Source organism: Heptranchias perlo, chromosome 9, assembly GCF_035084215.1.
Source record: "Heptranchias perlo isolate sHepPer1 chromosome 9, sHepPer1.hap1, whole genome shotgun sequence".
NCBI classification, from domain to species: domain Eukaryota; kingdom Metazoa; phylum Chordata; class Chondrichthyes; order Hexanchiformes; family Hexanchidae; genus Heptranchias; species Heptranchias perlo.
Window position 1 is genome coordinate 8,803,739 of NC_090333.1, and position 288,358 is coordinate 9,092,096.

Consider the following 288,358-nt stretch of genomic DNA (forward strand, 5'->3'; position numbering starts at 1 on the left):
CAATCACCTTAAATCTGTGTCCTCTGATTCTCGACCCTTCCGCCAATGGGAACAGTTTCTCTTTATTTATTTATCTAAACGAGTAATGATTTTGAACACTTCTATCAAATCTCCTCTCAACCTTCTCTGCTCTAAGGAGAACAACCCCAGCTTCTCCAGTCTATCCACATAACTGAAGTCCCTCATCCCTGGAACCGTTCTAGTAAATCTCTTCTGCACCCTCTCTAGTGCCTTTACATCCTTTTAAAAGTGCGGTGCCCAGAAATGGACACAATACTCTAGTTGTGGCCGAACCAGTGTTTTATAAAGGTTCAATATAACTTCCTTACTTTTGTACTTTATACCTCTATTTATAAAGCCCAGGATCCTGTATGCTTTTTTTAACTGCTTTCTCACCCTTCCCTGCCACCTTCAAAGATTTGTGCACATATACTCCCAAGTCTTTTTGTTCCTGCACCCCCTTTAGAATTGTACCATTTAGTTTATATTGCCTCTTCTCGTTCTTCCTGCCAAAATGTATCACTTTGCACTTCTCTGCGTTAAATTTCAGCTGCCATGTGTCCGCCCATTCCACCAGCCTGTCTTATGTCCTCTTGAAGTCTATTACTAACCTCCTCACTGTTTACTACACTCCCAAGTTTTGTGTCATCTTTAAATTTTGAAATTGTGCCCTGTCCACCCAAATCCAAGTCATTAATATATATCAAAAAAAGCAGTGGTCCTAGCACTGATCCCTGGGGAACACCACTGTGCACCTCCCGCCAGTCCGAAAAACAACCATTCACCACTACTCTCTGTTTCCTGTCACTTAGCCAATTTCGTGTCCATGCTGCTACTGCCCTTTTTATTCCATGGGCTTCAATTTTGCTGATAAGCCTATTATGTGGCACTTTTTCAAACGCCTTTTGAAAGTTCATATGCACAACATTAACCGTGTTGCCCAAATCAGCCCTCTCTGTTACCTCATCAAAAAACTCAACCAAGTTAGTTAAACACGATTTGACTTTAACAAATCCATACTGGCTTTCCTTTGTTAATCCACACTTGTCCAAGTGACTATTAATTTTGTCCTGGATTATCGTTTTTAAAAGCTTCCCCACCATCGAGGTTAACCTGACTGGCCTGTAGTTGCTGGGTTTATCCTTACACCTTGTTTTGAACAAGGGTGTAACATTTGCAATTCTCCAGTCCTCTGGCACTATCCCCGTATCTAAGGAGGATTTGAAGATTATGACCAGCACCTCTGCCTGTACTTCCCTCAGCATCTAAGGATGCATCCCATCCAGACCGGGTGACTTAACTACTTTAAACATAGCCAGCCTTTCTAGTACCTTCTCTTTATCAATTTTCACTGCATCCAGTATCTCAACTACCTCTCCTTTTACTGTGACTTTGGCAGCATCTTCTTCCTTGTAAAGACACATGCAAAGTACTCATTTAGTACCTTGGCCGTGCCCTCTGCCTCCATGCGTAGATCTCCTTTTTAGTCCCTAATCGGACCCACCTTTCCTCTTACTACGCGTTTACTATTTATATGCCGATAGAAGACTTTTAGATTCCCTTTTATGTTAGCCACCAGTCTATTCTCATACTCTCTCTTTGCCCCTCTTATTTCCTTTTTCATTTCTCCTCTGTACTTTCTATATTTAGCCTGATTCTCACTTGTATTATCAACCTGACACCTGTCATACAACCCATTTTTCTGCTTCATCTTGCTCTCTATCTCTTTCGTCATCCAGGAAGCTCTGGCTTTAGTTGCCCTACCTTTCCCCCTCATGGGAATGTACCTAGACTGTGCCCGAACCATCTCCTCCTTCAAGGCCGCCAATTGTTCAATTACAGTTTTGCCTGCCAATCTTTGATTCCAATTTACCCGGGTCCGATCCACTCTCAATCCACTGACATTGGCCCTCCTCCAATTAAGTATTTTTACTCTAGATTGCTCCTTGTCCTTTTCCATAACTAATCTAAACCTTATGATACTATGAGCACTGTTCCCTAAATGTTCCCCCACTGACACTTGCTTCACTTGACCCACCTCATTCCCCAGAACCAGATCCAGCAATGCCTCCTTCCTCGTTGGGCCGGAAACATACTGATCAAGAAAGTTCTCCTGAACACGTTTCAGAAATTCCTCCCCCTCTTTCCCCTTTACACTATTACTATCCCAGTCTATATTAGGATAAATGTAAGGAATCTTACAACACCAGGTTATAGTCCAACAGGTTTATTTGAAAATCACAAGCTTTCGGAGCTTTCCTCCTTTCACACCTGACGAAGGAGAAAGCCTCCGAAAGCTTGTGATTTTCAAATAAAACTGTTGGACTATAACCTGGTGTTGTAAGATTCCTTACATTTGTCCACCCCAGTCCATCACCGGCATCTCCACATCATATATTAGGATAGTTGAAGTTCCCCATTATCACTATTCTATATAGTTTTTGCAACTCTCTGTAATTTCCCTACAAATTTGGTCCTTTATATCCTTCCCACTAGTTGGTGGCTTATAGAATACACCCAGTAGCATAATGGCAGCTCTATAGTTTCTTAACTCTAACCAAATAGATTCTGTCCTTGACCCCTCAAGGACATCCTCTCTCTCCAGCACTGTAATATTCTCCTTAATCAATACTGCCACCCCTCCTTTTTTTGCTTCCCTATCTTTCCTGAACACCTTGTATCCAGGAATATTTAGTACCCAATCCTGCCCTTTTTTGAGCCAGCTCTCCATTATCGTCACTGCATCGTATTCCCATGTGGCTATTTGTGCCTGCAGCTCACCAACCTTGTTTACCACGCTTTGTGCGTTTACACACATGCACTCAAAACCTATCTTAGACCTTCTTGTATTCCCTTTAGTCTGATCCTACCTAATGATGTACTGTTTCTTATTCTGGTGCTGTCTGTCTCTCCCAATCCTTTGTGCACTTTGCTTCTCATTTCTAATGCTACACCTAATGGTACCCATCCCCCTGCCAAATTATTTTAAACCCCCTCCCCCAGCCCCAGCACTAGTGAACCTCCCCGCGAGGAGATTGGTCCCAGCTCTGTTGAGGTGCAACCCGTCTGCCTTGAACAGGACCCTCCTGCCCCATAACTGGTCCCAATGCCCCAGGAATCTGAAGCCCTCCCTCCTGCCCCATTTCTCTAGCCACGCATTAACCTGCCCTATCTTCCTATTTCTGTACTCCCACGCGCGTGGCACTGGGAGTAATACAGAGATTACTACCTTTGAGGTCCTGCTTTTTAACTTCCTCCCTAGCTCCTGAAACTCTGGCCGCAGGACTTCATCCCTTTTCTTTCCTATGTCATTGGTACCCACGTGGACCATGACTTCTGGCTGTTCCCCTTCCCTCTCCGTGATGTCCTTTGCCCTTGCACCAGGGAGGAAACACACCGTGCGGGACTCACGCCGATGGCCACAGAAACGCCTGTCTGTCCCCTTGACTATCGAATCCCCTATGATACTGCATTCCTACACTTCATTGTGCCCCCCTGTGCAGTCCTTTGCCCCATGGTGCCATGCTCAGGACTGCACTCCTTCGAGGTGTCGTCACCCTCACTGGTATTCAATGCAGAGTGGCACACACCCAAAAGATTCCGGCACTGCCTGCCTCTTCTTACCATTTTGGATGGCCGCCCACTTGCCATCCTGAACTCTTTGTGGCTGCTGAGTGACCACCTTTTCCTGGAACGTAGGACGCAGGAAATCTTCAGCCTCCCTTATGCTCTGCAGTGACTCCAGCTGCCCCTCAAGCTCAGAAACCCTCAGCTTGAGTTCTAGCAACTGGAGACATTTCCTGCACATGTGGCCCTCCAGGACACATGGCGTGCCCTGAAGTTCCCACATGGCGAAGGATTTGCAGGCAATGCTTCTCAGCTGCTCATCCATTATATTTAGAAACCTTTTTTTTCCAAACTCCCTTTAGATACTCGATTATTAATTTTCTTTCTGTTTATTATTTACCCCGATGAACCCACCCTTTTATTCTTCTCTTTTCACTGCCCTTCCCCTTCTACACCTAATTTCCCCCTCTCACCAAATTCTGAAGTTCCCACTCTTCGCAATCACTCTCTGTTCACTCTGTGCTTCAGCAGTGTCGGAAGGTTGCGACACTCCAGTGCAGTGCTGCATTGTCGGAGCTGATGTCCTTTGGATAAAACGTCAGCCCATCCTAGCAGTTTGCTAGCTGGTAAAAGTCCATTGCTTTATTTGAAGAAGAGTTCCACAAGCCAACACAGCGCAACCGAAATAAATGAACTGGCCATTCATCTTGTTGCTGTTTGCGGGATGTTGCTGTGCGCAAAATTGCTGTTGCATTTGCCAGCCGTGGCGGTTTGAGATGTGATGGGATGCTTTATTCATGCAACTTATTTCTTCCTCCCATGTTTGGGGGCTGACTGTAAATCTTTTATGAGCTATTGAGTATGTCACACTTGTTGAGATATTTGTACAGAATCTCACAACTTTTAATGATCTGGACTTGGGTATTGGGGGCATAATTTAAAAGTTTGCGGATGACACGAAACTCGGAAATGTAGTAAACAACGAGGAGGATAGTAACAGATTCCAGGAGGACATAGACGGACTGGTGAAATGGGCAGACACATGGCAAATGAAATTTAAAGCAGAGAAGTGTGAAGTGATACATTTTGGTAGTAAGAATGAGGAGAGGCAATATAAACTAAATGGTACAATTTTAAAGGGGGCGCAGGAACCTGGGGGTTTATGTACACAAATCTTTGAAAGTGGCAGGACAAGTTGATAGGGCTGTTAAAAGTGCATATGAGATCCTGGGCTTTATAAATAGAGGCATAGAGTACTCAGCTGGAGTATTGTGGCCAATTCCGGGCACCACACTTTTGGAAGGATGTGAAGGTCTTAGAGAGGGTACAGACGAGATTTACCAGAACGCTGCCAGGGATGAGGGACTTCAGTTATGTGGAGAGACTGGAGAAGCTGGGATTGTTCTCCTTGGAACAGAGAAGGTTAAGGGGAGATTTAATAGAGGTGTTCAAAATTATGAGGGGCTTTGAAAGAGTAGATAGGCAGAAACTGTTTCCACTGGCAGGAGGGTCGGTAACCAGAGGACACAAATTTAAGGTAATTGGCAAAAGAAGCAGAGGTGAAACGAGGAGAATTTTTTTTTACGCAGCGAGTTGTTATGAACTGGAATGCACTGCCTGAAAGGGTGGTGGAAGCAGATTCAGTGGCAACCTTCTAAAGGGAATTGGATAAATACTTGAAAAGGAGAAATTTGCAGGGCTATGGAGAAAAAGCAGGGCAGTGGGACCAATTGGATAGCCCTTTCAAAGAGCGGGCATAGAGACGTTGGACTGAATGGCCTCCTTCTGTGCCATATGATTCTATGAACAGTCTGTGGAACATTCTCTGTGTATTCATCAGACCATAATTGCCTTTTTACCTATGACTCTGAGGTTAACCTAATTTCTTGCAAATCACCTTAAACAGACTGAATGTGCTTGCGAATGCATGGTCCATATGTGAGAATCAGGCTAATAATAATTTCTAGTGTTGTTATTTTTCAGCGCCTCTCCTGAAGGTGTTGATTCTTGCTTGCATGTTGAGGGGCTATGCAGACGCTCTCCAAGTGTGGAAAGGAAAACGGGAGGTTGCGAGCGCAGGCCTGCAGCAGCCCGCAGTATTCCTGCTCCTCCTGGCTCCACATTAAGATAAGTGGAAAAAAGAAGTTTACTTACCTTGTCCTTGGTGGCCTATCAGTGACATCTTTTAAGGACCATCGGTTAGGCCACTGTAGACCCAGGAAGATTAGTTGAAGCATGTGCAGTGCAAATATCGTCGAGTTTTTTGACCAATTTCAGATCGGGGTCCTAAAATAGGTATTAGGCCCATGATTAGCATATGCAAGAGACCCAACACCTGTTTCAGGTGGGCGCCCGGGACGCCTAAATACCACCTGATCCAATTTTGTGTTTGGCGCACTTTGGGGGTGAATCAGGCACGAGACATAGCGCCCCGAAATTGGTAGGCTTTGCATCAGTTTCACGCCCAAGAAACAGGCGCAATTCATGCCAATTTGCCCACCCACAGAGTCTTTGTTCAGGTCTGGTTCTATGGTCATTGGGAGCCAATCCCTTCCTGTCGCTAGTCTGTTGCCCAAGTGCGGTCAATTCTTCACGTGTAAGCCCAGAGAGTGAGAATTGGCAGGCAACTGTGGAGGACATCCTGGTTGAACCTAATCCTGTTCGCACCCAATGTCCACACACACGGGGCATTGGATAACCCTCAGGAGCAGGAACCCTGTCTGATTTCCTCTACAATCTGGGATTCAGTTAGGCAGCAATCTGTGGAGAGAGAGAAAAACAGAGTTAACGTTTCAGGTCGATGACCTTTCATCAGAACTGGAAGAAGTTAGAGATTTAACAACAGCAGCAAAAAACAACTTGCATTTATATAGCACCTTTAACGTAGTAAAACGTCCCAAGGCGCTTCACAGGAGCGATTATCAAACAAAATTTGACACCAAGCCACAAAAGGAGATATTAGGACAGGTGACCAAAAATTGGTGAAAGAGGTAGGTTTTAAGTTTATAAACAAGTACAGAGACAGGGGAAGTGGGGCGGGGGGGAAGGGGGGGGGTAGAAGGGAAAGGGGGGGAATGTCTTCTGCAAAGCTGAAAAATAGTGATGTTTGAATGATAGTGCTGGGGACATACGAACATCTCTGTTTTAAAAAAAAAAGTGAAATACAGTTTTGTATCTTCAATTTCTTCGATAAAGTTGCAGGCTTAGTAGTCAGTCAGCAAATTGCTGATAGTGGTGTCACTATATGCAGTCGTGGAGGATAGTATTCTATTAAAAATTGATTATTTCTCCAGCAAAAATGCAGTGAGTGGAGGATAGTTACCGAATGCAAATTGTGTGTGTAAAATCAATCCCAGTCACTTACAGCAGTGATTGACCGGAGAATTACCCAATCTTTTCCATTCTGGCTGGGAATAGTGGTGTCACTTTATGCAGTCAACTTTGTTGAGGCCAGTGACAGAGATCTACGGGCCGGTGCCTCTTGGCAATTGGGCTGAAATACACCGTCCCAATAAGACCTTCAGGTTCACTGTGTCAAAATAATGCAGACACGATTTTAACATAAACGCCAATAAATAGCACGCCAGAAGGAATAGAACTACCAAGAATATTTTCCAGTGAATAACAGTTGCATCTAAAAAAAAAACTGGTCAGCTTCTCAGTTTGTTGGCTGCATGTAGTGACGCCACTATTCCCGGCCAGAATGGAGAGTAAATGCTGTAAGTTCCTGCCGGAAGTCCCACCCCGCTTCCAACTCTTTGGTGACACGGTGGTGTCAATAGACGCTCAGGACAAAGTTAGCGGGGTCAGGGGGACGTCCCGCGGCCTGCACGGCCATGGTGGGACGGGGTCGTATCTGGGTCACCCCTCTGAGCTGAACGTGCCAGAGTGTCCCCTGGCAGGGATGGTGTCGCCCCCTTCCCCTCCCCCCTGGCTCTACCCCAAAATAATTTTAAAGGAGCCACTTTTAAAACTCTTGCGGTGGGGGTGGAGGGGGAGGAAATTGCAGGAGATCATGCTAAACCGTTACAAGTCACTGCTTAGGCCTCAGCTGGAGTGTTGTGTACAATTCTGGGCACCACACTTTAGGAAGGATGGTCAAGGCCTTGGAGAGGGTACAGAGGAGATTTACCGGGATAATACCAGGGCTGAGGGACTTCAGTTACGTGGCGAGACTAGAGAAGCTGGGGTGGTTGTTCTTAGAGTAGCGAAGGTTAAGGGGCGACCTGATAGAGGTACTCAAAGTTATGAGGGGTTTTGATAGAGCAAATAGGGAGAAACTGTTTCCTCTGGCAAGTGGGTCGGTAACCAAAGGTCATAGATTTAAAATAATTGGTAAAAGAACTAGAGGGGAAATGAGGAGAAATATTTTCACACAGAGGGTTGTTAAGATCTGGAACACATTTCCTGAAAGGTGGTGGAAGCAGATTCCTTAGGAACTTTCAAAAGGCAATTGGACATGTACTTGGAGAGGACTAATTTGCAGGGTTATGGGGAAAAAACTGGGGAGTGAAACTAAATTGGACAGCTCTTTCAAAGAGCCGGCACAGGCACGACGGGCCAAATGGCCTCCTGCTGTGCTGTAAGATTCTATGATCTCTGAGGGTCCAGACCATGATCCTGGCCTCACATCCGCTTTCACCGAGGATGGCCATTGGGTCCCTTTGCGGGCTGAGGTCATGGGGCCTCTTGGCTACGGAGTCTCCACCACACCCACCCGCCAGCCCCTAATGCCAGGGGTCATGTTTGGGCTGGGCGGTGATTCTGTCCCCTCAAGGCCTCCTGGAAACTGGAGCTCAAGGCCATGGCTCGGCATACCCGGGTCCCGGCCGGGCTTTTCGCCGTTCGTGACGGATTCCTGCTGAAATTACGGTGAGAATGGGTGTGAATATTTTGGCCCCAGTGAATTGATGGATTAAAGCCAGCATTAAAATGGCACAGAACCAAAATGGCGCATGGGGAAAAGAGGGGGCTGAGGGATGACCTGACAGAGGTCTTTAAAATTATGATAGGATAGACGTAGAAAGATGTTTCCACTCGTGGTGGAGACCAGAACTAGGGGCCATAAATATAAGATGGTCACTAATAAATCAAATAAGGAATTCAGGAGAAACTTCTCTACCCAGAGAGTGGTTAGAATGTGGAATATGGAACTACCACATGGAGTAGTTGAGGCGAATAGCATAGATGCATTTAAGGGGAAACCAGATAAGCACATGAGGGAGAAAGGATTAGCTATAAGCTGATCGGGTGAGATGAAGAGGGAGGTGGCTCATATGGAGCATAAACAACAGCATAGACCAGTTGGGCCGAATGGCCTGTTGCTGTGCTGTAATTTTTATGTAATTCTAAGTTTAAAAAAAAGTGTTTGGCAGCATTTTTCCTTGCCTTCAGAAAAACACATAGCGCGATGCTGTAAGCCAACCCTGCACGTTGTATACATTTACTACAATGTGCAAAGAAACTGGTGAGCGGTTCTTAATCTACTACTTTCTACCAAAAGCAAAAACAAAAGGTTTTAAAAACACGCTTTGTCAGGAATGCACCACCTTTACTTTGCGTAGAAATAATTTTTAAAAAAAAATCACCATGCAGTGACATGAGATGTGATTCATTCCAGCTCACTGTACTCCCACTGCGGAGTCAGTGGCATCATGTGTCTTGAGTGCAGTCCAATTAGAGACTGTGTCATCTCATATTCCCTCTGGGCTTTGGAACAAAAACCTTAATGTATTGCCGTGCATTAACACTGTCGTTTGGATGACTGGCTTGCCACCGTTTCCATAGTTTCTTGCCTCGATGGTGCAGCAGGCCGGGCCTGGTCTGGAAATTGGGAGTTGCACGCTCGCAGGAGTTCCACCGTGGCCCAGTGAACGCTTCAGGTACACAGACTATATTCTACTACACCGTGGGGCTTTACTGGAGATCAGCCTTGGGTTCAGTGCTTACTGTGGTCAGCCACCTTCTAGCGTGCCAATTAATCTACATGCTGGAGCGGTGCGCAGTCAAAATTTATTGACAGAGAATTATGTTCTGGCAGGAGGTTTACAATAGTCCAGGGGGTTAAATCTACAAATCCCTATTGACTAAATCCTTGATGTAAAAATGAGAAATATTAAAAGTGATGCAATCATTTTTATTAGTCATTGTTGTGAGAAGAGCTGAACGCTCTAATAAAGGGCGCAGATTCAACCTTTTCATTGCTTGGCTGGGACTATGGAGGAATGCCTACATAAGTAACACCTGGACTAACCAGCCCCTGCTGGGCTGGGGCCGAACCTAACATGTCGCTTAAGAGTAAATAAGGAGAAACCGTTTCCAGTAGCAGAAGGGTCGGTAACCAGAGGACACAGATTTAAGGTAATTGGCAAAAGAACCTGAGGGAAAAAAAAAATTACGCAGCGAGTTGTGATGATCTGGAATGCACTGCCTGAAAGGGCGGTGGAAGCAGATTTAATAGTAACTTTCAAAGGGGAATCGGATAAGCACTTGAAGGGAAAAATTTGCAGGACTGTGGGGAAAGAGCAGGGGAATGGGACTAACTGGATATCTCTTACAAAGAGCCGGCACAGTCACGATGGGCCCAATGGCCTCCTTCTGCGCTGTATCATTCTATGATTAAGTCAAATAACTGTTAAATCCAGGGGAAGACACTGACATTTTATGATCATCGTCATTTTGAGGATTGTCACGTGAAGGGACTGTGTCGTCTGCCTGACGACTTACTTAGCGAAGGTGTCAAGTAACTGAGCAGTACAGGCCAGATGTTCCCAGGTTCAGTTGCCAGTCTATGTCGTTAGCTGTGCCCAGGGAGGCAATTGGGATGTTATGGCTGGCCTCAATGCCCCTGGGCGACGGAAGAGAAAGTCAGCCGAGGTTCCTATTCCTGATCGCCATCCAGCTGTCCACTGCTGCAAGTGCACACGTGTGCAAATTTGGATGAGCACAGGATTGAGCTGGGCTGAAATGCTCCCCACCCCCCCACCCCTCCCATGGTCAAATAGCATGTGGCGCTCGCTGTCAAGGTTCACACACGAAGGGTGGTCACTCTAGTGAGGTACTAGAGGCTGATTGATGGGTGCCTGTCACCTGTACCCCAACAAGGATTCGATGCCTTCAGCAGAGGGAGAGGGGAGAAAAGAAAACATCCCAAAATACAACAGCTGTGGTTCTTTGCTGCATTGTGTCCCGGCCCAAACATCTGGCAGTTTAATCCAGATGGAGGTTCTAACTTATTATTGTCGATGATTCTTCACTCTTAAGCACCAAAGCTTCAGCAAATATGTTTTTTATATTCCCAATGTTTTTCTCCTTCAGTCTTCTCCTTTCCTGAAAATGCTGATTCTCCCCCTCCAAGTCACACACCATCCTGACTTGGGAAATATATCGGCCGTTCCTTCATTGTCGCTGGGTCAAAATCCTGGAACTCCTTACCTAACTGCACTGTGGGAGAACCTTCACCACACGGACTGCAGCAGTGCAAGAAGGCGGCTCACCACCACCTTCTCAAGGGGCAATTAGGGATGGGCAACAAATGCCGGCTTTTCCAGCGACGCCCACATCTCGAGAATTAATTTTAACAAAAGTCCTCTCTGCATATGGCATTCATTAAGAGCAAGTGCCTGCAAGCTACTCAGCTGTGAAAGGCATCACAGTTGTGTCCTTGCCTAACGTTGGACTTTCCAGCAGGGGGGCCACTGGATAGTCATCAGGAACCCAGACTGATTTCCCCCCCCCCGCCCCCCACCTCCACTCCCCCTGCCTTATCCCAGTAGCTCAGCTAGCACAGCACAAGGCACTAGTGATGTCACAAATGTCCAGTGCTGCTCGCCCTTATTTACATTCCCACTTATCAGGCACTGGTCAGGAGCAGAGCTGGCAAATCTGGTGGGGGCCAACAATGACTCATTTGGGGTGAGGGCGGGGGTGCGGTGGGAGGAAGACGGTCTCCAACGGCTCTGGAACGAGGCAGGCCAAGTTTATAATACGCGCTGCAGGTGACAGCAACTGTACCGCCTGTTTGCCCACTGGCTGCACTTTCACGACCTAAAAGCATCCACAGACTGGGAGCTGAAGCCAGGACCTTGCGGTTTGCCAATAAACCTGCTGAAGATATGCAAGTAGCAGGCTTTCAGTCCATCAGTGTTCCAGAATATTTTGGAGCAGTGAGAAGACGCTGCATAATGTATCTGTGAGAAGACATGCTAGCTAATGCCTTATTGTCAGTAAGACTGATGGAGTGCAAGAATAAGAGATAGATGGAAGGAACTGGATTTATGAAGCAAATGGACTGACATTGTGATATGCAGTTTCGGTAATGAATACGTTAACTTATTAAGGGTGAATCTGTGTTCTGGTGTCCCCGAGCAGGGAACCAAGCTTGCATGGAGTGTGAGTTGGAGAACCAGGACTATAAAGAAAGAAGAAAGACTTGCATTTATATAGCACCTTTCATGACCTCAGGACATCCCAAGCACTTTACAGCCGATGAAGTATTTTTTTGAAGTGGAATCACTGTTGTAATGTAGGAAATGCGGCAGCCAACTTGCACACAGCAAGGTCCCGCAAACAGTAATGTGATAATGACCAGATAATATGTTTTTTGCGATGTTGTTTGAGGGATAAATATTGGCCAGGACACCGGGGAGAACTCTCCTGCTCTCCTTTGAAATAGTGCCGTGGGATCTTTCACGTCCACCTGAGAGGGCAGACGGGGCCTCGGTTTAGGAACACAGGAACAGGAGTAGGCCATTCAGCCCCTCTTGCCTGCTCCGCCATTTGATAAGATCATGGCTGATCTGTGATCTAGCTCCATATACCTGCCTTTGGCCCATATCCCTTAATACCTTTGGTTGCCAAAAAGCTATCTATCTCAGATTTAAATTTAGCAATTGAGCTCGTATCAATTGCCGTTTGCAGAAGAGAGTTCCAAACTTCTACAACCCTTTGTGTAGAAATGTTTTCTAATCTCACTCCTGAAAGGTCTGGCTCTAATTTTTAGACTGTGCCCCCTACTCCTAGAATCCCCAACCAGCGGAAATAGTTTCTCTCTATCCACCCTATCCGTTTCCCTTAATATCTTATAAACTTTGATCAGATCACCCCTTAACCTTCGAAACTCCAGAGAATACAACCCCAATTTGTGTAATCTCTTCTCGTAACTTAACCCTTGAAGTCCGGGTATCATTCTAGTAAACCTACGCTGCACTCCCTCCAAGGCCAATATGTCCTTCCAAAGGTGCGGTGCCCAGAACTGCTCACAGTACTCCAGGTGCGGTCTAACCAGGGTTTTGTATCGCTGCAGCATAACTTCTGCCCCCTTGTACTCCAGTCCTCTAGATATAAAGGCCAGCATTCCATTAGCCTTATTGATTATTTTCTGGACCTGTTCATGACACTTCAATGATCTGTGTACCTGAACCCCTAAGTCCCTTTGGACATCCACTGTTTTTAACTTTTTACCATTTAGAAAGTACCCTGTTCTATCCTTTTTTGATCCAAAGTGGATGACCTCACATTTGTCTACATTGAATTCCATTTGCCACAGTTTTGCCCATTCACATAATCTATCAATATCCCTTTGTAATTTTATGTTTTCATCTGCACTGCTTACAATTCCACCAATCTTTGTGTCATCGGCAAACTTAGATATGAGACTTTCTATGCCTTCATCTAAGTCGTTAATAAACATTGTGAATAATTGAGGCCCCAAGACAGATCCCTGCGGGACTCCACTAATCACACCCTGCCAATGTGAGTACCTACCCATTCGCTACTCTCTGTCGCCTTTCGCTCAGCCAACTTCCGAACCAAGTCCGTACTTTTCCCTCGATTCCATGGGCTTCTATCTTAGCTAACAGTCTCTTATGTGGGACCTTATCAAATGCCTTCTGGAAGTCCATATAAATAACATCTATTGACATTCCCCTGTCCACTACTTTAGTCACCTCTTCAAAAAATTCAATCAGGTTTGTCAGGCACGACCTACCTTTCACAAATCCATGCTGGCTCTCCCTGATTAACTGAAACTTCTCGAGGTGTTCAGTCACCCTATCCTTAATTATGGACTCCAGCAATTTCCCCACAACAGATGTTAGGCTAGTTGGTCTATAATTCCCCGTTTAACGTCCCATCCGAATAATGTTCTAGCCCTGTCTCTAACCTGCAAATGCAGCTTCCCCACTGGGAACACAGTTTTGTTACTATTGAATCTGCTTCCACCGCCCTTTCAGGCAGTGCTTTCCAGATCATAACAACTCGCTGCGCAAAAAAAATTCTCCTCAGCACCCCCCCAACCATTTGCCATTTTTGTCAATTACTGTAAATCTGTGTCCCCTGGTTACCGACCCTCCTGCCAGTGGGAACAGTTTCTCCCTAACTACTCTATCAAAACCCCATATAATGTTGAACACCTCTACGAAATCTCCCTTTAACCTTCTCTGCTGCGAGGAGAACAACCCCAGCTTCTCTCGTCTCTCCAAGTAACTGAATTAGTGCATTCAAAACAGAGATCGATACATTTCTAGATATTAAAGGCATCGAGGGATATGGGGATGGTGCAGGAAAATGGCGTTGAGGTAGAAGATCAGCCATGATCTGATTGAATGGCGGAGCAGGCCCGAGGGGCCTGATGGCCTGCTCCTGCTCCTATTTCTTATGTTCTTATGTTCCCTCATCCCTGATACCATTCTGGTAAACCTCCTCTGCACCCACAATTAAATTTGCTGGATTTAATGTGGCAAACAGAGGTCAGATTTTGTCCTTTTTGTACTCTAAACATGTTACACGGTATCACTACTTGTGCTCTGTTGTCTTCTCTTTGATTTATCACAGCAGTGATTATGATGGCAGGCAGCTGCCTGATTCCAACTCCAGGGTCCAATGGATCTAAAAGCAGGTCAGTATAAGCCAGAGGCTGTTTCGTTATGCTTCGTCAATATACAGAAGGCCGCACTTTGCTGCTTATTTTGCCGCTAAATTCAGTGCAGCTGCAGACTGCCGCCCTGAATCAAGAAGGCAGGGACAGTAGAACAGCGTGCCCTGCTATGTGAAACATTGCTAAGAATGTAAGAACATAAGAAATAGGAGCAGGAGTAGGCCTTACGGCCCCTCGAGCCTGCTCCACCATTCAGTAAGATCATGGCTGATCTTCGACCTCAACTCCACTTCCCTGCCCGATCCCCGTATCCCTTGATCCCCTTAGAGTCCTAAAATCTATCTATCTCAGCCTTGCATTGAGGTATATACCATTAAGAACTGCCAAACTCCTTTGTTGTTTAGTTTCTAACCTTTGTTTCCTCTGCCTTCCATTTCCAGCTCTGCTTCTCTCTCTTCTGAATCTACACTCAGGTTCCCATCCCCCTGCCAAGTTAGTTTAAACCCTCCCCCACAGCACTAGCGAAACTCCCCGCGAGGATATTGGTCCCGGCCCTGTTGAGGTGCAACCCGTCCGGCTTGTACAGGTCCCACCTCCCCCAGAACCGGTCCCAATGCCCCAGGAATCTAAATCCCTCCCTCCTGCACCATCTCTCCAGCCACGCATTCATCTGCTCTATCCTCCTATTTCTAAACTCACTAGCACGTGGCACCTGGAGTAATCCAGAGATTACTACCTTTGAGGTCCTGCTTATTAATCTCTTTCCTAACTCCTTAAAATCTTCCTGCAGGACCTCATCATTCTTTCTGCCTATGTCGTTGGTACCAATATGGACCACGACATCTGGCTGTTCACCCTCCCCCCTCCAGAATGTTCTGCAGCCGCTCGGTGAGATCCTTGACCCTGGCACCAGGGAGGCAACATACCAATCCTGGAATCTCGTCTGCGGCTGCTGAAACACCTGCCTGCCCCCCCAACTATGGAATCCCCTATTGCTCTCCTGACCTTTCTCCTCCCCTCCCCCACCCTTGTACAGCTGAGCCACCCATGGTGCTGTGGACTTGGCTCTGGCTGCACTCCCCAGGGGAACCCTCTCCCTCACCAGTATTCAGAACTGAATACTGGTTAGAGAGTGAGATGCCCTCAGGGGACTCCTGCACTACCTGCCTGGTCCTCCTTGTCTGTCTGGCGGTCACCCGGTCCCTCTCTGCCTGCACTCTCTTAAACTGTGAGGTGACCAACTCCTGAAACGTGCTGTCCACGTAGCTCTCAGCCTCGCGGATGCACTGCAGTGACGCCAGCTGCTGCTCAAGCTCCGAAATCCGGAGCTGGAGCTCCTCCAGCTGGCGACACTTCCTGCACCTGTGGTTGTCCAGGACACAGGAAGCATCCTGGAGTTCCCACATGGCACAGGCCATGCATTCGACAGGTCTGAGCTGCCCTGCCATGCCTCGATTTATTATATTATTAACTAAACCTAACGAAGATAAACTTAAAGACTTTAAAAAACACTCACCAGAAAAAAGACACTCACCAGCTACTCACCAATCAGCTCCTGTCCTTGTGCCTACGTCATTCTAGGTGTTTTTCCACCTCTCTCCCCGCTCGCGCTACGCTCTCTCTCTCCTCTTATCGCTAATCCCACACTTCGCTCTCTCTCTCCTCCCTCTCTCTCTCCTTTTATCGCTGATCTTGTGCTCCCCTCTCTCTCCTCCTTTTATCGCTGATCCCGTGCTCCGCTCTCTCCTCCCTCTCTCTCCTTTTATCGCTGATCCCGCGCTCTGCTCTCTCTCTCCTTTTATCACTGATCCCGCGCTCTGCTCTCTCTCTCCTCCTTTTATCACTGATCCCGCGCTCTGCTCTCTCTCTCCTCCTTTTATCACTGATCCTGCGCTCTGCTCTCTCTCTCCTCCTTTTATCACTGATCCCGCGCTCTGCTCTCTCTCTCCTCCTTTTATCACTGATCCCGCGCTACGCTCTCTCTCTCCTCCTTTTATCACTGATCCCGCGCTCTGCTCTCTCTCTCCTCCTTTTATCACTGATCCCGCGCTCTGCTCTCTCTCTCCTCCTTTTATCACTGATCCCGCGCTCTGCTCTCTCTCTCCTCCTTTTATCACTGATCCCGCGCTACGCTCTCTCTCTCCTCCTTTTATCACTGATCCCGCGCTCTGCTCTCTCTCTCCTCCTTTTATCACTGATCCCGCGCTCTGCTCTCTCTCTCCTCCTTTTATCACTGATCCCGCGCTCTGCTCTCTCTCTCCTCCTTTTATCACTGATCCCGCGCTCTGCTCTCTCTCTCCTCCTTTTATCGCTGATCCCGCACTCTGCTCTCTCTTTCCCGCTCCTCCTTTTATCGCTGATCCCACGCTCCACTCTCTCTCTCTCTCTCCTCCTTTTATCACTGATCCCGCGCTCTGCTCTCTCTCTCCTCCTTTTATCACTGATCCCGCGCTCTGCTCTCTCTCTCCTCCTTTTATCACTGATCCCGCGCTCTGCTCTCTCTCTCCTCCTTTTATCGCTGATCCCGCGCTCTGCTCTCTCTTTCCCGCTCCTCCTTTTATCACTGATCCCGTGCTCCGCTCTCTCTCTTCTCTCTCCCCTCCTTTTATCGCTGATCCCGTGCTCCGCTCTCTCTCTTCTCTCTCCCCTCCTTTTATCGCTGATCCCGCGCTCTGCTCTCTCTCTCCTCCTTTTATCGCTGATCCCGCACTCTGCTCTCTCTTTCCCGCTCCTCCTTTTATCGCTGATCCCACGCTCCACTCTCTCTCTCTCTCCCCTCCTTTTATCGCTGATCCCGCGCTCTGCTCTCTCTCTTCTCTCTCCCCTCCTTTTATCACTGATCCCGTGCTCCGCTCTCTCTCTTCTCTCTCTCCTCCTTTTATCGCTGATCCCGCGCTCTGCTCTCTCTCTTCTCTCTCTCCTCCTTTTATCACTGATCCCGTGCTCCGCTCTCTCTCTTCTCTCTCCCCTCCTTTTATCGCTGATCCCGCGCTCTGCTCTCTCTCTTCTCTCTCCCCTCCTTTTATCGCTGATCCCGTGCTCAGCTCTCTCTCTTCTCTCTCCCCTCCTTTTATCGCTGAGCCCGCGCTCCGCTCTCTTCTCTCTCCTCCTCCTGTTTTGCGTTTGATGTAGTCTACATGGATTTTAGCAAGGCTTTTGACAAGCTCCCACGTGGCAGACTGGTCAAAAAAGTAAAAGCCCATGGGATCCAAGGGAAAGTGGCGAGTTAGATCCAAAATTGGCTCTGGCAGGCAGCAAAGGGTAATGGTTGATATGTTTTGCGACTGGAAGGCTGTTTCCAGTGGGGTCCCGCGAGGCCCAGTACTGGGTCCCTTGCTTTTTATGGTATACATTAATGATTTGGACTTGAATGTGGGGGGCTAGATCAAGAAGTTTGCAGATGATACAGAAATTGGCCGTGTAGTTGATAGTGAGGAGGAAAGCTGTAGACTGTAGGAAGATATCAATGGACTGGTCAGGTGGGCAGAAAAGTGGCAAATGGAATTCAATCCAGAGAAGTGAGAGGTAATGCATTTGGGGAAGGCAAACAAGGCAAGGTACACAAGTACACAAGTAATTGGTAGAAGGATTAGAGGGGAGCTGAGGAGAATTTTTTTCACCAGAGGGTGGTGGGGGTCTGGAACTCACTGCCTGAAAGGGTGGTAGAGGCAGAAACCCTCAACTCATTTCAAAAGTGCTTGGATGAGCACTTGAAATGCCGTAACCTACAGGGCTACGGACCAAGTGCTGGAAAGTGGGATTAGCTGGATAGCTCTTTTTTGGCCGGCCCTGACACAATGGGCCGAATGGCCTCCTTCTGGGCCGTAACTATCTATGATTCCAAGATTGAATATACTCAACGACCGAGCATCCACAGCCCTCTGGGGTAGAGAATTCCATAGATTCACAACCCTCTGAGTGAAAACATTTTTCCTCATCTCAGTCCTAAATGGCCAACCCCTTATCCTGAGACTATGCCCCCTAATTCTAGACTCTCAAGCCAGGGGAAACAGCCTCTCAGCATCTACTCTGTCAAGCCTCCTCATAATCTAATATGTTTCAATGCGGTCACCTGTCATTCTTCTAAACTCCAGAGAGCATAGGCCCATTCTACTCAATCTCTCCTCATGAGACAATCCTCTTATCCCAGGAATCAATCTAGTGAACCTTAGGTAAGGAGAGCAAAACTGTACACGGTACTCCAGGAGCGGCCTCATCAAAACCATGCACAGTTGCAGCAAAACTTCCTTAATCTTGTACTCCAACCCCCTTGCAATAAAGGCCAACATTCCATTTGCCTTCTTTATTGCTTGCTGTACCTGCATGTCAACTTTCTGTTTTGTGTACCAGGACACCCAAATCCCTCTGAACACCAACATTTAATAGTTTTATATCACCCCCAACCCCATAAGCCTTTATCTTGTGTAACAACCTTTCATGTTGTTAGAGGGTGTTCTGAGGGACAGAATCTACAGGCATTTGGAGAGGCAGGGACTAATTAGGAACAGTCAGCATGGTTTTGTGAGAGGAAAATCATGTCTCACGAATTTGATTGAGTTTTTTGAAGGGGTAACCAAGAAGATAGATGAGGGCTGTGCAGTAGACGTGGTCTACATGGACTTCAGCAAAGCATTTGACAAGGTACCGCATGGTAGGTTGTTACATAAGGTTAAATCTCATGGGATCCAAGGTGAGGTAGCCAATTGGATACAAAATTGGCTTGACGACAGAAGACAGAGGGTGGTTGTCGAGGGTTGTTTTTCAAACTGGATGCCTGTGTCCAGCGGTGTGCCTCAGGGATCGGTGCTGGGTCCGCTGTTATTTGTTATTTATATTAATGATTTGGATGAGAATTTAGGAGGCATGGTTAGTAAGTTTGCAGATGACACCAAGATTGGTGGCATTGTGGACAGTGAAGAAGGTTATCTAGGATTGCAACGGGATCTTGATAAATTGGGCCAGTGGGCCGATGAATGGCAGATGGAGTTTAATTTAGATAAATGTGAGGTGATGCATTTTGGTAGATCGAATCGGGCCAGGACCTACTCCGTTAATGGTAGGGCGTTGGGGAGAGTTATAGAACAAAGAGATCTAGGAGTACAGATTCATAGCTCCTTGAAAGTGGAGTCACAGGTGGATAGGGTGGTGAAGAAGGCATTCAGCATGCTTGGTTTCATTGGTCAGAACATTGAATGCAGGAGTTGGGATGTCTTGTTGAAGTTGTACAGGGCATTGGTGAGGCCACACTTGGAGTACTGTGTACAGTTCTGGTCACCCTATTATAGAAAGGATATTATTAAACTAGAAAGAGTGCAGAAAAGATTTACTAGGATGCTACCGGGACTTGATGGTTTGACTTACAGGGAGAGGTTAGACAGACTGGGACTTTATTCCCTGGAGAGTAGGAGGTTAAGGGGTGATCTTATAGAAGTCTATAAAATAATGAGGGGCATAGATAAGGTCGATAGTCAAAATCTTTTCCCAAAGGTAGGGGAGTCTATAACGAGGGGGCACAGATTTAAGGTGAGAGGGGAGAGATACAAAAGGATCCAGAGGGGCAATTTTTTCACTCAAAGGGTGGTGAGTGTCTGGAACGAGCTGCCAGAGGCAGTAGTAGAGGCGGGTACAATTTTGTCTTTTAAAAAGCATTTGGACAGTTACATGGGGAAGATGGGTATCGAGGGATATGGGCCAAGTGCAGGCAATTGGGACTAGCTTAGTGGTATAAACTGGGCGACATGGACATGTTGGGCCGAAGGGCCTGTTTCCATGTTGTAACTTCTATGATTCTATGATTCTATGATTCTATGTGGCACCTCATCGGATACCTTTTGAAAATCCAAATATACTACATCCACTGGTTCCCCTTTATCTACTCTACCAGTTACATCCTTAAAAAACTCTGAGAGACTTGTCAAACATCAATTCACTTTCACAAAACCGCGTTGACTCTGCCTAATCATATTATGATTTTCTAAGTGCCCTGTTACCGTGTCCTTAATAATGGATTCCAACATTTTCCCGACGAAAATGGACTTACAAAACCCCGGCTTTACTGGGCCTCGATTATCTCGACCAAAAAAAAAGCCATGAAGTGCAATTATTGCTGCTCGATGAAGACTTCAGGTGTGAGTCCAAGTTATAGTACTTTTTAAAAAAAAGTCACAAATGGGGCTGTCTTTCATACAGTTACATAGATTATGATAACTTGGAAACAGGCTATTCGGCCCAACTGGTCAATGCCGACGTTTATGCTCCACATGAGCCTAATTAGGTTAGCTTGGCTTAACGTTAGCCTTTTCTGAATAAACCCGTAAGGAGATATTGTATTGCCCCAGTGACATCAAACAAAAGTGCACAGGGGCACAACTAATAAGGAACTAAACCACAAAAAAAGGAAACTTATAAAATTAAATAATAATATTGTTACCAGTGTCCAGTACACACTCCAGTCCCTGCGGTGCCCACCGGTCGCGGAAGGTCTCAAGTGTACCAGTGGGCACCGTGTGCTCCCTCTCCAGGGCTACCTGAGCACGGACAAAACCGCAGAAGGGAGGCAGGCAGCCGGAGCGACCCTCCCCCTGTGCCGAGTCCAACCTGGACCTGTAGATGGCCACCTTGGCCAGACCCAGGAGCGGATCCATGAGGAGGTCCTCCAACTGAGCACATTTAGCTCTAAGCCACAGAGCCATGAGTTCAAATCCCGCTCCAGGCCTTGAGCAGCCAATCTATCACATCACTGCAGTACTGAAGGAGTGCTGCATTGTCGTTCAGATAAGATGTTAAACTGAGGCCCCGTTTGCCTGTTCAGCCGGACATGAAAGACATCATGGCACCATTTGAAAAAGAAGCAGGGGATTTCTCACGTGTCCTCGCCAACATTTATCCTTCAACCATCACCACGAAAGCAGATTATCTGGTTCCTGATCTCATCTTGCAATGCACAGATGGGCTGCCACATTTGCCTACATAACAGTGATTACAGTTCAAAAGCAATTCATTGGTTGCAAAGCGGTTTGGGACAGCCTGAGAACGCAAAAAGATTCTATATAAATTCAATTCTTTCTTTAAGTACTGTAGCAGTGCCTGTAAAATAATGAACATAAGAACATAAGAAATAGGCTATACGGCCCCTCAAGCCTGCTGCGCCATTCAATCAGATCATGACTGATCTTGTACCTCAACTCCACTTTCCCGCCCTATCCCCATACCCATATAACATAGGAACGGGAGTAGGCCATTCAGTCCCTCGAGCCCATTCTGCCATTCAATTAGATCATGGGCTGACCTGTATCTTGACTCCATTTACCCGCCTTGGTTCTGTAACCCTTAATACCCTTAATGCAGCATAGAAGAGATAAATCTGGAACATGACTTCAAGTTAAGCCAGGACAGAAAATCCGGGGGGAGGGGGGGGGGGCACACGTTCAAAATAGCGAGTGACAGATTTCGGACTGATTGTCGAGATGTTCTTCTTTTTGCACAAAGGGCGATCAACATTCGGAATCAGACCTCTTGGTAGCGGAAAAAGCCTGGAATCATTTAAGAGCAGGCTGGATGTTGCGATGGTTTGGAAACTGTCGTTTTTTTTTTCTAGATGGATGAGCTATGATGTGCTGAATGACCTTCCTCGTGTATTTATCTTGCGATCTTGTCTAAAATGGTTTATGCGTCAGCACAGCGAAGCCTCGTTCCTGCCGCTTTCACTTTGCTGAGTGAGGCAGTGACGGTACCGTGAGCGGGAGAGGCCAGTAACCGTGGCCGCCGCATAATCGGAGCCTCACAGGGCAAACGCTCATTCACAGCTCCAGAGTACATCACGACGAAATCAAACGCAAAGCCCTTCAGCTTTTTTTTTATTTTGCAGTGTGTTGCAAACATTGTGATGGATTGCTAATTTAAAGAGGCGCTTACTATTTCACAGGGTGGTGTGAATCCTGCATTTATGAGCAGATGGCTTGTTAAGCTGGCGTGTGCTGAGCACAAAAAAAAGATGCGCAGAATCCATCACAGAATTTACAGCACAGAAACAGGCCATTCGGCCCAACTGGTCCATGCTGGTGTTTATGCTCCACACGAGCCTCCTCTCACCCTACTTCATCTCGCCCTATCAGTGTATCCTTCTATTCCTTTCTCCCTCATGTGTTTATCAAGCTTCCCCTTAAATGCATCTATGATATTCGCCTCAACTACTCCTTGTACGTAGTCAAGAAATTACTAAACCTCTTCTGGTATCAGGTGGGATTTTTGTGCCAATTATCTCTCCTTTTGATTCTTGGCGGCTGGCAATCCTCCACTACCAGACCCTCACGGGTATTCACATTACGTGAGCTTAGAGCCGGGCAGTGGCCTATTCTACGGTGGGGGGCATCACAGCAGAGGGTGATCCCTTTCACGGTAACATATACACACACACACACACACACACGTGCACGTTCCAGTACGGGTCACTGGGGGCATCAGTCAGGAGTGGGAACCCTAGTCGATCTATTTATCTATCCCCTCCTCAACCCAGAGGATGGTCACTCGGCTCAGAGCAGGAATAAAAAAGCAGCAGCAACTTGCCTTTATGCAGTGCCTTGAACGTACAAATCATCCCAAGCCAATCCACTGGGAGGATTTTGAATTTGATGCACTGGGGGACAGAGCCAGTGGAGGTCAACGAGGAAGAGGTAGATGGGCAAGTGGTATTTAGCCCAGGACAATGTGCAAGGGGCGGAATTGAAGTTTGTTAAGGATGGAATGAAAGGATGGGGAGGAGGGTACTGGAGAAGGCTAGGGGCAATGAAATCTACAACCTTCTGGCTTAATACTACACGGGGCCACGTTTTGAGCAATGTAAAATTGTCGCTCCTGGTACTGAATAAAAATAGGCACCAAATGTTTGAAATCACATAAAGTGGAATACTTTGCCGCTGCCTTTTTCTGAAAGGCCAGAAATTCGATTGGCTGTCCTCCCGGGTAAATCCATAGAAACTCATGGCATCGAAGGAGTCCCTTCAGCCCATTGTGCCTAGCCAGGCTTATTGTCACAGCACCTATCGATGCATGGCAAAACCTGCAACATGTTCTTGCCAGTCTGCTGAATCCATAAACGGGAGGGACTTTAATCTCAAACATTAGTCAACGAATGTTGCTGGATTGTTGTGAGAACTCAATTGTTTCACCTGTGCCCTTCAAGGGAAGAGAACCTACCCAGTCTAGCCTACATGTGAGTCTACTCAGCTGTGTCTCACTGTCTTTCTTGTCTCTGAGTCAGTAGGTTGAGCACAGAATCTAGGCTGACACTCCCAGTGCAGTACTGAGGGAGTGCTGCACTGCCGTCTTTCAGATGAGAGGTTAATCCGAGGCCCTGTCTGCCCTCAGGTGGACGTAAATGATCCCATGGCACTAGTTCGAAGAAGAGCAAGGGATTTCTTCCGAAGACCTGGCCATTTTTTTTTCCTCAACCAACGTCACTAAAAACAGATGATCTGGTCCTTTATCTCATTGCTGTTTGTGGGACCTTGCTGTGCGCAAATTGGCTGCCGCGTTTCCTACATTACAACAGTGACTACACTTCAAAAGTACTTCATTGGCTGTAAAGCGCCTTGGGGCACCCTGAGGTCCTGAAAGGCGCTATAGAAATGCACGTTCTTTCTATCCTTTGTTAACGTTGATGTGGAGATGCTGGTGATGGACTGGGGTGGACAAATGTAAGGAATCTTACAACACCAGGTTATAGTCCAACAGTTTTATTTGAAAATCACAAGCTTTCGGAGGCTTTCTCCTTCGTCAGATGAGTCACCTGACGAAGGAGAAAGCCTCCGAAAGCTTGTGATTTTCAAATAAAACTGTTGGACTATAACCTGGTGTTGTAAGATTCCTTACATTTGTTAACGTTGTAAGTTCGGAGTTAGTGAATCCCAAAGCTATTAACACTGGCCTGTTGAAATCGAGCCTGAGCATCCTCATTTGATAATGCACAAATGAATAATTTAGGATGTAAGTCCATAGAAGATTCAGCGATGATGAGCACTAGCATTGCCTTTCAGAGTTTGTTCAGCTTGAAAGTCGATACGGTGCTTAATGTTTAATTACAATTCTGGTGAGAAAAGAGCAACACTGAACACAAGAGACTGTGGAATGATGTTTCTGTATTAAGCAGGCTGCACTCAGTGACGTGGGAATGTTACTGTGTCTGTCCCAGCGCCGTTGGAGCAGATGGATCTTCCTTTTGCCACCTACTTTGTGTAACAGCGATCAGATAAGCCGCGTACTGTATTTAGGTTGAACAGAATCCTTTTCTCATCTGTTCCTATTTTGGGGGTGGAAAAGAGTAATTCAGTTTTGAATTAGATCTGTAATTCAGATTTGAAATGATGTTTGATTTAGTGCTTCATCTCCTTAGAATCTGTCTAACCTACAAAGAATGCTTGCAGTAGATGCACAGATTGATTTTAACCATTTCAGTCACTGTTAGTCACACAGTGCTTCCATATTTCTCGAGATATTCCATTAGTGAGAACCTCCTGTTGGTTTCTTTGGACTTGCTAGTCAGATATTTGTTGGCAATTATCGCTGTGATGAGGTTTCGTTCCATACTGATTTTGCTCTCCCACACCCCCAATTTCCTCCCCTCCTCTCCCGCAGGCACTGACCGTTGCTGGTTTTAGTCCTGTGGTCATAATGCCTCGCATTACGAGGCACCGAGTCCTGTCTCAGCGTCCTGTGCTCACAATGCCACAATCCGCATCAGAAGTGCTTGCCCTTCTGTTATGTGCAAGGCTCATCGAGGGCTTGAAGAATGTTTCAGTTAGAACTCAGCCCTACAGTGGGTCTGGAGCACCTGAGCAGTGGTAAAGCCTCCCTACGCAGTTCCCCCTTCACTCCGCCGCCCCCCCCTCAGCGAATGAGTGCTTATGTTGGTTCTCGGCTCTTAAAGGGGCCCGAGGGTTAGTAATTGCTGACAGTAATGTTCACATTGGAACTCCCTTGCCTTGTTTGCCCTTCCCAAAGCATTAACTCAGATTTCTCTGGATTGAATTCCATTTGCCACTTTTCTGCCCACCTGACCAGTCCATTGATATCTTCCTGCAGTCTACAGCTTTCCTCCACATTATCAACCACACGACCAATTTTTGTATCATCTGCAAAGTTCTTAATCATGCCCCCTACATTTAGGTCCAAATCATTAATATATACCACAAATAGCAAGGGACCTAGTACTGAGCCCTGCGGAACTTCACTGGAAACATCCTTTCAGCCACAAAAACATCCATTGACCATTACCCTTTGCTTCCTGCCACTGAGCCAATTTTGGATCCAACTTGCCACTTTCCCTTGGATCCCATGGGCTTTTACTTTTTTGACCAGCCTGCCATGTGGGACCTTGTCAAAAGCCTTGCTAAAATCCATGTAGACTACCTCAAATGCACTACCCTCATCGACCCTCCTTATTACCTCCTCAAAAAATGTCCTTGTCGACCCTCCTTGTTACCTCCTCAAAAAAGTGTCAGCCTGGATTTTGCGCTCTTGTCATGGAGCAGGACTTGAACCCATGATCTTTTGACTCAGAGGCTAGAGCGCTACCACTGGGCCAAGGCTGACACTATAGCTGTGCTTGCCAGTGTAGGGATGGGTGACCTAGGATGTTGTGAAATGCCCAGTTGGGCCTGGTCCTGGGACACCACTTCCTCTTGTGCGCCTAAAGGAATAGAAAATATTTTGCAATGCCAACAGTGAGATACCTCTTGCAATAGAGCTTTACATTGCAAAATGTTGGAGTGTGCTAGACTACAGAGCTGCAATGTGTGGCTGTGGGTGAGGGAGTGAATGTGTGAGTGAATAAGTAGATAATGAAAGGTGATATCAACCATGAGCTTGAGGGAGGCCTCTGATCTCTCTTTCCCCACACTCTTGCTTCCAAGCCCAGAATTTCCAAGACCCTTCCTCATAAGGAGTCAGGTGGCCTTGCCCCCACCCCCTCCTTTCTGCTGATGCTGCCTCTTGTTATGTTGCAGAAGAACCAGAGAGAAGAGCAGGAGAATTTTTTTTTTTACCCAGCGAGTTGTTATGATGTGGAATGTACTGCCTAAAAGGGTGGTGGAAGCAGATTTAATAATAACTTTCAAAAGGGAATTGGATAAATGCTTGAAAAGGAAACATTTGCAGAGCTATGAGGAAAGAGCAAGGAGCTGGGACTAATTGCATAGCTCTTTCAAAGAGCCGGCACAGGTACAATGGGCCGAATGGCCTCCCTTTGTGCATTAAGATTCTGTGATTCTACTGAAAGCAAATGTAAAAGGGACACAGGATACCTGCATTGCACTCTCACATGAAGTGGCCGCTTGTGTATGGATGTAAGTTCCTTCTTCTCTCCTACTGCTGTCTTGGGCACTTGGGTGGCCACATATGGACTTTATGTATATAACGTTGCAGACCATTGATTTCAGTCTGGTGTTGGCCACAAAGCTACTCATCTAGCTGGTGGGCCAAGTATCTCTTCACTAAGAACTGAGTGAGTCGTCTTCCCTTTTGCAATAATCTGGGGATTACTGTGTTGTCAGTAAGCACAACTAGCATATTGGTACCAATACACTGTAGGTAAAGTTGCCAGTGCACTTTATTGCTGTGCACAATTTTCAATGAATCAACTCAAGTTTTTCCCACTGCTATCGCCAGTGGACCTGTGACCACTTCAGTCCAGTGTTTACACCACTCAAAATGCTCTCTCCACATACAAGGACGAAGTCTATAATTGTATTGATCATCAATGCACGTTACTGCAATCCTAGTGAGAATACCGCAGCCCGAGGTAATTCATCGTATCGTGTTGGTCACATCTTATGTCTGTGGCTTATACAGGAATCCAAGATTTCTTTTGGCCAGTTAAAAGAAAACTGTATTGCAAAATGGAGAATGTCATTAATCTTGACATTTCTCTTGAAATATAATTTTGCTTTGTCCAGGAGAAAAGAGTACTGTTGTACATTCCACATAATTCCGTTTTCTATTGATCTGGTTTATGAAGCTATTGCAGGAAGCTAAAAAATAATAGCACTCATATTTCTTCCTCCAGTTTTCCCCAGTTCCATCTTATCACGTTTCAGGATTTTTTTGACCGTTTTTCCACAGAAAGTAAGGGTTATTGTAACAGTTTTTTTTTAAAGCAAAGCGTATTCCCATAAGTTTCATAAAATGGGACCTTGATGAAGGTGCTAAATGGCAGTTGATTTCCCGAGAGACTAAACAATTGGCAATTCGTCAGCTTGTTTAGGTAATTGAAGAAAACCGGACACCCATCTGTGGTGGAAAGCCCTTTGCTTCTCTGACAAGAGGGAGATTTAAAAAAAAGAGAGAGACTCAGGGGCACAGAAAGACCGGCTTTGTAAAGCAGGAAGGCTGCGGGGACGGTCAGGTTTGTTAAAGGCAAAGTTGTGAGGACCCTTCGCAGAGGCCGAGAGGTTAGAAATGCTGGAGGATAGTAGAAGGCACCCTGGGGACGATCTTCAACTTCCCGCGGCCTGTTCCTCGCCTGACGCAGCTTTCAGGCATGCCTGTGAATGGGCGAGCAGCCAGTCGCAGGACCCCGGTTACAATTTGCAGGTACAAATGGGTGGAGCATGCACCGTGCAGTCTCCACTGATTTGCACCATACGGTGAGCGGCCTAGGCTTAACCAGTGCTTCCTAAAGAGGCTGCTCAAGAAAAGGAAGTCATTTTTTGGCAGAATTTTTGTGCGGCCAGAAGCTCCTCCTGGCTCCACGAAAACACTGCGGTCTGCTGCTGGCCCGTGCCCACCCCCCCTCCCCTTCCCATCACCACGGGCGACCTGCCGACCAGTTCAGCATGGGAGCCGGCCGATTATCTGCCCTCCCACAATTGGCTGGGCTGCATCGGGGCCACCCGTTCGGTGCCCGCAGCTCGCCGGCGACGTTGAAACGAGATGAGTTTTGAGACGTTTCTGAGAGACAGAAATGTCTCTGGCCTCCCGACGCCACCTCCGGGCGAGCGGCACGGCCACTCCGCCGACTTTGCGCCCGTTTTGGGTGGGAGTCGAAAATCACCCTCCCTTGTTAAGTCAAGTAAGACAACGCACATTTTTTTTCCTTTGGCCCAGAAGGGCTTGGGGGGGGGCACCTCAGGCGCAGTGGCTTTGGGCCGCCCTGACCTGCCTTCTGGAAGGTGGATGGGGCAGGCACCGCTGAAATGTTCCCCTCCAAGTCACACACCATCCCGACTTGGAAATATATCGCCGTTCCTTCATCGTCGCTGGGTCAAAATCCTGGAACTCCCTTCCTACCAGCACTGTGGGAGAACCTTCACCACACGGACTGCAGCGGTTCAAGAAGGCGGCTCACCACCACCTTCTCGAGGGCAATTAGGGATGGGCAATAAATGCCGGCCTCGCTAGCGACGCCCACATCCCGTGAACGAATAAAAAAAAACGTCCGTTCAGACGTGATGGGCCCGTCCCGGCAAATTTCCCCGTTCCCAGGATTTGGGGTAGGGTCTCCGATTGCGGGCTAAGGCAAGAGCAGACGGGGGTCCCACTTGGCTGCACTTGCGCCGGTGGTGAGGGCTCCCGCAGAATTTAGTGCTACTGTTTCATGATTGTTAATAATTTGCACTAGATAAAAATTAAACAAAAACATTAAATTGACTTCCCTGAAAGTATTTATCATCACATTCATTTTAATATATTTTCAGAACAGCACTGTGTGGTACATTATGTAAACAATTTTACAACACCAAGTTATAGTCCAGCAATTTTATTTTAAATTCACAAGCTTTCGGAGGCTTCCTCCTTCGTCAGGTGAACGATGTGAAAATGAAATCCTCGAAATGAAATCGCATTTATAATTCACAGAACAATGCTTGGTGATTACAGACAGTTTTTTCAACTGCCCGTTGCCAAGGCAATCAGTGTGCAGACAGACAGGTGTTACCTGCCAGGTCTCACAGAATATACAAATCACCAAAAAAAAACAACAAACAAAAAAAAACAGAGATAGAGAGGTAGAAACATAGAAAGACAGCAACTGACCCGTTATATTAAAAACAGATAACATTTGTTCGCTGGTGGGGTAACGTGTAGCGTGACATGAATCCAAGATCCTGGTTGAGGCCGTCCTCATGGGTGCGGAACTTGGCTATCAATTTCTGCTCGACGATTTTGCATTGTCGTGTGTCTCGAAGGCCGCCTTGGAGTACGCTTACCCGAAGGTCGGTGGATGAATGTCCATGACTGCTGAAGTGTTCCCCGACTGGGAGGGAACCCTCCTGTTTGGTGATTGTTGCGCGGTGTCTGTTCGTCCGTTGTCGCAGCGTCTGCATGGTCTCGCCAATGTACCATGCTCCGGGGCATCCTTTCCTGCAACGTATGAGGTAGACAACGTTGGCCGAGTCACAGGAGTATGACCCATGTACCTGGTGGGTGGTGTCCTCTCGTGTGATGGTGGTATCTGTGTCGATGATCTGGCATGTCTTGCAGAGGTTACCGTGGCAGGGTACATTATGGGAAGATTATTGAGGTGAATCTACAATATCCAGTAAATAATATATCTTGGTTGAGAATATATTGGAAAGCACCTTATCACTCCTCTCAGAAACGTCTCAAAGCTCTTCATGTACACTAAATTATATTCAAGTGCAGTTTATGTCATTGTGTGGACAGATTCAACAACAACTTACATTTATATAGCGCCTTTAATGTAGGAAAACATCCCACGGAGCGTAACAGACTAAAATTGACACAGAGCCAAGGAATGAGATATTAGGAAAGGTGAACAAAGAGGTGGGTATTAACGAGGGTCTTAAATGAGGAGAGCGAGGTAGAGAGGCGGAGAGGTTTAGAGAGGGAATTCCGGAGCGTGGGGCCGAGGCAGCTGAAGGCACAGCCGCCATTGGTGGGCCGACGGGAGTGAGGGATGCATAAGAGGTCAGAGTGAGAGGAACGCGGAGATCTGGGAGGGTTGTAGGCCTGGAGGAGGCTACAGAGATAGGGAGGGATGGGGCAATGGAGGGATTTGAACACAAGGATGAGAATTTTAGTGGTGTAATGGGAGCCGCTGGGAGTGCAGTGGAGTGGACCTTCAATCCTTGCCCTGTCTCAGATCCCAGGCACCAGGATCATTAATATATTGGGGACGGGTGCCTGCACCTGTAGTGGGCACACCCACCCAGCAGAACCAGTGTGATATATGAACGACACCTTGCTGTTTCGAAGGGGATCACAACACGCCAGTCGGGTTCGGGATCACCTGTGTTAGAATTTTCCTCCCATGCTGGCAGAGTTTAAATTCTTTCCTGGTGGGGCCCACATTTGGCTGTCTGCAGACATGGGTGCACTGGGCCATATCTGACAGGATTCCCAGGCACACCCCAAACTGCGGTTGGGATGTAGGAGGGCGGGCAGAAGAAGCGCAACCACGCTTGGTATCCATTTGTAGTGGGTTATTCGCAGGGGCGGAAATCCGCTGATCCAGATTCTGCTCCGCTCCATTGTCCTCCAACTCTACTGGGCCTGAAATTCTGCCCCAAGAAAGGGCAGAATTACTGGGCTCTGAAATCCACAATTCGAGATCAAATTAGTGATCATTTAGAACTGTATAGGATGACCAGGGACAGCCAGCATTGACTTTTGCAAGTCATGCTTGACAAATTTAATGAGGGTGTTTTGAAGCAGTGAATGATGAAGGGATTGCATTAGATGTAATACAATATGGATTTTCAGAAAGCGTTCGATAAGTTCTCTCACAAGGAGCTTCTAACAAATATTCAGGAATTCAATATGAAGGAGAGACTAAAGAAGCTGGGGTTGTTCTCCTTAGAGCAGAGGAGGTTAAGGGGGAGATTTAATAGAGGTGTTCAAAATCATGAAGGGTTTTGATGGAGTAAATAAGGAGAAACTGTTTCCAATGGCAAAAGGGTCGGTAATCAGAGGACACAGATTTAAGGTAATTGACAAAAGAACCATGGGGGAGATGAGGAGACTTTTGTTACGCAGAGAGTTGTTATGATCTGGAATGCGCTGCCTGAAAGTGTGGCGGAAGCAGATTCAATAGTAACTTTCAAAAGGGAATTGGATAAATACTTGAAAGAGAAAAAATTGCAGGGCAATGGGGAAAGAGTGAGATTAATTGGACGACTCTTTCAAAGAGCCGGCACAGGCACGATGGGCCGAATGGCCTCCTTCTGTGCTGTATCATTGTCCGATTCTTTTAAGTGAGCAGCATGGCTAGAAAGTTGGTTGCCAGAGAGGAAACAAAGGATTAGGGTAAATGGATGTTGCTCAGATCAGAAAAGAGCCAGGAGTCAGTGCTGGGTCCACTTTGTTCTTGATATATAAATTTGGACTCTGGCAGAGAGCGCAATCTTGAAAGTTGCTGACAGCACAAAAAGTAAGGGGGGTTTGACAAACAGCGAGGAGAATTGTGAGAAGACTTCAGGAAAACGTAGTCAGTTTAGCAGAATGCAGGTACTGGGGAGGTGGTAGGTGCAATTTAATGCAGAGAAGTGGGAGGTGATATACTTTAGGAGGAAACCAAGGAATGGGAGCGCATACTCAATGGAAAGATGCTGAAAGGCATGGGACTTGAGCCCTGATCTCTCCCAGGTTTTATAAGTAGTGACATGTAGAGTGTAAGAGTAAAGAGATATAAGGATCAAGGCAGTGGGTATACCGCAGTATCGGTTCTGTGCCCAGACCTCTCAGGTCTACAGGAGCAGCTGGATTTTTGCCCTTGATTCTGGCTGGAGGCACATTGGGGTTATGCTAAAGACCTGAAATATGTTTGGGTTCAGGTCATGTCCGGCAGAGCACCTAGATGGTGGGGTGGAGGAAAATTGGCTGTATAGTACGTATAATTGAAGATCCTATGATTTGCATGGAATTACATAGAGTCTACAGCATCAAAACAGGCCATTTGGCCCAACTGGTCTATGCCGGCGTTTATGCTCCACACGAGCCTCCTCCCACCCCTCTTCATCTAACCCTATCAGCACATCCTTCTATTCCTTTCTCCCTCTTGCTTATCTAGCATCCCTTTAAATGCACCAGTGCTATTCGCCTCAACTACTCCTTGTTGTAGCGCGTTCCACATTCTTACCACTCTCTGGGTAAAGAAGTTTCTCCTGAATTCCCTATTGGGTTTATTGGTGACTATCTTATATTTATGGCCTCTAATTTTGGCCTGCGCCCCCCCCCCACAAGTGGAAACATCTTCTCAACGTCTACCCTATCAAACCCCTTTTAAAACTTATTTTACAGGCTTTTGAAATCCAAACTCCACATGCTTTTTGTCACCCTCCAATATTATCTCCTCCGATTCTTTCCTGAGGATGCTGAACCCATGCTGGGGTTCCACAGATGCCAGCTGCCCTGCGGTACTTCACTCAAGTGGCCGTCTCTCATACGTGAGTCTAGGCCACAGCACTGGCCAGGAAAGACGACCCGTGTGATTGTGACCACAATTCTGTCTCTCTCTCATCCTCCTTGACCTCTTTGGAGCCGTTGACACCACAGACCATTCCATCATCCCCGCCGCCCCCTCGCCCCTCCACCTTCAGTCCATCTTAGCGGTATTGCTCTAACCTGGTTCCACTCATTTCTTCAAGCAGAGGGTTGTGAATCTTTGGAATTCTCTACCCCAGAGGGCTGCGGATGCTGAGTCGTTCAGTATATTCAAGGCTGGGATGGATAGATTTTTGGACTCCAGGGGAATCAAGGGATACGGGCAGGAAAGTGGAGTTGAGATTGAAGATCAGCCATGATCTGATTAAATGGCGGAGCAGGATCGAGGGACCGTATGGCCTACTCCTGCTCCCATTTCTTATGTTCTTATGGTGATATCATCCGTTAGCAGAGGTCATCTTCGAAATGTGGGTTGACAACACCCAGAACTACCTCTCTGCTTCCATCAATCTAAATGCTAACTCTACACTCCCCAACTGCCTATCTAACATTAATACCTAAATAAGTCAACTTCCCCCCCAGCTTGATGTCGGGAAAATCAAAGATGTGGTGATGCCGGTGATGGACTGGGGTGGACAAATGTAAGGAATCTTACAACACCAGGTTATAGTCCAACAATTTTATTTTAAAATCACAAGCTTTGAGATTATCTCCTTCGTCAGGTGAGTGAGTGAATGAGAGGTTCTCAAATCGCATATCTTATATTAGGCTGGGACACGATCACACCAATCAAAGGTGTCGTTGGTCAAAATCAAAGGCACCTTTCCTATTCCCACCTACGTAACAATGACCTTGACTCCCTCGATCTCCCCAGCTGTACTTGGAGGGTGCGGAACTCCTGGCCTACCGCTCAACCTCAAGCTCAGCTTCCTCCCCGCAATCTGCTCCATTACTAAGGACAGTTTGATCCATTTCTGCACCATCTCGTGCTCTGCCCGGACCTCATTTCTGCTGCTGTGATAACCCTAGATTTTAGCTTTCATGGTCTCGAAGCTTGCCTTTTCTAATGCTCTCCTAGACTGCCTCGCTACCTGAATCCTGCACAACCCTCAACTAATTCAAAGCGCTGCATCCTCACATGCACAAAGTCCTGTACTCTCATCACTCTGACCTCCAAGTGCCCCACCAAGTTAACTTCAAAGTTCCCATATTGGCTCTTAAACCCACCCACCCCCCCCAACCTTAGCTTTGCCTCACCTTATCTCCTTCTTCCTTATGTCTGCACACAGATCAGCTGCTTCTCTTACGAGTGTCCCCTTTGACCTCTGCTCCTCCATAGTTGGTTGTTTTTTTCAGCCACCATGTTGCTGGCCTCTGGAAACTCTCCTTTTCCACCTCTCTGCCTGTTTTCAAAAACCTTCTCAAAACCATCCTCTCCGACTATGCCTCGGGTCTTCCTTCCATCCTTTTTTTTCCATTTCTCCCTTTCCCCCTTCTGCTGTTGTCCCACGTTTCTTGTCCTCTTAATTGTAAAGTGAAGTACCTTCCTGCAGACGAGGAGCACGATAGAAATGCTCGTTGTTGTAGACGGTGAGTATTGGCAGGCTATTCAACCGTGTAATGAGGCCTCAGAGCTGAGCCTGATCTTGGTGTTGACCTGTATCCACAATTGGGAGAGGGAACCCTGTCTATGTTTTTTTTCATGCCCCCTTTAACCCAGCATTGTTGAGGCTAGCTGTAGCATCTCGCCTATTTGCTCCACCAAGCACAGCTCACAGGCCAAAGATCTTGCTATTTTTGATAGCCCAATTCTACATTATAGTTACCAATCGCCGGATCAGTAGAGGTTTAACTCAGCGTCCCACTCCAGGGGACTTGAGCAATAAAAATCCAGGCTGACATTCAGTGCAGTGCTGAGGGAGTGCTGCACAAGTCGGAGGTGCCGTCTTTTGGACGAGACGTTAAACCGAGGCCCCGTCTGCCCTCTCAGGTGGACGTTAAAAGATCCCATAGCACTATTCGAAGAAGTGCAGGGGAGTTCTCCCTGATGTCCTGGCCTATATTTATCCCTCAACCAACATCACTAAAAAAGATTATCTGGCCATTATCACATTGCGGTTTGTGGGATCTTGCTGTGCGCAAATCGGCTGCCGCGTTTCCTACACTACAACGGTGACTACACTTCAAAACGAACTTCATTGGTTGTAAAGAGCTTTGGGACGTCCTAGGGTCGTGAAAGGCGCTATATAAATGCAAGTTCTTTCTATCTTTCCTTCTTTAACTCATCTTTTATCCTACTTTTATTCAGGTATGTGGATGTCCTGCACTGTGGGCCTTGGCCCTTCATCTACATTTCTCAATTTAAAAAAAAAAGTCATGGAACCACTGGTTTCACAGTCCTTTATGTAATGTTTCTAATAGCCTTGGACAACAATCAGTGTGCTCTTGGCTTCACTCCATTTCCTCTTCTAACATGCAGTAGAGTGAATGAAGCAGACGTCGATCGTGAGGCAGTACATGCTAATGGATTTGAAATCTATCCAGGAGAAACCTCGTGATGCCGATGCTCTGTATTCACTAAAGTGGCAGAAGAAGATAAACAGTACAGTGTTAAGCATCGCGCAGCAACTCGCTCCAGTTTATATGCGCCCCCATGCGTACCTACATAACGACAGTCACGCCTTATGTCCCTACACACGCCCTCTTGCTCCTCCGATACCAGGCTTCTCCTTGTCCCCCGTTCCTTCCCACTCCACCACTGGTGGCCGCTTGTTCTTCAGCCCCCTGTAACTCTGTGCTCAATTACTTGCTCCTTTCTACCCTCCCCCTGCCACCCCCCCCCCACCCTGCTTTTGAAAACCTCCTCAAAACCTTTCTCTTTGCCCATGCCTTTGGTTCTCCCCACCCCACGCCTCTTCGTTTTCCCTTTTTAAAAATAATTTGTGGGCATTGCTGGCCAGGCTGCATTTATTGCCCTGAGAAGACGATGGTGCGCCTTCATCTCTTTTCATAGCAATTGTTCTTACAATTGACTGATGCTAGACCGCTTCAGACGGTAGTAAGACTCAACCCCATGGTGTTGGGACTGCAGGATATTAGTGAACCAGTTGGGTTTTACGTCAATCCACCAGCTTTCACTATTTTCCTGGTGCCAGCCCAGAAATTGAGATTTATTGAATTCAATTTCACAATTTGCCCTGGTTGGGATTCGAACTCACAAATTGTGGGGTGCCGGTCCAGTACCATAAACAGCTCAGTATTTGCAACCCGTGTTCACATTCTACTCAGCATCCGTTGTTTTGACCTTCTGGCCTTAAGCATTCGCGATGTCTTCCTGTAGTGAATACAGCTATTCACTGTATCTATTAACGATTTGGATGACGGGATAGAGAGCCACGTATCCAAGTTTGCTGATGGCACAAAGATAGGCAGCATTGTAAGCATTGTAGATGGAAGCATAAAGTTACAGAGATATTATTAGATTAAATGAATGGGCAAAACTGTGGCAAATGGATTTCAGTGTAGGCAAGTGTGAGGTCATCCACTTTGGACCTAAAAACGATAGATCAGAGTACTTCCTATATAGTGAAAAGCTCGAAACAGTGGAGGTCCAAAGAGACTTGGGGGGGTCCATGTACATAGATCATTAAAATGTCATGGACAGGTACAGAAAATAATCAAAAAGGCTAATGGAATGCTGGCCTTTATATCTAGAGGACAAGAAATACAAGGGGGCAGAAGTTATGCTACAGCTGTACAAAACCCTGGTTAGACCACACCTGGAGTATTGTGTTCAGTTCTGGACACCGCACCTTAGGAAGGATAAATTGGCCTTGGAGGGAGTGCAGTGTAGATTTACTAGAATGATACCTGGACTCTAAGGGTTAAATTACGAGGAGAGATTACACCAACTAGGGTTGTATTCCCCGGAATTTAGAAGATTAAGGGGTGATTTGATCAAAGTTTTCAAGATATTAAGGGGAACTGATAGGGTAGATAGAGAGAAACTATTTCCACTGGTTGGAGAGTCTAGGACTAGGGAACATAGCCTAAAAATTAGAGCCAGGACTTTCAGGAGTGAAGTTAGGAAACATTTCTACACACAAAGGATGGTAGAAGTTTGGAACTCTCTTCCGCAAACGGCAGTTGATGCTAGCTCAGTTATTAATTTTAAATCTGAGATTGGTTAACAAAAATCTATCAAAGGTATTAAGGGATATGGGTCTAAGGTGGTTATATGGAGTTAGGTCACAGATCAGCCATAATCTCATTGAATGGCGGGACAGGCTCGAGGGGCTAAATGGCCTACTCCTGTTCCCATATTCCGATCTCTATAGAAGTGCAAGTTGTATGAACCACTTTGAGATATTTCCATGCGATAAGAGAAATCATTAATACAGTAAATGAACAGCTTACAGCCCAAATTGTCAAAAATATCACCATGTCAGTCAAACCTCAAGTTGATTTAATTGTGCAAAGTGCATGGCAAATAGACAAAGATGATCCATTTAGAGTCAGGAAGTGCTCTCGGGTACATCTCTGCCAGTTCTATTTCAAGTACAAATACTTCATGATTCATTTGTATTTTCTTTTAGGCTTAAGTAGATTAGAATAATATGAGCAGTTGGTGCCATTGCCTCAGCCGGAAGCTTGCTGGGAGCCATTCAGGAGATCAGCCAGCGGAGACATGCAGTTGTATTATTAAAATTATAGTAATCGTACAGCCCTCCATTCACTAGCAGTCAGCACAATGTCCATGTAGTAGCCTTCGAAAGCATGTTGGCATGGTTACATGTTTATCATCTCCCAGCTTGTGCATTAAAATTAAAATAATACATATCACATCAAAACGTCTTTAAGTGCTTCGCATGATTAAATTACTTTCTGAGCGCGGTGATTTGTTATGTAGGCCAAACATGGCAGCAACCAGTGGCCGATAAACAGTGATGGAATGAACGGCCAGCTAATCTGTTTTATTTTGATGGCATTTGTTGAAGGAATGAATGTTGGCCAGGACACCACCCTGCTCTTCAGATAGGTGCATGGGATCTTAACTTAATGTCCCATTTTCAATATGGCGCATCTGATAACACAATACCCCCTCAGTACTGCATTGGACTATCAGCCCAGATTTGGCGCTCAGCCCCGATGTGGGAGTCAACCCCATGACCTTCTAATCCAGAGGTTCAGCAGGATATCAACCCAACCAAGTTGACATTCAAAGAACTTAGAGAAAAGTAAAAAAAAAACGGAGGAAATTATTATTGCCCAGATAGCTCAGTCACTTATCCTTTTGCAAGATCCTCGGGTCCAGTCAAGAACGAATATTCTACAGTTGTCTCCTTTTGCTCCACACTTCTTTAATCAGCCTCCACCTGAACCTCCTGTCAGCTGAAAGCATGTCTGCACCAGTCCTGCCCCTCTACGTGTGCCCGAAGTTGGCCCTCAACATGCAGGTGATGGACAGCAGGAAATCCCGAAGCTACCCCTCCACTCACCCCCTCCCCCCGGCACAGTGCACCTACAGTTCGCTGTGCTCACATCCCCGACGGACAACACCCACCCAGCCAAATTGGCCCCTAGGGTCGTAGAGACTTTGAACAGAGCAAGAGGACCTTGGGGATGTAAAGAAGACCAGGAGTTTGAGATATGGTTAGGATGATGTGTTTGTGAGCTACGTACATTATCTCAGAATGTTAATTATTTTATCATATCAAACTACCCCTAGCTCAGATGTTCTATATATAAGGCATGGTGATCTCCACATCAATCCAGTTAAATAATTTTCGTGCCCTTAGATTCCCACAACACTCCTCCCCCCAAAATACTTTACATAACGACTAAAGGGGTAATGAGATCGCACCCCTAACACGGAGCCTTGTCCCTTGGGTGTGCGTATCAGGTATTCAGCGGAGGCTCCTCATGAATACCGTCCATCACGGACGTTTGGGAGCGCACACCGAATGATTTTCTGTCCATACCAGGATTTCCCAGTACGGACGGAAAATTGCGGGGGGGCATGTCCGAATTCCTGCTCTGTGCTCCTTGTGGACGAAGCTCTGCACTGGGAGCGCAGTTCCTTTAAATCATCCATTAAATTCCAGTCACCTCACCCCATTCCCGGATCCAATGGTAAATGCAGCAGCCAGAGCGAGGAGGTCCCGGGCTCAATTTCTGGTCTGTGCAGAGTTAGCTGATCTCAGCCAGGGTGGATGTCTTCTACAATTGGCCTCAGGTCCATGTGAGCTGGGCAGAAATATAGAGGGTGGGGACAGAGAGAATAGGTCTCTGTTCCAGGTCCATCACTATCCAATGATGTCTACTTGAAGTGCTTGTGTGGGGTGGGTTCGGATGTGATGAATTGTGACATGGGTTGGTAGTTGGGTGAGAGGCTACAGGCAGAAATTAGGGATAAAGTGAGCGTACTCTGCCGGGATGTGAGCACCGCACAGTCCTCGTGGAGACGAAGTCCTGTCTTCGCACTGAGGACACCATCCAACGTTTGTGTGGCACTACCACCGTGCTAAATGGGATAGATTCAGAACAGATCTAGCAGCACAAAACTGGGCATCCATGAGGTGCTGTGAGCCATCAGCAGCAGCAGAATTGTATTCCAGCACAATCTGTAACCTCATAGCCCGGCATATTCCTCACTCTACCATTACCAACAAGGCAGGGGATTAACCCTGATTCAATGAGGAGTGTAGAAGAGCATGCCAGGAGCAGCACCAGGCATACCTAAAAATGAGGTGCCAACCTGGTGAAGCTACAACTCAGGACTACATGCATGCTAAACAGTGGAAGCAACATGCTATAGACAGAGCTAAGCGATTCCACAACCAACGGATCAGATCAAAGCTCTGAAATCTTGCCACATCCAGTCGTGAATGGTGATGGACAATTAAACAACTAACGGGAGGAGGAGGCTCTGCAAACATCCCCATCCTCAATGATGGCGGAGTCCAGCACGTGAGTGCAAAAGACAAGGCTGAAGTATTTGCAACCATCTTCAGCCAGAAGTGCCGAGTGGATGATCCATCTCGGCCTCCTCCCGATATCCCCACCATCACAGAAGCCAGTCTTCGGCCAATTCGATTCACTCCACGTGATATCAAGAAATGGCTGAGTGCACTGGATACAGCAAAGGCTATGGGCCCCGACAATATCCCGGCTGTAGTGCTGAAGACCTGTGCTCCAGAACTCGCTGTGCCTCTTGCCAAGCTGTTCCAGTACAGCTACAACACTGGCATCTACCCGACAATGTGGAAAATTGCCCAGGTATGTGCTGTCCACAAAAAGCAGGACAAATCCAATCTGGCCAGTTACCACCCCATCAGTCTACTCTCAATCATCAGCAAAGTGATGGAAGGTGTCGTCGACAGTGCTATCAAGCGGCACTTACTCACCAATAACCTGCTCACCGATGCTCAGTTTGGGTTCCGCCAGGACCACGCGGCTCCAGACCTCATTACAGCCTTGATCCAAACATGGACAAAAGAGCTGAATCCCAGAGGTGAGGTGAGAGTGACTGCCCTTGACATCAAGGCAGCATTTGACCGAGTGTGGCACCAAGGAGCCCTAGTAAAATTGAAGTCAATGGAAATCAGGGGGAAAACTCTCGAGTGGCTGGAGTCATACCTAATACAAAGGAAGATGGTAGTGGTTGTTCGAAGCCAATCATCTCAGCCCCAGGGCATTGCTGCAGGAGTTCCTCGGGGCAGTGTCCTCGGCCCAACCATTTTCAGCTGCTTCATCAATGACCTTCCCTCCATCATAAGGTCAGAAATGGGGATGTGCGCTGATGATTGCACAGTGTTCAGTTCCATTTGCAACCCCTCAAATAATGAAGCAGTCCGAGCCCGCGTGCAGCAAGACTTGGACAACATCCAGGCTTGGGCTCATAAGTGGCAAGTAACATTCGCGCCAGACAAGTGCCAGGCAATGACCATCTCCAACAAGAGAGAGTCTAACCACCTCCCCTTGACATTCAACGGCGTTACCATCGCTGAATCCCCCACCATCAACATCCTGGGGGTCACCATTGACCAGAAACTTAACTGGACCAGCCATATAAATACTGTGGCTACAAGAGCAGGTCAGAGGCTGGGTATTCTGTGGCGAGTGACTCACCTCCTGACTCCCCAAAGCCTTTCCACCATCTACAAGGCACAAGTCAGGAGTGTGATGGAATACTCTCCACTTGCCTGGATGAGTGCAGCTCCAACAACACTCAAGAAGCTCGTCACTATCCAGGACAAAGCAGCCCGCTTGATTGGCACCCCATCCACCACCCTAAACATTCACTCCCTTCACCACCGGCGCACAGTGGCTGCAGTGTGTACCATTCACAGGATGCACTGCAGCAACTCGCCAAGGCTTCTTCGACAGCACCTCCCAAACCCGCGACCTCTACCACTTAGAAGGACAAGAGCAGCAGGTACATGGGAACAACACCACCTGCACGTTCCCCTCCAAGGCACACACCATCCCGACTTGGAAATATATCGCCGTTCCCTCATTGTCGCTGGGTCAAAATCCTGGAACTCTCTACCTAACAGCACTGTGGGAGAACCTTCACCACACAGACTGCAGCGGTTCAAGAAGGCGGCTCACCACCACCTTCTCAAGGGCAATTAGGGATGGGCAATAAATACCGGCCTCGCCAGCGACGCCCACATCCCATGAACGAATTTTAAAAAATGTTGTTACCCAGGGATCTGTACTGGGGCTTCAGCTTTTCATCAAATGTATCAATGACTTGGATGACGGTATAGAGAGTTGTAAATCCAAGTTGGCAGATGACACTAAGTTGGGAGGCACAGTAAGTTGTGCAGATAAGAACAGGACGTTACAAAGGGCCGTGGACAAATTAAGTGTGTGAGCAAATCTGTGGCAGATGGGGTTCAATGTGGGGAAGTGTGAAATCGTCCACTTTGGACACAAGAAAGACTAAATTAGAATATTAATGGAGATGAACCTGGAACTGTGGAGGAGCAAAGGGATTTTGGGGTCAAGTACACATCGCTAAAAGCTAGTGCACAGATTAAAAAAAGTAATCAAAAAGGCTAAACTTTTGGCCATTATATCAAGTGTGCTGGAATACATAAGAACATATGAAATAAGTGCTTCAATTGTACACAGCCTTGGCTCGACCCCATCGGGAGTACTGCTTTCAATTTAGCACACCGCACCTCAGAAAGGATATATTGCACGGACGGGTGGCACCTCAACAGAGCTGGGACCGATATCCTCGCGGGGAGATTCACTGGTGCTGTGGGGGAGGTTTAAGCTAATTTGGCAGGGGGATGGGCACCAGGATAAGAACAAAAGAACATAAGAAATAGGAGCAGGAGTAGGCCATATGACCTCTCGAGCCTGCTCCGCCATTCAATAAGATCATGGCTCATCTTCGACCTCAACTCCACTTTCCTGTCCTATCCCCATATCCCTTCATTCCCTTAGTGTCCAACAATCTATCGATCTCAGTCTTGAATATACTCAATGACTGTGCATCCACAGCCCTCTGGGGTAGAGAATTCCAAAGATTCACAACCCTCTGAGTGAAGAAATTTTTCCTCATCTTGGTCCAAAATGGCCGATCCCTTATCTTGAGACTGTGACCCCCAGGTCTAGACTCTCCAGCCAGGGGAAACGGCCTCTCAGCATCTACCCTGTCAAGCCCTCTAAGAATTTTATACATTTCATTCTTCCAAACTCCAGAGAGTATAGGCCCATTCTACTGAATCTCGCCTCATAGGACAACCCTCCCATCCCAGGAATCAATCTAGTGAACCTTCTTTGCACCTCCTCTAAGGCAAGTAAATCCTTCCTTTGGTAAGGAGACCAAAACTGTACACAGTACTCCAGGTGTGGTCTCACCAGAGCCCTAAATAACTGCAGCAAGACCTCTTACTCTTATACTCCAACCCCCTTGCATTAAAGGCTAACATACCATTTGCCTCCCTGATTGCTTGCTGTACCTGCATGTTAACTTTCTGTATTTCGTGTAAACCAAAATCCCTCTGACTACCAACATTTCTTAGTCTCTAACCTTTTAAAAAAATATTCTGCTTTCCTATTCTTCCTACCAAAGCAGATAATTTCACATTTCCCACATTATATCCATCTGCCACCTTCTTGCCCACTCACTTAACCTGTCTCTATCCCTTTTCAAGCTCTTTGTGTCCTCCTCACAGCTTACTTTCCCACCTAGGTTTGTATCGCCAGCAAACTTGGATACATTACACTCGGTCGCCTCATCTAAGTCATTAATATAGATTGTAAATAGCTGAGGCCCAAGCACTGATCCTTGTGGCAACACATTAGTTACAACCCGAAAATTACCTGTTTATTCCTACTCTCTGTTTTCTGTCCGTTAACCAATCCTCAATCCATGCTAATATATTACCCCCAATCCCATGAGCTCCAATCTTGTGTAACAACCTCTTGTGTGGCACCTTATCGAATGCCTTTTGAAAATCCAAATATACTACATCCACTGGTTCCCCTTTTATCTACCCTGCTAGTTACATCCTCAAAAACTCTAATAGATTTGTCAAACACGATTTCCCTGTCTTAAAACCATGTTGACTCCGCCTAATCATATTATGATTTTCTAAGTGCCCTGTTACTACGTCCTTAATAATAGATCCTTGCATTTTCCCTACTTCTGACGTTAGGCTAATTGGTTCCCTGTTTTCTCTCTCCCTAGCGGGGTTACATTTGCTACCTTCCAATCTATGGGAGCCGGTCTAGAATCTAGGGAATTCTGGAAGATCAAAACCAATGCATCCACTATCTCTGCAGCCACCTCTTTTAAAACTGGAGGATGTAGGCCATCAGGTCCAGGGGATTTGTCGGCTTTTAGTGCCATTAATCTCTCCACTACTTTTTGTTTACTAACCTTAATTACTTTAAGTTCCTCACTCTCATTAGATCCTTGGTTCCCCACTATTTCCGGTATTTTTTTTGTGTCTTCTCCTGTGAAGACAGATACAAAATATTTGTTTAACGTCTCTGCCATTTCCTTATTCCTCATTATAATTTCCCCTGTCTCTGCCTCTAAGGGACCCACCTTTACTTTTGCTAATCTCTTCCTTTTTACATTGTAGGATGTGGTATTAGAAAGGAGAAACAAGGTGCACAGAGGATTGGAAGAGACAAATAGCACTGGAGTAAGAAGTAGTAGAGTATTAGGTGGGATCAAACTAAGAGAGAATACAAGAAGGTCTAAGACAGGTTTAGAGTGCATGTGTGTAAACACACAAAGTGTGGTAAACAAGGTTGGTGAGCTGCAGGCGCAAATAGCCACATGGGAATATGATGTAATGGCAATAATAGAGACCTGGCTCAACAAAGGGCAGGATTGGATATTAAATATTCCGGGATACACGGTGTTCAGGAATGACAGGAAAGTAAAAAAAGGAGGCGGGGAGGAGGGTGGGTGGGGGGTCGCCGTATTGATTAAGGAGAATATTACAGTGCTGGAGAGAGAGGATGTCCTTGAGGGGTCAAGGACAGAATCTATTTGTTCAGAGTTAAGAAACAGTAGAGGTGCCATTACACTACTGGGTGAATTCTATAGGCCACCAACTAGTGGGAAGGATATAGAAGAGCAAATTTGGAGGGAAATTACAGAGAGGGGCAAGAACTATAGTAGTGATAATGGGGGACTTCAGCTATCCTAATATAGACTGTGATTGCAATAGTGTAAAGGGCAAAGAGGGGGAGGAATTTCTGAAGTGTGTTCAGGAGAACTTTCTTGATCAGTATGTTTCTGGCCCAACGAGGATGGAGGCATTGCTGGATCTGGTTCTGGGGAATGAGGTGGGTCAAGTGGAGCAAGTGTCAGTGGGGGAACATTTAGGGAACAGTGATCATAGTATCATAAGGTTTAGATTAGTTATGGAAAAGAACAAGGAGCAATCTAGAGTAAAAATACTTAATTGGAGGAGGGCCAATTTCAGTGGGTTGACAATGGACCTGGCCCAGGTAAATTGGAATCAAAGATTGGCAGGCAAAACTGTAATTGAACAATGGGCAGCCTTTAAAGAGGAGATGGTCGGGTACAGTCTAGGTACATTGCCACAAGGGAGAAAGGTAGGGGAACCAAAGCCAGAGCTCCCTGGATGACGAAAGAGATAGAGAGTAAGATGAAGCAGAAAAAGGGGGCGTATGACAGATGTCAGGTTTGATAATACAAGTGAGAACCAGGCTGAATATAGAAAGTTCAGAGGAGAAGTGAAAAAGGAATAAGAAGGGCAAAGAGAGAATATGAGAATAGACTGGCGGCTAACATAAAAGGGAATCCAAAAGTCTTGTATAGGCATATAAATAGTAAACGGGTAGTAAGGAGGGGTGGGGCCGATTCGAGACCAAAAAGGAGATCTAGGCATGGAGACAGAGGGCATGGCCGAGGTACCAAATGAATATTTTGCATCTGTCTTTACCAAGGAAGAAGGTTCTGCCAAAGTCACAGTAAAAGAAGAGGTAGTTGAGATACTGGATGGGCTAAAAATTGATAAAGAGGAGCTACTAGAAAGGCTGGCTATACTTAAAGTGGATAAGTCACCCGGTCCGGATGGGATGCATCCTAGGTTGCTGAGGGAAGTAAGGGTGGAAATTGCAGAGGTGCTGGCCGTAATCTTCCAATCCTCCTTAAATACAGGGGTGGTGCCAGAGGACTGGAGAATTGCAAATTTTACACCCTTGTTCAAAAAAGGGAGTAAGGATAAACCCGGCAATTACAGGCCAGTCAGTTTAACCTCGGTGGTGGGGAAACATTTAGAAACGATAATCCGGGACAAAATTAATAGTCACTTGGACAAGTGTGGATTAATAAAGGAAAGCCAGCACAGATTTGTTAAAGGCAAATCGTGCTTAACTAATTTGATTAAGTTTTTTGATGAGGTGACAGAGAGGGCTGATTAGGGCAAAGCAGTTGATGTTGTGTATATGGACTTTCAAAAGGCATTTGATAAAGTGCCGCATAATAGGATTGTCAGCAAAATTGAAGCCCATGGAATAAAAGGGGCAGCGGCAGCATGGATATGAAATTGGCTAAGTAACAGGAAACAGAGAGTAGTGGTGAACGATTGTTTTTCGGACTGGAGGAAGGTGTACAGTGGTGTTCCCAGGGGTCGATACTAGGACCACTGCTTTTTTTGATATAAATGACTTGGACTTGGGTGTAGAGAGCAAAATTTCAAAATTTGTAGATGACACAAAACTTGGAAGTGTAGTAAACAGTGAGGAGGATAGTGATGGACTTCAAGAGGACATAGTGAAATGGGGGGACACATGGCAGATGAAATTTAATGCAGAGAAGTGCAAATTGATACATTTTGGCAGGAAGAATGAGGAGAGGCAACATAAATTGGAAGGCACAACTCTAAAAGGGGTGCAGGAACAGAGAGAACTGTGGGTATATGTGCAGAAACCATTGAAGGTTGCAGGACAGGTTGAGAAAGTGGTTAAAAAAGCATACGGGATCCTGGGCTTAATAAATAGAGGCATAGAGTACAAAAGCAAGGAAGTTATGTTGAACCTTTATAAAACACTGGTTTGGCCACAACTGGAGGATTGTGTCTAATTCTGGGCACCGCACTTTAGGAAGGATGTGAAGGCCTTAGAGAGGGTGCAGAATGGTTCCAGGGATGAGGGTCTTTACTTATGTGGATAGATTGGAGAAGCTGGGGTTGTTCTCCCTAAAGCAAAGATTGTGAGGAGATTGGACAGAACTGTTCAAAATCATGAAGGTTTAGATAAAGTAAATAAAGAGAAACTGTCCCCATTGGCAGAAGGGTCAAGAACCAAAGGACACAGATTTAAGATGATTGGCAAAAGAGCCAAAGGTGACATGAGGAAAAACTTTTTTTACGCAGCGAGTGGTTATGATCTGGAATGCTCTGCCTGAAAGGGTGGTGGAAGCAGATTCAATCATGGCTTTCAAAAAGCAATTGGGTAAGTACGTGAAGGGAAAAAATTGCAGGGCTACGGGGAAAGAGTGGGGGAATGGGACTAACTGGATTGCTCTTACAAAGAGCCGGCAGGGGCTCGACAGGCTGAATGGCCTCCTTCTGTGCGGTAACCATTCTATGATTCTATGATATTGGCCTTGAAGGGGGTACCGCTCAGATTCTCCAGAATGATACGGGGGCTTAAAGGATTAAATTATGAGGCCTGGTTGCATAGACTAGGCTTGCATTCCCTTGTAGTATAGAAGATTGAGGTCATCTAATCAAGCTGTTTAAAATGTAAAAGGGAATTGATAGGGTAGACACAGAGAAACTATGTCCTCTGATGGGGAAATCCAGAACAAGGGGGCATAACTTTATAACCTTAAAACAAAGAAAAAGGGTGGGACTGCCAAATCTAGAGCCCCCTGGAAGACAAGGAGCATACAGGGTAAGATAAGGCAAAAAATGAAAGCTTACGTCAGACACCCAGAGCTCAATACTGCAGAAAGCTTAGAGGAGTTTAGAAAGTGCAGGAGTAAAATTAAAAAGGAAATTAGGAAAGCAAAGAGAAGGCATGAAAAAATACTGGCAAGTAAAATTAAGGAAAACCCAAAAATGTTTTATAAATACATAAAGAACAAGAGGATAACTAAGGGAAGAATAGGGCCTATTAAAGACCAAAAACTTAACCTATATGTAGAGGTGGAAGATGTTGGTGTGGTTCTTAATGAATACTTTGCATCTGTCTTCTCAAAAGAGGGGGACAATGCAGAGATTGTAGTTAAGGAGGAGGAGTGTTAAATATTGGATGGGATACATATAGTGAGAGAGGAAGTATTAAGGGGTTTAGCATCTTTGAAAGTAGATAAATCGCCAGGCCTGGATGAAATGTATTCCAGGCTGTTAAGAGAAGCAATGGAGGAAATAGCGGAGGCTCTGACCATAATTTTCCAATCCTCCCTGGCCACAGGCGTGGTGCCGGAGGATTGGAGGACTACTAACATTGAACCATTGTTTAAAAAGGGAGAAAGAAATAGACCGAGTATAGGCCAGTCAGTCTAACCTTGGTGGTGGGCAAATTATTGGAATCGATTCTGGGGGACAGCATAAGTCGTCATTTAGAAAGGCACGGGTTAATCAAGGACAGTCAGCATGGATTTGTTAAGGAAAGGTCGTGTCTGACTAACTTGATTGAATTTTTTGAGCAGGTAACAAGAATGGTCGATGAGGGTAATGCATTTGATGTAGTATATATGGATTTTAACAAGGCTTTTGACAAGATCCCACATGGCAGACTGGTCAAAAAAGTAAAAGCCCATGGGATCCAAGGGAAAGTGGCTAGTTGGATCCAAAATTGGCTCAGTGGTAGGAAGCAAAGGGTAATGGTTGACGGGTGTTTTTGCGACTGGAAGGCTGTTTCCAGTGGGGTCCCACAAGGCTCAGTACTAGGTCCCTTGCTTTTTGTGGTATATATTAATGATTTAGACTTGAATGTGGGGGGCTTGATCAAGAAGTTTGCAGATGATACAAAAATTTGCCGTGACGAGGAAAGCTGTTGACTGCAGGAAGATATCAATGGACTGTTCAGGTGGGCAGAAAAGTGGCAAATGGAATTCAATCCAGAGAAGTGTGGGGTAATGGATTTGGGGAGGGCAAACAAGGCAAGGGAGTACACAATAAATGGGAGGATACTGAGAGGTGTAGAGGAACAAAGGTACCTTAGAGTGCATGTCCACAGATCCCTGAATGTAGCAGGACAGGTAGATAAGACAGGTAGATAAGTCAGTTAAAAAGGCATATGGGGTACTTTCCTTTATTAGCCGAGGCATAGAATAAGAGAGCAGGGAGGTTATGCTTGAACCGTACAAGACATTGGTTAGGCCACAGCTTGAGTACTGCATACAGTTCTGGTCAACACATTACAGGAAGGATGTGATTGCACGAGAGAGGGTACAGAGGAGATTTACGAGGATGATGCCAGGGCTGGAGAATTTTAGTTATGAGAAAAGATTGGATAGGCTGGTGTTGTTTTCTTTGGAATAAAGGAGGCTGAGGGGAGATTTAATTGAGGTGTACAAAATGATGACGGGACTAGACAGAGTGGATAGAGAGGACCTATTTCTCTTAGCAGATGGGTCAGTGACTAGAGGGCATAGATGTAAAGTAATTCATAGAAGGATTAGAGGGGAACTGAGGAGAAGTTTTTTCACCCAGAGGGTGGTGGGAGTCTGGAACTCACTGCCTGAAAGGGTGGTAGAGGCAGAAACGCTTAACTCATTTAAAAAGTACTTGGATGTGCACTTGAAGTGCCGTAACCTGCAGGGCTATGGACCAAGTGCTGGAAAGTGCGATTAAGCTGGATAGCTCTTTTTCGGCCGGCACGAATATGATGGGCCGAATGGCCTCATTCTGTGCCGTAACTTTCTATGATGCTATGAAATTAGAACTAGGCTGTTCAGGGGTGATGTCAGGAAGCACTTCTTCCCACAAAGGATAGTGGAAATCTGGAACTCTCTCTCCAAAAAGCTGTTTAGGCTGGGGGTCAATTGAAAATTTCAAAACTGAGATTGATAGATTTTAGTAAGTGAAGGGTATTAAGGGACATGGAACCAAGGGGTAGGTGGAGTTAAGGTACAGATCAGCCATGGTCTCATTGAATGGCGGAACACGCTCGAGGGGCTGAATGGCCTACCCCTGTTCCTATGCCCCATGGTTAAATAATCTGGCAGCACTCATTTTCCCTGCTTGCGAATGAAGATTAGCTATTTGGGCAAGGTACCAAAGGGCTGTCTATGTCTGTGGAACCATATCCCAGTAACAGCCATTGTATCAGGAGGGAACAAACTCTCTCCTAGTGCCCTCCTCTGCTCCGGGGGGTCACGAGCAGTGAACTCAATACCTTCTGGTCTCTGCAAAGGTAGGTCGTACCAGCCCCTGATACCTGCCCATTTCATCGCGCCACCCAGCCACCGAGCCTTCTTTGCCTGCCTCATGATTTATTGCCAGCCACGTTTTCGAGGCAGTGATAATCCCAACAACTTTCCCTGTGATTCTCGAATAATGTGCCTCCAATGTCAGGAACGTGCATTTCCAGTGCGGGGCCACACCCGGCAGGACGTGCTTATCGGAAAATCGCACATGGCTCCTCCCCGCACAATTTTCCTTCCTAAAGGAAATAGCCTGGAAAGTATGCCCTAGGGGTGGATGCCTTCATAAAATTCACCCTTTGATTCTTCACTCATCATAATCAGCTGCATCGCTTCTCTCTATTTTCTCGTCTTGGCTCAAAGATCCTCTCATTAATCATCATCTCTCATTAATTTTCAACATGCGTCTATATCCTCAGAACACTAAACGGCTCCAGACTTCTTGGTTCAGCGTTCAAGGTCCAATCTTCCCATCGGCACAATGGTATTGACCACACTTAACACTTTAAGCATCTTACTCCTTCTCAATAGCTGGATCTTACGACTCTGCAGAAATCAGAGAAAGTAAAATGTAGTTTTGAACATAGAATCGTACAGCACAGAAGGAGGCCATGTGGCCCATCGTGCCTGTGCCGGCTCTTTGAAAGAGCGATCCAATTAGTCCCATTCCACTGCTCTTTCCCCAAAGCCCTGCAAATTTTATCCCTTTCAAGTATTTATCCAATTCCCTTTTAAAGTTATTACTGAATCTGCTTCCACCGCCCTTTCAGGCAGTGCGTTCCAGATCATTACAACTCGCTGCGTAAAGAGGTTTCTCCTCATCTTCCCCCTGGTTCTTTTGCCAATTACTGTAAATTTGTGTCCTCTGGTTACCGACCCTCTTGCCGGTGGAAACAGTTTCTCCCTATTTACTCTATCGAAACCCTTCAAATCATTGTTACTTTATTTTTAAGATTACATAAGCTAAGACATAAACATTATTTACCACACCCACTGAAATAAACAGAATCATAGACTGTTTATGGCAGGGCAGGATCCATAGTCTTTAGCAACCCAACATCATGGTCTATTTATGGCGGCCTAGGATCGCTGACCTTCGGAGACCTAGCATCATGGACTATTTATGGCAGCACAGAGTTCAGAGCTTTCTGTTTGACGGGACATTTAATAACCATTTACACTGAATCTGAGTCCAGCTCCTGCTGTGCTCAGCTCTGTAACCACCTCCTGAGTCGATGGAACTACTTACGCTACTGCTCCCTCCACTGTGGTAAGTTTGAATAAAGAATTAAAACCTTAAATATCTTCAATTATTATAAAATTAATTTGTCGGTTTAAAAAAAAAGTAAGTGTTCTTTAAACCGGGGAAACGACGAGTGAGTTGACATAAGCTTGAGAATAGCCCCCCTCTTGCCTAGGGGAAAAAAGATTTGCTTCGCTCATGAAAAGTTAAATGCTTGGCGATTCATTACTGTGAAAGTACAGTAATTGTTGTTATGGTGGCAATGCAGCCGGCATTTTGTGCACAACAAACAGTGTGAGATGAATGAGCAGTTTAATCTGTTATTTTTTTGGTTGTGTTGGTTAAGGGAGGAATGTTGGCCATGGGCATTGGATGGATTCCCCGCTCTTCAAATCATTAACATCCACCAGACCGGGGCAGATGGGGGCCTTGGCTTAATGCCTCATCTGCGGGACGATATCTCCAACAAACCAGCACTCCCTCAGTACTGCACTGGAGTGTCAAGCCTAGATACACATTTAAGTTCAAGACCGGGCCCTTAAGCCACAACAGCCTGGCACCATGAAGTGAGATCTTATCTTTTTTTTTTGGTGAAGTCCTCGATCAGAATCCTCCATTTGCCGTGAAAGTGGGGGGAAAAAAATGTGATCTAATCACCAGCCTCCCTTTTAAAATGTACTTCAACATATCCAGGCTTTCCTGTTAAAAGCAGGCTATGGGGTTTTTGTCAAAATATTTGTCAAGCACTGTTAGCTTTTAAGGATCATGGGCAAAATACTCCCCCCTGTGACCCTGTCTCGGTGGAATTTCCACCAGCAGCATTACAATTACTGCTTATTACTTGATGGCTGTGTGGTTTTCACCTGAATCAGTATATGCTCGTGCAATCCTATTCCCTATCTCTCAGCTGCTGGTGTAAACTGAAAGCACCCAGATGGAATACTTACTCCTTTCAACATGCTAAATTGGCTGGAGGCTGCCTTAATTAGCTAACTGATTTTTGAGTGTTCTGTAAGACTGCATTAAAGGTTGCCCGCAGCTAACTTTAATTGTAGTTTTGCCTCGTCGATGCCCCTTTTCAAACGAGTGGATGCACTGGCCATATGACTGCTGCTGGAAGAATTTAGACAGCCACCCTCCAGGAACGTAGGAACAGCAGTAGGCCGTTCAGCCCCTCAAGCCTGTTCCGCCATTCAATTAGATCATGGCTGATCTGCATCTTACCCGCATTGGTTCCGTAACCCTTAATACCCTTGCCTAACAAAAATCTTATCAATCTCAGTTTTAAAATTTTCAGTTGACCCCCCAGCCTCAACAGTATTTTTTGGAGGGAGAGTTTTCCAGATTTCCACTATCCTTTGTGTGAAGAAGTGCTTCCTGACATCACCCCTGAATGGCCTAGCTCTAATTTGCAGGTTATGCCCCCTTGTCCTGGACCCCCCCCCCACCAGAGGAAATAGTTTCTCACTATCCACCCTAACAACTCAATTAGATCACCCCTTAATCTTCTATACTTCAACTCACTCTCTTCTGCTTTGAAACAGGCCCATTTGTGTCCGAAATGTAACCTGGGTCTCCTTCGGATGAGACTGGATTGCTTTGCGTTTTAATTGCTCTTGCTCAGCATTTTGCTCTCGGAGGAAACCAGATGGAAAGCTGGGATTTACCCATTTTCATGTAGTCTTTAAAGCCTTTGATCCTGCTGGATGGTGTTACTTCTTTTTACAGATCTGGGATCCTGGGCTTTATTAATAGAGGCATAGAATACAAAAGCAAGGAAGTTATGCTCCACCTTTATAAAACACTGGTTATGTCTCAGCTGGAATATTTTGTTCAATTCTGGGCACCACAATTTAGAAAGGATGTCAAGGCCTTAGAGAGGGTGCAGAAGAGATTTACTAGAATGGTGCCAGGGATGAGGGACTTCAGTTATGTGGAGAGACTGGAGAAGCTGGCATTGTGCTCCTTAGAACAGAGAAGGTTAAGGGGAGATTTGATAGAGGTGTTCAAAATCATGAAGGGTTTTGACAGAGTAAATAAGGAGAAACCGTTTCCAGTGGCAGAAGGGTCGGCAACCAGAGGACACAGATTTAAGGTGATCGGCAAAAGAACCGGAGGCGACATGAGGAAACACTTTTTTATGCAGCGAGTGTTATGATCTGGAATGCAATGCCTGAAAGGGTGGTGGATGCAGATTCAATAATAACTTTCAAAAGGGATTTGGATAAATGCTTAGGGAAAGAGCAGGGGATTGGGACTAATTGGATAGCTCTACCAAGGAGCCAACACAAGCATGATGGGCTGAATGGCCTCCTTCTGTGCTGTATCCTACTATGATACTATGATCTCTCGTGTGCTCACCAAGACTGTAATCTTATTTAAATTACTATAGGATCAGTGGGATTATTGTCGTGAGTTTTACATTTGATGGCCGCATTAAAGGCAGTATGGAAAACAGTACTGACAATCACTGAAGTCCTCGAAGGTGATATTTCACAGCAGTGAAACTATTGCACTGTTATCAAATAATCTTTCTTGCATGCTGTTACCTGGGACAATTGTGAATGGGAGCTCAGCAATGTGCATAAAGTGAATAGTATCCAATGTTGGTCTGTTACCTATCTTCAGCACCATTTAATGAGTCATATTCTGTTTTCATTACAAGGGGTGCAAGGATTTCTACAGAGGTTTTAGGGATCGCTGTCCCTCATTCCATCTATTTACAATCAGGACCGTTGGTTTGTAGTGATTACACAAGTCAAATTCTGTTTTTGTCCTGTGGGATTCTGGTATTTTTACCCGTGTTTTCAGGATTGGATTGTTCAATTCTGTCCATTTTTCCATGCACGCTGTTAATCAGTGGCTTTGCCCATTTTTAAATTTCTCTTTGCAAATGACAATGAAACTGCGCAGTCATCACTGTACTATCCTGTGTAAGCGATGCTGATCAGTTTGAATTTTTCAATCTATTTTCAGTGTTGTGACTGCCAACTTCATCCAGAAATCTGAAATCAGTGACCTCTGCTGGAACATGTGTGAGTGCATGCGTGTGGCATGTGTGCGTGGCGTGTGTGCGCGCATGTGCATTGCGTGGTGTGTGTGTGTGCACTTAGCATGTGCGCTCGCTTGGCATATGCACGCGACCGACGTGTGCGCATGTGGCGTCTGCGCACGGAGTGTGCGCACGCGCACATGTGTATGCGCGTGTATGTCCGCGCATGATGTGTGCACATGTTTATGTGCGTGTATGTGAGCACATGGTGTGTGTACGTATTTGTGTGCGTGTGGTCTGTGCATGTGTGCGCACAAATGTATGCGCGTGTCCGTGTGTATGTGTGGAGGTTTCCAGCTGAGGATGTGATTTGGTGCAGTGCTGATACCCTTTGTTGTGTAGTTTGCCGATGCTCGCTGTCTAGATTCATAGATGAAGAATTGCCACTTGGTTGACGTATTGGAAAATGGCCAGTGGGCATGGAACGGTATCTCAATGAGGAGTAAATGACGAGAGGAAAATAAATTGCAAAGAAGTAGGGAAAAAAGCCTAAATGTCAATAATTTAAGTACTATGAAATGGATTTTGTCATGTAACTTCAACCCTTGGCTTTGCCTTGAGCCAAAGGGCACTCTAATGTGTGAACTGCACAATAAATGCACATTGTTCTGTTAATCACTGAGCAACTTATCAGCTCTCTGAGAATCTAATGGGCAAATTTAAGGTTTCTAATCATGAGTTGGTACTTTAGGGAAATCGATTACTCTAGAGGGAGATGAGCAGTGGGGATTGAGACATGGTTATTTGATCAATGAGAATTTCTTCCTGCTATATATTACCTTTCCCATCATTGACATGTACAATGTAATTTGTATAATTCTGCTATTTTCACATCTAATACCTTACTTATTATTTCCTTGTTATAATTTCTCTGAGTCAGTACAATGTTTCTCCAAATATCTTTAACAACTTTCCTTCATGCCCGTGTATACCGTGCTGTTACTTTACAGTGATATTCGTGCCTTGCCACCATACTCTTTAAATCATGTAACTTTTTATACCAAGTAAAACAACTTTCATTTATATATATTTTTTTATTCGTTCACGGGATGTGGGCGTTGCTGTCAAGACCAGCATTTATTGCCCATCCCTATTTGCCCTTGAGAAGGGGGTGGTGAGCTGCCTTCTTGAACCGCTGCAGTCTGTCTGGTGACGGTTCTCCCACGGTGCTGTTAGGAAGGGAGTTCCAGGATTTTGACCCAGCGACGATGAAAGAACGGCGATATATTTCCTAGTCGGGATGTTGTGTGACTTGGAGGGGAACATGCAGGTGGTGTTGTTTCCATGTGCCTGCTGCTCTTGTCCTTCTAGGTGGTAGAGGTCGCGGGTTTAGGAGGTGCTGTCGAAGAAGCCTTGGCGAGTTGCTGCAGTGCATCCTGTGGATGGTACACACTGCAGCCACAGTGCGCCGGTGGTGAAGGGAGTGAATGTTTAGGGTGGTGGATGGGGTGCCAATCAAGCAGGCTGCTTTGTCCTGGATGGTGTGGAGCTTCTTGAGTGTTGTTGGAGCTGCACTCATCCAGGCAAGTGGAGAGTATTCCATCACACTCCTGACTTGTGCCTTGTAGATGGTGGAAAGGCTTTGGGGAGTCAGGAGGTGAGTCACTCGCCGCAGAATACCCAGCCTCTGACCTGCTCTTGTAGCTCTTGTGGCTGGTCCAGTTAAGTTTCTGGTCAATGGTGACCCCCAGGATGTTGATGGTAGGGGATTTGGCGATGGTAATGTCGTTATCTCATGTAGTAAACATACTAAGCTGCATAACAGAAGAAAAATGGACGCTGAGCAGTAAAAGGAGAGGAGTTAGGGGGGAGGTGTTTGAGGGCATGGGTGGGGAGATGGTTTTTGAGGAGGCTTTAGTAGGTGGGGAGAAAGGTAGGAAGTGGAAAAGGGCTAGGGAGAGTCCCAGCACATAGGCTAAGATAGCTAAAAGATCTGCCACAGAAGGTGAAGTGGAGGGAAGGGTTATGCATATAAGGCCAGAGTTTGAAGAGCGGAGGGAATGAGCTGGCACATAGGGATGGAGGAGGTTGCAGAGGCAGGGTGGGGTGAGGCTGTGGAGAGATTTGCAAATGACGATGAAGATAATTAAGTCGATAAGTTGAGGGGTGACGGCAGAGATGATGGATGAGTGTGACCCAGTATAGAATTGGATGCGGTCAGTGAGGCCTTAGATGAGTTGTAGTTTTTGTAGTGTGGAGCTTGGGAGGTCACTAAGGAACATAATTGGAGAAGTCAAGCATTGAGATGATGAAGGCAGGGATACGGGTGTGGCAAAATGTAGTATTTTGTCCGTGGCGTGTCTTAATTATGGTACCTTTAGGCTGAAAGAAGTAACCTAGTCTAGGAGCTGTGTGTTTCATTAAGCCAGTGTATCCACTCCTAGAGGCAAATGGGCTGAGTTGGCACAATTGGCTTTTATGTATTAATAATGGTTAATTGCAAAGTCATTTGTTTTGATACCACCCATAGCTGGTTGCTTGGCACTGTGAACAGTCCATTAAGACTAAAGGATTTTGCAGTCAGGTGGTAAGTGGCATTTATGAGATGGTTATTGCTGACACCCCAGCGAGTGCTCCCTGTAATTGCAGATGTTCTGTTTGCCTTTAAGTATAAGTTTAAATGGTTGCTTTATTCGATTTTGAGAGATACATTTTTTTTTAAGGATGCTAAATATTTTAATAAACACAAGCTGTAGCATTAAAAGAAAGCATATTTTCATGCATCTCTCTGCACTAAATCCAAGGCACAAAGGTTTAGAAAGTCAAGTGTTTGCAAATATAGAAAACCATGCCTAATACATACTTAAGAAAAGACATACTTGCTCTCGAGGCAGTACAAAGAAGGTTCACTCGGTTAATCCCGGGGATGAGGGGGTGGACATATGAGGAGAGGTTGAGTAGATTGGGACTCTACTCATTGGAGTTCAGAAGAATGAGAGGCGATCTTATTGAAACATATAAGATTGTGAAGGGGCTTGATCGGGTGGATGCGGTAAGGATGTTCCCAGGGATGGGTGAAACTAGAACTAGGAGGCATAATCTTAGAATAAGGGGCTGCTCTTTCAAAACTGAGATGAGGAGAAACTTCTTCACTCAGAGGGTAGTAGGTCTGTGGAATTTGCTGCCCCAGGAAGCTGTGGAAGCTACATCATTTAATAAATTTAAAACAGAAATAGACAGTTTCCTAGAAGGAAAGGGAATTAGGGGTTACGGGGAGCGGGCAGGAAATTGGACATGAATTTAGATTTGAGGTTAGGATCAGATCAGCCATGATCTTATTGAATGGCGGAGCAGGCTCGAGGGGCCGATTGGCCTACTCCTGCTCCTATTTCTTATGTTCTTATGTTCTTATGTTAATAAAGCTGCAGCTGAATTATCTACAAAAAAATCCACAATAGGTAGCTACACTGGTTTATAAATAATGGCAATACAATCTCTGAGAAACAAAAGTAAACCCAGGGACCTTGTGGGACAGCAGCATCCAAGCCATGGGTAATTTCCACCATTCCTTAAAAAACAATGACTGGACTGGCCCAGTGTTTTAATCATTAAGGGATTTCCTTTGTTCCTGACAAAATTTCAAAGGGCACCAGAATATCATAGCATAGAAGGAGGCCATTCGGCCCATCGTGCCTGTGCTGGCACTTTGAAAGAGCGATCAAATTAGTCCCCGCTCCCCTGCTCTTTCCCCATAGCCCTGTAAATGTTTCCTGATATATTTCAAGGAGCATGCTCTCAGTTCACCAGTCCTTCTGCGATCACCAAGAGAAAGGCAGAGGACTCAGGAGAGAGAAGTCATAATGTCATCCATACGAGAAGCTATCTCAGGTGCTTTATTACTAAGATTATTAATGAAGGGTCCGTTTTTAAAAATTATTTTCTGAGTTTGGGGAGGTATAGCTATGTTCTGTAAATCATCGTAAGCTACTGCATCGTCTCTTGCTACTGCCTCAGTCTTATTTTTAATAAACTTGTTCTGTAGTTTATGGCTTAAGCCAGGGTATGAAAGATTGTTTATTCTACTATCGTGTGAGTCTAGGAAGATCGTGAAAGTACTTGTATTATATCCAGTAAACGTAATACAGTGCCAAGAGTTTCTATTCGAACTGAGCTTGTTAAATGTGGAGAGACTGGAGAAGCTGGGATTGTTTTCCTTAGAGCAGGGAAGGTTAAGGGGAGATTTAATAGAGGTGTTCAAAATCAAGAAGGATTTTGATGGAGTAAACAGGGAGAAACTGTTTCCAGTGGCAGAGGGGTCGGTAATCAGAGGACAGAGATTTTTGGTAATTGGCAAAAGAACCAGAATCGACACGAGGAAAACAATTTCAGTCAGCGAGTTGTAATGATCTGGAATGCGCCGCCTGAAAGGGTGGTGGAAGCAGATTCAAATAGTAACTTTCAAAAGGAAATTGGATCAATACTTGAAAAAGAAAAATCTGCAGGGCTATGGGGAAAGAGCCGGGCAGTGGGACTAATTGGATAGCTCTTTCAAAGAGCCGGCACAGGCACGATGGGCCGAATGGCCTCCTTCTGCGCTGAAAGGGTCTATGATTCTATGATGACTAAGATATTGGCCAGGTAAAAGTACACACAGGTTTGTAGGGAGTGAGATGTGGCACACGGGATTGTGGCTGAGCATGAGACAAATATCAGCTGTAAAATCCCGAACAAATAATAAGAGGGTTTCAACAGCAGTGGAGTTGAGGTAGAGGGGGAGATGACCAATGTTGCGGAGGAGGATAAGATGTTGTTGGTGGGACATGGGGACCTTATGGATCCCCAGCCTAGACTTCCAGGCAGTTGAGACAGTAGTTGGCATATGTCCATACTTGATGCTTCATTTGCATGCTCAGGGGCTGTCTTTCCCCATCAATACCAGTTGCTCCACTCCAGAAGCCACCAGCATTTGTAGGACCTTGTTGGTAAATTGGGATTTCCTCACTTGTCACTCATCAAAAATGTTACACTCCACAGTGAATGAATAAATGCATAAGAAATAGGAGCAGGAGAAGGCCGCACAGCCCCTCGAGCCTGCTCCGCCATTCAGTCGGCTCATGGCGAATCTTCAATCTCATCTCCACTTTCCTGCCCGATCCTCATAATCCCTTGATCTCCTTAGAGTCCAAAAATCTATCCATCTCAGCCTTGAATATCCTCAACGACTCAGCATCCACAGCCCTCTGGGGTAGAGAATTCCAAAGATTCACAACCCTCTTGAGTGAAGAAATTCCTCCTCATCTCAGTCTTAAATGGCCGACCCCATATCTTGCGACTGTGCCCCCTAGTTCTAGAAACTTTAGACGTTGATTCTGGGTAAGTGTCTGGTCTGCTGTTTGGAGAAGCGTTAAATGATCATTATGTGTTGTGATTGGCTGCTAATTTTTGATACTGCCATCAAAAATAACATTCTGAGAAACTGCCCTTCTCAAAGCCACATGCTCCTGTGATTGTTATTGGCAGTTGGTTTTTTACCCGGAGAAACAGCCACCCTTCCCATTTTTTATTACCAGGAGAAATGTTGGGTCCTCTGAGGGCAAAATTAATAGGACAACAACAACAACTTGCATTTCTGTAGCGCCTTTAACATCCCAAGGCGCTTCACAGAAGTGACTATCAGACAATTGATGCTAGCTCAATTGCTAAATTTAAATCTGAGATAGATAGCTGTTTGGCAACCAAAGGTATTAAGGGATATGGGCCAAAGGCAGGTTTATGGAGTTAGATCACAGATCAGCCATGATCTTATCAAATGGCGGAGCAGGCACGAGGGGCTGAATGGCCTACTCCTGTTCCTATGTTCCTATGTTCCTAGACATAAATTTGACACCGAGTCACATAAGGAGATATTCGGACAGATGACCAAAAGCTTGATCGAAGAGGTAGGTTTTAAGGAGCATCTTAAAGAGGGGGGGGGGCGAGAGGTGGAGAGGCAGAGAGTTTTGGGGAGGGAATTCCAGAGCTTAGAGCCTAAACGGCTGAAGGCGCGGCCGACAATGGTGGAGTGAAGAAAATCGGGGACGCGCAAGAGTCCAGAATTGCAGGAACACAGTTCTCGGAGGGTTGTAGGGCTGGAGGAGGTTACAGAGATTGGGTGGGGGCGAGGCCATGGAGGGATTTGAACACAAGGATGAGAACTAGGAGAATACCTGTTCGTCAGTGTAATAAACAGCATAGGAACGGGGGAACGTACAGGACCAGAAAGGACCAACATTGATCCACCTGACCGCTGGGAAAGTCGCATCCTCAGAAATTGTACGTTCCAAAGCTTACATCCCTGAAATTCTATTAGATGAACATTTATTAATGGAAGTGGGGGAGGAGACAATCTGTTATTTATTAAAAGAGGAATTTTATCCACCCCCAGCTTATTCATCCGTTGCCGATTATTCCAAAGCAGGCACGATGACTGAAAGAGGGCGATAAATACTGCAAACTGCTGACTAACCCACAGCGATGCTCTCACGTTGAGTAGCTGCTGCTGGTTTTTCTTGGCTCTCTCCGAGGTTGGAAATGGTTGTGTGCCTCAACTCCCACTCTTCGCTTGGAGTTCAAACAGTGTTGTGATGTGATTCATGCAGCACTATGTTGGTGGGGGGTGAAAAAAAAGGAGGGTCTTTTTATTATGCTACTGAGAATGTCCAATGCACTGTGACTGTTCTCTTTAAGTGCTTACTTTCTGTACCTGCTGAGGTTTTTCTAGGACAAACTTGTGTCTGTGCTGCAGCTTTCTTTTGATGTATGATTTTAATTTTGGGAGAGTATGGATTTGATATTTATCTCTTTGGAGGTCCCCTTACTTTGGAAGTGTGCAGACTGAAGCTCCCCTTGGTTAATGCTCCAGTTTGCAGTGTAGAACACAGCCTGCACCCTGTGACTTGAGATGAGTTTCTTTTTTTTTTTGTGCAGGGTGTAAATGCCGGGTGGTTCTGGCGTGCAATGCTGAGCAGTGCCCTTCTTCTTTCCAGCGGAGACCGAACGGTATTCTGGATTCTGCCTGGTGCAATGGACTGATTGAAAATAAGCACAAATCGTCTGGTGGATGCCCGCCCAGCAGCCTGACCGGCAGGGAGAGAGAATTCAGACTCTGTCGTTACGCTCTGCCACTGAATCATGCCTTCCTTCCCTATTGATGGAGGTAAGAGGGAAAATTAAACTCTTTTTTTTTTTAAAAGCAACTTTCATTTTGTCAGATTCTTATGCGACGCGGTAATGCTGAGCTCTATAAACACAGAGGCCTTGTGCGTTGGGTGCCTGTTTTAGCATTGAGCGGTGTTTTTTTTTAAAATAAAATACAGAGCGTTGCAGATTGTTGCTTCCCCTTCTGAAACGTTGGGGTTTTGACTGGCATCAAGTACTCACCGTGTCATCCGACAGATTGACCGTGCTGCTTATTCTACCAGCCAACCGATGAATCTGTTTTAGTGCGTCCCATGAAGGTCATGGTAAAGTTGCAATGATTTCTTTCTCGAGGCCTCAGATGGGACCAAATTTAAAATCTCACCCTTCACCTCCCCCCCTCCCCTCCATCAATGATCCTGGAAAACGGTTTTCGTTGCAGCAAACTTGTTGCCACTTAATTTACTATTTTTGGGCTGTGGACTGTTTTTTTTTTAGCGTGGTGCAATTGCAGCTCACGCTGGGCGGAAAATCCAATCGCCAAACGTCACTTACGCCCGGTTACTGGACTCCCACCGCATTCCCCCGTCTGCTGTTCGTGTGGAATGCAAATTAAGTTGACGTTGTGACGAATTAACCTGATAAATCTAAAACGGAATGGATCACCTGGTTAAAAATCTACCGAGCTACACAATCTGTGGAAGAAGAATTCTTTGTGCAGGATTGTCTGGAAAGACGAGTCGCCCCTCCCATGGTGTCTCTCATCGTGCGTCAGAGGTATACAGCAGTGCTACGGTCCCACCTAGTGGCTGCAGCCTACAACTGCGGCAGCACGGGGAAACCTGTTTACATGGGAAATTCCCATTGTAACCGATTACGTCGACTTTTTTCAGTTTTAAATGCTTAACATAAAAAGCGCGCGCAACAATCGTGACCAGAAGTTTACGGTCAGGAAGTGTGCGCGTGCACAAGACTTTTATACGGATGGTGATAATGTGTTGTTGCACTAAAGTGCTGCACAACAGAGGTCTCCTCAGCCTCCAAGCAGTGAATTCCCAATCTCAGCTGGGCCAACCTGCAGTATAGGAGGAAGGGATGCTGAAGAAGACGAGGTGCTTTCCTACAGAGCGTGGAGATCTTAAATGCTGATTGACTCAGTGTCAGTAGTCACTTGCGGTGATGCAGTCCACGGAATAAATTTAACCGGGCTGCACTCCTGACGGGGATCCGCGCTTGAAGGAGGCACGGGTTAGAGTATCAGCGCCTGGAGCGCGGGGCTCAATGAATTCACGGCCATATTCCAACACTTGTGTGTGAAAAGAAATTCTTCTCACGTTCTCCTCTGGTAATTCGGAAACATAAAATTGACCTGAGATTGGATGACGTGGTTGGGAGAAGCACTAGTCACAGACACAGGCTATGGACTTCCAGTGAAATTAAATGCGGGCAGACGTCATTCCTGGCAACGTTTGGAAGTGGCTTTCATCAGGTGGGAAGAATGGGGGCTGTGCGAGTTAATGCAGAGAAAGGGACTGCAGATGATGGCATGTTAATGGTGGGAAGGAGAACATGCACACAGGAATATTAATGCAGTGGCCAGATGAGGTAGTCAAGAGAGGCCTCCTGCACTAGTGTGGCATGATTGCGTTTTGCAGCTGGCAGTGGGTCCTCCTCTGCATCTCCTTCAGGCATTTGCTGCTGTTGCTTGAAGAAATGCAGGTAGGAGTACCTCTGTCTGTATCCTCTGGTGTCTCTGGTGCAGCCACACCACTTCCCCCATCTCTTCTTCCAGGAGGCAAAGGTACAGGCGAATCCCCAATGGGAAACCCGTTGTGTGCCTTGTCTGAAGGGGAGGGGAAGCAGTTCCACAGGAAACGGCAGAAGTCTATAAAATAATGAGGGGCATAGATAAGGTGGATAGTCAAAATCTTTTCCCAAAGGTAGGGGAGTCTATAACGAGGGGGCATAGATTTAAGGTGAGAGGGGAGAGATACAAAAGGGTCCAGAGGGGCAATTTTTTCACTCAAAGGGTGGTGAGTGTCTGGAACGAGCTGCCAGAGGCGGCAGTAGAGGCGGGTACAATTTTGTCTTTTAAAAAGCATTTGGACAGTTACATGGGTAAGATGGGCATAGAGGGATATGGGCCAAGTGCAGGCAATTGGGACTAGCTTAGTGGTATAAACTGGGCGACATGGACATGTTGGGCCGAAGGGCCTGTTTCCATGTTGTAACTTCTATGATTCTATGATAAGGGCAGATGACAAAGTAGTTGGCAGGAGAAATAAGGATTCTGCAGAGCTTGAAAGTATCAGTGTTTGGCTCTTTAACCTCTGCCTTTTCCCCAAGAGTCTAACAACTCCCGATGGGCCCGATTGACTGTAAATGAGGCGGGCATGATGAAAAATGGGACGTATCACATCACCACATCATCAGTGCCTTCTTTAAATCCGCTGTCTGCTGGAAATTACGCTGGAAAATTGGGTGAGGGTCCGGGATAACCGATCGGGCATATTTGTAGGAAAATCTAGGCCGTGTTCTCTTCCAGCCGAGAGATTTTCTGTGTTTCCACACTCAATTTGGGAAAATGACTGTCCATCAAGATGCCAATGTGAACTAGTCGAGGATATTACTTTAATGGAAAAGATTTTTAGAATATTGAACAAAGCCAAAAAGATCAGTCTTTATCGCTGTCTCAGGAGTCCACGGCCCATTGTATTGCTGTCTCAGGAGTCCACGCCCCATTGTATTGCTGTCTCAGGAGTCCACACCCCATTGTATTGCTGTCTCAGGAGTCCACACCCCATTGTACTGCTGTCTCAGGAGTCCACACCCCATTGTATTGCTGTCTCAGGAGTCCACACCCCATTGTATTGCTGTCTCAGGAGTCCACACCCCATTGTATTGCTGTCTCAGGAGTCCACGCCCCATTGCATTGCTGTCTCAGGAGTCCACACCCCATTGTATTGCTGTCTCAGGAGTCCACGCCCCATTGTATCGCTGTCTCAGGATTCCACGCCCCATTGTATTGCTGTCTCAGGTGTCCACACCCCATTGTACCGCTGTCTCTGGTGTCCACACCCCATTGTATTGCTGTCTCAGGAGTCCACACCCCATTGTATTGCTGTCTCAGGAGTCCACGCCCCATTGTATCGCTGTCTCTGGAGTCCACGCCCCATTGTATTGCTTTTATTGGGAGAAGCTGCTGCAGTTTCGGTCATGAGTTCTGTTTGCTGCAGACTCTTTTTAAATAGACTCTGTTTGCTTTGCTGTTTGCTGAGTAATTAGACTCTGTTTGCTGAGTAAATACTCAGTTTGCTGAGTAAATAGACTCTGTTTTCTGGAAAAAAGATTGTTTGCTGTAAGCCCTGCAATAAGTCCCACCCCACCTCCAACACATTGGCTGACACAGTGGTGTCAATCGACCCTCCGAAAAGATGCACTACGTCCTCTCTCTACACACCCTTTATCAGGGTGGAGTGGCTGATGTTCTGGGGATGGCCTCTGTTAACACGATGGGATGGAATTTCTCTGCCTACTGTTGTAGTGAATGCATTGTCGACCATTTACAATAAACTAGTTCACGCCTTCGTAAAAATAGAAGACAAATGAATTTCATATGATTACACTAGTGTGTTTGTTACTAATATTGAACAGGGTGATCCCAAAACTCTTGCCCAGAGATGAATCCATACTGGCTTCATTGCCACAAGATTGAGGTTGAGTAATCTGAGATAATTTGATTGATAATTTGATCAAATTCCTATTGTATCGCTGTCTCTGGAGTCCACGCCCCATTGTATTGCTGTCTCTGGAGTCCACGCCCCATTGTATTGCTGTCTCTGGAGTCCACGCCCCCTTGTATTGCTGTCTCTGGTGTCCACGCCCCATTGTGTTGCTGTCTCAGGAGTCCACGCCCCGTTGTATTGCTGTCTCTGGAGTCCACGCCCCCTTGTATTGCTGTCTCTGGTGTCCACGCCCCATTGTATTGCTGTCTCAGGAGTCCACACCCCATTGTATTGCTGTCTCAGGAGTCCACACCCCATTGTATTGCTGTCTCAGGAGTCCACGCCCCATTGTATTGCTGTCTCAGGAGTCCACGCCCCATTGTATTGCTGTCTCAGGAGTCCACACCCCATTGTACTGCTGTCTCAGGAGTCCATGCCCCATTGTATTGCTGTCTCAGGATTCCACGCCCCATTGTATTGCTGTCTCAGGAGTCCACACCCCATTGTACTGCTGTCTCAGGAGTCCATGCCCCATTGTATTGCTGTCTCAGGATTCCATGCCCCATTGTATTGCTGTCTCAGGAGTCCATGCCCCATTGTATTGCTGTCTCAGGAGTCCACACCCCATTGTATTGCTGTCTCAGGAGTCCACACCCCATTGTACTGCTGTCTCAGGAGTCCATGCCCCATTGTATTGCTGTCTCAGGATTCCACGCCCCATTGTATTGCTGTCTCAGGAGTCCACACCCCATTGTACTGCTGTCTCAGGAGTCCATGCCCCATTGTATTGCTGTCTCAGGATTCCATGCCCCATTGTATTGCTGTCTCAGGAGTCCACGCCCCATTGTATTGCTGTCTCAGGAGTCCACACCCCATTGTACTGCTGTCTCAGGAGTCCATGCCCCATTGTATTGCTGTCTCAGGATTCCACGCCCCATTGTATTGCTGTCTCAGGAGTCCACGCCCCATTGTATTGCTGTCTCAGGATTCCACGCCCCATTGTATTGCTGTCTCAGGAGTCCACGCCCCATTGTATTGCTGTCTCAGGAGTCCACGCCCCATTGTACTGCTGCCTCAGGAGTCCACGCCCCTTTGGACTGCTGTCTCTGGAGTCCACGCCCCATTGTACTGCTGTCTCTGGAGCCCACGCCCCATTGGACTGCTGTCTCTGGAGTCCACACCCCATTGTATTGCTGTCTCAGGAGTCCACGCCCCATTGTATTGCTGTCTCAGGAGTCCACGCCCCATTGTATCGCTGTCTCTGGAGTCCACGCCCCATTGTATTGCTGTCTCTGGAGTCCACGCCCCATTGTATTGCTGTCTCTGGAGTCCACGCCCCATTGTATCGCTGTCTCTGGAGTCCACGCCCCATTGTATTGCTGTCTCTGGAGTCCACGCCCCATTGTATTGCTTTTATTGGGAGAAGCTGCTGCAGTTTCGGTCATGAGTTCTGTTTGCTGCAGCTCTTTTTAAATAGACTCTGTTTGCTTTGCTGTTTGCTGAGTAATTAGACTCTGTTTGCTGAGTAAATAGACTCTGTTTTCTGGAAAAAAGATTGTTTGCTGTAAGCCCTGCAATAAGTCCCACCCCACCTCCAACACATTGGCTGACACAGTGGTGTCAATCGACCCTCCGAAAAGATGCACTACGTCCTCTCACTACACACCCTTTATCAGGGTGGAGTGGCTGATGTTCTGGGGATGGCCTCTGTTAACACGATGGGATGGAATTTCTCTGCCTACTGTTGTAGTGAATGCATTGTAGACCATTTACAATAAACTAGTTTACGCCTTCGTAAAAATAGAAGACAAATGAATTTCATATGATTACACTAGTGTGTTTGTTACTAATATTGAACAGGGTGATCCCAAAACCCTTGCCCAGAGATGAATCCATACTGGCTTCATTGCCACAAGATTGAGGTTGAGTAATCTGAGATAATTTGATTGATAATTTGATCAAATTCCTATTGTATCGCTGTCTCTGGAGTCCACGCCCCATTGTATTGCTGTCTCTGGAGTCCACGCCCCATTGTATTGCTGTCTCTGGAGTCCACGCCCCCTTGTATTGCTGTCTCTGGTGTCCACGCCCCATTGTGTTGCTGTCTCAGGAGTCCACGCCCCGTTGTATTGCTGTCTCTGGAGTCCACGCCCCCTTGTATTGCTGTCTCTGGTGTCCACGCCCCATTGTATTGCTGTCTCAGGAGTCCACACCCCATTGTATTGCTGTCTCAGGAGTCCACACCCCATTGTATTGCTGTCTCAGGAGTCCACGCCCCATTGTATTGCTGTCTCAGGAGTCCACGCCCCATTGTATTGCTGTCTCAGGAGTCCACACCCCATTGTACTGCTGTCTCAGGAGTCCATGCCCCATTGTATTGCTGTCTCAGGATTCCACGCCCCATTGTATTGCTGTCTCAGGAGTCCACACCCCATTGTACTGCTGTCTCAGGAGTCCATGCCCCATTGTATTGCTGTCTCAGGATTCCATGCCCCATTGTATTGCTGTCTCAGGATTCCACGCCCCATTGTATTGCTGTCTCAGGATTCCACGCCCCATTGTATTGCTGTCTCAGGATTCCACGCCCCATTGTATTGCTGTCTCAGGATTCCACGCCCCATTGTATTGCTGTCTCAGGATTCCACGCCCCATTGTATTGCTGTCTCAGGAGTCCACACCCCATTGTACTGCTGTCTCAGGAGTCCATGCCCCATTGTATTGCTGTCTCAGGATTCCACGCCCCATTGTATTGCTGTCTCAGGATTCCACGCCCCATTGTATTGCTGTCTCAGGAGTCCACACCCCATTGTACTGCTGTCTCAGGAGTCCATGCCCCATTGTATTGCTGTCTCAGGATTCCATGCCCCATTGTATTGCTGTCTCAGGATTCCACGCCCCATTGTATTGCTGTCTCAGGAGTCCACGCCCCATTGTATCGCTGTCTCAGGATTCAACGCCCCATTGTATTGCTGTCTCAGGAGTCCACACCCCATTGGACTGCTGTCTCAGGAGTCCACGGCCCATTGTATTGCTGTCTCAGGATTCAACGCCCCATTGTATTGCTGTCTCAGGAGTCCGCACCCCATTGTACTGCTGTCTCAGGAGTCCACGCCCCATTGTATTGCTGTCTCAGGAGTCCACGCCCCATTGTACTGCTGTCTCAGGAGTCCACGCCCCATTGTATCGCTGTCTCAGGATTCAACGCCCCATTGTATTGCTGTCTCAGGAGTCCGCACCCCATTGTATTGCTGTCTCAGGAGTCCACGCCCCATTGTACTGCTGTCTCAGGAGTCCATGCCCCATTGTATTGCTGTCTCAGGAGTCCACGCCCCATTGTACTGCTGTCTCAGGAGTCCATGCCCCATTGTATTGCTGTCTCAGGATTCCACGCCCCATTGTATTGCTGTCTCAGGATTCCACGCCCCATTGTACTGCTGTCTCAGGAGTCCACGCCCCATTGTATTGCTGTCTCAGGAGTCCACGCCCCATTGTATTGCTGTCTCAGGAGTCCACGCCCCATTGTACTGCTGTCTCAGGAGTCCACGCCCCATTGTATTGCTGTCTCAGGAGTCCACGCCCCATTGTACTGCTGTCTCAGGAGTCCATGCCCCATTGTATTGCTGTCTCAGGATTCCACGCCCCATTGTATTGCTGTCTCAGGAGTCCACGCCCCATTGTATTGCTGTCTCAGGAATCCACACCCCATTGTATTGCTGTCTCAGGAGTCCACGCCCCATTGTACTGCTGTCTCAGGATTCCACGCCCCATTGTATTGCTGTCTCAGGAGTCCACACCCCATTGTATTGCTGTCTCAGGATTCCACGCCCCATTGTATTGCTGTCTCAGGAGTCCACGCCCCATTGTATTGCTGTCTCTGGAGTCCATGCCCCATTGTATTGCTGTCTCAGGATTCCACGCCCCATTGTATTGCTGTCTCAGGATTCCACGCCCCATTGTATTGCTGTCTCTGGAGTCCATGCCCCATTGTATTGCTGTCTCAGGAGTCCACACCCCATTGTACTGCTGTCTCAGGAGTCCATGCCCCATTGTATTGCTGTCTCAGGATTCCACGCCCCATTGTATTGCTGTCTCAGGATTCCACGCCCCATTGTATTGCTGTCTCTGGAGTCCACGCCCCATTGTATTGCTGTCTCAGGATTCCACGCCCCATTGTATTGCTGTCTCAGGATTCCACGCCCCATTGTATTGCTGTCTCAGGATTCCACGCCCCATTGTATTGCTGTCTCTGGAGTCCACGCCCCATTGTATTGCTGTCTCAGGATTCCACGCCCCATTGTATTGCTGTCTCAGGATTCCACGCCCCATTGTATTGCTGTCTCTGGAGTCCACGCCCCATTGTATTGCTGTCTCAGGATTCCACGCCCCATTGTATTGCTGTCTCAGGAGTCCACGCCCCATTGTACTGCTGCCTCAGGAGTCCACGCCCCTTTGGACTGCTGTCTCTGGAGCCCACGCCCCATTGGACTGCTGTCTCTGGAGTCCACACCCCATTGTATTGCTGTCTCAGTAGTCCACGCCCCATTGTATTGCTGTCTCAGGAGTCCACGTCCCATTGTATTGCTGTCTCAGGAGTCCACGCCCCATTGTATTGCTGTCTCAGGAGTCCACACCCCATTGTATTGCTGTCTCAGGAGTCCACGCCCCATTGTATTGCTTTTATTGGGAGAAGCTGCTGCAGTTTCGGTCATGAGTTCTGTTTGCTGCAGACTCTTTTTAAATAGACTCTGTTTGCTTTGCTGTTTGCTGAGTAATTAGACTCTGTTTGCTGAGTAAATAGACTCTGTTTTCTGGAAAAAAGATTGTTTGCTGTAAGCCCTGCAATAAGTCCCACCCCACCTCCAACACATTGGCTGACACAGTGGTGTCAATCGACCCTCCGAAAAGATGCACTACGTCCTCTCACTACACACCCTTTATCAGGGTGGAGTGGCTGATGTTCTGGGGATGGCCTCTGTTAACACGATGGGATGGAATTTCTCTGCCTACTGTTGTAGTGAATGCATTGTAGACCATTTACAATAAACTAGTTCACGCCTTCGTAAAAATAGAAGACAAATGAATTTCATATGATTACACTAGTGTGTTTGTTACTAATATTGAACAGGGTGATCCCGAAACCCTTGCCCAGAGATGAATCCATACTGGCTTCATTGCCACAAGATTGAGGTTGAGTAATCTGAGATAATTTGATTGATAATTTGATCAAATTCCTATTGTATCGCTGTCTCTGGAGTCCACGCCCCCTTGTATTGCTGTCTCTGGAGTCCACGCCCCATTGTATTGCTGTCTCTGGAGTCCACGCCCCATTGTATTGCTGTCTCTGGAGTCCACGCCCCCTTGTATTGCTGTCTCTGGTGTCCACGCCCCATTGTGTTGCTGTCTCAGGAGTCCACGCCCCGTTGTATTGCTGTCTCTGGAGTCCACGCCCCCTTGTATTGCTGTCTCTGGTGTCCACGCCCCATTGTATTGCTGTCTCTGGAGTCCACGCCCCATTGTGTTGCTGTCTCTGGAGTCCACGCCCCATTGTATTGCTGTCTCTGGAGTCCACGCCCCATTGTATTGCTGTCTCTGGAGTCCACGCCCCATTGTACTGCTGTCTCTGGAGTCCACGCCCCATTGTATTGCTGTCTCTGGAGTCCACGCCCCATTGTATCGCTGTCTCTGGAGTCCACGCCCCGTTGTATTGCTGTCTCTGGTGTCCACGCCCCATTGTATTGCTGTCTCTGGAGTCCACGCCCCATTGTATTGCTGTCTCTGGAGTCCACGCCCCCTTGTATTGCTGTCTCTGGTGTCCACGCCCCATTGTGTTGCTGTCTCTGGAGTCCACGCCCCATTGTATTGCTGTCTCTGGAGTCCACGCCCCATTGTATTGCTGTCTCTGGAGTCCACGCCCCGTTGTATTGCTGTCTCTGGAGTCCACGCCCCATTGTATTGCTGTCTCTGGAGTCCACGCCCCATTGTATTGCTGTCTCTGGAGTCCACGCCCCGTTGTATTGCTGTCTCTGGTGTCCACGCCCCATTGTATTGCTGTCTCTGGTGTCCACGCCCCATTGTACTGCTGTCTCTGGTGTCCATGCCCCGTTGTATTGCTGTCTCTGGTGTCCACGCCCCCTTGTATTGCTGTCTCAGGAGTCCACGCCCCATTGTGTTGCTGTCTCTGGAGTCCACGCCCCCTTGTATTGCTGTCTCTGGAGTCCACGCCCCCTTGTATTGCTGTCTCTGGAGTCCACGCCCCCTTGTATTGCTGTCTCTGGAGTCCACGCCCCATTGCATTGCTGTCTCAGGAGTCCATGCCCCATTGTACTGCTGTCTCAGGAGTCCATGCCCCATTGTACTGCTGTCTCAGGAGTCCATGCCCCGTTGTATTGCTGTCTCTGGTGTCCACGCCCCATTGTGTTGCTGTCTCAGGAGTCCACGCCCCATTGTATTGCTGTCTCTGGTGTCCACGCCCCATTGTACTGCTGTCTCTGGTGTCCATGCCCCGTTGTATTGCTGTCTCTGGTGTCCACGCCCCCTTGTATTGCTGTCTCAGGAGTCCACGCCCCATTGTATCGCTGTCTCTGGAGTCCACGCCCCATTGTGTTGCTGTCTCTGGAGTCCACGCCCCCTTGTATTGCTGTCTCTGGAGTCCACGCCCCCTTGTATTGCTGTCTCTGGAGTCCACGCCCCCTTGTATTGCTGTCTCTGGAGTCCACGCCCCATTGTATTGCTGTCTCAGGAGTCCATGCCCCATTGTACTGCTGTCTCAGGAGTCCATGCCCCATTGTATTGCTGTCTCTGGAGTCCACGCCCCATTGTACTGCTGTCTCAGGAGTCCACGGCCCATTGTATTGCTGTCTCTGGAGTCCACGCCCCATTGTACTGCTGTCTCAGGAGTCCACGCCCCATTGTACTGCTGTCTCAGGAGTCCACACCCCATTGTATTGCTGTCTCAGGTGTCCACACCCCATTGTACCGCTGTCTCTGGAGTCCACACCCCATTGTATTGCTGTCTCAGGAGTCCACACCCCATTGTACCGCTGTCTCTGGAGTCCACGCCCCATTGTACTGCTGTCTCAGGTGTCCACGCCCCATTGTACTGCTGTCTCAGGTGTCCACGCCCCATTGTATTGCTGTCTCAGGAGTCCACACCCCATTGTACCGCTGTCTCTGGAGTCCACGCCCCATTGTACTGCTGTCTCAGGTGTCCACACCCCATTGTACTGCTGTCTCAGGTGTCCACGCCCCATTGTATTGCTGCCTCAGGAGTCTACGCCCCATTGTATTGCTGCCTCAGGAGTCCACGCCCCATTGTATTGCTGTCTCAGGTGTCCACGCCCCATTGTATTGCTGCCTCAGGAGTCCACGCCCCATTGTATTGCTGTCTCAGGTGTCCACACCCCATTGTATCGCTGTCTCAGGAGTCCACGCCCCATTGTATCGCCGTCTCTGGAGTCCACGCCCCATTGTATTGCCGTCTCTGGAGTCCACGCCCCATTGTATTGCCGTCTCTGGAGTCCATGCCCCATTGTATCGCTGTCTCAGGACTCCATGCCCCATTGTATTGCCACTGATTGATCCACCACCTCAACTCCCCACCGGTCCAATTACAGAAATGTCAATTGTCCACACACGAACATACGAAATTAATGGGCAAGAAAAGACCAGCTGGGCGATCAAACCTGCCCCACACCATGACGGCCAGACCATGATGACTAAACACTTCTTCCCTCCCCCCCTCCCCTCCCCCCCCCCACCCCCCCACAACCTCACACCCACCCCCACAGCCATATAATCTCCAGGGAGACGCAAAAAAACAGTGAAAAAAAAACAGGGCTAATGAAGGAAAAGAATAGACTGTAAAATTCCTCTCCGACCCTCTCAGGCGATCGAAACCAGTCCAGGAGATCACATGGACCAAGTGTTATCTATAAAGACACTCGCCTTCTATATGATGCGACCTCTGCCCCAGTCAGGAACTGGTCCAGCTCCCTCTTGAAGGCAGAGAGTCAGCACCCACCGCACCAGCCGGCAACGTATTCCAGAGGCTCACAATTCTCTGGGAAAAGAAGAACTGCCCAACATCCAGTCTATTCCTACTCTTCCATAGTTTAAACTCATGTCCCCTGGTCCTCCCCAACGTGTTAAAAGTATATTTGGTACAGGGACTCCAAACATTTGAGTGAACCTGGGCTCTGCAACTTTCTTTGGGCAGTCTCCCGAGTTTTTTTGACCAGCAAACCTCTGCACAGGAGGGAGTTTGCAGCAGATCACAGTTCTTCCTTAGCTGACCCTGAAGTGACCAGCTCCCTGCCCGGCCTGGCCTGGTCTGACCTGACCTGACCTGACTTGACCCTGAATCAAATTGGCCCTCTACCCAGCATTAAGCCGACCCCCAAAGCAGCCAGCTCTCTGCCCAACACCTCCCCGTTAGGAGTCGGAAAGTAGATGACGTCCCAGGCCCAGCGGCAGGAAGCTGGAGGATGTCACGGAGATGGACACGTTTTAATAGTCGCGGCAGACGTTGGCAGCCAGTGCAGTTGGCGGCCAGAGTTGTCCAGGACGCACGCTTGAAGCAAGCGTCACTACCATTGACTATGCAAATCGGGGAAGATGGGTCGGGGTTGGCGGGGTGGGGGGGGGGGTGTGTGGGGGAGTTGGGAATGCCGATTCCAGGACCTTTTCCGAAATTGGCTCACGTCTGACTGCAGCAGCATGCGGGGTGCAGGCTGCGGTCAGTTTTATCAGGCGCGCAGCAGCCAAACCGGCGGCCTATAAAGGAGACTGCCACCAGAAAGATGAGTCCGCGTTCCACACGTGTGTCGAGTGCGAGAGTTTGCAGCCCCTGTTCGATTATTTGACGGGAGCTGCTCTTCAACTCCTGGCTCCACTTCAGTCCCACGTTCCTGATCTTTGGCCACCCGGGGCGGGGAGGGGCGTGGGCAAGCTGGATGGATCTCCCCTTGGGTCTGCTCCTGGGCCTGGCCATGTTTAGGTCCAGGATGGACACAGCCCAGGTTGGGGGTGCGGTGGGGCGGGGGGGCGGGGCGGTGGTGGGCTGGGCCGTGGTTCTGCTCTGGCTGCCTGCCTCCCGTGGTGGCACTGCAGAGGGGAGTACGCGGTGCCCACTGATATGCTGGAGGCCTTCCGCGACCGGTGGGCACCGTAGGGTCTGGAGTGTTTTCTAACTCCAGGAATAATATTGTAATTTAGTTTATAAATTTCCCTTTGTTTTGTTCAAAGTTGTTAAAGGAAAAAAAAAGAAACAATTATTTACTTACCTGCACGTGGAGCCAGTAGGAGCAGGACCATGTTAAAACAGCCGGCCGCTGCTCGCCTCCATCCACTCTTCACTTCACCCCTCTCCTCCCCTCCCCTCCGGACTCACGGTAGGTCCAGTGTCGGCCTCTCCCCCGGCCGATCTTCAACTTGGCGCACTGCTGTTTGGTACGGGGACTGGAGTCCCCGGCACGCCGCTCGCATCCTGCCCACGCAGGGGGACCAATTTTGCATGGTCCTCCTACCCCATCAGTTTCGGCGTGTTAGCCACTTGGTTTCGCGCCCGAAATTGAGGCACGAACCGATTTCTCGGCCGTTTGTTTCTGGCTTTCCCTTTTGAAATTGGCTAAGGGAAGAGCTTCCACATCAACTCTAGCTATTTCCTAACTGCGTGAGATAAAAGCGCAGAAACCCCCCTATTTTGGCCCATCGATCCTCGGAATTCTGAACCAACGAATAATACATAGTTTTCCTCTTCTCTTTAGATGAGCAAGGAACATCCAGTCTGACACTGAAGAGCGGCTTGCCATTTCAAAACACCGGAGTTGGAAAAAGAAACATTAGAATGAAGAAAAAGAAGAAAGGAGCTATCACGGCAAATTTCGCTTGTACAAAATATCAGATCGGTAAGAAAAATGTTCATTAACAAATTTGTTTTCCAGTCATGCAGGGAAAATGTCTTCTCTGAATGCCTGTCATTTCACCGGAACCTTTCTCTCAATTCAGTGGAACCACAAAGGTTATTATAAAATCATAGAATCATGCAGCACAGAAGGAGACCATTCGGCCCATCGTGTCAGTGCGGGCTCTTTGAAAGAGCTATCCAATTCGTCCCATTCCCCTGCTCTTTCCCCATAGCCCTGCAATTTTTTTCCCTTCAAGTATTTATCCAATTCCCTTTTGAAAGTTACTATTGAATCTGCTTCCACCACCCTTTCAGGCAGTGCATTCCAGATCATCACAACTCGCTGTGTAAAAAAAATTCTCCTCATGTCACCCGTGAATTTTTTTGCCAATTATCTTAAATCTGTGTCCTCTGGTTATCGACCCTCCTGCCAGTGGAAACGGTTTCTCCTTATCTACTGGTGAAATGGTGAAATTTAACGCAGTGAAGTGTTGCATTTTGGTAGGAAGAATGAGGAGAGGCAATATAATCTAAATGGTACAATTTTAAACGGAATGCAGGATCAGAGAGACATAGGAGTTGGGTACACAAACCTTAGAAGGTGGCAGGACAAGTTGAGAAGGCTGTTAAAAAAGCATACGGGACCCTGGGCCTTATTAATAGAGGCAGAGAGTACAAAAGCAAGGAAGTTATGCTGAACCTTTATAAAACACTGGTTAGGCCTCAACTGGAATATTGTGTCCAATTCTGGGCACCACAATTTAGGAAGGATGTCAAGGCCTCAGAGAGGGTGCAGAAGGGATTTACTGGAATCGTACCAGGGATGAGGGACTTCAGTCATGCGGAGAGACTGGAGAAGCTGGGGTTGTTCTCCTTAGAACAGAGAAGGTCAAGGGGAGATTTGACAGAGGTGTTCAAGATCATGAATGGTTTTGATAGAATAAATAAGGAGAAACTGTTTCCAGTGGTAGAAGGGTCAGTAAGCAGAGGACAGAGACTTAAGGTGATCGGCAAAACAGCCAGAGGGAACTTTTTTTTACACAGCGAGTTGCAATGATCTGGAATGCACTGCCTGAAAGGGTGGTGGAAGCAGATTCAATAATAACTTTCAAAAGGGAATTTGATGAATACTCGAAGGGAAAAAATTTACAGGGCTACATGGAAAGAGCAGGGCAATGGGACTAATTGGATAGCTCTTTCAAAGAGCCGGCACAGGCACGATGGGCTGAATGGCCTCCTCCTGTGCTGTACCTACTATGACTCTGATACTATGCTATGATACTCTTATCAAAACCCCTCCTAATTTTGAACACCTCTGCTAAATCTCCCCATAACCTTCTGTGCTCTAAGGAGAACAATCCCAGCTTCTCTAGTAACAATTAATTAATTTATTAATTTATTAACCCAGCTCTTGACTATTTTTGCCCCGATCCCCGGAGCTGGCAGCCCATCAGCTTCGATTAAAGATGTATTTATTCTGTCATCGTGAAGTGACATCCACTTCGCAGTGACGCAAACATGACATTATAGGGGGTAGTTTAGGGAGGCTCTGCTCCCAGCATTGGGCCTTGTTGGACGGGAACGCAGGTCCAAATTAGGACCGCAACCAGATTGGGCCGGTTCTGCGCCCCGTGCTCCTGTATAGCGATGTTCCACTCTCAGCGCAAAGTCTTGCAAAATGACCCCCGCTATCTCTGGAGTCATGTCCCGATCTAACTCCAGAAGCTGTGGGTGTGAGGGCTTCTTGGGTAGACCACTTGAGCTTGTCACCTTAAAAAAAAAAATTCTCCTCGTCTGGTCCTTTTGCAAACTACCTTAAATCTGTGTCCTCTGGTTACCAGCCCGTCTGCCACTGGAAACAGTTTCTCCTTATCAAAACCGTTCATTACTTTGAACGCCTCTATTAAATCACAGAATCGTAGGAAGTTACGGCACAGAAGGAGGCCATTTGGCCCATCGTGTCTGTGCCGGCCGGGAAAGAGCTATCCAGCTTAATCCCACTTTCCAGCACTTGGTCCGTTGCCCTGTAGGTTTCGGCACTTCAAATGCACATCCAAGTAATTTTTAATTGAGTTGAGGGTTTCTGCCTCGACCACCCTTTCAGGCAGTGAGTTCCAGATCCCCACCACCCTCTGGGTGAAAATATTTCTCCTCAGCTCTCCTCTAATCCTTCTACCAATTACTTTAAATCTATGCCCCCGGTCACTGACCCCTCTGCCAAAGGAAATAGGTTCTCCCTATCCACTCTTATCTAGCCTCGTCATAATTTTACATACCTCAATTAAATCTCCCCTCAGCCTGTTTTGTCCCAAAGAAAACAACCCCAGCTTATCCAATCTTTCCTCATAGCTAAAATTCTCCAGCCCTGGCAACATCCTCGTAAATCTTCTCTGTACCCTCTCGAGTGCAATCACATCTTTCCTGTAATGTGGTGACCAGAACTGTACGCAGTACTCAAGCTGTGGGCTAACTAGTGTTTTATACAGTTCTAGCATAACCTCCCTGCTCTTATATTCTATGCCTCGGCTGTTAAAGGAAAGTATCCCTTATGCCTTTTTAATCACCTTATCTACCTGTCCTGCTACCTTCAGGGATCTGTGGACATGCACTCCAAGGTCCCTCTGTTCCTCTACACCTCTCAGTATCCTCCCATTTATTGTGTACTCCCTTGCCTTGTTTGCCCTCCACAAATGCATTACCTCACACTTCTCTGGATTGAATTCCATTTGCCACTTTTCTGCCCACCTGACCAGTCCATTGATATCTTCCTACAGTCAACAGCTTTCCTCCTCACTATCAAACACACGGCCAATTTTTGTATCATCTGCAAACTTCTTGATTAAGCCCCCCACGTTCAAGTCTAAATCATTAATGTATACCACAAAAAGCAAGGGACTTAGTACTGGGCCTTGCAGAACCCCACTGGAAACAGCCTTCCAGTCGCAAAACCATCTGTGAACCATTACCGTTTGCTTCCTGCCACTGAGCCAATTTTGGATCCAACTAGCCACTTTCCCTTGGATCCCATGGGCTTTTACTTTTTTAACCAGTCTGCCATGTGGGACCTTGTCAAAAGCCTTGCTGAAATCCATGTAGACTACACCAAACGCGTTACCCTCATCGATCCTCCTTGTTACGTCCTCAAAAAATTCAATCAAGTTAGTCAGACACGACCTTCCCTTAACAAATCCATGCTAACTGTCCTTGATTAACCCGTGCCTTTCTAAATGACGGTTTATAGAGTCTCTCAGAATTGATTCCAATAATTTGCCCACCACCGAGATTAGACTGATTGGCCTATAATTACTCGGTCGATCTCTTTCTCCCTTTCGCTATTTCCTCCCTTGCTTCTTTTAACAGCCTGGGATACATTTCATCCGGGCCTAGCGATTTATCTACTTTCAAAGATGCTAATCCCCTTAATACTTCCTCTCTCACTATGTGTATCCCATCCAATATTTAACACTCCTCCTCCTTAACTACAATCGCTGCATCGTCCCCCTCTTTTGTGAAGACAGACGCAAAGTATTCATTAAGAACCAGACCCACATCTTCCGCTTCCACACATAGTTTACCTTTTTGGTCTCTAATAGGCCCTACTCTTTCCTTAGTTATCCTCTTGCTCTTAATGTATTTATAAATCATTTTTGGGTTTTCTGCTCCGCTCCCTCTAAGTGCCACAGAATGATGCAAATGGGATGATCTTATCGCTTTGTTTTGTGCACAAGATGTGTGGGGCGTTGGCAATCATTGGTCTCGTAGTGATCAGAGGAGCACTTACCTCTAGGGGTTCAGTTTGGAAATCTAAAGGGTCTCAGTTTTGCCAAATGTGGCATCAAACTATGTCAGTCCCTTCTGATTGAAAATAAAACACAGCAAAATTAAGTATAAGCACAGACTTGTACTGTACACTTGTACATTCCACTGACACACAACATTGTTTGTGGTCTTGGAAACTTTTTCCTCAGTTTGGCGGAGAAAGGTTCAACATAGAGCATAACTCTGCGTGCCCCCCGATCCCTGCGCGCCCCCTTTTCCTGCGGCCCCCCCTTGATTGCTGGCCACCCCCCCCCGATTTCTGCGTGCACCCTGTTTGCCGCGCATCCCCGAGTGCACCTGAAAATGAAACTTAGAGATTTCATCCTGAGTTCTTCTGACCTGCAGCCTGAAATTTATGATTTACTGACCTCTAATTGACCGTAGAAGCAGCTGCAGTTACCACAGGGAGTACCTGGGCAGGTCAAGCTCCGGACCCCAAACTGTGAGCTAATGCCACGGGTTATCAGCTAATACACTTTACAAGTGCTAAACTGCGAATGGAAATTATCACCTACAATATTCAAAAACTCATTGAATAATTTGGTGTATTCCTCTGCCCTTTCTCGATATTTATTTCCAAATGCACGGTAGGAAAACTGGATGATCAAAGGAGAACGGGGAGATTTATCTCGTGCACTTTGTGCGAGTCTTGCCCCTGAAAACCTTGCAAATTCTTCCTGTTTCAACGAGTATTTCCATCAGCAAGTCACAGACGTACAGGCTGAATAAAGGATCATTTCAACCATGCGCCTCATTTTTTTTTTTTTGCGTAATATATCTGATCTACTTGGAATAAAAAATGAATCGTAAGAGCAGTCAGGGATGAGAAAAGGCCCTTCAACCCATTGAAGCTCATCCCTCTGGTGCAGTAACTCCCCCAACCCGTGGCATCCAGTTGCCTTTTGGAATGGCCCATCCGTTACTTTGCTTGGCAGGAAGCCGGGCGCGGCAACCAACAACCCAGAGGACGTGAGTTCGAATCGCAGCCTGGTGCGTTCTGAAACTGAGTTCAATAAATCTGCTGATTTGCAGGCTGGTACTGGGGGGGGGAGGAACAAATGACCATGAGAAGCTTGTTGTAAAAAACCCCGACTGGTTCATCAATGCCCTTCGGAGGAGGGAAAGTGACACTCCTACCTAGTGAGCCTCTCAGTCGTAACACAGTTGCTTCAAGAAGAGGGTGCACTACCTTCTCAGGGAAACTCGGGATGGGTGATAAACGTGGCCTTGTCAATGTCACTCACATACCAAAAACAACAACAACTTGCATTTATATCGCGCCTTTAATGTAGTAAAATGTCTCAAGGCGCTTCACAGGAGCGATTATCAAACAAAATTTGACACTGAGCCACATAAGGAGATATTAGGACAGGTGACTAAAAGCTCGGTCAAAGAGGTAGGTTTTAAGGAGCGTCTTAAAGGAGGAGAGACAGGCGGAGAGACGGAGAGGTTTAGGGAGGGAATTCCAGAGCTTAGGACCGAGGCAGCTGAAGGCACGGCCGCCGATGGTGGAGCAGTTAAAATCGGGGATGCGCAAGAGGTCAGAATCGGAGGAGCGCAGAGCTCTCTGAGGGTTGTAAGGTTGGAGGAGGTTACAGAGAAAGGGAGGGGTGAGGCCAAACTAAATTTCTCAACATTTCTTACAATTGAGCCATGACATCCTTTCTCCAATGTCTCTCCTAAATTTGCTTTCCATTACTTTCCATTTATGATCCTACTTTCTGGAATTACTTTGGAGTAACGCTCTGGTTTCACCTTATCTGTGTATACCGTTCAATAGTTTATGTAGTTGCAAAGAACACTCCTAATGTAAGGGTCAGAGTGGAGAGGTCACATGTAAAAGACGAGCTGAGCCCTTTTACAGTAAGATGCTTTGATTGATTTCTGAGTTCCGTTTAGTGTCACTTAATCCTCAAGTGTCAAATCTGCCCCAAAGGGGGAGGGGAGAGGGGGATGAAATAATAGACAATTAGTGAGTCCTGTTTACTGTAACTTAATACTGAAGGGACAGCATTTAGTCACAAGAAGCCTCGAATGCTCAGCAAGGTCCAGATGGCTTGTTGAATTCTCTGGCCTCAAAATCCTTGGGGCTGTAGAGTTATAGAGTCATAGAGTCATACGGCACGGATAGAGGCCCTTCGGCCCATTGTGTCCGCGCCGGCCATCAAGCCCTGTCTACTCTAATCCCATATTCCAGCATTTGGTCCGTAGCCTTGTATGCTATGGCATTTCAAGTGCTCATCCAAATGCTTCTTGAATGTTGTGAGGGTTCCTGCCTCCACAACCCTTTCAGGCAGTGAGTTCCAGACTCCAACCACCCTCTGGGTGAAAAAGTTCTTTCTCAAATCCCCTCTAAACCTCCCGCCTTTTACCTTGAATCTATGTCCCCTTGTTATAGAACCCTCTACGAAGGGAAAAAGCTCCTTAGTATCCATCCTATCTGTGCCCCTCATAATTTTGTACACCTCAATCATGTCCCCCCTCAGCCTCCTCTGCTCCAAGGAAAACAAACCCAATCTTCCCAGTCTCTCTTCATAGCTGAAGCGCTCCAGCCCTGGTAACATCCTGGTGAATCTCCTCTGCACCCTCTCCAAAGCGATCACATCCTTCCTGTAGTGTGGTGACCAGAACTGCACACAGTACTCCAGCTGTGGCCTAACCAGTGTTTTATACAGCTCCATCATAACCTCCTTGCTCTTATATTCTATGCCTCGGCTAATAAAGGCAAGTATCCCATATGCCTTCTTTACCACCTTATCTACCTGTTCCGCCGCCTTCAGGGATCTGTGAACTTGCACACCAAGATCCCTCTGACCCTCTGTCTTGCCTAGGGTCCTCCCATTCATTGTGTATTCCCTTGCCTTGTTAGTCCCTCCAAAGTGCATCACCTCGCACTTTTCCGGGTTAAATTCTATTTGCCACTGTTCCGCCCATCTGACCAACCCATCTATATCGTCCTGCAGACTGAGGCTATCCTCCTCGCTATTTACCACCCTACCAATTTTTGTATCATCAGCGAACTTACTGATCATACCTTTTACATTCATATCCAAGTCATTAATGTAGACCACAAACAGCAAGGGACCCAGCACCGATCCCTGTGGTACCCCACTGGCCACAGGCTTCCAGTCACAAAAACAACCTTCGACCATCACCCTCTGCCTTCTGCCACTAAGCCAGTTTTGTATCCAAAGTGCCAAGGCACCCTGGATTCCATGGGCTCGTACCTTCTTGACCAGTCTCCTGTGGGGGACTTTATCGAAGGCCTTACTGAAATCCATGTATACCACATCCACTGCGTTACCCTCATCCACACGCCTAGTCACCCCCTCAAAAAATTCAATCAAATTAGTCAGACATGATCTTCCCTTGACAAAGCCATGTTGACTATCCCTGATTAATCCTTGCTTCTCCAAGTGGAGACTAATTTTGTCCTTCAGAATTTTTTCCAATAATTTTCCTACCACTGATGTTAGGCTCACTGGCCTGTAGTTCCCCGGTTTTTCCCTACTCCCCTTCTTGAATAATGGTACTACATTAGCGGTTCTCCAGTCCTCTGGCACATCCCTTGTGGCCAGAGAGGTTCTGAATATATGTGTCAGAGCCCCCGCAATCTCCTCCTTTGCCTCACACAGTAGCCTGTTACAGCCTTGGTAGGCCTCAGTGCAACTCGGCAACTAAATGTTGGTGTGAATTTTAAAAAATGGCCCCAAACCTTTACTAGACCAAGGTAATTAATTCCACCAGGGGATCAGTTCCTTTAGTGTCCGAGACCCAAAGGCCACGCTTGCAGTTGCAGACGTTCTTGGACAGTTTTTTTTTCCTTTGGCCTAGAAGGGCCTGGGGGGGCGGGGGGGCACCTCAGGCCAAGCAGCTGCCAGACGAGTTGGGGTGGGTGAAGCTAAAGTGCCGTGGCTGCCTCAGACATGTACAGGACCCCCGTCCCCGCGACTTGGGTCTCCCATTGGGCTTGGGCAATCGGCGAGCAAGGGTTCCGCTGCACTGGTGGAGTGGGCCCACAGGAATTTCAGGAATCTCTGCGACTACCATCACTGCAACATCTTTATAATGCTCAGAGGAAAGACTTTGTGCAAAGAACACCTCCGTGCACCCTCCTGAACTTCAACTTCCAACGGAAGACGCACAGTACGGGGAAAACCTCCGAGAGACACATTTCTCCCGACTCCCAGGCCAGCACAGCTGAAGGCGCATGGGAAGGACTGCAGGGGATCGGCAGATGCTGTCAGCTGCATTGGTAAAAAAGAACTGCTGGTTGGGGCAATATTATGTTGTTTGGGGCAGAGTAGAGGGTGAGCTTTACTCTGCATCTCGCCCAGGCCATACCTGATCTGGGAGTGCTTGCCGGCGACGCTGGATGACCGGCTGCGGGTCCAGATCTCAGCTGTCGGGTTAAGGCTTTCGCGGCAGAGCGAACGGGTGGAACCAGTTCCTCAGGTTTGCACAGTTCTAACTACCGGGTCTCTGTATTTTGCATCAGAGTCCAGCAGGACCACAGAAACTGGCCCGCGGCAACGAATGTAAATGGGACGTTGAAAAGAACTTGCGTTTGTGTAACACCTTTCACAACCTTAGGACATCCTAAAGCACTTAAAAGCCAACTAAATACTTTTTGAAGTGTAGTCACTGTTGTAATGTAGCAGCCAATTTGCGCACAGCAAGCTCCCACAAACAGCAATATGATAATAGCCCGATAATCTGTTTTTAGTGATGTTGGTTGAGGGATAAATATTGGCCAGGATACCGGGGAGAACTCCCCCTCTCTTCTTCAAGATAATGCTGTGGGATCTTTTACGTCCTGGGGCCCTCGGTTTAACGTCGCATGGCACTTCCGACAGTGCAGCACTCCCGCAGAGTGTCGGCCTGGATTATGTGCTCAAGTCTCTGGAGTGGGACTTGAATCCACAACCTTCTACCTTCAGAGATGAGAGTGCTGTACATTGAGCCAAGGCTGACAGATTGGTACTTAGAGGTTGCTCTTCCGAGACTGGAGTAAAAGAAAATTGTAAAGGAAACCCATCTTAAAACTCCAGGGGAGATGATTTCTTGTGTTTGCTATTTGTAGTGAAATCGTAAAAGTGCATGTAAAGAATGTGTATATAAAGAGGAAACCCACACCCCTGGAGGGCCAGTCCAACATTGCCCACTACAGACTGAAGAAAAGGTTGCACTGCGCAGGCAACAGATCAGCCAGGACTCCTGAAATTGAACTGTATTCTTTTCAACTTTATTAAAAGAATAATTAATGTGGAATACTTTTTATGATTTATTTTTGTGTGTGCTGAAAGTGAGGGATGCCTGCACTGGGGATTGGAACTTCTTTCCCCCCCCCCCCCCCCCTCCCACTTCTGTTACCTAGGGTTCACCATCAAGCACTCCCAGGTCAGGTATAGCAAAGTAAAGGTCCCTCTGCCCCAATCTCTGAACCGCACCCCCTACTGCACTGGTGTGGAATTTTCCAGCTGCACTTCATGGCTGGTTTTGGGCCAGAGTGAGCCCCATGTGTGCCAGGAACCATGATATGCGAGAGGAGATTTTAATCTCATTATTTAATTCTTAGATGTCACTGATTACTGGTCACCAGAGGCAGCAAAAAGGTTACAAGGCAACGGTTACAAAATTATTAAAAGGGAAAAAAGTCAAAAATTTAAAGAGCAAAAAAGTACAATCAGCATTTTAGTGCTCTTGTGGGTGTGGTCTTCATAAATAACAAAAATCACTGAGGTAAGCTGACGAATAGCAACAAAAGATGGGGCTAAGAGAGCACCAGAGGTAATCTAGTAGACAGTCTGGATGGATTTGACATTAGGCCTCACTTGCCAGAGGTGAAAGGTCAGTTGTTATTTCACCCAGTTCCCTAGAATTGAATAGTTAATTGTAACGCCAACGTTATCAATAGCTGACCAGGGTGTCCAGTAACAGTTTTCTACATGTGAAGAGAACTTTATCTTTTGACTTTTGAATTTGGGGAGTGGCCAGGTGGAGAGCAGTGGGCTCTGCAGGTCCTGTACTCCCTCCTGCCCTCATTGTGCAGATGGGTGCACGATGCAAATACGCGCAACCAAGCTGTTCAGTGACCGGTCACTTATTCATCCGTGCAATGTTGGTATCACTGCTGGCGATCATCAGCTGCACGTGAAACACTTACATAATCCGTTTGAAATTGAGGAAAGTCTGGCTTCTAATAGTCACCGTAAGCCAATAACAGAAAGCTGTGGGGGGCGGTTAGTGAGTGAACTCACCGAGCATGGAAATATGCAGTTGCTCTTACTGCACCCCTGTGGACATTGTGATCAATGTCCTTCTGCTGGCTGCTTGCACTGCTGTTTATGTGAAGAACCAAGATTTTACAGCTGTCTTTGGAATATCAGCGCAGATACCCTGAAAAAATCCCTCCATGGCCTCGCCCCTCCCTCCCTATCGTGCCACCCCTAAAACATTGGCCTAGAAACTCGGCCGTGCAGCCCCCCCCGTCTCTCTGCGCTAAGCGGCCTCCTAAGCCTCCAATACAGGAAGGCAGGGAGCGTGGGCGCATTCCCGGCCGCAAGTGCGCCGCCTGCCATATTGGTTGTGCTGGCGTCAGGAGCGCTCGTCAGGAACATTCAAAGGTGCAAATAATTGATTTTATTTCGGGTCCTGTGCGCAGTGCACCTTCCGACCTCACCTCCCCCCGGTCCCCGCCCTCCAATTGCCACTGATCCCCGAGGCTCGACTTTTTTTTTTATTCCCCCGCCCCAGCCGGTGGCCCCCCCCCGCTTTCCTCGTTCACCTGAGGGCCGCTGCGATTTTCAATGACGATTAGCTGGGCGAGCTGTCTCTTACTGTACGCGGCTCGCCCGCTTACATGGACATGAGGCCCAATATCGGTGCGGGGGTCGGGGGGGGTCTCGGGCCTCACCATTCCGGCACCCTGTGTCTCCCGCCTGCCCAAAAACGGGAGCGCCCGAATTTCTTGGCCATTATCTCTTACACATGAGCATGTTATGGAAAGAGACAGGTTATAAAATATAGGGGCCGAATTTCCTTGGCCGCACTGCTGGACTCCCGACGTAACTCTGGAAAAGGGCCAGGACTTTTTTTTAATATATTCGTTCATGGGATGTGGGCGTCGCTGGCCGAGGCCAGCATTTATTGCCTGTTCCTAATGGATACATCGGGTCATGATTTGGATTTGGGAAATCCTGCTGGGTGTTGTGAGGGGCGGAGCCTTTACCTGCCCCTTACGTGGCCGTCTGTATCAGTGCGGGTGGGGCAGGGGCGGGGACTCCGTACGGCTGGACCCGTGAGCTGCGGCCGTAGCAAAACGAGATCCCTTCCCACTGACCCTGCCGACTCTGGTGAGGTAAGCGCTGCAGAGCAGCAGAGGGGGAGATCCTGGTGTTACTGCCGGGATCCTGGGCCTGTGGATTTTCATCCCTCCCCCACACTCCCCCGCCCAGCGTTAATTTAACAAATGCAAAAGGCACTCCGTGAACCAGGTTTTGTATCTTTCGTTGAATCCTTCACTCTCCTGAAGGCATTGACTCCTTGCTGGAGAATTATTGCATTTGCCCTTTCTTACCTTGCCCAAATACTCTATTCAATGGGCCAGTCAAGCCTGGGGGCATATCAGCTGTTTCAGTCCTCAGACAGTGTACACGCATCTAGCAGAGGCACTGTATAGCAATCAGGAGTGGGAGCCCTGGCTGGTTTCCTGCTATCTAACTCAAGGACAACTGAGGTCAGTTGTAACGGCCCCCTCACTGCCACTTCAACTGAAATCGACTAACTCAGCACAGGTCATGGATTCAACCTAGGAACTTCCTGGTCTTCATAGCCCAGTTACTCATCTCCTTAACACCCTGAGCCACTGGGGAGCTGATGTGCATTGTATAGGTTTGTGGAATATGCAACGACAACTTGCATTTATATAGCGCCTTTAACGTAGTAAAACGTCCCAAGGCGCTTCGCAGGAGCGATTATCAAACAAAATTTGACACCGAGCCACATAAGGAGATATTAGGACAGGTGACCAAAAGCTTGGTCAAAGAGGTAGGTTTTAAGGAGAGTCTTAAAGGAGGAGAGAGAGAGGCGGAGAGTTTTAGGGAGGGAATTCCAGGGCTTAGGGCCTAGGCAGCCGAAGGCACGGCCGCCAATGGTGGAGCGATTAAAATCGGGGATGCGCAAGAGGCCAGAATTGGAGGAGGGTTGTAGGGCTGGAGGAGAGTGCAGAGATAGGGAGGGGCGAGGCCATGGAGGGATTTTATCACAAGGATGTGAGTTTTTGAAATTAGAGGAGGTGCCGGACCAAAAGCCAACGTAGGTCAGTGAGCACAGGGGTGACGGGTGAACGGGCATCGCAATATATACACTCCTCACCCCACCCGAATGCAAAAGGTTCTGCTGCAGTAAGCTTACACTGAGTGACACTGCTCTGTCGATTTTACTTTCTTTTTTGCAGTGCGCTTAGCAATAATGGAAGCGGGATTCGTCAGAGCACGAGAGGAAGATGACACTGCCAACCTGATTTGGAACGACGCGGCCGTGCAACAAGAGAGGATAGCGGATCTGAGCAACTATCAGGTGAGGCTGAATGACACAGTCCGTCTTCCCTTTCACATGAGGTAAGAGATTGCCTTCCCTTTTTAATTGCGTTTTCCCCCCCCCCACCACCACCACCACCCTCCAATTTTCTCTTCTCCCCTCTGAAAAATCCTGACTCTTGCTGGGGCACCTGTTCCATGAGCACCTGTTCCATGGGCACTAACTTGCCCTTCTGATTGTCATCCAAGAGGGAATTGGATAGGGGGTTTCTTCCGCATGCAATCGGTTTACGTATATAACTATACCTCAGTCAATAGTGCAAGTAATCCTCGACATGGTGGCTGGCCTTTTTACTCACTGGTCAGCTGTCAACCCTCCTCTCCCGTCTACCTATGATAACCTTTGACTCGCTTGTTAATCAGGAATCTATCTAACTCAGCCTTAAAAATATTCAATGACCCTGCCTCCACCGCTCTCTGGGGAAGGGAGTTCCACAGACTCACGACCCTCAGAAAAAAAATTTCTCCTCATCTCCATCTTAAATGGGAGGCCCCTTATTTTTAAACTGTGGCCCCTAGTTCTGGTCTCTCCCACAAGGGGAAACATCCTCTCAGCATCTACCCCTTCAAGTCCCCTCAGGATCTTATATCTTTCAATAAGATCACCTCTCATTCTTCTGAACTCCAGTGTATACAGGCCCAACATGTCCAACCTTTCCTCATAAGATAACCCCCTTATCCCGGGAATCAGTCGAACCAATTGAGCCACACAGCCAAATCTTCTTCTCACCCATGTGCGCTTTCTAGCAGAATTTTCTTGATAGCTATTAGGGTACTGAGGCCAATTGAGGCACCCTTACACGGGGGGTGGGGGCGGGGGGAGGTGCAGAGAATGTGTCGCTTGGGTCCTGACTGAGATCAGCTCACTCAGCACAAACTGGGATGTAAACCTGGAACATTTTCCACTTTCGTGTCCTGATGCTTTCCTACAATCTCCTTTGGATAGAACAGTCACTGAGTCATTGAATCGTGTTTGGGACCTGTGCCTGGACGCCATTAGCTGCTGCTAACCTTTGGACAAAACATACCTGTCTCCCGCCCTTCTGTGCTGTGAGGTGAAGTGTGCCAGCTTGAGTTGCAGGTTCGGAGCCATCCAGGTTTACAGAGGGATGATCTTTGATGGGCAGAGCAGATGTTTCTTGTCCTTGACCATTTTTTTTTAATGTTCTTAATGGTATATTTCCCATAGTTTTACGCACTCACCTGGCACACACTCCTGGGAGGAGGTTATAGAAAGAAGGTCAGGGCTCAAAAGGTAAATTTGCTTAGAAAAATCTTTCTCTTCCCTATCAGCAGCTCATCCGCTGCTGAAACCCTCATCCATGCTTTTGTTGTCTCTAGACTTGACTATTCCAATGCTCGCCTGGCCGGCCTCCCATCTTCCACCCTCCATAAACCAAAACTCTGCTGCCCGTATCCTAACTCTCACCAAGTCCCGCTCACCCACACCCCTGTGCTCTCTGACCTACATTGGCTCCCGGTCCGGCAACGCCTCGATTTTAAAATTCTCATCCTTGTTTTCAAATCCCTCCATGGCCTCGCCTCTCCCTATCTCTGTAACCTCCTCCAGCTCCTCCAACCCTCCGAGAGCTCTGAGTTCCTCCAAGTTTTGCCACTTGCGCATCCCCGATTTTAATCGCTCCACCATTGGCGGCCGTGCCATCAGTTGCCCGGGCCCTAAGCTCTAGAATTCCCTCCCTAAACCTCTTCGTCTCTTCATCTCTCTGTCCTCCTGTAAGACGCTACCTCTTTGATCAAGATTTTGGTCACCTGTCCTAATATCTCCTTATTTGGCTCGGTGTCAAATTTTGTTTGATAATCGCTCCTTTGAAGCGCGTGGGGGACGTTTTACTGCGTTAAAGGCGCTATATAAATGCAAGTTGTTGTTGTTTCTACTTGAGGGCACTGACTCCTTGTTGGGTACAGTTCCATGGGGGCTTATAGCCCTCCGGAACCTCAACCAAATGGCTGCTCTTCAGGTGTGAAACCAAGCAGTGAGTGTTGGCAGGGCAGTCAAAACACACACACACACACTCTCTCTCTGCACCAGGTGCAGGAGTTCTGAATGATGTCCCTCTCTTGCCAGCGAAGTTAATCGTATCATTGCCGGCCTGTGCAAGATCCGTTACTCCGCACAAACCAGACGCTGAACACGGGGCCTCCTGGTTTGTATGACTAAGTGCGAAACTGGGCAGTGGGTAGGGTCGCCAACTCTGGTTGGACGTATTCCTGGAGGTGTCATCACATGACCTCCTGCCTCTAACTGCCACCCCCGCCATTGGTCGCCCAACACGCCCCTACTCACGGTGCACAGCCTTCCCACGGCCAATTGGAAACCAAATAGAGTTTTCATTGCCCGATTGGATGATTCTTGACTTTCAGTCAAACAGCCTTTTCCCCCCAACGTCCAATATTTTTATAACTAGTAAACAAAAATGTTCAAAGAAAATTTTTTTTAAAAACCCACAATTTTTTAATGCCCCTATGATTTTTTTCCGCCTGGGGTTTGCTCACAGCAGCGTCCAAGAGATTATTCTTTAATTCCTGGTGACTTCAGGACGATCCTGGAGGGTTGGCGACCCCCATCAGTGAAGCCATTGAGAAAAGCTCATCGTTTCTCATTTATACTGATCGTACATAATGGAATAACTTAAAGCACTCAGAGGTGCGACACATACGGTACCTTTACGGTGCTGCTAGGCCTGCAAGAGAATAGCACTCAAAATTTGTGCACCGGTATTGCAGATTCCCCATTGCTGGGCCGTTACAAACAAGCTCAGGCCCCAGACATGCACCACCAGACAGGCCTGGACTTCTTCGATTGCAGGTGGGTCCCAGCCTCTGTTGATGCTCTGTCCTTCAGGGCTCCCATGACCTTGCTCATGTGAACTCTCAGCCGGTACAGTGTAACTCGAGGTTTCTGCCTTGCAAGGCACCGTCACACGTATGTCAGCCACCCACCGGACCTGAATTGTCTTTCCTCTCTGTTCAACCATCTCTTCAGTTCTCCCTCTCTTCCTAAAACGTCCCTCTCACTTCTCGTCTCACTGCTTCGTGCCCTTGCTGGTCCCACTACCCCGCCCAGCCCCCCCTCCCCTGCCTACCCATCGCTCCTCCATTGCTGTCCTCCTTTCCTGCAGCCGTTACAGGCTTGAGTCCCACCTGCGGGGACTTGCAGCTTCCCTCCACTCTGTCTCGGCGTCCTCCACCGTGGCACCCGTCGCTGTCTCGTCCAGAGATGCTTCAACCCCCTTTCCTGGCGCACGCCCTGTGTCCTGAATGAGTCTGTCCACACCTTGGGCCTGACCGAAGCCTGGCTCGTTGTTAGTGACTCCTTCCCTCCTCGCCAGAGCTTCCCTAACCCTCCCCCATCCCCCCGCAGCTTCTCCCCATTTCCTCCTCAGCCCCCATCCGACTCGTCTCTTTCATGAAGCTCACTATGTGCTCCCTCCATCCTCTCCTGAGTCAGCTCCTAACCATTCAACTATCTCTCCTCAACCCAATGCTCAGTGACATTGTTTACTGCTCTCTCCCTCCCCCCAACCCTCAAAACTGCGATTATCAACCCATTAGCCATCTGCCACCCCTTTTCCAACCTTCCCTTCCTCTCGAATGTGTCATTGCCACCGCCACCTGTTTCACCACTCCCTGTCCAGGTCCCTTTGGTCCGGCTTTCGGTCCTGATCATGGAAATGAAACTTCCCCCGGTCAAAGTCACCAACAACATCTGTCTGAAACCTGGCTCGCTGATGCTGACTCTCTCATCCCCGACAAGGCTTCCCTGCCCAACTACATTTTCCTTCTATTAATTGAAACCATAAAATCGTACAGCACAGAAGGAGGCCATTCGACCCATCGTACCTGTGCCGGCTCTTTGAAAGAGCCATCCAATTAGTCCCACTGCCCGGCTCTTTCCCCATAGCCCTGCAAATTTTTCCTTTTCAAGTATTTATCCAATTCCCTTTTCAAAGTTATTATTGAATCTGCTTCCGCCTCCCTTTCAGGCAGCGCATTCCAGTTCATAACAACTCGCTGCGTAAAACATTTTCCTCCTCTTCTCGCCTCTGCTTCTTTTGCCAATTATCTTAAATCTGCGTCCTTTTGCCACTGGAAACAGTTTCTCCTGATTTACTCCATCAAAACACCTCATTATTTTGAACACCTCGATTAAATCTCCCCTTAACCGTCTCTGCTCTAAGAACAATCCCAGCTTCTCCAGTCTCTCCACACAACTGAAGTCCCTCCTCCCTGGTACCATTGTGGTAAATCTCCTCTGTAGCCCCACCAAGGCCCTGGCCCAATAGAAGTAAAGTCGGGCCTACTATCGCTATGGCTGTACGATTCTCACCTCTCGATTTTCCTTTCTGCACTGCACCCAGGTGCTATCGATGGTAACCTGCCCTAGCGATCTCTGCGCTCCTCCAATTCTGGCCTCTTGTGCATCCCCGATTTTCATCGCTCCACCGTCGGCGGCCGTGCCTTCAGCTGCCTGGGCCCTAAGCTCTGAAATTCCCTCCCTAAACCTTTCCACCTCTCTAACTCTCTCTCTTCCTTTAAGATGCTACCTAAAACCCACCTCTTTGGTCACCTGTCCTAATATCACCTTATGTCAAATTTTGTTTGATAATCACTCCTGTGAAGCGCCTTGGGACGTTTCACTATGTTAAAGGCGCTATACAAATGCAAGTTGTTGTTGTTGATGGGCTCGATGTTACCAGGGCTGCGGGTTTGCGGCGGGAGGGCTATTGGGCACGTGGGTAACACGCCTGGCGAAATCAGTCTGCCCCGCGCGCGATCGCAGCCTAATTGGATCCACTTACCTGGTCTTCCGGGTTCCCCGCTGCTGATCTGCGTGTTGGGCGGACTGAGCATGTGCAGTAAGGTCTGTCAGCTGGAGGAGCTCTATTTAAAGGGGCAGTCCTCCACTGACTGATGCTGCAACCAATAGGAAAAATTACAGCATGGAGCAGCCCAGGGGGAAGGCTGCTCCCAGGTTTAATGATGCCTCACTCCAGGTATCATTAGATGGGGTGAGGAGGGGGGGGAGGACAGATATCTTCCCCCCGGCGGGCGGGAGGAAGCGGCCTGCCTCTGCCACCAAGAAGGCCTGGCTCGAGGTGGCAGAGGAGGTCACCTGCACCACCGACATATCGCCCACCTGCATACAGTGCAGGAGGCGCTCCAATGACCTAAGTAGGTCAGCCAAAGTGAGTACACTTACTCATTCCCCTACACTCCGTCTGCCATATCACCGCCCCCACCCCACATCTCCTTCTGGACTGCCAACACTACTCTGTCACATCACTCCTCACACCCACTCAAACCTCATCCTCATCTTACCTGCACCTACTCACCTCGCCAGTACTCATCCAGCCACTACCACTCAACCCAATCCTTATACAATCTCATGGCCCTATCTCATACTCACCCTCTCATGCATCTCTTTCACGGTCAGCCTCACTCAACCTGCCACTACCTGTGCTGCAGCCACAGGGCATGCATCACATATGTGCAGTAGGCAGCGTAAGGCAAACGTGTTGTGAGCATGAAGGGGATGCACAAGGGTGTTTGAGGGTTTGTCATGGTTTTTACTTATATTGAATTTCCGACCAACTCACATTACATATTATATTGTCACCACTACTGTCACGTCTTTGCGAATCTTGTCTGGTTTGTGCAATAATGCCCATTCCTGAGGATCACAATGAAGACCCACAACTGATGACACCCATTGTGTCACTGCAGAGTGGGTGTAGGTGTATTTGCAGGGCTCTTTTGTGCAGACGACTGAGAGACGTCGGCGATGTCCCCGGTGGCACCCTGGAAGGATGCGGAGGAGAAGTTGTTGAGGGCAGTGGTGACTTTGACAGCGACAGGTAAGAAGATGGTGCTCGGGCCAGCCGGGAGCAGCTCGACATGAAGGAGGCTGCAGATGTCTACGACTACATGTCGAGTGACTCTGAGCCTCCATGTGCACTGCTGCTCAGAGAGGTCCAGGAAGCTGAGCCTCGGTCTGTGGACCCTGTGGCGAGGGTAGTGCCCCCTGCGATGCATCTCTCTCTGCGGTTTCCCTCCCTCCAGCTGTACAGGTGGATGTGTCACAGCACTGTGTTGTGGAGCTCCACGTGTCAGAGGTGGACGGCGTGGCCGGCGAGGCTGGTGATGCTGTTCGCCCTCCGAGGAGGTCATGACTGCAGCTACAGCGGCCCCCATCCGGAAGATGTACATCTGAGGGGGTCTGCATTTCTCTGGACCCCGGGGTAATTGTGCAAGTTGGTGAATTTTCTTGTCAGGCGGAGGGTGGTGGAGGCCAAACTTTGTCCCAAGTGACAGAGTGGCCTCCTGCAATGATTGAGGGTCTCCCCCCCCACCTGTCAAATGGACCTTTGCAGCTGCCACAGGCTGACAGCTGCAACACGTCCATTTCAACTGGGAGTGTTTCCCTCAGTATGGGAAACAGTCCCAGTTGTCTCTAAAATCCCACCCCTCCTCACATAATCCCTTAATCAGGTCTGTTAATGACCTGAAATAGCTAGATAAATATTGTCAAGTGGCATCCCGCCGGCTTTAATTGCCTGCGGGAGTCCCACCTGCGGGGGCTGGCGCGCACGTCGGCGCGTCTGTGGGGAACCCGGAAGTGGGCGGGTTTCGGCCGGGCTCCCGACCCGCTCCGGGATTCCCCGATTTTCGGAGCCCCCCCCCCCCCCCCCGCCAGGAACGCACCCGATAGCGGGTGCTAAAATGAAGCCCGTAGTGACTGTCAGTAGTCTGTGCAGCCGTGGGATGTGCAGCCCAGACTGATGCAGTTATCACCTGCTCTCCCACCGTGCACTTTGCAGCAGGTCGTTGCTGGACAGCGATGAAGGAATGGAAAGCTTGATTTCTTTTTGCCCCCACTACCCCCGCCCTGCCCAGCCTGGGACTCCGTGTGGAGTGAATCTGCACGATGGAGAAATTCAGCCTGTAATGTTGTGCTTCTTTTTCCTGCCACAAGGGGACAGCACTGCTTTTCCGTTGCGCTTATAATTTTGGGAAAGGTGGCACAATCGTATCCTTCCCTCACTTAAAATGTTCCTGCTCTTCAAAAAAGTAATATTTTTTTTTGCGGTTTAATTTTTGTGCCTATTTATATTCGGCTGCTTGTAACTCCTGATTTATTTCACAAAATATAAAGGAATGTATCACTTTTTGCAGATATCTCCTTGTTAACGTAGTGAAGTTGTTTGGAGTAGGTGCCTGTGAAACGACTTTGGCTAAACATCTCCTTTTATCACTGTCGCTCAGTGCTGAGGTTAGGGTGCTGCCAGACCTCAGCGCTTGGCTCTGAAAACCCAAGGTTGTGGGTTCAAGCCCTAAGAAAGAAAGAACTTGCATTTCTGTCGCGCTTTTCACAACCGCAAGACGTCCCATAGCCAATGCGGGACATTTGAAATACAGTCACTATATTTAGGAAACGCGGCAGCCGATTTACGCGCAGCAAGGTCCCACAGACAGCAATGAGATAATGAACAGATAATCTGTTTTTTTTTTAGTGCTGTCGGTTGAGAGATAAATATCGGTCAGGACACCTGCTCTTCTTCGAAACAGTGCCGCGGGATCTTTTACGCCCACCCGAGAGGGCCGACAGGGCCGCGGTTTAATGTCTCACCCAAAAGACGGCACCTCCGACGGTGCAGCGCTGCCTCAGTGCCCCGCTGAAGTGTCAGCCCTGCATTCTGTGCTCAAGTCCCTGGAGTGGGGCTTCAACCCCGCCCCCCCCCGCCCGCCCCCCCCCAGGCCTGGGGCCGTCGAGAGCATACTCGGGCAGTCCTGTGCTCCCGGAACACAGCCTCCCTCAGCAGGTGCGCAGTTGGATAATCGGAGATACAGCCTTGAATCCTTATCTCCGATCTGCGCCCCTGTCCGGCGAGGCTCCGCGCTGGAAGTGTGGGGTTGCTCTGTTTGCCCGATAATCCAGGCCGGCGCTCCGGTGCAGTGCCGAGGGAGTGCTGCGTTATCGCAGGTGGGATGTTGAACCGAGGCCGTTTGCCTGTTCTGGTGATTCAAGTGGATGTCCAAGACCTGGGGGCACTATTCAAAGAAGACTAGGTAGTCGACTGGTTTCCTGGCCCACTTGTCTCCCTCAACCAAAATCAGATCAACAACAACAACAACAACAACAACCACCCGCATTTATATAGTGCCTTTAACGTAATAAAAAATCCCAAGGCACTTCACAGGAGTGTTACCAAACAAAATTTGACACTGAGCCACGCAAGGAGATATTAGGACAGGTGGCCAAAAGCTTGTAGGTTTCAAGGAGCATCTTAAAGGAGGAGAGTGAGGTAAAGAGGCGGAGAGGTTTAAGGAGGGAATTCAAGAGCTTTGCTCCTAGGTAGCTGAAGGCACGGCCGCCAATGGAGGAGCGATGAAAATCGGGGATGCGCAAGAGGCCAGAATTGGAGGAGCGCAGACTTGTAGAGCTGGAGGAGGTTACAGAGATAGGGAGGGGGGCGAGGCCATGGAAGGATTTGAAAATGAGGATAAGAATTTTAAAATCGAGGCATTGCTGGACCGGGAGCCAATGTAGGTCAGCGAGCACAGGGGCGATGGGTGAACGGGACTTGGTGCGAGTTAGGATACGGGCAGCAGAGTCTTGGACAAGCTCAGGTTTATGGAGGGTGCAAGGTGGGAGGCCGGCCAGGAGAACATTGGATTAGTCGAGTCTAGTGGTAACGGAGGCATGGATGAGGGTTTCAGCAGCAGATGAGCTGAGGCAGGGGCAGAGATGGGTGATGTTAGAGGTGGAAGTAGGCAAAGAAGTTTGCAGCACAGATGGAGGCCATTCAGCCTATTCCTGTCGGTGTTAGCTCTTCGCTAGAATAATCTGCTCTCTCTCTCCAGAGCTCTGGTCATTTATCTCGTTACTGTTTGTGGGATCTTGCTGTGCTTTCCTACATAACAATACCCTTCAACTTCAAAGAAATTGATTGTTTTTGACAGCAGTGATAAAATGCAATATTAATGCACATCATCCCTTCATTAAGAACATAAGAAATAGGAGCAGGAGTAGGCCACACGGCCCCCCCGAGCCTGCTCCACCATTAAATCAGATCATGGCTGGTCTTCAGCCTCAACTCCACTTTCCCACCCGATCCCCGAATCCCTTGATTCCCCCAGAGTCCAAAAATCTATCCATCTCAGCCTTGAATATACTCAACGACTGAGCATCCACAGCCCTCTGGGGTAGAGAATTCCAAAGATTCACAACACTCTGAGCGAAGAAATTTTTCCTCATCTCGGTCCTAAATGGCCGCCCCCTTACCCTGAGCCTATGCCCTCTAGTTCTAGACGCTCCAGCCTGGGGGAATAACCTCTCAGCATCTACCCTGTCAAGCCCTATCAGAACCTTGTATGTTTCAGTCAGATCACCTTTAAACTCCAGAGAGTATAGGCCCATTCTACTCAACATTTCATTCTTTCGTTTCCCATGATTTCCACTCCATGCGTGTTCTCCATTCCATATACAGTTTCAAACCCTAACCCCTCTAATCACCCCAAACCCAGACCCTGAACCCGAGTTTGCCCTCCTCCCTGATCCAGAACATGGCCCCAACCCCAACTACCAATGCGAAAAGCAACCCCCGAACCCTAAACCTAACCCGATACCCCGATCCGAGATTACTCCCAACCCAAAACACCCTGAACCCTGATCCTGATCCTGACCCCAAACCTGAACCAGACTTGCCCTCTTTCAAGGATCCAGAATACGCCTCAAGCCCCTACTCCCAATGAGAAAGCCAACCCACAACACTCAAAATAAATGGCACTCGCTGAGCAAACATGATTAATATAGAGAGCCATAATTTGATGGGGACCAGGACCTATTGGCACGAGAAACAGGACAAGAGTAATAGTTAGCGTGAGCCAAATAGCAGTGGCAGGCTCCAGTGCAACAGAAACATAAGAACATACGAAATAGGAGCAGGAGTAGGCCAATCGGCCCCTCGAGCCTGCTCCTCCATTCAATAAGATCATGGCTGATCTGATCCTAACCTCAAATCTAAATTCATGTCCAATTTCCTGCCCGCTCCCCGTAACCCCTAATTCCCTTTACTTCTAGGAAACTGTCGATTTCTGTTTTAAATTTATTTAATGATGTAGCTTCCGCAGCTTCCTGGGGCAGCAAATTCCACAGACCTACTACCCTCTGAGTGAAGAAGTTTCTCCTCATCTCAGTTTTGAAAGAGCAGCCCCTTATTCTAAGATTATGCCCCCTAGTTCTAGTTTCATCCATCCTTGGGAACATCCTTACCGCATCCACCCGATCAAGCCCCTTCATAATCTTATGTGTTTCAATAAGATCGCCTCTCATTCTTCTGAACTCCAATGAGTAGAGTCCCAATCTACTCAACCTCTCCTCATATGTCCACCCCCTCATCCCCGGGATTAACTGAGTGAAACTTCTTTGTACTGCCTCGAGAGCAAGTATGTCTTTTCTTGAGTATGGAGACCAAAACTGTATGCAGTATTCCAGGTGCGGTCTCACCAATACCTTATATAACTGCAGCAATACCTCCCTGTTTTTATATTCTATCCCCCGAGCAATAAAAGGCAACATTCCGTTGGCCTTCTTGATCACCTGCTGCACCTGCATACCAACTTTTTGATTTTCTTGCACTAGGACCCCCAGATCCCTTTGTACTGCAGTACTTTCCAGTTTCTTGCCTTTAAGATAATAACTTGCTCTCTGATTTTTCCTGCCAAAGTGCATAACCTCACATTTTCCAATATTGCATCTGCCAAATCTCCGCCCACTCACCCAGCCTGTCTATAACCCCTTGTAGGTTTTTTATGTCCTCCTCACTCTCTACTTTCCCTCCCATCTTTGTATCATCTGCAAACTTTGATACGTTACACTCGGTCCCCTCCTCCAAATCGTTAATATAGATTGTAAAGAGTTGGGGACCCAGCACCGACCCCTGCGGAACACCACTGGCTACTGGTTGCCAGTCCGAGAATGAACCATTTATCCCAACTCTCTGCTTCCTGTTAGATAACCAATCCTCCACCCATGCCAGAATATTACCCCCAATCCAGAGATTCTTTATCTTCAGCAATAATCTTTTATGTGGCACCTTGCCGAATGCCTTCTGGAAGTAAACCCCAGCAATAAATGAGAATATGAACAAAAGTTAGGACGCCCACCCTCCTTCCCGGACCCCCCGAACCCTAACCTACAGCATGTCTGGAGTGCAGCTCCTTCTGCTTTTGAACCAGGCAGTCCATAATTCAGGGGTGGCCACCCAGTAACTTTGATATTTTGAAAACTGGACGGTACCAGACTGTCCTTTTGAACGTGATTTTTAAAAAAAAACAAAATGCGACTGGTCCATGGGCAGGTCGTAGGTATGAGCGCATGTCGGGATATTTGTCAGATTGGATAGGCTGGGGTTGTTTTCCTTGGAACAGAGGAGGCTGAGGGGTGATTTGATTGAGGTGTACAAAATTATGAGGGGCCTGGATAGAGGGGATAGGAAGGACCTATTTCCCTTAGCAGGGGGGGGTGGTCAATAACCAGGGGGCATAGATTTAAAGTGACTGGTAGAAGGATTAGAGCGGAAAAGAGGAAAATTATTTTCACCCAGAGGGTGGTGGGGGTCTGGAACTCACTGCCTGAGAGGGTGGTAGAGGCAGAAACCCTCAACTCGTTTAAAAAAAAATACCTGGATGTGCACCCGAAGAGCCGTGACCCGCAGGGCTACGATCCAAATGCGGGAAAGTGGGATTAGGCTGGGTGGCTCGTTTCTCAGCCGGCGCGGACATGATGGGCCGAATGGCCTCTTCCCGTGCCGTGAATTTTTCTACGATTCTATGATTTGGCGCCCCCAGGGCACCTGCTCTGAGCAGAGGAACTCTAGCTCCCAGTGACTGGGGTTGCTGCACTCGGTCTCTGCGGGGGAATCGCTGTCTTCACTTGATGAACGCACGCACGCACGTACAGCCCTTTAATGCTCAGAACGTGGCGGGCAGCAAGCGCCCGAAAATCCTGATCTGCGCGGCCCCCCCACCCCCCCCCCCCCCCCGGGGCCAGGCTCTCGGCCGGCAGCGTGGACTTGTAACTATACCCTTTCACCGTCTAGGCCTCACGCGAAGAACGGCCACCTTGGGCGCGGCGGCGGAGGGCCGTTGGTGACCGTGGAGCCTGCGGAACTGCACCCCGACATCTTCAGAACTGGGAGTGAGGAATGGTGGAGGGGGGGGGGATTGGAAATAGAAATGATTGAAAAGGAACTATGTATAGAATATGATTGGTATTCTACAGTTCTCTTTGCATATGATCTATATACATGTTCATGGGGTATACTTACCACAGAAATAAAGAAAAAGAAACAAAGAACTTGCATTTATAGAGCGCCTTTCATGACCTCAGGACGTCCCAAAGCGCTTTATAGCTAATTAAGTACTTTTGAAGTGCAGTCACTGTTGTAATGTAGGAAACGCAGCAGCCAATTTGCAACCAGCAAGGTCCCACAAACAGCAACGTGATAATGACCAGATAATCTGTTTTTAAGTGATGTTGGTTGAAGGGATAAATATTGGCCAGGACATGGGGGAGAACTCCCCTGCTCTTCTTCACAAATTAGTCCCATGGGATCTTTACGTCCACCTGAAAGGGCAGACCGGGCCTCTGTTTAATGTCTCATGCAAAAGATGGCACCTCTGGCAGTGCAGCACTCCCTCAGTACTGCACTGAGTGTCCCCAGTATCAGCCTGGATTGTGTGCTCAAGTCTCTGAGTTGGGCCTTGAACCCACAACCTTCTGATTCAGAGGTAAGAGTATTACCAACTGAGCCACAACATTGATGCATGTATGAAGCAGGCTGTGCTATACAATGTTAGTCGAAGACCCTGTATGATTATCTGACTCAGTGACCCACTACTGATACCGTATGCAATAGTTATTTTATCTCTCCTTACAGAGGATCAACCATTTTCCAGGAATGGGAGAGATTTGCCGCAAGGACTGTCTGGCAAGAAACATGGCCAAGTAAGTGACGCATGCTACGGGGCACGGTATCAGTCTTCATGGGAGTTGGCATTGGCATTGGATAATATTATTGAGTGAGCTCTGTGCGAGAAATGCTAAAACCTGACTACACACAGGTGATGTACACAGGTGGGGTCACCAACTCTGGTCGGACCTAGTCCTGGAGGATTTACCACACCCTGGGACCGCCCGTTTTACAACCCGCCCGATTTACGTTTCCATTGATTTCTGTTGAGAATTCACCCCGGTGGAGTTCAATGCTTGAGCTTAGACCGCTCGCCCCATGGGGATCCGTCCTTTATATTCCTTCTGTTTGCTCTCAGAATGATCAAGAGCCAGTCTCAGGAATACTGCTTCACTCCCAGGACGTGGATCTTCCCCGCAGAGTACACTCAGTTCCAGAACTGCGTGAAGGAGCTACGAAAGAAGCGCAGACAGAAGACGTTTATAGTCAAGCCGGCCAACGGAGCGATGGGTCACGGGTACGTTAAGCCTTTTGATCTGAAGCTTTCCGCTCATCTCCCCCCCCCCCCCCCCCCCCCACCCCTCACCCCTGCCCCCAAGGAAGTCAATGAACTGGCAGCCTGCACCATTTCCACTGCATCATAAGCGAATTGGAGAGTGCTGAGAGATTCTGAACATGTCAGGGTTGTTATGTGTCTTAAAGCACTCTGCCCGACCTGATGGGAAAGGGATTCTTTGCACCGGGTCACGTTGGATGTAGCAGATGTGCACCCAGCTGTCTGCAGGACACTGCGCTCTTAAACAATGCGATGGTGATGCATTTCCAATGCACGTGTGGGCGCAAAATGCCATCATGATTTCAGCCCTTACCCTCCAGCTATCACATCGCAGGATGGTATTTTTGCAGCAGCAACAACAACTTGCATTTATATAGCGCCTTTAACGTAGTAAAACATCCCCAAGGCGCTTCCCAGGAGTGTTAACAAATAAAACTTGACACCGAGCCACATAAGGAGAAGAGAGAGGTAGAGAGGCGGAGAGGTTTGGGGAGGTTTTTCCAGAGCTGAGGGCCTAGGCAGCTGAAGGCCCGGCCGCCAAAGGTGGAGCGATGAAAATCAGAGATGCGCAAGAGGCCAGAATTGGTGGAGCGCAGAGATCTCGGAGGGCTGTAGGGCTGGAGGAGGTTGCAGAGATTGGGAGGGGCCGAGGCCACGGAGGGATTTGAAAACAAGGATGAGAATTTTAAAATTGAGGCGTTGCCAGACCGGGAGCAAATGTAGGTCAGCGAGCACAGGGGTGATGGGAGAACGGGACTCGGTGTGAGTTAGGATACGGGCAGCAGAGTTTTGGTTGAGCTCAAGTTTATGGGGGGGTGCAAGATGGGAGGCCGGCCAGGCGAGCAATGGAATAGTTGAGTCCACAGATAACAAAAGCATGAATGAGGGTTTCAGCAGCAGATGAGCTGAGGCAGGGGCAGAGATGTGCGATGTTACGGAGGTGGGTCTTGGTGATGGAGCGGATATGGGGTCGGAAGCTCAGCTCAGGGTCAAACAGTAAAAGCTGCAGTTTCTTTTGGGGAACAGATGAGTTGCTAAAGCAACGTGACCGAGCTGCTGCAATGGATTTCATTTTGCGAGTGCCCTGAATATCCTCGAATTTAAATGAAACCATTTTCTGTTACGAAATAGTTGGAGGCAGCAGCCTCTGACATGACATACAATTGCAGCTCCCCCAGTGTTCACTGGGCACTGAGCCACACAGACCAGAAGGCCCCAGCGTCAATTCCTGCAGCACGCTGAGTTAATTGATCTGAACAGGAGATATGCCTCAGTGCCCCTTGCATTAGAGAGCAGAGAAATAGACAGTGATGGGCCGAATGACCTGTGTGGTATGATTTTATGGTACTAGCCTATCAATTCAAACCCACAATTTTCTGCTCCAGAGATGAGATTGCTACGGACTTCGCCAGGCTGAGTTAACAACAAGGTTTGGCTTGCTCTAAAATCCTCTCTCTCTGCGGGAAAGCATTTTCATAGTTACATAGAATTACGTCAAGTCTACAGCACAAAACCAGGCCATTCGGCCCAACTGGTCCATGCTGGTGTATATGCTCCACACAAGCCTCCGCCCACTCCTCTAACCCTATCAGCATATCTTTCTATTCCTTTCTCCCTCGTGCGTTCATCTAGCTTCCCCTTAAATACATAAGAACATAAGAAATAGGAGCAGGAGTAGACCATACGGCCCCTCAAGCCTGCTCCGTCATTCAATAAGGTCGTGGCTGATCTTCGAACTCAACTCCACTTTCCCGCCCAATCCCCATATCCCTTGAACATCTATGCTAGTCACCTCAATTACTCCTTGTGGTAGTGCGTTCCACATTCTAACCACTCTCTGAGTTGAGAAGTTTCTCCTGAATTCCTTATTGCATTTATTAATGACCTAGTGACCACTAGTTCTGGTCTCCCCAACAAGTGGAAACATTTTCTCTACATCTACCCTATCAAACTCTTTCATAATCTTAAAGATCCCTCAGCCTTCTCTTTTCTAGAGAAAAGAGCCCCAGCCTGTCCAGCCTTTCCTGACACGTAAATCCTCTCAGTTCTGTTATCATCCTTGTGAATCTTTTTCGCACCCTCTCCAGTGCCTCTATATCCTTTTAATAACATGGAGGCTAGAACTGTTCACAGTACTCCAAGTGTGGTCTAACCAAGGTTCTATACAAGTTTAACATAAATTATCTGCTTTTCAACTCTATCCCTCTAGAAATGAACCCCAGTGCTTGATTTGCTTTTTTTTAAACGGCCTCATTAACCTGCGTCGCTACTTTTATTGATTTTCTTCCTTTCTTTTGACGCCTCCCATCGATGTACCGGAGTTGGTGATTGACACAGAGACCTTGTCAACATTTAAGAATAGGTTAGTTAAGTGGTTGAAGGAGTGGGGAATAAAGGGATATGGGAACGGGGTGGGCATTAGGGATTAGGACAACTGTTCAGCGACCCTAGCTGGAAAGTGCCCACGTGTGATCATTGAACGAGGACAGAATTGGTCCAAGGCTGCGATTGATGCTTTCCGCTGTTATGACTCAGTCCCTAGTAGGGAAGGACCCACTGCTCAAAGCTGCCACTAATGAGACTTTAATTGGCACTGTTGGCAAACTCACTCAGATAGGCCGCAGGATAGCAGATGTGAGAAGTAGAAAAAATATCACATCAGTGGCTGCTCTGCTGAAGTTGCACCTCAGATAACCTCAGGAAGAGCAGTGCCTACTTTAGAGCAGAGGGAGCTTTATTCTGCATCTAACTGTGTTGGTACCTCCCTGGGGTGTACTTGATGCTGACACCGATTGCCCGAAATGGAAAGTGTTCCTTTCTTGGCACTAACAGCCCTCGCTTTAATGAGCACAAAATTCACACGCAAAAAAAAAAGACTAGAAATGTACTGTAATCGAAGATAAGTGCTGAATGGTAGGTTTCAGTGTCAGGAGGTTGGCTATTCAGTCAATTATTCTTAAAGTATGAACATAGATAGACTAGATTTTAGAAATGTTGGAGTATTATTTGACCTAGAGTTAATTTCCTTTTCGCATGACATCAATTTTATATTAATTGAAAAATAGTGTTGCTTTAACTATCGTTTCCAGGAGCATCCATTGATGTAATAAGTTTGTCGGCATAGTTCTGTTTCTTTGGTGGAATGATTTGGGATCAGGGTGCCAATTGGGTACAGAGAGAGGGCAGTCGGTAAAGGACGTATAGGGAGTCATTCAGTTGGGGGTCACCGTGCCGTTGATGCCTAAAGCTGGTGGTGGGGTGGGTGGGGCTGGGGTGGGGGGGGAAGGGGAGAGGGTTCTTCTTGCACAGGCAGGAAGGGGATAGAGAATGAATTTTTTTTTGGTCTTTTGCAACACATCAAGAAAGGAGTTGATTTTTCGTTCTTCTACTTTGAAAAGTCAAAGTTGCGTTTCAGTTTTTTTTGAGGGCGCACAATTATTAAGATTACAAGCCTCAGTCTTTGGTGCAGTCTGAGTGGCAGAGATCACTGTCATCCCCACTGACAAGTCAGTAAAAATATCCATAAAAATCTTTGTAGTATTGGAACTTACATCGACCTCATCCGCCACCAGCCATCATCGTCCAGGGGCTTATCCTTAAGAGGGAGATGCCGCTGCCAGCTTTTTTGAATCACTACGGTTCAGGAATCTCACTAGAGCCTCATTGGCAGTAAAGCCCATGCTGTTACATCGAGTCTATAGCACAGAAACAGACCATTCGGCCCAACTGGTCTATGCTGGTGTTTATGCTCCACACGAGCCTCCTCCCTCCCCGACTTCATCTAACCCCATCAGCATATCCTTCCATTCCTTTCTCCCTTGTGTGCTTATCTAGCTTCTCCTTAAATGCATCTATGCTATTTGCCTCAATTACTCCTGCGTTCCACATTCTTACCACTCTTTGGGTAAAGAAGTTTCTCCTGAATTCCCTATTAGATTTATCTTACATTTATGATCTCTAGTCTTGGACTCACCCACGAGTGGAATAATTTTCTCTACTTCTACTCTATCAATCCCTTCCATTATCTTAAAGGCCTCTATCAGGTCACCCCTCAACCTTATTTTTTCTAAAGAAAAGAGCCCCAGCCTCTTCTGATAAATATATCCTCTCAGTTCTGGTATCACCCTTGTGAATCTTTTTTGCACCTTCTCCAATGCCTCTTTTTCCTTATAATATGGAGACCAGAACTGTGCACAGTATTCCATGCGGTCCAACCAAGGTTCTATACAAGTTTAACATAACTTCTCTGCTTTTCAATTCTATCCCTCTAGAAATGAACCCTAGTGCTTGGTTTGCCTTTTTAAAATGGCCTTATTAACCTGCATTGCTATTTTTAGTGATTTGTGTATCTCTCCCCCCAGATCCCTTTGCTCCTCTATCCCGTTTATACTCTTATTACCCAAGCAGTATGTGGCCTCTTTATTTTTCCTACCAAAATGCACCAACTCACACTTATCTACATTGAAATTAATTTGCCAATTACACCCCCATTCTGCAAGTTTATTAATGTCTTCATGCATTTTGATGCATTCTTCCTTTGTGTTAACTATAAGCCCCAATTTGCTGTTGTCTGCAAATTTTGAAATTGTATTTCCGATTCTGGAGTCCAAATTGTTAATGTAAATGGTGAACAACAGTGGTCCCAGCACCAATCCCTGTGGAACACCACTTCCCACCTTTTGCCAGTCTGAGTAACCACCTTTAACCCCTACTCTCTGTTTCTTTTTTTGTCGCCAGCTTGCTATCCATTCTGCTAACTGTCCCCTGACTCCACATGCTCTGACCTTAGTCATGAGCCTACAATGTGGTACCTTATCGAAGGCCTTTTGAAAATCCAGATATATCACATCTACGACATTACCCTTGTCTACTCTTTCTGTTACTTCTTGAAAGAATTCAATAAGTTTGGTCAAACATGACTTTCCCTTTTGGAATCTGTGCTGATTATTCTTCATTATATTTTCATTTTCTAGATGTTTTTCTGTTACATCTTTCAGTAAAGATTCCATTGTATTTCCTACCACTGACATTAAGCTAACTGGTCTACAGTTCCCAGGACTTGTTCTATCTCCCTTTTTAAATGTAGGAATTTTTTTTTTATTCGTTCATTAGATATGGGCGTCGCTGGCGAAGCCAACATTTATTGCCCATCCCTAATAGCATTAGCTGTCCACCAGTCCTCTGGCACTATTCTCTTTCCTAATGAATTTTTATGTATATGTAATAGTGCCTCTGCTATCTCTTCCCTAACTTCTTTTAATATGTACGGATGCGATCCATCCGAACCAGGAGTTTAATCCTCTCTAAGTTTCATTAATTTATCAATTATCTTTTCCTTTCTGTCTTAAATATCTTTATATCTTTTTTGATCTCTTCTTTCAATGTCATGCACACCTTGTAAGTCTCCCTGGTAAATACTGAGGCAAAGTAATTATTCAATATTTCTGCCATTGCGTTATCATTACCTGTGAGTTTATCTTCTGCATCCCTATCCTGATTTTTCTTTTGTAGTTTGTGTCTGTAGAATACTTTACTATTTAACCATAGAACCATAGAAAAGATACAGCAAAGAAGGGGGCCATTCGGCCCATCGTGTCCGTGTCGGCTTCAAGAACAACCAGGTGCCCATTCTAATCCCACCTTCCAGCACCCGGTCCGTAGCCCTGCAGCTTACAGCACTTTAGGTGCAGGTCCAGATACTTTTTCAAAGAGTTGAGGGTCCCTGCCTCAACCACCAATTCGGGCAGCGAATTCCATACACCCACTACCCTCTGGGTAAAAAAGTTTTCCTCATGTCTCCTCTAATCCTTCCACCAATCAGCTTAAATCTATGTCCTCTAGTTCTTGAACTCTCCGCTAGGGGAAACAGGTACTTCCTGGCTACTCTATCAAGGCCCCTCATAATTTTGTACACCTCAATCAAGTCACCCCTCAGCCTCCTCTACTCCAAGGAAAACAACCCCAGCCTATCCAATCTCTCCTTGTAGCTGCAATTTTCAAGCCCTGGCAACATTCTTGTAAATCTTCTTTGCACTCTCTCCAGAGCAATTACGTCCTTCCTGTAATGTGGTGACCAGAACTGCGCACAATACTCCAGCTGTGGCCTTACCAGCATTTTATACAGTTCCATCATTACATCCCTGATTTTGTATTCTATACCTCGGAAAATAACGGAGAGCATTCCGTATGCCTTCTTCACAACCTTATCTACCTGTACTGCCACCTTCAGGGACCTGTGCACATGCACTCCAAGGTCTCTCACTTCCTCTACCTCTCTCAATATATTCCCGTTTACTGCGTATTCCCTTTTACTGTTTGCCCTCACACTTCTCCGGGTTGAACTCCATTTGCCACTTTTCTGCCCACTCCATCAACCCATTGATATCTTCTTGGAGTCTACAGCTATCCTCTTCACTATCAACTACAAGGCCAATTTTTGTGTCGTCTGCAAATTTGCCAATCATACCCCCAACGTTCAAGTCCAAATCATTAATATATACCACAAACAGCAAGGGACCCAACACTGAGCCCTGTGGCACACCACTGGAAATGGATTTACATTCGCAAAGACATCCATCGACTTTCACCCTATGTTTCCTGTTACTGAGCCAATTTTGGATCCAATTCACCACATTTCCCTGTATCCCATGGGCTTTTACCTTTCTGACCAGTCTGCCATGTGGGACCTTGTAAAATGCCTTACTAAAATCCATGTAGACAACATCCATTGCACTACCCTCATCAATCCTCCTTGTCACTTCCTCAAAAATTTAATCAGATTTGTAAGGCATGACCTTCCCTGAACAAATTCATGCTGACTATCCCTGATTAAAGATGCCTTTCCACGTGACAGTTTATCCTATCTCTCAGTATTGATTCTAATAGTTTGCCCACCACCGAGGTAAGACTGACCGGCCTATAATTGTTCGGTGTTTCCCTCGTACCCTTTTTAAACAACGGTACTACGTTCGCAGTCTTCCAGTCCTCCGGTACCTCCCCTGTATCCAGTGAGGATTGGAAAATGATCCTCAGAGCATCCGTTATTTCCTCCCTGGCTTCCTTCAATAGCCCAGGAAACAATCCATCCGGTCCTGGTGACTTATCAACTTTCAAGCATTACAGTCCCTCTGGTACTTGCTCTCTCGTTATGTTTACCTTATCCAATATTTCACACCTCTCCTCTTTAACTACTACATCCGGATCATCCCTTTCCTTTGTGAATACGGAGACAAAATATTCATTTAAAACTCTACCCACATCCTCTGCTTCTACACAAAAGTTACCCTTATCATCCCTGATAGGTCCCACCTTTTCCTTAGCTATTCTCTTGTTCTTCATGTACTGATAAAACATCTTGGGGTTTTCTTTAATCTTACTAGCTAATATATTTTCATGCCCTCTCTTTGCTTTCCTTATTTCCTTTTTTACGTCATCCCTATATTTTCTATACTTCTCTCGGCTTTCTGCAGTATTTAGTTTTCTGTGACAGTCATAAGCTTTCTTTTTCTGCTTTATCTTGCCCCGTATACTTCTATACAACCAGGGGACTCTAAATAAGAACATAAGAACATAAGAAATAGGAGCAGGAGTAGGCCAATCGGCCCCTCGAGCCTGCTCCGCCATTCAATAAGATCATGGCTGATCTGATCCTAACCTCAAATCTAAATTCATGTCCAATTTCCTGCCCGCTCCCCGTAACCCCTAATTCCCTTTACTTCTAGGAAACTGTCGATTTCTGTTTTAAATTTATTTAATGATTTAGCTTCCACAGCTTCCTGGGGCAGCAAATTCCACAGACCTACTACCCTCTGAGTGAAGAAGTTTCTCCTCATCTCAGTTTTGAAAGAGCAGCCCCTTATTCTAATATTATGCCCCCTAGTTCTAGTTTCATCCATCCTTGGGAACATCCTTACCGCATCCACCCAATCAAGCCCCTTCACAATCTTATATGTTTCAATAAGATCGCCTCTCATTCTTCTGAACTCCAATGAGTAGAGTCCCAATCTACTCAACCTCTCCTCATACGTCCACCCCCTCATCCCCGGGATTAACCGAGTGAACCTCCTTTGTACTGCCTCGAGAGCAAGTATGTCTTTTCTTAAGTATGGAGACTAAAACTGTATGCAGTATTCCAGGTGCGGTCTCACCAATACCTTATATAACTGCAGCAATACCTCCCTGTTTTTATATTCTATCCCCCGAGCAATAAAAGCCAACATTCCGTTGGCCTTCTTGATCACCTGCTGCACCTGCATAATAACTTTTTGATTTTCTTGCACTAGGACCCCCAGATCCCTTTGTACTGCAGTACTTTCCAGTTTCTCGCCATTAAGATAATAACTTGCTCTCTGATTTTTCCTGCCAAAGTGCAAAACCTCACATTTTCCAATAAATTTGGCAGTTCCACCATTTCTTTTGAGGGGATGTGTCTGCATTGTACCCGTAGAATTTCACATTTTAGTGCCTCCCACTGGCTTGCCATTGATTTCTCCTCAAGTAGTTGCGTCCAGTCCACTTCTGCCAAATCACCTCTTAGTTCTGTAAAATTTGCCTTCCCCCAATTTAAAACGTTTACTCCTGATTTAACTCTGTCCTTTTCCATAATAATGCTAAAACTAACTGAATTGTGGTCACTATCCCCGATATGGTCACCCACTGTCACTTCACCCACTTGCCCACCTCCATTTCCCAGGACTAAATCTAGAATTGCATCCCCTCTTACTGGCTAAAAAGGTTCTCCTGGACACCGATCAAGAATTTTGCGCCCTCTGTGCCCCTCACACTGTTTGTATCCCAGTTGATGTTATGGTAGTTGAAGTCCCCTACTATTATTGCCCTCTTATTTTTGCACTCAGAAATTTGCCTACATATTTGTTCTTCTATCTCCCTTTCGCTCTTCGGGGGTCTATAGTACACTCCTTCTCAAGGGCAATTAGGGATGGGCAATAAATGCCGGCCTTGCCAGCGACGCCCACATCCCGTGAACGAATAAAAAAAAACTCCTACTAGTGTGACTGCCCCTTTTTTATTTCTTAGCTCAACCCATATGGCCTCGATTGTTGATCCATTTAGCACATCATCCCTTCTCACAGCTGTAATTGATTCTTTAACCAATAATGCTACCCCTCCTCCTTTTTTATCACCCACTCTATCCTGCCTAAAAACTTTATATCCAGGGATATTGAGCTGCCAATTATCCCCCTCTCTAAGCCAGGTTTCCGTTATAGCAATGATATCATGCTGCCATGTGTCTATCTGTGCCCTTAGCTCATCTGCTTTGTTTGTAATACTCCTTGCATTGAAGTATATACCCTTTAACCCCGTCAAATTCCTGTGCTGAACACTATTTAACGAATCGCAAACTACCTCACTAACTGCTTTTCTATTTCTCGTTTCCTGGTCTGAATTTGTCCTATCTGTACCTGACCTTTGGTTCCCATCCCCCTGCCATACTAGTTTAAACCCTCCCCAACAGAACGAGCAAATGCCCCCGCGAGGATATTGGTCCCGGTTCTGCTTGGGTGCAACCCGTCCAGCTTGTACAGGGTCCGCCTTTCCCAGAATCGGTCCCAATGCCTCAGGAATTTAAATCCCTCCCTCCTACACTATCTCTCAAGCCACGCATTCATCTGGTCTATTCTCCTATTTCTGCTCTCGCTAGCACGTGGCACTGGGAGTAATCGTGAGATTACTACCTTAGAGATCCTGCTTTTTCATTTATTTCCTAACTCCCTATTTTCTGCTTGCAGGACCCCATCCCTTTTTTTTTACTGTTGTTGTTGGTACCAATATGAACCACGACCTCTGCCTGTTCACCCTCCCCCTTCAGAATGTCCTGCAGCCGCTCCGCGACATCCTTGACCCTAGCACCAGGGAGGCAACATACCATCCTGGAGTCACATCTGCGGTCGCAGAAACGCCTATCTGTTCCCCTTAAGGTGGAATCCCCATCACTATTGTTCTCCCATTCTTTTTCCTCCCCTCCTGTGCAGCTGAGTCACTCGTGGTGCCACGGTCTTGGCTCTTGCTGCATTCCCCTGATAAGCCATCTCCCCCAACAATATCCAAAGTGGAATATCTGTTGAGAGGGAGATGGCCCCAGGGGACTCCTGCTCTACCTGCCTAGTCCTTTTATTCTGCCTGGCGGTCACCCATTTCCTTTCTGCCTGCGTAATCTTTACCTGCGGTGTGACCACCTCACTGAACGTGCTATCCACGATAATCTCAGCATCGCGGATGCTCCACGGTGCATCCACCCGCAGCTCCAGCTCTGAAATGCAGTTAGCCAGTAGCTGCAGCTGGACATACTTCCTGCACACATGGTCGCCAGGGACACCGGTAGTGTCCATGACTTCCCACATAGCACAGGAGGAGCATATCACGGGTGCGAGATCTGCTGCCATGACTTGCCTTAGATTAAGCTCGTTAGGTACTCCCTTTAAGGAGTTTACTCCTCTAAATTACTCTTAATTTAGAGAATGTTAACTACACGAGGGACCTTGATTCACTAAAAAACGCTACTAGCTATAAGACCTGCAGACCTTACCTTTCTTTTCACTTTAGTTACTGCACTGTAGAATAGTAGAAATACTCACCTGAACCTACTCACCAATCAGCTGCCTCCCCTGCGCCGCGTCACTTTTTCACTGGAGATGTCACCTCTGGAACTCGGCCGCTGGTCTCAGTTTATCCGCCTCCGATCTCCCTTAGCTCAGCTCTCCCGATCTCAGGCCCTCCTTTATCCTCCCTCCGATCTCCCTTAGCTCGGCTCTCCCGATCTCGGGCCCTCCTTTATCCCCCTCCGATCTCACTCAGCTCTCCCGCTCTCGGGCCCCCCTTTATCCCCCTCCGATCTCTCTTAGCTCAGCTCTCCTGCTCTCGGGCCCTCCTTTATCCCCCTCCGATCTCCCTTAGCTCAGCTCTCCCGCTCTCGGGCCCTCCTTTATCCCCCTCCGATCTCCCTTAGCTCAGCTCCCCCGCTCTCGGGCCCTCCTTTATCCCCCTCCGATCTCCCTTAGCTCAGCTCCCCCGCTCTCGGGCCCTCCTTTATCCCCCTCCGATCTCCCTTAGCTCAGCTCTCCCGCTCTCGGGCCCTCCTTTATCCCCCTCCGATCTCCCTGAGCTCAGCTCTCCTGCTCTCGGGCCCTCCTTTATCCCCCTCCGATCTCCCTTAGCTCAGCTCTCCCGCTCTCGGGCCCTCCTTTATCCCCCTCCGATCTCCCTTAGCTCAGCTCAGCTCTCGGGCCCTCCTTTATCCCCCTCCGATCTCCCTTAGCTCAGCTCTCCCGATCTCGGGCCCTCCTTTATCCCCCTCCGATCTCACTCAGCTCTCCCGCTCTCGGGCCCCCCTTTATCCCCCTCCGATCTCTCTTAGCTCAGCTCTCCTGCTCTCGGGCCCTCCTTTATCCCCCTCCGATCTCCCTTAGCTCAGCTCTCCCGCTCTCGGGCCCTCCTTTATCCCCCTCCGATCTCCCTTAGCTCAGCTCTCCCGCTCTCGGGCCCTCCTTTATCCCCCTCCGATCTCCCTTAGCTCAGCTCCCCCGCTCTCGGGCCCTCCTTTATCCCCCTCCGATCTCCCTTAGCTCAGCTCCCCCGCTCTCGGGCCCTCCTTTATCCACCTCCGATCTCCCTTAGCTCAGCTCTCCCGTTCTCGGGCCCTCCTTTATCCCCCTCCGATCTCCCTTAGCTCAGCTCTCCCGCTCTCGGGCCCTCCTTTATCCCCCTCCGATCTCCCTTAGCTCAGCTCTCCCGCTCTCGGGCCCTCCTTTATCCCCCTCCGATCTCCCTTAGCTCAGCTCTCCCGCTCTCGGGCCCTCCTTTATCCCCCTCCGATCTCCCTTAGCTCAGCTCAGCTCTCGGGCCCTCCTTTATCCCCCTCCGATCTCCCTTAGCTCAGCTCTCCCGCTCTCGGGCCCTCCTTTATCCCCCTCCGATCTCCCTTAGCTCAGCTCTCCTGCTCTCGGGCCCTCCTTTATCCCCCTCCGATCTCCCTTAGCTCAGCTCTCCCGCTCTCGGGCCCTCCTTTATCCCCCTCCGATCTCCCTTAGCTCAGCTCTCCTGCTCTCGGGCCCTCCTTTATCCCCCTCCGATCTCCCTTAGCTCAGCTCTCCCGCTCTCGGGCCCTCCTTTATCCCCCTCCGATCTCGCTTAGCTCAGCTCTCCCGCTCTCGGGCCCTCCTTTATCCCCCTCCGATCTCCCTTAGCTCAGCTCTCCCGCTCTCGGGCCCTCCTTTATCCCCCTCCGATCTCGCTTAGCTCAGCTCTCCCGCTCTCGGGCCCTCCTTTATCCCCCTCCGATCTCCCTTAGCTCAGCTCTCCTGCTCTCGGGCCCTCCTTTATCCCCCTCCGATCTCCCTGAGCTCAGCTCTCCCGCTCTCGGGCCCTCCTTTATCCCCCTCCGATCTCCCTTAGCTCAGCTCTCCCGCTCTCGGGCCCTCCTTTATCCCCCTCCGATCTCCCTTAGCTCGGCTCTCCCGCTCTCGGGCCCTCCTTTATCCCCCTCCGATCTCCCTTAGCTCAGCTCTCCCGCTCTCGGGCCCTCCTTTATCCGCCTCCGATCTCCCTTAGCTCAGCTCTCCCGCTCTCGGGCCCTCCTTTATCCCCCTCCGATCTCCCTTCGCTCAGCTCTCCCGCTCTCGGGCCCTCCTTTATCCCCCTCCGATCTCCCTTAGCTCAGCTCTCCCACTCTCGGGCCCTCCTTTATCCCCCTCCGATCTCCCTGAGCTCAGCTCTCCCGCTCTCGGGCCCTCCTTTATCCACCTCCGATCTCCCTTAGCTCAGCTCTCCCGCTCTCGGGCCCTCCTTTATCCCCCTCCGATCTCCCCTAGCTCAGCTCTCCCGTTCTCGGGCCCTCCTTTATCCCCCTCCGATCTCCCTGAGCTCAGCTCTCCCGCTCTCGGGCCCTCCTTTATCCCCCTCCGATCTCCCTTAGCTCAGCTCTCCCGCTCTCGGGCCCTCCTTTATCCCCCTCCGATCTCCCTGAGCTCAGCTCTCCCGCTCTCGGGCCCTCCTTTATCCCCCTCCGATCTCCCTTAGCTCAGCTCTCCCGCTCTCGGGCCCTCCTTTATCCCCCTCCGATCTCCCTGAGCTCAGCTCTCCCGCTCTCGGGCCCTCCTTTATCCCCCTCCGATCTCCCTTAGCTCAGCTCTCCCGCTCTCGGGCCCTCCTTTATCCGCCTCCGATCTCCCTTAGCTCAGCTCTCCCGCTCTCGGGCCCTCCTTTATCCCCCTCCGATCTCCCTGAGCTCAGCTCTCCCGCTCTCGGGCCCTCCTTTATCCCCCTCCGATCTCCCTTAGCTCAGCTCTCCCGCTCTCGGGCCCTCCTTTATCCCCCTCCGATCTCCCTTAGCTCAGCTCTCCCGCTCTCGGGCCCTCCTTTATCCGCCTCCGATCTCCCTTAGCTCAGCTCTCCCGCTCTCGGGCCCTCCTTTATCCCCCTCCGATCTCCCTGAGCTCAGCTCTCCCGCTCTCGGGCCCTCCTTTATCCCCCTCCGATCTCCCTTAGCTCAGCTCTCCCGCTCTCGGGCCCTCCTTTATCCCCCTCCGATCTCCCTTAGCTCAGCTCTCCCGCTCTCGGGCCCTCCTTTATCCCCCTCCGATCTCCCTGAGCTCGGCTCTCTCGCTCTCGGGCCCTCCTTTATCCCCCTCCGATCTCGCTTAGCTCAGCTCTCCCGCTCTCGGGCCCTCCTTTATCCCCCTCCGATCTCCCCTAGCTCAGCTCTCCCGTTCTCGGGCCCTCCTTTATCCCCCTCCGATCTCCCTGAGCTCAGCTCTCCCGCTCTCGGGCCCTCCTTTATCCCCCTCCGATCTCACTCAGCTCTCCCGCTCTCGGGCCCTCCTTTATCCCCCTCCGATCTCCCTTAGCTCAGCTCTCCCGCTCTCGGGCCCTCCTTTATCCCCCTCCGATCTCCCTTAGCTCAGCTCTCCCGCTCTCGGGCCCTCCTTTATCCCCCTCCGATCTCCCTTAGCTCGGCTCTCCCGCTCTCGGGCCCTCCTTTATCCGCCTCCGATCTCCCTTAGCTCAGCTCTCCCGCTCTCGGGCCCTCCTTTATCCCCCTCCGATCTCCCTGAGCTCAGCTCTCCCGCTCTCGGGCCCTCCTTTATCCCCCTCCGATCTCCCCTAGCTCAGCTCTCCCGTTCTCGGGCCCTCCTTTATCCCCCTCCGATCTCCCTGAGCTCAGCTCTCCCGCTCTCGGGCCCTCCTTTATCCCCCTCCGATCTCCCTTAGCTCAGCTCTCCCGCTCTCGGGCCCTCCTTTATCCCCCTCCGATCTCCCTTAGCTCAGCTCTCCCGCTCTCGGGCCCTCCTTTATCCCCCTCCGATCTCCCTTAGCTCAGCTCTCCCGCTCTCGGGCCCTCCTTTATCCCCCTCCGATCTCCCTTAGCTCAGCTCTCCCGCTCTCGGGCCCTCCTTTATCCCCCTCCGATCTCCCTTAGCTCGGCTCTCCCGCTCTCGGGCCCTCCTTTATCCCCCTCCGATCTCCCTTAGCTCAGCTCTCCCGCTCTCGGGCCCTCCTTTATCCCCCTCCGATCTCCCTTAGCTCAGCTCTCCCGCTCTCGGGCCCTCCTTTATCCCCCCTCCGATCTCCCTTAGCTCAGCTCTCCCGCTCTCGGGCCCTCCTTTATCCCCCCTCCGATCTCCCTTAGCTCAGCTCTCCCGCTCTCGGGCCCTCCTTTATCCCCCTCCGATCTCCCTTAGCTCAGCTCTCCTGCTCTCGGGCCCTCCTTTATCCCCCTCCGATCTCCCTTAGCTCAGCTCTCCCGCTCTCGGGCCCTCCTTTATCCCCCTCCGATCTCCCTTAGCTCAGCTCTCCCACTCTGGGGCCCTCCTTTATCCCCCTCCGATCTCCCTTAGCTCAGCTCTCCCGCTCTCGGGCCCTCCTTTATTCCCCTCCGATCTCCCTTAGCTCAGCTCTCCCACTCTCGGGCCCTCCTTTATCCCCCTCCGATCTCCCTGAGCTCAGCTCTCCTGCTCTCGGGCCCTCCTTTATCCCCCTCCGATCTCCCTGAGCTCAGCTCTCCCGCTCTCGGGCCCTCCTTTATCCCCCTCCGATCTCCCTTAGCTCAGCTCTCCCGTTCTCGGGCCCTCCTTTATCCCCCTCCGATCTCCCTTAGCTCAGCTCTCCCGCTCTCGGGCCCTCCTTTATCCCCCTCCGATCTCCCTTAGCTCGGCTCTCCCGCTCTCGGGCCCTCCTTTATCCCCCTCCGATCTCCCTTAGCTCAGCTCTCCTGCTCTCGGGCCCTCCTTTATCCCCCTCCGATCTCGCTTAGCTCAGCTCTCCCGCTCTCGGGCCCTCTTTATCCCCCTCCGATCTCCCTCAGCTCTCCCGCTCTCGGGCCCTCCTTTATCCCCCTCCGATCTCGCTTAGCTCAGCTCTCCCGCTCTCGGGCCCTCTTTATCCCCCTCCGATCTCCCTTAGCTCAGCTCTCTCGCTCTCGGGCCCTCCTTTATCCCCCTCCGATCTCCCTGAGCTCAGCTCTCCCGCTCTCGGGCCCTCCTTTATCTGCCTCCGATCTCCCTTAGCTCAGCTCTCCCGCTCTCGGGCCCTCCTTTATCCCCCTCCGATCTCCCTTAGCTCAGCTCTCCCGCTCTCGGGCCCTCCTTTATCCCCCTCCGATCTCCCTTAGCTCAGCTCTCCCGCTCTCGGGCCCTCCTTTATCCCCCTCCGATCTCCTTGAGCTCAGCTCTCCCGCTCTCGGGCCCTCCTTTGTCCGCCTCCGATCTCACTCAGCTCTCCCGCTCTCGGGCCCTCCTTTATCCGCCTCCGATCTCACTCAGCTCTCCCGCTCTCGGGCCCTCCTTTATCCCCCTCCGATCTCCCTTAGCTCAGCTCTCCCGCTCTCGGGCCCTCCTTTATCCCCCTCCGATCTCGCTTAGCTCAGCTCTCCCGCTCTCGGGCCCTCCTTTATCCCCCTCCGATCTCACTCAGCTCTCTCGCTCTCGTGCCCTCCTTTATCCCCCTCCGATCTCCCTGAGCTCAGCTCTCTCGCTCTCGTGCCCTACTTTATCCCCCTCCGATCTCGCTTAGCTCAGCTCTCCCGCTCTCGTGCCCTACTTTATCCCCCTCCGATCTCGCTTAGCTCAGCTCTCCCGCTCTCGGGCCCTCCTTTATCCCCCTCCGATCTCGCTTAGCTCAGCTCTCCCGCTCTCGGGCCCTCCTTTATCCCCCTCCGATCTCCCTTAGCTCAGCTCTCCCGCTCTCGGGCCCTCCTTTATCCCCCTCCGATCTCCCTTAGCTCAGCTCTCCCGCTCTCGGGCCCTCCTTTATCCCCCTCCGATCTCGCTTAGCTCAGCTCTCCCGCTCTCGGGCCCTCCTTTATCCCCCTCCGATCTCGCTTAGCTCAGCTCTCCCGCTCTCGGGCCCTCCTTTATCCCCCTCCGATCTCGCTTAGCTCAGCTCTCCCGCTCTCGGGCCCTCCTTTATCCCCCTCCGATCTCACTCAGCTCTCCCGCTCTCGGGCCCTCCTTTATCCCCCTCCGATCTCACTCAGCTCTCCCGCTCTCGGGCCCTCCTTTATCCCCCTCCGATCTCACTCAGCTCTCCCGCTCTCGGGCCCTCCTTTATCCCCCTCCGATCTCGCTTAGCTCAGCTCTCCCGCTCTCGGGCCCTCCTTTATCCCCCTCCGATCTCGCATAGCTCTGCTCTCTTTTTATATTCCTTGATAATTTAATCTCTTGGTTCCTCTTTGCTTTCCTAGTTGTTTTTTTGGCTTCTTCCTAACCTCTTTTTATTCCTTTTTGTCATCCTCTCCTTTATTGTCTATGTACTTACAGTATGCCTTTTTCTTCAGTTTCAGTTTTACCCTTATCTCCTTATTCTTCTCTGGTGTTTCACTAGTTTTTTCTTGTTTTTTAGAAGAATATATTTCTCCTGAACTCGATCACCGCTTTAACTATTTCCCACTGCTATTCTATTTCTTTACCTGTCGAAATTTTTTTCCAGTTTACCTTCCCTAGTTCCATTCTCACCCCCTCAAAATTAGCTTTTTTTCCAATTTATTACTTTGGTCTTTGTCGTACTCATATCTTTCTCGATCATTATTTTAAACCTTATTATGTTATGATCGCTATTTCCTAGATGTTCCCCTATGCTTACTTCTCCTATCTGCCCTGGTTCATTTCCCATTACTAGATCCAGCAGTGATTCCTCTCTTGTTCAGCTTCTCACATACTGGGTAAGAAAGGTGTCGAGTACACACTTAAAAAACTCCATTCCCCTTTCCCCCTTCTTGCTAGTTTCAATTGAAATCTCCTGTGAATATTATTCAATGTTTTTTACTCATTTCATAGATTAGCCTACATATTTTAACCTCCACTTCCCTTTCACTATTAGGAGGTCTGTAGAATATCCCTATTAACATGATCGATCCCTTCTTATCCTTTGTCTCAATCCATATGGATTCCGTTTCTATCTTAATGTTACTTATGTCCCTTTTTTTATTGCTATTATGTTGTCACTAATTAGTACAACGACCCCATCCCCTTCTTCCTTCCCTATCCGTTCTAAATATGTTATGTCCTGCAATATTTAACTGTCAGTCCTGTTCTTTATGTAGCCATGTCTTAGTTATCCCTACCACATCTGACTCTCCGCTACAAATTATTGCCTCCTGTTAAGGAACACTTTTATTTTGTCAACCCACCTCATTCTGGGACTGCCTCGTGGCCTCTTCCACGTTGGTGGTGGTTTGGTGGAGAATGCTCTGGTAGGGTTAGACTAGGGTCGGCAGCTCTGGTGAGACCGATTCCTGGAGTTTTCATCATATGACCTCTAACCTCCAACCACCCGCCCCCCCCCCCCCCCCACGCTCCCGCCATTGGTCGTCCTACGGCCAATTGGAAAGCGAAAAGACTCTTCGTTACCCAATTGGATGATTCTTGACTATCAATCAAACAGCCTTTCTTCCCCCATCTCCAATATTTTTATATCTAACAAATGAAAGTGTTCAATGAGAAGCCATGTAGAAACAAACCCATGGATTGGCCTAGTCATTACTTTGCGCACGCAAGTTTTTAAGCCATATTGAAATATTGATGTTACTAATGCGGATGTAGGGCCATACTTTGAGATGTCGACTCATGTTTGATCTCCATATATGGGATGAGTTCATTGCAGAGTGCAAGTGCATCGTACCGCCATTGTGCATATCAGAAAATGGTGGGCTCCCTGCTGGAAGGCTATACTCAGAAAATGATTCCCAATTTATACATATAAAAGTGATCCCAGTTTGTATTGCTTATATTTCTGTGATTCATTGGCCAATACTCGCCCCACCCACCGTGATAAGGTAACACCAAGTCACTATGGGCAATTCACACTACGGTGATCACACGCCTGGTTTAAAGGGTGGCTGCCCGGTAATTTTGAAAAAGTCCGTATTTTTAATTAAAACAGACTATGTTGGAATACTCAGTGGGTCAGGCAGCACCTGTGGAGAGAGAAACAGAGTGAACGTTTCAGGCCGATGATCTTTCATCAGACCAGGTTTTGTTTCCGGTTTATAATTGCTGCATTTAATAAAAATGTCGTGCGCATCCGTGCACAGTTTCAAGTTCGCCCATGTGTGATCTGACGATTGCATGCATGTGCACTTGGATCAGTTTCATGAAACACTAACAGCGTAGAGGAGCTTTCCTCGTTGCACAGACGTTATTGCTTTGGAGAAAACTCAATCTTAATCCACAGCAAAATCTCAAATAGACAACACTGAGGCGAGATAAAAATCTCGTAGAGGATATTGTAACTAGCTGAAACGCTCACATAGAGGACACTGTGATTAGTTAAAGATATCATAGCTGACACTGAAACTAGATAAAAATCTCATATCGAGGACAGTGAGATCGGATAAAAGTTTCATATCGAGGACACTGAGATTGGATAAAAATCTCATATCGAGGACACTGAGATTGGATAAAAATCTCATATCGAGGACACTGAGATTGGATAAAAATCTCATATCGAGGACACTGAGATTAGATAAAAATCTCATATCGAGGACACTGAGATTGGATAAAAATCTCATATCGAGGACACTGAGACTGGATAAAAATCTCATATCGAGGACTCTGAGATTGGATAAAAATCTCATATCGAGGACTCTGAGATTGGATAAAAATCTCATATCGAGGACACTGAGATTGGATAAAAATCTCATATCGAGGACACTGAGACTGGATAAAAATCTCATATCGAGGACACTGAGATCGGATAAAAATCTCATATCGAGGACACTGAGATCGGATAAAAATCTCATATCGAGGACACTGAGATTAGATAAAAATCTCATATCGAGGACACTGAGATTGGATAAAAATCTCATATCGAGGACACTGAGATTAGATAAAAATCTCATATCGAGGACACTGAGACTGGATAAAAATCTCATATCGAGGACACTGAGATCGGATAAAAATCTCATATCGAGGACACTGAGATTGGATAAAAATCTCATATCGAGGACACTGAGATCGGATAAAAATCTCATATCGAGGACACTGAGATCGGATAAAAATCTCATATCGAGGACACTGAGATCGGATAAAAATCTCATATCGAGGACACTGAGATCGGATAAAAATCTCATATCGAGGACACTGAGATTAGATAAAAATCTCATATCGAGGACACTGAGATCGGATAAAAATCTCATATCGAGGACACTGAGATCGGATAAAAATCTCATATCGAGGACACTGAGATTGGATAAAAATCTCATATCGAGGACACTGAGATGGGATAAAAATCTCATATCGAGGACACTGAGATTGGATAAAAATCTCATATCGAGGACACTGAGATTAGATAAAAATCTCATATCGAGGACACTGAGATTGGATAAAAATCTCATATCGAGGACACTGAGATTAGATAAAAATCTCATATCGAGGACACTGAGACTGGATAAAAATCTCATATCGAGGACACTGAGATTAGATAAAAATCTCATATCGAGGACACAGAGATCGGATAAAAATCTCATATCGAGGACACTGAGATTAGATAAAAATCTCATATCGAGGACACTGAGATTGGATAAAAATCTCATATCGAGGATACTGAGATTAGATAAAAATCTCATATCGAGGACACTGAGATTAGATAAAAATCTCATATCGAGGATACTGAGATTAGATAAAAATCTCATATCGATGACACAGATTAGATAAAAATCTCATATCGAGGACACTGAGATTAGATAAAAATCTCATATCGAGGACACTGAGATTGGATAAAAATCTCATATCGAGGACACTGAGATTAGATAAAAATCTCATATCGAGGACACTGAGATTGGATAAAAATCTCATATCGAGGACACTGAGACTGGATAAAAATCTCATATCGAGGACTCTGAGATTGGATAAAAATCTCATATCGAGGACACTGAGATTGGATAAAAATCTCATATCGAGGACACTGAGACTGGATAAAAATCTCATATCGAGGACACTGAGATTAGATAAAAATCTCATATCGAGGACACTGAGATTGGATAAAAATCTCATATCGAGGACACTGAGATCGGATAAAAATCTCATATCGAGGACACTGAGATCGGATAAAAATCTCATATCGAGGACACTGAGATTGGATAAAAATCTCATATCGAGGACACTGAGATCGGATAAAAATCTCATATCGAGGACACTGAGATTAGATAAAAATCTCATATCGAGGACACTGAGATTGGATAAAAATCTCATATCGAGGACACTGAGATTGGATAAAAATCTCATATCGAGGACACTGAGATTAGATAAAAATCTCATATCGAGGACACTGAGACTGGATAAAAATCTCATATCGAGGACACTGAGATCGGATAAAAATCTCATATCGAGGACACTGAGATTAGATAAAAATCTCATATCGAGGACACAGAGATCGGATAAAAATCTCATATCGAGGACACTGAGATTAGATAAAAATCTCATATCGAGGACACTGAGATTGGATAAAAATCTCATATCGAGGACACTGAGATTAGATAAAAATCTCATATCGAGGACACAGAGATCGGATAAAAATCTCATATCGAGGACACTGAGATTAGATAAAAATCTCATATCGAGGACACTGAGATTGGATAAAAATCTCATATCGAGGACACTGAGATTGGATAAAAATCTCATATCGAGGACACTGAGATTAGATAAAAATCTCATATCGAGGACACTGAGATTAGATAAAAATCTCATATCGAGGACACTGAGATTAGATAAAAATCTCATATCGAGGATACTGAGATTAGATAAAAATCTCATATCGAGGACACTGAGATTAGATAAAAATCTCATATCGAGGACACAGAGATTAGATAAAAATCTCATATCGAGGACACTGAGATTAGATAAAAATCTCATATCGAGGATACTGAGATTAGATAAAAATCTCATATCGAGGACACTGAGATCGGATAAAAATCTCATATCGAGGATACTGAGATTAGATAAAAATCTCATATCGAGGATACTGAGATTAGATAAAAATCTCATATCGAGGACACTGAGATTGGATAAAAATCTCATATCGAGGACACTGAGATTGGATAAAAATCTCATATCGAGGACACTGAGATTAGATAAAAATCTCATATCGAGGACACTGAGATCGGATAAAAATCTCATATCGAGGATACTGAGATTAGATAAAAATCTCATATCGAGGATACTGAGATTAGATAAAAATCTCATATCGAGGACACTGAGATTGGATAAAAATCTCATATCGAGGACACTGAGATTAGATAAAAATCTCATATCGAGGACACTGAGATTGGATAAAAATCTCATATCGAGGACACTGAGACTGGATAAAAATCTCATATCGAGGACTCTGAGATTGGATAAAAATCTCATATCGAGGACTCTGAGATTGGATAAAAATCTCATATCGAGGACACTGAGATTGGATAAAAATCTCATATCGAGGACACTGAGATTGGATAAAAATCTCATATCGAGGACACTGAGATTAGATAAAAATCTCATATCGAGGACACTGAGATTGGATAAAAATCTCATATCGAGGACACTGAGACTGGATAAAAATCTCATATCGATGACTCTGAGATTGGATAAAAATCTCATATCGAGGACTCTGAGATTGGATAAAAATCTCATATCGAGGACACTGAGATTGGATAAAAATCTCATATCGAGGACACTGAGACTGGATAAAAATCTCATATCGAGGACACTGAGATCGGATAAAAATCTCATATCGAGGACACTGAGATTGGATAAAAATCTCATATCGAGGACACTGAGATCGGATAAAAATCTCATATCGAGGACACTGAGATTAGATAAAAATCTCATATCGAGGACACTGAGATTGGATAAAAATCTCATATCGAGGACACTGAGATTAGATAAAAATCTCATATCGAGGACACTGAGACTGGATAAAAATCTCATATCGAGGACACTGAGATCGGATAAAAATCTCATATCGAGGATACTGAGATTGGATAAAAATCTCATATCGAGGACACTGAGATTGCATAAAAATCTCATATCGAGGACACTGAGATCGGATAAAAATCTCATATCGAGGACACTGAGATTGGATAAAAATCTCATATCGAGGACACTGAGATTAGATAAAAATCTCATATCGAGGACACTGAGATTAGATAAAAATCTCATATCGAGGACACTGAGATTGGATAAAAATCTCATATCGAGGACACTGAGATTGGATAAAAATCTCATATCGAGGACACTGAGACTGGATAAAAATCTCATATCGAGGACACTGAGATTAGATAAAAATCTCATATCGAGGACACTGAGATTAGATAAAAATCTCATATCGAGGACACTGAGACTGGATAAAAATCTCATATCGAGGACTCTGAGATCGGATAAAAATCTCATATCGAGGACACTGAGATCGGATAAAAATCTCATATCGAGGACACTGAGATTAGATAAAAATCTCATATCGAGGACACTGAGATTGGATAAAAATCTCATATCGAGGATACTGAGATTAGATAAAAATCTCATATCGAGGACACTGAGATTAGATAAAAATCTCATATCGAGGACACTGAGATTAGATAAAAATCTCATATCGAGGACACTGAGATTAGATAAAAATCTCATATCGAGGACTCTGAGATTAGATAAAAATCTCATATCGAGGACACTGAGATCGGATAAAAATCTCATATCGAGGATACTGAGATTAGATAAAAATCTCATATCGATGACACAGATTAGATAAAAATCTCATATCGAGGACACTGCGATTAGATAAAAATCTCATATCGAGGACACTGAGATTGGATAAAAATCTCATATCGAGGACACTGAGATTGGATAAAAATCTCATATCGAGGACACTGAGATCAGATAAAAATCTCATATCGAGGACTCTGAGATTGGATAAAAATCTCATATCGAGGACACTGAGATTGGATAAAAATCTCATATCGAGGACACTGAGATTGGATAAAAATCTCATATCGAGGACACTGAGATGGGATAAAAATCTCATATCGAGGACACTGAGATCGGATAAAAATCTCATATCGAGGACTCTGAGATTGGATAAAAATCTCATATCAAGGATACTGAGATCGGATAAAAATCTCATATCGAGGACACTGAGATTAGATAAAAATCTCATATCGAGGATACTGAGATTAGATAAAAATCTCATATCGAGGACACTGAGATTGGATAAAAATCTCATATCGAGGACACTGAGATTGGATAAAAATCTCATATCGAGGACACTGAGATCGGATAAAAATCTCATATCGAGGACACTGAGATTGGATAAAAATCTCATATCGAGGACACAGATTAGATAAAAATCTCATATCGAGGACACTGAGATCGGATAAAAATCTCATATCGAGGACACTGAGATTGGATAAAATTCTCATATCGAGGACACTGAGATCGGATAAAAATCTCATATCGAGGACACTGAGATTGGATAAAAATCTCATATCGAGGACACTGAGACTGGATAAAAATCTCATATCGAGGATACTGAGATTAGATAAAAATCTCATATCGAGGACACTGAGATTAGATAAAAATCTCATATCGAGGACACTGAGATTGGATAAAAATCTCATATCGAGGACACTGAGATTGGATAAAAATCTCATATCGAGGACACTGAGATTAGATAAAAATCTCATATCGAGGACACTGAGATTGGATAAAAATCTCATATCGAGGACACTGAGACTGGATAAAAATCTCATATCGAGGACACTGAGATTGGATAAAAATCTCATATCGAGGACACTGAGATCGGATAAAAATCTCATATCGAGGACACTGAGATTGGATAAAAATCTCATATCGAGGACACTGAGACTGGATAAAAATCTCATATCGAGGACACTGAGATTGGATAAAAATCTCATATCGAGGACACAGATTAGATAAAAATCTCATATCGAGGACACTGAGACTGGATAAAAATCTCATATCGAGGACACTGAGATTGGATAAAAATCTCATATCGAGGACACTGAGATCGGATAAAAATCTCATATCGAGGACACTGAGATTAGATAAAAATCTCATATCGAGGACACTGAGATTGGATAAAAATCTCATATCGAGGACACTGAGACTGGATAAAAATCTCATATCGAGGACACTGAGATTGGATAAAAATCTCATATCGAGGACTCTGAGATTGGATAAAAATCTCATATCGAGGACACTGAGATTGGATAAAAATCTCATATCGAGGACACTGAGATTAGATAAAAATCTCATATCGAGGACACTGAGATCGGATAAAAATCTCATATCGAGGATACTGAGTGGATCTCACAGCAGATTTAAACTTCCAGCTGAAACAATTCAGTTAACTGAACGTTGTCCCTTTGGGGATGATGTCCAATCTATGTGCTATTATTATTAAATAGAATACCGTTAGAATTTGCCAAGCTCTGCAATCCAGAGAGAAAGTAGTTAAGGAAGAATTGGGTTGTATCAAATATTAAAATGCATCAATAAATTAAACACAGAATATTTTGAAGTAAGTGAGAAGGACATTAATTAAATTACTGAGAAGTAAATTAAAAAAAAATCTCAATGGGTGATAAATATTTGGAATAACCTGCAAGTGCAGCTGGATGCAATGATGAGAGAGTTAGGTCACTGGAGGGGTGACTTTTGATGGGTTGAATTGCCTGTTCTCATCCTCTGGTCCCCACTCTTGGCATTCCCTATAGTGAATATTTAAATACTCTGACCTTGCATTGTTGTGTAAAGTCAGCTCATTCCCATGAAGGCAGACAGAGTTTTGATGGGTTGACTGGCCTTTTCTCATCCTTAACTTTCAGATTCTTATATCACAGAAACATTTAATTAGAGATGGGGATTCCAGCTGCACTAAACTCTTATGAATTTAATCTAGGCTCTGGCATAAAAATAAATAACCTGTTCAGATCATTTCCCACTGCAGCGCCCTGTCAGGTTTAATATTACAGTCGTTGGGAGTCTGATTCAATCATCATACTGGAAACCAGTGTGGAAAGAGATGATTTCATTTTATAGTTGGACTTGAGCTCACAATCTACGCTGACACTCGCAGTGTCGTGCTGCACTGTCAGAGTTACCATCCTTCGAATAAAACTTTAAAGCATGGTTCCCCCCACTCTGTTCAGGTCTGGGCCACCATTTCTCCCTCGACCAACAGCACCAAAAAAAGAAAGGCAGATTAACTGGTCATTGTTGCGTGTGGATCATGGGACATCGCTGGTGACGAACGGGTGTTGCGTTTGCCCTCGTTTCGAAGAAGAGCAGGGGAGTTCTCCCCGGTGTCCTGGCCAACATTTATCCCTCAACCAACACCACTGAAAAAAAACCAGATTATCCGGCCATTATCACGTTTCTGTTTGTGGGACCTTGCTGTGCGCAAATCGGCTGCCGCGTTTCCTACATTACAACGGTGACTGCACTTCAAAAGTACTTCATTGATTGTAAAGCTCTTTGGGACGTCCTGAGGTTGTGAAGGGCACTATATAAATGCAAGTCTTTCTTTTCTTAACAAGAATCACTTCACTAAAAATTAATATACTGTGTCAAGCAGGCTGAAACATTTTTGAAGTGATGAGGCGTTATATAAATGCAACCATTCCTTTCTTTGCTTGACTTTTAAAGTGTGGTGGGACTGTAAGAGCTCTCCTGTTGCTCTTTTGCTGCAGCCATTACCTATATTTTTGTGTGCTTTCCCCCCCCCCCCCCCACTCCCCACGCTTCTCTTTGTCATAGCTTCCTATGCAGGAGGTCGAACGTTGCGTTTTGTCTAGCAGGTAAAAGGTGCAGAAAGGGACCCGAGTTAAAATCTGCTGTCCCGTAGCTAGGCAGCTGTTACCAGGCACTTGACCAACTGGCGGAAATTATCAGCTCATCATCTGGTGGGGGGGGGGGGGCAAGCTTGTGTGTAATGGTCAAAAATGCTTGATCTCCCATGCGATGGATGGTACACCAGAATGTCGCAAGAGTAAGCGTCATCAAATACCTTATGGCAGCCAAATCACAAGACAAGCTGAGCTCTCTTTATATTGGTACCGCTATCCTGCATTGAGGAAACTTTTGTGCTCCCCTCTCTCGCTCTGAGGGATACTGGTACTGAAAGAAGCAGGACATTTTTTTTCATTTCGAGCGCCCACTGTCAGCATCAAGCACTCTCAGGCCCTGAACAGCATTGTTAGAAGCAGAGTAAAGCTCTGCTCCTGCAACGTGCCTTTGCCTCAGTCTCAGAAAAAAGGCCCTCTACTGCACAGTGTGACATTATCCCATCTCCCACATCAGCCGTCCTGTGCCTTCCCTGATTGAAACTATTAACTAGTGCAGAATTATAATCAGCTCTGTGCTCTGGTCCCATCACCTCCTAGCAACTGGGTTGAGACAGCTTGAACTCACTCTGCTGGGGACCCTTACAGCCAGCACAACTCAGTCCCCAGGAAACCTCGCTGCTTTAAAATGCCAACGTTTTCAGGAATGTCATCACCATGTTTTTAGATGTTGTAAATTGCAGCGACATAAATACTTCATGTGAGAAAGAAAGAACTTGCATTTATATAGCGCCTTTGACCACCTCAGGAAAGTGACCACCAAAGTGCTTTACAGCTAATGACGTACTTTTGAAGTGTAGTCATTGTTGCAATGCATCATTATCAAACAGAGGCCACTATTCCAAACTTGCTGTGGTGCAAACAGGATTAAAATCTACATTAAAGAAAAGATTAAATCATTGCGCAGCTCAAAACATCTCCTGTCTGTTTTGTACTACACTACCTGGGCCACACCACTGTCTGCCTTTTGGCGCATGCACACAGAAAGCAGACCAGCAGAGATTACGGAGCTGGGTGAGGTGAATATTTTCACTATGGAGAATCTTTGCTGGACTATCAGTCTCCAAACTGTCTTTATGTGACTTTTTGCCATCATTTTCCCTTCCAATTTTTTTTTTGTCTGTCTTAGCATCGTAGAATGTGCAGCACAGAAGGAGGCCATTCGGCCCATCGTGTCTGTGCCGGCTCTTTGAAAGAGCTAACCAATTAGTCTCATTCCCCTGCCCTTTCCCCATAGCCCTGCAAATTTTTCCCCTTCAAATCTTTATCCAATTCCAATTTTGAAAGTAACTATTAAATCTGCTTCCACCACCCTTTCAGGTAGTACATTCCAGATCATAACAACTTGCTGTGTAAAAAAAAAATTCTCCTCATCTTCCCTCTTGTTCTTTTGCCAATTATCTTAAATGTGTGCCCTTTGGTTATCGACCCTTCTGCCACTGGAAATCTATCAAAATCCCTCAAAATTTTGAACACCTCTATTACATCTCCCCTTAACCTTCTCTGCTCATAGGAGAACAATTCCAGCTTCTCTAATCTCGCTACGTAACTGATGTCTCTCATCCCTGGTATTATTCTAGTAAATCCCGTCTGCACCCCCTCCAAGCCCTTGACATCCGCCCTAAAGTGATCTCTTCTAGTCTTTTTCTCCTGGCAGCGGTTGAGTTACAACAAAGCATTTTCCACCTGTGGCTCTGGGTGACGTTAATGGCCTCGCTCCGTGAAGTCGAGCTGCAGAAAGGTTTACTAACTTCAGCGCAAGGGTTACTTTTAGATGGATGTTTTTCACTCCATTTCCCCATCGAGCCTTCCTGAAATAATTGCCATTTATGTTGATCATTGCTGCCGCGCTTGACGTCAATGCAAATTCACTAATGGGACTGACCATTTATCAAGTGGCCTGCAATAATGCTGAAGAAAGTACTTGCTAAACCTTTATAAAACACTAGTTAGGCCCCAGCTGGAGTATTGGGTCCAATTCTGGTCACCACACTTTAGGAAGGATGTCAAGGCCTTGGAGAGGGCGCAGAGGAGCTTTAGTAGAATGGTACCAGGGATGAAAGACTTTAGTTCTGTGGAGAGACTAGAGAAGCTGGGATTGTTCTCCTTAGAGCATAGGAACATAGGAACAGGAGTAGGCCATTCAGCCCCTCGTGCCTGCTCCACCATTCGATAAGATCATGGCTGATCTGTGATCTAGCACCTTATACCTGTCTTTGGCCCATATCCCCTGATACCTTTAGTTGCCAAAAATCAAACTATCTCAGATTTAAATTTAGCAATTGAGCTAGCATCAATTGCCGTTTGCGGAAGAGAGTTCCAAACCTCTACCACCCTTTGTGTGCAGAAATGTTTTCTAATCTCGCTCCTGAAAGGTCTGGCTCTAAGCAGGGAAGATTAGGAGGAGATTTGATAGAGGTGTTCAAAATCATGAAGGAAGTTGATGGAGTAAATAAGGAAAACAGGAATTCTCACCGCCCCTCCTAATTGTTAGCAGTTGCTTCCAGAATCTCCTGATTAAGGTAATCGCACTTTAACGAGGTGCGAACAGTTGATTGAAATTGCTTGAAGACCCGACTTTGAAATCAGCACAACCTTTTAAATGGGTAAGTACTTATCAAACTGCCCGAAATAGTTGGCGCACTTAACGAGTTATAATGGGTGCCTTTGTAATTGATCCTATGGTAGTGGAAAATGGTTAGCGCCATTTGCCCGATATAGGCGGCTGCCTGTAATAAGCATGGACGTTGTAAGTGTTGGGAACTGCATGTTGTAGGGGTTTATTTTACAATATCGTGCTCCTGATGTGCTCGCTGTTATCCTTTGCTGTGGACACTGGCTGCTGATGTCTGATATTCTGCTCCCCCACCACTCCCCATCCCCGGTCCGACATCCTCTAAGATAAGTTGTGCAAAGTCAACTCATTCCCCTGGAGACAGACAGAGGGTCCAGGGAGCAGCACTCCCGACGGGGCTGTGTGTTGGCGGGGCGGGAGTGGGGGAGGCGGGGGGGGGGGTCCTGCATTTTCAACCCTCATTGAGTACAGTGGAGAAATCACGTGGTGCGACATTGGATTGAGCACTGTTTCTGCTATACCATATCAGTACCAGTCAGCTGTTGCTGCGGCTAGATTGTGCCGGCGGTCTGACGCTGGCAGCTACAGCGTTAGTATCTGGCAGTACCGGATTTACACGGCCCGGTTGAAACGGCACTCTCGTAAGTGAGAGAGCTCTGTACCTGTGATTACATGAGTACACCGTACTCTGCTCCTAGCTGCTAAACTTTCAGTGTGCTGAGAGTGCAGGCAGGAGCGTCTGCTTTCCCAAAACATTACGAGAAAGCTTTCCTTCAGTTTATAGAACGCTTCAAAGATCCAGTAGAAGAAAGAAAGACCTGCATTTATATAGCGAGATAATGACCAGATAATCTGTCTTTAGGTGTTGGTTGAGGGTTAAATATTGGCCAGGGCACTGAGGAGAATTCCGCTGCTCTTCTTCAAAATTGGGCCGTGGGATCTGAGAGGGCAGACGTCTTATCCAAGACGGCACCTCTGACAGTGCAGCACTCCCTCAGTGCCACATTGGGACTGTCAGTCTGGATTTTTGTGCTCAAGTTCCTGGAATGGGATCTGAACTCACAACCTTCTGACTCAGAGGCAAGAGTACCACTGACTAAACCACAGCTGACATTTACCACATTTACACTGCTGGCAGGGAGCCTTGTGCACTGGCTGCATAGGAACCCGCTGGCTAGATAATCGTGGACAGCTCACTTATGATATTTTAATAGAAGGTGAGACTCCTGGTGGCAGCACAAACTTGGAAAATTGGCCCATTATTGAAAGTTGCTATTTAAGGAGTCCAGTTAATGGGACTAATAACATAGGAACAGGAGTAGGCCATTCAGCACTTTGAGCCTGTTCTACCATTCAATTATAAGGAATCTTACAACACCAGGTTATAGTCCAACAATTTTATTTTAAAATCGCAAGCTTTCGGAGATTATCCCCTTCGTCAGGTGAAAATGTGATACATTTTGGTAGGAAGAACCAAGAGAGGCAATATAAACAGAAGGGGATAATCTCCGAAAGCTTGTGATTTTAAAATAAAATTGTTGGACTATAACCTGGTGTTGTAAGATTCCTTACATTTGTCCACCCCAGTCCATCTCCACATCATGACCATTCAATTAGATCATGGCTGATCTGTATCAAAGAGATGCAAGTCAGTGTAATTGTATAGTTATGCCACTTCATAGAATCATAGAAAGGTTACAGCACGGAAGGAGGCCATTCGGCCCAACGAGTCCGTGCCGGCTCTATACATGAGCAATCCAACTAGTCCCACTCCGCCGCCCCATCCCCGTTGCCCTGCAAATTTTTTACTTTCAAGTACTTAACCAGTTCCATTTTGAAGGCCATGATTCAATCTGCCTCCACACCCCCTCGAGCACAGCATTCCAGATCCTAACCACTCGCTGTGTAAAAAAGTTTTTCCTCATATATCCTTTGATTCTTTTGCCAATCACCTTAAATCTATGCCCTCTGGTTCTTGCCCCTTCCGCCAATGGGAACAGTTTCTCTCTATCTACTCTGTCTAGACCCTTCATGATTTTAAATACCTCTATCAAATCTCCCTGCAACCTTCCCTGTTCCAAGGAGAACAACCCCAGCTTCTCCAGTCTATCCACGTAATTAAAGCCCCTCATCCCTGGAATCATTCTAGTAAATCTCTTCTGCACCCTCTCTATGGCGTTCACATCTTTCCTAAAGTGCGGTGCCCAGAACTGGACACAATACTCCAGTTGTGGCTGAACCAGTGTTTTATAAAGGTTCATCATGACGTCCTTACTTTTGTACTCTATGCCTCTATTTATAAAGCCCAGGATCCTGTATGCTTTTTTAACCGCTTTCTCAACCTGCCCTGCCACCTTCAACGATTTGTGCACATGTATCCCCAGGTCTCTCTGTTCCTGTACCCCTTTTAGAATTGTGCCCTCTAGTTTATATTGCCTCTCTTGGTTCTTCCTACCAAAATGTATCACATCGCATTTTTCTGCATTAAATTTCATCTGCCACGTGTCTGCCCATGCCACCATCCTCTCGAAGTCTATTACCATCCTCCTCACTGTTCACTACCCTTCCAAGTTTTGTGTCATCTGCAGATTTTGAAATTGTGCCCTGTACACCCAAATCCAAGTCATTAATATATATCAAGAAAAACAGTGGTCATAGAATCATAGAATCGTAGAAAATAGGAGCAAGAGTAGGCCATTCGGCCCTTCGGGCCTGCTCCACCATTCAAAATGATCACGGCTGATCGTCTAACTCAGTACCCCGTTCCCGCTTTTTCCCCGTATCCCTTGATCCCTTTAGCATTAAGAAATATATCTATCTCCTTCTTGAATATATTTAATGACTTGGCCTCCACTGCCTTCTGTGGTAGAGAATTCCACAGGTTCACCACCCTCTGAGTGAAGAAATTTCTCCTCATCTCGGTTCTAAATAGCATACCCCGTATCCTGAGACTGTGACCCCTGGTTATGGATTCCCCAGCCATCGGGAACATCCTCCCTGCATCTAGTCTGTCTGGTTCTGTCGGTCCCAGCACTGACTCCTGGGGAACACCACTGTATACCTCCCTCCAGTCCGAAAAACAACCGTTCACCACTACTCTCTCTTTCCTGTCACTTAGCCAATTCTGTATCCATGTTGCAACTGCCCCCTTTATTCCATGGGCCGCAATCTTGATGACAAGCCTATTATGCGGCACTTTATCAAACACCTTTTGAAAGTCCATATACACCACATCAGCTGCATTGCCCTCATCTACCCTCTCTGTTATCTCATCATCAGATTAGTTAAACATGATTTGCCTTTAACAAGCCAGTGCTGGCTTTCCCTAATCAATCCACACTCGTTCAAGTGATTGTTAATTCTGTCCCGGATTATCGTTTCTAAAAGTTTCCCCACTATCGAGGTTAAACTGACTGGCCTATAGTTGCTGTCTTTATCCTTACACCCTTTTTTGAACAAGGGTGCAACATTTGCAGTTCTCCAGTCCTCTGACACTGCCCCTGTACCTAAGGATGTTTGGAAGGTTATGGCCAGTACCTCCGCAATTTCCACCCTTACTTCCCTCAGCAACCTAGGATGCATCCCAGCCGGACCGGGTGACTGATCTACTTTAAGTACTACTTGTATCCAAATCCACCACTTGTTCTTGTGAAGTTCAAAACTTTCACTCAGTCGACCGAGGCAGGCTCATTTTCATTAATGGGTCTGCTACCAGGGAAATGATCCCCCGTTCCCTCTTTGACGTCATTCTGCAAGAAAGCCATCAACAACTTTCGACAGCTGGTGACACTTCAGAAGCTGAAAAGTGAACCGTGACTACAATTAAGCGAAGTGATTGCAATTAAAACTGCAGCCCTTAAGCGACCCAGCTGGCTTGGTTCTTAAAGTTTCAGGTTTGATTCCCAGCCTGCTCGGAGTTAGCAGGGTTTCCTGTGATAACTTCATCCAAGCTGCTGACTTGGTGCGCTGATGGAAAAAAAAAGAAGGACTTGCATTTATATCGCACCTTTCACGGCCTCAGGATCTTCACAGGCAATGACGTTTTTTGAGGTGTAGTCGCTGTTGTAATGTACGAAACGCGGCCAATTTCGGGCACAGTAAGGTCCCACAAATACGAATGTGATAATGACCAGATAATCTGTTTTTAGATGTTGGTTGAGGGATAAATATTGGCCAGGACGCCCCTGCTCTTGTTCGAAGTTGCGCCATGGGATCTTTTACATCTACTTGAGAGGGCAGACGGGGCCTCGGTTTAACGTCTCTTCCGAAAGACGGCGCCTCCGACAGTGCAACACTCCCCTGGGAGTGTCAGCCTAGGTTATGTGCTCAAGTCTCTGGAGTGGGAGTTGAACCCACGACCTTCTGATATTGTGTTAGTTGTGTTATTTTGGCTGAGTGATCGCATTCTTGCCTCTGAGGTGGAAGGTTGTGGGTTTAGTCCCACTTCAAGCCTTGAACACATAATTTAGGTGGACATTTAAGTGTAGCATTGAGGGGAGTGCTACATTGTTGGAGGTTCTGTCTTTTGGATGAGATGTTAAACTGAGACCCGTCTGCATGTTCAGGTGGATTTGGAAGAAGAGCAGGGGAGTTCTCCCACTGTCCTCGGGCAACATTCATTCCTCAACCAATACCACCAAAAACAGATCAACTAGTTATTTGTTTGTGGGATCTTGCTGGGCTGCAAATCGGCTGCCGGGTTTGACTACAAAATAACAGTGACTGTACTTCAAAGCAATTCATTAGCCGTGAAGCACTTTGGGATGTCCCGAGGACGTGAAAGGCGCCACATAAATGCAAGTCCTTTCTTTTCTTCTTACACTTGGTCTTAGCGCCTTCGAGCCAGGGAGTCCGATGGCGACAGCCTCAGGCAGGTGTGTGCATGTGCTGATTAGGTGAGGACAGGATCAGGCTCAGCTGTGACGTCAGCCACGGTCGATTGGCCCGGCCGTTCTCAATATCTAGGCTCACACGTGACGAATAGCCACTTGGGCAAGTATGGAAGGGCAGCTGGTGTCTGAGGGCCATTTCCCAGCAGGAGACGGCACCTGGAGGAGAGGAGGATGGAAGTAAAATAGGGAGCGGATTCAGCTCATAGAAAAGTTGCTGATTCACTTCCTATGTCTCTTGCCCCCTTGCCTTCCCATTCCCTTTTTTCTTCCCCCTTCTAACTCATGTTGGACTCTCAGGCAACCTTGTTACCTGGCCATTCTTCCAACCTAGACAGTGAGTTGGCAGGCAAATCAACACGAGAGGCATCACAGTCAAGCCCGGCCTTTCCCTCACCTGTCCAAGCACATGTATGTTCCGGCAGGGATAGCAATTAGGGGCAGGAATCCTTCCTGATCTTTCACTTCCCAAGCAAAGATGCATTGAGACTAAAATGTAGCACCCCCTATCGCTGCCTTGGCTGAGACAAGCTAACAGATGATGGATCAAACCGTAATCCTTCTGACACTGAACATAGCAGCACTTTAAATAACTTCGATACCATAAGTTATCTGTATGGATACATTTATACTACAGTCTGCTGCTGTCAGTTCAAAGTCATTTTATTTTTTGCTTGAAAAAATACACAAATTATCTAGTAGTTCGAATTAAGCAATTGAGATAAATTAGTATAGCAGGTTTTTGTTTTTTGCTGGCTTTCAATTCAAGCTAACAGATAATTTGAAAGACGCAATTTTGAATTAAGAGGTTTAGACGGTAGCAGATGACACAGGGCGATGGTGATTTTCTACAAAGCTGTAAAATTTAAAATCTGTAACAGTCCTCAAAGTGCACTTCAGACATCTTTAAATCTCACTTTTAAGATTGTTTTATGAGCCATTTTATTGATTCCATTCTCTATATTGGGATAGCTGCCAGGATACTGAGAGAGGACAAGGGAACAGTATCCTTGAAAGTGCTGTGTTGTCCCTCAGCTGCGTTCTGTTGATATTAATGTCCTGCTGAATCACCATCTGGACAATCGCAGACATTTGGAGCAGCTGGACATTACTCAGTGACTTTTAAAAAAATTTGTGTGTCAATTTTTGCCCTTATCAATTTGATGGATTTTTAGCGGTGCAAAATTTGACACTGAGCCACATAAGGAAATATTGGGACAGGTGACCAAAAGCTTGGTCAAAGAGATAGGTTTTAAGGAGCGTCTCAAAGGAGGAGAGAGAGGTAGAGAGGCGGAGAGGTTCAGGGAGGGAATTCCAAAGCTCAGGGCCAAGTCAGCTGAAGGCACGGCCGCCAATGGTGGGGTGATGAAAATCGGGGATACGCAAGAAGCCAGAATCGGAGGAGCGCAGAGTTTCTCGGAGGGTTGTAGGGCTGGAGGAGGTTACAGAGATAAGGAGGGATGAGGCCAGGGAGGGATTTGAAAACAAGGATGAGAATTTTAAAATCGAGGCACTGCCGGACCGGGTGCCAATGCAGATTAGCAAGCAAAGGGGTGATGGTGCGAGTTAGGATACAGGCAGCAGAGTTTTGGATGCAAGTCAGAGGAGGTTGTGATCAAACTGTATGGTGCCCTGGTCAGACCACGCCTTGAATACTGCGTCCAATTCTGGTCATGAGGCAGAAGAGAGACATTCAAGCACTGAAGGCAGTGCGGAGAAGAGCCACGAGGATAATGCCTGGTGTCAGGGCTCTGAGTTACGAGAAAAGACTGGAGAGATTTGGGCTTTTAGCCTGGAAAGGAGGCGTCTGAGAGATCTTATAGAGGCATATGAGATATAAATGGTACGGAAAAAGGTAAATCTGGAATAGTACTTTAAATTAAATTGTGGGAGCAGGAACAAGGGGACACACTAGTAGGTTCACAGCTAACTTTAGGACGGATATCAGGAAGTTTTTCTTCACACAGAGAGTGGACTCCCTGATAGAATAGTGGAGGCAGAAAGTTTGGCCGCCTTCAAGAAACAATTGGATGCAGCAAAGTGGTTGGGGGGGAGAACTTTATGATACTTCTGGATGATTGAACTATTATAACTGAATGGTCTTCCTCATCCGTAATTACCTTGTGATCCTGCGATACCCTACATCAGAACTCTAACGCAGGCCACGCCCAAAGCGTCACCTTATCTTTCTCTTTCAGGATGCTGACCTGCTTACTGTTCCGGCATTTTTTTTCCGATTTCCTTTCAGAATTCCAACACACACATGCCATCATGTGCCGCCTTGGCTCATGGGAACTTAGGAACAGGAGTAGGCCATTCAGCCCCTCGAGCCTGTTCCGCCATTCAGTTAGATCATGGCTGATCTGAATCTTAACACCATCTTCCCGCATTGGTTCCGTAACCCTTAATACCCTTTGCCTAACAAAAATCTGTCAATCTCAGTTTCGAAATCTTCAATTGACCCCCCCAGCCTCAACAGCTTTCTGGGGGGAGAGAGTTCCAGATTTCCACTACTCTTTGTGTGAAGAAATGCTTCCTGACATCGCCGCTGAAAGGCCCAGCTTTAATTTTAAGGGTATGCCCCCTTGTTCTGGACTCTTCCACCAGGGGAGGTAGTTTCTCTCTTTCTACCCTAGATAGATAGGACCATTGTACTCTGAGCAGAAGGTCATGAGTTCAAGTCCACTCCAGAGACTTGAGCACATAATCTAGGTTGACGCGCCAGTTCAGTATTGAGGGAGCGCTGCATTCTCAAAGATGTCTGTCTGCCTATTCAGGTGGATGTTTTTTTTAAAGCTCTAATGGTAAGAGGTGGGGCTGGTATCCTGGAAGAACACAATCGAAGGGTCCTCTTTGCCCAAACCCATCATGTGACTTCTCTTGTGCTGTTTGTTTCTGCTTTAGAATCTCATTGATAAGGAATGGCGAGAAGCTCCAAGCTCAGGAACACTTGATAGTGCAGGAATACCTCGACAAACCGTTCCTAATGGAGGGTTACAAGTTTGACCTGCGTATCTACATCCTGGTGACCTCTTGCGACCCCTTGCGCATCTTTTTGTACAACGATGGGCTGGTACGGATGGGCACAGAGAAATACCACGCTCCAACTGAATCGAACTTGGTAAGGTGATTCTGACTCGAGGAATTCATTAAAAAAAAATGTAACCTTCTTTTCCTGACTGCTATTTGAGGTTGGTCCCTGGTCTCGGCCTGTGGTATGGATCTGTTTCCTGATGCCTTGATGCTGTGGAACAGTGTGGGTTCGGCTTGTAATCAAGGGAAGATTGTATTCTTTGTAGATACATAGTAACCCAGAGCACCTTAGTGGTAAGCCTTGCTTTCCGGGTTGAATAACTTGCTGAGACTCGTGCGTGAAGAGTGGGCACCTGGGCATGACACTGGAGGGAGCCCGTTGACTCATACTGCAGCATGTGGCTTCCCGGGGGGAGGTGGGCAGAGATAGAAAATATGTTTATTTAAAAAAAAAATAGCTGAGAAGACAGTAGTGATTCTAATCTCCCAACACATGGCGAGTGGATCTACAGGTGCAGGATAAGCTTTATGCGGCAAATCCTCTCTGCTCCACGGATAAAAGCGTCTCGTCACACCGATTTATGGTGCCAGCTACACCAGATGGCTCCAGGTTATACATTTGCCTCTTAATCTGCAACTAATTAATGTTTTAATTGCAAAACATACTGTTGCTCCGTAGACCGCCCTGGGAGTTTGAAACTCGTTCTGCCTCAATTGTGCGGATCAGAGATAGTGGGGGGAAAAGACTCCTCCTGATTAATATCGGTGCATTTTACCATTTTAATTCTGTTGACAGTGGTAGGAAGGGCGTTGGGTTAGGACAAGGGGGCAAATGGTCAGATCAACAACCACCCTCTATAACTGGAACCGACTAAGTGTAAAACGGCACATTCACCTCGTACAATACTGACTGCAACTATGAGACAGCAACTGAATAAAAAAGGATAGTAAAGGGAATTCTGGAAAAATGTTCTTTACCCAAAGAGTGGTAAGAATGTGGATCTCGCTACCACAAGGAATAGTTGAGGCGAATAGCATAGATGCATTTAAGGGGAAGCTAGATAAGTATATGAGGGAGAAAGGAATAGAAGGATATGCTGATAGGGTTAGATGTAGTCATGTTGGAGGAGGCCCGTGTGGAGCATAAACGCCGGCATAGACCAGTTGGGCTGAATGGCCTGTTTCTGTGCTGTAGATTCTATGTAATCTATGTAAAATATGTGCATTTCAACAGCATCTTAGCATCTTAGGTGAAAACACTTCACATACAATGAATTACTTTTGAAATTCAGCGACAGTTCTGTGGGCAAACGCAGCAACTATTTTGCACAGTGCAAGATCCTACAAACAACAGTGAGATGAATGACCAACTAAACTGTTTTTCTGGTGGAGGGAGGTATATTGGTCAGGACACTGGGAATAACTCCCTGCTTTTCTTCAAAACATGCGATGAGATCTTTAATGCCCACCTGCATTGGCAAACCAGGCCTCAGTTTCACATTTCACCTGAAAGACAACAACGACAACTTGCATTAATATATAGCCCCTTTAACATAGTAAAACATCCCAAGGCACTTCACAGGAGCGATTATCAAACAAAATTTGACATCGCGCCACATAAGGAGATATTAGGATAGCAGACCAAAAGTTTGGTCGATGAGGTAGGTTTTAAGGAGCGACTCAAAGGAGGAGAGAGAGGTAGAGAGCGGAGAGATTTACGGAGGGAATTCCAGAGCTTAGGGCATAGGCAGCTGAAGGCACGGCCGCCAATGGTGGAGCATTTAAAATTGGGAATGCGCAAGAGGGTTGGAGGAGGTTACAGAGATAGGGAGGGGCGAGGCCATGGAAGGATTTGAAAACAAGGATGAGAATTTTAAAATCAAGGTGTTCCAGGACCAGGAGCCAGTGTAGGTCAGCGAGCACAGGGGTGATGGGAGAACGGGACTTAGTGCGAATTAGGATACGGGTAGCAGAGTTTTGGATGAGCTCAAGTTTATGGAGGGTGGAAGGTGGGAGGTCGACCAGGAGAGCATTGGCATAGTCAAGTCTAGAGGTAACAAAGGCATGGATAAGAGTTTCAGCAGCAGATGAGCTGACAGCACCTCTGACAGTGCAGCGCACCATGGGGTCTGCAGTGAAATGTCAGCCTAGATTATGCACTCAAATCTTGGAGTGGAGATTGAGCCCATGAGCTTTTGACTCAGAGATGAGAGTGCTATCAACAGACAACTAGCAATCGCTCATCTAGCCAATTTTTATCATGTCTAAATTTCCCCAGTGGTAAGAATGAGCTTTCTGCAAATTGTACGATTCTGGGCATCTTAATATTTAATTGATTTCAGCCCCTTTAGGAGACTACACCCTTTCGTGACAAGTTAATAAAGCCGAGGGATTACATAGAAATTACAACAGGGAAATAGGCTGTTTGGCCCAACCAGCCCGTGTTGGTATTTATCCTCCACACAAGCAGTAATCCTAATCCCATGTGCCCGCCCTGTTCCCCTTTCCTTCAACCATCTATCTAACCTAGTCTTAAATGCTGACATGGTCTCTGCTTGAACGAATAACTCTGCTAGTGTATTCCACAGCCGTACACTGTCTGCGTCCTAAATCTCTTACATTTAATCTTATATCTGTATGCCCCCCTTGTCCTGCACCCTTCAATCACAAGCTGTTTCTATCTGCTCTATCCCATCCTTTCATAATTTTAAACACCTCTTTCAAATCACCCTTTAATCTCATCTGTTCGGGCAAAGGCAGCCCCAATTTTTCAAGTTTTTGCTTGTATTTCCTCCGACCATGCTGCGTCCCAGTGAATCTGTGTTGTACCCTCTCTATTGCCTCAACATTTCTTCCTGTAGTGTGGAGTCCAAAACTGCACACAGTACTCCAACTGTGGTCTTTATATCGATTCACCATTACAGCTCAACATTGATGTTCCATTTCTCTTGCCACAATCCATTAGTTTTTTTTTATTGCCTTATCCACTTGAGGTGCTGTTTTTAATGTTTTTGTGAGCCTGAATCCCCAAATCCGTCTGTTCTTCCACTTTTTTTCCTCACCCAGCTTTCTCCCACTCAAAGTATTACTTTAATTTTTTTTCACTGAAATGTACATCCTCTCACTGACCGACAATGAATTCCACCTGCCTCGTTTTTTCCCCATTCCACCATCTTGTCACTGTCCCCCTTCAGCTTCCTCTGGTCCTCAGAATTATTTACTGTGCCTCTAATTTATTTGCCATTTACAAATCCAATTGAGCGGACTCGATGGGCCGAATGGCCTCCCTCCGTGCTGTAACCTTTCTGTGATTCTATAAATGTGGCCATCATTCCTGCTAACCCAAATGGACATAGTGTACAGAAGCAGTCCCAGGACACAATCCTTTGGGACATCGCTACCCACTTCCAACCATTCTGGGAAACTGCTCTTAATTCCTACTCTTGGTTTCCTCTCTTCTAAGCAGTTTTTAGTCTAATTTGCTACCCTCCCACTAATTCTACACTACTTCATCTTTTCCAACAGTCTCCTATGTGGTATCTTGTCAAAAGGCTTTCTGAAGGTCCATGTACAATTTCCCCCCCCACCATCCACCTCTGAAAACTCATCCAAGATATCAAGCACGATCCATGTCGACTGCTTCTAATTATTTCCTCTTCATCTCGATATTTATTAAAGATTCCAAGGTTTGTCCTACCAGAGTTGTTACGCTAACGGGCCTGTAATCTGTCTCTTTTTGAAAATGGGTATTACATTGGCCACTCTCCAGTCCTCTGACACGCATCCACCTCTCAATATAACCCTGAAATATAATTTCTAAAGCCTCTAAAGCTATTTCTTCCCCCCGCCCCCAACCCCCGCCCCCCCCCCCCCCCCGCTTTCCCTCAGGATCCTTGGATATATCCTATCAGGTTCTGTCACCTTACCCTCCATTAGCTTAACTAATAAGAAAGCCTTGCATTTCTGTAGCGCCTTTCACATCCTGAGGATGTCCCAAAGCGCTTCACAGCCAATGAAGTATTTTTGAAGTGTAGTCGCTGTTGTAATATCGGAAATTATAGTACTTCCCTTTTTTATAATATCTATCATCTCATTTTTAACCAATTCAGGATTTACCTCCTCACTGATAGCTTTCTGTATCTTCTAAACACTGAAGCATAGTACTTATTAAGTATCCCTGCCGATTTCTGCTTATCCTTTACTACTACGGACCGGGTGCTGGAAGGTGGATTAGAATGGGCACTGCTTGTTCTTCGAGCCGGCGCGGACACGATGGGCCAAATGGCCCCCTTCTGTGCTGTATCTTTTCTATGGTTCTATGGTTCTAACTCACTATCCTCTCCTCTCAGGGGTCCAACCCCACATTTAACAATTCTCTTTTTGCTGATATATTTGTGGAATACTTTACTGCTCATTTTATTATTTTTTGAGATTCTTTCCTCATACTCCCTCCTTGCATTCCTTATCCATTTTTAAAACCCTCTCTTTATTTTCTCGTATTCTCTCATTTTTAATCATTCATGTAGGCCGCATATGCGCTCTCCTTCAATTTTGTTTGTTTCTAACCTCTTTACTTATCAATGGCATTCTGAAACTTGAATTAGTCTTTTTAAAAAAAAATAATGATATACAAATTTATTCTGCAGCTTTCCAATCTCCCTCTTCAAAAAATATGATGTGGAGATGCCGGTGATGGACTGGGGTTGACAATTGTAAACAATTTTACAACACCAAGTTATAGTCCAGCAATTTTATTTTAAATTCACAAGCTTTCGGAGGCTTCCCCCTTCCTCAGGTGAACATCGTTCACCTGAGGAAGGGGGAAGCCTCCGAAAGCTTGTGAATTTAAAATAAAATTGCTGGACTATAACTTGGTGTTGTAAAATTGTTTACAATTCAAAAAATATCCCATTGTTGATTTACAGTCCTGAGTGCCAACATCTCCTCCCACCTCAAATTAGCTGGCTTAAGCCTCTTCTTTCCAAAATCTGCCCTATTGCATCCTCTGATAGAGGATGATGGTGATCAGTCAACGCTATTTGATTTAGTAGAATAAGGAAACATGAGCATAAATCCTCACATCAAGCCGGACGGGTTGCACCTCAACAGATCCGGGGCTAATATCCTCGCAGAGGGGTTTGCAACTGCTGTTGGGGAGGGTTTAAACTAGAGTGGCAGGGGGATGGGAACCTGAGCGGGGAGTCAGAAGAGAGTAAAGTTGAAAGCAACAAGAGAGGGGAAGACCCAGGGGAAATTTACAATACAAATAGAACAAATAGTTGTTCAAGAACAAGTGAAAGGGAAAAGCGTAGAGCAGCAGAAAGAGAGTGTACTGTAGGCACGACAGATCAAGTGAAAACTAGAAGCTGTAAAGCGATTAACCCAGCATCAAAGCTGAAGGTGTGTGGCCCAACTATGAGTTCTATATACAAACGCACGGAGTATAAGGAATAAATTAAATGAATTACAGGCACAAATTCAAATTGGAGGGTATGACATGATAGCTATTACTGAGACTTGGCTGCAGGATGGTCAGGATTGGGAACTAAATATACCAGGTTATAAGGTCTACAGGAGAGATAGGGAAAATGGAAGAGGGGGAGGAATAGCCTTAGTGATTAGAGATTAAATCACTTCAATGATAAAGGAGGATATAACGAGGGGTAAGCAGCCAACAGAGACCTTATGGTTTGAATTGAGAAATAGGAAAGGATCTAAGACTATAGTGGGAGTTGTGTATAGGAGCCCTGGCAGCAGCTCTGAAGTGCTAGATTGTATAAATGCAGAGATTAGACAAGCGTGTAAGAAAGGCATAGTGGTCTTAATGGGGGACTTTAACCTTCACATAGATTGGGAAAAGCAGACTAGCAACTGTCAGAAAGGTAGTGAATTTCTTGAGTATGTTTTCTACAGCAGTATGTCCCAGAGGCAACAAGGGGGCAAGCCATATTAGATTTAGTAATGAGTAATGAACCAGATTTAGTTAACAGCTTAACTGTGTGTGAACATCTATCCAATAGTGATCATAACATGATCGAGTTCAAGGTAGGGTTTTTGAAAGGGAAAAAAATGAATCAGCTGCTAAGATTCTAGACTTGGGTAAGGCCGACTTCAATGGGATGAGACAGAGACTGTCCACAGTAAACTGGGCAAATCTGTTAATGGGTAAAATGACTGATGATCAGTGGGAAATGTTTAAAGAAACATTTAATGTGATACAGAACCGGTTTATACCCCTGAGGGGCAAGAACTCTCCTTGCCAAAAAAACAGCCATGGACAACGAAAGAGGGAAGGGACAGGATAAGACAAAAGGAAAGGGCATACAAAAAGGCAAAAAATGACACAGATCCTGGTGAATGGGAAAGATACAAAGATCAACAAAGGGTCACAAAACAGATAGAGCTACAAAAAGAGAGTATGAAAAGAAACTTACAAGGGATATCAAAACAATACGAAGAACTTTTATAGTTATATTAGGAAAAAGAGGGTGGTCAGGAGCAGTGTTGGCCCCTTAAAAACTGAAAGTGGGAATATTGTCATTGACAATGGGGAAATGGCGGACATGTTGAACAATTACTTTGCGTCAGTATTTACAGTAGAAAAAGAGGATAGCATGCAGAAAACCCAAGAAAACTAATATTGAATTGGGGACGGGGACTCAATAAAATTAACATAAGTAAAACAACAGTAATGAAGAAAATAATAGCACTAAAGAGTGACAAATCCCCAGGACCAGATGGTTTCCATCCCAGGGTTTTAAAGGAAGTAGGTGAGCACATTGCAGATGCCCTAACTATAATCTTTCAAAGTTCTCTAGATTCAGGAACTGTCCCTCTAGATTGGAAAATTGCACATGTCACTCCACTTTTTAAGAAAGGAAAGAGAGGGAAACCAGGGAATTATAGACCAGTTAGCCTAACATCTGTTGTGGGGAAAATGCTGGAGTCTATAATTAAGAATAGGGTGACTGAACACCTCGAAAATTTTCAGTTAATCAGAGAGAGCCAGCATGGATTTGTGAAAGGTAGGTCGTGCCTGACAAACCTGATTGAATTTTTTGAAGAGTTGACCAAAGTAGTCGACAGGGGAATGTCAATGGATGTTATTTATATGGACTTCCAGAAGGCATTTGATGAAGTCCCACTTGTTAGCTAAGATAGAAGCCCATGGAATCGAGGGAAAAGTACGGACTTGGTTAGGAAGTTGGCTGAGTGAAAGGGACAGAGAGTAGGGATAATGGGTAGGTACTCACATTGGCAGGATGTGACTAGTGGAGTCCCGCAGGGATTTGTCTTGGGGCCTCAATTATTCACAATATTTATTAACGACTTAGATGAAGGCAAAGAAAGTCTCATATCTAAGTTTGCCGATGACACAAAGATTGGTGGCATTGTAAGCAGTGTAGATGGAAACATAAAATTACAAAGGGATATTGATAGATTAGGTGAATGGGCAAAACTGTGGCAAATGGAATTCAATGTAGGCAAATGTGAGGTCATCCACTTTGGACCAAAAAAGGATAGAACAGGGTACTTTCTAAATGGTAAAAAGTTAAAAACAGTGGATGTCCAAAGGGACTTAGGGGTTCAGGTACATAGATCATTGAAGTGTCATGAACAGGTGCAGAAAATAATCAATAAGGCTAATGGAATGTTGGCCTTTATATCTAGAGGACTAGAGTACAAGGGGGCAGAAGTTATGCTGCAGCTATACAAAACCCTGGTTAGACCACACCTGGAGTACTGTGAGCAGTTCTGGGCACCGCACCTTTGGAAGGACATATTGGCCTTGGAGGGAGTGCAGCGTAGGTTTACTAGAATGATACCCGGACTTCAAGGGTTAAGTTACGAGGAGAGATTACACAAATTGGGGTTGTATTCTCTAGAGTTTCGAAGGTTAAGGGGTGATCTGATCGAAGTTTATAAGATATTAAGGGGAACAGATAGAGAGAAACTATTTCCGCTGGTTGGGGATTCTCGGAGTAGGGGGCAGAGTCTAAAAATTAGAGCCAGACCTTTCAGGAGTGAGATTAGAAAACACTTCTACACACAAAGGGTGGTAGAAATTTGGAACTCTCTTCCGCAAACGGCAATTGATACTAACTCAATTGCTAAATTTAAATGTGAGATGGATAGCTTTTTGGCAACCAAAGGTATTAAGGGATATGGGCCAAAGGCGGGTATGTGGAGTTAGATCACAGATCAGCCATGATCTTATCAAATGGCGGAGCGAGCTCGAGGGGCTGAATGGCCTACTCCTGTTCCTATGTTCCTCAGAGTGGAACTCCCTACATAACAGCACTGTGGGAGAACCTTCACCTAACGAACTGCAGCGGTTCAAGAAGGCGGCTCACCACCACCTTCTCAAGGGCAATTAGGGATGGGCAATAAATGCCGGCCTCGCCAGCGACGCCCACATCCCATGAACGAATAAAAAAAAAAGCTGAAAAGGGGTAGATTCAGGCGGGACAGAGACTGAATTATTTCACTGGGAGGGTGGTTGGTTTTGAAATAATTGTGATGTAGAGATGCCGGTGATGGACTGGGGTTGACAATTGTAAAGAATCTTACAACACCAGGTTATAGTCCAACTGTTTTATAAAACAGTTGGACTATAACCTGGTGTTGTAAGATTCTTTACATTGGAATAATTGACCAAGCGAGATTGTAGGGGCAAATGGCTTAGACCCCTTCAAGGATACGTACTCATTGGTGACAGCTGATAAGTCAGAAGGAAGGTGGACGAGGTGGATCGATGAGAGTCGATTTTCCTCTGCCTTGAATACTCAGATTCTGGGCGCAAAGCAGGGGAGGAAGGGATGGAGACCCCACCGTACTGCGGAGCAGGCACAGGAGTACCAATCCCATGAAAAGGAGGCAGCAGTGACAAAGCGGCACCTTTTGCCTCATTTCCTGCCACCTCCCAACATTAGGAGGGTTCCCACTTCGAAGTACGCTCAGAAGTAGGCCTTAGGCCCTTGGGACCTGCTCAGATCGGAGGATCTGAGAAGATGCGGGCAGCAGTAAGATGGAGCCCGGGAAAAAGGCAGCAACCGTTGTTTTCTTTTTTTAACTAGGCACCCAAGATGATTTTAGGGGCGGCCCGCTGCTTGTGGACGGCAGCTGGAAGACCCCGCAGAGGCCACCATTGTTACTGCTGGTTCTGGGCAAAGTGGCCTGAACCTGGAATAGCAGGTGGGTTCAGATCACGTCGGGTGGAGTGTACTTCGAGTACGTTCCACTTGACTGCCGCCCAGATGAGGCGGGGGCGCAAGGAAAATCAGTCCAGTGGTCTTTTCCGATCTTGAGATTTTCCATGTCTCTGTGACTCTGTCCTACGATGCAACGCGTCAGCAGTTAAAGGTCACACACGCACGTGGGAGGACGCAGGAATATGCTAACTGCTCGTTATTTGTCCACCTTCTCCAGAGTCAGCTGTTTATGCACTTGACCAACTACTCAGTCAACAAGCACAACGAGAACTTTGAACGGGATGAGCAGGCAGACAGGGGCAGCAAGCGATCGATCAGCTGGTTCACCGAATTCCTTCGTAGCAACGATTACGATGTGGCCAAGTTCTGGAATGATGTCTCTGTATGTATCAACATTGATCGATTGCTTTTTAAAAAAAAAATGAATATCATCCTTGCGATTAAAAAAAAAAGTGATAGCTCACATGAAATCTGTTTTTAATGGGAAAGATACAATGGAAGTTCTCCCCTGCGCCCCCCCCCCCACCAGATTTCTCCCCTCCTTCCAGGCGTTGGTCGTTGATGAGCTGTGGCTCCACGATTGCCGTGAGGTCTCTGGAACCTTGCCCACATGACCTCCTTCACGTGTACGCCCAGACGTTAAGCGTGGACAGGCCAGTTGACCATTGAGTATGTTGTAGCTGCACCCAATCCTGTCCTCATCCAACACGCCCACTTTCCAGCAGGAGCAGGAGCAGGAACCATAGTTAATTATCTGTTCCCCCCCCCCACCCCCCCACTTTAGCCCAGGGATGCTGAGGCTCTCATTGGAGCCCTGGCTAAGATCGGCTAACTCAGCACAGACTGATGATCGAATCCAGGGGATTCTGGTCTGTATGAAATATCCAGTGCCTGTCAGGAGAATTCAGCCTGGATTTGTCGTGGGCTGTGCTGTCTGCTTTGGTTTGGCGTCCTGCAGTGAAAAGGAAATCGAGTCCCCGCTGATTTAGATGTTTGACTGCCTAAACTCTCTATCTCTGTGACCTCCTCCAGTCCTGAAACCCTCCGAGATCTCTGCGCTCTTCCAATTCTGGCCTCTTGCGCATCCCCGATTTTCTTCGCCCCACCATTGGCGGCCGTGCCTTCTGCTGCCTCGGCCCTAAGCTCTGGAATTCCCTCCCTAAACCTCTCTGCATCTCTCCTCCTTTAAGACACCTCTTAAAACCTACCTCTATTTTGGTCACCTGTCCTAATGGCTCGGTGTCTGTTTTTGTTTGATTACACCCCTGTAATGGTGGAACATTTTACTACGTTAAAGGCGCTATATAAATGCAAATTGTAGTTGTGTGCACTTAATAGCAGAAGAACTGTGCGCCTGGTGTCGATTGCATGGTATTAATATACCAATGTCTTTGGTGCACTGACGTACTGAATTGCTTGTCTCTCACTATTAAAACCATAACGTGGAGCCTGAGATCAGATCAAAGAGACACTTGCACTTATAAAGTGCCTTATTACATCTCAGGAGCAGTTCGCACGATGAATTACTTTTTGGAGTGCAGTGACTGTTGTGTAGGGCCAGCACTGCAGCCATTTATCGCCATTAATGCCTCATAAAGATCGGTGAGATGAACGAGCATGAATTGTTTTTTTTGTCAGTGGTTCTAGTTGAGGGAGGAATGTTGGCCCGGGCCCCAGGAGAACTCCTTGCTTGAATAATGCCACAAGATCTTTAACATCCGTGTGCACCAGCAGATAGTAGCACAGTTAACGTCTCATCCAAAAAACAGCGCCTTTGACAATGCAGCACTCCCTCAGTGCTGGACTGAAGTGCCAGCTGAGAGATTATGAGCTCAAGTTCTGGAGTGGGGCTTCAACCCACGACCTTCTGACCCAGAGGTGACACTGCTACCAAAGGAGCCAAACTGACACAATTTTCAATGGCGGGCACTGTTTATAACATGCATTTTTTCAGTTTTGGGTTGTTCTGGCAGCGAGAGTGAATGGCAGGGTGTCCTGTGTCCATTGCTGGACTGTGATGTCCACACTGAAGTGGATTAGAAGCATCATCAATAAATAATTGACAGTCTGGAGTTAGATCACAGTTCAGCCATGATCTTATCAAATGGTGGAGCAGACTCGAGGGGCTGAATGGCCTACTCCTGTTCCTATATCCCTATGTTCCTAGTCGATTAGTGGATAATTCAGTGAGGATTATATTTGGCTCGGTGCTATCCTTACTCATCTCACTGATTGCCAGTACTTGTTACAACGTTTGTAGCTTGGCTGCTCACAAGAGCAGCACCAATTTACAGCTCTGTGGGACCTGTGGTATTAGATGGAAGGAGGGTGAGGGGTCATTGCTCTGCTTTCTTTTGATTTTTCTGGTGGTAGAGCTGGTGCTGTGATAAAAGTAGTTCAGTTTCCCTGTAAAGCTCAGGCGTTTATGCAGTGAGTAATGTGAAGGCCCCAGATTTGTTGCCTAGTCTGTGCTGAGTTAGTTGATGCCGGCTGGTCCTAAAGTTGGACTCAGTGCCCTGGGTTAGGGAGGAGAAAATCAGCCAGACACACACACCACAGACACACACACACACACACACACACACACACAAGCACAGGCGCTTTGGTGAGATACCAGTGATTGGGTTGCCAACCCTCCAGGATTGCCCTGGAGTCTCCAGGAATTAAAGACTATTCTCCAGGACACTGCTGTGAGCACACAGCAGGAGAAAAATCATAGGGGCAATAAAAAATTGTGTTTTTAAAAAAAAATTCTTTGAACACTTTTGTTTATTAGTTATAAAAGTATTGGACATGGGAAAAAAGACTGTTTGACCGACGGTCAAGAATCATCCATTTGGGTAATGAAGAGTCTGTTCGCTTTCCAATTGGCTGTGGGAAGGCGGTACACCGTGAGGATGGACATGTTGGGTAACCAATGGTGGGGGTGTGGGGGCGGAGTGGTTGGAGGTTGGAGGTCATTTGATGACACATCGAGGCATATGTCCAACCAGAGTTGGCGACCCTAACCAGAGGGAGACTGGCACTGACACCTGTGAGATTGTAACCCCTTCAAGTGTCAAGGCCTTCCTCATTTTCATGCCGATCCTTGGCAACATCACCTGTAGACATAAGGTCAGCTTCGACATGTACTCTGATGACACCCTGCCCTATTTCTCTACCCCCCCCCCCCCCCCGCTGTGTTGTTAGACATCCACTCTTGGATGAGCTTCAATTTCTTCTTGATAAACATTGGTAAGACCAACGCCATCATCTTCAGCCTCTGTACAAACTCTCTACCCTCGATACCAATTCCACCCTCTTCCTCGAACACTGTCTTAAGCTGAGCCAAACTGTTCATGACCTCAGCATCCTATTTGACCTCGAGCTGAGTTTTTGACCCTGTTAACTCTCCCACACAAAGAAAAGACTCCATGCTTCCACCTCAGTCGCTACCTCAGCCCATCTCAGCTTAAACCCTCACCTCCAGATGGAATTTCCCAATTGCCTTCTGGCCGGCCTTCATCCTCCACCCTTCATAAACTTCAGCTCATTCAAATTTCTTCTACCTATACTGTATCCCGCATCAAGTCCTGCTTGCCTGTCATCTCTGTCCTCACTGACCTACATTATCTCTTGGTCGCCCAATGCCTCAAATTCTAAATTAGCATCCTTGTGTTTAAATCTCTTCATGGCCTCGCCCCTCCCTATTTCTGTAACCTTCTCTAGGCCTACAACACCCCCCAAATCTCTGTTCCTTTTGTGCATTCCCCCTCCCTTCACCCCATCATTGGCGACCGTGCCTTTACTTGCCTAGAGCCTATGCTCTGGAATTCCCTCCATAAACCCTTCTACCTCTCCACCTCCATTCTCTTTAGGACCCACCATAAAGCCCATCTCTTTGACCAAGCTTTTGGTCACCCCATCTAATACTGTTGCCCTGCATTCATTTTAATCCCTTACGCCTCTGGGATGTCTTTCTAAAAGGGTTACATAAACACAGATTGTGAATAAAAGTTTTGGAAGAACATTCGATGATTCAGCAACTTTGCAGTTGCTGATATTGAATTGGATTTCAATTCTGATTTTAATTTTTAAATTACTGCTTTCAGGGAACAGCTAATATTAAAAAATACAATCTGTACTCAAATTTCCCAGCTCTGGGATGTCACAGGGATGGGAGCAAAATGATAACCTCCAATTATCTCTCTATGACAAAAAAGTTAGAGACAATTTTTCTCCCCCTATCCACTGGAATATTAACTTCATTCATTTTGTCATTTGAATTTGTATGTTTCAGGGTGTCAGTCTTGGCTCAGTGGGTGGCACTCTTGCCTCTGAGTCAGAATGGTTGTGGGTTCAAGTCCCACTTCAGAGACTTGAGCACAAAATCTAGGCTGACACTCTAGTGCAGTACAGAGGGAACACTGCAATCTTGTCCTTTGGATGAAACATTAAACCAAGGTCCCGTCTGCCCTCTCAGGTGGATGTAAAAGATCCCATGGCACTATTTCAAAGAAAAGCAGGGGACTGCTCCCTGGTGTCTTTGCCAATATTTATCCCTCAACTAAAATCGGATTATCTGGTCATTATCACGTTGTTGTTTGAGGGACCTTGCTGTGCGCAAGTTGGGCTGCTGCGTTTCCTATATTACAACAGTGACTACACTTCAAAAGTACTTCAATGGCTGCAAAGTGCTTTGGGACGTCCTGAGGTCATGAAAAGTGTTGTATAAATGCAACTTCTTTCTTTAATGGAACCTTTTTCTCTCGCAGGACCTGGTTGTGAAGACGCTGATTGTGGCGGAGCCTCACGTGCTGCATGCGTACCGCATGTGTCGACCTGGCCAGCACCCGGGCAGCAGCAGCGTCTGCTTTGAAGTGCTTGGCTTTGACATTCTCTTGGACCGGAAGCTGAAACCGTGGCTCCTGGAGGTTAGTGCATTATCAATTGACACTTGAACGTGTGTTTTATGTAAATCCAGTGATTTCTACAACCGGAATGGGGATCTGGCTGATGACCTATTAATATCCCATGTGACCTGCGTAGAATGCTCAACTGTAAAAGTTGAGAAAGGAGCCAATTCCATTCAGTGGATGCAATACTTAAAGCCAGGATTCAGAAGCGAGAACGTAACAAATCATGAATTGGGGAATTCACTGAGTGCACTTCTTTAGGTGATGGAAGAGACAAAAACAGTGGCATTCACATTATCAACATCTCAAAGCACTTTCCACAATGAACTACTTGTTGGAGTGCAGTGACTGTTGTTATGTTGGCAAAGATGCCACTTGTAGCTCCCAAACATCAATGAAATGAACAACCAGTTAAATTGGTATTTTGATACTATTGTTTGAGGGAGGAAGGTTAGCTAACGCGCCAGGACAGCCAACCTGTTCTTTCTTGAATACTGCCACGTGGTGGTTTGCTGTCTTCCACACTTCCAGCAAAGGGTCAGGCCTGCGGGGAGTGCGGGTTGGAGAATCGGGGTTACAATGTGGTAGGCCTATCTCTGACCTGTGACCCTGTCCTGCGGCGAGTGCAGCTTCTACGATCAATGTTCATGAGATAGGCTGTTTGATAATGCAGCTGGCAGCGAGCTTCGGGATTCTATCACTTCACTGCTTATGTTTAACAATTTTACAACACCAAGTTATAGTCCAGCAATTTTATTTTAAATTCACAAGCTTTCGGAGGCTACCTCCTTCCTCAGGTGAACGATGTGGACATCGTTCACCTGAGGAAGGAGGTAGCCTCCGAAAGCTTGTGAATTTAAAATAAAATTGCTGGACTATAACTTGGTGTTGTAAAATTGTTTACAATTGTCAACCCCAGTCCATCACCGGCATCTCCACATTATGTTTAACAAAACAGGATTGAAACAATTGGAGAAAAGAGGCATTGTTAAAAATCCCAAGAATATCAAGATGTACAACACTGGTTTTCAAACCGGGACAAGTGCATGTGGACCTGTTCTAGGCACAGAGTTATTCAATATATACAACTTCTGGCAGTAAATCATAAGGACATTATGATGATGGACGGCTCATCAAAACTCATAAAACAACTTATAGTCTCCAAGCACCAGGATTGTCTGCAATGGAAAGGGAAAATTAGAACGCACTCTGCATCTTCAAGTTGATCCCAAGGTCCCACCTGCACAGTTGACAGTCAGGAAACTACCTTAAGCTGTAAAAGAGCTTGTCAAGAGGTGTTGATATAAAAGTTCTAGCACCTGTTAGAATCTCTTCCAATGTTTGGAGCGTTGAAAGGGAATAACGAAACATACCAGTGCATTGATCCAAAGCCACTTAGCAAGCCCTCAGACATGTTTACTCCCCATTTCCAACCATGGATGGTGTTCTGCCTGAATTAGTGAAAGTAAAACTATCCACTGTTGTGGGTGCAAGGAATGTTTTGGTATGTTGTTTTATTTGAAGAATTGAGACTGATATTTACCCTTTCAACACCGTTTAGATGATGAAAATGGTTGTGTATAACTTTTGGAATTTTGTCAGCTCCTGAGGGATTTCAGAGAAGGCTTCTTGAGGCAATTGCTGGAGGGAATCGCTGTTGTGGCAGAATGACATTTTAGTCTTTGGTACAGATGTACTGGGCACAGTTCTGTTCAATTATAAAAAGGCAATGGAGAAGGTGCAAAAAAAAAGATTTACAAAGATGATACCAGAACTGAGAGGTTATACCTATCAGGAAAGATTGAACAGGCTGGGGCTCTTTTCTCTAGAAAAGAGAAGGCTGAGGGGTAACCTAATAGAGGTCTTTAAAATTACGAAAGGGTTTGATAGGGTAGACATAGAGAAGATGTTTCCACCTGTGGGGAGTCCAAAACTAGGGGTTATAAATATCATATGATAGTCACTAATAAATCCAATAAGGAATTCAGGAGAAACTTCTTTAGAATGTGGAACTCGCTACCATATAGAGTGTTCAAGGCAAATAGCATGGATACACTTAAGGGGAAGCTAGATAAGTACATGAAGGAGAAAGGAATAGAAGGATATGCTGATAGGGTTAGATGAAGTAGGGTGGGAGGAGGCTCGTGTGGAGCATAAACACCGGCATAGACCAGTTGGGCCGAATGACCTGTTTCCATGTTGTGAATTCTGTGTAATTCTACGTACGTAACAGGATCACAGTTGTAAGATAAAAGCTCTGATGAATGGCGACAAAAGAGTATCAAACTGAACAAACAAGAAACAAAGTTCAAAGAATGAGAATTGAAATTTATCTGCATTAATTTGCTCCAAATTTGACTGAGGCAATGACTCCTCTTTGGGATCTAAAAAGGAAGAAGATAACTTAACATAGGACTGTCACCATGAGAAGTGTTGGATGAGGTCAAGAAGATCATCTCTGAAGTACCAGTACAAAAATACTTTGACATTAATAAGGATGTGTGTGACGCATCTGAAACAACCTCAATCGTTCAATTTAATGTACCTCTGTTTAAATTAGACGTAAGCCAGAGATACATTGGGCTCGATTTTACCGTCGGGTTTCCTGTGGGTTTCCAGCGGGGGGGGCCCGAAAATCCCGATATCCAGTCACGTGACGGGAACCCGCCACGATCCCACCCACTTCCGGGTTCCCCGATGACGTGCGGGGGTGCGTGCGTGGCCCCCGCTGGTGGGAATCCCACAGGCAATTAAAGCCAGCGGGATGCCACTTGAGGTTATTTATTTCGCTTGTTCAGGTCATTAACTGACCTGATTAAGGGACTGTGTGTGATTTTGGGGAAACATGGGACTGTTTCACACACTGGGGGAAACAGTCCTAGTTGAACTGGACGTGTTGCAGCCGTCAGCCTGTGGCAGCTGCAAAGGTCCATTTGACAGGTAGGGGAGGAGACCCTCACCCATTGCAGGAGGCCGCTCTGTCACTTGGGACAAAGTGTGGCCTCCACCACCCCCCTCCGGACGGTCAAAGTCACCAACCTGCACACTCACCCCGGGGTCCGGAGACATGTGCCTGCCTTGCGGACCCCCTCAGATGTACATATTGCGGATGGGGGCCGCCGTAGCTGCAGTCATGACCCCCTCGGAGGGCGAACAGCATCACCAGCCTCGCCATCCACGCCGTCCACCTCTGACACGTGGAGCTCCACAACAGAGTGCTGTGACACATCCACCTGTACAGCAGGAGGGAGGGCTACCGCAGAGAGAGACGCGTCGCAGAGGGCACTACCCTCGCCACAGGGTCCACAGACCGAGGCGCAGCTCCCCGGACCTCTCCGAGCAGTAGTGCACACGGAGGTGCAGATTCACTCGACATGTAGTCGTGGAGATCTGCAGGCTCTTTCATGCCGAGCTGCTCCTGGCTGGCCCCAGCACCAACTGCCTACCTGTCGCTGCCAAAGTCACCACTGCCCTCCACACCTTCTCCTCCGCATCCTTCCAGGGTGCAGCCGGGTACACCGCCGATGTCTCTCAGTCGTCTGCGCGGAAGAGCCCTGCAAATACACCTGCACCTACTCTGCAGTAACACGATGGGTGGCATCAGTGGTGGGTCCTCATAGTGATACCCAGGAGCGGGCATTATTGGACACAACAGACAGGATTTGCGGAGACATGGCAGTGGTGGTGCTAATATAATGTGTGATGTTTGTTGCTCTGAAATTCAATATAGGTATCACCCATGGCAAACCCTCAGACACCCTTGTGCATCCCCTTCATGCTCACGACACGTTTGCCTTACGCTGCCTACTGCACATATGCGATGCATGCCCTGTGGCTGCAGCTCAGGTGGTGGCAGGTTGAGTGAGGCTGGCCGTGAGAGAGATGCACGAGAGGGTGAGTATGGGATAGAGCCATGAGATTGTATGAGGATTGGGTTGCGTGTTAGTGGCGGGGTGAGTACTGGCGAGGTGAGTAGGTGCAGGTAAGATGAGGATGGGGTTTGAGTGGGTATGAGGGGTGATGTGACAGAGTAGTGTTGGCGGTGCCGAAGGAGATGTGGGGTGGGGGCAGTGATGTGGCAGACGGAGTGTAGGGGAAAGACTACGTGTTCTCACTGTGGCTGACCTACTGAGGTCATTGGAGCGCCTCCTGCACTGTATGCAGGTGGGCGATATGTTGGTGGTACAGGTGACCCCCTCTGCCACCTCGAGCCAGGCCTTCTTGGTGGCAGAGGCAGGCCGCTTCCTCCCGCCCGCCGGGTGGAAGATCTCTGTCCTCCCCCTCCTCCTCACCCCATCTGATGATACCTGGGGTGAGGCATCATTAAACTGGGAGCAGCCTTCCCCCTGGGCTGCTCCATGCTGTAATTTGTTCCACTGGTTGCAGTATCTGTCAGTGGAGGACTGCCCCTTTAACTAGAGAGCTTCCAGCTGACAGATCGTACTGCGCGTGCGCAGCCCGCCCGAAGCGCAGACCAGCAGCGCGGACCCCGGAGGAGCAGGTAAGTGATTCCAATTAGTGGATTGCCTGCTATGATCGCGCGGGCAACCCACGAATTTCACCGGGCGCGGAGGCCACGCACCCGAAACCCAACCCCCCGGAAACCCGCAGGCCTGCTAAAATCAGGCCCATTATGTTCAAATTGAAAAAGAACTCTCAAGTCATTGTTTTTGGTTCAGGAAAATTCAAGTGGGACATCCCTAAATTTGGAAAGTGGTCATGAATCACAAAGCCATTTTGATAAAAAGCGTCTAATTGGTGCACCCAAGGGGGAGCGGAGGATCAAAATAAAATGAGCATCAGTCGTGCAGTAGACGGATACCAGGGATGAGGGACTTCAGTTACGTGGAGAGACTGGAGAAGCTGGGGTTGTTCTCCTTAGTGCAGAGAAGGTTAAGAGGAGATTTGATAAAGGTGTTCAAAATCATGAAGGGTTTTGATAGAGTAAATGAGGAGAAACTAAGGAGTAACTGTTTCCAGTGGCAGAAGGGTCAGTAACCAGAGGACACAGATTGAAGGGGATCAGCAAAAGAACCAGAGGTGACTTGAGTAACAATTGTTTTACGCAGCGAGTAGTTATGATCTGGAATGCACTGCCTGAAAGGGTGGTGGAAGCAGATTCAATAGTAACTTTCAAAAGGGAATAGGATAAATACTTGAAGGGAAAACATTTGCAGGGCTATGGGGAAAGAGCAGGGGAATGGGACTAATTTGATAGCGCTTTCAAAGAGCCGGCACAGGCACGATGGGCCGAATGGCCTCCTCCTGTGCTGTATCATTCTATGATTTTTTTTATTCGTTCATAGGAACATAGGAACAGGAGTAGGCCATTCAGCCCCTCGTGCCTGCTCCGCCATTTGATAATGGCTGATCTGCGATCTAACTCCATATACCTGCCTTTGGTTCTATGTTTCTATGACTTCCCACTGACCCAGAATTGTTTGTACAATTGACAGCTGTATGTGGAAATTAATAAGGCCGAACATATGGCCATTCGGCCCAAAAATTTCTCCTCGCCTCCCCTCTGATTCTTTTGCCAATTACCTTAAGTCTGTGTCCTCTGGTTACCGACCCTTCTGCCATTGAAAACAATCTTTCCTTATTTAGATCATCACCAGATCAAAACCCTCCATGATTTTGAACACCTCTATTAAATCACCCTTTATCCTTCTGTGCTCTAAGGAGAACATATTAAGGTATATAAAATAATGGGGTAGATTTTCATCTTCACCGCCTGGGTGGTAATTTGGCGGGCCCTTTTATAGAACCCTTATTTTGATTCTGTTCATTTCATAAGCAGGCAGGCTCTATAATGGGTGTACAATCAGCCCGCCAGACTACTGCCCAGGTGGTGGAGGTGAGAATCTACCCAAATAAGTGGAATAGAAAAGGTTAGCCTGGAGCATTATTTCAAAGTTAAACCATTACTGCAGGGCAAATGTCCATAGGCACAAACTAGTGAAGGGCGAGCTCAGGTGCGATGTTAGGAAGCTCTTCTTAAAGCAAAGAACGATGGAAGAATTTTCCAGGTGGGATAGTGGAAGCAACCACTCTGTTATCATTCAAGTCGGATGCTATGATGGGTGGACGGTCCAATTCAATGGAAAGATGAGCTGAATGGCCTCCCTCGTCTGTACTCAGACGTACAGAACAACAACAATATTCTTAGGCATAGAGTAAACCATCAGAACCTTGTTTCATATAAATCATCCAAGCCTCTGGATTCGACTATTCCAATGCTCTGCTGGTCAGCCTCCCACCTTGCACCGTCTGTAAACTCGAGGTCATCCAAACTCTGCTGCCCGTATCCTAACTCGCACCAAGTCCTGTTCACCCATCACTCCTGTGCTACATTGGCTCCCCGTCCAGCAATGCCTCGATTTAAAAATTCTCATTCTTGTTTTCAAATCCTTCCATGGCCTCGCCCCTCCCTATCTCTGTAACCTCCTCCAGCCCTAAAACCTTCTGAGACCTCTGCGTTCCTCCAATTCTGGCCTCTTGCGCATCCCTGATTTTCTTCGCTTCACCATTGGCGGCCGTGCCTTCAGTTGCCTAGGCCCCAAGCTCTGGAATTCCCTCCCTAAACCTCTCTGCCTCTGTACCTCTCTCTCCTCCTTTAAGACGCTCCTTAAAACATGCCTCTTTGACCGTCTTAATATCTCCTTTTGTTGCTTGGTGTCAAAAATTATTTGATAACGCTCCTGTGAAGTGGCTTGGGATGTTTTACTACGTTAAAGGTGGTATATAAATGCAAGTTGTTATTGTTGTCGTCAGGTTTGGAGATGTAGCTCTGGCCCTCAGAATGTTTTGAGTATTTGTGAACTTGGATAAGTGGGTGTGTCCCTTTGGCGAAAGAGAGAGTGATCCCTCCTTATTAGGCAAACAGAGACTATCGCTGTTAGGATTCCTATGTCATTTTGTTTGGAGTCTCTTAAGCATGATGACGGGATTTTGTGTGGGCAGACACCTGACTGACCAAAAAAATATTGGTGAATGAACATTTTCAAACATCTTCATTGTAATATTCAAGTGTTATTTGCTTTGAAATATGTTCTTTTCTCCTCCCCCCCGCCCCCCCCCCCCCCCCAGATTAATCGTGCTCCTAGCTTTGGAACTGACCAAAAGATAGACTTTGATGTCAAGAAAGGAGTGCTGGTCCATGCAATGAAGCTGCTTAACATACGGTAAGTTAAAGTTAAAATTTGAAGTCAAATAATGGCCTCATCTGTAATGTTGACAGTTAGAAAAGGCCAATGCTATTGGCTCACACTTGCGAGATAGCGATTCTAATTTCTAACATCTCAGAGATAGAGGCAGAGCGAAAGACACAAGTAGAGCGAAAGACAGAGAGACTGTTTCTTTCCTCAATCTAATTTGATTTCTTTTTTAAAAAAAGACAAGTTGAATTTTAGAAGCAAACAGAACCTTTTTGAGGGAAACGGATAGGAAGGTAAAGTATGAGGGGGAGGGGAGAATGGCGACTGAATGAGGGTAAAGGGGCCTCAGCCTCTCACTACGTGCCCTTGGGGGGAGCAAGTGGGATTTGGTAATGGGTGGAGGGATAGGGATGAGCTGAGTGACAGTCGAGTAAGGGGCACAGGAGGATGAAGTGTTTGAGCGGGTAGTTTAAAAGTGTAATAGGTAGAGGTTGTGAAGGTATGATAGGAAGGGGAATTGGTAGTGGGAAGTTGAAGGGGTAAGAGATGCAATGGGAGTGAGAGACTGGGAGGAAGCAGACATGTTTGGGGATCGCAATAGAAAGGAGCTGCTGTGGGTGTCAATTCCCCTGTCACACTCACCCCAAATAGAGCCTGCCATTGGTGGCTCCTTTACCTGTGACATCACCCGCCCCCTCCTACCCGAAAGGAAAAAAGGAGAAAAAGAGAGAGAGAGAGAAAAAAGAAGAGTAAGACACAGAAACATAGAAAATAGGAGCAGGAGTAGGCCATTCGGCCCTTCAAGCCTGCTCCACCATTCAATATGATCATGGCTGATCCTCTATCTTGATACCATATTCCCGCTCTATCCCCATACCCCTTGATGCCTTTTGTTTTCTGCTCTCTCCCCATACCCCTTGATTTTGTAAAGGAGAGAAAAGCGGTGTTAAGGAGAGAAAAGCAGAAAACAGAGAGACAGAACCAGACAGCAACATGAAGACAGCGGGGAAAGGCGAGAGAGAGAGTGGCCATATTCTCAAACTTCCTGAGTGTGTAACTCCAGGCGAGATTAACTAGTAATACATTAAAAATCTTGGGCCTGATTTTGCTGGATTGGGGCCCTGTTAGTTAGACATGTCCGTGCACGTTTAGGTTCTAAAATTTTTTGCCTTGTAAGTTGCTGGAAGTGCGAGCTGATAAAAGTGCAGCGAGGGCAACGGGGCATCCGAGTACCTTAGTGAACGACGGGACCAACAGTCTATCTCCTTAATCAGTGAGTGGTCTCGATGGTAGTCATGATGTGGAGATGCCGGTGATGGACTGGGGTTGACAATTGTAAACAATTTTACAACACCAAGTTATAGTCCAGCAATTTTATTTTAAATTCACAAGCTTTCGGAGACTTCCTCCTTCCTCAGGTAAATGTTCAGGATCTCAGATCCTGAACATTTACCTGAGGAAGGAGGAAGTCTCCGAAAGCTTGTGAATTTAAAATAAAATTGCTGGACTATAACTTGGTGTTGTAAAATTGTTTACAATTAATCAGTGAGATTTAAGGATTGAGAAATAAACAGCGGAAGGACGGAGAAAGAGGGTGAATTAAATGTCAAATCAGGTACAGAAAGAGAAATAAAGAGAGGGAAAGAAAGACTGGATTTAGAGAGAGAGAAAAAGAAACAGAAAGGGAAAAGTAAGATTAAAAAGATTTAAAAATTTAAAATTTGACATTTTTAAAATCTCCTAAAACAATTCACAACCCGAGGAAAGAGACTCCACACTTATAATTGTTCACTTTCTGGGCAGTCATTGACAATTATCACAACGTTAAAGGGGTACTTATGCCTTAATTACTAAACTTAATGTTCTGTGGGGAGTTTAATGGGCAATTAATGAGCAAATGCAGCAACTTCATGAAAATCACGGAGAGGTTAAGTGCGAGATGGCGTTTTCCGGAAGCTAACGGTGGAGAGCCACAAGTTGGCCAACAACTTGTGGCGATGAGCAATTCACTGGGTATCTCTTCCTCGCCACGAGTTGCTGGCCGATTTGCTCATTAATAATGGCGAGCGTCGTTCGGACGCCATTAGTTTTTCAGCAAAATCTGGGCCCTTCTATCTGTGTGCACTTCCTGTTTACCAAATCTTACTTTTTCATAGTATGATACAACACAGAAGGGGGCCATTCGGCCCATCGTGCCGGTGCCGGCTCTTTGAAAGAGCTATCCAATTAGTCCCATAGCCCTGTAATTTTTTTCCCTTCAACTATTTATCCAACTCCCTTTTGAAAGTTATTATTAAATCTGCTTTCACCGTCCTTTCAGGCAGTGCATTCCAGATCATAACAAGTCGCCGCATAAAAAAATGTTTCCTTGTGTCGCCTCTGGTTCTTTTGCCAATCACTTTAAATCTGTGTACTCTGGTTACCTGCCAGTGGAAACAGTTTCTCCTTATTTACTCTATCAAAATCATTCATGACTTTGAACACCTCTATCGAATCTCCTCTTAACCTTCTCTGCTCTAAGGAGAACAATCCCGGCTTCTCCAGTCTCTCCACAAAACTGAAGTCCCTCATTCCTGCTACCATTCTCTCTTCTGCACCCTCTCTAAGGCTTTGACATCCTTCCTAAAGTGCGGTGCCCAGAATTGAATACAATGCTCCAGCTGAGGCCTAACCAGTGTGTTATAAAGGTTTAGCAAAACTTCCTTGCTTTTGTACTCTAAGCTCTATTAATAAAGCCCAGGATCCCATATGCTTTTTTAACAGCCTTTTCAATTTGTCCTGCCACCTTCAAAGATTTGTGTACATACACTCCCAGGTCTCTCTGTTCCTGCACCCCCTTTTTGTAGTCATGTATCGCATTTTTGTTTTAATCTTTTCTATTATGAATTCCCATGTCCACATTTATAACCTATGTAAGCTTGTCACATTGTAATTACACCCTCCAACCACTGGCAGCACTGTAGCACCTCAGGTTTTCATCTCCCAGGTCATCATGCTGTTATGTAAAGTAAACCTCCGTGCCCCCACCCATGATAAAACCAATCACCGTCTTTGTGATGTGTTGGTTTTCTTGGGTACAACAAAAGACCATTAGAATCCAAACTAGTCTCCCCTTTTTTTTATAGATCAACTCCCCCTCTCACCATATCCATCAATCTGTTCGTTCACTGGAACCACATCCAATTGTCACTTGATTCCATTTAAAATGCCGTCTCCAATGGTTTTCCTTGGTAACTTATTCCACAAATCTATTACCCCTCTGTGGGGGGAAAAAGGTCTTCCCGTATTCCATTCTTACTCCTAAAATCCTGTCTTTTTTTAACTCTGTCCCCTGGTATTTGAACAGTTTGCTTGGATGTGCTGTCTCAGGCTCAAACTGATGCTAACACTATGAGGAACACTTAAGCTCTCTGCGGCTGATCTATTTCCACAAGAGTCTCCCGATTTACACTGTTATCGTATGTAGGTTATTATCATAGGCCTTGTATACAGTGGCCCACAGTGAATTCTCTTTCTTCGTCCCGCAATAAAATTAGAAGGATGAAAAGCCGCCTGCTGAGTGACAGGGGATTCACCGTAATTGATGAGAAACTAAACTGACAGATTTGAAGTGCGATCTGCATACTATATACTCTGCTCTCTTTTATTTGGCAGAAAGCCAAACTGCTTCGGGTTACAAAGTCGGTAGATAATACATGATTGCTTCAGGCCTGTCTCGGTGCTTTAATGTGAAGTGCAGTCTTTGTGTGAAACCTGCACAAATGTTGTCCCAGTGACTGGGGATGTGCTACCGTTCCAGCTCTGAAATTTACTCTTCCTGGGCACCCACTCACCAATCACCCCTGTCCTCGTTGACTTACATTGGCTTCCTGCATCCCAACGCCTCAACTTCTAAATTCTCATCCTCGTATTTAAATCTCCCCATGGCCTCACCTCTCCCTATCTCTGTAATCTCCTCTAGCCATACAACATCCTCCCCCCCCCCACCCACCACCACCCCCTACTCACCATACTCTCTGTACCTCTGACTCTTGTCTCTTGTAAACACTGCATCCCTTTGTCCCACCATTGGCGGCCAGGCTTTTAGACCCCATGCTCTGCAATGCCCAGCTAAGCAACTCCACCTTTTCATCTTCCTCTGTTCCGTCAAGACTCTCTTTAAAACCCACCTCTTTGACCAAGCTTTTGGTCACCCTCCTAATCTCTCCTTTGGCGCATCATACGTTTTTTCGTACATCTCAGTGAAGCGCCTTGTGAATTTTTTCTACATTAAAGGCGCTTATATAAATGCAAGCCCTTGTCGTTGTGTGTGAACAAGCAAGTTACAGAACTGGTGCAGCTAAGGACACTTACATAAGATGCTGTTAATTCCATGTGTTTGATTAACCAGTGACCCTAGGGATATGAAGTTGGCATTGCCACTTGCTTACAATGTAAGGGCTCACTGTGTCAGATCATGGTACTAGTGGGGAGCCTTGCCAGTGACGAACATGGCCAGAGAAGTGGGGCCATTATGTTTACGCCGTATCTTTAACCCACGGGCTTGATGGGCCGAATGGCCTTCTGTGCTGTAACCGTCCTATGATTCTCGGGTAGTTGTTTGGGTTGCTGCAATTGGTCGCAGTTCCCTTTCCTGATCACGATCCATGACCTTTGCTGGAAAGCTCATCTGTGTGTGGCCATCAGGTGAAGACAGGATTGCGCCAGGCTGAGATACCCTGTTTTCAAGAACCTGCTGATGCTCACTATTTAGGCTAATGTATGAAGACTGGTCGCTCGGGTGAGGCACATGGTGGTGAGGTTCACCTTCAGGAGATGGGAACGGGAGAGCTTTGGCAAAGCGTTTTTACAGAACTTGCACTTGTGAACACTTTTCTTTCTCGTGCTAATTTTCTCCACTGTTTCTTGCCAGTTTTTCCCCTCCCTAACCCAAGGGATCGGAGACCAACTGTAAAACTTTATCACCAACCCAACTAACATCAGTTAAATGAGCACTTAGCAGGGAATTAACTTCTGCTGTTCTAGCACTGTAAAGCACACAGCTACTTACCACCTCAAGTCATCAGGGGAGCTACACCAAATCATTGTCACAGTGTTAGTTAACATTACAGTTCATTGTGCATCTGTGTTTGTGAAGGTTGATTAATGACTCCAGATGAAATACTTCTGTTAAGTACTTAGCCATTGTCACTTAATGTGCATTGATTGACTTATTCAACAAAGTGGTCATTTGCCATCAGCTAAGAAATCGTGTAGGACTGATGATGTGGATGTAGAGAATCAGTGCGGCTCGCACTCTTTATTTATCTAAGCGTACCCCGCTTTACTTTAATGTTTTCTGTGTTTGTCAGTCGGTTTTGTTTTCTTCCTGTCTTAGCACCAGCGACAAGAGGAGGAATCTGGTTCAGCAGAAAGCTGAGGCCCAAAAGAGACTCTATGGGCAAGGGTCGTTGAAGCGACTGTCAGCCGGGTCCTCGGAGTGGGAGAAACAGCGCCACTCGCTGGGGAGAAGGAGAGAGGAGCTGGTGAGAATTCAGCCACTTGCCTCCCCGATGGAAGTTTTGTTATATTTATATAGTCGTCCGCTCGATATTTAAAAAGCGTTCCTTTTCTCCCACCACCATCCCCCACACTTGCAGAAGGAGAGACTCGCCCAAGTCCGCAAGCAGATCTCGAGGGAAGAGCACGAAAATCAAAATTTGGGCAACTACAGGTAAAAGACGAACCTTTGTTTTACAACTGAACCAAGACGCAGCCAGGGGCATACTCATATGCGAGGGGCATACTCCTATACTGTTGGGTACGGTAGCATAGCGGTTATGTTACTGGACAAGTAATCCAGAGGCCTAGACTAATATTCCAGAGTCATGAGTTCAAATCCCTCCACGGTAGCTGGGGAATTTAAATCCAATTAATTAAATTGGGAACCCATTCCTCTGGAATTAAAAAAAAACTAGCATCATTAATGGTGGCCATGAAACTACTGGATTGTTGTAAAAACCCATCTGGTTCATTAATGCCCTTTAGGGAAGGAAACCTGCCGTCCTTACCCGGTCTGGCCTATATGTGACTCCAGACCCAGAGCAATGTGGTTGATTCTTAATTGCCCTCTGAAATGGCTGACCAAGCCACTCAGTTGTTCAAGAAAGCGGCTCACCACCACCTTCTCAAGGGCAATTAGGGATGGGTAATAAATGCTGGCCTGCCAGCGACACCCACGTCCCATGAACGAATAAAAAAAATACAAGTGTCTGCTAATAGGAACTATGAGTTTATAGCGACAGAGATACTTTGATATCCTACATTAACTGATTTTGATTTAGAGGGATTTTTTCCAGGTAAAACAGTAGATATGAACATGACAATAACACCACCATAAAGGGTTTTGTGCTTTTAAGGGATTTTGTATTGTGCAACCTAATTCCCATGGGTCCTCTGTCTATATCAGACAAAAACAGACCCAGACATGACACGAGATAAAACCCCAGTGGTAGAAAGCCTTGGGAACCCATTCCTCTCAAGCACTTACCACATGTCATGTCTCAAATTATTCATATACTGTATCCCAAAACGTTATACTCCGGAAAAAATCTATCTAATTTGCATTTGAATGAATCAATACTAACTGCTTTCCACCGTCTCCCTGGAGAGCCTGTTCCATAGATTGGCCATTCGCTCACTGAAATATTGTTTCCGCAGATTAGTTCTCAATTTACCCCCCTCCAAGCGCAGGCCGTGTCCTCTGGTTCTACTGTTCTGGACAAGTTTACTAATACAGAGAAGCACAGTAACAATTGGGAATCAAAACAAATGTGTTGATCCACCATTTTCTATTCCCGAACTTGCAATTCAGCACCTGTACTGGCAGTCATGCAACATTCAGTCGATAGAATCATCTGATGCTCTGACTGAAACAGCTTGTCATGGTCTACATTATCTAGACCCTTTATAATCCTAAAAAATGATGAAACATTTGTGGTAGTACTTTTTGGCAAAAATACATTTTGAAAACATTCCTGAAAGGTGCAGAATGAAATGGTGGAAAGCAAAAAAAACTACATTCTCACTGAATTATTATTTTTTTTCTGAAACTGAAATTAAACCTTGGGAGCAGAGGGAGGATGCGGCGAAAGCTAGAAATTAATTTCTTTGATAGGTTATAAATAAGAGAGACTTGGCTGCTACTAAAGTTTAAATTATTTCTGGGACTGAAGCAGCACCGCTTCCTTCTGGCCTGTCTGGTTCAGATGGTTACCTTCGGTATGTAGGTTTCTTAAATTGGGCCTGTGGACCCTTGGGGGGGATGCGAAGGATTTGTCTGAGGCTTGGCATACTGTGAGCGCAGCGCCTCAAGTTTACCATAAAATGAATGGAGCTTATATTAATGCAACCGGGAATCAGCATCGGACTTCAATGTAATTAGGTGAATTCTTTAAATGAAGGAATCCAGACCCCACGATCTCTGTCTATCAGTCAGAGCATCATATGATTCTACCAACTGATACTAGCTCAATTGCTAAATTTAAATGTGAGATAGATAGCTTTTTGGCAACCAAAGGTATTAAGGGATATGGGCCAAAGGCAGGTATATGGAGTTAGATCACAGATCAGCCATGATCTTATCAAATGGCGGAGCAGGCACGAGGGGCTGAATGGCCTACTCCTGTTCCTATGTTCCTATGAATGTTGCATGACTGCTGGTACAGGTGCTGAATTGCAAGTTCGGGAATAGAAAATGGTGGACCAACACATTTGTTTTGATTCTCGATTGTTACTGTGCTTCTCTGTATTAGTTAACTTACTAGCACATTACTTCTGTTGCTGTATACCGACAACACCATTTTCCGCAATGCTAGCATGGTATTCCTTTCGGGAGCTGACGCAATCTATTATAAATCAGGAAAGGGGTATATCCGAGGGGCGTGTCCGTATTTACAGTGGGAGAATGTGTTAAGAGTTTGCAGGGCACTCTGGGAATGTGTCAATATTTGCTGGGGGTCCTTTAGGAGTGTCCACTATTTACGAGGCTCGGGAGGGTGGAGTCTCTGGGAGCGTGACAGTATTTGCAAGAGATGATCTGAATTGCTCAAAAGAGCTTCCAGTTGTGTTTTATTCCAACCACTTAAATTAAAATTACTCCAATTTTTAGAGAAAAAAATGAATAAGAGGAGCTTTCCACTATTTACAGGGGGGGTCCATGAGAATGTGCCAATATTAGCAGGGTTCCCCTGGGAGTTTGGCACAATTTACTCTATAGTCTGAAGGTAAGGGGTCGGTAATTTAGGACCGAGATGAAGAAAAATTTCTTCACTCAGAGGGTTGTGAATCTTTGGAATTCTCTACCCCAGATGGCTGTAGATGCTCAGTCGTTGAGTACGTTCAAGACTGAGATCGATGATATTTGGCCACTAAGGGAATCAAGGGATATGGAGATCGGGCGGGAAAGTGGAGTTGAGGTAGAAGATCTGCAATGATCTTATTGAATGGCGGAGCAGGCTCGAGGGGCCGTATGGCCTACTCCTCCTCCTATCTCTTATGTTCTTACAGGGGTCCCCTGGGAGTGTGCCACTATTAGCAGTGGGTCCCCCAGACGGAAATGTTTCAAAAGCATCTAGTAGTATGATATTATTAAGGATGATAGAGTTTGATAGGGTAGACATAGAAAAAATGTTTCCACTTGCCGGGGTGGCGGGGGGGAGTCCAAAACTAGAGGTCATAAATATAAAACAGTCGCTAATAAATCCAATAAGGAATTAAGGAGAAACTTCTTTACCCAAAGAGTGGTAAGAATGTGGAACGCGCTACCATAAGGAGTAGTTGAGGCAAATAATATAGATGCATTTACGGGGAAGCTGGAGAAAGGAATAGAAGGATATGCTGATAGGGTTAGATGAAGCAGGGAGGGTGGAGGCTCACGTGGAGCATAAACGCCGGCATAGACCAGTTGGGCCGAGTGGCCTGTCTCTGCGCTGTAATTTCAATGTAATTCGATGTAATAATAAAAGACAATTCTACTTTCTGCTCCTCTCTGTCAAACCAGGCGGATCTACCCTCCCGATGACCAGCAGTTGCTGGAGAAGTATGAGAGTCTGCTGAGTATTGCCTTTCAGACATTCCTGGCTGGAAGAGCAGCCACGCTCCAGAAAGAACTCAGCAATCCACTAAAGCACATGAAGGTAATGACCACGCGATCCCTCGGATTAGGGTAAGAAAAGAGAGGGCTGAGGCATGACTTGATAAAATTATGAAGGGGTTTGATAGGGTAGATGTAGAGAAGATAGATTTTTGTTAGGCAAGGTGTATTAAGAGTTACGGAACCAAGGCGGCTAAGTGGAATTAAGATACAGATTAGCCATGATCTAATTGAATGGTGGAACAGGCTCGAGGGGCTGAATGGCCTACTCTTGTTCTTATGTTCCTATGATTCAAGGGTGCAAGCAGGGACAGAGCTGAAGGAGGTCACTGAGGTCAGATGGGTGGGACCATCTCGTCTTTGAAGGTGAGGATATGTATCTTGAAATCGATTTGTAGGAGCGGGGGGTGGGGGGGAGAACAAATGTCCGAAGCCACAGTTGAATAGGTAGGTTTTAAGGAGCTTTGGAATATGATAGTGGTAACAAAGCAGAAGGTTTACGGATAGAGTTCGAGAGTGCACGGTCAAGATGACTGAAGGTTCTGCCACGGATGATGGAGTGGGGGGAAGGGGAAGAAAGGAGGCCAGAGTTGGAAGTGTGGTAGTTTTACGCTGGCATGTAGAGCTGTGGGGAGTTGCAGAGGCAGTGTGGAGTGAGACTGTGGGAGTGCAACCCAAGGATTTTGAACGCAATGCCCTCCAGTGTCGGTGGCGGGGGGAATGGGGAATGAATATCGAGCATGGTAAAAGAGTTAAGTTTTGCGTTGTAAAACTAGTTTAAAAGGTAACTACTGTACATCCATTTAACAATGTACGGTAGAGCCCCAATTATCTTCCCTCCTGTCATCTGTGTTCACGATTGTCAACAAACAGGACTAGTGGAAGTCGGGGCATTAGGTCAGGTTGCACCTTTTAGCTGCTGGGCCTTTTATTCGCATCTGCCGTGCTTGCGGAGCTGGTAACTTTAGGTTGGGTCAGGACCTTTATCCATGCTGGTCTGCAACCCTGGATTGGGTGGGCGCAGGTCAGGTGTGTTGGGGCCATGAGACTAGTTACAGTGGGGGCTGCAGGTCAGGTGTGTTGAATGTTTATGGCGGACAACTGGTTTAGCCATTCATCGCCAGACCTGGCTGGACCACTTAAAGCACAGTTGGTCCTGTTCTCCTCTGCCAAAACTGCTCACTTTTCCAATATCATTCTGGAATGCAAAGATAATCCCCGGCTTCTTTTCACTACAAACCGTCTTCTTAAACCCCTCTCCCCTGCTCCCTCCACCCTCACCTCCAAAAACAAGTGCGAGGAGCTGGAGGACTTCTTTGTCACTAAGATTGAAACTCTCCATTCAGCTGCCTCTGCCGCTTTCCTCCCTTCCCCTAGACCACCAAGCCAAACTTCCCCTAAGGCTCGCTGCTGCCTTAGCCCTGAACTCACATCTCCGAGCTCATCTTGTCCATAAGACCCACCTCCTGCAACCTCGACCCTATTCCCATCAAACCGATGACCACCCAACTTCCCTTCCTGGCCCCCATGTTACCTGATCTTGTAAACCGTTCCCTCTCCTCAGGTATTGTCTCCCTCCCCATCAAATCTGCTGTCATTAACCCCCTCCTCAAAAAACCCACCTTTGAGCTAGCTGTCCTTGAAAATTACCCCTCCATCTCCAACCTCGCTTTCTTCTCCAAAATCCTTGAACGTGTTGTCACCTCCCAAACCCGTGCTCAGCTTTCCTGCAACACCGTGTTTGAATCCCTCCCATCAGGTTTCCACCCTTGCCACAGTACCGAAACGGCCCTTATCAAAGTCACAAATGACATCCTATGTGACTGTGACCGTGGTAAACTATCCCTCCTCGTCCTGTCTGCAGGCTTTGACACAGTTGACCACACCATCCTCCTCCAACGCCTCTCCTGCATCATCCAGCTGGGTGGGACTGCGCTCGCCTGGTTCCATTCTTATCTATCCAGTCGTAGCCAGAGAATCAACTGCAATGGCTTCTCTTCCCGCTCCCACACCGTTACCTCTGGAGTCCCCCGAGGATCTATCCTTGGCCCCCTCCTAGTTCTCATCAACTTGCTGCCCCTCGGTGACATCATCTGAAAACGTAAAGTCAGGTTCCACATGTATGCTGACGACACCCAGCTCTATCTCACCACCACCTCTCTCGACCCCTCCACCGATTTGTCACGTTGCTTGTCCGACATCCAGTATTGGATGAGCAGAAATTTCCTCCAATTAAATACTAGGAAGACCGATGCCATTGTCTTCAGACCCCGTCACAAACTCCACTCCCTAGCCACCCACTCCATTCCCTTCCCTGGCCACTGTCTGAGGTTGAACCAGACCGTTCACAACGTTGGTTACTATTTGACCCTGAGATGAGCTTCCAACCACATGTCCACTCCATCACCAAGACCGCCTACTTCCACTTCCATAACATCACCCGTCTCTGCCCCTGCCTCATCTCATCTGCTGCTGAAACCCTCATCCATACTTTTGGTACTTCTAGACTTAACCATTCCAGTGGCCAGCCTCCCATCTTCCAACCTCCATAAACTTGAGCTCACCCAAAACTTTGCCGCCCATATCCTAACTCGCATCAAGTCCCATTCACTCATCACCCCTGTGCTCACTGACCTACATGGGCTCCTGGTCCAGCAACGCCTCGATTTTAAAATTCTCATCCTTGTTTTCAAATCCCTCCATGGCCTCGCCCCCTCCCTATCTCTGTAACCCCCTCCAACCCTACAACCCTCTGAGATCTCTGCACTCCTCCAATTTTGGCCTCTCGCGCATCCCTGATTTTCATCACTCCACCATTGGCGTCCGTGCCTTCAGTTACCTAGGCCCTAAGCTCTGGAATTCCCTCCCTAAACCTCTCCGCCTCTCTACCTCGCTGTCCTCCTTTAAGACGTAAGGAATCTCACAACACCAGGTTATAGTCCAACAGTTTTATTTGAAAATCACAAGCTTTCGGAGGCTTTCTCCTTCATCAGGTGAGTGTCGAGATTCATTGAAAATTACCGCATATATAGTCATAGAACAATGCCTGGTGATTACAGATAATCTTTCCAACTGCCCGTTATCAAGGCCATCAAATTAATTGAATAGTGTTCAGACAGAGAAACCTTAGATACAAGACTACTGAATATACAAACGGCCAGAACCAAAGAAAGAGAGGGAGAGAGAGAGAGAAACATCCGAAAGGAAGAGAAAGGGTAAGTGTTCTCCAAGGCGGCCTTCGAGACACACGACAACGCAAAATCGTCGAGCAGAAATTGATAGCCAAGTTCCGCACCCATGAGGACGGCCTCAACCGGGACCTTGAGTTCATGTCGCGCTACACGTAACCCCACCAGGGGAAAAAAAAGTTATCTGTTTTTAATACAACTGGTCATTCTCTCTCTTTCTCTTCCTTTCGGATGTTTCTCTCTCTCTCTCCCTCTCTTTCTTTGGTTCTGGCCGTTTGTATATTCAGTAGTCTGGTATCTAATGTTTCTCTGTCTGAACACTATTCAATTCATTTGATGGCCTTGATAATGGGCAGTTGGAAAGATTATCTGTAATCACCAGGCATTGTTCTCTGACTATATATGCGGTAATTTTCAATGAATCTCGACACTCACCTGACGAAGGAGAAAGCCTCCGAAAGCTTGTGATTTTCAAATAAAACTGTTGGACTATAACCTGGTGTTGTAAGATTCCTTACATTTGTCCACCCCAGTCCATCACCGGCATCTCCACATCATGGCTCCTTTAAGACGCTCCTTAAAACCTACCTCTTTGACCAAACTTTTGTTCACTTGTCCTAATATCTAATAATTATGTGGATCGTTATCAAATTTTGTTTGAGGATCGCTCCTGTGAAGTGCCTTGTGACGTTTTACTACATTTTTTAAGGCGCTATATAAATGCAGGTTATTGTTGATTTAGGCTTGAGTCCCAGTCTGTGCTGAGTTAACAGTGCAGGGCCACTGCAGTCAGCCTCCGGAGACCCTAAGCTATGGAAGGAGAAATTAGGCAGCACTGTATAGTAACCCCCTGCTAGAAAGTGCACAGATGTGGGAGTCAGGCAAGGGCAGGTGCGGACTTGGCTGTGAAGACCCCTCGATTGAGCAGTCTGTCAACACTCGCTGTCTAGGCTCGCTCACAAAGAGTGGCGAGTTACTGGAAGGGTGACCGGCTGCTGTGGAGTGAGCGGGCGTAACTTTCAAACTTGGCGGGAGGGTGGGGGTGGTGTACGTGGGCGATGTCGATGGAAAGGAAAACGGGACAGAGTGTATAATGGGCGGCCGATCCAATATCGCCCGTTTTACCGCCCACTCCAAAGTTGAAAGTTACGGCGAATACCTTCAGGATTGAAGGAGAGGAGAAAATGGGAGTAAATTAGGTAAAGAAAATTGGGGGTGGGTCCTAAAAATACAACAGTTGACAAAAATGACGTTCAATAATCCGAACAGAGAGAAAGGGACTGTGACACAATCTTTCAAAGCCAGTCTCCACAGTTCATCAGCTGCAGTTCTTTCCCCTTAATGGCTTAGAGAATAAGATAGCAAATTATTTGGTTGATAGAAAAGGTCATGTCGATTTTTCTAAAGGAGGAAGACATCCTGGACTTGCTGGAGCAGTGTGAGGTGGACGATGAAAAGCTGCTGGGGAAATCACCTCGACAACGGGGGCCTAAGGTACAGTCTTGGCACTGACGCCTCGTTACTGAGCGCTCACTTTTACAAAGCATTTTACAGCATTTTACAGCGCCTCTGCCAACACCTCAAACTGGTGGAAATAATTATTTGGTGAAAAATGAATGTTTGGAAAATCACAGACAATGAGTGCCTGTATTCCTGTGTACTTATTTTACACGGAACTTGGCAGCTGTCGATTGTAGCAGCAAGAAAACAATAATTACATAGAATTTACAGCACAGAAACAGGCCATTCAGCCCAACTGGTCCATGCTTGTGGTTATGCCCCACACGAGCCGCCTCCCACCCCTCTTCATCTAACCCTATCAGCATAAGCTTCTATTCCTTTCTCCCTCATGTGTTTATCGAGCTTCCCTTTAAATGCATCTGTACTATTCGCCTCAACTACTTCATGTGGTAGCGAGTTCCACATTCTCACCACTCTCTGGGTAAAGATGTTCCTCCTGAATTCCCTAATGGATTTATTAGTGACTATCTTATATTTATGGCCCCTAGTTTTGGACTTCCCCACAAGTGGAAACATCTTCTCTGCATCTACGCTTTTGAACCCCTTCATAGAATCATAGAAAGTTACGGCACAGAAGGAGGCCATTCGGTCCATAGTGTCTGTGCCGGCCGAGAAGGAGCTATCCAGCTTAATCCCACTTTCCAGCACTTGGTCCGTAGCCCTGTAGGTTTCGGCACTTCAAGTGCACATCCAAGTACTTTTTTAAAGGAGTTGAGGGTTTCTGCCTCGACCACCCTTTCAGGCAGTGTGTTCCAGACCCCCACCACCCTCTGGGTGAAAAAATTTCTCCTCAGCTCCCCTCTAATCCTTCTACCAAAAACTTTGAATCTATGCCCCCTGGTCACTGACCCCTCTGCTATGGGAAATAGGTCCTCCCTATCCACTCTATCTAGTCCCATCATAATTTTATACACCTCAATTAAATCTCCCCTCAGCCTCCTTTGTTCCAAAGAAAACAACCCCAGCCTATCCAATCTTTCCTCATAGCCAAAATTCTCCAGCCCTGGCAACATCCTCGTAAATCTCCTCTGTACCCTCTCTAGTGCAATCACATCTTTCCTGTAATGTGGTGACCATTAATGTGGTCATAATTTTAAAGACCTCTATCAGTTCACCTCGCAGTCTTCTCTTTTATGGAGGAAAAAGCCTCAGCCTGTTCAGTATGAATGAAACTGAAAGGCAAACTAGAAATATTCGTAGCAAGGTATAGCCACAGAATTCATGAAATTTCTTTGTCCGCCACTTAACAAAGGCATTATTCTAACTATTCTAACCCAGGGATCTCCATCGTGTGGCCCAAGGACCGCACGCAGCCCCCAAGCTCTGGGAATCTGACCCTCGAAGCCTAGACAATGACGAGCCCTATTTGCGTTTATATTTCTTACTTACTGGTTTGCCCTGTTTACATTTTGTGGGCCCGGAGGTTTGGAAACGGCTGTTGCCTTATTGTTGGATAGACCCTAAATCAGAATTCCAAGATCCGTTAGTGTCGGCAACTTGAGATATATGGAAATTAATGGGAACATGAACTTAAGCTTTCGCAGGGCTGATTCCCCCAATTTGACGTTCCCGTTGAGGACAATAGTTTCTCCTAGAGAAACTAATTCCTCTGGTGGGGGAATCAAGAACGAGGGGACATCATCTTAAAATTAGAGCTAGGCCATGAATCCTAAAAACGACAATCATATCACCGCTCAGCCTCTTTTCCAGTGAGAACATGCTCAATTTACAGAATTGCTCCTCATAATCCAAACCCTCCATATCCTCAATCATTCAGGTTGTTCTCTTCTGTACCTTTCCTTAGCTGCAATATTATTTTTGTACTGCGGAGATCAGTACTGTACACGGTATTCGAAGTGAGCTCACACCAATGACTTAAAAAGTGGCAGAATTGTCTCACTATTTCAGCTCTATGTTGGCCATTTAATACATGCCAACATCTGATTCGCTTTACTCACTGCCACTGAGCAGTGTTGCGATTTTATTACCAATCCTGCACGTTCCCCTCCAAGTCACACACCATCCTGACTTGGAAATATATCACCGTTCCTTCATCGTCGCTGGGTCAAAATCCTGGAGCTCCCTTCCTAACAGCACTGTGGGAGAACCTTCACCACACGGACTACAGAGGTTCAAGAAGGCGGCTCACCACCACCTACTCAAGGGCAATTAGGGATGGGCAATAAATGCTGGCCTTGCCCACGTCCCATGAACGAATTTAAAAAAACAATCAGAACCCCCAGATCTTTTTCATTTTCCATACACATTATTTTCTATCCATTTAAGTCACAGTCCCTTCCTGGATTTTTTTTGTAGATGCATCTCTCTGCATTGAATTTCATCTGCCACCTGTCTGCCCAATTCCCAAGTACATTCAAATCCCCCTGTAGCTTATCCTGTTCAGTGTTGGAGTCTACCACCTTCATTAGCTTTGTATCATTTAAAAAATTTAGCCATTGTGCTTGCGGCTCCAACTTTTGACGATATTAAACAAAAGAGATTCCAAAACAGACCCCTGTGGGACCCCACTGGTAACATTCTCCCAGGCAAATGACAATCCCTGTACCGCCTGGGTACCATTGTAAAATATCTCCACTGATTCCCACTGATACCTATCAGGAAAGATTGAGCAGGCTAGGGATTTTTTCTCTCGAGGACTGAGGGGTGACCTGGTAGAGAACTTTAAGATTATGAAAGGGTTTGATAGGGTAGACGTAGAGACGGTCTTGTGGGGGAGACCTGAACCAGGGACCATTAATATAAAATAGTCACTAACAAATCAAATAGGGAATTCAGGAGGAATTTCTTTACCCAGGGAGTGGTTAGAATGTGGAACTCGCAATCACAAGGAGTACTCGAGACGACTAGCATAGATGCATTTTAGAGGAAGCTAGATAAACACTTGAGGGAGAAGGAATAGAAGGATATGCTGATAGGGTTTGATGAAGGAGGCTTGTGTGGAGCATAAACACTGGTATAGACCTGTTGGGCCGAACGGCCTGTTTCTGTGTCGTACGTTCTATGTAATTCTATGTAATTCTTTATTTTCAGTACCAGTTTTTCCAGAGGAACTATATCAAAGGCCTTACTGAAATCCAGGTACACCACATCCACTGCCTTACCCCTATGGAGCTCTTTTGTCAGGCCCGCAAAGAAAACCAGTAAGTTAGATTAACAGGAACTCCCCTTCATGAAACATAGAAACATAGAAAATAGGAGCAAGAGTAGGCCATTTGGCCCTTCGGGCCTGCTCCGCCATTCAAAATGATCATGGCTGATCGTCTAACTCAGTACCCTGTTCCCGCTTTTTCCCCATATCCCTTGATCCCTTTAGCATTAAGAAATATATCTATCTCCTTCTTGAATACATCTAATGGCTTGGCCTCCACTGCCTTCTGTGGTAGAGAATTCCACAGGTTCATCACCCTCTTAGTGAAGAAATTTCTCCTCATCTCGGTTCTAAATGGCATACCCCGTATCCTGAGACTGTGACCCCTGGTTCTGGACTCCCCAGCCATCGGGAACATCCTCCCTGCATCCAGTCTGTCTAGTCTGAGCCCACGATGTCTTTATTTCCATCCAGATGCACCATGATCTTATCTTTAATAAGGGTTTCCATAGTTTTACCCACAATGGACATCCAACTCACTGTAGTTTCTTGGGTCACTTTTGCTACCTTTTTATAAAAATAGGAGTGATCGCTGGCTTTCTCCAGTCCCCAGACACCTCCCTAATATTCTCGGATGCACCTTATTCGGCCCCTGAGATTTATTCACCTTATGTTTGCACAGCTGTTCGGCAACCAAGCTGGTAGTAATTTGAACAGTGTGTCAACTTACCTCTGCAATACTCTCTAGTTCCCTTTCCCAAACCTGTCTCCTCCTTAGTAAAGAACGAGGCAAAAAACTTATTTAGCATTTCTACAGCCTGTATAACATCAGTTTTCATGCCTTCACCTGATCCCATTCCATCCCTCGTTATATGTTTCGTTTTATTCCAATTTTCTTCCTCTTTTTCTCACCTACTGTCCTGGGCACCAGGCAAGTATATTTCCCAAGTGTGTATACCTCATGTGTGAGCCAGACAAGGAGCTCAGGCAGGCTGTTTGACTATGGGAGGAGAAGGCATCAGGGGCCAAGCTCGAAATTGTCCTCACCTGACATGTACATCTGCATTCGTTTTGATAGATAGTGTTCAGGAGAGGGGACCCTTGCAGATTTTGTCTTCCTGACCCAGGAAGGTCAAGAAAGACCTTGTATTTGTAAAGCACCTTTCATATCCTCGGGGCGTCTCAAAGCGCTTAGCAGCCAATGAATTACTCACTGTTGTTTCGTAGACAATTGTAAACAATTTTACAACACCAAGTTATAGTCCAACAAATTTATTTTAAATTCCACAAGCTTTCGGAGGCTTCCTCCTTCCTCAGGTGAATGGTGTGGAAAATTCACCTGAGGAAGGAGGAAGCCTCCGAAAGCTTGTGGAATTTAAAATAAATTTGTTGGACTATAACTTGGTGTTGTAAAATCGTTTACAATTGTCAACCCCAGTCCATCACCGGCATCTCCACATCATGGTTTCGTAGACAAGCACAATTGCCAATTTGCACAGAGCAAGGTCCCACAAACAGCAACGAGGTGAATGACCAGTTCATCTGTTGTTGGTTGAGGCATAAACGTTGGACAGGACCACCGGAGAGAACTTCCCTGCTTGTCTCTGAATAGTGCCGAAGGATCTTTTACGCCCGTCTGAGAGGTGGGACAGAACCTCGGTTTAACATCTCATCTGAAAGACAGCACCTCCGACAGTGCAGCACTCCACTGGGGCATCGGAGCCGAGTGTGCTACCGCTGAGCCGAGGGCTGATCGGCTAACTTAGTGCAGACCTGGAATTGATTCTGGGGACTCCTGGTTTGCCCGCCCTGGTTACATGCAGCGTTTATCAAGGAGAGTGGGGTGCGTGCGTGCGTGTATTTGAAGTGTGTACAGTTGTTGACCGATCTTGGTACTCCCATATGAGCCAGTCTTTCCTTCCTTTGTGCCCAAGGAACACTTGCTTCCCAGGGCTGTGGGAACCCTGAGCATGTAAAAGGGTCAAAGACCCATGAGGCGAATCTCTGCTCCCTTTACGTTGCCCCAGGATTCCTGGTGGGGGCTGGACTGCTCGCCATACTACAGGCGCAGGCTAAGGGTCACCATGATAATGAGGCAGGATGGGGCCATTCTCAGCCCCTCATCTTCCTTGCCCAGTGCTGGGCGGATATTCATTCTCAGGGGCACCCAGAAGAAGTGGGCCTTGAAGTCCTGCGCCCATCCTCTCCGCGATCAGAGATGGGCGGGCAGTGAAGACGAGAGAAGACAAAGTAAGTCCTTTTCTTTCTTCCAGGGATGGGGGGAATCAGCGCTGGACAGCCGTGACGCTGTCATCCATTTCCATTGACTTTCCTTCCCCCCCACCCCCCCACCCCTCACCCCTCACCCCTTGTTTCACGTGCTAGACTCTGCCGGCAGGTGCGTCTGCTCTTGAGGAGTGTCTAGCCTCGACCAACGACCTGAAACCAGAAATACAGGGGGTGGGGCTCAAGTCATTTCAGAGGGAGCGTAAGTCTGGTGCACTCTCCCTTGGCCTATTGCCCAAGCGTGGGTCATCGGGGGGGGGGGGCGGAATGGGGTGGAGAGCAAACAGGAAAACTGACTTCCGTGTCTGTTTATATTGAGGAACTTTATTGGTTTGAAGGTGACCGTTGTTTCTGTGCCCTGCAGCCATTATTCTCAATGCCAGAGACCTCGGAGCCCACCTCCAGGAAGCACAGGGGCGATAGCGGCAGCAGCAGCGGAAACAGCAGCTGTTCTTCTGACACTGAGGAAGAGGAGATGAAAGATAAAAAAGTTACGTATTATCTAGAAGAAAGCAAGCGTGAATCTCCAGAACGATCCAGTAAGTCTCCCAGTGTGCCTGCACTTAGTATTTACTGAGGTGTTCCTTAAATAAACATTAGACATGCTATAGGGTATAGAAAATTCCTATTGTTTCCTTATGTCCTTTGGGGGACTCGCTCCCATGGCATCTCCTTTTAATTGGGCAAGAATGGGCAAATGGGACTCGAGCCTCGACGTGAGTTCCAATACCTGCGGCAGTCTGGTCTATTGGTCAACAGGTCCTCTTGATGTGATTTAAGCTATCCTTTTCTTTTCCTCTCTCCCACTCTTCCAAAATAACCCAGGATGTTCCGTTATAATGGTGTCCCTCCAAGTAGTATGACTCACCCCTCACAGTATTCAGTCGGTGTGACCGTGGAGCTTTCTCTCCCCCCGGTTACATGGGAGCCTTTGCTGTAGATTTCTGCAGGGGTCCTCCTGACTTCTTGCCTTTCCGGCTGTTTCTCCAAGGTTTCCGCTGAAGTTTATTGTGGGGGGGGGGGGGTTCGGGAGAACCCCACGGAAATTCATCCCATCTCCAGTGTAAAGGCTCAGGATTAATCCATTGTGATGCAGAGTCCGTCCTGGCAAGAATTTGATGTTCTTCAGACTTTGGGTTCAGATTCGGTTTTGAAAGTCCAAACTTGAAAAGCGCATTCCCACTGAAGGAGGCCGAATTTCCTCGGCTGTCCCACTGGACTCCCATCATAACTGGGGCGGGAGTCCGGTAGAGGGACTGCGACCTGGATTCACAGGTTTGGAACCTCATTTGGGAAGTCCTGCTCAGCTTTCTAAGAGGGCAGAGCCTCTGCTTGCCTCTTACGAGGCCAGCCGTGTCTTAGGCGTCAGGGGCAGGACCCCTTGAAGCTGGTCGTTCCCAATTCCCTGGTACAAAAGGGACCATGGAGGCCAGCATGCTAAGTCAGATGAGTCATACCAGACTCCAGAAGGGCACCAGTAGGCCGCAATGGCGGGTCCAGGCCAGGGAAGCAGCCTGGTCTTCTGAAGATGGGAATACTTTTATTTTTCAAAAAATGTTAATTTTATCCATAAATCACTTCTACCTTCTCCCGCTCCAACAATGTCGCCAGATTACATGGGATTAGATGCATAGGCCTATAAATCCGGCCCTGCAGCACCAGTTTTTCAAGCACTAACTGGCCTACTAGCCCCCCGAGTACAGCAGGCAGGAAGCCCGCGCGCAATTCCGGCTGGAAGTGAGCAGTCCACCATATTGGAAAAGGAAAAAAAAAATAAGTGTCCCCCGGCCTCCTCACCCAACCCCCATCTTCCCTCCTCCGGCCTCCTCACCCAACCCCCATCTTCCCTCCTCCGGCCTCCTCACCCAACCCCCATCTTCCCTCCTCCGGCCTCCTCACCCAACCCCCATCTTCCCCCAACCTGGCTCCTCTCCCGATCCCTGGCCCCCTTGATCTCCAGTCACGCGATTCTTGGACCAAACTCCGATCCCGGACCCCCGGCTACAATCCGACTCCCGACTCCAACCCCCGGCATCAAGCCCCCGACCCACTTCCCTGAGGGCTGCTGCGATGCGAGCAGTGGCCCGATCTTGCACTCTTTTTCACCGGCGGGCTGATGCCAACATTTGGGGAGCCTTGGGTCTCGTCATTAAGGCACAGGGCATATGTGGGTGCGCATGTATTTCTAGGCCAAAGTTTGCCAGGAATTGGGCCTCTCTCCTCTAGACTGTAAGTTGCTTCCTCTATCTCTGTTAAAAGAAAGAACTTGCATTTATACAGCGCCTTTCACGACCTCAGGACATCCCAAAGTGCTTTGCAGCCAATGAAGTACTTTTGAAGTGTAGTCACTTGTAATTAATGTAGGAAACGCGGCAGCCGATTTGCACAAAGCAAGGTCCCAGAAACAGCAATGAGATAATGTCCAGATAATCTGTTTATTTAGTGGTGTTGATTAAGGGATAAATATTGGCCAAAACACCGAGGAGATCTCTCCTGCTCTTCTTCAAAATAGTGCCATGGGATCTTTTACGTCCACCTGAGAGGGCAGATGGGGCCTCGGTTTAATGTCTCATCTGAAAGACAGCATCTCCGACAGTGCAGCGGTCCCTCAGTACCATACTGAAAAGTCAGACTGGAATATGTTTTTTTTTCAAAATATATACTTTATTCATAAAATTTGCAGCAAAACATACAATACAGTTGTCATTTCACATTCCAAACGTACACAATGCAGATTATACAATTTGCAGGTTACATCAAGTGCAGTTCAATGAACACATTGTACATAATTACAGTTCATGACACTCTGGGGTGTCTCATTGCATTATACTCAATACAGATTATTGATTACACGTACATTACAGATTCATTACAGCAATTTGAATTTTACATTCTGCCTGGGGGGGTTCTCCCCTGATTGCAGCCCCTTGGTATACAATGGCGGGAAGGCTCTAAATGGCGGACTTTATGTGTTCAAGTCTCTGGAGTGGGACTTGAACCCACAACCTTCTGACTCAGAGGTCAGGCTGACACTGATATATTGCCATATCACCTCATGTGTTTATGGTAAAAGATGCAAAATGGCATGTGTTCGCAAAGGGAGACTATGTGCTTCCCTGTACACGTGCTTCTATGTCTTAGAGGGAGAGTTCACATTGAGTAAAACACGGGCATTTGCAAAGAAACACCAAGTGGGCAATTTTCACCTTCACTAGTTGATTTCAATGGAAATGCAAATCGGGCGGATTCTATAACTATTGGAAAGAGTCTGCTGCTTTTTACCCTGTCCCATCCTTTCAGAATTTTAAAAACTTAGGAACGTAGAATCAGGAGTTGGGCATTCTGCCCCTCGAGCCTGTTCCGTCATTCAATTAGATCATGGCTGATCACTATCTACCCGCACCATAAGCTGCGTTGTTCTAATAGAAAAAGACCCAACTTTGCAAGCCTTTCTTTGTGTTTGTATCTCCTCGTACCAAGCAGCGTACTTGTCAGTCTAAAGCCTCAATATCCTTCCTGTAGTGTGGATTCGAATACTGCTCACCAACTGAAGTCTTCTTAAGGTTCTATATCAGTACTCTTGGTTATTATATTCAATTCCCCTTGTGATGAAACCTAGGATTTCATTACTTTCTATTACAATCTTATCAACCTGTATCCTTTAATGTCCTGCGAACCTGTACCTTCAAATTCTTCTGCTCTTTCACAGCACTGAGCCTATTTCCATTTGAGTTTAATTACCGCTGTTATTTATTGTTTCATCCAAAAAAACTGAAGTCTCAGGCTAGATTATATGCCCAAGTCTCTGGAGTGCGGCTTGAACTCGAGACCTTCTGACTCAGAATGCTGCTACTGAGCCAAGGCTGATACCAACTTTCATTGAATGTGTTTGCAGTGCCCCAAGGAAGATATCATTCCCTTGGCATCCTTCAAATAGCCATGTTGTGATCAGGAAATCCCCTGTGACCTGACTATCCCTTGCCTTTCCATATACACCCAGATCATGTAGGTAACATATAGACAATTAAAGAGTTGCATGGGAGAGGAGGGACAGAAATCCCTTACAGGTTTTCAAATGTACGTATTATCTATATATGTCAGTCCATGTATAGATCCCCTGTTTTGTTGATGTTCTCAGGCTAAAGAGTTCTACATTTTTGGCGTTTTATTATTTTTAGTTTTGTTTATGCCACAGGTTTGAAGCCACATTGGAAAACATTAGTGGAGAATGCATTATCTGGTATTCTACAAAACATCTGTGTTAATAAATAAAGGCATTAGTACATTTGTTTTAAATGCATTGGACCTTCATTAAAATGGAGGACCAAGGAATTTCATACAAGCTCATTAACATAGGAACATAGAAACAGGAGTAGGCCATTTAGCCCCTCGAGCCTGTTCCGCCATTGAACTAGATCATGGCTGAACTGTGACCTAACTCCATATACTTGCCGTAGTCCCATATCCCTTCATACCTTTGGTTAACAAAAATCTATCAATCTCAGATTTAAAATTAACAATTGAGCGTTCCAAACTTCTACCACCCTTTGCGGGTAGACTTGTTTGTTACTACTATTTTACTGTACAATTTCCAGCTTCCTGCATATAAGCCCCAGATCTTTTGAAGGGTTTTGCTCGACTAAATAAAGAGAAACCACATAGAATGTACAGCACAGAAGCAGGCCATTTGGCCCAACAGATCCATGCTTGAGAAACTTCTTCACCCAAAGAGTGGTTAGAATGTGGAACTCGTTACCACAAGGAGTAGTTGAGGCAAATAGCATAGATGCATTTAAGGGGAAGTTAGATAAGCACGAGGGAGAAAGGAATAGAAGGATATGCTGATAACATTAGATGAAGTAGAGTGGGAGGAGGCTCGTGAGGAGCATAAACACCAGCACAGACCAGTTGGGTCGAATGGCCTGCTTCTGTGCTGTAAATTCCATGTAATTTACAAAAAGGAGCAACTTTTAAGGTCCTTTTTACTGGAGGTTGATTGGCCAGCAATAATGCATTTACAACAAATCTGCTAGTATAGAGGTATCCAAGCATTTTGTCTTCTTGGGTCACATAGGTGCATACCAGGGAGCCTTGAGGGCAGTAAATAAGAAATGTTATCATTGAGTTGGCCTGGACTTTGAGGACCTGATTGCCTGGGCTTGAGGGCTACACATGTCTCTAAGGCCGCAGGCTTGACACCGCTGCCTAACTGTCCCCTGCTCTTTCTAATCTAGTGACAGTGGGACATACAACAGTGGTTACGCCTGTTTCCTACATTTACATCAGTGACTACACTTCAAAAGTACCTCCTTGGCTGTAAAGCACTTTGGGACGTCCCGATGTCGTGAAAGGCGCTATATAAATGCAAGTCCTTCCTTTATATCTCAATATCCATATATTTGAAGGCTGATTTATGTTTGTGAATCCAGAAGACAAGGGCACCATTTATGGACACGCAACCCAGCTCAAAAAAAAACTCTGCTGCTTTGAGACAGATAGAGACACCACCGAAACTAATAAATTAGCCCTAGCCTTCATCGTAATGGTCCACACCACAATGAGAAAGAGATCTCTGGACCATTTGGCTTGATCTTCCTAATTTTAGACTGAAATTGAGATAGACAATGGGGACAGACGCACTAAATTTAATTCTTGAACAGCTTAAGCTTGAAGCATGATGGGATACCTTGAGCGACAAACTCAAAAAAAAAAACTCAACACGTTGAAATGAAGCCTTCAGAAATATCTCAGAATGATAGTGTTACCAAACTCGATCCTGACTTTTAGAGTTGGGGGTATTGACGATTTGGGATCCTAAATAAAAAAAAAAACCCGGAACGTTGTGTGCATGTGGACTCAATTTGTGCACTTTGTCCTCCACAGGCAGGTTCGTCATGTCTAGGGACCGCACTAAGGGGGATAACAAGAGATTCTGAGGCTAATGCAGTTAGTAGAGGTGACAAAGGGGCAACGCCATCCCAATTTAAAGTGGGAAGAGAGAAGGCTATGAAAAGCAACTGAACCAGTAGGAGTGGAATATAGAGTCAGAGTCGCAATGATGAAGCCCATCCCAGACTAGACATTCCCAGCCATAGAGAAGATACTTCCATTCAAACTTGTCAGGAGCCATCTTTGTATCCAACAGAAGTCCTATTACAAGATTTTGTATACTTTATACTGGAGAGATATATAAATATATATATAGATAAATATAAAATAAATATAAAATAATCTAAGCATGTTTTCCGAAGCCTTTAATAAAATTTGCATTTGTATAGCACTTTCAACTACGAAACATCTCACGCGCTCTACACAATGATTTGCTTTGTTTTCCTCCTACACTTTTTGTGTTCGTTCCAGGTGAGGGGTGTCAATGCTGGGTTGCTTTCTGTGCCAGGCACCCCCTGTATCAGTGTCGAGCAGTCCCAGGTTGGGGTATAGTACAGTGAGATGCACGGTAAAGTTCCCTCTACTTTGTTCTACCTTCGTGCTTCTACCCTCAACCTCAGAAGTGTGACCTTTCTCCCCATTCTCTGCGCCAACCACCCTGAGTGACATTTGCCAAACGATGACATACTAGGGACAGTTCTGCGCTGTGGGCCCATGCTCAGTCGGAACTTATATTGAGTTGACCCACGTTCATTACACATTAGGACCAGCAGACGAAGGGGACTTTCATCCCTTTAGACTTTGAAACCAGGTCAGGGAGGTGAAAGGCCAGCGTCTGACCCACAGTACCATCTAATTCACTCAACATATTACTTTCTGAGGTGCAGCAATGGTTGTTAGTGAGGTAAACGCAGCAGATATTCTGCACCAACAACATCCAGTAAACAGTCACGACCAGTTGATCTGTTTTACACAGAATGTACAGCACGGAAACAGGCCATTCGGCCCAACTGGTCTGTGCTGGTGTTTATGCTCCACACGAGCCTCCTCCCACCTTACTTCATCTAACACTATCAACATATCCTTCTATTCCTTTCTCCCTCATGTGTTTATCTAGCTTTCCCTTAAATGCATTTATGCTTTTCACCTCAACTACTTCTTGTGGTAGCGAGTTCCATATTCTCACCACTCTCTGGGTAAAAAAGTTCCTCCTGAATTCCTATTCTGGATTTATCAGTGACAATCTTACATTTATGGCCCCTAGTTTTGGTCTCCCCCACAAATGGAAACATCTCCTCTACGTCTACCCTATCAAACTCTTTCATAATCTTAAAGACCTCTATTAGGTCATCCCTCAGCCTTCTCTGAGCCCCAACCTGTTCAGCCTTTCCTGATAGGTGTAACCTTTCAGTTTTAGTATTATCCTAGTAAAGTTTGTTTGCACCTTCTCCAGTGCCTCTATATCCTTTTTATAATATGGAGACCAGACCTGTCCACAGTACTCCAAGTGTGGTCTAACTCAGGTTCTATACAATTTTAACATAACTTCTCTGCTTTTCAATCCTATCTCTCTAGGAATGAATCCCAGCGCTTGGTTTGCTTTTTTATGGCCTTATTAACCTGTGTCATCGCTACTTTTCTACTTTTAGTGGCATGTGTATTTTGATGGAGTTGGTTGATGGAGGTAGTATTGGCAGGAGCAAGGATAACTCTCTGCTAACCATGCTATGGGAGAGAATCAACAGCACAGAAGGAGGCCACTCAGCCCATCATATCTGTGCCGGCTCTTTGGAAGAGCTATCCAAGTAGTCCCACTCCCCCGCTCTGTCCCTATAGCCCAGCAAATTTTTCCTTTTTAAGTATATATCCAATTCCATTTTGAAAGTTACTATTGAATCAGATTAGCGTGTACATATTTGAAGTTACATTAAAGCAGTTGACCAAATTTAAGTGGAGATAGGGAATGACTCTTTCCTCAAGAGGAGGATTGCAGAACAAGGGGAAATAATCATAAGACTCGTATTATGCCAGTTGACAGCGAATCCAGAAAATAATTCTTCACATAAAGGATGGTGTTGCGTTCCCCCAGTAGGCCACGGATGCAGAATAAATGGAGGTGTTAAAAGGGCAGTGTCTTTTACGTGTAACATTAGGGGTAGCACCTTTGACCAGGAGCCAGCCGCGATCCCATCTCTGATCTCCAGTGCTGCTCACAACTCTCGCCCGTGGCTCCTAGTAGTCCCTAGGATGACGGCCACACCCTGGGCAACTGCGTCAGCTCGCAGGCTAAACTTGGTGGAGGGTATTTCCATGGGCAGATGTCGTCGAGTGATGAGGTGGCACTCATCACCCTTTTCTTGTGCGCGAAGTTCTACTGTTGTGGACCACACGGAAACGCAGGCGGACAAGGTCCCAGTGGCTTTGATGGCACACGTGTGTTAAAGGCGAGACCCGAAATATTATTGGGTCTTCGGCAGGTTATGTTCTCATTAGGGAAATAAGGGCATGAAAAGATATAGAGGAAGCACAGAGAATTGAGATGTGGGGAGAGCTGTCATGGCTAACAACAACAACTTGCATTTATATAGCGCCTTTAATGTAGCAAAACGTCCAAAGGCGCTTCACAGGAGCGTTATTTGACAAAAATATGACACCGAGCCAAGTAAGGAGATATTGGGGCAGGTGACAAAGAGGGAGGTTTTAAGGAGCGTCTTAATGGATGAGAGAGAGGCGGAGAGGTTTTGGGAGGGAATTCCAGAGTTTAGGGCATAGGCAGCTGAAGGCACGGCCGCCAATGGTGGAGCGATGAAAATTGGGGATGCGCAAGAGGCCAGAATTGGAGGAACGCAGAGATCTCGGAGGGTTGCAGAGCTGGAGGAGGTTACAGTGATAGGGAGGGGTGATGCCACCATTTAGAAACACAATACAATTACCTGGCCGCTATTCTTTTTGTTTAGATGTAACTGAAGTCTTCTGGCCCCTATATGGACAAGGTTACTGCCCACACTGCATTCTATGACATCGATTGTCCATGAGATTGTCATGGAGGTGAAGGCACTGTTTAACGCATTTGCGTGCCTGTCTCGGCATCCCCAAAAGTCCAAAATCAGCAACGAGCTCCAGTCAGCCGTGGCTCATCGGGTAGCACTCTCACCTCTGAGTCGCGAGCTTGTGGGTTCAAGTCCCACTCCAGGGACTTGAACGCATTATATAGGCTGACACTCCAGTGTAGTACTGAGGGAATGTTTCACTGTCGGAGGTGTAGTCTTTTGGATGAGACGTTAAACTAAGGCCCCGTCTGCCCCTCTCTGGTGGAAGTAAAAGATCCCATGGCACTATTTCGAAGAAGAGCAGGGAAGTTCTCCCTGGTGTCCTGGCCAATATTTCTCCCTCAACCAACATCACTTAAAAACAGATTATCTGGTTATTATCACCTTGCTGTTTGTGGGATCTTGCTGTGCGCAAATTGGCTGCTGCATTTCTTACATTACAACGGTGATTACACTTCAAAAGTACAACATTGGCTGTAAAGCGCTTTGGGATGTCCTGAGGTCGTGAAAGGCAAGTCTTTTTTTCATGTTCACCCAGACAATCAGCTGGGGACTATTGGCGGGGGGGGGGGGGGTTTGAGGGTCAGGTGAGCCTCCGCTAGGGGTTTTCTCCTCTGCTCGTCCGCCGTTAATTTTGGCAAAAGAGCCGAGGAAACCCCGGGGAAAGCTGGGCGTGAATGCTGGCACGCCGTTTCTCCGGGGTTTCTGTGGATCGGCCGCCAAAGTTACAAGCAGGGAGAACCCCACCCCCCACCCCAGCGGAGATTCGGCCCTTCGTGTGCAAGCAACACGTTTTAGAATACGTTTACAATTTCACTAGAAATAGCGGTGGGTGGAATCTTCCCACTGTGTTTTCAGGGTTGCTAAACACACAGGGAGCAGCAGAGAATTCCAACCACTGGGGTTACAATAGACTTTAAAAATCAATGAAGTGGTGTAACTTTGTAGATTTTGGCTCTTGGATCACTGCAGTCCATGTGGTGAAGGTACCAGCCATCCTGGAGAATCTGTATTTTTAATGATGTTGGTTGGGGAATAAATATTGGCCCAGGATGGGGAGAACGCCACTGCTTTTCTTTGAAATAGTACCACCCACCTGAGAGGGCAGACGGGGCCTCGGTTTAACGTCTCATCCCAAAAGACGGCACCTCCGACAGAACTGCACTCTGTCGGTGCTGCACTGGGGGTGTCAGCCCTAGATTGTATGCTCGAGTCCCTGGAGTAGGGCTCGAACCAACATCCTTCTGACTCAGAGGCGAGAGTGCCACCAACTCTGGTAGGACCGGGCGGGAGGATCGATGCGGCCATCGGAGCGATTTTCAGGGTGCCCCCAACCCTGTTTCCGCCGGACCGAACTCCCCATCAAAATCCAGCCCCGCTTGCCATCCTGTCTGGGTGGGGAGGCTGCTCTCGGTTACTCCTGTGACGCGTTGCGGGTCACCAGCAGCATTGGCGAAGCCAAAGGGCGCCAACGCTCGGAAGAAAACCAACTGAAATGGGCTCGGCTTCCGCGCGGAGGGAACGCTTTCGTCCGAGCAACTTACCGACGGATTGGGCAGCTTCAACGACTTCGTTGGTCAAACTCTATTGAGTGTTCCAGCAGATCCCTCACTCTTGAGCGACAGAGCAATCCAGAGCGCAGTCCTCGATTGTCCTGGCTAGGCGTACATTGGATGAATTTCATGAACCGTTACAGAGACCATTAGGTAAAGTAGTATGCCTCAGTGGACAATCAACATAGCTTGTCTTGTCACCTCAAAGTGAATTTGCTGTAACTCGCACCTTGAGGGGAATTTTTTAACTCTTCCCCAGTCTCGTTGGAATCTAGGCCGGCAGTTTTACCCACTCCGTTCCCGTTTCAAAACGCCTGATTTTTCCAGGCGGGAGCCTCAGACATTTACGTGATTACGTCAATAAGATGCGATAGGACAGCGGTCGCCCTGGCAGCTACGACCAGGTCCAAATACCAAAGAGTTCCAGGTAAGTTTAAAAATTCCCTTTGTGGGGCCAGGAGGTGCAGGAATGCTCCTCCAGGACCCCACAGGGAAAATGTCGGCCTCCCCTGCCCCGGAATCCCACTCCTCCTTCGCGAACAGCTGTGACCGCCCAGGAACCCCCCCCCCCCCCACCACCCCCACTCCCCTCGGCCAGAACCACTGCCTCCGGAGACTCACCATGGGCTGGGCCGGGCCGCCCAACTTTCAGTCGCTTCCCTCCCGGTGTGGCCGGGAAGTCAGGCAGCGGTGTGGTCGACGAGGCCCAGCCGTTCAAATAAGGCCGAGCCTCTCATGACCTTCCTGGACGAGGCCGGTCATTCGAGAGCCGAACTTTCCCCACCCGGGAGTTTGATGGGAAAAGTTTGGAAAAGCCTATGGCTCTTGCTTCCAACCAGCGGAAGTCATGGAAGTAAGAGAGGCAGGAAGGCTACAACACGAAACATACGTGTGGAGAAAAGCACTGATATGAACTGCCATTGATATTTTACACTTTATTTTCTATTGACATCTATTTTCAGGTAGGAATCAATGGAATCCTCCGGCCAGGACCACAAAGCCGTCCCCTTCAGCATTGCCAACTACATCGGTGCCAATCAGACGCTCAACATCCTGCCCTCGCTCAATCTCTGCCTTGGCAACAAATTCACATTCAAATATACCAGAGCCCCGGTCCACTTCTGCTAAACCCACGGTATCCTCATCCAGACTTCCTTCTGGCACACGGTCGCAGTCTCTGAATCGCAATACCACCGCCCAGCGGATTCCTCACAGTACCAGCCTGTGCACCATCCATTCTGCACCGGTAAGCACTAACGTTATCGGTAAAACGCTGAATTAGCCACCGTACCGATGACCTGCACTTCATTTTCTGTCTTGACTGGTCGAACTGGCTCCAAATTTTTTTTTTGCCGGACTGTGAAATGGTTAATTTACGCAGAGCGAAATTCTCACCGGAGAGAGGTAAGGTCAGCATGTTTTAAAATGTCGTGCCTAGAATGCCTATAAGGTACTGGTACGGATTTGACATGGCAGCGCCTCTGTTGACCGGAGGTCACCGGTTACGGTTACTGGCTTAGTAAGTTTTGTGAAAGACAAAGGAAATGTGATAAGACACAAGTCCTTATTTAGAAAAGGAGTAATGAGGTAATGCCTCCTAAGTCCTTGGGACAGAGCCAATGAGGAGAAGACACAGGCAAAAAGCGAGGAAGCCTAAACCAACGAAATAGAGAGACAGCACAGCTTGAAGAGATAAGATTCGGAATAAGAATGAAGGATCTGGGGCGTGGAGCCACAGCGAAGACTCCGGAGACCAACCGTCGCGGAAGTGGAGGACCCTACGTCAGGGACGTAGAGACGACGTCGAGAGAGAGAGAGAGAGAACGGAACGCCTGGCCAGCGTCGGCTCTCCTTTTCGGGTATACCGGTTCCAGCCAGCTGAGGCCAGCGACTGAACCCAGGTTACTTCAGTTCAAAAGTCGTTCCTGCCTGTGTGTATCAGCAGCTGACGTCTCAGGTTACTTTCTGCAGCCCCTAGCCAACAACTCGATTTTAAAATTCTCACCTTTGTGTTCAAATCCCTCCATGGCCTCGCCCCCTCCCTATCTCTGTAACCTCCCCCAGCCCTACAACCCTCCGAGGTCTCTGCGCTCCTCCAATTCTGGCCTCTTGCGCATCCCCGATTTTAATCGCTCCACCATTGGCGGCCGTGCCTTCATCTGCCTAGGCCCAAAGCTCTGGAATTCCCACCCTCAGTCTTTCCGCCTCTCTACCTCTCCTCCTTTCAGGCGCTCCTTAGAACCTACCTCTTTGACCAAAGTGTCCTAATATCTCCATATGTGGCTTGGTGTTAAATTTTATTTCATATCGCTGATGTGAAGGGCCTTGAGATGTCTTACTATGTTAAAGGCGCTATAGAAGAACATAAGAACATAATAAATAGGAACAGGTGTGGGCCATATGGCCCCTCGAGCCTGCTCCGCCATTCAATAAGATCATGGCTGATCTTCAACCCAACTCAACTTTCCAGCCTGATCCCCATATCCCTTGATTCCCTTAGAGTCAAAAAAAATCTATCGATCTCGGTCTTGAATATACTCAACGACTCAGCATCCACAGCCCTCGGGGGTAGAGAATTCCAAAGATTCACAGCCCTCTGAGTGAAGAAATTTCTCCTCATCTCAGTCTTAAATGGCCAACCTCTTATCCTGAGACTAGTTCTAAACTCCCCAGTCAGGGGAAGCAGCCTCTCCGCATTTACCCTGCCATATATACTTGAAATGGAAAAGTTTGCAGGGCTATAGGGAAAGAGCGGGATAGTGGGACTAATTGGATAGCTCTTTCAAAGAGCTGGCACAGGCATGATGGGCTGAATGGCCTCCTTCTGTGCTCTATGATTATCTATCTATCTATGCGGGACGGTTGCTGGTGGCAGGAGGACACGAGCAGATGTTTCATGACCCCACGTCAACGAGTCGTGGCGGAGGGGGTGTTGGAGGGGAATGCCGGGCTACCCAGGGAACTGAGCCCTCTACGCTTTTATGACACACCAGCGGAACCCTAGCCAGATGAGAGCTGGCGTGAGTTTTTACTGAGGCCTTTTTGAAAGACCCCAAACCTTTCGAAGGGAAAGGTGACTGATCCCAGCCCACACTTGGCTTGGGGCGGGGGTGGACTGAGGTTGTGTTCTGCCGTCGTCCCTCCAGTGGAGCACGCCCGGTGGAATTTCTGGGTTCTGACTTCTGAGTTCCTACCCCTGCCTCTGCTGAATTCTGTTACTATCTCGACGACCTCAAACCTTCTCTCAGCAGATATTAACAGAACTTAACAGGAATATACCAACTACTGCGCTAAAAAGCACCATGCTGAGGAAATTAGACCCCTAACTAGGCAAAGGAAAGGAGAGAATGGCTCAGCATATCTCTGATCTCAGTGTCTTTGTTGACTGTCCTGTTTATTGACTGTGACCTCAAGTTAACAAGGTCCTAATCCTCAACTGTTTTCTTCGTTTTTAGCGAGTCTCCTTTTTGAATTTTAGAACAAAGCAACAAGAGGGAGAACTGACCAAAGAAACTTTGGTGGCCCTCAATGAGATGAGAATCAAATTCCCAGGGAAATCGAACGAAGAAGCTGAGGTCCTTCTGGATGATGTGAGTGTTCAGTTGCGCACTGGTGCCGATCGGCAGCTGCCATTGTAAAGTTCTCAAGTGATCTTGTCTTAGAGTTCATCGTAATCCAAGGTTGAATAAAACAAAAAGGAAATAGACTTATTTATAAATTCGGAGAAACGGCGCAAATGGTTAAAAACCGCCTTTTCTTCAGGGTTTTCCATTGATCTCCTGCCCGTCTTTAGATGCCTAGCTGTCACGGTCTAGATTGAACCAGGTGCCGAATTGATACGGGATTAAGTGTCAGGAACGATTGCTGTCGCTGAGAGGAGTCAATGGATGGTGGCCGGATGGTGGCCAGCAGAGACGTTTTCTGAAGAGCTGGAAAGAGGTGAAAGCTGGAGGATGGTAGGTAAAAGGTAACCTCAGTGAGGCAATGAAAATCCCTTCAGTGATGAGGTTGTCCTGGATGATGTTAGTGTTCAGTGTGCAACGGTACAGATTGGTTACAAAATGTGATGAAAATCGTCAAATAAGACAGGGAAAAAAGACTGGGAATGTTGCGCACTTACAAAAAAAAGAGTCAAATCTGCAAGGATTTTGATAAGATAGACGTAGAGAAGATGTTTCCACTTGTGGGGGAGACCAAAACTAGGGGCCATAAATATAAGATAGTCACCAGTAAATTCCATACCGAATTCAGGAGAAACTTCTTTACCCAGAGAGTGGTTAGAATGTGGAACTCGCTACCACAAGGAGTAGTTGAGGTGAATAGCGTAGATGCAATTAAGGGGAAGCTAGATAAACACATGAGGGAGAAAGGGATAGATGGATATGTTGGTAGGGTGAGATGAAGTTGGGAGGGAGTTGGCAGCACCGTGGGAGAACCTTCACCACACGGACTGCAGCAGTTCAAGAAGGCGGCTCACCACCACCTTCTCAAGGGTAATTAGGGATGGGCAATAAATGCCGGCCTTGCCAGTGACCCCCACATCCCATGAACGAATATTAAAAAAAAGTCTACACCTAACCCACTTCCACCCTACCCCCCCCTCCCACCTCCCACCTCCCCCTGAAATACCAATAGACCTGCGATGCATTCCTAACCCCTGACTCACATGACAATAGGATTATCAGCCAAGGTCCAAAATTAATAGAATGAACATTCAGACCAGAAGGCTGTAGAGCGCTCAGGAGAACGCTTAGCGTCAGGAGCAGGACAAATAGTGAGAAATAATACAGGAGAGAGGCGGGATCGGAAGCTGTTGGAGGCGGGTCTGCCATTGTTCCCCACACCCACCCCCAAAAAAATTCAACATCAAATAGTTTTTAAAAGAAAGGTTTGGCTACGTTTTTGTGTGGGGACTATAGGGATAATCCCACGTTCCTACGCTCCCAGCGAGGAGCCGCATTCACAGGGAGCACGGATCAAAGAATTGGGGCTACAGTGTTGTAGCTCTATCTGCAACATAGGCTCCCTTTGAGTCCAATTTCCCTGCTGGAAGCAGAGAATTAACCCTTATAAGAAATAACTTGACACTTTTCAGCTCACAGTCATAGAATCTTACAGCCCAGAAGGAGGCCATTCAGCCCATTGTGCCTGTGCTGGCTCTTTGATAGAGCTATCCAATTAGTCCCACTCTCCTGCTCTTTCCCCATAGCCCTGCAAATTTTTTCCCCTTCAAGTATTTATCCAATTCTCTTTTGAAAGTTACGACTGAATCTGTTTCCACCACCCTTTCAGGCAGCGCATTCCAGATCATAACAACTCACTGCGTTAAAAAAAAGTTCTCCTCATCTCCCCTCTGGTTCTTTTGCCAATCACCTTAAATCTGTGTCCTCTGGTTACCGACCCTTCTGCCACTGGAAACAGTTTCTCCTTATTTACTCTATCAAAACCCTTCATGATTTTGAACACCTCTATCAAATCTCCCCTTAACCTTTTCTGCTCTAAGGAGAACAATCCCAGCGTCTCTCCGCGTAACTGAAGTCCCTCAACCCTCTTACCAGTCGTGTGATAAATATAGACAACAGAATGTCTTATTAGGGTAGATACCTTGAAGGCCTTTCATTGCAGTAACACCTTTCTCTCTGCCTTTTAATTCAGTTGCCCTGTAGGTTTCTTTTTTTTCCCTTTCTGCTGTTTTTTCTTCCTTTCCCCTGCCTCTACTGAAGGTGTTGACTCTTTCCTGAATATGAATCCACAGCAGCCGGCTAATATCCAATACCTCACACAAGTGGCCTTTCTGCGTGCGTGCGTGTGTGTGTGTGTGTGTGTGTCTCTGTATGCATCTGGTGTGAGAGACAGAAGGAGCTCAGACAATCTGAAGTATGTAGGGTATTCCACCACAGGGGAGAGGGATGGGCCTGATAGCCAACCCCAATCCTGTTCTCAACCAATGTTCATGCTCTTCCAGCAGAGGTCGCTGGATAGCATGTGTAGGAGCAGAGACCCTGACCGATGTTCCCCTTCTTAAACTGGGCTCGAGCAGTGCTCCTCCTGAGACCAGCTATCTCAGCTCAGACCATAGATAGGCTTCCTTGTTTAATTGAGCACCACTTTGACAGCTCAACACTTTAATTAGTGATAATGAAGTACTGGGGATGAGGAAAAACATCTGGGAACAATTTAAATTTGATGTACCCCATTAAAAAGCCAAAGCCTTTGAAATGGATCCTTTTATCTGACAAGACAATGGTCTGGTGGAAGTAACTCAGGGCAAAGTATTTTTTTGGACTAAATAGTTCTATTCATGAACTCAAAACGACTAGCGAGATGAAAGGTTTGGAAGCTACACCCATTCTTTTACCACTAGTTAAATAAAAATAGAAGGACCTGTTTCCTTTTATTGCTCATTTATGAATGTGTCCAATCTTTTCATCCTGGCTCAATGGACTCTGGAAAGAATTTCTGTTCCTTTCGATGGTGCTTTTGAAGTTTTAGTACTTCATATGTCAGAAGGGAAGGTAGCCCTTCACGGAAGTAGCATCACAGATAAGCCTTAGCTATTGAGATCCTCTGCAGGAATGTTCAGTTTTGAAAGAACATTTTTTAGAACATTTGGAGAGGCTAGAGAAGCTGGGATTGTTCTCCTTAGAGTAGAGAAGGTTAAGGTGAGATTTAATAGAGGTGTTCAAAATCATGAGAGGTTTTGATAGATAAAAATAAGGAGAAACTGCTTCCACTGGCAGGAGGGTCGGTAACCAGAGGACACAGATTTATGGTAATTGGCAAAAGAACCAGAGACGAGATGAGGAGAAATTTTTTTACGCAGCGAGTTGTTATGATCTGGAATGCACTGCCTGAAAGGGTGGTGGAAGCAGATTCAGTAGTAACTTTCAAAAGGGAATTAGATAAAAACTTGAAAAGGAAACATTTGCAGGGCTATGGGGAAAGAGCAGTTGAGTGGGGACTAATTGGATAGTTCTTTCAAAAAGCGGGCACAGGCACGGTGGGCTGAATGGCCTCCTTCTGGGCTGTATGATTCAATGACGCTGCCATCAAAGTGATAGCTTCCTAAGTCCGGGAGCTTCACACGCCTTCCCGCTGTCGGAACCTGACACAGGATCGGTGTGGGGTCCTCCCGATCTCACCAGGAGTACCTCACCAATGGATGGCATGTGCAGGCCACATGAGGGCCCAAGCCGGAATCGGGACTTTGACCCCCGAAATAGAGAGGGTGCAACATGTTTGGGAGGGGAGGTGGTGGACCTGACACCCGTCCAAGCTTCTGCTGGACTTTCTGGCCATTTTAGCCTGGGGGCGCTCCACAAGCCCAGCTACTTGTAGCTCCTCTCCCTGACCCTACAAACTTCGGAGTCAACCGACGGGCGCATGTTGGCACTTTGGCTGGGATGGTCCCGTCCGTGGAACTTCTAGGTCATATTCACCAACTGATCCTGGGCAACGTCACTGGCAATTGACAGGTGCTTAAAGAAATGCTTGACATTTCTTTTAATATTCCCTGCCATCTTAACCCTCTCTTCTACTTTAGCACTTCTGACCAGTTTTCAACCTTCACTTTGTTTTACATCCCTCTCGGCCCACCGTGCTATCTGGAGTATTATACGTGAGGAGCAGTCTCTTTTTTGGCCTCATTCCCTGTATGATTTGCATTGTTGTCCACATCTATCCACCCTTCTTTCCCATTGCTATGTATGTGTTCTGCGCTCTGTATGTAATATTTCTCAGCCTGATCCATTTTTCATGCTTCCGTGGCTTTCCCCTTCGAACGGTACTGTCCAGATTCCTGAGCCCACCCCTCACAATCTCCCTTTCTAAAGTCCAATGCTTCTATTGTCCTCATTCTCTTTTCCATCAGAAGCCCAACCCTTAATTTCCACCATATTATGGCCACTGTTGCCAAGGTGTTCACTGACTCTGACCTGCTGTACCATCTCTTGGTTGTTGCTTAATATCAGGGCCCATAGTTCCCTTTCTTGCATGGGTTCCTTGACCCATTCTTCATACAACCATCCAATCAACTATCAGCAGCTGACAATAGCAATGTTGTCAGCATTCGTGACTCTCAGAGGGAGCTCCGTTCCCAGTGCCCAAATGGGGTTCTTGAGGTAAAAAGAAAGACTTGCATTTCTATACTGCCTTTCACAACCTCAGGACATCCCAAAGCGCTTTACAGCCAATGAAGTACTTTTGAAGTGCAGTCACAATTGTAATGTGGGAAACGCAGCAGCTAAATTGCACACAGCAAACTACATTGTGATAAATGACCAGATCATCTGTATTAGCAACGTTGGTTGAGGGATAAATATTGGCCAGGACATTGGGGAGAACTCCCCTGCTCTTCTTTGAAATAGTGCCGTGGGATCTTTTACGCCCACCTGAGAGGGTGGACGGGGGGCCTCGGTTTAACGTCTCATCCGAAAGACGGCACCTCTGACAGTACAGCACTCCCTCAGTACCGCACTGAAGTATCAGCCTGGATTATGTGGTGGAGTGGGACTTGAACCTGCAACCTTCTTGATTCATAGGCGAGAGTGCTACCCACTGAGCCACGGCTACATAGGAACAGGAGTAGGCCATTCAACCCCTCGTGCCTGCTCCGCCATTTGATAAGATCATGGCTGATCTGTGATCTAGCTCCATATACCTGCCTTTGGCCCATATCCCTTAATACCTTTGGTTGCCAAAAAGCTATCTATCTCAGATTTAAATTTAGCAATTGAGCTAGTATCAATTAGAGTCATAGAGCACGGATAGAGGCCCTTCGGCCCATCGTGTCCGCGCCGGCCATCAGCCTTGTCTACTCTAATCCCATATTCCAGCATTTGGTCCGTAGCCTTGTATGCTATGGCATTTCAAGTGCTCATCCAAATGCTTCTTGAATGCTGTGAGGGTTCCTGCCTCCACAACCCTTTCAGACAGTGAGTTCCAGACTCCAACCACCCTCTGGGTGAAAACGTTCTTTCTCAAATCCCCTCTAAACCTCCCGCCTTTTACCTTGAATCTATGTCCCCTTGTTATAGAACCCTCAACGAAGGGAAAAAGCTCCTTAGTATCCATCCTATCTGTGCCCCTCATAATTTTGTACACCTCAATCATGTCCCCCCTCAGCCTCCTCTGCTCCAAGGAAAACAAACCCAATCTTCCCAGTCTCTCATCATAGCTGAAGCGCTCCAGCCCTGGTAACATCCTGGTGAATCTCCTCTGCACCCTCTCCAAAGCGATCACATCCTTCCTGTAGTGTGGCGACCAGAACTGCACACAGTACTCCAGCTGTGGCCTAACCAGTGTTTTATACAGCTCCATCATAACCTCCTTGCTCTTATATTCTATGCCTCGGCTAATAAAGGCAAGTATCCCATATGCCTTCTTTACCACCTTATCTACCTGTTCCGCCGCCTTCAGGGATCTGTGAACTTGCACACCAAGATCCCTCTGACCCTCTGTCTTGCCTAGGGTCCTCCCATTCATTGTGTATTCCCTTGCCTTGTTAGTCCCTCCAAAGTGCATCACCTCGCACTTTTCCGGGTTAAATTCCATTTGCCACTGTTCCGCCCATCTGACCAACCCATCTATATCGTCCTGCAGACTGAGGCTATCCTCCTCGCTATTTACCACCCTACCAATCTTTGTATCATCAGCGAACTTACTGATCATACCTTTTACATTCATATCCAAGTCGTTAATGTAGACCACAAACAGCAAGGGACCCAGCACCGATCCCTGTGGTACCCCACTGGTCACAGGCTTCCAGTCACAAAAACAACCTTCGACCATCACCCTCTGCCTTCTGCCACTAAGCCAGTTTTGTATCCAAAGTGCCAAGGCACCCTGGATTCCATGGGCTCGTACCTTCTTGACCAGTCTCCTGTGGGGGACTTTATCGAAGGCCTTACTGAAATCCATGTATACCACATCCACTGCGTTACCCTCATCCACACGCCTAGTCACCCCCTCAAAAAATTCAATCAAATTAGTCAGACATGATCTTCCCTTGACAAAGCCATGTTGACTATCCCTGATTAATCCTTGCTTCTCCAAGTGGAGACTAATTTTGTCCTTCAGAATTTTTTCCAATAATTTTCCTACCACTGATGTTAGGCTCACTGGCCTGTAGTTCCCCGGTTTTTCCCTACTCCTCTTCTTGAATAATGGTATTACATTAGCGGTTCTCCAGTCCTCTGGCACATCCCCTGTGGCCAGAGAGGTTCTGAATATATGTGTCAGAGCCCCCGCAATCTCCTCCTTTGCCTCACACAGTAGCCTGGGATACATTTCGTCCGGGCCTGGGGATTTATCCATTTTTAGGCCTGCTAAAACCGCCAATACCTCCTCCCGCTTGATGTTAATATGTTCGAGTATATCACAGTCCCCCTGCCGTATTTCTATGTCTACATCGTCCTTCTCCATAGTGAAAACAGATGCAAAAAATTCATTTAGAACCCCTCCTACATCTGCCGGCTCCACACACAGATTGCCATTTTTGTCCCTAATGGGCCCTATTTTTTCCCTAGTCATCCTCTTACCCTTAATATACTTATAAAACATCTTAGGATTTTCCTTTATTTTGCTCGCCAGTGTTATTTCATGGCCCCTCCTTGATCTCCTAATTTCTTTTTTAAGTATCCCCCTGCACTTTTTGTACTCCTCTAGGGCTTCCTCCGTCCTTAGCCTTTTGTATCTGCCAAAAGCCCTCCTTTTTTTCCTAATCCATTCTCGTATATCCCCTGACATCCAAGGTTCCCTGGAGTTCTTGGAACCACCCTTGACCTTTACGGGAACATGTTGCCATTGTATGGTCTCAATCTCCCTTCTGAAAGACTCCCATTGCTCCGATGCGGATTTTCCTACAAGCAGCTGATCCCAGTCCATTTTGGCCAGATCCTGCCTTATCCTATTAAAATCGGCCTTCCCCCAATTTAGAACCTTTATTTCCGGCCCCTCCCTGTCCTTTTCCATGACCACCTTAAATCTCACCGAATTATGGTCACTGTCACCAAAGTGCTCACCTACTAGCACTTCTTCCACTTGGCCGGCCACATTCCCTAGAATTAGGTCCAGTACCGCCCCCTCTCTTGTAGGACTTTCTACATGCTGGCTCAAAAAGCTCTCCTGGATGCACGTTAAGAATTTTGTACCCTCTAAGCCTTTTACACTCTGAGTATCCCAGTTAATATTGGGGAAGTTGAAATCCCCCACTATTATTACCCTATTATTTGCACAATTTTCTGAGATTTGCCTACATATCTGTTCCTCTATCTCCCCCTGACTGTTTGGGGGCCTATAGTACACTCCCATCAAAGTGCTTGCCCCCTTTTTGTTTTTAAGCTCCACCCATATGGCCTCATTAGAGGAACCTGCTAATATATCATCCCTCCTTATGGCAGTAATTGATTCTTTAATTAATATTGCGACCCCCACCTCCTCTTATACCTCCCCCTCTGTCTCGCCTGAAGATTCTGTACCCCGGAATATTGAGCTGCCAGTCTTGCCCCTCCCTCAACCATGTCTCTGTGACAGCAACAATATCATACTCCCATGTGTTTATCAACACCTTCAGTTCATCCACCTTATTCGCAAGACTCCTTGCATTAAAATAGATGCCATCCAGCCTTGCCCTCACATATTTGCCCTGTCTTCCAAGCTGACTTGTTTTTTTCTCTATATTTGGCTGCACATCACCCCCTATTGTAGCTCCACTCTATATCCCATCCCCCTGCCGTTATTGCTGACACCTGATGCACAGCTGACAGAGTAGCTGCTTCACTGCTGCTATAGACTTCCACTTGGGCACTGTATAAGGATTTGAGGATCATTTTGTATTGTCTGCAAGCCTACTCAGCTGGGTTGGGGGGCGGGGGGGGCAGGGGGTAAAAAATAAAGCAAGATCGCAGGAGATGGAGAGAAAAAAATAAAGTAACTGGCAAAAGTAGAGACTGAAAGATACAATTTTCTATGTGTGGAGAAATACAAATTTTTGATCGACTTTACTCCACTATTCATTGCAAAAATGCACCACCTTGTGGCAGCTTTGCTCATAACACTCTGAACACAGCAGGAAGGCAGCCAACCATTGCTTCGATTAGAGACTAGTCATTTTCCTCTTCTTACTGCCTGAATGTTCGGGGCGGCATAGATCCTTTATGTTGGATCCCCACTCACTTTAGCGACTGCTCAGTTTTCCCGCGTCATTTCCAGTGGAAGGGCTTACCCCATAATGAGGCATTAACGCCATCCCATTTTTCAGCATTTCCACTCTAGTTACACTCAGCCGTGATCATGCCCATATAAAGCAGGCATCCACAACATCAACTTGCCATTTACATAGCGCCTTTAATGTAGTAAAATGTCCCGAGGCGCATCTAGAGTTGCTAGGCACTGGGGAAGAGGCGGAGGTAAAATTTGAAGAAACTTAAACCCTGATATCTCATGGCCTTGCAGAATTCTTATTTCACCCGCTGACTTTGGAGAGCAATTTTCTTTGTGTTGCTCCTGCCAATTGCTGTGGACTCGCCTTTCCCCCTCTTCAGACAGAGCCACAATGGGGTTTCCCATTAGTAGAGCTGTATTTTGCCCAAGGAGCAGCAGGCTGCAGTGGTGTAGTGGGTTAATGTTACAGGAATTAGTAATCCAATAGTTTGTGAGTTCATATTCCCACCACTGCCGTTTCCAAATTTGAACTTAGTCTTTTTTTAAAATCCGGAAATAAGATACGGGTACCAGTAAAAGTGACCATGAAATTGCCGGATTGACACAAAAACCCAACTGGTTCACAAATATCCTTTAGAGAAGGAAACCTGTCGTCCTTACCCCGCTCTGGCCTATATGTGACTCCAGTGCCACCCCAACATGGCTGCCTCTTAACTACCCTCTTAAGCGGCCTAGCAAGCAAGTGTCGGGCAGCTGGGGACAGGCAATAAATACCGTCCTTGCCAGCGACACCCACACCCTGAGAATGAATTTTTTTTAAAAGAATGGGCCAGGCAATCTTTCCCTGGCTGCGAGAGATGTTTATTACCCCTCTGATATGGGAGCCCTTCTCTTGACTCTCAGATCTGGCCACTGCATAAAAACAGTCCTGTGAACATCTTCTCTCCTCCCGCCATTAACTTGCTGTTATCTACAGACCTTTGTCTGTGCGCATCAGTACACACAGTTCCATTCATGCCACCTTATCAAAGCTACTTCCAGACCTTGCCCAGAGCAACGTCTGCACAACACAACAAGCGTAATGTTAATCGACCGCCAAAAGCCTGTGTGTGTTTTATTTTTACATATTGCATGTTAATAGGCAGGAGTGAACGCCGTCCAAGGTTTGGTAGACTTTACAGTCAGTATAGCACAGTGAGAAAACAGTGGATGATTTACAAAACGCCTGATGTTGAGGTGTTACCAAGTTGAAGGCAAGATAACAGCTAGCTTACATATGGCCTCCTTGAACAGGGTCCTCTAGTGTACTGTCTGAACAATTACCATACCTAGGCAGATACGAACACCAGCTATTATAGGAGCCAGGGAGCAGTTGGGTGAGTTAGCATACTCTTCTCGTAAGTAAAGTTTTGTTGTTTGACAGGTAAAAGACAAATTCAGAGGTATTCCTTTTTAAGGAAAGAGACAATGAGAAACATTTCATTTTAACATACAGCATTGGTGATGTCAGTGTAATGCAAGTAGTCCCATCGTCTGCTTTGGAAACAATAGTTTCTGCTGTTTACACTAAACTCATTGAGAATTCTGCTTCAAGCTGTGTGGCATTTCAAGTTTCCCTGGGGCATGGGGGGAAGACTTACAAAATGGTGACCATAAATTATTTTTGCCCATTTTCCCCATCAGTTTTCTCCTTTGCCCTCCTCTTCCTGCCTGGGCTTGGTTCCTCAGTCATTGGTCACCGTCCAGTGCCTTCCCCAAGTGATCATTCTTCATGTGGGAGCCCCAGACAATGAGCGTTGACAGGCTATTCTATCATAAGCTAGGAACTGCGGAGGAACAGAGAGATTTAGGGGCCCAAGTACAGAAATCACTAAAAGCTAGTGGACAGGTACAAAAAATAACTAAAAAGGCTAATGGACTGTTGATCTTCATCTCAAGGGGGCTGGAATACAAAGAGCTAGAAGTTATGTTATAGTTATGTAATGCTCTGGTTAGATCCCCACCTGGAGCACTTCGTTCTAGGATTGATCATTTTTTGTTAGGTAAGGGTATTAAGGGATACGGAACCAGAGCGGGTAAATGGATTTGAGATACAGATCAGCCATGATCCAACTGAATGGCGGAACAGGCTCGAGGGGCTGGATGGTCTACTCCTGTTCCTATGATCCTGTGGGTGACATCACAGCCAAACATAGGAATATAGGAACATGAGTAGGCCATTTAGCCCCTCGAGCCTGTTCCGCCATTCAATGAGATCATGGCTGATCTGTGACCTAACTCCATATACCCACCTTAGCCCCATATCCTTTAATACCTTTGGTTAACGAAAATCTATCAATCTCAGATTTAAAATTAACAATTTAACTAGCATCAACTGCCATTTGCGGAAAAGAGTTACAAACTTCTACCACCCTTTGCGTGTAGAAATGTTTCCTAACTTCACTCCTGAAAGTCCTGGCTCTAATTTTTAGACTATGTCCCCTAGTCCTAGACTCCCCAACCAGTGGAAATAGTTTCTCTCTATCCACCCTATCAGTTCCCCTTAATATCTTGAAAACTTCGATCAAATCACCCCGTAATCTTCTAAATTCCAGGGAATACAACCCTAGTTTGTGTAATCTCAGCTCGTAATTTAACCCTTGGAGTCCAGGTATCATTCTAGTAAACCTACGCTGCACTCCCACCAAGGCCAATATGTCCTTCCTAAGGTGCAGTGCCCAGAACTGAACACAGTACTCCAGGTGTGGTCTAACCAGGGCTTTGTATAGCTGCAGCATAACTTCTACCCCCTTGTACTCTAGTCCTCCAGATCTAAAGGCCAGCATTCCATTAGCCTTTTGATTATTTTCTGTACCTGTTCATGACATTTTAATGAACTGTATGGACTCCTAAGTCTCTTTGTACCTCCACTATTTTGAACTTTTCATCATTTAGAAAGTACTCTGATCTATCCATTTTAGGTCCAAAGTGGATGACCTCACACTTGCCTACACTGAAATCCATTTGTCACAGTTTTGCCCATTCACTTAATCTATTAATATCTGTCTGTAATTTTATGCTTCCATCTACACTGCTTACAATGTTGCCTATCTTTGTGTCATCGGCAGACTTGGATATGTGGTTCCCTATCCCGTCATCTAAGTCGTTAATAAATACAGTGAATAGTTGAGGCCCCAACACAGATCCCTGTGGGACACCACTAGTCGCATCCTGCCAATTTGAGTACCTGCCCATTATCCCTACTCTCTGTCTCCTGCCATTCAGCCAATTTCCTAACCAGGTCAATAATTTGCCCTCAATTCCATGAGCTTCAACTTTAGCTAACAGTCTCTTATGAGGGACTTTATCGAATGCCTTCTGGAAGTCCATATAAACAACAACCAGAGGCATTCCCCTGTTCACTACTTTAGTCACCTCTTCAAAAAATTCAAACAGGTTCGTCAGGCATGACCTACCCTTTACGAATTCACACTGGCTCTCTCTGATTAACTGAAAATTTTTAAGGTGTTCAGTCACTGTATCCTTAATTAAAGACTTAACTATAGAAGAAGATGCTGCCAGAGTCTCAGTAAAGGAAGTTATACTTGAGATACTGGATGGGCTAATAATTGATAAAGAGGAGATACTAGAAAGGCTAGCTGTACTTAAAGTAGATAAATCACCTGGTACGGATGGGATGCATCCTAGGTTGCTGAGGGAAGTAAGGGTGGAAATTGCGCAGGTACTGGCCATAATCTTCCAAACATCTTTAGATACAGGGGTGGTGTCAGAGGACTGGAGAATTGCAAATGTTACATCCTTGTTCAAAAAAGGGTGTAAGGATAAACCCGGCAACAGTTTAACCTTGGTGGTGGGGAAACTTTTAGAAATGGTAATCCGGGGACAGAATTAACAGTCACTTGGACAAGTGTGGAATGATTAGGGGAAGCCAGCACGGATTTGTTAAAGGCAAATCGTGCTTAACTAACTTGATAGAGTTTTTTGATGTGGTAACAGAGAGGGTCGATGAGGGCAATGCAGTTGATGTGGTGTATATGGATTTTCAAAAGGCGTTTGATAAAGTGCCGCATAATAGGCTTGACATCAAGATTGAAGCCCATGGAATAAAGGGGGCAGTAGCAGCATGGATACAGAATTGGCTAAGCAACAGGAAACAGAGAGTAGTGGTGAACAGTTGTTTTTCGGACCGGAGGGAGGTGTACAGTAATGTTCCCCAGGGGTTGGTGCTGGAACCACTGCTTTTCTTGATATATATTAATGACTTGGACTTGGGTGTACAGGGTACAATTTCAAAATTTGCAGATGACACAAAACTTGGAAGTGTAGTGAACAGTGAGGAGGATAGTGATAGATATCAAGAGGACATAGACAGGCTGGTGAAATGGGTGGACACATGGCAGATGAAATTTAACGCAGGAAAATGCAAAGTGATACATTTCGGTAGGAAGAACGAGGGGAGGCAATATAAACTGGAGGGCACAATTCCAAAATGGGTACTGGAACAGAGAAACCTGGGGGTATATGTGCACAAATCATTGAAGTTGGCAGGGCAGGTTGAGAAAGCGGTTAAAAAAGCATACGGGATCCTGGGCTTTATAAGTAGTGACATAGAGAACAAAAGCAAGGAAGTCATGATGAACCTTTATAAAACACTGGTTCGACCACAACTGGAGTATTGTGTCCAGTTCTGGGCACCGCACTTCAGGAAAGATGTGAAGGCCTTAGAAAGGGTGCAGAAGAGAATTACTAGAACGATTCCAGGGATGGGGGACTTTAGTTATGTGGATAGACTGGTGAAGCTGGTGTTGTTCTCCTTGGAACAGAGAAGGTTGAGAGTAGATTTGATAGAGGTAGTTAAAATCATGAAGGATCTAGACAGAGTAGATAGAGAGAAACTGTTCCCATTGGCGGAAGGTTCAAGAACCAGAGGACATAGATTTAAGGTGAATGGCAAAAGAACCAAAGGTGACACGAGGAAAAACATTTTTACGCAGCGAGTGGTTAGGATCTGGAATGCACTGCCCGAGTGGGTGGTGGAGGCAGATTCAATCGTGGCCTTCAAAAGGGAACTGGATAAGTACTTGAAAGGAAAAAAACTGCAGGGCTACACGGAAAGGGCGGGGGAATGGGACTAGCTGGATTGCTCTTGCGTAGAGCCGGCATGGACTCGATGGGCCGAATGGCCTCCTTCCGTGCTGTAACCCTTCAATGACTCTAATAATTTCCCGACAACAGATGTTAGACTAACTGGTCCATAATTTCCTGGTTTCCCCCTCTCACCTTTCTTAAATAGCGGAGTGACATGTGCAATTTTCCAATCTAAAGGAATGGGTTCCTGAATCAAGGGAACGTTGCAAGATTGAGTAGCAATCAAGAGCAGGAGCTCTGGTTGTTTTTCTCTTCTCCGATCTCAGGGTCACTGTACCCAGTTCTAGCTCGCCTACCATAATCCCGAGCCCAGGGTTACTCTACCCAGTTCTAGCTCGCCTACCACAATCCCAAGCCCAGGGTCACTGTACCCAGTTCTAGCTCGCCTACCACAATCCCAAGCCCAGGGTCACTGTACCCAGTTCTAACTCGCCTACCACAATCCCAAGCCCAGGGTCACTGTACCCAGTTCTAACTCGCCTACCACAATCCCAAGCCCAGGGTCACTGTACCCAGTTCTAGCTCGCCTACCACAATCCCAAGCCCAGGGTCACTGTACCCAGTTCTAGCTCGCCTACCACAATCCCCAGCCCAGGGTCACTGTACCCAGTTCTAACTCGCCTACCACAATCCCAAGCCCAGGGTCACTGTACCCAGTTCTAGCTCGCCTACCACAATCCCAAGCCCAGGGTCACTGTACCCAGTTCTAGCTCGCCTACCACAATCCCAAGCCCAGGGTCACTGTACCCAGTTCTAACTCGCCTACCACAATCCCAAGCCCAGGGTCACTGTACCCAGTTCTAGCTCGCCTACCACAATCCCAAGCCCAGGGTCACTGTACCCAGTTCTAACTCGCCTATCACAATCCCAAGCCCAGGGTCACTGTACCCAGTTCTAACTCGCCTACCACAATCCCAAGCCCAGGGTCACTGTACCCAGTTCTAACTCGCCTACCACAATCCCAAGCCCAGGGTTACTCTACCCAGTTCTAGCTCGCCTACCACAATCCCCAGCCCAGGGTCACTGTACCCAGTTCTAACTCGCTTACCACAATCCAAGCCCAGGGTTACTGTACCCAGTTCTAGCTCGCCTACCACAATCCCCAGCCCAGGGTCACTGTACCCAGTTCTAACTCGCCTACCACAATCCCCAGCCCAGGGTCACTGTACCCAGTTCTAACTCGCCTACCACAATCCCAAGCCCATGGTCACTGTACCCAGTTCTAACTCGCCTACCACAATCCCAAGCCCAGGGTTACTGTACCCAGTTCTAGCTCGCCTACCACAATCCCCAGCCCAGGGTCACTGTACCCAGTTCTAACTCGCCTACCACAATCCCAAGCCCATGGTCACTGTACCCAGTTCTAACTCGCCTACCACAATCCCAAGCCCAGGGTTACTCTACCCAGTTCTAACTCGCCTACCACAATCCCAAGCCCAGGGTTACTCTACCCAGTTCTAGCTCGCCTACCACAATCCCAAGCCGAGATCAGCAAACTCAGCAGGGACAAGGGACCGAAGCAGGGAGGACCTGCCGGTCTGCGTGGTTCAGTCGCGCAATAACTTTACCAACTGGTTCACTGGAGGAGCTGATACTGTTTCTCAGATCGATTATTTGCATTATTTTCTCTACCGCTATACTCCGCTATCCTCTTGTGGTGTTTTATTTTTTTTTTGCTTGCTGACTCTTCCAATTCCATTCACAGATACTAGACAACTGGAAGTATCACAAACCAAAAGTGGCCTCCTACTGGTTAGTCAAACTGGACTCTGCAAAGCAGCGCAAGGTAAGTGACCGCCTTCCTTCCGGAGAAGTGTTGGCACGGTAAGACGTGTTAATCAGACCCTGTGTGATGTCGCCTTCATTCAGATCCTAACGGAGAATTGTTGTGCGAGATTTCAAGATTTTCTTTCTTTCGGGATTTTTTTTTTGAATGCTCATCAAGGCGAGGGATGTCGGTGCTTTGCAATGGAACACGTTCTGTTTCCAGTGTCAGCGTCAAGCACTCCCAGGTCAGGCACAGCATGGTGCGATACTGAGTGAAGCTTCCCTTGCTCTGTCCCAACAATATGCCTCAGTTCCAGCCTCGGAAGGTACCTACACCGGTACAGTTGTCTCCCACATCCACCATTCTGTGGCTTATCAGAGAGAGAAAGTGCCAAATTAAAGGCAGTTTTGACGACAGTTTCTTTACTGAGCACAAGAAATCAAGACACATCCACTGGGTTTATAGATCCCTGCGATTATACACTGCAGTCTTCAGTTTGCAAAGCGGCTTAGAAAATAAATCGCTACATGCGTGCGTTAAAAAGAATTAAAAGAATTTGGAAGTTGCAAACAGCGCAGGATAGGATGCGCCCAATGGCTCAGCGAGTTTGTCTGGTTAGTAGCTGAGCCAAACAGGTAAGAAAGGATCCAGGTTCCATTTGCAGCCTGTGCTGAGTTAGTTGAACTTCAACTGGGGCGGTGGCAGGGGTGTGAATGTAGCTCTCAGCACTCTGCGGTTAGAAAGAAAGAAAGAAGGAAGAAAGAACTTGCATTTATACAGCACCTTTCACGACCTCAGGACGTCGCAAAACGCTTTACAACCAACGAGGTGCAGTCACTGTTGCAATGTAGGGAAAAGTGGCAGCCAATTGGGGCACAGCAAGCTCCCACAAACAGGAATGTGATAATGGCCAGATAATCTGTTGGTTGAGGGATGAATATTGGCCAGGACACCAGGGAGACCCCCCCCCCCCAGCTCTTCTTCGAAAAAGCACCGAGGGACCTTTTACAGGACGTGGTTGAGGCAAAGACCACTGAGGGAAGCACTAATTTGAAGCAGAGAACATAAGAACATAAGAAATAGAAGCAGGCGTAGGCCACGTGGCCCCTCGAGCCTGCTCCACCATTCAATCAGATCATGGTTGATCTTCGACCTCAACTCCACTTTCCCGTCCGATCCCCATATCCCTTGATTCCCTTAAAGTCCAAAAATGTATCGATCACAGTCTTGAACATACTCATTGACTGAGCATCCACAGCCCTCTGGGGTAGAGAATTCCAAAGACTCACCATCCTTCCTTAGGTAAGGAGACCAAAGCTTATACACAGTACTCCAGGTGTGGTCTCACCAAAGACCTGTACAATTGCAGCAAGACTTCCTTACTCTTGTACTCCAACCCCCTTACAATAAAGGCCAACATACAGAAGATGTGGGGCTGTGGGATCAGTGCTAGATTTCTCCAGCAAAAGATCTGGCACAGACGCAATGGGGTCGATTTTAGCTCCCAGGTGGGAAGGCAAGTGGCCTAGCGAGCATCCGGCCCACCCGGGAGCAGTAGCAGGAAGGCACAGCCGATTTTAACGGCCGGGTCTCATTAACGTGCCACCAGCCAATTTCCCGACCGAAACGGCCAGCGAATTGGTGGGAAGCGGCCTTTGAAATCGGGCGACAGCAGGACACTGCCATGGACTAGAAGGAACGGTCCTCGGCACGAAGGCAAGTGATCAGGAGGGGGTGTCGGGAGGAGATGGTGGTTGGGGAAGGAGGGGTTGGGGGGGAAGGAAGATGGGGGCACAAGAAGGCTCCTCTGGCTATTGCTCCTCCTGGCTCATAAATAAACTACATGAACATTTCTAGATGTTTCTGGCCTTGGATCTACTTCCTGACAGGTTTGGCCTGGCGAGAAAGCCGTCAAGGTGCTTACCCCGGTGCAGGCCTGGGGTTTATGTGGATGTCATCAGCGGAGCCCAATCTGCAAATTTAAACAAGGACTGGGCCGGCTTCAGGCGGGTTTAAAATCGCAGTCTCCAGGATCGGGGCAGGAGGCCAGCAGACAGGTCGCTTGCTCCATTTTAACTGCCCTCTTCCTGCCTGGTTTCCTCGGGCGGTGGGAGGGGGAGTTTAAATTACCCCTCCCCACCTTCCAATGAAGCAAGGTCCACTTTCTGTATCGTAATCTTCTTCAGCTCACACAGTGGATTGAATCTGGGACGTTCTTGCTCTGTATAACTCGGCTACTAACTGCCATGGACTACTAAGCAATCGGGGACCTTCACGCAAAGCTATTTGTGCCTCAGTTAAATTCTCATAAAACACGGGGCTGCCCTGATGGCTGGGCTGGTCAAAGCAACGAGTAACTTAGCTACTGGGAGATCCCAGATTTAACCCCTACTCAGTTAACTCATTCCTTCTGCAGCTGAGGGTGCTGCAATTGGCCTATCTGATTAGGAAAAAGCAGAGAGCCCCACATTCCCCCAAAGCCCCGGGTTCCTGCTGAGATTCCTGCCGGGCACCAGATGAGGCTCAGCCTCAGGCTCGGACTGTGGCGCCTTCTACGGATAAGTAACCCGCCGGCACCCACCGTCAAAGGCTCCCACTTAAAGAACGGCCGCTTGAGCGAGGTAATGGAGGGTGGGCCATGGCCTAGATATTCAACTGCGCCCGAAAACTGGGGGGTGGGGGGGCGGGAGTTGGGGGGGTGGGGCGGGCAGGGGTTTCAGATTGCCATCTATTTGTCTCTATTGCTCGAGACTGCTCCTACTCAATTCACGTCGAACCATGCATGAACCAGTGGGAGGACACTTTTGGTCTGTGGTACTTCCAGTTGCCTAGTATGTGTGAATGGAATTGGAAGAGTTAATGAGCAAAATAATAACACCACAAGAGGACAGCAGAGTATAGCATTAGGGAAAGTAATGCAGATGAACTAAGAAACAGTATCAGCTTCTCCGTAGAACCACACTGGTGGCTACCTTTAGGACTGAGTGTGAGAGTTTTCATCAGCGCTCAGCATGATTATAGTCACTCGGTTATTTGGCGTTCGGTTACAGCATACTATTGAGGCAGAATATGGGGATGTGGGCATTGCTGGCAAGGCCGACATTTGTTGCCCAGGTCTGGTTACCCTGAGAAGCTGGTGGGGGACATTCTTTGTTGTAGCGGTTTGATACAACCGAGTGGCTTGCTGGTCCACTTCAGAGGGCAGTTAAGAGTCAATCATAGAGGTCAGACAAGGTAAGGACGGCAGGTTTCCTTCCCTAAAGAGCAGTGAACCAGTTGGGTTTTAATGACAATCCGACAGCTTCCTGGTCACTTTTACTGATACCAGCTTTTTTTTATTTCCACATTCTTTAAACTGAATTCAAAATTCTCTGGATTACTACTCCAGTGACACAACCACTACACTACCGCAGCCTATGACTCTGCATCTAACCGTGCTGTACCTTAAAATCAGAGCCAGGCTATTCAGGAGAGAAGTTAGGAAACACTTCTTCACACAAAGGGTGGTAGAAGTGTGGAACTCTCTCCCACAAAAAGCAGTAGATGCTCGCTCAATTAATAATTTTAAATCTGAGATCGATAGATTTTTGCTAGCCAAAACCACACTGGTGGCTACCTTTAGGACTGAGTGTGACCAAGGGACCAATGGTATTAAGGGATATGGAGCCAAGGCGGGTAGTTGGAGTTTAGGATACAGATCAGCCATGATCTCATTGAATGGCGGAACAGGCTCGAGGGGCTGAATGGCCTACTCCTGTTCCTACGTTCCAGTCCCATCAGTGATAAGAACATAAGAAATAGGAGCAGGAGTAGGCCACATGACCCCTCGAGCCTGTCCAATCAGATCATGGCTGATCTGCCACTTTCCTGCCCGATCCCCATATCCCTTGATTCCCCATAGAGTCCAGAAATCGGTTTATCTCAGCCTTGAGATATATTCAACGACTCTGGGGTAGAGAATTCCAAAGATTCACAACCCTCTGGGTGAAGAAATTCCTCCTCATCTCAGTCTTAAATGGCCGACCCCTTATGCTGCGACTATGCCCCCTAGTTCTAGACTCTCCAGCCAGGGGAAACAACCTCTCAGATGGAGAGACTCAACAGGGAGCTGGACTGCATTTTGGAGCTTGTGTCCAATATGCCAATGAAATGCAGCTGGGATTTCCAGAGTCAAATGTGTGGATATTTCATCTGACTGCGTGAAAAGGCTTCAGATTACAGATTATGAGACAAATCTGCTCTGAGACGTTATAGGGGCGTTTCTGTCAGGTACTTTAAATCCTCAGCATAAGGAAATAAGCAGTTTAGCAGATTCAACGTGGCAGCGGACTTGCGAGCACGCTGTCAGTCTCTGGCACCATTCTTGGAAGCATTGAGACGTCCTAAAGGAGATGCTGCAGGAAGTGCCCCGCACGTAAACTCTTCAGAAGGACAGAAGTTTAGTTGAAAAGGTTTGAAGAGGCACAGATCCCCTTTGCTTAATTGGGTGGTCTTAACCACGATCAGCAAGAGCTTAAGATGTTGTTTTAAAATATTACCGTAATTATTCGCCTCCCCCGCAGCGTACCCCCTCCCCCCCTCCCTCTCCCCCCCCCCGCCAACATAAAGGCCAAATGGCAGAGTTTTTTTTATGAGGATGTTAACCAGGCATCAGTTGTGGTTCACTGCAAAGCAGACGAGGGTCTGTGCACAAGCTGCCCAGCTTCCTGTTCGCAACATCTGGATGCTATATTGGAGCTAATAAAGTTTAATGTGCTGCTGAAATGGTATCGAGAACATGGAAAGTTATGTAAGTAATAGGGCTGTTTTCCACAGTTAACTTGAACTGCTGCAGCAGTGACGTTTGGACACTGTATTGGAGACTTTTTTCCATTCAGTACGCTGCGAAGAACTGCAATGTTAAAAGGATACCACAATAGTAAATTGCATTGTGTCCATGGCCTCGCCCCTCCCTATCTCTGTAACCTACTCCAGCTCTGCAACCCTCCGAGATCTCCGCGCTGCTCCAATTCTGGCCTCTTGTGTATCCCTGATTTCCTTCATTTCACCATTGGCGGCCGTGCCTTCAGCTGCCTAGGCCCTAAACTCTGGAATTCCCTCCCTAAACCTCTCCGCCTCTCTCTCCTCCTTTAAGATGCTCCTTAAAACCTACCTCTTTGACCAAGCTTTTGGTCACCTGTCCGAATATCTCCTTATGTGGTTTCGTGTCAAAGTTTTGTCTGATTACGCTGCTGTGAAGCGCCTTGGGAAGTTTTTAATACGTTAAAGGCGCTATATAAAGGCAAGTAGTTGTTGTTGTGTAATTGAGCCACATAGACTATAAGGTCGCAGGTTTGATTCCTGCTCTAAGCTGAGTTAGCTGGTCTCAGCTGGGGTGCCATTAGATTCAGAGCTGAACAATGGTCACTTGGGAGAGGGACTGGAGGAAGAGAGCTGCCCATGGAACCCTACCCGGCATCAATGCCTTCAGGAGAGGATAAGGCGATGGGTGGGGAAACTGGCAAACTGAAAGAAGGGGTGCTGACTCCAGCCTCTTGTACACGCCCCCCCTCTCTTTATCCCACAAATGGTGGGAGAGCCTTCAGCTGCGTAAGTCCTATTCCCTTGAATTAACTCCCTAAACCGACCCACCTCTCCCCCACCCTATAATACCCATCTCTTCGGCCAAGCTTTTGGTCAGCCCTCCTAAGTCTCCTCTCCTGGCACAGCATCCATATTCCAGATGCCTTCGATGGATTGCCGTGGGATTTTGCTTTAAGTTAATGATGCTGTATAAATCGAAATCTGTCACAGGGGTACTTTTGAACAGAGTAACGCAATCAATCAGGTGATTACTTAGCGGGAGTTCCTCAATATGTAAGACAATGGCCCACGGTACATTGGGTTGGATTTCTTCTGGTGTACAGTGACATACACTAGAGAGGCTGCTGCATGGAAGTATTTGCCCAATATTGAGGCTATATAAAGCATTTCAGGCGACGCTACCATTCCCTCCCTTCCAGTTCGTTGTTGTTTCAGTGCTGCTTCAGGGAGGCTCCCTTTGGGAGGAGGGGTTGGGGGAGGGGAGGCGAGCTGCTCCTGCTCTGAGGAGTGCGTCAAGTGACCACCTGTCCAATTTTTCCATTTGTTTCTGCTTTTGGAAAACAAAACATTGAAGAATCATAAGACGAAAATATATTTGAGAAGAAATTAGGAATGGAAGCCATTGGATTACTAGCCAAATTGACAACAGTGTCTGCACAGATCATGATTTTTCAAAGGATTAAAAAATGTCATTGAGCGTCCCCTGTTTGTTGAGCATCCCCTGTTTGTTGAGTGTCCCCTGTTTGTTGAGTGTCCCCTCTTCGCTGAGTGTCCCCTGTGTTCATTTTCTACTCACATAATAAAGGGACCACCAAAGTGCACATAGTTAGTCAAGCCACATTAACTATGCCCACGTTGGGAGTGCTCACAAGGTAATAATCTAATCAGAGTGCTATCAAATAGCATCATAAATCTTCGGAATAAAGCCTGAGTGCTTTATAGCTATCATCTGAACTCCTCAGATTCGATTACTGCCTTGAAACTATCAGGATACCTGTTATTATCTAATATACTGCTTGTTTTGTGGGCGCTTTGACTATTTTGACTCCACTGTTTGTACTGCCTCTCTCTCTATTATTCACTGCTCTCTCATCTCTCTCTCTGTTTCTCTCTATCAGTGAGCTGCATCTGCTTGGCTGTGTGATGACATCCACAATGCTCTTCTGGCCGACCTCCCACCTTGCACCCTCTGTAAACTTGAGCTCATCCAAAACTCTGCTGCCTGTTTACTAATTGGCACCAAGTCCCGTTCTCCCGTCACCCCTGTGCTCGCTGACCTACATTGGCTCCCAGTCCTGCAATGCCTCAATTTTAAAATTCTCATCCTTGTTTTTAAATCTCTCTGTGGCCTCGTCCCTCCCTATCTCTGTAACCTCCTCCAGCCCTTCAACCCTCCGAGATCTCTGCGCTCCTCCAATTCTGGCCTCTTGCACATTCCCGAATGTCATCGCTACATCATTGGCTGCCGTGCCTTCGGCTCCCTAGGCCCTATCTCTGGAATTCTGTCCCTAAACCTCTCCGCCTTTCTACCTCTCTCTCCTCCTTTAAGACGCTCCTTAAAACCTACCTCTTTGACCAAGCTTTTGGTCACCTGCTCTAATACCTCCTTACGTGACTCGGTGTCAAATTTTGTTTGATAACGCTCTTGGGACGTTTTTCTGTGTTGAAGGCACTATATAAATGCAAGTTGTTGTTGATTAACACTCGTGATATCACTGCTGTGAGCTTATCGTCGACGTCTGAGGAGATCCGTGGCCACTGTATATTAAATTATTACTTTATCCCTGTGCAGGACGAGCAGAATAGACTGCCTTAATTAGATCTGGTCGAACATGAATAAGGTAAAACAGAAGGAGCACTAGCATCCAGGAAGGGGAAGATGGCGCCATTGCTTTTGTTGAGAATCTCGAGGTGTGCTTATGGTGACGCCAGGATGCCGGAAGAGAAGAGCTGCCACCTCCAAGCTGCTTGCCTCTCTTTTAACTCAACAGAGTCTGAGGGGCTCGTCTCGAGGCTAGTAGCAAGGAGGGGGCAGGCCTTCCCACTTCTGGCACCAAGGGACGGGTCGGGTTCCCGGATGCAGTCAGAGGTGCGACATTCGCCTTGTTTATATTCTCTGGCTCCGTCGGCAGTGCACTGGCCGTACCATGCTTCTGCTGCCAATGGCACGTTAGAAATATTACACAGGATTGCATAGAATCTACAACACAGAAACAGGCCATTCGGCCCAACTGGTCTATGCCGGTGTTTATGCTTCACATGTGTCTGTTCCCACCCTACTTCATCTCACCCTAACAACATATCCTTCTGTTCCTTTCTCACTCATGTGCTTATCTGGCTTCCCCTTAAATGCATCTATGCTTTTTGCCTCAACTACTCCTTGTGGTAGCGAGTTCCACATTCTAACCAGTCACCGGGTAAAGAGGTTTCTCTTGAATTTCTTATTGGATTTATTGGTGACTATCTTATATTTATGGCCCCTAGATCTGGTCTCCCCCACAAGTGGAAACATTTTCTCTACGTCTACCCTATGAAGCCCCTTCATAATTTTAAAGACCTCTATTAGGTCAGCCCTCAGCCTTCTCTTTTCTAAAGAGCCCCAGCCTGAATATAAAATAATGTGCAATGTGGCAAATGTGGCCATATCAAATGTGTAATGTCAACCGTGGCTCAGTGGTCTCGCCCCCATGAGTCAGAAGGTTGTGGATTCAAGCCCCGCTCCAGAGACTTGAACACATGATCTAGGCTGACACTTCCAATGCAGTACTGAGTGAGCGCTGCACTGTCTGAGGTGCCGTCTTTCAGATGTGTCTGCCCTCTCAGGCAGACGTAAAAGATCCCTTGGCACTATTTCGAAGAAGAGCAGGGGAGTTCTCCCCAGTGTCTTGGCCAATATTTATCCCTCAACAAACATCACTTAAAAAAAAACAGATTATCTGGTCATTATCTCATTACTGTTTGTGGGATCTTGCTGTGCGCAAATTGGCTGCCCCGTTTCCTACGTTACAACAGAGACGATACTTCAAAAGTACTTCATGGGCTGTAAAGCGCTTTGGGATGTCCTGAGGTTGTGAAAGGCGCTATTTAAATACAAGTCTTTATTTCTTTATGTGTGAGAAACGTTACAAACATAGCAGAAAGATTTTCATGTTCATTATTTCTAGCAAAAAACGCATTTATGATTTCACTGGAAATAGAGGTCAGAGCAAATTTCCTCCATCGGTGGCCCAGCTGTTTGCCTGTGCTTCACCTGAACTAATCACTAGAAGCTGTCGGTATTTCCTTTTATTAAAGTAGATGGCTATCAATTTGACATTGTAATGCCACCAAGGAAAGACTAGGGTATTGGAGGGCAATGGAGCACCTGAACTAATCATTAGAACTAGTAGGTGCGTTACAACAGTGACTACACTTCATAAAGTACTTCATGGGCTGTAAAGCACTTTGGGACGTCCTGAGGATGTGAAAGGCGCTATATAAATGCAAATTCTTTCTTTAGGTGAGCGGTGCGGGTCTGACTCTTCCTTGTTCACTCTTGGCCAGGTTATCTAGCTTCACGTCAATTCTGTTTGTGATCTATTTTAAAGGGGTGTTGTCACTTAACTAGATTGTTTTCCCTGAAAGCTAAGAAGAACTCTGTTGTGTTAGTTGCCCCTTTAAGAACCTCTCGGTGAACTCAAGAATTTGAAGTACCTGGGGCGGAGACAGAATTCATAGAACTCCTCGTGATGGAAGCACATATCGAGAATTTAGGTGTGGAGGTCTTTATTTTATTTGTGGGTGATGTTGGTGAGGCCGGCATTTATCGCCCATCCCTAGTTGCCCTGAGAAGGTGGTGGTGAGCCGCCTTGAACCGCTGCAGTCCATGTGGTGGTGCTACTCCCGCGATGGTATTAGGTAGGGAATTCCCGGATATTGACCCTTTGATGAGGAAGGAACAGCGATATATGTCCAAGTCAGCGTGGTGTATGACTTGGAGGGGGACCTGGAGCTGATGGTGTTCCTATGTCATTGCTGCTCTTGTCTGTCTTGGGTCCGGCAAGATTTTCTGTATAAATGGACAAGATTGGGCTCAGTTGTGACACCCACCTCCCTGCTCCTCCCCTCCCCCACCACACACCCTACCGTGGTTGGATATTCTCAGATTGACAACTTGATTTTTTTTTTAAAAAGGTCAGTGTAATGTGATTCTTTACGTGAAAATAAATGACTATCAATTTGACCTTTGCAAAGCCACATAGAAGAGAGTCAGGCATTGGAGAGCAATTGAATCACAACGGGGCAAGCCCTTGTGCCATTTCTCGTCGTCGACAGCCAGCTACTGAGATTGATTGTGAAATAGAATTCCGTGATGCTTGGAGCCTTTAAGCATGCAGAATATTTCAGTGTTGCTTGTGGGAACCCACTGAAACTCAAAGCGAAACCTCCTCCCGTCCCAACGACCTGCAACAATTGGTTCCGATTAATTTTCCAGTTTTTTTTTCCCGTCGGCACACTTTTGGAATAAGGCACAAAGGGAAGCTCGCAGCGGGGGGTTGTGTAGTCTCGTGCCTCAGTTTAAAGCGTTGCAAGCTTGCAAGGGTATAGGGTCAAAATTCGATTGGAGATTCCACTTACTTTCACAGCAATAGTCAACTCAAAAACAAAGGGCTCGATTTTACAATGGTGGCGGGTTGGCAGCGGGGGGACGTGGGCGGGAGGTGAAGGTGCCCGTGGCAAACCCGCACGAACAAATCTCACCGTTTCCGACGCGGTCGCGTGGTGATTGCTGATGATTAACGTCCTCTCCGGGTTTCGCGCCTGGCAGCCAGCCTGACTGACTGGCTGCCGTCAGGAGCTGCAACGTGGGTGGGGTGGGGGGGAGAGGGGAAGATCGGGGGGGGGTGGTGAAGAGTGGGACATCGGGAGGACGTCGGAGGGGTGAAGAGGGGGACGTCGGAGCGGGAGTATTCGGACATCGGAGCAGGGTGCAAATGTAGATCCCTTTTGTGTTTTCACTTCCGTCTATGGTTTTTTATTTAATTTATTTAGTTTCTTGTTCCCTGATCCGGCCCTTCAGGTCTGGTTTCACCAGGCGTGAATCAGAAGCGGTGGGCAAGCCGCCCAGGTAAGTTAAAAATCGTTCTAATCACTTACTCTATCGCAGGTAAAGTGCCTTAAGTACCTCAATGATTCTTTAACTGTCATCCCGCCGGCTTTAATTGCCGGCAGGACTCCTGTTTTCAGGTTGCCCGCCCGCACACAGGTGGGTCGCTGAGAAACTCGGAAGTCGGCGGGTTGGAGCCGGCTTCCGAACCCGAACGGGATTTCCGCGATTTTTGGAGCCCCCACCACCCCCAATGCACCCGCAATTGCCCCCTAAAATCACCCCCAAGAGGTTTAATTATTTCTAACACATCCTTCACAAGAGACCTGATTTTTGGAACCTGCTAAGAGCTATGTTTGACACAGAAAGACTGATATAGAAAGACTTGAATTTATATGGCACCTTTCACATCCTCAGGAAGTCACAACACGTTTCATAGCCAATTGATTACTTTCAAAATTCTTTTGTAGGCAAACACAACGGCCAATTTGTGCCCAGTAAGGTCCCACGAACAGCTGTCATATGAACGACCAGTTTTGCTGGCGATGGCTAAGGGATTAGGACACCAGAAGAACTTCCTGTTAAAGTGCCATGGGATCTTTCACATCTGCCTGAACAGGCAGAAGACAGGCCCTCGATTCAGCATCTCAACTGAAAGATGGCACCTCTGACAGTGCAGCACTCCCTTGGTGCGGCACTGAAATGTCTGCCTAGATTATGTGCTCAAGTCCAGGAGTGGGGCTTGAAAATGACAATCTTTTGACTCACAAGCATTATTACTGCCCACTAAGCTGACACGTACAACACTTATTGGTATATTGACTGTTTAAGGTGGTGGCTTTGTTTTTTAAAATACATTTTATTTCATTTTTCTTTCTCCCTTTTGCTTGCAAATTTGCCTCCTTCCCTCTTCCTGCCCTGAAGGTCTTGCTGGAGTCCCATTCCACGGGTGGCAGTCACTCTCTGGTCCTTTGTCATGCTTGACGTACGAGTCTGGGAGCATGCCGGGGACCTTCCTGAATGTATAAAGAACAGGTGTCTCTAAGAACGTAAAAAGTCGATACGGAATGGCGGAGTATCAACAAAATCGACAATGCCACTCACTGTTAAAATTAACAAAAAGTTTAGGGGGAAGGAGGTACTGGGTGGCATCAGTGTGGTTAAACACTGACCTTTCACCTCTCAGGCTCTGCATTCAGATCCAGCTCAGACTGGTGTGGAGAGAGATCCCTCTACCCGCAGTCTCAACCCAGGCTGTAGTCCCTAATTCACCACGAATTGGCCATTTCAGTCAGTGGTGAGAGGATGGAAAATGCTCAAATGGCACACTCTTGGTCAGAACCTCATCTTCTGAGGCTGGAGACGAATCTGATTGTTGGAGGAGAATGGAGCAGAGCAGAGCGGAGCAGAGTAGAGGGAGCTTCACTCCACATCTAAACATGCTATGTTTGGGACCGCTTGATACTGACACTGAGTGCCTGCGATGGAATCTATTCCATTCTCCAGCACTAACATCCTTCACCTTGATCATGTTTTCTCCTTTTATCCACCACTCTTTGTTTCAGTATCTGCCTTACCTCCTTGCTCAATGCTCACAGTCTCCCGACTCTTCGCTTCTCCATTCACTGAATCTAAGCCCACAGTCTCCTAACTCGCTCTTACCGTTTCCTTTCTCTATTTCCACCATCTCCCATTTTGCTTGTACACAATGTCCTCCTTACCTCTGTAGTGATGTCCCAGCTCTATTGTGTCTCCGAGTTCTACCCCCCCCCCTCCCCCAGCTGTCCCTTAATTATTTCCAATCCTTTGGCCAGCTCACCAACGCAGACACGAGCTACCACTGTTGTCACTGTTGTAATGTAGGACGCGTGGCAGCCAATTTGCGCACAGCAAGCTCCTACAAACAGCAATGAGATAACGACCAGATAATCTGCTTTTTTAGTGATGTTGGTTGAGGGATAAATATTGGCCAGGACACTGGGGAGAACTCCCCTGCTCTTCTTCGAAATAATGCCGTGGGATCTTTTACGTTCACCTGAGAGGGAGGACGGGGCCTCGGTTTAACTATTTATAGTATAGTAAATCAGTCTTTTTTTAAAAATATCCAGTCCGGTTATAGATAAAATGTGGTCAACCCCAAAATCAGGCCATTGATTTTATGGTCTCCAAAGGGGGAGAAACAAACCTTAACTGTAGGGCTGAAGTAACGATCGTGGGCTCCCAGCACTGAGCCTTTCCCTCCGGGAGCACACATCAGAAAATCACAGATACACTCCTCTCAATTTTCTGTCTACTGACAGAAAGTTTAAAGGAGCGCACTGTAATTTTCCAACAACAAAAACAACAACTTGGATTTGTACAGCTCCTTTAATGTAGTAAAAGGTCCCAAGGGCAGCTCACAGGAGCGATTATCAAACAAAATTTGACACCGAGCCACATAAGGAGATAATTAGGATAGGTGACCAAAAGCTTTGTCGAAGAAGTAGGTTTTAAGGAGCATCTTAAAGGAGGAGTGAGAGGCGGAGAGGTTTAGGGCCTAGGCAGCTGAAGGCACGGCCGCCAATGGTGGTGCAATGAAAATCGTGGGTGCGCAAGAGGCCAGAATTGGAGGAGCGCCGAGATCTCGGTGGGTTGTAGGGCTGGAGGAGGTTTCAGAGATGGGGAGGGGCGAGGCCACGGAGGAATTTGAACACATGGATGAGAATTTTAAAATCTCACGACCCTGGTGGGTAAGGCATAGTGTCAGTCGTGCATACGCCCGCCAACCTGCACTTTAACCATGTGAAACCAATTATTGAAACTAGGCTGCCTTCTACCTTAGTTTCACTGGAGCACCTCCTGGTGAGCATGGCCTGTGGGCGATCTGTCCCCCCTCCCCCTCCCCAATCTGTTCCAAATATGGAATGGCATTGACAACACCTTAAGGTTTATAACTCAGAATTCCCCCCCCCCACCCCGCCCGGCCCCCGACCACCAACTGAGTTGGGATGGCAGCAGTGCAAGGGGATCAAGAAAGAAAACATTTTGCACTTATGTAGCTCCCCTCGTCGTGGTCTCTCAGAAATGTCCCAAAATGCTTGACCCCCCTCACCCTGGATTCTCAGTAAAAGAGCATTAATCCGTTTGTGTTTTTTGTGTGTGTTTCTGAATTGATTTTCAGGTTCTGGACATTGTGAGAACCAACATTCGCTCCATCGTTCAGCGGGTATGGAAGGTACACGATGTCGAAAGTCTACGGTTGTACCGCATCTTCAATCGTGTTTTTAATCGCTTGCTCTGGAGCCATGGGCAAGGGCTTTGGAACTGTTTCTCCAATTCAGGGTAGGTAACGCAAATTGTAATTAGGATTGGCCACCCATCTGGTTTTGAATCACATAAAGCAAGGGTCGAAATTCAGAGTGGCGAAATTCCCGACCGATCGCCCGGCGGTACACGCTATTTTTACACGGGCTCTAACCTGTTTAAGATAAACGGGTTAAAACCTGCGTTAAAAAATAGTTCACACAGGAATGTAGTCCAAGCACGTTAAGTGTTTGTACCTCGAGCTCCAGCAATTGACATTTCTCCCCTAAAAAGCCTAGTTTTAGCCTTTGGCCGTCCAGTAAATGTAGTGGTTAAAAGTTGAATGGAAAAATGGCACGATGATGCCGGGGTAGGGTCGCCAACTCTGGTTGGACGTATTCCCGGAGGTATCGTCACATCCTCCCGCCTCCAACCTCCTCGCTCCCGCCATTGGTCACCCGCCACAACCACCCTCACGGTACATCACCTTCCTGCGGCCAATTGAAAAGCAAACAGAATCTGCTTTACTCGATTGGATGCTTCTTGACTGTCAGTCAAACTGCCTTTTCTCCCCCATCTTCAATATTTTTATGACTAATAAATGAAAGTGTTCAAAGAAAATGATCCGAATAATTTTTCTCCAGGGTTGCCAGAAGCAGTGTCCAGGAGATTAATTTTTAATTCCTGACGACTCCAGGACGATCCTGGAGGGTTGGCGACCCCTATGCCAGGGGCCCATAGTTTCAGCTGTGAAGGCCTGAGGCTTACGGTCACTTAACACCCGTTTTCCTGGGTGGCTGCGACCTTGCATCAGGATCGTCTCGCCTACGACCTCTGTCAACCTTGGGTCTCAATGGGGCAATTCTTCCCCAAAAGATTCATCTGCTGCTGAAACCCTCATTCACGCCTTTGTTACCTCCAGACTCGAGTATTCCAGTGCTCTCCTGGCCGGCCTCCCATCTCCCACCCTCCATAAACTGAACTCATCCAAAACTCTGCTGCCCGTATCCTAACTCGCACCAAGTCCCGTTCACCCATCACCCCTGTGCTTTTTTATATTCGTTCATGGGATGTGGGCATCGCTGGCGAGGCCGGCATTTATTGCCCATCCCTAATTGCCCTCGAGAAGGTGGTGGTGAGCTGCCTTCTTGAACCGCTGCAGTCCGTGTGGTGACGGTTCTCCCACAGTGCTGTGAGGAAGGGAGTTCCAGGATTTTGACCCAGCGACGATGAAGGAACGGCGATATATTTCCAAGTCGGGATGGTGTGTGACTTGGAGGGGAACGTGCAGGTGGTGTTGTTCCCACGTGCCTGCTGCTCTTGTCCTTCTAGGTGGTAGAGGTCGCAGATTTTGGAGGTGCTGTCGAAGAAGCCTTGGCGAGTTGCTGCAGTGCATCCTGTGGATGGTACACACTGCAGCCACAGTGCGCCGGTGGTGAAGGGAGTAAATGTTTAGGGTGGTGGATGGGGTGCCAATCAAGCGGGCTGCTTTGTCCTGGATGGTGTGGAGCTTCTTGAGTGTTGTTGGAGCTGCACTCATCTCAGCCGACCTACGATGGCTCCCAGTCCTGGAAGGCCTCGATTTTAAAATTCTCATCCTTGTTTTCAAATCCCTCCATGGCCTCGCCCCTCCCAATTTCTGTAACCTCCTCTAGACCTACAACCCTCCGAAATCTCTGCGCTCCTCCAGTTCTGGCCTCTTGCGCATTCCCGACTTTCATCGCTCCACCATTGGCGGCCGTGCCTTCAGCTGCCTAGGTCCTAAGCTCTGGAATTCCCTCCATAAACCTCTCTCCCTGTCTCTCCTCCTTTAAGATGCTCCTTAAAACCTACACCTGTCCTAATAGCTCCTCATGTGGCTCGGTGTTAAATTTTGTTTGATAATCGCTCCTGCGAAGCGCCTTGGGACGTTTTGCTATGTTAAAGGCGCTATATAAATGCAAGTTGTTGTTGTTGTTGTTGTTGTTGTTGTTGGGAGATCCTTCCCCAGATCACCTTTCCTGCTTAGACGCCACCAGCGTTTGAAAATCCCCCTCCACAAACTCGCCGCACTCCCAGCGCGCCCGACAATTATTTAAGTCGGCAGACTTTGCATTACAATGCGATGTCAGCTCGTTTAGGTGGAGACACAGCCAGTGCCTGAGAACTGGCCTCACTGTATTCACGCAGAAAATCTCGCCGGCATTAGGGACAGTGATTAAATAACTGGGTCGATGGGTGGAACGCAACGCTCTCTGCTAGGGTAAAATATTTGGATTCAGTTGGATCAAATCCAGGAAAAAACTGAAGGGTCAGCTCATTTGAAGTCTAGCTTTGGAGATCTGTCTTCCATCTCACTGCCCAACGTTCAGGATAGAACTGTGATTGCTAGCCCCCGAGAGTACCAACTGCAGTGTTTGTTGTGCTGTTCATGTGCCGTTGCTGTTCATTATAACACAGGATCTTGTTACTGGTTCCAGCTTCCCTATGGCTTAGTGGGTAAAAGCCTGGACCAGTAGTAGTCTTGACTCCAGTGTAGTATCTAGGAACATAGGAACATAGGAACAGGAGTAGGCCATTCAGCCCCTTGTGCCTGCTCCGCCATTTGATAAGATCATGGCTGATCTGTGATCTAACTCCATATACCTGCCTTTGGCCCATATCCCTTAATACCTTTGGTTGCCAAAAAGCTATCTGTCTCACATTTAAATTTAGCAATTGAGCAAGTATCAATTGCCATTTGCGGAAGAGAGTTCCAAACTTCTACCACCCTTTGTGTGTAGGAATGTTTTCTAATCTTGCTCCTGAAAGGTCCGACTCTAATTTTTAAGACTGTGCCCCCTACTCCTAAAATCCCCAACCAGCGGAAATAGTTTCTCTCTATCCACCCTATCTGTTCCCCTTAATATCTTATAAACTTCGATCAGATCACCCACCGCTTAACCTTCGAAACTCTAGAGAATACAACCCCGAGAGGGATTGTATTCTCTAAGGGATATGGAACCAAGGCAGGTAGCTGGAGTTAAGATACAAATCAGCCATGAGCTAATTGAATGGCGGAACAGGCTCGAGGGGCTGAATGGCCTTCTCCTGTTCCTATGTACCTTGACCCATCCTTGTCAGATTCTATTTCGAGGTTGCCCGGTGCTGATTGGGATGCTACAATTGGCTTTGGTGCCCCTGGGCCAGGTTGGGGGAAAATTGCCCTGATTGCCATCTGGCCAGCCCTGTTGGAAAGTGTGGGTATTGAGCAAGGACGGTAATGTTTCGATGGGTGTGGGGGTGGGGGGGGGCTTCATAGTCTTGAGGAAACCACCTGGTAATTGTGAAGATTGAAACCTGGAACGACGAAGTCCAGTTTTTAATCAGTCTTCAGCATGCTTGAAGAGTCCTGGTTCCCGTTTGCAAAGCGCATAATCCAGCTCCCTCCACGGTGTGCGGTTGGAACCATTTCACCAATGCGCACAGTCTTTTTAAAATACTGCCCCGCCCCCATCTAGTTTTGGACCGGGCAAGACGGAAGCAACCATGAGCCACACCACCAAGCCTTGAAAAGACAAACTCAACAGCAACACAGAGCACTTTACTCCCAAGATCGCATTACGCTGCAGGCTTTTAAACCTCAAAGATCATTAAAGTAAATCCATTAATTGAAGGTTTGAGAGCAGAGACCCAAAACCTCAAATTAATTTCATCTGGCTTTAGATGTTTTAATTTATAATTATCGGCACTTTAAAGAATCATGCTGCCGCGGGTGTGTGTGTGTTTACCTAAAAATAAATTTCTCCTGCAGTGAAAGGCAGTTTTATCTGACAGAATTTAGGATTGTAGTGTGGGAAGTGCACATCTCCTCCCGGGACATCTGCAATGTGTTACTTGTTTTTTTATATATAGTAAACAGATATGGGCATTAAGATGAAGGACAAGGCACTTTGAAGGAGTTTGAGTTGTACATTATCCAGCAGTGAAAAAACAGTCCAAAGTGTTTCCTTTTAAAGAAAAACTTATGTCACCCCAGCTTATACCGGCAATCCCAGATCGTACAAAAAATAAACAGTGAGAGGATTACACGGGTGTTAGTTTGTGCCCATTTACGTGCTTTCAGTTGAACCTGAGCAAAACACGGAACAGAATTCAACCAGTCTCGATTGGGGAGAATTAAGGGGGCAATTTTAACCTAACCCGCCCGTCGGGAAACCGACAGGATCGGGAGCAATGCTGGTTTTTACACCCTGCCCGATTTCACTCTCCATTGAGGGGTGTGATTCCAGTGTTCCACCAGATCCCGTTAGTTTCCCGACGGGCAGGTTAGGTTAAAGTTGCCTCCTATGTACCAGCTGATTTCAGCTGAGACATCGTATGGGGCGTGACGGTTAGTCTCAGCATCTGCTGCCCGGGAATGGGAAACAAAGAGCCCGGGTTCACAGTCCCCCCACCCCCTCTCTCCCTCAACCACTGACAATCTTTAGAAGGGAGTCGTCGGACACTGGAGAGGCACTAGTAGATTGGAAATGGGCCAACGCGGTGCTTGTACCCAAAAAGGGGGACAAAACAGACACGGGCAACTACAGACCCATTTGTCTCACTTCAGTTCCGCGTAAAAATAATGGAATCGAGTATCAGGATTGAACTTCAGGATTGTCTGTGCAAAAACATCCTCGTTAATACCAGCTTGGCTTTTGACAGGAAAGACCAGCCTGACTAATCTTCTTGGCGGAAGTGACAACACAAGTCGACAGTAGGAAACCCTACTACATTGTGTACTTAGACTTCCAAAAAGCATTTGATAAAGTTCCACACAGAGTATTACCAATTAAACTCAAAGCTGAGCAAAACTTGGGTATGGATGAGAAACTGGCTGAAGGGTAGAAATCAGTGGGTACTGGTTTGAGGACTGATGTCAGGGGGTGTGTGTGTGGGACGGGGGGGTTAAGTACTGTGTGGGGTGTTCCAGGGCTCAATATTGGGACCACCACAGTTTCTAATTAACATCGTGACTTGGACTCAGAAACTCAATGGAAATTGGTCAATTATCAAACAAAATTTGACACCGAGACACATAAGGAGATATTAGGACGGGTGACCAAGAGCTTGGTCAAAGAGGTAGGTTTTAAGGAGCGTCTTAAAGGAGGAGAGAGAGAGGTAGAGAGGCGGAGAGGTTTAGGGAGGGAATTGCAGAGCTTGGAGCCTAGGCAGCCGAAGGCACGGCCGCCAATGGCGGGGCGAAGAAAATCAGGGCTGCGCAAGAGGCAATAATTGGAGGAGCGCAGAGATCTTGGAGGTTTGTAGGGCTGGAGGAGGTTACAGAGATAGAGGAACAATGATAGATGGAATTTAATGTAGACAAGTGCAAAATATTGCACGTAGGAAGGGAACATTGGCAACATGCATACTTCATGAAATGTGTTGAAATAGTTAAGAACAAAGTTGAAAGAGACCTAGGAATCCTGGCAGACTCAGTGGTCAACATCTCGAATTGAACGTTGAACGACACAGCCAAAGCAGTAGAATACTAGTCGAAGAAAGTCGTGATCAGACTGTGCAGTGCTCTGGATCAGACCGTACCGTGAATCCTGTGCCCAGTCCTGGTGACCGAAGAAAGAGGGAGACATTCAAGCACCAGAGGTGGTGCAGAGAAGTGCCACGAGACTGATCCCTAGTGTCCAGGGTCTGAGTTATGAGGAAAGGCCGGAGAGACTTGAGCTTTTCAGTCTGGGAAGAAGAGGGCTGGGCGGATTTTAACTCTCTCCGCCCGGTGGAAATTGGGTGGTACGGGAGTTAAAATCAAGCGACTCTTTCTCCTGCTTCGATATCGCCTTGCAACGATTTTAATGAAGAGCGGTCGAGGCACCCGCCTGAGTGAGGCAGATGCCTCATCAATATGTTGACAGTTGGGGGTCCTATTGCTCGGAGAACAGGTCGGAGATCAGGACCGATTCTGTGAGCGGTGTCCCCGTCTAGCAAAGCCGCACACTGTGAATGAAGCCTTGTGAAATTACTGCCCATGCGTTTAATAAAAGAAAATACTGCATAAGTAGCGGATTGCTCTCCTGGATACAATGCTAACCCCAGTCAATAGTTAGAACGAAGCCACGGCAATTAGCCAAAGGGTATTTCATCAGCGCCAGCAAACCAAAACCCACACCATGCCAATTTTGCACGAGAAAGCCCGTGACCCTGTTGCCATTGTGCTTACTCAAGCAGTGTTGCATTCAATTGTGGCTGTACCTTTGACCTCAGCATGCCTAGGCTGGCGGGGGGGGGAGTGGGGGTTTGCTGCGGGGAATAAAGAAACAACCAGAGCCTCCGTTCCTCATTGTTATCTTTGAAAATACACAGCAGAAAACACAACCCTTGCTTTCACATGGAGCCTGGCTGCAAAGACCCAAAATAGAACTTGAAATCTTATTATAAAACTCGACACGCACCCTGTAAAATTTCAGCATCCTAATAGGAAAAGGATAGCCCTCCCTTTACTCGTTGGACGTCGTCCAGTTCCAGTATTAATCCTGCCTCTGCTGTGTTTAACTCCGCTCTTAAAAGAAAGCCCAGCATGGATGATTTAATCCCTTAAAAGATACGGGGTTGACATCACACTGTGCGATATTAGCAACAAATGCACTAATGTGTGCTTACCTTCCTTTGTCTGCTATGTTAATGAGCCTTAATGCCTTCTTATAAAATAGCAGAATTTGATACAAACTCATTAACTAGTTTGTTGCTAACAACACGCAGTACAATTTCACCCGTGTACCAGCTGCAATCTACCATAAAACGGAGTTTCAATCAACAGGGAGCTCAGTGGTGCTCACCACAATACATTAACCTCCCAAACACATTTCAGATCATTCAGAAATATTAGTTTCGGGAAGACTTCTCAATTGATTTGTACTCTGGGTTTTTTTTATCCCTGCCTCTCCCAGGAGATTACATGGCTGCGGGGGCGGGTGGGTGGTTGAGGTGGAGTGGAGGTGGAACGTTGAGGGAAGAAGTGTTTAGTCATGATGGTCTGGCCATCATGGTGTGGGGCAGGCTTGATGGACCCAGTAGGTCTTTTCCTGCCCATCAATTTTGTGCGTTCGTACTCGGTGCAGATGGGACTCCGTGCGAGAGGTTTAAGAAGCAGCCAGTTTCATAAATGTTAGCAATTCACATCTCGTAATGCCAGGCGCCACTAAAGAGCTTCTATTTTAAACACCTCGATTATAGAATTATCATCCATGGTTGCAAATCCCTCCACGGCCTCGCCCCCTCCCTATCTCTGTGACCTCCTCCAGCCCTACAACCCTCCGAGATCTCTCCGCTCCTCCAATTTTGGCCTCTTGCGCGCCCACCATTTTAATCGCCCCACCATTGGCGGCTGTACCTTCAGCTGCCTAGCCCCTAAGCTCTGGAATTCCTTCTCTAAACCTCTCCCCCTCTCCACCTCTCTCTCCTCCTTTAAGACGCTCCTTAAAACCTACCTCTTTGACCAAGCTTTTGGTCACCTGTCCTAATATCTCCTTGTGTGGTTTGGTGTCAAATTTTGTTTGATAATCGCTCCTGTGAAACGCCTTGGGACGTTTTACTACTTTAAAGGCGCTATATAAATGCAAGTTGTTGTTGTATTTTAAAGGTTAACTCTTTTTAAAATTATGTAACATCACACTTTTTATTTTTTTGAAAAGCAAAGCTTAATACTGGGTTTACAAACCGTGACGAGATTGCTATATATTAGTTCATAAAGCTTCCACGGTCACATGCGCAGAGGTAGATAGCACAGCTTCTTCGATAGCACCCCCCAAACCCATGACCTCCAACATCTAGAAGAACGAGGTCATCAGGCCCATGGGAACACCATCTCCTCCAAGTTCGCTTCCAAGTCACGCACCATCCTGACTTGGATACATATCGACTGTTCCTTCATCATCGCTGGGTCAAAATCCCGGATCTCCCTACCTAACAGCATTGGAATCATAGAAGGTTACAGCATGGAAGGAGGCCATTCGGCCCATCGAGTCCGTGCCGGCTCTATGCATGAGCAATCCAGCTAGTCCTACTGCCCCGGCCTATCCCCGTAGCCGCACACATTTTTTCGTTTCAAGTACTTATCCAGTTCCCTTTTGAAGGCCATGATTGAATCTGCCTCCACCACTCCCTCGAGCAGAGCATTCCAGATCTTAACCACTCGCTGTGTGAAAAAGTTTTTCCTCATATCACCTTTGGTTCTTTTGCCAATCACCTTAAATCTATGCCCTCTGGTTCTTGACCCTTCTGCCAATGGGAACAGTTTCTCTCTATCCACTCTGCCTAGACTCTTCGTGATTTTGAACACCTCTATCAAATCTCCTCTCAACCTTCTCTGTTCCAAGGAGAACAATCTCAGCCTCTCCAGTCTATCCACGTAATTTAAGTCCCTCATCCCTTGAATCATTCTAGTAAATCTCCTCTGCACCCTCTCTAAGGCCTTCACATCCTTCTTAAAGTGCAGTGCCCAGAACGGGACACAATACTCCAGTTGTGGCCGAACCAGTGTTTTATGAAGGTTCATCATGACTTCCTTGCTTTTGTTCTCTATGCCTCTGTTTATAAAGCCCAGGACCCCGTATGCTTTTTTAACCACTTTCTCAACCTGCCCTGCCACCTTCAACGATTTATGCACATACGCCCCCAGGTCCCTCTGTTCCTCCACCCCTTTTAGAATTGTGCCCTCTAGTTTATATTGCCTCTCCTCATTTTTCCTACTGAAATTTTCTTACCGCATTTTTCCGTGTTAAACTTCATCTGCCACGTGTCCGCCCATTTCACCAGCCTGTCTATATCCTTTTGAAGTCTATCGTTATCCCCCTCACTGTTCACTAACCTTCCAAGTTTTGTGTCATCCGCAAATTTTGAAATTGTGCCCTGTACACCCAAGTCTGAGTCATTAATATATATCAAGAAAAGTAGGAGTCCCAGCACCGACCCCTGGGGAACACCGCTGCACACCTCCCTCCAGTCCGAAAAACAACCGTTCACCACTACTCTCTGTTTCCTGTCATTTAGCCAATTCTGTATCCATGTTCTATTGTCCCCTTTATTCCCATTATAGGAGCACCTTCACCACACGGACTGCAGTGGTTCAAGAAGGCGGCCCTACCGCCTTCTCAAGGGCGACTAGGGATGGGCAATAGATGCCGGCTTATGCGAGTGATGCCCATATCCCAAGAATTACATTTTTTAAAAAGTTGGGCGACAATGGTGTTGATTTTGCTTGGCAGGCGGCTGCAGGCGGAGCCGGAGTGGAGAGGGGGCGAGGGGCAGTAGTCGCAACACCTTACTTGGGGGATGCAAGCAGTGAGGGGGAGCTCGGTTACTCATTGACATGTGGGAATTGGCAACTTCATGTTCCTCCTTAGGCCTCTACCCAAATGGGTTGAGCTGGGTAGTGAGCAGAGGAGAGATTTGGGTGGAATGAGCGCATGGGTCGGAAGCCCGGTCAGAATCGACAGTGGGGACAGGGCTCCACGTAGTCAGGTGATATCAGAAAGCAAAGTATTTGATTTCAGAAAGTAGGACACGCAGAAATTTGCAGCGGATACTACAATATTTGTTCCCATGTGAAATATCAATTGTGCATTTCTTTGCTGATTTTGCTGATTATTAATCATAATACTGTAATTTTATCAGCATGAATGTAAACTCGAAACACGGTAAGGAAAACATTATAAGTGTACAATTCTATTAGACCCCATCCTGTGAGAATACTGCCAAGAGCATCATAATGAAATAAGGGGCTCTATTTATGAAATGCATGCTTTTAATCTGTTTGGGAGTGACATACAGACACATTAACGCACATGTTTTAATAAAAAAGGAGCTTAGTTTAAAAAAAAAATTCATTTTTCCACGGATGTGGAATCAGGATTAACTTAATTTTAGTCTTTTGTGCCCTCAATTTGTCAGAATTACATTGTAAGCAGCCGGTCGCGGAGTGCAGAGCTGGATTATCTGATCGGCTTTCAGCTGCGTGTTATTCCCCATTGCTGCCATTGCTGGGGCTGTGCTACTTTTCCCACCCACTGTTGCTAAGGGGCCCGTCTATAATATGGCAACCTTTGACAGTTGGGCTGTACGATGGGGCTTCGGGAAGGGTTTAACTATGGATTTTTTTCCAGCTGGGTAAGCTAAGGTGGGCTGATTTCGGCCTTCCCGGTGTGATCTTGCTGAGAATACTGAGGTGGTGCCTGTTTCTATGGCAGCAGGAGCTCTTGGGAAACCATGTTCAATCGAAGCGCAGAGGCGGCCACGTCTCAGGAACTGCAGTGCTGTCAGAGGCTGGTGCAACTTTGCAAAGACTGCCTGCTAGTGGTTTACAGATTTGCTGCTGATTCCAAGGGGTCCCTTCCTGGGTTCAGCCATGAATGGGAAGACAACAGGTGAGACTCCTTTATCCTGCTCATTGTTGTAGATGACACTGTGTGTGATATGTTTATTTTTTATATTGAGAAACCAAGGTGAAGGGCCAATGTCCATTGTACAGGTCACCGCCAAAAATAAAAGTTATGGGGAAGCTAGATAAGTACATGAGGGAGAAAGGAATAGGAGGATATGTTGATAGCGTGAGATGAACTAAGGTGAGAGGAGGCTCGTGTGGAGCATAAACACCGGCATAGACCTGTTGGGCCAAATGGCCTGTTTCTGTGCTGTAAATACTATGTACAAGGTAAATCAGATAGTAGTGATTGGGTGGTTCCAAGCTTACAAATGGCATGCAATCTTTAGTATTTATACAAAATACCATAAAAAGTCAACGGGGTGGCAGAGTAGATTAGGCACTGGCCTTTCACCTCAGGGACCAAGGTTCCAATCTAGCCCAGACTGATGGGATGAAAGCCATCTCTGCTGGCTGTAAGGGTGTTACGTGAAATAAATCTGGGAAAGTCTGAATCCAATTTGCAGTGGGCATGAGCCTACAGCTGAGGATGGTTGGCGTGGGAAATGGAAAAAATGCCACACTGCTGCAGTAGGTGGTGTGTGTGTGTGTGTCTGAAATTGGGGCTGAGGCACATTGTTGGTGCAGAGTGGAGGGAGCTTTTGCTCTACATCTGTCTGTGCTGTACCTGGCTCGAAATGGAAAGTGTCCAAATAGCCCGTTGGTAAACATCCATTCGCCTTGATGAACACGAAACATTTTAAAATTCACCAGGAAGAACGTTTGTGCTGCTCTGAGTGGATGTACATAACGAGTCACCTGGTGCCGTTCCCCATTTTAACTTGGAGAAATAATGTAAAGCTGAAGGTAGGGACAGATGCTCTGCCCCAACCCATCTGAACCCTGACAAGCTCATTAAAAATAAATTTATAAATTTCTGTAGTTGGTTATTAGCTCATCTTTTTTTTAAGATAGTCCCACGTACGACATGGATTATTCATCACCTGTTGAAAAACCGCAATTGCATCACAAAGTGGGTTGGTCCCTGTGACAGAGTAGGAGCATCATTTAGAGCTCTCTAAGTATTTGTGTTTGATGTTTTTTCGTTCCCTCCATACCTTCATGCATTCCCATGCTGTTCATCCCAAATGATCCATAAACCCTTTCGGAGTCCCATCCTTCCATGTCTGTCGCAGTCTTATTAGCCTCCCAAATTAATTTTTGTTGATAGGTCATTGTTAATAAATCCTTCATATGTCTGTCCATTCCATTGAAAAGTAGACCTTCAAAGCAACTGAATCGACTGGCATAGTTGCTTTCTGTTCTTGGCACAGATGTTCTGGCCCAAAATTGGCCATGACGCAGAATCCGACAGTAGAGGTATCAAGGAGGTGGGCCTTCAGATTAATTTACAACCATCTCCAGAGTCAAATTAAGAAATCGGGCCGGGGACGCCTATAATGCAAATCGAAAGATCATGGATTCATCACTCTCCACTATTAAATGAGCAAGGAATATGGAAGTGGATGGAACATTGACAGATGGAATTTAATATGTATGGGCAAATGTAAAGAACTGCACACAGGAAAAAAAGGGAGGTTTTTTTGAAAGAAAGAAAGACTTGCAAATATATAGCGCATTTCACGACCTTAGGACATTCCAAACCGCTTTACAGCCAATGAAGTGCTTTATTGAAGTGTAGTCGCAGTTGTGATGCAAGAAACGCGGCAGCCAATTTGCACACAGCAAGATCCCACTAATAGCAATGAAATAAACGACCAGATCATCTGTTGTAGCTGTTTGTTGAGAGATAAGTATTGGCCAGGGCACCCCTGCTTTTCTTCAAAATAGCACCATGGGATCTTTTACCATCCACATCAGTTTAATGTCTCATCTGAAAGATGGCACATCTGACAGTGCAGCACTCCCTCAGTACTGCACAGAAGTGTCACCTTAAATTTTGTCTCAAGTCTCTGGGGTGGGACTATGAACCCACAACCTCCTGACTTGGAGGTGAGAGTGCTACCCACTGAGCCAAGACTGACACCTTAATCATAATTCTTGACAAAACTCCTTTACTGTTATGGGACATTCACATCCCAAGTGGCTATTTGCAATTCCGGTATGATGTAGTACATCTAGACCTCCAGAAAGCCTTTAATAAAGTTTCACATGATAGGCTGCTACACAAACTTAAAGCAACAGTATCCTAAGTAAAACTTCAAAGTGGATGAGACACCGGCTGAAAGACAGGAAGCAGTAGCTGCTGGTTTAGGGAGTAATGTCAAGCTGGGCAGACGTGCCCCAGGTATCGATGCTGGGGCTCGTACTATTTCTAATTGACATAAATGTCCGGGATTCAGAAACTTGCTGCAAGTTGGTCAAAATTACAGATAATATTAAACTAAGGAGCATTCTGACTGTTGGTTCCAGGTGGTTGAGATAGCATTGGATTAGAAGGGCTGAATGGAATTACAGATAATATTAAACGAAGGAGCATTCTGACTGTTGGTTCCAGGTGGTTGAGATAGCATTGGATTAGAAGGGCTGAATGGAATTACAGATAATAGTAAACGAAGGAGCATTCTGACTGTTGGTTCCAGGTGGTTGAGATAGCATTGGATTAGAAGGGCTGAATGGAATTACAGCTAATATTAAACGAAGGAGCATTCTGACTGTTGGTTCCAGGTGGTTGAGATAGCATTGGATTAGAAGGGCTGAATGGAATTACAGATAATATTAAACTAAGGAGCATTCTGACTGTTGGTTCCAGGTGGTTGAGATAGCATTGGATTAGAAGGGCTGAATGGAATTACAGATAATATTAAACTAAGGAGCATTCTGACTGTTGGTTCCAGGTGGTTGAGATAGCATTGGATTAGAAGGGCTGAATGGAATTACAGATAATATTAAACTAAGGAGCATTCTGACTGTTGGTTCCAGGTGGTTGAGATAGCATTGGATTAGATGGGCTGAATGGAATTACAGATAATATTAAACTAAGGAGCATTCTGGCTGTTGGTTCCAGATGGTTGAGATAGCATTGGATTAGATGGGCTGAATGGAATTACAGATAATATTAAACTAAGGAGCATTCTGGCTGTTGGGTTCCAGATGGTTGAGATAGGATTAGATTAGATGGGCTGAATGGCTTTTCTCATGGGTATCTATCTGGCGATCTTGTAATTTTTGATTCTACGTTGAAATAGGAAACATTTTATTCAAGCTTTATCAAATCTATCACTCCATCAAAAGCTTTCCCTAAATCCATTAATCCCCTTTTTTTCTGAAAGCTGTGATCTGCCTTAAGAGGAACATCAGATCTTGACAGTCCCCTGCTGCTCCTAAACCCACGCTCCTCCCCCAGCTTATTTTATATGATTGTTTTGGGTCCAGCTTTCTAAATTCCAAGCATGTACTTTTCTCAGTCTGATGGAGAAGACTGATACCTTGTAACTGTTAGATTTTTTTTAAATTATTAATTCTCGGGATGTGGTCAGCGCTGTCAAGGCTGGCATTTATTGCCCCTACCTAGCATGCCCTTCTACAACAGAGTGGCTCGCTCGGCCACTTTAGCGGGCAGCTAAAGTGTGGGACTGGAGTCACGTATAGGCCAGACCAGGCAGGTTTCCTTCCCTGACGGAACCAGTTAGGGGTTTTTAATGACAAACTGACAGTTTCGTAGACGCTTTTGCTGATACCGGGGGGGGGGGAGGGTAATTTTAACCCCCAAGAACGGGTGGGTTGGGGACGGGTGGGCAGTAAAAACGATTTGTTTTTGGAGCGTGACCGCATCCCGGCTCCAACGCGCCCACTTCCGGGTTTAACCCAGCCGCGTTCGGATGTGTGCGCACAACAGAAACCCGGAAGTCCTGTCCCCACTTAAAGCCGGCGGGCCGATATTTAAAGGGACAATTAACCTCATTACCATAGTTGAGGCACTTCAATTTTTGTGCATTAGAAATGTCAAACAAATTTAACCTTACCTGTTCGGGTTTCCCGTTGTTTCTGATTCACGTCAGGTGAAAGCAGACAAGAAGGGCCTTTATTGCACTGCTTGTGGGCCGGGAGGAGCAGGAGTGCTTCATCCAGGCCCAACAAGCTCACCTGGCTGACAGGACCCCCGTGATCGGCCGATCCCCCCACTGACGGTGGACATCCCCCCCCCCGACGATGGACCTCCGCCCAACAGTGGAACACCACCCCCCCCCACTGATGGTGGACCCCCCCTTGACGGTGGACCCCCCCCTTGACGGTGGACCCCCCCCTTGACGGTGGACTCCCCCGACGGTTGACCTCCCCACCCGATGGTGGACGCCACCCCCACCCCGATGGTGAACACCCTCCCACCCAAGGGTGGACCCTCCTCCCCGATGGTGGACCTACCCCCCCCGATGGTGCACCCCCTTGATGGTGGACTCCCCCAACGGTTGACCTCCCCACCCGATGGTGGACACCCCCCCGATTGTGAACGCCCTCCCACCCAAGGGTGGACCCTCCTCCCCGATGGTGGACCCACCCCCACCCGATGGTGGTCCTACCCCCCCGATGGTGCACCCCCTTGATGGTGGACTCCCCCAACGGTTGACCTCCCCACCCGATGGTGGACACCCCCCCGATGGTGAACGCCCTCCCACCCAAGGGTGGACCCTCCTCCCCGATGGTGGACTCCCCCTAAAACCATGCCCCAACTTTTTATTCCAAATTTCGTAAAACTGGATTCAAATTCTCAAACCTGCCGTGGTGGGATTTGAACTCACGGTCTACTGGATTATTAGTCCAGGCCTCTGGATTACCAGTCCATTAATATACCCACCACTCTACATTTTAACTGCTTCCTTGTGTTGACCTCAGTGTTGGAGCTGCCACTCCCTGTCCTCCTAAGCATTTTTTCATGAATTTACGTATCCACTGGTTTTGGTCTCACTTCAGGTATTCTGGCTTGAACTCGTCTGTTTCTGGAGCTTTGCCATTCTTGGAGCTGCCCATTAATTCCTCTGATCTCTGCAGAGTTTGTAATTCCCTCAGCTCAATCCTTACTTTGGGCCAGATTTTGCTGTCAAAATAACGGGGAGGCTAACGGCTCACACCATCATTTATGGGTAAACGCTACAGCAACTTCAGGCGAGGAGCAGATGCCGGTTAAATGTGAATATCCAAAAGTTACTGTCTGAGTTGTGCTGCTTTGCCATTAGCTTCATGAAAACAACATCTTACCCTTGGCCTCCCTGTTTATTTTAGGAATTTGCTGTAATTGCCTATTAAATTCGCCACAAGAAGTTAAAACTTGTCACTCCAGTCTAAATACCCTTTTAACGATGTGATAAGAGTTAATTACTGCCAATCAACCTCTCTGGCACCGAAAATTGACTATTACAAGTGTGGAGTCTCATTCTTTCAGGTTTTGAATTTTTCAGGGAGATTTTAAATTTGACCTTTTTTTTCTTACTTTTCCTTTCTGTCTTTTTTCTCTTTCTCTCTCTCTCTCTTTCTTAATCCAATCTTTCTTTCCCTCTCTTTTATTTCTCTTTCTGTACCTGATTTGACATTGAATTTACCCTTCTCCTCAGTCACTCCTGTGCTTATTTTCCCAATCCTACAACCTCATGGGTTTAAGGAGATACCCTGTTGCTTGCCCTGTTCCCTCAGGTCCCACATGCCCTGTTTCCCTCGCTGCCCCGTTATCAGCTCGCGCTCTCAGCAACTTTCAGGTGAAAAATTTTATGTGAGCTGAAGGGTGCAGGAGCAAGTCTGACTAACGGCAGACGCTGTTAGATGCCCTGCCACAGCAAAATCAGACCCGTTGACTTATATCTGCGACTCTTTGGCAGTGCACTGTTTGGGTTCCGCCATACACCCCGTCCAACATTAGGATTTAAAAAGAACATTTGAAATAATCTCTCTGCTCTTGGAGCTGCCATTTTATTCTCTTATCAGTGTTCTCCTTTTACCCTTAAAGGGGCATGGCCAGCCCCCCACAGTTGCCCTGGCAGATAAAAACACCCACTTGTGCAGCGCTAATCCCGCAGACTAGAACGTCCTGGTTCAGTCCCTGGTCTGTGCTGAATTAGTTAGTCTCAGATGGATTGGTTCTGGGGGTTGCTACAATTGTCCTCAGAATCCCTCGACTGAGTATGGGAAAATCAACCAGGGATCCTGCTATTCAGTGACCCCTGCTGGGAAGTGTTTGTGTGTGTGTGTGTGTGTGTGTGTGTGGATATCAGGTAAGGACAGGATTGGGCTCGTCTATGATGCCCCTGACAGTTGAACAGCTCACTGTGTGGACCCACGCACGAAAAATAGCCACTGGGCAAGGTACTGAAGGGCTGCTGTCACCTGTGGAGATGCATCCTGGTAAGAGTCAGTGCCTTCGGGGGAAGAGGAGAGGATGTGATAAGAAGAACTTGCATTTATACTGCTCCATTCACATCCTCAGAAGGTCTCACAGTGCCTCACAGTCAATGAATTACTTTTTGAAGTGTAGTCACTGTTGTAATGTAAGCAAATGTGGCAGCCATTTCTTTGCACACAGCAAGGTCCCACAAATAACAATGAGGTAATGGCCAACTAATCTGATCTGGAGATGTTGCTTGAGGGATAAATATTGGCCAGGGGAAACTCCCCTGCTCTTCTTCAGTGCCATGAGATCTTTTACATCCAGCTCAACAGGCTGGTGGAGCCTCCATTTAATGCCTCGTCTGAAAGACGTCACCTTTGACAATGCAGCACTCCCTCAGTGCTGCACTGAAGTTTCAGCCTAGATTCTGTGCTCAAGTCCTGGAGTTGAACTTGAACCCATAACCTTCTGACTCAGGCGAAAAGTGCTACTCACGGAGCCACGGCTGACACTGAAGATATCAAATTTTGCTTAAAAAGTACGAGTTTTTTTTAATGCACAGAATTTTTTTTTAGCTGCAGTCACTGAACAGATGTTTGACTAAAATGTTATCTTTCCCTCCCCCCCTGTTTTCTCTTGCTGACTGGCAGCTATGACATTTTTCATATGACAAACCAGTGGTTACCTGCTGTTTGAAATTAATGACGGCCTTTTTTTATAAACCCAGCAAGAACTGCACAGTGAAGCATTTCTGCCCAACTAATTCCTAAACGTTGAGCGCAAGGGTAGCTGTAAATTAGAGATGCGACAATTATTTATTCCCCTGGTGGTTGCCAGGTGAACAAACTACACCCGTTCTCCCAATTATTCCCTGTCGAAGGAGGCCGTCCCAAGAGTGCTGTAGGATCCCTCTTTGCCTCTGAGCACATCCCAGGGAAAAAGAAAGAACTTGGATTTATATAGCGTCTTTCATGACCTCAGGATGGCCCAAAGTGCTTTACAGCCAATGAAGTACTTAAGTGCAGTCACTGTTGTAACGTAGAAAATGCGGCAGTCAATTTGCGCACAGCAAGCTCCCACAAACAGCAATGAGATAATGACCAAATTATCTTTTTTTTAGTGATGTTGGTTGAGTGATAAATATTAGCCAGGACACCGGGGAGAACTCCCCTGCTCTTCTTCGAAATAGCACCTTGGCATCTTTTACATCCACCCGAGAGGGCAGACGGGGCCTCAGTTTAACATCTCATCCAAAAGTCGGCACCTCCGACAGTGCAGCGCTCCCTCAGTGCAGCACTGAGAGTGTCAGTCTAGATTATGTGCTCAATTCACTGGAGTGGGCCTTGAACCCGCAACCTTCTGACTCAGAGGCCAGAGTGCCACCACTGCGTCAAGACTGAAACCTAAGAGTAGCAGTTGAAGCTCGCAGCTCGCTCAGTCAACACGAGGGAGGGGCCAACATGAAGTGCATTCGTTACCGGTTGGGAAAATCAATTTAATCCCTCATCCCTCTCTCTCCCAATTGCTGGAATTGCTCCCGAATTCTGTTCCACACAAGATAGAACGCTGATTCTCCAAGTGGTATTCAAAGCTGTGGTCAGAGAAGTGTGCTGAAGTCTATAACTTATTTCCTCCATTTGACTACATTTCAAAAGTACATCATTGGCTGTAAAGCCCTTTGGGATGTCTTGAGGTCATGAAAGATGCTATAGAAATACAAGTCTTTTTTCTCTTTATACCCTTCCTCCCCCAACTCCTTCCTGTGGATCAAAATCAACATTTTAGCTAATTAACCAATATATACCATCACTCTATTATTGAATTTTATTAATTCTATCCCTTTCTACCAGCTTAGAACAGTGCTGGGGGTGTACTCGGCACAAATTGACAGGATTCTGATGAACTCATTGTCATATAGGAGAAGGGTCATTGCAATGTGGAATGAATCACCAAAAGTAGCTGCAGAAGCCGAGGCAACAATTAAGAGGGAATTTGATAAACATTTGAAGAAAAATGTTAAAGAGCAGGGAAACGGGATTAGAGCAGGCACACGCTGTAAGGAGCTAGCACTGACGCAGGCGCAGTGGGCTGAATGGCCTCCTTCTGCGCTGAAGTTTCTTTGACTCGATATCCTTGTCCAATACTCACGACAAAATTGCTCCAATTCCACTCATGATTCATACCAGTGAAAAAGGGTGTAAATGATGGGGAATTGTGATAACAATTACAGCGTAATTTACACCAGAGATTTGCAGCACATCATTTATTAATTGATTGCACTGATAAATTTCACTAGAAATGTTATACAGAAAGCAAAATTCATCATCAAGAATTTGAGATTTGTTTGCAGTTTTACAATGCAGCAGATGCTGTTTAATTCATACGGTTTGACGACCTTTGCATTCACACTGCACAAGAAATTGCTTCGCGCTGGCACTAAGCTTGGAATGTAACTCGGGTGTGGAGGCCCGATCTCACTCTGAAGCAAGGCCGAGTGAGGCTTCGTCCTCCAGTGAGATCCACGCCTCATCACTCCGACGTCCGCTCGGGCCCTGGCTCGGGGCTCAGCCTGCATTCACACCGTAACTGCGGCGTTGATGCAAAGCAAAACCGCTTCACGTTAACGGTACAGTGTGGCTACATCCTTAGTTAGTTATCATAGAATCATACAGCACAGAAGGAGGCCATTCAGCCCATCCTGCCCGTGCCGGCCTGTCGTCTTCTGAAGTTCGTTGGCGACGATTCCCGTTACGATGGAAGAAAGCGGCTTCGGGGGAAGGGAAGTTTGGAGGAGAGGGGGTGGGGGTAGACTTTTTGTTTAACACACACCCCCCATTATCCAACCCAAAAAAAAAAACATTGACAATAATAAGACTCAACAAAAATGTTCGTTTTGTTACTTCAGCTGAAAGCTGCCATGTTGGACCTCCTTGCCTCTAAGGACATGATGTCACTGTCTAATGTGCTGTCCTCAAGAGCTTCATTCATTCATTCACTGCAGTGCAAACCGTGACTTCGGTCTGATCGCGGACGCAATCCAGCGTTGCCCCCACCCCGCCGAGAAAACACACCACAGGCAAAGTATGCAGCAAACCCAGTCCGCATTATTTAATTTTCGCCCCCCCCCCTCCCCGGGGTTGGGTGGTTCTTGATTGAACATTAAGTCCCATCCCTCCTTAAAACCAGTGGAGCTGCCCCGACTCCCACACAGCTCCTTCCCACCTAGGATGTCATCGCTGTAGCCTGGAGGTAAAACCACTCCCATGCGTTGACTCTCTGCGGTGGTTTAAAAAGATGGAATGTTTCTTTTTAATTAAGAAAATAAAGCTTCACGTTTTTTTAATTAAATAGACAGGAACAAAATGTACTCCTGCTAGACTTTCATTCCCACCTAAGCATTGGAACCATAAAGAATCTTTGTGCAAAATGTGTAATGAGCGAACTTCTCAAAGCAGATGCAGGGCTAAAATAGAAGGGGTCTTTCTGGTGACATTCCTTGATTTGGAATGTGACCCAACCACTTGACCTTTGATCTCCTGGCACACCAGTCAAACGGACTGCAGGAAAAGCTAAATTTACTTTCAGCATTGGTAATCAACAAGTAAAAAACGAGGGATCGTTTTTTTTCTAATATAGTGGGACCTTGATCATTTTTTCATCACATCTGCAAATGTTACTGTGAAAATCGATGGCTGAAGCCAGTGAAAAAAAACAATTGGGTGTTTTAAATTTATTTTCCATAGATTCTGGGTACTTGAACGAGCAGAAGTCTTGTTATAGGGATGCCCAGCACCTGGTAGAATTTATCATCCATGCAGCTCTGATATGCAGCTTCAGGTCCAGGAGACCGGTAAAGTCAGGGCTTCAGGTCCTGGAGACCAGCAGAGTCGGGGCTTCAGGTCCTGGAGACCAGCAGAGTCAGGGCTTCAGGTCCAGGAGACCGGTAAAGTCGGGGCTTCAGGTCCTGGAGACCAGCAGAGTCGGGGCTTCAGGTCCTGGAGACCGGTAAAGTCGGGGCTTCAGGTCCTGGAGACCAGCAGAGTCGGGGCTTCAGGTCCTGGAGACCAGCAGAGTCGGGGCTTCAGGTCCTGGAGACCAGCAGAGTCGGGGCTTCAGGTCCAGGAGACCAGTAGGAGTCAGGGTTTCAGGTCCAGGAGACCAATAGGAGTCAGGGTTTCAGGTCCATCTGACCAGCAGAGTCGGGGCTATAAGTTCAGGAGCCCAGAGGGCATCAGGGCTTTGGGTTCAGGAGCCCAGAGGAAGTCAGGGCTGCCATCATTGTTTTTAAGGATATCTCATTTTCAAAATGGAAATCTGTGATTCTTATTTGGGAACTTGATTGAGTAATAATGTAAGTGGGTCATTCAGAAGCTAACTTCTCGCTGTTATGTATAAGGGGGCCTCTTAATTATCTCCCAGTATTCTTTATCCATGGGGAAGGCGGGACTCCTCTCTTTTATGGTGAATAGGAGTTTCTGTTATAGTCAAGTTGGCTCTTCAATTGATAACACTCTCGCCTCTAAGTCAGAAGGTTGTGGGTTCAAATCCCACTCGAGGGACTTGAGCACAGAATCCAGGCTGACACTCCCAGAGCAGCACTGAGGGAGTGCTGCACTGTCAGAGGCGCTGTCTTTCGGATGAAACGTTAAACCGAGGCCCCTTCTGCCCTCTCAGGTGCACTTAAAAGATCCCATGGCACTATTTTGAAGAAGAGAAGGGGAGTTCTCCATGGTGTCCTGGCCAATATTTATCCCTCAACCAACATCACTAAAAACAGATTATCTGGCCGTTATCACATTGCTGTTTTGTGGGATCTCGCTGTGCGCAAATTGGCTGCCGCGTTTCCTACATTACAACAGTGACTACTCTTCAAAAAAGTACTTCATCGGCTGTAAAACGCTTTGGGGCGTCCCGAGGTCGTGGAAAGTTGCTTTGGAATTGCAAGCCCTTGCATTCTTTAATTTCCTGCGGCGATATGTGGCGCGAGCACCTTGGAGAGATTACCGCCGAGTGACTGACTCTCGCGTCTGTTTGTTTGTTTTCAGGTACTTGCCTCCCTCGGGATACCAGCTGACCATGAAGACGCTACCCACGGGCTTCAGCCGCAGCTCCACAGGGATGCCCCGCTCTCGGAGCCTGTACACGGGCAGGCTCAGCCAGTATTGAGCTGCCCGTGGAGGGGTGGGGTGGGGGCGGGGGTGGGTGCTGTTTTTGTAACACTTTGTAAATACCGTAAGAGCCCCTACTGCAAGCCAGCGTCTCAAACCTCTGGTGACCTCCCTCGGTTTGGATTGAGAACTCGGCCTGTTTGCCCTCTTGATTCACGAGCTGGCGAGACTGAAGGAAAAGCTCAAGTTTACTTTTAGCCTTGTTCTCCCAAATGTTTACAGAAAATTGGTGGCAGGCGGGACGGGGGGGGTGGGTTTGTTAGCTTAAAAGGAAAGTCCATAAAGATAATGGAGAGACCGTGTTTTTAAAAAAATTTGTGCTGCTAATTATTGTATTTGCTTAACTTATTTCTCTGGCGCTCCATTCCGTTAGTCTGTAGATAAACATTACATTTCTGTCATTACTAGAGGCGTTTGTCATGAAGTGAATATGTCAGGTCTTATTGTTTACTGAGTTTGAGGGGCGATATGAAAGGCTGGGAGCTGGCTGAAAATACAGTTAGTTGGCATCCCAATCAATCTCGATTCAAATATTCCGCGACCAAGGTAAACCCAGCCAGATTCTGGAAAAAAAAGAAAACTATATGATTCTGGCAACTTCAAATGGATGAGACTTCTGTCATTCCACGGTGGCAAGTTGGAGTATTTGGTGTATTTTTCTAACTTCCTCTCCCAGGGCAGCGAGTCGAGCTGGGGGACGGTTCCGGTGCCACTTTTCACGTGTAAACCTAAGTCGGTGAGTTTCGGCAGGCTATTCGACCATGAAGCCCATCACAGCCGAGCCTAACCTTCTTCCCGTCCAACATCCATACCCGTGCACTTTCCAACAGAGGTCATTGGATGGCAATCGCAGGAATTAGAGCAAAGGAGGAGGCCAGTCGGCCCATCACACCTGTGCCTGTTCTAGTTCTTCAGCTGAAGCTTTTTTTTTACTCAAATCCCATTTCCCCTTAAAGGGGCATTTGTGGTGCTGATACTTGTCAGGTGACATTGGGGCACTGAGTGTCACTCCGATTGGTCCAATTAAAATAGGCCAGTTCAGTAGCACGAACCCTGCCTGATTTCCCCATCCCCACCCCAGAATTACTGAGGCCAATTGTGGTGTCCACAAGTACTGCCGTAACTGAGACCTACAAACTCAGCACAGAACCGGGATTCGAACTAGGAGCTTTTGATCTGGTTAGTGTTCCGCTGGGTGTTGCCTCCGCCAGTTAGCCCTTTGGAGGAGCTGGTGCTTGAGATTTTAACTCATTCACTGCTGTAGGTAGTCCAGGCTGTCCGTTTATTACAGGGATATTCTTTCTCTGTAGAAGCCAGGCATTTTCACACAGTCGATTCTTCCCTGACGCTCGGTCCTCCAATGTGGCTCATTTCACCTGAGGTGGACTGAGTCGTTGAGCTTCAAATTTCTCTGTGGATCTTGCCCACCCGTGTGTTGTTTTTGGGTTCATCCAGCGTTGGGGGCGTGCTGAGGATGCTGTGCGAGTCCCCTACACCACCCCCGCACCCCCCCCGTGCCCCGAGAGATACCTACCCTGGCAAGAAACGAGGCCAACAGACGATTCCATATTAAGATGACGGAATTAGCTGGTGGACAGCGCTGGCACGTAAACCCACACTTAAACCTCTCTGGGACGAGACGTTAAATCAAGGCCCCGTCTGCCCTCAAAGATGGACGTAAAAGATCCCATGGCGCTATTTCGTAGAAGAGCAGGGGAGTTCTCCCCGGTGTCCTGGTCGATATTTAACCCTCAACCAACATCACTAAAAGTGATTATCTGGTCATTATCACATTGCTGTTTGTGGGACGTCTCTGTGCGCAAATCGGCTGCCGTATTTCCCTACGTTACAGCGATGATTACACTTCAAAAGAAAAAGCTCTTATTTTCTTTCGAATCACGGCGTCATCACGTCATTCCGTCGTGCCACAGACTGATTCGTTTGAGCGCTGAATGTCACTTGACCGCAGGTATTATTTTGCTGTCAAGACGACAAAATGCCAGCAGTATCAGTGAACGAGTTAAAAAGGATTCCCCGCAGAACAGTCACTGTAAAGTCCCTCTGACCACGGAGGACTAGAATCCATACAGAGCGCCGTGTACTGCAGAATGCCCCATATTACTCTTACCATTGTCTCCCGCATGCTAGCGGACCAGGCTTTTTTGCTATCGGGGTCGCCTTTCTGTTACTTCCATCGGTAATGGTTGTTTCCTTTGCAGAACTATTGGGCCAGATTTTGCTAGCGCACAAAGTTACTGATGTGCAAATCGGCTATCAACTTTTGGCGAGGAAAAGATACCCAGAGAATTGCGAATCGTCACAAGTTGCTGGCCGATTTGCACTGCTCTGCCGTTAGCTTTGTGAAAACGGCATCTTGCGCTTAACCTCCCCGTGATTCTCATGAAGTTGCTGCATTTGCACATTAATTGTCCATTAAACTCGCCACAGAAAGTTATGTCTAGTAATTAACAGCATAAGCGCCCTTTTAACGACATGATAATTGTTAATGACTCCCAATCAACCTCTCTCGCCCAGAAAGTGAACAATAATAAGCGTGGAGTCTCATTTCTTCAGGTAGTGAATTGTTTTAAGAGATTTTTAAAAAGTCAGATTTTAAAAAAAAGTCTTACTTTTCCTTTCTGTCTCTTTTTTCTCTCTCTCCAAAGAATCTTTCTTTCCCTCTCTTTATTTCTCTTTCTGTACCTGATTTGACATTGAATTCACCCAGTCTAATTCACCCTCCTTCTCAGTCCTTCCTCTGTTTATTTCTCAGTCCTGTAATCTCATGGGTTGAGGAGATAGACTGTTGGTCCCGTCGTTCACCGTGGTCCTGGATGCCCACTTGCCTCTGTTATTAGCTCGCACTTCCAGCAACTTTGTGGGCCAAAAATTGTTAAGACCTAAACATGCACGAACAAGTCTAACTAATCGGGCGAGATGCCCTGCTCCAGCAAATCCTGGCCCATTGATTTTTATGACTTTGGTGATTATTTCTGGTTGATGGTGAGGTATTTGCCTTAGCTGTCCATAAAGGGTACCCCTGCTTCACTGGAATAGACATTGAAAGGTGACGTGAAGGTGATGTGAGCAGGCCAGGCCTTTCTATGGTAAACAAATCAGATATTTGTGGTTCCAAGATTAGTCATCCTTATATTTTACAGCTGTAACAACTGACAGCTTGTCACTGCTTGTGATTTTTTTTTTCTCGCAGAAGATAAGGGCTCGTCTGAGGGAGAACATCTGATCTGATTTCTCCTGAAGGGACAGCTGCACACCCAGCATTTCCTCCACAGCACAAAAGTTTTCAGTTGCCTCTCTGACTGAACTACACGAGGCCCGCTGTGTGTACGGTCAATGTAGCTTTCCATGCAAAATCCGATTCCACAGTGTGTATTCCTTTTTGTCTGCCAAAACTGCCTGGATTTTTCTTTTGTTTAAATACTCGATGTTCAGGTCCATAGGTTTTCAAACTGGGGCCCCTCGATGGTGGAAAGAAAGAACTTGCATTTATATATCGCCTTACACGACCTCAGGACGCCCCGAAGCGCTTTACAGCCAATGAAGTACTTTGTGGCGTGTAGCCTCTGTTGTAATGTAGGAAACGCGGCAGCCAATTTACGCACAGCAAGGTCCCATAAAACAGCAATGAGATAAATGACCGGATCATCTGGTTTTAGTGATGTTGGTTGAGGAATAAATATTGGCCAAGAAGTCCGCGGAAGGAGGGAATCCATCAGATGTGTCTGCCTGGGCTTAGCCCTATCACGCACTGCGAGCAAGAGCCATCAGAAATTTATGTTTCATATATTTATATTTTGTCCCTTTCTGTATTCGTTCCTTAATAGCATTTCTTGCAAGGATAACTCTATTTTGCTTTGGTTTATTGAAACTGCCTCTTGCTGTTAGGAAAAAGTTGGGGGGAGAGGGGGTTCCACTGGAAGCATGTCGATATCTGGAGGAGATCCCCCCCACACAGAAAAGTTCAGCAATTGCTGTTGGAGATTTCCGACCCTGGTATTGATTAATTACGACATTAGCGAACGAAGGGCTTCGCGTGGAACCATGTGACATCCCTCCCTCTGCTATTTAAAGGAGGCGTTAACCCATTTAACATAACCCCCCCCCCCCGCCTCCCCGCAGGCTCAAAGCATTTCAGGTAAATTTTATAATCAACTCTAATTAGATTAAGCATCAATTCCACAGTAAGTGCAGCTACTTGGCTCTAGTTAGAATCATGGAATGGTTCGGTAGACAGAAATAATAGATTTTACATGTATATAGGATAGGTTTTGAATTCAAAGGCATGAATTTGAATCTAGCTCGGCCTTGGAAAGGGAGTTGAGGGTAAATCCACCCTCCCCGCAGTCTCAGCTGGGAGCAAGAGTCAGAGAATCAGAACTGTAGTGTCGGCCTGCGCTCCCTTTTGAGTGTGGCTCCCTGCTTAGAGGGCACAATGGTGAATTTGTGCTATAAGGTCCTTAAATGCTGTCTCTGCACCCTTACCGTTTATCAGTTAAAACCTGGGAGGGCTGGAGATTGCTACCATGCACATAAGAGTCGCCAACCTTCCAGGATTGTCCTGGAATCTCCAGGACAGGATATGAAAGTGGGAGGCTTTCAAAAGTGTGTTAACCAGGGTTCAGGGTAAGCACATTCCTTATAAAGTGAAGGGCAAGGCTGGTAGAAGTAGGGAACCTTGGATGACTCGGGAGATTGAGGCCCTAGTCAAAAAGAAGAAGGAGGCATATGACATGCATAGACAGCTGGGATCAAGTGGATCCCTTGAAGAGTATAGAGATTGCCGGAGTAGAGTTAAGAGAGAAATCAGGAGGGCAAAAAGGGGACATGAGATTGCTTTGGCAGATAAGGCAAAGGAGATTCCAAAGAGCTTCTACAAGTACATAAAGGGCAAAAGAGTAACTAGGGAGAGAGTAGCCTCTTAAGGATCAACAAGCCTGACATCTGTAGTGGGTAAGTTGTTAGAGGGTATTCTGAGAGACAGGATCTACAGGCATTTGGAGAGGCAGGGACTGATTAGGAACAGTCAGCATGGTTTTGTGAGAGGAATTTACTAGGATGTTACCGGGACTTGATGGTTTGACTTATAGGGAGAGGTTAGATAGACTGGGACTTTTTTCCCTGGAGAGTAGGAGGTTAAGGGGTGATCTTATAGAAGTCTATAAAATAATGAGGGGCATAGATAAGGTAGATAGACAAAATCTTTTCCCAAAGGTAGGGGAGTCTATAACGAGGGGACATAGATTTAAGGTGAGAGGGGAGAGATACAAAAGGGTCCAGAGGGGCAATTTTTTCACTCAAAGGGTGGTGAGTGTCTGGAACGAGCTGCCAGAGGCAGTAGTAGAGGCGGGTACAATTTTGTCTTTTAAAAAGCATTTGGACAGTTACATGGGTAAGATGGGTATAGAGGGATATGGGCCAAGTGCAGGCAATTGGGACTAGCTTAGTGGTATAAACTGGGCGACATGTACATGTTGGGCCGAAGGGCCTGTTTCCATGTTGTAAACTTCTATGATTCTATGATTCATCTCCAGGACACTGCTGGGAGCGAACCCAGGAGGAAAAATCATGGGGGCGTTAAAAATACAATTTTCTTTCAACTCTTTTGCTTATTAGTCGGGAAAGGAAAAAGATGTTTGGCTGACAGACTCTCCGTCACCTGATGGATGATTCTGGACTGCTTGTTTTCCAATTGGCTGTGGGGAACGCATTGCGCCATGAGGATGGACATGTTGGAAGACCAATGGGGGGAGCGCAGGGGCGGGGCAGTTGGAGGGAGGAGGTCATGTGATGAAACCTCCAGGAATACGTCCAGCCAGTGTTGGCAACCCTATACGCACAGGGTGATTTTTAGATTCCTCATTGCTCGCTCACTCTGTCCTTGCACATCAAGTACCTCTTTTGTTTGCCAGCAGGTGTCGCATTTTCCCTTCAGAATGGCCAGTGGAATATCTATTCCTGTTGCAGCCCAGTTTCCCATTGAGAGGGCAGATTATTAGGCATTATTTTTTTTTGTCTTATTTTGGGGTAATGTCTAACACACACTGTGCCAAATTCTACCCCACAAAAAAATGGCCCAGCTTTTTCTCACGAGACGAGCTGGGTGCACAGTACTGACGCTAACTGGGAATTGGATAAATACTTGAAGAGGAAAAATTTGCAGGGCTACGGGGAGAGGGGCAGGGGAGTGGGGACTAATTGGATAACTCCTCCAAAGAGCTGGCACAGGCACGATGGGCTGCATGGCCTCCTTCTGTGCTGTATGATCCTACGGTGCAGATGCTGTGTCTGTAACCGTTTTTCTCGTAAAAGAGTACAAGTTCATCATTGTTTCTCCCTGTTGTGGTTTAAGCAGTTAGAATGTGTTTTAAATAAAGATTTTGCATTCCTCGATAACTGAAAAGTAAACGAATGCACGCATCTCTTAAAGATCAAAGCTGTATTTTTGGTATACGTGTAAAATAATGTTTAATCTCCGCACGGTGACGGTGATAAAATCTGATATGCCTTTAAGTTATGGCGTAACCTAATAAAAAGGACAGTTTTTTGCCTTCAAGTTAGATTCCGTAAACCCTAAAGACTTGAGTTATGCTCTGTTTTAGTGAAATAAACCAGTAACAATAAATAGCTGGTTCCCTGTAGTTTGTGACCTGTGGTCTTGACTATATATATTCTACAGTCCCAGCTCACTCTGATTGGCATCAGCCTCTCTATTTTTTTTTTCCCGATTATATACCTCGAGAGGGAAGAAAAAAAATCTAGATTGTAAACCCTCTTTACATTTCCCCCGAGACCTTGAGCACACAGGAAACTGTTAAATCTGTCAAAATAGTAAAATGCCATTTTGAAATGGGTTTTCAGGTTAAAAGATATTTCGGCTCTGAAAACGGCTAGGGTGCGGGGTGGCGGGGGAGGGGGCGGAGAGAAGCAACGTCAACTCCTGCTAGCAGCTGCAGACGGCTTTAGTTTAGCAGCAGCAACCTTGCCTGATGTGATGAAAGCTGTCAGAACAGCTTCCAGAAGAAACAAATGTCTGGGATCAGGTTCAGCACAGTGCTGAAACCTCACTAAGAGCGCAGAAAAGAGGTTACATTTCTCCTGTTAAGTTCTTCGCAGCGTTCTTTATAGAGGGCGGTTATGATTTTTGTTACACATTGTGCGCTGAGGAAATCTTACGCCAACATGTCCTTTTTTTTTACATACTAAGGAGCTTTACAGTTCCGAAAACTATACTTGAGTACAATATTGTACAGGTTTACAACATCTGAGCAAATTCATTTCTAGTTTCTGTTTTACCTATGTAGTGATCTTTCTTTATGGCCAACCCAGGTGTCTGACGCATGGAAACCCCCTAATCATGATCAAGAGTCTCCAAACCAAAGTACTGAGAGTTGCACATGGGTTGATTTTCTGTTTGCCCGAGATGAAATGCTGTAGAGAGACATCCCATTGACCTAAACCCAAATAACCTTGGCACACACCAAGTCTTAGTATGGGCAAGGGGTACTGTTGCAGTTTGACCAGCTAAAACCTTGCTGCTTATCAGCACAGAATACTGGTAAGCTTGTCCAGCTCAGAGCAGCCTACTTGTTAGGGCGTCGGGCTTGCAAAGTTATCCAAAGCCCAGTGGGAAGGATCTTAGCCTCCCCCCTGCCCCCCAGTGACAGGTCAACCCACAGCCCCGGATCTCATCAATGAACTCGGCCGGCCAACCACCAACAGCGACCTGGAATACCAAGCACCTGTCTGGCTCAAGTATTGGATTGCTGCGTCTGCCACAATCAACTTGGTTCCAATCTCCCAATGCCAGGTGTGTCACCTTGAGGCTAATTCAACCCTAAAGAAACCCTGCTAACTCCCCACCTCCACCCCCCTTAGGAGGATCGTCACCAGCTGATTTGACAGTGAGGACCCTAACTCAGCCACACAAACTCTGTTCTTGCTACTTTTACCAATTCACATTCATTACAAGTTTGCTGCACCTAAATATAAACCAAGTGGATTAATTTATAGTTTCCTAATGCAAGCTCCCCTTTCTTGACCTCCGTTCTTTTTCCTTAATCTTCTCCTCTAGCTGTCACCGAAGGCGCTGACCCGCTACTGGGGTGTAATTGCCCTGGTGTGGCCGACCGTCCTGCAGCTTGCCCGAGCGGCCGCTGGCCACGCGGCAGCCTAGAGGCCGAGCTGTTGTTCCACAAAGGGGGCGTCGCAGCCGAGGCCCAACCCCGCCCTCGTGCCGCGTGCGTAGGTGCTAGCTGGAGTCACCGCGATTGTGGTCAGGAGTCACGGCCCTCCTTATATTTTCATCTCCTTAGCCCAGGGACACTGAGGCCAATTGTGGAGCCCCCGCCTGCCGTCCAGGCTGAGATCAATCAACTCAGCACAACCAGGGACCTTCATAGCAACACCTCAGAGTGGTGCCTCCACCCACAAAGTCATCAGCCAGTTTTCTTTTTGAACTTCAGAGTTGAACCTTGTTTTAATATTTCATTATTTCCTTCATATTACTGTTTCCTCTCCTGAGGACGTTGACATCTTGCTGTCTCCCGTTGCTAGGCAAAACAACAACTAGCATTTATATAGCACCTTTAATATAGTAAAACATCCCCAGGGTGCTTCACGGGACAGAATTTGACACTGAGCCGCATAAGGAGATATTAGGACAGGTGACCAAAGGTTTGGTGTAAGAGTTGGTTTTAAGGAGCATCTTAAAGGAGGAGAGAGAGGTGGAGAGGTTTAGGGAGGGAATTCCAGAGCTTAGGGCCTAGGCAGCTGAAGGCACGGCCGCCAATGGTGGAGCGATTCAAATCGGGGATGCGCAAGAGGCCAGAATTGGAGGAGCGCAGAGATCTCGGAGGTTCTAGGGCTGGAGGAGGTTACAGAGATAGGGAGGGGTAGGGGGGGGGGGGCACTTAGGTTAAAAACCAATACTTCGCTACCTAGCTCTGAGCTTCTAGGATAAAGGAAGGGGAATTGGGGCCAGGGCTCTTGATTGCTGTCTAGTGACCCTCTATTAGTGCTGTGCTTGTGTGGACACTAGTTGAGGACAGGGTTAGGCTCGGCCTTATTACCCTCTCACCAACCCCCCCACCCAGCCGCATATGCTTGAACAGCTCGGCCGCACTCGCTATCCAAGCCCACACGATTTAGTGAGGTCTTGGAGGGACCCCCCAGTGTCTGTGGGACCACGCCAAAGCAAGGAGCTGCTGCCTCTGAGAAAACTGGAAGAAAAAGGGAAGAAATAAAATGTGTAAATGTGCAATCCTCCCCTCTAACCACCCCCTCCCCAACAACGGATGCATTTTTTGCTATGAACCACTGTTTACATGGTCCCAGTATATGTTTCATCAATTTCCATCACTCCACCATTGGCGGCCGTGCCTCCAGCCGCTAGGCCCTAAGCTCTGGAATTCCCTCCCTAAACCTCTCCGTCTCTCTACCTCTCTCTCCTCCTAAGGAGAACAGCCCCAGTTTAGAGCAGTAAAAAAAAATAATTCGACCTGTTATGGAGTCACTCTAATATGGATTGATGGGTAATCAAAATGCAGCATCGGGTTTGACGATAATAAATATAACATTACATTAAAGGGCAAAATGTAAGGCTGTTGAGGGCCCTTTGTGCTGTGCTGGAGCTCCTGATGATTTCCAGACCTGTTGTGTATTTGGTTTTATGGCGCACTCTTTGTATTGTTTACAGTGCAGTTAGTTTAATGGAAGCTGTTAATTCCCCGCTGTACATTGAGCTCACTCGTGTCACTCAATCACCGAGACAGACTGTGCTTTGTTTGAAGTTTCGGGTAACGGTCGGTGGTTGGCTGCGGAAGAAAAATCGAAAGGAAAAAAGGCCAACCGTTGAACCTTACTCTTTATTGTTTTCTGAATTTTAACTGTGCGAAGAAACAAAAGCTGATGCACCTCATCTTCAGGAGTGCAGCATTCCACTAAGCAATAGCTCTGTGTGCAGAAATGCACTGTGAAAACTTGTATTAATTCTATCCATGATCTATCTATCCAAAAGAAAAATTTGCAGGGCTATGGGGAAAGGACGGGGGAGTAGGACTAACTATAAGAGAACTGTCACCACACGGACTGCAGCGGTTCAAGAAGGCGGCTCACCACCACCTTCTCGAGGGCAATTAGGGATGGGCAATAAATGCTGGCCTCGCCAGCGACGCCCACATCCCATGAACGAATAAAAAAAAAAGATCCAGCACAGGCACAATGGGCCAAATGTAAGATTCTATGATTCTTCATGTGTGAGACAGTAAATGTTGTTGGGGTAGTTAAAGGTGGAGAGAAGGAAAGAGAGACTTGCATTTATATAGCACCTTTCATGATCTCAGGATGGGCCAAATTGGCTCCTTCTGTGCTCTATGTTGTCTATCTGTCTATAAGGTTATTTATCTGTTTATCTTTATCAGTCTGCCTTTCTATCTGCATTTATCGATAGCATATAAATTTTGATGCCACCCATAATATTTCTGATGTCACACTTTAAAGTACCAAAGAGTATTAAAACAACAAATCGTTTCAGGCTTTTGTTTTTCTGACCTGGAGCTGAAAATCTACAAGCACCTTCAATCTGCAAACTTCTCCCCACCAAACAGCAATTAAACTCTGACTGACCTCGGATTGTGTTTACTTTACTGCAATTCGATTTTGTGGCCTCAAAGGGCAGACCAGCTTGTGTGTACTTGGCCCGGAAGATCAGCAGGGGTCCAATCCCCGGATTGCACCCGCTGTAAAATTCCGACGCTGACCCTGTGAAGGGAGTCTGTCGGAGGCGGCCTTCCGTGGTGTGTCGAGGTACCCCCACCTGCCAGAGACCCTGGATATGGCAGTGTTAGATGTGTAGCCCGTGGGGGAAAGTGCTGGGTTCACCCCGGTGGTTGGTGCCCTGAGCGCCCCCCTTCCCCCTCCCCATGTCAGGTGACAAATATCGACGGAATCACAGCAGAGGGTGCGTCTCTTCTCACTTGACGCCCTGGCCTCCAAACATGGTTGGGTCTGTACTCATTGGAGTTTAGAAGAATGAGAGGAGATCTTATCGAAACATACAAGATTCTGAGGGGACTCGATAGGGTAGATGCTGAGAGGATGTTACCCCTCATGGGGGAATCTAAAACTAGGGGGCATAGTCTCAGAATAAGGGGTCGCCCGTTTAAGACGGGAATGAGGAGGAATTTCTTCTCCCAGAGGGTCGTGAAACTTTGGAATTCTTTACCCCAAAAAGCTGTGGAGGCTGAGTCATTGAATACATTCAAGGCTGAGTTAGACAAATTTTTGATCAGCAAGGGAGTCAAAGGATATGGGGAAAGGGCGGGAAAGTAGAGTTGAGGTAAAAATCAGATCAGCCATGATCTCATTAAATGGTGGAGCAGGCTCGAGGGGCCGAATGGCCTACTCCTGCTCCTATCTCTTATTATGGTCTTATAACATACCCCAGGTCCCATTGGGGCTAAGGAAGTGGGATCTTAAAATCCCTGTCCCTTCTGCATCAGTGGCTTTATGTTTTTTTTGCTTTTTCTAGTTCCTCCCTCCTCTGTTGAATCATAGAGCACAGAAGGAGGCCATTCGGCCCATCGTGCCTTTTCCGGCTCTTTGAAAGAGTGATCCAATTAGTCCCACTCCCCTGGCTCTTTCCTCATAGCCCTGCAAATATTTCCTTTTCAAGTATTTATCCAACTGTCTTTGGAAACTTACTATTGAATCTGCTTCCACCACCCTTTCAGGAAGTGAATTCCAGATCATAACAACTCACTGCGTAAAAAAGTCCTCCTCATCTCACCTCTGGTTCTTTTGCCAATTACCTTAAATCTGTGTCCTCTGGTTACCGACCTTTCTACCAGTGGAAGCAGTTTCTCCTTATTTACTCTTATCGAAACCCTTCATAATTTTAAGCACCTCTATTAAATCTCCCCTTGACCTTCCCTGATTTAAGGAGAACAATCGCAGCTTCTCCAGACTCTCCACATAACCGAAGTGAATCTTGCTGAGATATGGTTCAACATTCACCAGCGGCTCTCTCATTAGATTTTCTTCCTCTGTGAGACCACACCGTGAGTGGTGGAAGGCTATTTGACTATGAATGGCATCAAAACAAAGCCCAGGCCTTTCCTGCCCCAATGCCCATACAGGTGTACTGCCAGCAGGGGTCACTGGGCAGCTTTCTGGAACGGGGACCCTGGCTGATTTTCCTCTCCTGGAGAAGGTGCTTGAGATCAATTTTAGCGCCACTACCGTTCCCAAAATTAACTCAGTACAGATCAGGGTTCAGATCTGGGGCCTTTGTGTATGGTAACACCCACCAAATCATTGAGCCTTCCCCCACATGTGTTTCACCAAGGAAGCACAGGGAAAGATCATTTTTGGACTCGGTGGATAAACGACCTGGGCTGACCTCTCCTGGTTAGTGCTCATACGTGAACGATACAGGCCGGGTAAGTCCCACATCCGATCCCTGGTCTGTGCTGAGTTGCCTTGGGCAATGGTAGCAGTGCTGAAATTGGCCCCAAACCCCTTGACTGGGGTCCATGCTCCTGATGATGGACTGTTATACAGTACTAGGCCTACCAACACGCCAGAGTTTGCGGGGTCAATGGGAGGACACCTCGTTAGCTGGGGGCGGGTGGGCTCAAGCGCCGTTCCGGGTGCATCTCTGGCACCCACCTGACCCATGTTCATGCCCATGGAACCTCCGGCCTGGTTTTGCCCTTGGCGGCGGAGTTACCCAGTCAGAACTCCACCCTCCCCACACCCGATCCTGGCAATCAGCCTATCAACCTTTGGCCTGAGCAAGGGGGCCAATCTGGGTGAATTGACCAAAAAAAAATTGAGGTACTTTGGTATGGTGGCCACCAGTGAGGCCCACATGTACTCTCGCAAAGGCTGGTACATCTCCACTCACTCCACATACTGGCTGCCATTATAAAGCTGAGAATCAGGAGTAAGAACTCCCAGCTTAAGGAGCCCCTGCTCCTGGCCCTGGGGCACCACCCATCATTTGTAAGGGTCGGATGGAAATTCCCACCCCCCCCCCCCCCCGCAATATATGTCAATGAGTAAACCCCCAGGAGTGGCTGGAGACCAGTGGAGCCCCAGGAGAATTTCAGGGCCTAACACATGCCCTGACGTTTAAAACATTATCTCTTAAATTAGACGGCACAGCAGGAAGCAAGTGTGGGCGACATGTGACAAATTGGTAGCGTTTTACGTTGGTAGTTTTTATAAGGCCAGCCGAACAAACCAATCTGTTTTTCTGTGTCTGAGTACGTGCAAGGAAAATTATTTTTTCCCCATCTAAACCCAACTGAGCTTATTGCTATTGAAATAGAACCAAGCAACCCAGGAAATATTCATGCTTTTTGCTACACTTAATGACTAATAGGTACTGTACAGTGTAACATGACTGTATTACATAGTATTTACAGAGCAGAAACAGGCCATTCGGCCCATCAGGTCTATGCCGGTGTTTATGCTCCACACGAGCCTCCTCCCATATTACTTCATCTAACCCCATCAACACATCCTTCTATTCCTTCCTCCCTCATGTACTTGCTTCCCCATAACTTTTACTCTTGGCGGTGTCCTGTTCAATGTGACATTGGCCCTTCACTTTGATTTCTCAATGTAAAAAATAAACATATCACAAACAGCGTCATCTATAACAAGGAACAGGATAATCCTTAGCTGTTATTTTCTATTCTTGGCTGCAGTTGGAGGAATGTTTTATATAATTATATATATATATATATATATATAAATATAGAAACACAAACAGACGTATTTTGCAGACAGATATTTCAATTTAGCTTTTCTTTGGCCATTTGCTGGCATACATAGTCGGTAAAGAAAAGGAAATCTGACTGCTACATGGTACAGCAATGCCTACTGCTGCCACCGAGACCATTGCAGCCACCGCCGTGAACCGGCCACGCTGCACTGGAACAACATTGTATGAAGTGAACTTACGATGCAATTAGGCTCAAATTGCGATTTATTACAAGATTCGATGTTTTGAATGTGATTTCTTTTTTGTTCAAAAACAATAGCGAATGGAATTATGTGATGCATTGTATAATAAAACAACTCTTTCAGTGCTCTTGAAATGTCGGCTGGTGAATCTGTCCCTTTATATCATTCTCCGATTTTTATTTCATAGTTGCCTCGATTCTGTCAGTGCTTGCGACCAAGTTTCAAAGGGCTGTGTGACATCTTAGAATGCCAACATGCAAAGTCCACTGGGCCAAATCAGTGGATCTTCCATTTAGTAGTTGTCGGAATTATGTTTTAGACCAGTTTTTGGGATTACATTTTTTTAAAAATGGTTACAAAAATATAATTACACACGGGAAGGGATCATGAACATATGGAACAGGCTCAAACGGAAGGTAAAGAAAGTACCTGCAGTAATAAGTGCCTTATCCAAAGCCCTTTATAACCAATGAATCACTGTTCAAGTTCAGTTACTATTATTATGTAGGAAACATGGCAGCCGATTTGAGCACAGCGAGGTCCCACAAACAGTAAAAGATGAATGACCAGATAACCTTGTGTTTGTTTTTTATTTGGTGGTGCTCGTTGATTGTGAGTCATTTGACACCTTTAAAAGAGGGACTGGAGCAATATTTTTTGAGAAGGTATATCAAGGGTTATGGAAATATTAACAGCACCGCTTGATATTTTTTTCAGAGGAGGTAGTGGGTAGGACTGTGTTGTTCCTTACAGTCTGAGATCAACAGGTAAGGCGATACAGAAAGGAAATGTGTGTATAAAAAAAGAAAGGCTTGCATTTATGCAGCGCCTTTCATGACCTCAGGATGTCCCAAAGTGCTTTATAGCCAATTAAGTGCTTTTGAAGTGTAGTCACTGTTGTAATGCAGGCAACGCGGCAATCAAATTGCACACAGCAAGCTCCCACAAACAGCAATGTGATAATGACCAGATAATCTGTTTTAGTGATGTTGCTTGTGGGATTGGCCTAGGACACCGGGGAGAACTCCCCTACTCTTCTTCGGAATAGTGCCATGGCGCTCTTTATGTCCACCTGAAAGGGCAGACGCGGCCTTGGTTTAATGTCTGATCTGAAAGACGGCACCTCCGACAGTGCAGCACTCCCTCAGTACTGCACTGGAGCGTCAGCCTGGATTTTGTGTCTCTGGAGTGGGGTCTGAACCCACACCCTTCTAATGCGCCCTGATCCCTAAAGAGTTCTGAGGGGCAGGGGGGAGGGGGAGTAGGGCTGGAGGAAGTTACAGAGGGAGGGAGGGGGCAAGGCCATGAAAAGATTTAAACGTGAGGATGAGAATTTTAAATTTAGGGCGTTGGGGCCCAGCGTAGTTCAGTGAGGACGTGGGGTGATAGGTGAGAGGATCACTCAAGACTTCTAAATAATACGGTGAAATGTGGGGGGATGGGGGGAAAGTACTTCTACTGTAAAATGCTGTGAATAGGAGGCGTGCAGTGTGCGTGCTCACTGGGTGTTAGTCTGACGGGATTGTGTGAGTAAATGTTCTGATTGCACGAATCCTCCTCACTGCTGGGAGAGTATCAGCGGTGACTCAGTGGGCAGCACTCTCGCCTCTCTGTCAGAAGCTTGTGGGTTCGTAGTCCCACTCCAGAGACTTGAGCAGAAAATCTAGTCTGACGCTCCCAGTGCAGTACTGAGGGAGTGCTGCGCTGTCGGAGATGCCGTCTTTCGGATGAGACGTTAAACCGATGCCTCGTCTGCCCTCTCAGGTGGATGTAAAAGATCCCGTGGTGCTATTTCGCAGGGAATATTTATCCCTCAACCGACATCACTGGAACAGATTATCTGGTCATTATAAACATTGCTGTTTGTGGGTCCTTGCTGTGCACAAACTGACTGCCGTGTTTCCCTACATTACAACAGTAACTACACTTCAAAAGGTCTTCATTGGCTGTAAAGCATTTTGGGGCATAGAAACATAGAAAACAGGAGCAAGAGTAGGCCATTCAGCCCTTCGGGCCTGCTCCGCCATTCAAAATGATCATGGCTGATCGTCTAACTCAGTACCCTGTTCCCGCTTTTTCCCCCATATCCCTTGATCCCTTTAGCATTAAGAAATATATCTATCTCCTTCTTGAATACATCTAATGACTTGGCCTCCACTGCCTTCTGTGGTAGAGAATTCCACAGGTTCACCACCCTCTGAATGAAGAAATTTCTCCTCATCTCGGTTCTAAATGGCATACCCCGTATCCTGAGACCATGACCCCTGGTTCTGGACTCCCCAGACAATGGGAACATCCTCCCTGCATCTAGTCTGTCTAGTCCTGTCAGAATTTTATATGTTTCAATGAGATCACTTCTCATCCTTCTAAACTCTAGTGAACATAGGCCTAGTCCACCCAATCTCTCCTCATACGTCAGTCCTGCCATCCCAGGAATCAATCTGGTAAACTTTCGTTGCACTCCCTCCATGGCAAGGACATCCTACCACAGATAAGGAGACCAAAACTGCACACAGTACTCCAGGTGTGGTCTCACCAAGGCCCTGTATAACTGCAGTAAGACATCCCTGTTCCTGTACTCAAATTCTCTTGCAATGAAGGCCAACATACCATTCGCCTTCCTAACTGCTTGCTGCGTCCTGAGGTTGTGAAAGGTGCTGTATAAATGCAAGTTCTTTCTTTCATTTCGGGAAATCACACGTGCACAGCCCGTGATTTTGCCGCCCATTCATTTCCCAATATATGCTTCTGAAGGACTCTGATAATTTACTCTGGAGTGTAACGCTTAAGGGTTAAATTCATTCTTCCGCCTTCCTTCAGCAGGAGTTTAGAAGCTCTCAGTACTGAGATGTGCAAGGATAGCCACACATCCATCACTCCCGTCGTGTTGGTAAACAAACGTGAGGTAGAGACATATTCCTGGAGGTTTCATCACGTGACCATAAGACCACAAGAGATAGGAGCAGGAGTAGGCCATTCGGCCCCTCGTACCTGCTCCGCCATTCAATGAGATCATGGCTGATCTGATTTTTACCTCAACTCCACTTCCCCGCCCTTTCCCCATATCCTTTGACTCCCTCGCTGATCAAAAATTTGTCTAACTCAGCCTTGAATGTATTCAATGACTCAGCCTCCACAGCTTTTTGGGGTAAAGGATTCCAAAGATTCATGACCCTCTGGGAGAAGAAATTCCTCCTCATTTCCGTCTTAAACGGGTGACCCCTTATTCTGAGACTATACCCCCTAGTTTTAGATTCCCCCATGAGGGGTAACATCCTCTCAGCATCTACCCTATCGAGTCACCTCAGAATCTTGTATGTTTCAATAAGATCTCCTCTCATTCTTCTGAACTCCAATGAGTATAGACCCAACCTGTTCAATCTTTCCTCATAAGACAACCCTTCCATACCCGGAATCAACCTAGTGAACCTTCTCTGAACTGCCTCCAATGCAAGTATGTCCTTCCTTAAATAAGGGCCCCAGAACTATACACAGTACTCCAGGTGTGGTCTCACCAGCACCCTGTACAGTTGAAGCATGACTTCCCTGCTTTTATACTCCATCCCCTAGAAATAAAGGCCAATATTCCGTTTGCCTTCCGGATTACCTGCTGCACCTGTATGTTGACTTTTTGTGTTTCATGTACGAGGACACCCAGATCCCTCTGTACCGCAGCATTTTGTAGTATTTCTCCATTCAAATAATATTTTGCTTTTTTATTTTTCCTCCCAAAGTGGATGACTTCACATTTTCCCACATTATATTGGACATGAATTTAGATTTGAGGTTAGGATCAGATCAGCCATGATCTTATTAAATGGCGGAGCAGACTCGAGGGGCCGATTGGCCGACTCCTGCTCCTATTTCTTATGTTCTTATATTCCATCTGCCAAATTTTTGCCCATTCGCTTAACCTGTCGATATCCCTTTGCAGACACTTTGGGCTCGATTTTACCACCCGCTATCAGGTGCGTTCTCGGCGGGGGGGCCCCGAAAATCGGAAAATCCAGGAGCGGGACCGGATCCCGCCTCAATCCCGCCCACTTCCGGCGTGCGCGCGCAGCCCCCGCTGGTGGGAATCCCGCAGGCAATTAAAGCCAGCGGGATGCCACTTGACAATATTAAGTTTGGTATTTCAGGTCATTAACTGACCTGATTAAGGGACTATGTGGGATTTTTGAACAACATGGGACTGTTTCCCACACTGGGGGAGACACTCCCAGCTCGAATGGACGTGTTGCAGCTGTCAGCCTGTGGCAGCTGCAAAGGTCCATTTGACAGGTAGGGGGGGGGGGGAGACCCTCACTCATTGCAGGAGGCCACTCTGTCACTTGGCCTCCACCACCCTCCTCCTGACGGTCAAAGTCACCAACCTGCACACTTACCCCGGGGTCCGGAGACATGTGCCTACCTTGCGGACCCCCTCAGATGTACATCTTCCGGATGGGGGCCGCTGTAGCTGCAGTCATGACCTCCTTGGAGGGCGAACAGCATCACCAGCCTCGCCGGCCACGCCGTCCACCTCTGACACGTGGAGCTCCACAACACAGTGCTGTGACACATCCACCTGCACAGCAGGAGGGAGGGCTACCGCAGAGAGAGATGCGTCGCAGAGGGCACTACCCTCGCCACAGGTTCCACAGACCGAGGCTCAGCTTCCTGGACCTCTCTGAGCAGCAGTGCACATGGAGGCTCAGAGTCACTCGACATGTAGCCGTGGACATCTGCAGCCTCTTTCATGCCGAGCTGCTCCCGGCTGGCCCGTGCACCATCTTCCTACCTGTCGCCGTCAAAGTCACCACTGCCCTCCCGAACTTCTCCTCCGCAGCCTTCCAGGGTGCAACCGGGGACATCGCCGATGTCTCTCAGTCGTCTGCGCAGAAGAGCCCTGCAAATACACCTACACCCACTCTGCAGTGACACAATGGGTGGCATCAGTGGTGGGTCCTCATAGTGATACCCAGGAGCGGGCATTATTGCACAAACCGGACAGGATTCGCGAAGACATGGCAGTAGTGGTTCCAATATAATGTGTGATGTGAGTTGTTCTGAAATTCAATATAAGTAACACCCATGACAAACCCTCAAACACCGTTGTGTATCTCCTTCATGCTCATGACACGTTTGCCTTACGCTTCCTACTGCACATATGTGATGCATGCCCTGTGGCTGCAGCACAGGTGGTGGCAGGTTGAGTGAGGCTGGCCGTGAGAGAGATGCACGAGAGGGTGAGTATGGGATAGAGCCATGACATTGTATGAGGATTGGGTTGCGTGGCAGTGGCGGGGTGAGTACTGGCGAGGTGAGTAGGTGCAGGTAAGATGAGGATGAGGTTTGAGTGGGTATGAGGGGTGATGTGACAGAGTAGTGTTGGCAGTGCCGAAGGAGATGTGGGGTGGGGGCAGTGTTGTGGCAGACGGAGTGTAGGGGAAGGACTACGTGTACTCGCTGTGGCTGACCTACTGAGGTCATTGGAGCGCCTCCTGCACTGTGTGCAGGTGGGCGATATGTTGGTGGCGCAGGTGACCCCCTCTGCCACCTCGAGCCAGGCCTTCTTGGTGGCGGAGGCGGGCCGCTTCCTCCCGCCCGCCGGGTGGAAGATCTCTGTCCTCCCCCTCCTCCTCACCCCATGTATTGATACCTGGGGTGAGGCATCATTAAACTGGGAGCAGCCTTCCCCCTGGGCTGCTCCACGCAGTTATCTTTGCTATTGGTTGCAGCATCCGTCAGTGGAGGACTGCCCCTTTAAATAGAGCGCCTCCAGCTGACAGATCTTACTGCGCATGTGCAGCCCGCCCGATGCGCAGATCAGCAGCGGGGAACCCGGAGGAGCAGGTAAGTGGCTCCAATTAGTGGTTTGCCTGCTACGATCGCGCGGGAAACCCACTAATTTCACCGGGCGCGTTACCCATGCACCCGCTTGCCCACCCGCCGAGAACCCGCAGCCCTGCTAAAATCGGGCCCTTTGTGTCCTCATCGCAACTTGCTTTTCCCCCTACCTTTGTATCAACAGCAAATTTGGCCACAAGACACTCTGTTCCTTCATCCAAGTCATTGATATATATTGTAAATAGTTGAGACCCCAGCTCCCACCTCCCACTTCCAACCGCCCCACCCTATCAAACAGCTTTTTTCTCCCCGTTTTACAGTATTTTTACAACAAATAAACAAAAGTGTTCAAAGTGAATAAAATACACAATCTTTTTAAATGATTTCTCTCCCTGGGTTCGCTATACAAAACCCTGGTTAGACCGCACCTGGAGTACTGTGAGCAGTTCTGGGCACCTCACCTTCGGAAGGACATATTGGCCTTGGAGGGAGTGCAGCGTAGGTTTACTAGAATGATACCCGGACTTCAAGGGTTAAGTTACGAGGAGAGATTACACAAATTGGGGTTGTATTCTCTAGAGTTTCGAAGGTTAAGGGGTGATCTGATCGAAGTTTATAAGATATTAAGGGGAACAGATAGGGTGGATAGAGAGAAACTATTTCCGCTGGTTGGGGATTCTAGGAGTAGGGGACACAGTCTAAAAATTAGAGCCAGACCTTTCAGGAGCGAGATTAGAAAACATTTCAACACACAAAGGGTGGTAGAAGTTTGGAACTCTCTTCCGCAAACGGCAATTGATACTAGCTCAATTGCTAATTTTAAATCTGAGATAGATAGCTTTTTGGCAACCAAAGGTATTAAGGGATATGGGCCAAAGGCAGGTATATGGAGTTAGATCACAGATCAGCCATGATCTTATCAAATGGCGGAGCAGGCACGAGGGGCTGAATGGCCTACTCCTGTTCCTATGTTCCTATAACAGTGTCCAGGAGATTCATCTTGAATTCCTGACGACTCCAGGGCAATCCTGGAGGATTTGGCAATCCTAGCTTCGGGCTGGTGCAGTTTGCTTGCTGCAGGATTTGTTTTTTTGCAGGAGGACCCAGGGCCTGTTAGCACCAGAGGTACATGTGGGAAATGTATTTACTTTTAGTGCTTTAATTCCTGTGTTTGAGATCCTTTTCAGCATGTTTCATGTGGCAGTGGGACAATACAGCCGCCTATACAAGGTCTCTCACATAGAAGGTTTCACGAGGAGCAGGAGGGTGACACTGAATGGGAAATGAGAAGGATTAAGTGAGACGGCAAACGAAGGCACAGTGAAGAGTTAGGTTTGTTTGGAAAGGCGTTTGAGTGAGGGGATGGGGGTGGAGGGGGGGGAGCAACAAGGCAGACCGTTTTTTGGCTGAAAGATCCATATCCGATGGGAGAGTAGAAGGGAGTGGGAGTGGGGGGGGCGTGGGCACAAACGTTAATCCCGACTCGGAGGGCTGGAGAGTACGGGCTGAGACATAAGGCTGAGGCAAGATCGCTGAGGTAAGACTGAACGAGACCGTGGAGGGATTTGGAAATAAGAATAAAGATCACTCTCGCATCAAACAGACGAATCTGTTATTGGCCAGCTTTTGTTGCACTGAAACATCAGGCCAGTCTTGTAAAGAAACAGCTGGCATTTATATAGCATTTTATCACATCCTCAAAGTGCTTTGCACAATCAATGGATTACATTTGAAGTGGCATTACCGCGAAACAGCCAATTTGCAACACATCAAGATGCCAACAACATCAGATGAGCGAAAAATCTGTTTTGGTTGGAGGGAGGAATGTTGGATCAAACACCTGCTCTTTTTTGAATCGCGCCGTCCACCTGAGCAGGCAGGTGGGGCCTCGGTTTAACTTCTCATCCAAAACACCACACCTCTGATCGTGCGGTGCTCCCTCAGTACTGCACTGAAGTGTCAGCCTGCATCGTACACGTGAGTCCACAACATCCAGGCTTGGGCTCATAAGTGGCAAGTAACATTCGCGCCAGACAAGTGCCAGGCAATGACCATCTCCAACAAGAGAGGGTCTAACCACCTCCCCTTGACATTCAACGGCATTACCATCGCCGAATCCCCCACCATCAACATCCTGGGGGTCACCATTGACCAGAAACTTAACTGGACCAGCCATATAAATACTGTGGCTACAAGAGCAGGTCAGAGGCTGGGTATTCTGCAGTGAGTGACTCATCTCCTGACTCCCCAAAGCCTTTCCATCATTTACAAGGCACAAGTCAGGAGTGGATGAGTGCAGCTCCAACAACACTCAAGAAGCTCAACACCATCCAGGACAAAGCAGCCCGCTTGATTGGTACCTCATCCACCACCCTAAACATTCACTCCCTTCACCACCGGCGCACCGTGGCTGCAGTGTGTACCATCCACAGGATACACTGCAGCAACTCGCCAAGGCTTCTTCGACAGCACTTCCCAAACCCGCGACCTCTACCACCTAGAAGGACAAGGGCAGCAGGTACATGGGAACAACGCCACCTGCACGTTCCCCTCCAAGTCACACACCATCTCGACTTGGAAATATATCGCCGTTCCTTCATCGTCGCTGGGTCAAAATCCTGGAACTCCCTTCCTAACAGCACTGTGGGAGAACCGTCACCACACGGACTGCAGCGGTTCAAGAAGACGGCTCACCACCACCTTCTCACAGGATGGGCAATAAATGCCGGCCTCGCCAGCAACGCCCACATTCCATGAACGAATATTAAAAAAAAGCCACAACGAACTGACTCACGAGCACTACCAACTCAGCCAAGCTGACGCTCATAGAATCATAGAATGATACAGCACAGATGGAGGCCATTCGGCCCATCGTGCCTGTGCCGGCTCTTTGAAAGAGCTATCCAATTAGTCCCACTCCCCTGCTCTTTCCCCATAGCCTGGCAAATTTTTCCCCTTCAAGTATTTTTCCAATTCCCTTCTTAAAGGTGCTATTGAATCTGCTTCCACCACCCTTTCAAGCAGCGCATTCCAGATCACAACAACTCGCTGCGTAAAGCAATTTTTCCTCATCTCACCTCTGGCTCTTTTGCCAATTACCACCGTCGGCTAGCATGAGACCATTGGGGTTAACAATATTTAGGACCCTTTGCAGCTGTGCAAGGGTGAAGGGGTGGAGTTCGGGTAATTGCTTGGGGGTCGGGGGGGGCGGGAGGGGTGCGGTGGCGCGAGAACACGGTTTTCTGTCGAGGCGGCAAGCCAACTGGTTTTGCCAGATTTGGGCTCTTGTGCACCGATGGTGATGCTTTATTCAGTGGTGCTGTTTAATGTCAGAATGCCCCGATTAAAAGCAGGCAGTCGAAAAGCCCCAGTCCCTTTCTGAACTGAGAATAGCAGTTTGAAATTGCAATTTCTTGTGTCTTCTTGCTATTTAAATAACAAACACCTTATGTTTGCAGAGGGTGGGAGCTGACAAAAGGGTTAAGGTGCTGTAATGAAGCCTGTTTTTCTTGAATCTATATGCTTGTGCCAAATTAAGGTAACTAGGCCTGTCTCTTTTTTCTTAAGGAGTGTCTTCCATCTCCAGTAATATTTTTGGGAGTACATTAAATCCCAAAATATTAATTTGAGAACAATTCATGAAAAAGTATCAAAACAAAAGCAAAATACTCTGGACATGGAAATCTGAAATAAAAACCCCTGAATTGTATCGCCTTGGAATTGTGATATCTTTAAATTTGAAATAAAGCATATTCTGAAATATGAAAAAAGTTGAACAGGCTGGGGCTCTTTTCTCTAGAAAAGAGAAGGCTGAGGGGTGACCTGATAGTGGCCTTTAAGATAATGATATGGTTTGATAGGGTAGACGTAGAGAAAATATTTCCACTTGTGGGGGAGTCCAAAACTAGAGGTCATAGATATAAAATCGTCGCTAATAAATCCAATAAGTAATTCAGGGGAAACTTCTTTACCCAAAGAGTGGTAAGAATGTGGAATGTGAGGCAAATATTATAGATGCATTTAAGGCGAAGCTAGATAAACACATGAGGGAGAAAGGAATAGCTGATAGGGTGAGATGAAGTAGGGAGGGAGGAGGCTCGTGTGGAGCATAACCACCGACATAGACCAGTTGGACCGAATGGCCTGTTTCTGTTTCTGTGCTGTAGTGTCAATGTAGTATCTGTGGAGCGAGAGAAACAAGAATTAACATTTCAGGTCGATGACCTTTCATCAGAACTGGAAGAAGTTGGTGATTTAGCAGTTTTTAAGCAAGTACAGAGTCAGGGAAAAAGGAGGGGGTAGGGACAGAACAAAGGGGGAAAGGTCTCTGATAGGGTGGAGGGCAGGAGTAATTAAATGATGGTGCAAGGCAAGGAGGGTGGTAATGGGACAAGTTAAGAAACAAAAGATGGGTCTAGAGGAGATGTAAATGGGTTGAAGTAGAATAGTGGGGGGGGGGGGGGAAGCTTGGAAAATGTGACAAAGAGGGGAAGGCTCCAGTGGCCCGGGAATGCGGTGGAAGAAAGGCGGGTGGACCCCCAGGGGTGCAGACCACCCTGCCGGCCGTGTACCGATAGGGGATCCCCCACCTCAAGCACCAGCCCCACACCCCCCTCCACTCCCAGCGGCTCTGGTGCAGCCACCCTCCATTACCAGTACCTATGATGTCCGAGACAAAATGGAAACAGTGGTTAAGATCTAAAAACGTATTGCTTGACTTCTGGATGGTATGAACACTTCGCACCATGACTCAGGCTGATGAACTCGGTTCCTGAGCCGCATGAACCAGAAAGGGCCCAACTTTGATCACTGGAACGTGTTGAGCTTCGCCAGTCTCAGGTGAGAAAGAAAGAAAGAACTTGCCTTTCACGACCTCAGGACGTCCCAAAGCGCTTTACAGCCAATGAAGTACTCTTGAAGTGTCGTCACTGTTACAATGTAGGAAACATGGCAGCCAATTTGCGCGCAGCAAGGTCCCACAAACAGCAATAATCTGTTTTTTTTTAGTGATGTTGGTTGAGGGATAAATATTGGCCAGGACACCAGGAGTATCGGCCCGGATTTTGTGCTTAAGTCTCTGGAGTGAGACTTGAACCCACAACCTTCTGACTCACAGCAGGCGAGAGCGCTCGTGCTACACATTGAGCCATGGCTGACACCTGGGGTGGTGGTAAGGTTGGAGGAGAATCAGCCAGGGTTCCTGCTCCTTATCACTGTCCAGTGACCCCTAGCTGGAACTGCGCATGTGCTTATTTTGGGTGAGGACGGTGATGATCCCCCCCACCTCCATGCCGTGGTTGGACAGTCTGCCAGCATTCACTGTCTAGACTAACAGATGAATAATGGCCGCTTGGGTGAGGTGGCAGAGGGTGCCTGACAATGGAGCCAAACCCCAGGAAGAAGAAGAACTTGCATTTCTATCACACCTTTCATGACTTCAGGACATCCAAAAGCACTTTACAGCCAATGTTACAAAGTAGGAAATACAGCAGCCAATTTGCACACAGCAAGCTCCCATAAACAGCAATGTGATAGTGACCAGAGAACCTGTTTTTAGGTGTTGGTTGAGGGACTAATATTGGCCAGGACACAAGGAAGAACTCTTCTGCTCTTCTTCAAATAGTGCCATGGGATATTTTACATCCACCTGAGAGGGCAGATGGGGCCTTAGTTTAAGGTTTCATAGCACCTCTGACAGTGCAGAGCTCCCTCAGTACTGCACTGATGTATCAGCCTAGATTTTATGCTGAAGTTCCTGGAGTGGGACTTGAACCCATGACCTTCATTGAATCAGAAGTAAGGGTGCTACCAACTGAGCCATGGCTGACACAGTCAACCCCTCCAGAAAAACAATGGGGGAGAGAGAACTGACAGAAAGTGGAGAGGCATGAACGAAAGTGGGAACTGTGCAATCCTGCCATACACAGACTGGTTAACGTGGACTCAGTAAGATCCGGCTCGAAGTCCATTTCTCACAGCTTATCAGCACACCGTTACTCGAGATTGTTTGTCCCTTGTAGCTTATCTTAATTGAGTTGTGTATAACTTAATGGTTTTTCAGGTGCTGTCTTAGAAAAGCATGGTTCAGTTGGCAGCACTCTTGCCTCTGAGTCAGAAGATTGCAGATTCAAGTTCCCCTCTAGAGACATGAGCATAAAATCTACACTGACACTCCAGTGCAGTACTGAGGGAGTGCTGCATTGTTGGAGGTGCTGTCTTTTGAATGAGACATTAAACCGTCTGCCCTCTCAGGTGGACGTAAAAGATCCCATGGCACTATTTCGAAGAAGAGCAGGTGAGTTCTCCCTGGTACCCTGCCCAATATTTATCCCTCAACAAGCATCACTAAAACAGATGATCTGGTTATTATCAATGTGCTGTTTGTGGGACCTTGATGTGGGCAAATTGGCTGTTGAGTTTCCTGTATTACAACAGTAGCTACACTTCAAAAGTACTTAATTGGTATAAAGCGCTTTGGGACGTCCTGAGGTCGTGAAAGGCGCTATATAAATGCAAGTTCTTTCTTTCTTTTAGTTATAAAAAATAAAATATTGGAGATGGGGGAGCAAGGGTGGTTTGACTAACAGTCAAGAATCATCCACGCTTTCCGATTGGATGATTCTTGCGTGGGAAGCCAGTGCGCAGTGATGATGGATGTATCGGGCGGCCAATGGCGGGAGCGTAGGGGCGAGGTAGTTTGGAGATGGGAGGTCATGCGATGAATACGTCCAACCTACCCAAGTGGCCCCTCAGACTGAAGGCTGAAGCGTTTAGTATTCAGAAGGTTAATGCGAATGGAGCACGTAGAACACATTCAGCTGAGCAGAGACAAACACATCACACATAGGATTGCATTCTGACCTGCCCTCGAGCAGCCACACAAACCTGCGATCAGTCAGGTGTGGAAGTGAGCATTATCCGCCTCATCTGGCTACGCGCTCCCAGCAGATAGCTGAGGTTTGGAGATGTTTCTGGGATACGCTGACAGATGCAGCCCATTGCCTAATCCGCCTTTTTAGGCTTTAAAAGCTCCAAAGCCTCTTCCCTAATGGCCATGGCAGAAACACAGTGTGCTGGTGATTGGAAATGTAACGTTTTCACTTGGCTTTCCCCGTGTATGCTTCTTGCTCCAGTAATTGCCTTATCTAGATCTGCTTTGTAGAAGAGGTGCCATTTTAAATCATTCTATACCGAGGAGCATTTACTTCTTGCGCTCAATGGTTTGAAGCCAATCTTCTTATGACTGTATGTTGGTGCCATTTCAGCACAGCTGTTTGATATTTTTTCTCACTGTGGTACAATGTGTGTGTGTGCGCGCATGATGGGAAAAATCAAAGATGGAATGGGTCCATTGGCCCCCAATGTTCATCCCTCTATTCGACCACTAAGGGCATCTTAGCCAAATCTGATCCTGCTCTCCAGATTGGGCTGGGCTGAGATGCCCCTCCACAGCCCTGCCAGTGCTACCTGTTGAGGTTAACACTTGAAAAATGGCCACTTGGGTGATGCGTCAGAGGGGAACCATAGTCCAAGGAACTGTACTCAAGCAAGGACTCAATGCCCTCCCCTCCTCTCCTCTCATCTCCCCTCCCCTTCCCTTCCCTCTCCCCTCCTCTCTTCTCTCCTCTCTCCTCCTTTCTCCTCCCCTCCCCTCCCCTCCTCCTCCTCTCACCTCTCTCCTCTCCTCTCACCTCTCACCTCTCCTCTCCAGGCCAGCTATTTGACCATGGGGTGCATCAGTGCTGAGCCCGGTTCTGTCATTGTTTGACGAACACACACCCTGCATTTCCCAGCAGGGGTCACTGGATATCAGGAGCGGGGGTTAGTTTATATTTTCAGCTTAACGAGAATGATCGTGTGCTTTTCCTTATTCACATGTACAAGCACAAACTAATACAATCAATTCCTGTTACTGTCAATTTTAGTTTGGCAACCAAAAAGAAAAAAATAAATGAAAAGTGACAAGAGGTGAATTTCTAGTAGACTCCTATTGGCTGCCAAACTAATGCAAGCCATTAAAACTGGGTAACTGGATGAGGAACTGAATCATGCAGTGACTTTTGGACACTGGCCTTTCACCTCCGGAAGCTGAGTTTGAATCCAGCCCAGACTGATGGGATGACTCACTCTTCTGATTGCTGGCTGTAAGGGTCTTGCACGAAGCGAGTTTGAGGCACTTTCAATCCATTTCCTCACGGGTGTGAGACGACAGCAACAAACTGCTTCTAATTCAACTCTAAATTGGTAGTCTCACAGGACTAGGATGGCTGGTGCGGGATATTGCAAAATATCACATCGGAGTAGCATGGCACGCTCTTCTGAAGTTGGAGCTGAAAGGCAGATTAAAGGGAGCTATCTAACCCATGCTGTGCCTGTTCTAGGAGTGCTGACACTCGGGTGTCTGCAACGGAAAATGTTCCATTTCCCAGCACTAACATCCCACAGCAAAATTGGCGAACTTGATATTTGGCAGTGATCAAGTGGTCTGATGATGCATTGCATTTTGAAGGCATTGTAATGATATTTATGATATCATTTTTCTCTTGAGAAATGTTTTAAGGTGAACCACTTTCCGATGAAACCACTGCGGAATAAGTCAGTTGCTTTTATGCGATGACAGCTATAGGCGTTTTGAAGAGATTTTCATCACTGGCAATTCAGATAAAACGGTCAACACTTGCTTCTGACTGATTTGACAGAAAGCTGTATACAGCCAGGAAATTCTTGTGTGAAATGAAGGACAGTAGGTGGGAACAGCCTCTTCGATCAAATGGGGAAAAAAATAGCGATTAATTGAATGTAATTTGGACTTTAGAATAGGGTGGAGTATGCACAAAATGACAGAAGACATTTTTTAAAAATTCATTCTCAGGATATGAGCATCGCTGGTAAGGCTATCATTTATTGTCCATCCCTAGTTGCCCTTGAGAAGGTGGTGGTGAGCCTTCTTGAACCACTGCAGTCTGTGTGGTGAAGGTTCTCCCAATGTGCAGTTAGGTCGGGATTTTGACCCAACGACGATGAAGGAACGCCTGATATATGTCCAAGTGGGGGTGGTGTGTGACCTGGAGGGGAACTTGGAGGTAATGGTGTTCCCATGCACCTGCTGCCCTTGTCCTCAGGTGACATAAACTACTGCATGCGAGCAAGACTTTCTGTGCTGCTGGGACAAAGGTGCAGCCACTGGTAGGGGGGAGTGAGGGTGGGGGGAGGGAACATGTTACTCCAAGGCCTTGACATCCTTCCTAAAGTGTGGTGACCAGAATTGTACACAATATTCCAGCTGAGGCCTAACCAGTGATTTGTAAAGGTTTAGCATGACTTCCTTGTTTTTGTATTCACTGCCCCTATTTACAAAGCCAAGTATCCCATACGCTTTCTTAACCACCTTATTAACTTGCCCTGCCACCTTCAAAGATTTGTGAATATGCGCCCCCAGTTTTCTCTGCTCTCGCACTCCCCTCAAAATAATACCATTTAGATTTTACTGCCTCTCTTGTTGTTCCTCCCAAAGTGCATCACTTCACACTTATCTACATTAAATTGCATCTGCCATATATCTGCCCATTTCACCAGTCTGTCTATGTCCTCCTGAAGTCTGCTCCTATCCTTCTCACTATTTACGATGTTACCAAGTTTTGTATCATCCGCAAGCTTCGAAATTGTATTCCCTATATCCAAGTCCAGGTCATTTATATATAACAAGAAAAGCAATTGCCCTGATACCGATCGCTGGGGGACCTCACTGCATACTTCTCTCCAGTCAGAAAAACATCCGTTCACTACTACTCTCTGCCTCATATCCCTTAGCCAATTATGTACTCAAGTTACCACCGTCCCTTTAATCTCGTGTCCTTCTATTTTCCGAATAAGTCTGTTGTGCGGCACTTTATCAAATGCCTTTTGAAAGTCCATATGCACAACATCTACTGCATTACCGTCATCAAATCTCTCTGATACTTCATTAAAGAACTCAATCAGGTTAATCAGACATGATTTGCCTTTGACAAATCCATGCTGGCTGTTCCTTAATAACCCATGCTTCTTAAGTGAGAATTAATTTTGTCCTTGACAATGGTCTCTAGTAGTTTTCCCACCACTCACATTAGGCTCGTTGGCCTTTAGTTACCAGGTTTATCCCTCTCCCCTTTTTTGAACAGGGGTGCAACATTTGCAATCATCCAGTCCTCTGGCCCCGCTGCCATATTCAAGGAGGATTGAAAGATTGTGGTCAGAGCTTCTGCTATCTCCACCCTCGCTTCCCTCAGCAACCTAGGATGCATTCCGTCTGGTCCAGGTAACTTGTTAACTTGGAGTGATGCCAAACTATTTAGCACCTCCTTTCTATCTATTTTTATCCTATCCAATGTCTCTACTCCCTCCTCCTCTACTGTGACATTAACTTCATCGTCTTCTTTTGTGAAGACAGATGCACAGTATTCGTTCAATACCTCAGTCATGCCCTCTGCCTCCACAAGAAGATTTCCTTCTTTGTCCCTTCTTTGAAGTGTAGTCACTGTTGTAATGTAGGAAATTTGCTCTTTACATTTGTTTGTACCTCCAGGGTGGGAGGAGGGAGAAGGAAGGGCAGAGAGAGGATGAGCAGAAGGAGGTTGGGGAAGGGATAGAAGAGAGCTGATAGCTCAGGATTGAATTATGGAGATGTGAAGTTGCAAGAATACTCTGTAGTTTTGGGGATCAGTTAGCATTTATGTAGAACTTTTCCTCGGCTGGTAAAACTGACTTAGGTGGAGTCTGTGACAGGGCACATTACCTGTGGTCTTTGGAAGGTGAGACCTTGTTGCCCTAAATGGCCTTTTCTCTTTCTTACGTTGTTCAAACAAACATTCCAAGTTCAAGTATTTTATTCATGCGCCTGCATTTCATGCCAGGAACCTTGAACTGACACCATGCACAGGCATAAACACGCAGAGGTAAGATTGTCCTGCAGCTGGTAACTGTCGGTGCACTACTCTAACTTGTGGCCAACCTGCCACTCATGAGGACCTGGCCACTGCCATCTTTTAACCACTTCACTGTGCGCAGTTAAGGAAGGACTTGCGTACATATAACACCTTTCACAATCTCAGGACGTCCCAAAGCGCTTTACAGCCAATGAAGTGCTTTTGAAGTGTCGTCACTGTTGTAATGTAGGAAACACGGCAGCCAATTTGCGCACAGCAAGATCCCACAAGCAGAAATGAGATAAATGATCAGATAATCTGTTTTACAGATGTTGGTTGAGGGATAAATATTGGCCAGGACACCAGGAAGAACTCCCCTGCTCTTCTTTGAAATAGTGCCATGGGATCTTTTACGTCCACCTGAGAAGGCAGACGGGGCCTTAGTTTAACATCTCATCTGATAGTGCAGCACTCCTTCAGTACTGCACTCAGGACTCAGCCTGGATTTTACGTTCAAGTGTCTGGAGTGGGACTTGAAGCCACTCAGGAACAGCGGGACCTCTTACCTGGACATTGTGGACAGTCATACCTTTATCTGGGATTCTTCCATGTACCACTGGGGACCTGGGGTGGTGTGCGCTGTACCGCACTGTGGCGTCCAATCAATACGAGAGACACTTCATCAATATCCTGGGCATATGTCCCCTCAGGAGCCAGGCCAAAACAGTTGTCCACATCCATATTCAGCAGAGGTGACATCAGGAAACATTTTTTTAACGCAGAGAGTTGTTATGATCTGAAATGGACTGCCTGAAAGGGTGGTGGAAGCAGATTCAATAGTAACTTTCAAAAGGGAATTGGATAAATAATTGAAGGGAAAAAATTTACAGAGCTATGGGGAAAGAGCAGGGGCATGGGACTAATTGGATAACTCTTTCAAAGAGCCAGCACAGGCACGATGGGCCGAATGGTCTCCTTCTGTGCTGTAACATAATGTGATACTATGTGCCATGCTAGGGGTCGCAGCCCCTATTCCACCATCCGAAGGGTCTGGTCCTCAGCTTTATGATTATATTTCCCCCCCCCTAAAGATTCACTAACAGGCATTTTTAATTTAGACAGGTTGTCCAGTTTTATTAATGTGAATGGTGCCTTCTTTCTGGGGTGGTGGAGGGGGAAGGCTTGTCATTGTCCTGATGGCAACATCAGCCTGAACAAAACAGGAAACTCACATCTGTAATGATACAGTATAACCAATTTATTGACGTTCCCTTATTACAGCAATTGGCAAAATTCCATATCAATTTGAGAATGCAATTTGGAAACGTTCCCTTAACAGTCAGTTTCTGACTATATATCAATTAGGCAGCCAGTTTGGCCCAGACTGTATGAGCCTGAAGATGGAGCTTGTAAGCAGAGGCTTAATGTTGCGGTACATAAAGTCTCTCTGATCCGCTTACTTATTCCTTTTTATTTCTGTGATCTCAACCACATTCCTGCCTCTTACCCAGCCAGCATTCCCTTTTCATGACAATACGAGGGAGCGAAAGGCCATGGGGGCAAGCATCAGACCTCTGATCACCCTGCCCCCTGTGCCCACCCACCCACCCACATGGAGAAAACAACAACAACTTGCATTTATATAGCGCCTTTAACATGATGTTCCACTTCACAGGAGAATAAACGGACATAAATTGACACCAAGTCAAAGAAGGACAGGTACAAGGTGGGTTTTAAGCAGAGTCTTAAAGGAGGAGAGGGAGATGGAGAGGCAGGGAGGTTTGCGGAGGGAATTCCAGAGCTTGGGCCTCGGCAGCTGAAGGCACGGCCACCAGTGGTGGGGCGAAGGAAGTGGGGGATGTACAAGAGTCCAGGGTTGGAGGAACGTAGAGTTCTTGGAGGGTTGTAGGGCTGGAGGAGGTTACAAAAACAACAACAACTTGCATTCATATTGCACCTGAACGCAGTAAAACGTCCCAAGGCGCTTCACAAGAGCGATTATCAAACAAAATTTGACAACGAACCACATAAGGAGACATCAGGAGAGGTGACCAAAAGCTTGGTCAAAGAGGTAGGTTTTAAGGAGTGTCTTAAAGGTGGAGAGAGAGGCGGAGATGTTTAGGGAGGGAATTCCAGAGTTTAGGAAGCTGAAGGCACGGCCGCCAATGGTGGAGCGATTAAAATCGGAGACATGCAATAGACATGAATTGGAGGAGCGCAGAGATCTCAGAGGGTTGTAGGGGCTGGAGGAGGTTACAGAGATAGGGAGGGGCGAGGCCATGAAGGGGTTTGAAAACAAGAGTGAAAATTTTAAAATCGATGCTTTCGCAGACGGGGAGCCAATGTAGGTCGGTGAGCACAGGGGTGATGGGTGAATGGGATTTGGTGCGAGTTAGGATATGAGCAGCAGAGTTTTGGATGAGTTCAAGTTTATGGAGGTTGGAAGATGGGATGCCGGCCAGGAGAGCATTGGAGTAGTTAGGTCTAGAAGTAACAAAAGCAGGGATGAGGGTTTCAGCAGCAGATGAACTGAGGCAAAGGCAGAGATGCGCGGTGTTACAGAGGTGGAAGTAGGCGGTCTTGGTGATGGAGAGGATATGTGGTTGGAAACTCAACACAGGGCGAAATAGGACGCCTAGGTTGTGAACGGTCTGGTTCGGCCTCAAACAGTGGACAGGGAAAGGGATGGAGTCGGTGGCTAGGGAACAGAGTTTGTGGTGGGGACCGAAGACAATGGCTTCGGTCTTCCCAATATTTAGTTGGAGGAAATTTTTGCTCATCCAGTACTGGATGTCGGACAAGCAGTGTGACGAATCAGAGATAGTGGAGGGGTGGAAGGAGGTGGTGGTGAGGTAGAGTTGGGTGTCGTCAGCTGTGTTTTCGGATACAGTTGTGTTACAGAACTTCTGGGGAGGCCCTTGGCAGAAGGTGCAGGAGATGGAGGAGTAGGAGGGGCAGGTGGCAGCTGAAGGTTGGTCACCCAATCGTGATGCTGTTCCAGCTGCTTCTCACACCCTCTTCCCCCTTCCAGAAAGCCACATTTCTAGCAGCATCTGCCTCATTCACGTATTCACTGGACAGCGGGTGGGCACTTTGTGCTCCCCCTTCCAGCGGAAATCTAATCCAACGGGCAGGGGCGCAGCAGGGTGTGTCCCTGTGTCAAATCCCACTCCATCTACCCAGTTTACATGGTTAACACTGGCACAACACCGGCACGAAGCCTTCGCCCTTGTCTGTCAGTTGAGGTGGCCGTAAGAGATCCTGCGGCAGTATTCGAAACTGAGCGAGGAGTTCTACCGATGTCCTGGCCAACATTCTCCCTTGACTGCATCTCCAATCACAGATTAGTCTTTCATCTCGTTTGCTTTTTGTGGGACTTTGATGTGTGCAAATTGGCTGCAGCATTTGCTTACATAACAGTGACTACACTTCAAAGTAAAGAGCTTTGGGAGGGACAGAGGGCAATGATAAGGCACTATATAAATGCACATTTGTTCTTTCTCAATTAATCCTTCTTCCTTTGTATCTTAAGAGTTGGCTGAACTCCTTGATGTGTTGAAAGCTGTTGGGAAGTTATGTGGTGGGTTTAGTCGAATACAGTAAGATGTTATCAGCAAACAGGAATACTTTGAGCTCTGTTTCTGCAGCCTAATACTCAATGAATGTCCATTTGTGTGACAAGTGAAACTTTGCACTTGAAATTTTGGATTGCTTGTTTGTTTCATAATATATCCTGAATGGTTGAGGGGATTGGAATCATTTTCAGTCATGAGCATCTTGAGAGAGAACGTTATTTGATGCACCTGGCTGACTCCCTTATCTAATTAGGAGAGGGGGTGGAAGACGGAGGTAGGTGAAGAAGACGAGAAAGGGAGAGGTAGGGATAAAGAGAGAGGGATATAACAAATACAAAAAGACAAGAAAGAAAGAAAGAAAGACTTACATTTATAACGCCTTTCACGACCTCAGGATGTCCCAAAGCACTTACAGACAATTAAGTACTTTTGAAGTGTAGACACTATTGTAATGTAGGAAACGTGGCAGCCAATTTGCACACAGCAAGGCCCCACAAACAGCAATGATAATTGTAAACAATCTTACAACACCAAGTTATAGTCCAACAATTTTATTTGAAAATCACAAGCTTTCGGAGGCTTCCTCCCTCGTCAGGTGAATGTCAGGAAATCCTTGAACCTTTCGCATTTATATTCAGAGAACAATACCTGGTGATTACAGATAATCATTCCAACTGCCCGTTGTCAAGGCAATCAAAGTGTTCAGACAGAGAGGTGTTACCTACAGGACCACCGAATATACAAACGGCCAGAACACAAAACAGAGAGAGAGAGGGAGAAACATCCGAAAGGAAGAGAAAGACTGAAAATGACCCGTTGAATTAAAAACAGTTAACTTTTATTCGCTGGTGGGGTTACGTGTAGCGCGACATGAACCCAAGATCCCGGTTGAGGCCGTCCTCATGGGTCCTCATGGTCAATGATAATGACCAACCTGTTTTAGTGATTTTGGTTGAGGGATAAAGGCAGAGTGTTAGAACTGGCCAGATTCATGATGCAACATCAAAGTTCCTAATCCAGCCCCCCCCCCCCAACCCATGACATTCACTCTGATGCTTACAGTCAGGGACCTGATAGCTAAGGGAAAGAGAAGAGTAGATGGTAGCACAATTATCTGGTCCCCTATTAGGGGAGGAGATTAGGGGAGAAGTGCAGGTAAAAATGAAGCCATTGAAACACATAGCAGATGTAGGGTTTGTGTATAGGATTTCAATCCACTCCTTGAACACTATGCGCCAAAGGCCATTCACCTGGGTGCAATGAGCAGGAATTCCCACTCCACTCAATGAAGTGTCCTTTCTGCATCAAGGAAGAATCCGAAGGCTGGGACATTGGTGCTGTTGCAATGGTGCACCACGATGAATAGGCATTTAGTGTTGTCTCTTGAGTGTTGGCCTCTTTTGAATCCCATTTGGTTAGCGTGGACCAAACAACCACATCTGGGTTGGTGGCTAGGATCTTGGCCAGTATTTTTTGGTCATTGTTCAGCAGGGTTGTACGAGTGAGCTCTTTTTTAAGTATTTATTTGATTGTGGCGGCCTTGAAAGTTTCTGGGAATGTTGCTTATTGCCAACATGATGGAAGAGCTTCGACAGAAGGGGTGACAGTTTGGGCACTAATTCTTTGTGGAATTTGACTGGTTAGCACATCCAAGCCAGGGACGATTGGAGGCCTTGTGTTGCTGCTCGGATTTCCTTAGCTATGAATGGGTCAATCTAGTGACTATACCTCCTCTTGGGTGATTTGGGAGAGTGGGAGGTGGGCAAGGTGGTTTGATGTTTCCTGGAACTCTGAGGCATGTAGCGAGGCTCGGAAGTCTGTGAATTTCCTCCGGATTTCAGTGAGATCGGCTAAGCTCGCCTTGTACTTTCTGAATTGATGTGACTGCACTTGTTATTGCGGGGTGTGCACTGAGCACTTTCCTGGCCTGTCACCCTGCTCGTAATATGCGGTCTTGGTGTCAGAAGGAGTTTACAGCTCTTGGTGACAATGGCTGTTTAGTTCATGTCCAGTTTGAATCAAGGTTTGCTCGTTGATTTCTAATTGGTGCCTTTTAAGGTAGGGCCTTAGTGCTGTTGTCCTTCTCTCCTGTCTTATGGAGTTTGCAATGCTCTGCACCTCTTTGGAGAAGAGAAGGCAATAATATGGCCTCAGTGCCTACACGGTGCTGCCAGGTTTCCTCTTCTCAGACATATGACAAGTGAGCTGCACCCACCAAGGAGGCCATGAACTCTAGATCACTGAGGAGTGCAGCGCTCTGGTGCCAGTGGTAAATTGGAGGGTGACTGGTGCATGGTCAGAAATGACTATGGTCCTTTTTATCAGCTCTTCAAATGAGGTAGGTGTAATTTATTCAGCAAAGAGATACAATTCTAGAATATGTTCTAGAATCATAGAATTATAAAGAAAGAAAGATTTGAATTTATATATCGTCTTTCACCACCTCAAGTTATCCCAAAGCGCTTTACAGCCAATTAAGTAGTTTTGAAGTGTAGTCACTGTTGTAATGTAGGAAACGCGGCAGCCAATTTGTGCACAGCAAGGTCCCACAAACGGCAATGTGATAATGACCAGATAATCTGTTTTTAGGTGTTGGTTGAGTGATAAATATTGGCCAGGACACTGGGGAGAACTTCCCTGCTCTTCTTTGAAAAATAGTTGTAAACAATTTTACAACACCAAGTTATAGTCCAACAATTTTATTTGAAATTCACAAGCTTTCGGAGGCTTCCTCCTTCCTCAGGTGAATGTGGAAATGAAATCCTCGAACCTTTCGCATTTATAAATCACAGAACAATACCTGGTGATTACAGATAGTCTTTCCAACTGCCCGTTGCCAAGGCAATCACAGTGTGCAGACAGAGAGGTGTTACCTACAGGGCCACCGAATATACAAAAAAAACCAGAGAGAGAGAGAGGCAGAAACATAGAAACATCCGGAAGGAAGAGAAAGGCAGCAAATGACCCGTTATATTAAAAACAGATAACTTTTGTTCGCTGGTGGGGTTACGTGTAGCGTGACATGAACCCAAGATCCCGGTTGAGGCCGTCCTCATGGGTGCGGAACTTGGCTATCAATTTCTGCTCGACGATTTTGCATTGTCGTGTGTCTCAAAGGCCGCCTTCGAGTACGCTTACCCAAAGGTTGGTGGCTGAATGTCCTTGACTGCTGAAGTGTTCCCGGACTGGGAGGGAACCCTTGTGATCCAGGATGAAGCGGATGAGTTGTAGGATGGCGTCTGGAGATTGGCTGTTGTTGGTGTTGAGTATTGATGCTGTCGCAGCGATGTCGTCATCGTGGGGGATACTGGTGTAGAGTGCCGAGACGTCCATCGTGGTGACAAGTGTCTATTGCAAAGTGTCTATTGCAAAGAAGCATACCGACAACTGGACAACCAGGAACACTACAGACGGTTACCCGCAGATCCGACCAAAGAACACACCCACCAGCTCAACAAACTGATCAAGACCTTCGATCCAGACCTTCAAAGCATCCCATGCACTCTCATCCCACGTACTCCCCGCGTGGGAGACTTCTACTGCCTCCCAAAGATACACAAAGCCAACACATCCGGACGTCCTATCGTATCAGGCAACAGAACCCTGTGTGAGAACCTCTCTGGATACATTGAGGGCATCCTGAAACCCATCGTACAGGGAACCCCCAGCTTCTGTCGCGACACTACAGACTTCCTAAAAAAACTCAGTACCCACGGACCAGTTGAACCAGGAACACTTCTCACCACGATGGACGTCTCGGCACTCTACACCAGTATCTCCCACGATGACGGCATCGCTGCGACAGCATCAATACTCAACACCAACAACAGCCAATCTCCAGACGCCATCCTACAACTCATCCGCTTCATCCTGGATCACAATGTCTTCACCTTCGATAACCAGTTCTTTACCCAAACACACGGAACAGCCATGGGGACCAAATTCGCACCCCAATACGCCAACATTTTCATGCACAAGTTCGAGCACGACTTCTTCACTGCACAGGACCTCCAACCAACGCTATACACCAGATACATCGACGACATTTTCTTTCTATGGACCCACGGCGAAGAATCACTAAAGAGACTACACGATAACATCAACAAGTTCCATCCCACCATCAAGCTCACCATGGACTACTCCTCAGAATTAGTTTCTTTCTTGGACACACGAATCTCCATCAAAGACGGGCACCTTAGCACCTCACTCTACCGCAAGCCCACGGACAACCTCACGATGCTCCACTTTTCCAGCTTCCACCCTAACCATGACAAAGAGGCCATCCCCTATGGACAGGCCCTGCGAATACACAGGGTCTGCTCAGACGAGGAGGAACGCGATGGACACCTACAGACGCTGAAAGACGCCCTCGTAAGAACGGGATATGACGCTCGACTCGTCGATCGACAGTTCCAACGGGCCACAGCGAAAAATCGCATAGACCTCCTCAGAAGACTAACACGGGACGCAACCAACAGAGTATCCTTCGTCGTCCAGTACTTCCCCGGAGCGGAGAAACTACGCCATGTTCTCTGCAGCCTTCAACATGTCATCAATGACGACGAACACCTCGCTATGGCCACCCCCACACCTCCACCACTCACCTTTAAACAGCCACCCAACCTCAAACAGACCATCGTTCGCAGCAAATTACCCAGCTTTCAGGAGAACAGCGTCCACGACACCACACAACCCTGCCACGGTAACCTCTGCAAGACATGCCAGATCATCGACACAGATACCACCATCACACGAGAGGACACCACCCACCAGGTGCATGGTTCATACTCCTGTGACTCGGCCAACGTTGTCTACCTCATACGTTGCAGAAAAGGATGCCCCAGAGCATGGTACATTGGCGAGACCATGCAGACGCTGCGACAACGGATGAACGGAGACCGCGCAACAATCGCCAGACAGGAGGGTTCCCTCCCAGTCGGGGAACACTTCAGCAGTCAAGGACATTCAGCCACCGACCTTCGGGTAAGCGTACTCCAAGGCGGCCTTTGCGACACACGACAATGCAAAATCGTTGAGCAGAAATTGATAGCCAAGTTCCGCACCCATGAGGACGGCCTCAACCGGGATCTTGGGTTCATGTCACGCTACACATAACCCCACCAGCGAACAAAAGTTATCTGTTTTTAATATAACGGGTCATTTGCTGTCTTTCTCTTCCTTCCAGATGTTTCTATGTTTCTGCCTCTCTCTCTCTGTTTTTTTTGTATATTCAGTGGCCCTGTAGGTAACACCTCTCTGTCTGCACACTGTGATTGCCTTGGCAACGGGCAGTTGGAAAGACTATCTGTAATCACCAGGTATTGTTCTGTGATTTATAAATGCGAAAGGTTCGAGGATTTCATTTCCACATTCACCTGAGGAAGGAGGAAGCCTCCGAAAGCTTGTGAATTTCAAATAAAATTGTTGGACTATAACTTGGTGTTGTAAAATTGTTTACAATTGTCAACACCAGTCCATCACCGGCATCTCCACATCTTGAAAAATAGTGCCATGGGTTCTTTTGTGTCCACCTGAGAGGGCAGGTGGGGTCTTAATTTAACATCTCATCCAAAAGACGGCACCTCCGACAGTGCAACACTCCCTCAATACTGCACTGGAGTGTCAGCCTAGATTTTGTGCTCAAGTCTCTGGAGTGGGGCTGGAACCCATGACTTTTTGACAGAGGTGAGAGTGCTCCAGCCTGAAGCTGAGATGCTCTTTAATCGGGATAGCAATTATTTTTCCTGGGATCCATCACAATATATACCTTTCCCCCGGTATTGTTTTTACGATAGATTTCAATTCCCCCCTCCCCTCTTTTTGAGATTTTAGTTTGCTTCCTAGGATGTAAATTGCTTGTAGAATTTAATCTGGCTGACCCACATCCCATTCTTGTTCTTGTACAGCGGGCTGGACACAGTGCACTGGAGAGCGGTGGGCGACTGGTGGGGCTTGTTCCACCAGCTTTCAAGTCACCTTTCTAGGGCCATGGTGAAGATTGGTTGCTGCTCCATTGTTTAGTGATTTTTCTACGCTCTGTCGGTGCTGGGAATTGGCATTGAGACCGGGATTCCCAACTTGGGTCAGGGGTACTGCCTACATTTTTTCTGTATGGCGAGTGCGTATATGAAATTTCAGACCTGACCCCTGTCTGTACACCCATGTGATTTTGAATCTGGGACATTGCCTGATGTGTGAAAAATAACTGGTCGGGTATGTACATCCTCCCACAGGATGAGACCAGGCATCACTGGAAGCAGCAATTTTTAATTGATAGAGCTTCTGTGGAAGTGCCACTTGCCAGTTAATGAGGTCTGCCAGTCTCAGCAGGGTAACTATTGTATTAAATTAATATTTGGTAAAACTTCTGGATGGACGGCCTTAATGAGCTGAAGGTTCCTTTATGCCTTGGGGACTTCCATGCGCAAGAATGTAAGAATATTTAGGAACAGAAAAAAAACATGTTCCTTTCTCAGAGATCCAACCCACCCGTTCACCATATCCCTTCAACTACAAAGAACTTGTGTTTATATAACACCTTTCACAACCATAGGATGTCCCAAAGTGCTTTAAAGCCAATGAAGCACTTTTGTAATGTAGGAAATGCAGCAGTCAACTTGCACACAGCAAGCTCCCACAAACAGCAATGTGATAATGAGCAGATAATCTGTTTTAGTGATGTTGGTTGAGGGATAAATATTGGCCTTGAACCCACAACCTTCTGACTTCAGAGGTAAGAGTACTACCCACTGAGCCACAGCTGACACCAGAAACTTCAGAACCACTAGTCTCCAGAAACACATCAAATTGTCTCCTGAACCTATTCATACTGTCTGCATCAATGACCTTCCTTAGTAATTTATTCTACAACTCTATTCTGTTTTGGATGAAAAAGTTCTAGGGTGAACAATTTGCCTGGATCAGTTATCGACAGTTCTCTTCCTAAATTTGAAAACTTCTGTGAGGTCACTTCAAAATCTCCTCTTCTCCAAAGGGAAAAAAAAACTCCTTGACCTTCAGTACAACTTTTATCATTCCTGATAACTGAAATCATCTTTGTTTCTTGTTTCTGTACCTTGGGATGGGCAATAAATGCCGGCCTTGCTAGCGACTCCCATATCTCGAGAATGAATACAAAAATAACACCTTGGTATATTAAGTGACCAGAACTAATAGTACTGAGGGAGTGCTGCTCTGTCGGAGGTGCCGTCTTTCGGATGAGACGTTAAACCAAGGCCACATCTTCTCTCACAAGTGAACATAAAAGATTCCCCAGCACTATTCGAAGAAGAGCAGAGGTGCTCTCGTGGTGTCCTGGCTAACATTTATTCCTCAACTAGCGCCAGTAAAAATAGATTATCTGGTTGTTTATCTCATTGCTGTTTGTGGGAAATTGCTGTGTGGAGATTGGCTGCTGTGTTTCCCTACATTACAACAGTGACTACTCTTCATTGGCTGTGAAGTGCTTTCGGACAACCTGAGGCAAATTCTTGCTATGTTATTCATCCTGTCAACCCTGGGAATCTCGGAATACTATACGAGCACAGTAAAGAAGAAGCAAACATAAAATGGTGATTTGGCAGAGGTTCCACGGAGAGATTGGTCCTATTCATAAAATAATGATAAAACTCTCTTTATTTCACTCACGAGGAAGATCTATATAACTCACAAACTATATAACTCATGATAATAAAACTCAGCATTCACTGCCTAAGAGGGAATAAGCAGTCTGTAAATGTGCTTATGTACTATGCTAGTAGCTACAATTTATTATTCATTAATAATTTTATCCAGGGACAGATTCCTCTACTGCCCCACCCACTTCTGTGGTCAAGTACACAGTGGGAGTGTGCATACGTGCGAATCAATTTTCATATCATTTCTGCATATTCCATAAAAACAACTTGTTTTCACAATGCACACCACTTACTGGGGCTGCATTTGTTCCGTGGCTTGGAGCTGGGGGTGGGGTGGAGAGGGGTGGGTGTGGGGGGGGTGGGGGTAGTGTTAAACGAGACCAGGAGGAAATCCACAATCACTTCAGTCATACACAAAAGCATTAGCAGAATTAGGGCTAAAATCCTCCTTGAGTGCATAATCTAAGGTGACGCTCCAGTTCCAGTACTGAGGCAGTGCTGCATTGGTTAAACTGAGGCCCCTGGCTGTGATTCAGGTGAAAATTTGAAAACCCCACAGCACTATTTGAAGAAGAACGGGGAATTCTCCCAATGTCCTGGCCAACATTCCTCCCTCAACCAAAATGAGCGACGATTAATCTGATAATTGGTGATCTTGGTGACGTTGGTTGAGGGATAAATATTGGGCCATGGCACTGGAAGAAATCCTTTGCTCTTCTTCAAATAATGTAAGAAAATTGCTGTACATCAAAGGCAAATTAAATGTATATCAACTCATCGTCATATGGTTTTCAAGAATTTTTTAATTTTTAAAAATTCGTTCACGGGATGTGGGCGTCGCTGGCGAGGCCGGCATTTATTGCCCATCCCTAATTGCCCTCGAGAAGGTGGTGGGTGAGCCGCCTTCTTGAACCACTGCAGTCCGTGTGGTGACGGTTCTCCCACAGTGCTGTTAGGAAGGGAGTTCCAGGATTTTGACCCAGCGACAATGAAGGAACGGCGATATATTTCCAAGTCGGGATGGTATGCAGTTCCAAACTATGCATAACGCTGCCCTTTCTCCCTGTCAATGTTTTCAAGGCCTTGCTTATTCCCAAGTGCTGCAGGACTTTCCAACCAACCTGTAGGATTTTGGCTGCTTCATTTCTGAGATTGATGTAATCGTCAAAACAGGTAGCCCTCGCTTCAGCCACCCAAGGGAAAGGCTGGATTAGTGACACCGTAGTCCTGTCCTTGCACTGTTCAGAATTGCGCATATTTATTTTATACTTAACAAAGACAGAACTATGCAGCAGATCCGTCAGCACCCGAACAGAGAACGGAGAGAGATCAATGTTTTGGAGGGAGGTCCTTTGGCAGAATGCATTTTAAATCCGAATTATTTACCGTCAGGAATATGCTAAATGAGTTATGTGTTTTAATTATTAGAAGTACTGGTGGGATGCAGCAATAAATATATTTGCTATTTTAAAATAAAGTTCAAATAAACTTGCGGTGACACCTCTCGGGCTCATATTGACAGATTTAATCAGCGGCACTGAAGGGGGCAATTATGTTCGAGTCATATAGACAGACACAGGAGATATCCTAACTGCTTGTGAGAAAATAAATACAAAGGTCTTTTGGTAGATCATCTATTTATACCAAATTCCTTGGGATATATATGAATCACGAAGAAAGAAATTCTGAACTGTAAAATCATTTCTCATAAATCAACACAATGTAGTGTATAGAAAGTAAGAACATGCATTTACTTTGTGCCTTATCACACCTTCAGGCCGTCACAAAGTGCTTTACCCACTAAGCTAGCACCTTGAGCACATGATAAGTACATGAAATTACTATACAAAATGGCATTATTATAGCTTCTCAATCCTGCCGTGTCACAGGAACATACAAATTGCATATCAGACCTCAGTTGGAGCACTGTGTGTAGTTCTGGTGGATTGCTTTGGAAGTGGAGTCATTGTTCTTTTGTAGACAAACACAGCAGCCATTTAACACAGCAAGATCCCACAAACAGCAAATGGTTGAATGGCTGGTTGAACCGTTTTTGGTGGTATTGGTTGAAGGAGTGATGTTGGCCAGGATACCGGTAAAATTCTCTCCTCCGAATTGTTCAAGGGATCTTTTATGTCTATGTCAATAAGCAGATGGGACCTCGGTTTAACATCTCATCCAAAAGATGTTACTTTGAGTTGAAATCAAGACTCCTCGCACAGCATCCTATTCTTAACTCAGTTTTTCCCAGCCTCTCAAAACTGTGGAGCTCCTTATCCCTCTCAGTCTTTCCTTCCTCCTACAATCAACCAGCTTTAAAAGCGTTATCACAGTTTGGCATCGCCTAATCACTGCTTCCTGATTTATCTTTCACCTTTTTCAATCTTGAAGATGTTGTATGGGACTTAGCCCTATGCTTTGGTTACTCAATAAACATTAATGAATTTATACCAGACACGAGCCCTCAAATTATACTGTGGGAGACTACTTTGTGAGCATTTAACTCATTAGTCTAAACTTCCTCGCTCCGCTATTTTAGTGCAGACATTAACCCATTTATTTTAAACAGATTAAACCACCACTAAAATAGTGAGAGGGTAATTACAGACCACATGTGATAACCATTTGTAGACTGGCATTCTGTGGTGTGATTGCAGGGTCAGTGAATGTCCTTGTCATGTGCTGGGAAAAATGAAAAGAAATCTCTCCATCTTCCCTGTGCACTCCATATTTTCTGGTCTCTGCATGACTGCATTGTATCAGACCTCGATGATGCACTTGCCTATTCCAAGATATCCCAAACCCACGGCCTCCACCACCTAGGAGGACAAGGGCAGCAGGAACAAGGGAACACCACCATCTCCAAGTCACACACTATCCTGACTTGTGGCACATATCGACCATTCCTTCATTGTCGCTGGGTCAAAATCCTGGAACTCCCTACCTA

At 46.8% G+C, this 288,358-nt stretch overlaps 1 protein-coding gene across 1 annotated transcript; it reads left to right on the forward strand.

Moving 5' to 3' along the window:
* The first annotated feature begins 60,990 nt into the window (after positions 1-60,990).
* On the forward strand, positions 60,991-231,977 carry ttll7 (tubulin tyrosine ligase-like family, member 7). Its single transcript, XM_067989644.1, has 19 exons — positions 60,991-61,154; positions 74,625-74,765; positions 87,042-87,163; positions 100,146-100,213; positions 100,537-100,695; positions 137,447-137,663; positions 147,005-147,169; positions 151,542-151,700; positions 158,772-158,866; positions 164,217-164,364; positions 164,479-164,552; positions 167,880-168,015; positions 172,568-172,654; positions 178,441-178,615; positions 189,531-189,814; positions 192,024-192,158; positions 207,584-207,664; positions 221,476-221,636; positions 231,800-231,977. Exons 1-19 carry the CDS (start codon positions 61,130-61,132, stop codon positions 231,975-231,977), a joined length of 2,610 nt encoding a protein of 869 aa, XP_067845745.1. The 5' UTR covers positions 60,991-61,129.
* The last annotated feature ends 56,381 nt before the right edge of the window (positions 231,978-288,358 follow it).

Bases quoted from the DNA above. Each gene is read 5' to 3' on its own strand.
- ttll7 (XM_067989644.1), top strand. From the start codon at position 61,130: ATGCCTTCCTTCCCTATTGATGGAG. The intron at 87,164-100,145 runs GTGAGGCTGAAT...CTCTCCTTACAG, and splicing joins CGGATCTGAGCAACTATCAG to AGGATCAACCATTTTCCAGG. The intron at 178,616-189,530 runs GTAAGTCTCCCA...ATCTATTTTCAG, and splicing joins TGAATCTCCAGAACGATCCA to GTAGGAATCAATGGAATCCT.